The 286,958-nt window shown below is 46.1% G+C and overlaps 3 protein-coding genes and 1 non-coding gene across 14 annotated transcripts in view; 2 read left to right on the plus strand and 2 right to left on the minus strand.

Annotated features, from left to right (window-relative positions):
* The first annotated feature begins 6,260 nt into the window (after positions 1-6,260).
* On the plus strand, positions 6,261-15,588 carry UTP6 (UTP6 small subunit processome component). Its single transcript, XM_051797937.1, has 19 exons — positions 6,261-6,446; positions 6,538-6,622; positions 7,423-7,464; positions 7,552-7,644; positions 7,784-7,831; positions 8,053-8,116; positions 8,562-8,680; positions 9,144-9,221; positions 9,655-9,736; positions 10,120-10,201; positions 10,847-11,028; positions 11,559-11,638; positions 12,359-12,436; positions 12,602-12,781; positions 13,467-13,547; positions 14,249-14,358; positions 14,442-14,508; positions 14,796-14,868; positions 15,303-15,588. Exons 1-19 carry the CDS (start codon positions 6,355-6,357, stop codon positions 15,458-15,460), a joined length of 1,794 nt encoding a protein of 597 aa, XP_051653897.1. The 5' UTR covers positions 6,261-6,354; the 3' UTR covers positions 15,461-15,588.
* Positions 15,589-16,816: 1,228 nt separating this feature from the next.
* On the plus strand, positions 16,817-155,253 carry COPRS (coordinator of PRMT5 and differentiation stimulator). Of its 9 annotated transcripts, none has more exons than XR_007906342.1 (6): positions 16,817-16,948; positions 17,934-18,021; positions 18,556-18,804; positions 20,859-21,049; positions 154,281-154,536; positions 155,144-155,253. XR_007906342.1 is itself a non-coding variant. In XM_051797952.1 (4 exons), the coding sequence occupies exons 1-4, from the start codon at positions 16,937-16,939 to the stop codon at positions 21,029-21,031; spliced, it is 522 nt and encodes a 173-aa protein (XP_051653912.1). In that variant the 5' UTR covers positions 16,817-16,936; the 3' UTR covers positions 21,032-21,899. The 9 variants fall into 9 exon arrangements, 7 of the variants coding, with proteins under 7 accessions (XP_051653912.1, XP_051653915.1, XP_051653919.1 ...); XR_007906343.1 differs by lacking the exon at positions 155,144-155,253 and adding an exon at positions 154,741-154,782; XM_051797952.1 differs by lacking the exons at positions 154,281-154,536; positions 155,144-155,253 and having other exon boundaries at positions 20,859-21,899.
* A 35,527-nt stretch (positions 155,254-190,780) lies between these two features.
* On the minus strand, positions 190,781-190,852 carry TRNAT-CGU (transfer RNA threonine (anticodon CGU)). Its single transcript has one exon. It is a non-coding gene; the product is annotated as a tRNA-Thr (tRNA).
* Positions 190,853-197,175: 6,323 nt separating this feature from the next.
* The window catches only part of RAB11FIP4 (RAB11 family interacting protein 4), a 114,668-nt gene continuing 24,885 nt past the window's right edge, over positions 197,176-286,958 (minus strand). The window contains exons 2-15 of one of the 3 annotated variants that reach the window (XM_051797932.1): positions 277,461-277,548; positions 268,223-268,311; positions 215,950-216,167; positions 212,667-212,858; positions 211,062-211,196; positions 209,556-209,591; positions 208,555-208,654; positions 208,038-208,141; positions 207,348-207,488; positions 206,742-206,823; positions 206,349-206,486; positions 205,695-205,853; positions 205,207-205,350; positions 197,176-203,973 (exon numbers count right to left, since the gene is read on the minus strand). In XM_051797932.1, coding sequence (XP_051653892.1) covers positions 203,857-203,973; positions 205,207-205,350; positions 205,695-205,853; positions 206,349-206,486; positions 206,742-206,823; positions 207,348-207,488; positions 208,038-208,141; positions 208,555-208,654; positions 209,556-209,591; positions 211,062-211,196; positions 212,667-212,858; positions 215,950-216,167; positions 268,223-268,311; positions 277,461-277,548 — 1,743 coding nt within the window. In that variant the 3' untranslated portion in view covers positions 197,176-203,856. Of the gene's footprint in view, positions 203,974-205,206; positions 205,351-205,694; positions 205,854-206,348; positions 206,487-206,741; positions 206,824-207,347; positions 207,489-208,037; positions 208,142-208,554; positions 208,655-209,555; positions 209,592-211,061; positions 211,197-212,666; positions 212,859-215,949; positions 216,168-227,237; positions 227,362-268,222; positions 268,312-277,460; positions 277,549-286,958 lie in introns of those variants that run through there. The other 2 variants (XM_051797933.1, XM_051797934.1) reach the window with 2 other exon arrangements.

The raw sequence follows: 286,958 nt of genomic DNA on the forward strand, positions 1-286,958 counted from the left end.
TAGGACATCTCCTAAGATGATTAAACTGTAAGGCTAGAAATGGACTAAATACACAGAAAAAAACCCCAAGTCAAATCTTGAAGTTTAAATATTTAATACATTGAAACAGAACAGGAATCCTGCTTGTTCATGCTGCAATTTCAGAGATGCAGCATGTGTGGTACTTCCTGCAAAACTATCAGAAAACTATCAAAAATTCAAAAAATCCTTCTAAGTGAACTTCAGGAGTTTGTGCTCTTGCAAGTGAATCCCGGAAACTGTGGAAGATATGGCAACTGAAAAACTCCTGATGCAAACTTAATGATTAAACTCAGAAAAGCAGAGATCAAAGAGGAACTGCTGGGGAGATGTGAGAATTCAGTCAGTTACAGATGTAAATAGAAGTTTCTCAACAAAAGGTCTGTTGACAGTGCAAGAATGAAATCTTCAATCACTCAAAACGAGAAATATGGGAGGATCAAAGAGCATGTCAATAGATAGTAAAACAAAACCTCAAGTGAATTAGTTACCTAATTAATTTCAGCTTTAAGTAAGGGATAAGTTTTAACAGGGACCAATTCTTTCTTTTGTGGCTTAACTAAGTATAGATTAATAAAGTGAGAATTGGGAATTTTATCATCAGCACTTACTTAAAGGATAAGATCAGGGCAGAAACTGTTTTCCCAGTGTTTCCCAGTCAGCACAGACATATACAATTCACACAGCAGAGCTTATCTAAGTGTTTCATATGAAAGTTAACGTTATCTGGGGTTTCATATGCCAGGGGTTGCTTCAGAAGGCTTTTACAAGAGTTTATCTTGTGTTTGGAATGCTGCTTGGGAGGATGTGATTCTGCACACTGTGACCTGAATTATCCATACTCCAGAAGTAGTTTTACTGGTTGTTGCCATGACTGAGGTCGCTTTTCCCACACTAAACACATCTCCACAGAAGGAGGTGAGAAACAGCAGGAGGCAAACTGTGACCAATCCTAATCCCGGTTTTTGGAAGGAGAAATAAATCCATATGTGGCTTACTTCATGCTCTTTGTCATGGCAGTGTAATTGATGCTGGTGCCAACATCTCTGTGTTTAAAAAATACAAAGCTTTGCTCTGAGGAAGTTCTGTCTTTACCTGCCTTGTTCCTTATGACATAGTTGGGTCACCCAAGGCCATGCCACCATTTCACCTCCCCTTCAAACCCAGACAGCTTAGTGAGGTAAATTAAGATTACTATGACTCTGCTCTCCAGACCTCTGGCAACAATCCTAAGCACAAGTGTACAGGCAAGAAATAACATTAAATTAAAGATAATTAAGCAATACATTTCATGGTGCTGACAATTTGGGAGTATGTAGGGCAGATGACTGATACAGTTTTAAACTGTTGAAATGTGACTGGCATTCCTCTGGGTTATGAATTGGCCACTAGGACACGATGAGTGACTGGTTGTAACTGCCCTGCTGCACTTACACAGCCTGTCAAGTGCTCACCAACCAGCCAAATGACAAAATCAAATTAAAAGGCTCATAGCCACTACTGTACAAGCCCCTGGAGACCCTGAATAAACAGATGGATCTTGTGCTGAGGACCAGATGTGAACTGGCAAGGAAACAATTCCAGAGGCATCATTCCCCTTCGCTGCAAATTCCCCCTGTAGAGATGTTCAGATCTTGGGGTGATGGAGAAGAAACAGGATGCTCAAAATGAGTAGGAGGAAAAGTCTGATTCAGAAAAATTCAAGCTCAGAGCCAATGCAGGAGTAAAGGTCTTGCCTTTGTAAAGAGATGATATGTAAGATTAAATGATCAGATAATAGTTCTGATAAGGCATTACATGGAAATGTTTATGTTTGTTGTGGGTTTTTTTAACCACTAATAGTTGAAAAAGAGGTGAGTGAATGAAATTCCAGGAGGGATTCAGATCTAATGCTGCAGGGTAAGTGCCTGCAAGCTGCAAAAGTAAAGCAATGCATTGACAAAGACAAGCATTTTCTATCAGAATGGAAAAAAATAACATGTCCAGGACATGGACCAGGGTTAATGATGGTATGGAACAGTCCAACTGATCGACTGCATGGTCTTAAATCTGAATTTTTGGAGGCTCAAGTGGAATTGCAGTGATGAAACCACTATTTATGCAGATTGACTGCTGGTTTTGGCAGAGGTGAAACCAAATCATCACAGAAATTGTTATAATTACAAAACTAGGGAGGTTAGCGTAGTCCAAGGTTTGGGTTAGTGTATTTTTGGGAGTAAATTCCAAACTGCTTTATTAACAGATGTGCTCATATATTTTCAAACCAAAGTCCCACATGCCCAGTAAATGCTTCGAGGGCTTTGTTAAAAATGTGTCCTGAAGGGATGAACCACTGGCTCAGCTGAAGTCAGTGGAAGCTTCCCAATTATTTTCATGAGGTCAGAACATCACTTTCATTGTTTAAAAGGCATCTTCATAAAGTGCATTATGACAATTATATACAAGTTAATTGTAAAATATTGTACATCTGAAGGAGTCTTCTAAAAAGCTGTAATTGTTTATGCACTCAGGTAGTAAAATGGTAGAAATAAATAAGATACATCTCAATCAATTTGTAATTTAAATATTTGCCTTATGCACGTTAACCATCGTGCATTTAAACACAGACAAGACTTAAATCAAAACCACTGTGATTAATTCCTACTTCACAACGTACCCACTCCTTGCAGACATAATCTATAAATATTAAGCTGTGACAGCTTGCCAGAACTTCTCCTGCAAGGACCTGCTGCTGGAGTTTTTCTAAAGAGCCTTCATAAAAGCAGCAAACTGCGTGACCCTACAGGTGCCAGCTGCAGCAGTTGTTTCCCCAGCTCTCCCAATAAGATTTGTTGAAACTCTCTGTATCACAACGTCTTTATCGGTAATGGATCCCTCCCTTAATTTGCACTGATGCATTCGGAATGTCAGCTTCCAAAACAAGGCACATGGGAGGCATTTAAAGTAGATTTTATGAAAGGGAAATGAACAAAGAGCACGTCAGGTTCCATTTTGATTTGCATGACAAACCCAGCCCGCAGTGTTCTGGTGGGTCGGGCTGGGCTCGCCTGCCACTCACGGCGTTTGTCACTTTGCTATGAGCACTTCTGACAGTCCGTTATGTTAATTGTTCTAAGGATTGTTTTCCTGGGGGAAGAAAGGGAAAGGCATTTTTAGTTTTGTTCTCCTTCCATCTACAGGAAAGGAGGGGTATCTGAAGGAACGGAAAATGTTTGCAAGCGGGTTTTGATCTATTTTTTTTGGTAAATAATCCTGCGAGGTCATCAGCAAAGTTTGGGATTTTAAATCTTATTGTTACTCGCTCTGTGTGTTTTTGAGTGGGAAGTACTAGGCCCCTAAACTAGAAACTTGGGGAGTCTATTGTTGTGGTGCACACCACTCTTTGATCCTTTGAGTCCCACAGTGATGGGTCCTGCAGAGTGGTTTGTGCTGTGCCTATGTGCTGCTGTGGGATGATATTGTGGTGCTTTGACAAGCGCTAGCAAGAAATTTAATGCCCTCTGAGGGCTTGTGGGACACCCATTGTTCTTGGTATGTGGGGAACTCCCATGTGTCAGACCTGTTGGGGGATCTGTGCATGGACTGAATTCGGGAGGCACAATTCAAGGTGGAGGTTGCTGTGGCCCCTGAGGGTGCACACACTTCTCTACCACCTAAAACAGTCAGGGATTGTTTGGTGGTGGGTTTTGAGTTTCAGAGTTCCTGACTGACTGCAGGTTGATCACAGAAGAAGATTTTCAGACTGGCAGAATGAGCAACCATAAAGTTTCAGAAGGCTGTTGTTTATGTTGGTGTCTCTCTTCCACAGTTGCTGCTGATTTTCAGCCCAAGCAGAGCTGAGTGAGGAGAGCAAGAAGATAGAAGTAGAATTTTCCAGAGGTTTACAGGTAATGACTGACATTTACCTTTTAAGTTCTGAACTCCTACACTACATGTGGTGTTCTCATTTACATGTTGTGATCTAAGTGCACCATGACAGATTGGCTCTAAATACAGAATGCATTTATAGTATAAAATCATGCCATCAGATGCAGAGATACTCAAATGAAGTTAATCCAGTGTAGTAATTCCAATCACATTCTTGCTCAGTGATTCAGTGTGCTAATGCTGCTTTTCCTCCCCAGTGTTGTCCTCCTTAAGGGGTGTTTTATTGAACTCTTTGGATCTGTACAAGAATCAGTTTGAGCTGGTGCATCTCAAAATGTCATCCCCAGTATAATTAATAACTTACTGTTGATTATGAATAACATTCTTTCACCAACACTTTGAGCAGGATTGTTGTGCTGATTTACTGAAAGCTGAACTCCATGGGAGGTGAACTCACTGAAATGTAGGTCCCAAGAGCCTGAAGGCTTTGGCTCACTGGTGGGGGTGGCTGTGCTGGGACAGCTGTGCTGACCCTGCTCTGACCCAGAGCCTTTGGCAGCTGAGTAGGACAAGGGAGTCTCCAGGGGGGACAGTCTCCATCAGGAACTTGTTCTTGTGGGGTAAGAGGTCCCTTGGCACGAGACAGCTGCAGTGCAGAGCTGCCTCAGCCACCAAGCCCCGAATGCAGCACCAGTCTGTAGTTCTTGGCCTTGTGACTGGATGGTGCTTCTCCATTTCCTGGTAGCTTTTCTGTTTGGTCACTTCTTGGAAAATCATGTCACTATTTCCTGTCAGAAAGAAAAGTTGCTGAACCTCTCCCACTAAGGATTAATTTGGTTTTGTTTTTTTTTTAATTGGTGCCCAATATTGAGAAAAACCACCACAAGTCCAAGTCACAGCAGGTGAAAAAAAACTACCACTGTTCTTGACAGTTCTCGCAAAGTGCTTTGTCTTATGTGTGTTTTTAACAAAGTCACTTGCTCAAGTTCTTGCTCTGTACTTGGCAACACCTGTTAAACATTTTGACTGTAATAAAAAGGAAAAATTACCCCCAGGTTTTTTTGGCTATTATATATGAAAAATGCTGTACCAGAAACCCTCTTGCCCTTAGTCCTTGTATGTGGTTTTTCAGAGACAAGCTCCTGCCTTTCCTCCGGGAGGGAGCGATGGCTGAGACAGGGCAGAGGTTTGGAGGTGGGGCTGGTTCCATCTCTGACCAGCTCAGTGCCAGCAGTGACAACTCAATGCACAAGCAGCAGGTACTGTGGATAATATGCATTTAAAGCAACTCTCAATAAATTGTCTCCCATCTCACTTTTTTTCATTTCCCGGGGTGTTCCTCATTTAAGAAACTGAAATTTCCTGTTGCCTGTGTTTTTTTTTTTTTAAATTTTCTCAGAATCATAGACTCATAGAAAGGCTTGGTTTGGAAGGGACCTTAAAGCTCATCTCATTCCAACCCCTGCCATGGGCAGAGGCACGTTCCACTATCCCAGGTTGCTCCAAGCCCCATCCAACCTGGCCTTGGGCACTTCCAGGGATGGGGCAGCCACAGCTTCTCTGGGCAATCTGTGCCAGGGCCTCACCACCCTCCCAATCAAGAATTTTTTCCTAAAAATTTGAAAGGTGGAAAGAAGGAAGGTGCCATGTGGGAGGGGAAGAGCCATTTGTCCTGGAGGAATCCCAGCACAGTTTCTTCTCACAGGAGAGAAGCTCCAGACCCCTCATCATCTTTATGACCTCTGATGGACCCTCTCCAGTAGCTCCTCAGCTTTCTTGTACCGAGGAGCCCAGAACTGGACCCAGCACTCCAGATGTGGCCTCATCAGGGCCGAGCAGAGGGGGAGCATCACCTCCCTCAACCTGCTGGCCACACTCCTCCCTCACCGGATTCCAGCTTGAGCCCTCACCGGGGCGCTTGTGCTTTGTCTCTGCACGTCCCAGGCTTGGCTTTGCCATTCCTCCTCCTGTGGGAGCTGGGCTTGTTTAGTCTGGAGAAGAGAAGACTGAGAGGGGATCTCATCAATGCATATAAATATCTCCAAGTCAGGTGTCAGAGGATGGTGCCAGACTCTTTTCCGTGGTGCCCATCAACAGGACGAGGAACAATGACCATAAAGAAGTCTCACCTCAGCGTGAAGACAAACTTCTTTCGATGGAGGGTGGCAGAGCCCTGGAACAGCTGCCTAGGGCGAGCGTGGACTCTCCCTCTCTGGAGACATTCCAAACTCACCTGCTGCAGGCGACCCTGCCCTGGCAGGGGGATTGGACTGCGTGATCTCCAGAAGTCGCTCCCACCGAAGGATTCTCTAACTCTGTCTCCGGTGCTGCGCGGCCCCTCCAGCCGGGCAGGGGGCGGCAGAGCGGCCGCGGGGCGGGGCGGGCGGAAGCGGCGGCGCCTGGGGCCGGGCCGGGTCTGTGTGGGGTCTGTGTGGGGTCTGTGTGGGGACTGTCCGGAGCGCCGCGGCCATGGCGGAGCGCATCGAGCAGCGGCTGGAGGACCGGGTGCCGGAGCTGGAGCAGCTGGAGCGGGTCGGGCTGTTCACTCGCGCCGAGATCCGGTGAGCGGGGCCGGGGCCGGGCGGGCGCACGTGGCGAGGGGCGCTCCCATCGCTCCCATCGCTCCCATCGCTCATGTCCCGATCCCCGCAGGGCCGTCCTGAGGAAAGCCTCGGCTCTGGAGTACAAAATACAGCGGAGAGCGCTGCGGAAGGAGGATTTCATTAATTACATCCAGGTAGGCTTTACCGCGCAGCAGAGCGGGCCGTCCCTCGCTGCAGATCCAGCTCCGAACTGAGTGGTTCTGTCGTGCCCTCGGTGCCCTCACCTCGCCTGGTCTCTGCTGTTCCCTGAGGGCGGCTTGTGGGCAGCAGAGCAGGAAGCATAGCCAGGACTTGGTGCCTGAGGTTGGGATGAGGCGTCTCTCCCTTGTGACCTTCTCCTGTGGTTTCTTGTCTCTCCAGGGATGTGGAGCCCCCAGTTCCCTGATACGCTGTGCAAATTGTAGTTAAGTGGAATTAATAAGTTGGAGATTAGGAAAAAGCTCCTAAAAGGGTGGTTGGGCACTGACCAGGCTGCCCAGGGCAGTGGTGACAGCCCCAAGGCTGCCCGAGCTCCAGGAGGGTCTGGACGATGCTCTCAGGGACAGGGTGGGATTGTTGGGGTGTCCTGGGCAGCGCCAGGAGTTGGACTTCGATGATTCTTGTGGGTCTCTTCCAACTCCGGATATTTTACGGTGCTAATTTTTTTGTGGCTAAACAAACTTCTAATTACAAGTTTGGCTTGTGCATCACAATTCTAGGAATATGGGTTGCCAACAGCTCAAGTCTGAAATGTCACATGCAGTAGAAATCTTTAATATTCATTTCATCCAGTCTTAGAAATACCCAGTCAAAAAATTATTGCTTAGGTTTTCCTGTTTGTATTTTTTATTGTCCCACTGTCCATCAGCTCTAACAAACTTTATCTGGATTTTTTTTCCTTGCTGTTGGATGTCTCTTCATTTGGTTTTAAATGTTATTTTTCTTTCCATTCTAGTATGAAATTAATCTACTGGAACTGATCAAGAAAAGACGAGCAGTAAGTCTGTCAGTTATTAGGAGTGCAAAATACTTTATGCAAAATACATTTTCTACTGCAATAAAATTGATGTTTTTTTCCTCCCAGCGCATTGGATACTCGTTTAAGAAGGAGGAAATCGAGCACTCTATTCTGCACCGAGTGCACAGCCTGTTCAACAGAGCTACAGGAAAATGGAAAGTAAGTTTATTTGAGTTTCTGTTGGGTTTTTTTTCTTCATGCCAGGTTGCTGTACCAATGGTGTGTTGTTTGCTTGTCAATGTACAAGTGATTTTGTACCTTGTGAAGTTGATTCTCTTCCTCTTTTCATTTCCAACAGGATGATGTCCAGCTCTGGCTTTCACATGTTGCATTTTGCAAGCAGTGGGTGAGTTTTCAAATGCTTGATCTTACCTGAGCTGAGATAGTGGATTGGTGTTTATTCAGGCATCTGGAACTTGAATTCAAGATAGGGGTACAAACTTTACTGCCACATGCTGTAATACTGAAATCATTTTGATAATATTGTTGGATCTGCCTGGGATTTTCACTGAAGTGTGTGTTCCATTCAGTACCAGAGTGGGTAAAACAAAACTGCTTCTTTTACAGAATGCAAAACATCAACTCAGTAAGGTGTTTTCTACCATGCTGGCCATTCATTCCAATAAACCAGGTAAGTAAAACAGTGGTGAGTGTTGCATAAATACCTCAGTGTCGATTGTGTGGTGTTGGTTAAAGTTCTTGTAGATCTCAGTTCAAGCTATTGGGGTGAAGGTCCCACTGTCTTTTCTTTGCCTTGCTGCTGCTTCAGAGAGATGGGCTCTAACAGGGCTGTGCTGAGAAAGGTGATGGGAAGTAGGTCTGAATGACCATTTCCCAGTCAGACTGGGGACTAAGTAGGTACATCAGAGGTGGGAGATGCTGAATGCTCAAGACCTGCTTTCTGGCTTTGGAAGACATCATTAGCTCTGTAGCTAAACCAGATTAAACTCCCTGGATCTGCCTAGCTGCTTAGATCTGTCCTTCAGCTTGGTTTTACATGGGAGATAATCAGTTTTGTTCCAATGCTGAGCTCATTCTGAGAGATTAAATTCACGAATTTGGATCACCTTTTGCAGCACTGTGGATTATGGCAGCAAAGTGGGAAATGGAGACACGACTCTCATCAGAAAGTGCCAGGCACTTGTTCCTTCGTGCTTTGCGCTTCCATCCAGAGTGCCCAAAACTTTATCAAGAGGTGAGATCCTGGTTTTCTTCTACAACCAGCAGAGCAAATCAGTTCAGCATATTTCTCAGGAAAAAAACCTTGCTTCCCCCTCAGCAGGAAAATGTCAAAAATATTAAAAAAAAACCATCCCAAAATTCCATTCTAAGGTGCTGTTAAACCCTGCTTGGACATATTTCTCAGGGTTAGTCTGGCATCCCCAGCCTTTGTTGGAGAAGTTGCTTTTCTTTGAGGGCAAGTTGAGGTTTAAATAATGACTAAGAAATGATCATTGCTACATGTGGGAAATGTCTGGATAAATACTAGGGCATATAGTTATGTGCACAAGCTTTTAAAAACCAAGGCTCTTGGACGTGGGTGGGATGTGGGAAGGCCCTGATTTGTAGCTCCTCAGAGCTTGTTTTACCTCATTTGTAGACTTAGATTTTTATGACTTAACCCCCACAGCCACTTCACTGTGTTGTCACTCTTGCAGTATTTCAGGATGGAGCTGATGCACGCTGAGAAACAGAGGAAGGAGAAGAAAGAATTTGAAAAAGCAAAGATGGACTTGGTAGGTCAGCTGAAGTTCCTTAGGAGAGATTGTCTGCTTGTGTATCACCCATCTGAGTGCACAGTTTCACGGGGTCTGGATTAATGGTTTGTTTGACAACTGCTTAGAGAAAGTTTTTGTTCATGTGCTGTGCCTATGGGAGCTCTTCAAGTGTTTGCTGATGCTCAGCTCAAATACTTCATACACTGAGTTTTGCTTGCAATTGTAAAATCTTTTTATTACGTTCCCCAGTCTGAAAATTAATAGTAATTTCTGGAAAGGAGTAGTTAAACTTACTGTCTTTCATTTCTTTATAGTTGACTTGTGCAAATTACATAAAAATAGACTTAGATGAAGGAAAACATTGATATCTTCTGATTTTTTTTTCCCTGTTGGCAAAAATGATAGCTGAGAAAGGAAAATAGTTTTTTCAATGATATTTTTGATATTGCAGGGGGAATTCAATTACTCTGAAGAGATTCTCAATGGGGAAATGGCTCGAATAGTCTACAGGGATGCAACTCAGAAAATTAAAGGTGATTTAATATTTCTTGGACTTATTCAATAAGAAAATTGTCATCTTTAACCCAGCTCTGCAGTAGGTAATACTGACAGACTTAGCTCCAATGCACACAACTAAGATACCTTTTCAAATACACCATTTCTTCAGTAGAACCTGCATAATGCCAGAGAAAAAACTAATGGTTCTGATTTCATGTCTTTCCTGCAGGCTGACACCTCTTCCAGCACAGCAGCTTTTGGGCTGAAGTGACAGTGCTGGGCTTCCAGTCTCAAAACTTGATTGTTTAAAAAAAAAAAGCAACAAACCAAAAATGCAAAGTGTGCAACTGATGTGATATACTGAGGAATTCTTTAACAAATACTCTGTTTGATAGGGTTTTTGTCTCTTGAAATGTAGGTGTTGAGTTCCAGCTGGCTGTGCTCTCCATTGCAAAGCTCTTTGACTTCACCCAAGATTTGCAAAAAGAAATCCTTGAAAAGTGAGTTGTGGCTTTGTGTTGTGTTTTTATTTTGTTCTAGTTTAGGTTTTAAGAACCATGTTCTCATAACTTCTCTAATTTATAGTGGGTTGACAGGACTTTAAGCACTAAAGGCTGTTTCCTGTAGGGAATGAACATTAAGGAATTAGTGTTCTGGTGAGGCAAGTGTGTTCTTTAGAAAAGGATGCTCGTATCTAACTTCAGGAAGGGCTTTAAAAAGCTGCTCAGAAAAATTTAGATATAAAGTAGTTGTCACTGAATAATTACTGCACTTAGTTTCTGTAAATTCACTGCAGGAACTGTGGGTTTTCCTCGTGTACTTTTGTGGCATTTTTGCATCTTTTATTTCTTTAGCTGTTCCTCTCGAAAGAAAGATTTCTCTTGACAGTTTCCTGCCTGGTTCATGTTATTTCTGGAGAATATCCATATTAAATATTGAAAAAAAAAGCGCTAATATTTTGTCTTTCTCTTGTGGAAAGTAAATATTTTTTCCTCTGGCATTTGGTTACTTAGCAAGTAAGTGTATATATATACTTACATAATATAACAACCAAACAAATACCACAGCTTATATAACAACCCTTCTAAACATACCCGGGGCTGCAGGACGGTGGCTGTGGGCTGTTACAGACATGCTGTGTTCAGTTTGCAGGCCAATTATGCTGATGATCCCCTGACCTGGGACTACATGGCCCGTCGTGAGCTGGATTTGGGGTCCCTGAAGGCCCCAGGACACCCCACAAAGCAGAGCAAAGTGGCAGAAATGGCCCAGAGGGAGGAACGGTGCTGTGCAGTCTTTGATGAGGCTGTGGGAGCTCTGCCAACAGGTGAACTGCCCTGCCTGCCTTTAACAACTGTTCCTGGTGCTTGAGAGTCTTGAAGGTGATGGCAGGCTCTGCCATACCTGAGAGAAGGAGAGCAGTTTTTACAAGGTGCCTTTTGGGCATCTATTTTATGTGTTATTTGGGTTATTTTCCAAAGCATTTATGCTCTCGAAGGAGCTGCTTAACTGGAAATGTGAGTATATTGCTGCTTAGCTGTGAGTCAGCAATGGTTTGGAGTAGCCAGAGTGGATATCCAACTCCCAACATCTGGCACTGTCCTTACTTTGAACATTCCTTGTGAAGCCTCAGCTGAACCAAGAGCTGGATGCTCTTTACAAAGATTTATTGTCTGCAGCTTGCACTGGGAAGCCATTTTAAAATGTTAATGTTATAAATCTAGGGCCTCTTTTATAATACAACATTTTAAAACAAAGTTGGCATTAACAGTGTGCTTGGATTCTTTGTATTTCTTAAATATTTGTGCTTACTCTTGTGATTCTGTAAAGTGTGATACTATGCCTTGGCTTCTACAGAGAACATGTGGAAGTGCTACATCACTTTTTGCTTAGAGAGATACAACAGGAAAACCAACAGTGAAGAATTAAAGCAAAAGGTAAAAGCTTATTAGGAAATCATACAAACAAATCATCCCTGTCGTTATTGACTTCTGTAATCCAGAAGCAAGACAAGAAGCAAGTATATTTTGACATTTTATCAGAAATATCTACCTGTGGCCATCACTAAGAATCATTTAGTCTCCATCTGGGGGGATCACTTTTACTGTCAGGCTCTCAGATGGCCTGGCTGAACATGAATAACCTGGGCATAAACCAGCCTTGTCAGTTCAGTGATCTCTTTGGATGAGAGCTAAGACTGCAAACTTGTTAATCATAGAATGGTTTGGGTTGGAGGGGACCTTAAATGTTCACTGACAGTCCTTCAAACCTGTGCTTATTTGAAGAAAAGGATGAATTAAAATGACTTGCAAATAAGTCTGAGCAAAGTTTGGTGCTGGCACGTGGGCAGTTCAGTTGTGCATCTGTGCTTGGGTAGGACTCTGAATTAACTACCTAGCCTGTGCAGTTTGGTTCCCTTGTAGTAGAGCACAAGAACACTGCAGTGTTGTTCTTTGCTCCTGAAGGAAGAGAAGTAATTCAAATGCTCAATTTCCCCTTTATCTTGGAATGTCTGTGGGTACCTAAAGCATTAGATATGTAATGTATAATTAGATATTCAGTGACATGTTGGTAGACAATCCACTGGGCTTCTAGAAATGATGGAATCTGATATATACAGGAATAATGCTTGGGTTTTTTCTCTCTGTTGGTTCTAGAGGCTGGAGAGGACACTGAGTGTGTTCAACAAAGCCCATGAGTCTAATTTGCTGCCAGAAGCTCTCTATAAGCAGTGGGTAAGAGCTGACACACAGAACAGACTGGGGGGCTTTCCTGCCTTGGTTGTGTGCCTGTCTTTGCATTCTGAGTAGACACTGATGGGCAGTTCGGTTCAAAGCCTTGCTTTTTAACAAGGTGTTCCAAGTCTCCTGTGGTGATGAGCTGTATCTGCTGGCTTTCAGCTTCAGCTGTTGCTGGAGTCCAACCTCTCTGAGAAGGCTGTGGAGGTGGCAGAAGCTGCAACCAGGCGCTTCAGCCTGTCCGTGGGCACGTGGCAGATGAGGCTGCAGGTGCTGATCCAGCTGAAGAGGGAAGATGTGATGCAGTGTTTTGAAGAAGCCCTTAAACACGTGAAATCCCAGGTCTGTGCTGGTTTATGGACTTACATGACACGGGCCAGAAACCTCTGATGCTTGGTTGCTTGGGTTTTTTTTACCTTTACAAGGCATTCAAAGTCCCTAACAATTTTTAAGGTCAGATATATGAACTCAAAATTTCACATGCACATCACGTTGCCAAGTATTAGGGAACTGTAAATTCACTTCAAAGTCACAGGTTTAAAGTCTGAATGCTCACAGGTGACATTTTGCATGCTCTCCTAGCAGTGAGCTGGTATTCTTTGTGTCTTAGTTGAAAAATGTGCTTCCTTTTATTTGCTGTCCTGGCACATTGTGTCATTTCAAGCCTTGAGTTAGATGTTTGTTCTCTTACTGTTCCATTTCAAACCCTGGGCACAAGGAGTGAGGAGATGGAACAGGAAGGTGACTATTTCTTTACTTCTTATTCTTGGAAGTTACCTTTGTACAGCAGTGCTCAGTGGTGCAGAACAACTTGTCTCATCCCTGGCAATGCAACTGTCCAGCTAAGAAGTATTGGGAAGGAAATGAGAAGTGATTTCAGGGTGCAGCCCAAAGTTGTCTTTCCAAGAGCTGTGCCTAAAGGACATTTTTACAGCAGCTAATACAGAACCTGGAGGATGTGTTGCTGTCTGTGTCTGTAAATCAGTCACTGTATTTTAGGCATTTGATGTATCTGCTCCCCCTGTAGGGCACTTTGGCATTGTGGACCCTCTGGGTGGAATGGAGCGAAGGAGCAAACAGCAAGGAGGACACAGAAGCTCTCTACCAGGTACTGGGCTAATCAAAATCTACTTTTATGTCTGTGTAAATAAATGGGAACAATGTCTGTGAATGGAGCATGTAACAAATGCTTTATACAGCAGTTCTGTCATGGATGTGTTGATATCAAAGAATTTCAAGCAAAACTGTGTGTGTTATCAAAAATCAGTTGGACACAGGCTTATAGGCACAAATGTCATTCCAATTCTTCTGAAACAGATGTTTGTAAGCACAACCAGTGATGTACTCTTACTTTGTGGTCTAGAATTTTTTGCTCTGTTTCAGACACCTGTCTGAACACGGAAGAGGGAATTTTACAATCTGTGTGAAAACATCAGTCTTGTTATAGAAAACTCAAGATCAGAACTGGGACTTTAATCTCACTATAAATTTCCTCAATATCTTAGGGCAAAACATTTCCTCTTTGCCTGGCATGTTGGGTAGTGGGTTTTTTCCCCCTTTTACAATATAAAACACATATTTCAGATGGAAGCTTGAATTCAGCTGTTTGTAGAGCATTGGGAAAGCCTCTGCATGAAGGGTGTTAAGGAAATGCCAGTTGCCAGCTGTGTGGATTATTGGAGGAGAAATGTACTTTAGACTTAGGAGATCTGCTTTATTTCAGATGCCTGATGAGGGCATGCCTTTTAATTGTAGGTATGTGGTGGTTTTATTTTTTGTTTTGTGTTTTTCTTCCCTTTAAACTTGCAGAGATCCTTACGTGCCACAACTCCTGCTGAATCTGTGACTATGAAAGAAATGTATCTCGACTGGACTTACAGAAGTGGTGGTTATAAGAAAGTTAAAAAAGTCTTTACCAGGTAACAAGTAAAGCCTTCAAACCAGATTGTTCTAGGGTGTATGTTAAAAGACTTGAAGTCTAAAGTTACTTGTTTTATTTCAGCCTGTGTGAAAATCGTCCCTTTTCACTTGACTTCTTCAGGAAGATGATCCAAATAGAAAAGGAGCAAGTAAGTTGTTGAATATCCAATTAGTGCCTTGTATTTGTAAAATACACTTCTAACTTTGGATCTAAATAGGAAACAGAATGGTGTTGTCAGTCTGTGATCAGTTCATGTTTGTCTTCACGAGTTGATTCCCAGGATGTGATACAAACCCAGTTCCATGGTAACTAATCTTGGGCAGTGTGTGTGTGTGCATGTAATTGCCATGACTCTCTTCCTTTGTAAGAATCTAATCAAGCTGCAGATTCACCTCTGTACAAAATAAATGGCCTTTTAATACCTTCCTTTGTTAGGAATCCTGCAAAATGCTTCATCTGAGAGAATACTATGAACGTGCCTTGAGGGAGTTTGGTTCAACAGATACTGGTAAGGGGATTCTATTATTTATTTATTCATTCATTCATTCATTCAGTGCTGCCTCTTATTTCCATCCATTTCAAAAGGTAGCTGCTTGTTTTGCCCTTGTGCTTGCTGTCATGCAGGGCAGAGCTTATTTCTTCTGTGCTATTAAGTGTAGGACACTGCAGTGACCCTCTGCTGTCAGCCCAGGGTCATGGGCACTGCCATGGCTTCAGCACCACTGGGAGCAAATCAGGTTTTGACACTGGCATTGTTGCATTATTTCCCAGCTGGGAATAGAACCCAGGGTTTTGCTCCTCAAGGTGCAGGACACTGTAGTTTCATGAAATAAGCCTTATTGCATTAACATCAAAGACACTTAAAAGGAGTTTCTAGTTAGGTTTGTTTGTTAAGTAATATCCAGTTAAAATATAACCAGAACTTCCATTTTTCTTTCAAAGATCTCTGGCTGGATTATGTCAAGGAGGAGCTCAGTCATCCCCAAGGCAAACCAGAAAACTGTGGGAGCATTCACTGGCGAGCTATGAAGATGCTGCAGGGAGACCTGGTGGAAGATTTTATTTCCAAATACACTTTATTGCAAACTGGACATTTATGAAAAACTATAATATTACACATTACTGTTGTAATGTGACAGTGCATTTTTTTAACTTCTTTGTACAGAGGTAAATATGCTCCTGGATCTTATTAAAGTTTATCTTCTTTACATTCTGTGTGACAAAAAAGAATCATCTGTTCCATTTCAGTTGTTTCTAGTGTTGCTTTTGCCAGGGGCAGGTTCAAGTGCGCAGTTAGAGAAAGCAAAAGCAGCTCTGAGGGTGTTCTCATTGAGACTTCTGAGAGCAAATTCTTCATCCTGCCTAAACATTCAGACAGTTATAATTCATCAGCTTTTACACTCTGGAAAGCGAATATTACAGCATGTAAATGCAAAAAACCCCAAACCAAACCCCACAGAAACTACTATACCTGTGGGTGATCTCTGTATTTTACCAAGTTGAATAATTAAAAGTGGAACACTTTTCATTAGGTAATCAGAAATCAGTACAAATACAGTATTTATTGTATCCCAGCCTCAAAGTCATCTGTAATCCTCACAGCAAAAACAGAAGCAGCTTCTGCAGTCCCCTTGCATTGGTGTTTGCATCCTGAGAGTGACTGAAAGGTAGAGGGGAGCTGAGGTCTGTTAGCACTGTCCCTGAGGTGAGAGCAGAAGGTTCTGATCTACACTTCAACTTTCTGTCCACAGTGCCTGAAAAACAGGTACTGGCTTTTTGAAACGGTGTTGGCTGTTTATAGAGCCATATTTTCCCATGTCAAACCCAATAAATCAGCATAAATTCTATTCTTGGATCAGTAGGGAAACATAAGGAAAGTAGAGGAACATACAGCAATAGTTCCTTCATGTAATTTCCCAGTGACTGAAGGGTGGCATAATGACAATACAGGGAAATACTTCTTCAAGATTTTTCACTCAAATAGAAGCTGCAGCTTTCTCAAGCAACGAATTCCATTAACTTTTGACTAGCTGGAAAAGTTTGGAGCAGCAGCTTGTTAAGATTGCTCCTTCTGTGGCCAGATCTGAAGCACATCCTGCTTTGTCTTTCTCAGGATTTTAGCCAGGCCATCCCCTATGTCCCCACTAGTTCCCTGCCATCTCATGTCTGACCTTGAGATTTCCTTACTGATAATCACACCCTCTCTGCCCCTTACTCCGTTACTCCTGAATCACTTCTTGCTCCTTCAGTTGCACAACTAAAAGCTTTTAAGTGCAAAAGGTTTTAAGCTTTTTTGTTTTAAGTCCAGCAAAGCTGGTAACTCCACCATTTCGGAAAGTGGGCCCCTTTTCTTCACCTGTTCTGGTTCCTCACAGAATTTTGCCATTCATGGCAGTTCCTGCAGCACCTCCCAGGGATACACATTCCCTGAAAGCTCATTTGCCTGACACCTGCCACAGCTGCTCAGCCCAGGTGCTTCCCATCTCCTCATGCTTTATCTGAGCATGCTGCCAGTGCCAGAGGGAATCAGTTTGTTGCAGAGCTTGGGGAGGTACTGAGACTTCATTTCCAGCTTCATGAGCATAAAGGTATTTTCTCCCAGCTCTTAGGTCTGTTATTTCTGGACGCAGTCTCCACTCCGTGGTGGTGTGGGGTCGCGGACTGGACTGGACTGGATGCCCTCAGGGGCTGGAGCGGGAGCAGCGGCCCCCTCAGTTCCAGCCTCCCGCCCTGAGCCGCACCCGGTTTCTCGGGCACAGCCGCGGGGCCCGCCGGGCCGGCGGTGCCCTGAAGGCCGGGCGGGGCCGGGCAGTGACGGGCGGTTCGAGGTGCCCTGAGGGCCGGGCGGGGCCGGGCAGTTGGAGGTACCCTGAGGGCCGGGCAGTGACGGGCGGTTCGAGGTGCCCTCAGGCGGCCCAAGGTGCCCTCAGACACGGGCGGCTCGGCCGGTGCGGGGGTCCCGAGGAGCTGGGCGGGCAGCGGGGCCGCCCTGAGGGCTCGGCCGGAGCCCGCGCTCTGCCTCTGACCGCCGGCCGGCTGCAGGCCCGGCTGCCCGCACCCACCGCCGCCGCCTCCCCGTGGGGTGGGAGTGCGGGCAGAACTCGCCGTTCCCCGCTCCGTGGGCACCATCAGCGCGGCCGAGGGTTTCCTGCGGCTCTCCCGCCCCTCAGCGCTGCTGGAGCGGCCGGTCTGCTCCTGCCCCTCGGCCTGTGGTGGAGTCACTCTTTGGTGTTTATATTTGTTGCACTCCTCGTACCTTCATTACCACCGTTCTCAAACGGGTGCATTTTGCGTCAGTTTTGGGGCCCCTTCCCCGAGAGGTGGCAGCAGGATTGCGGGGTGAGGGAGGAGATGGGCTGTGCTGTGCTGCTGATGCCAGGGGGGACTGATGGCAGCAGCAGGACGAGCCATCCCTCGGCAGATTTGCCTTCTCAAGTGAAAGCCTGTTTGGTTTTAAACCTCTGATTCATCAAGGGAACAAATGGATGGGCTCTAAGGCGCAGAAACACTCGCTGAGCTGTGTTGAAGCAGTCAATGAAAGCTGCTAAGGAATTCTTTAAAACTCTCTTGTAGGTGATGGCCGGTGCTGTTGACGCCACAAACTGTGAGGAGAAACAGCTTCCTAATAAGAGAGAAACTATGACATGGAAGCCCAGAAAAGGTAGGACAAAACAAAGCACATGGTGAGTAACAAAACTTAAGCTCTGCTTGAGAAATTTACTTAAAATCTTTAGGTGAAGGGTGGGAAATGCTCTTGAGTTACTGCACTAAATTACTTCAGGTAGATATTTGTGTATGCCTAGGTGCAAGAGTAATTAATCAAAATGACTGTTTTTAAACCAGAACTGTGGTTTTTCAGCATACTTATGTTTTTAAAAAACACCTACAGGTGAATGTGGTGAAACAAGAACTGCTGGGTCCTTTGCCCTAGTTAGAGATATTTTCCAACAAGAGTGTGTGGAAAATCCTGAGTTGGGCTAGTGGTGTGATGCAAGGCTGTGTTCACTGTTCCCAAGCATCTGTAATGTGAAGCAGCTCTGCAGTGATACTACATATGTAGGAAGGTGCATATATTATAATTAGATTAGCAGTCACAAAGTGTGTTTGTGTACCTATCTGAATTATTGTGTGCTGAGCATTTAATATTCCTGTTTAATTTCTGAGTGTATCTCTTGACGCTTTCTGTTGGGTTCAGAATGTTTGCTGGACAGCATTTCAAACGTTCCTGATAGCAAGTCTGAGGAAAGTGAAGCCTCTGATGCCTCTCACAGTGAAGGGGATGACAGTGTCTCTCCTGATGACTGGTACAACGTGCATTTTTACCTGGATGAGGGGGATGATGAAGTCTTCAGTGTACCTGACTCTCCAAAGCTGCAAAGTGCTTCTGAGCATGAGGTGGAGGACTGGGATAAAGAATTGGAGGAGTCTGCATATGGTCCTTATGGTGAGTACATGTTTACTTGTGCTTCATTTGAATTTTGGATAGTGGGTGGTTGGAGGTCAGTGCTTTGCAGGAGAATGTGTTTCAGTAACTCCATGTTCTCTTTTGGGAAGCAATTTCTTGTTTTGTTGACCTCGTGGATATGTAACAATTCTGCACAATGTTGTTGTCAAGCACAGGATTTAAAGGTGGTGTTGTGAAGTTCATATGAAACTCTTGCTTGAGCAGTCAAATTCTTAGGGAGTGGCATGGGAAGGAGGGGAATTCTATGTGTGTATTGACTTTCTGGGGAGAAGCAAGTTCTTAGTGGTGTATCTTTGTTATTCTGAAGCAGAAGATAAGGGTAAATGGCGTGCAGGAATGTAGCTTTTTTGGTGTAAAAGTTCTTCCTTTCCTCCAAGAAAATTCAAGATTGTACTCTATAATGTCCCTCTAGAGCATGGAGTTCTTTGGAAGTGCTCAGTCTCTCAGTAGGGTTTGTTGCTTTGGCTGTAGGGTTGGCTTGGTTTTCTTTGCTTTTTTGATTGTTGTTTTTTGGTGGAAGTTTTTGTTTGTTTGTTTGTTTGACTTTCTTGTTTGGTTTCTTGAAGCTTGATCCTCTGAAGTGGTTGTGCCTGTGATCAGTCCCACGGGCAAACGTGGCAGTGCACAGAAGTGGGTTTAGCAACATCTTTAGAGTTGAATTAATCCTTCAGTTTGTGACTTGTTTTTATGTTGAACCAAGAGTCTGAACCTTGCACTGGCCAGGCTGGCTGTTAGTGTAGAACAGGTGGATGGAGTTTAGCCAGTGGCTGATGACCTGCTGTGTCTTTGATGAAAACAGTATATTTGCATTTTCTTCTCATTAATGTGTATCTTTTTGTAATTAATACACTTTTCTTTGCTTAGGAAATGTGAATTATCTGTTTATTTTGATTCCATGAATGGCTGTTGTATTCAAGTACCAAGTTTGATTACAGAAGAAAGTGGGAAAGTTTTTGTAGCCTTTCCATAAAACCGTTCTGATTTTAAAATGGAAACACAATACTGGTTTTTCACAGTGGGTAATTTGAGGAAAAAGACTGTTTCCTTTTTGGATGTTTTCCCTCTCTTCCATTTTGGGCTTTCCTTTAATCCCCCATCTGCTCAAATTTATGGTATGTTTTGAATTTTTTACTGGAACTGTCACAAGTTCTTTTTTTTTTTTTTTTTTACTTATTTAACTCACTCATCCCACCTGTAGCTTATGCTTTTTAAATCCTCCCAAACTGAGCCAGCTGTGATTATGGGATTCAGGTAGTGAGTACAAGTGTCTCAGTTGTTAACTGCTACCAAATAAAAGAAGGTGCTTGGTTGGTCATTTTATGGCTTTTTAAAATGTTTCTTTAAGCACTTGCTGTGGTGGCTTGTTTAGCAGTGCTGCTGGAGGGCTGACAAGTGGAATACTGTGTTGGGTCCTCTGCTCCCCATACTCTGGGCTTTTCCTTTGCTCAGTCCTCTTAGTATCTGCTGCCTAGAAATCTTTTTCCCTTCTGTTAAAACACTTTTTGCCCAATTTTTGTGCCAACTTAGTTAAAAACAGTCCTACTAGGTTTAATTCTGGCCTAGTGGTAATGTTGTTCAGGGAGAGCTTTTACAGGACCCCACCCTCCCTTTCTGTCCAGTGACCCAGTTCTTAAAGGCTTTGGAGGGCTCCTCATCGGGATGGGGATATGGAGACAGCAGGAAGGGGAAGGGCAAATAAAAGTAAGAGTTTCATGAGCCTTTTATTCCCAGGGAAAATGTGAAAGAACTGCCTGCATTGTATGAGCTGCTGTCAGATGGGCTGAATCCAGGTGTATCATTGAGCTTTCTGGAAAACTCTTTTGTCTGTGTGGCAGGAACCTTCCTTCAAATGAAGACATTGCCACATTCAGCCTCTGTTTGCCTCTTTATTTAGGTCTAATTAATCAGTGCTGGCAGATGAAGTTGAAACAGAATTGAAAGATTCTGTAGGCCTGCATAAGAACCTGCTAGACTATACCACTACTTTCCTGAGTATCTCCCATGGTTTATACCTTCTCTTTTATCTTCTGTAGATGCTGATGATCTGTCCTGTGGAAGCTTTCAGGAAAATAATGTTTTGGCCTCACCCGTGTGGAAGGAGGACTGGTTTTACTACCCAGGCTGTCACCACACAGCTTGCTTTGTTTGTCCACCACGAGTCAGTGCAAAGGTTGAGAGTGGCCAGTTTGATGATGCAGATGAGTGAGGCTGACCCTGGGCAGAAGTAAGTTTGGCCTCTGAGTTGGAATGTGTTCTTCACTGACTGAGCTGTGTCAAGTCCTTTAGTTTGCTTGCAGAGTTCTGCCCAAGGCCAGAAATGCGACACCACCTCCCAAGTTTTGCTCGGGTGCTGCTGAGCTGTTCTAAACTGCCCACACTGGGCTCTGGAGACACGAGTGCAGGTGCTGGCTGTGACAGTGCATTTCTGGAGGTTTTGTTTGTGTTCTGTAGATCTGTGTTGTTACTAATTAATTGCTTGAGAAGAAGTGTTCAGTTTCTAAACTCAGATTGTTTATTTGCAGGGCTTTGTGAGTTTTGACATGCTGGTCCCTGTGTGTGTAACTCTTAGTTTCCTCTCCTTTTCACCTGATGTTGTCAGATGGGTTTGGAGAGCTTTAGAAACTCTCCCTCCTTCAAGCTCCTCTGTTGTATTTCCATGTGGTTCTAATTGCCATTTGTGATTCTGATACTGCTTTTCAACAAAATGAGCTGAGGCAAGTACAGAATGAGTTGTTTTGTGTTTATTTTTATGTATTCCAGTATAAAGGAATTACAAATACCTGATACACGTTTTGCAAGCACACATGATGATACACAGCAGGGCCTGCTCCATCCAGTAGGAATGCTGGGTGCCTAAGGCTGCCTCCCAACAAAGCTTTCTCCACATCAGACCTTCTTGTTCTATGGGCATATAACCCTGCAGTCCCAGTGTTGTCTTTATTACACTCTCATGCAGCATCAGATGTGTAATGACAAAGACATTTATATACCTATTGTAGTACATAATCTGTGTGTCCTGCACAGTAGTGGATTAAGGTTCCTGATAGTGTTTGTTGTGGCAAATGAGATGAGAACACAAAATACCTCCCTCAGAGAATAGCTGGAACTAGAACCATCTCCTCCTTGCTTTGCTGTGGAATGAAAGGAAATGCTCTCAGATGAAATGTGTAAGTGGATTGAATGGCTGGTCACCAGCATAACAATAACCTTCACCTAATGCTCATGTGTCATTAATCACTTCTCTCTCAACAACTTTTTGTGGCTTTTTTTTTTCCCATGTTTTGACACTGAACTGGAGCACAGTACAATGTTGGGGTTTTGTTTTCTCATGAAACCAAAATAATTCACACACTGGTTTGGGAGGAGGAAGTGGATGACACAGTGATATTTCCTTAATTTTTTCCTAGAGAACACAGGACAGGAGCTTTCCTTTGGGTACCTTTCGATTCCTGGTTATGTGTTAGCACTTAGCAGTCCAAGTATAGAATAGAAACCTGGTGTTGAGGTTGCAAGAAAGAGGGTCTGTTCCTTAATTCCTATATGGAAGGGTGACCTAGGGATTAATATTTCCCTCAAAACTCAGTTATGCCAATAACTGACTCATCAGCCAGAGTAAAAGGGTTGATTTGCATTTAGAAATGCAATATTCATAAAGTGAGTGCAGACACACTAGTAAACTGTAAAAATTCCTGTGAAAAATCCCGGCTCGTTTTGTGAGCTCGTTTATCCCTTGCCCGGACGCGGCTGTTGTCAACGCCCAAGGCTTCCCTGCAGAGGGCAGCAGAAAATTGTCTGCCCTGCTCGGCGTGTGTTCGTCAGGCGGTGCGAGCTCCCCGGGCTGGATTTCTAACGCTGGGAGCAATTCAGATCTGTGTTCTGCAGAGCCCTGTTGTTCCCCGGCGAGGCTGATTCATGGCCCCGATTAGTTTCTCATTTTTTTTTTTTTTAAATTCACTCCCAAGTTGGACTGAAAAATCTCTCCCATGGCTGAGAGAAGAACATCACTTGACTTCAGGCTTAATATATTGTTTTTTACTGTGCTTGGGGGAGATATCCCACCGTATTCAATAAAGAGGAAACTAATAGAATTCTGTGGAAGCAAACCCATCTTTTGTAGAATTGTTTTAAAAGAATAATCAAAAAGTCTTTATAACACTGATTAGAGTGATTTTTTTTTTTTTCCTTACAGTTCCAAAATTCCATCAGTACTGAATCTTAAAGCCATTTTCCACGCAGTCTATAAATCAAGGTGTTTTATCACCCTGTACCTTTAATTGCAATCAGTCTGGTCTGTCTCCAAGGTCTTATTCTTTGAGGAGAAATTGTGTTGAATGGCTGCTTTGCTAAGCTGTTTGCATTTTAAATGACTGTCAACTTTAAAGATTTGTTTTCAGTTTCCATTTAAGGTTAAAACTACCACCACCCCCACCAGGTTTGGGAAAAATAGCACGAGGGTTTTGCAGCAGAGATGCATCCTGCTCTCTCCAGGGATATGTTGGCAAACATAACTTTGTTCATCTTAGCCCTGCTTGTTAGGGCAGGGGCTTAATGTAAAGCTTAATCTGAATACTCTCAAACTTCAGGGGGATTAGAAAACCAGATGCAGCCTCCTCAGAAAGCATCTGCCTGGGAGGATTTGAAACTGAGCTTGTGGATTCCAATGTTTCTGCTCTACAGAGTGTTTCAAATTCCATTGTGAATCTTGCACTGAGCCTGTTTTGTGTTGACACAAGTGTGTCATTCTAGGCAGGAATACATTGCATTTAAAACCAACAGAAGGCAGCATGTGAGCCAGCAATTCACACCGAGAGTCAGCCCTTCAGCCTGCTCAAATTATTGGAGGGAAGAGAGTCCCATCACAGGACCAAGATCATAAATCTTGTATGCATACAAGAAACACACTGGCAGCACATAAATCAGCTGAAAACTTTTCAGAAGTGTCAAAGATTTCTCAGTGAAATGCACATACATCCCTAAGACAACTTCCCCCTTCTACACCCACATTATAAATGTCATTCAAAGGACAGAGACCCTGCTGCAGGTTAATATGTTTGCTGGGTTTATGCTGTGGGAAAGGCTTAGAAGTGGAGCATAATATGGTGGCTTAGTAGAGCAGGGTACAACTTTGATGCTGTCCTTGCTTTTCTTCTCATTTCCCCACTTTGTAGGTAAAGCTAAAGATTCCAGCCAGTAAAGTGCTTCAAATTCACTGAGCAAGAAATTTTGTCTAAATAGTCAGGTTTTGAAAAACCAAACGGTTTTGCATTTTCTTTGAACAGACCAGCAAAGAAATGAAAACTTGTTTTGGGTGCATCTGTTGTTTCCTTTGAGACCTACAGGCAATGATTTGCAAGAGGAAATAATTGAAGGAAATGTGTTCATATTTCCTGTTGATAAGGTACAGCACTTAATTCATACATCAGATTGAGTTAGGGTTTCTTGGTCTTACATAACCACAAAATCCAGCCTGTTTTAGTGTCTTTTAAAGACACTACTGCTTCACTTGTTGTTTGTCCCATCTTACAACTGGTGTACTTTCACTCTTAAACTAAGAAAATGCCTCCACTGCTGAGGGGGGACTATGTGAGTAATTCCACAGACTAAAGGAAAAATGCTGATGGCAGCAGCTCATCCTGACCATCTGTTGCTTGCAAGGACACCAGTGTAAATCCCTTTGTAACAAAGGTCATTTTGTGGAGCTGGGTAAGTGTAGGCACAGGGAAGGGACGTGGGATACCCTCTGTGGGTCTGTATTGCAAACAGAGACATCGGAAGCTCGAGTATTAGAGGATAAATTTGTGGTGGAGTTGTTAGTCCTGGGAGTACCAGCTGCTCATAGCATGGTTTCCCAGCTTGGCAGGAGAAACTGGAACCTACTAAAAAAAGCTGCAAAGGACACAAACCCAGTAATTGGGTTTAGTGATGGCAACAGCTTCCTTTAAGCACTGGGAACACAAATCCTCAGCTGGTACAAACTTTGGCAGCTCCTTACCCAGGCAGAACCTCTGTCCCTGTACATCCCCTGAGCAATGCCTGTGTCATCTCTGAGCTAAAGGTCCATGTTTAGGGTTTCACTGTTGCTGTGGGTTTTAGTCCTTAATATAATGGGCTTTCCTTCCATTCCTTGTAGCTCTATTGACCTTCACAGAGCAAAACCCATGAACGTGGCTCAGTGTCTACATTTCTATCGTGGCAGGTTGTATTGGGTGGGATTTTTCCCACTTTGATGGTAGTTTCAGGGCATGTAGCAGAAATGATCCCAGGAAAGGTAACTTCCTATGATTCAGCAAGTCTCGAATGTCTGGCCTCAGTTATTTTAATCAAACCTTTTCTGATCTGCCTGCAACTTCTGTATTTAGACCTGGAAACTCCTTTCGTTGTATGCTGCAGGATTTGAAGACTTGAGTTGTATATGTAAGTTGTATCTATTTGTTTGTGAGCCTGAGGTCTCAATTTATTGTTTTATTTCCCTCAAAGGGAAATACTGCTCAGTCCTTTTTGAGCTGTTGGTCCTTAGTATGACTTATGTTGAGCAACATGTTTTCTGTGAGATCTGGAGTACCAGAGGTTCTCATTGTGCTGCTTTGTAGTTTTAATCACTGTAGCTATTGTGGGCTTATGTTCCAACAACAAACAAGTTGTTTAGTATTTCTGCCCCTACCTCAGGAACTACTCCAAAGCATTCACATTTTCACTGAGGAGTTCCTTTGGTTACTTAGCAGGTAGTAGAAAATACTAAAATTATTTGACCTCAGATAAAGGACTATCATTTCATCTGTAATCTTCATGCAGACACCGGAGTAAATATGCCACATTGTAATATAGTTCTGTCTGGCTACAGTTGGTTGGGAATTGTGTAACTCCATCTCCCATGTTACATGCTCAGCTGTTTCTGGGGAAGTGAATAGGTGTGACAGTGAGATTAAACAGGACCTGTATCCCACAGCAGAGAGCACAGCCTCCTTCTAGGTAACTGGAGATTCAGAGAGCAAGGAAAACTCTTCTAGCTGAGCAGGCCTTCACAGTGTTGGTGACAGTAGGGTGGTAGAATTGGAATAGCAAGGTCAGAGGAACAACTGATAGTTCCACCAGAAGCATGGGCAACAAATCAGAATAATTTGGTACAGGAATCTGAGTTGCTGCTTTCTCCTTAGTACAGGAGAAGAACATGTAAGGGGACTTTGAAAGTTCTGTTTCAACTGTGGTTAACTCCTTATACCAGAAGCTGAACTGGGACAGGTAATCTGAAATGGAAGCACAAAGTGGAGCCTGCAAACAGCCACATGCTGATTGAGCTATCATCGTTTTCTTGTCTGCTGTCACCACTGGGGCTGCTGGAATACCAGACCCCCTTGTTCTCAGTTTATCAGTACTTTCAGTTCCATGTTCTTCAAACAGGCCATTATCTTCCTGGTCTGAAACACCTTTTACCTTCTGTTTTATTTAGTTCTAGCTTATCTGCATCATTCATACTTGATCTGTTTGATTGGGCCTCCAGCTCTGCAGTTTGTATTTTGACAGAAGTCTGCTCTTTCCAGTGGGATTGGTCAGACACTATAAAGCCAGGCTGAGACTGCCTGTCTGCTAGATAAGAACTACATTTAGTTCTGTTATCTGCACTTGTGTTGGTGGGTGGATTAGGTTTAATTTGGTCCTTTGGAGAGAAGTGGGCAAACTATCCCTCAAACAGATCTGGGATTTGGTTTAAGGACAGGCTTTCTTATGTGGTCTGTGAAGTGCCTCGTAGCCCTGTAGGAATACTTTGTGTCTGGTTCCTGCCTGCAATTTGGAATGCTGACTTTAATGATCGTGCTTCTAATTATGAACAGAGGTAAAAATTCTCAGATGAAAGAACAGGGAAGTTCATCATCTGTCCCATTAAGGGCAGCAGGGTTTCTGTTGTGCAGAGCAGTGACTGCCCAAAACTGGCACCTCATACCTGCAGTGATACCCTGGCTGCCAGGGCACCTTCACCCCTCCTCAGTGTGCAGCTCTGACCAAAGGGTGTATTGAGTTCTTGACTGAGCCCCATCTTTGTCCCAGGTCCCATGGCTGTGATGTCCTGTAGCCCCTGACAGGGGGGAGCTGGGGACGTTTGTGCAGCAGTGGCTGCTCCGTGTGAGGGGGCCGGGGAAGTTGGTAACACCCGGCCTTTGTGATCCTGACCTGCCTCCAAACAAAAGGGTGAAGTTCAGTGTCCTGCTAATGGACTTAACTGCTCAGTAATTGAGACTCCAGGGACTTGGGGAAACAACCTCTTTTGCTGCATGTCCTTTCAAGTTTGGCTTAGTTATTCCTGTTCAGTTTACCTTGGTATTGGATATTGCTAAGGCTTAAATGCTGCCTTCCACTACAACTCAGTCAAGCCTTGGCAATAGGATTTCTCTGATTTCAGAAGTTATCACTCTGGTTTGTGTTTCATTTTCTTCTTGAATTTTCTATTTTGGAAACATTCTTTTTTTTGTGATTTTTGTACCTAGTGTCTGCTTCTGTCTGGGGTTAAATTTACCTTTAGTTTCTACCTGCAGTACTAAGACCCAGCAATTGGTGCCAGCTAAAGGAAAGAAATATATTCTGTATTATGGCAGAATCCACCTTGTGTAACAGCTCAAGGACTGTATCAACAGAAGTGTGGGAGGAGGCTGAAATGAGGTAAATGTGGGAGAACACAGAGGGTGCAGTAACTGCTGAGTTGTACAGTGGGAGTGGGCTTCACTTGATTACTTCCTCTTTAATTGAAACCTCACCTAATTGAGCTGAGAGCTTTCCCTTCTCTAGTTCAGGGTGCCAGGTACCCTTTTTTCCTCTATTTGCTGTTTTACCTCAGAGATGACACTGGTGTGAGAGGGGTATTTATTTATAGCACTTCTTCCCATGGTTAATCCACACAGGTTCTGTTTGAGTGTTCATTTTACTGATGCAGGCAACAGCTGTTTTCTCCATGTCTTATCAAATATCCTCCATGCTCTAATAATAACAAAGAAGTTTCTTTATTCTTGGCTATTCCAAATTTTCACCCAAGGGATCTCATTGCATCTCTTCTTGGAGACTGCAATCTAGGAATAGGTACTTGTGGCTGGCTGGATAGACTCTGCTTTAAACCAGTAAGTGTGATAGAGGATTTAACATCCATTCTATCTGGGTTCTGTTGTTACCTCCAGGATGACATTTTTAATGTCATAATATTTTAAACAGCTCAGTAGTTTTAACTGTTGTCTTGTTGCTTTGGTGAAGTGATGAGTACACCAATGTGCTTTGCCATCAGATGTTATGGGGTGATTTAATTAGACTAATTTCTGTTTTCATTAACACTTCTATTAACTGTTTTTTAATGCTACTGTTTACAGATTCTTATTTTGTGGGGTTTTTTTCTGCATATTTTCCCTCATCCTTTTTGTTGCCAGTTTACCATCACAAAATGGATGCTATAGTGATTGTCTGAGTTTACAGAAGGCCTCTGTCTCTGAATGATATTGCCTGACAAAATGTGGTATCTGCAGCAGTGGCAGTGGTGTCCTCTCACCTCCATGGTCCCACCCAAAGCAGGGCAGTGTGAACCAGTACTCTCCTGGAAAACTAGGGCAAAATCCTGTGAATCATGGCAGTGTTGGCACACCTTGAGACACCAAGAACTGTGTTAGTGTGACATCTCAATTCCTCCTGACTTTGTTTTCACTACTGATGTTCAAATCATGACACACTTCAAATCTGACAGAGATGTGTTTTCAGTGGTGAGTCTGTCATGTTTAAGAGTTGTCATAATTATCCTGAGAAAAATCTGGATTTGGGAAACAGTTGCTTGCTTTCCAGCTTTTTGCAGTCTGCAGAGTACAAGAGAGGAATGCAGTTTATTCTTAGGCCTGGAGACTTACTCTACTGCTGAAGTGCTTCATCAAATTCACTAGTAATAAGTAGCATGTTTTTCTTGCTTAGCAGTCCTATCTTCAGTGAATTTCAGAAAGCCTTTTGCTGGTGGATTGCATTCTGAGATAACATTCCAGCTCAGTGCCAGCTTTATTCATTAGCTTTCCATCCATGCAGCTGCATGCTTTTAAAATAGCTTGGATATTGAACAGGATTTGGGAGACAAAGTACTTCAGCTACTCTTAACAACTTTTGAGTTAGTCACTGCAGAACATTGCCTGTTCTGTCTTCCAAAAAAATGAACATTTGCAAACACTTCATTTGGTTTATAAAAAATGAAGTTGCCAAGGACAGTAACAGCAGAAGTGGAAACCACTTAACAATTTTTTTTTTTGTCAAGGTTGATACGAAAATTACATTTGGAAGAGAACTCTGTTGTAAAGCACCTCAGAGGCCACTGCTAGTGAACATGAACAGCTCCATGTATTGAAAAGCAGGGGGCTGCTGGAAAAAAATGGCTTGAATGCCAGCCTATGATTTGACAAATTAAATATCTATTAAAATTTGTATTGAAAAATTACAACGTTGCTATGGTTACCAAAGCTTCCTCAGTGCCAGGACTGCAGTGCATTTCACTTCAAAGAAAAATCCTGTTTTTCCCCATTTTTACAGTGTAATCAAATAGAACTTTCAGAAATGCTTTTAATTTGCATGTATGAGTTGATGGAACTTGTTGCTACAAAGAATGCAAAAGCCAGAAATAGAGCTGTTCCCCAAACATGTGCTGCTCTTTCACAGTGTCTTTGAATTAAATCTCATTAAATCACGTTCTGTGGTTCTGATCTGCAGGGCAGCAGTGACTGTCCCTGGGATGGGAGGACAGTGGGACACCACACACTGAGCGTGGGGGAAGCTCTGACAGACCCCACTGGGGCTCTCCTGGGCGTGTTAAAAGAAACATTTATGTTTGTAGGAGGGGCTCATGACCAGTTCTTGAAACTAGTCTTGCACTTGGGGACATTCCTGCTGTGAAGTACCCCGAGCAGACCAATGCAAAGGTGAAGGAGAAATGGTTTTTATGGTCAGGATCTACCAGTGCTGTTGCATTGGGGCTCATTTCCTCCAAAGCTGCAGGTGCTGCCAGTGGGTCAGCATGGCCAGTTTGTGGGGCTGCTGGAAAGTACAACCTGCTGTTTGTGATGTGAGGGGATGGACACGAACCCCGTGGGGAGATCCTGTCAGACAATTCCTGGTCCTTCCCTCACAGAACTCAGGCCAGGATAGTATCAACAAGGTTGTACAAACAGTGCAGAGGGAAGGAGAGGAAATAAGGCCAAAAGCTTTTGCTCTGTGGTGCAGGCATGTGCCCCACCACCACCAGCACATCTGCCCAGCAGGGGCCAGAGCTCAGGTGCTGCTGGCAGGGACTGTTCCTGTGTGTGGAGCACAGCAGAGCCGCTGTTGGGACGTTTCCCATCGTGCCCTCTGTGGTTATTATGCAAAGTTGACTCTCTTGTTGTGGCCATACATTTTCTGCATATTATCAGACCTTTTTTTATCCCATGTGGAGCTTCTGCTTATGGCTTAAAACTACTTTTAATGTGTACATTTGTGTCTGTGTAAATAACTGATGGAGGGAAACTCTGCTGAATGAAGTCTGTTTGCTTTAGAGCTGCAAAGCTTTGTCCCTCAGGAAAACAATCTGTCAGGATACACAAAGGCCTTCAGTTGCTGGTTGTGAGTGTGCACATCTGGCCAGGCCACAGCATTCCTGGAGACACAATTCCCCATTCCCTTCCTTGCTGTGCTCTCTGATGTGGGCTGGGCTGATCCAGCTGGAGCTGCAGGGATGCCTTTCATCCTGCTGCATCCACAGGGGAGGAGTGTGGGTATGCAGTGTAGCATCACTGACTTGTACAGGCTCCAGGAGTGCCTGAAATGAAGGTGAAAACCAAGGGATGAAGTGCTACCAACTAGATGTATAAAATCTCCCAGCCCTTGTATGATACTACTTGTTTATTTCAGATGAAATATCTACTGTACCAATCTTCCTGAGGTTTGTGAGTTGACTGGAAGATATTTCTTTTAAACCTTTGCTGTCCTTGGGTCCATCTGCTCTGTAAGAGTCTGTATTCATTTTGTCTGCTCCTGAGTTGGGGTAAGAAAAACCCATATAATTTTCAACACAGAGAGAAAAGGGATTAAATTTTGAAACACAGTAGCCACATCCTCTTTTTCATATTAAATAAACAGGGAACTGCTTATTTAAATCCTCACAGCTCTGCAACATGCAGTCTGTGCACCTTTACAAGTCCACACTTGGGTGCATCCAGGGCGTATTTCTGAACTACGAGCTGAGCTTGTTCTCCAGTACCAGTGTGTTCGAAAGTTCAATTTTCTGGCACTTCTGAATCTGCTCCCTGAACACATTCTGAGGACTGGAAGCATCCTGTGGTTTGTACAAATAAACCCACCAAATTGCCTGGGGTGCGTGTGAGCCCCTGGCTGTGCAGCCCGGCTGTTTCCCTGCCAGCAGCCTGACAATTTCAATCAAGTTTTTAATGGACTCCTGGGGCTCCCCCAGTTTCTCTTCAAGCAGAGTCTGGCACCAGTCTCCCCAGGTCCATAGCAATGAAAAGCTTTATTTTTGCTTTTGATTGTACAGAAATTCAGTGACAGTAGGAAAGAAATAAACTGGTCGGGTGAGTGCCAGAATAGCAGGAATGAGCTGTCCTTAGAACAGATTCATAACCTGCATTTTTGTTTTGTCCAATTAGGAAGTGCAAAGTATAGAGCAACCATAGATCAGACTTCTCTGTGATCTTGTCCAGATTTTGACAGATTGACAGTTTTAATTAAGAGTGTTTTGTTTAATTCCTTTTGCCTTTACACCTGAGAGTGTTCACAGGCCTGTGCAGGTTTAGACTGCAATTCTGCAGGGTTGTTTTTTTTTTTTTTAAATATAATTGTTGGTCATTAAAAAAAATTGAAGTAAATGTTATGAAGGCTTTTAATTTTCATTCCTGTTTCAGGAAGTTCCCAGATCCCCTCTTACATAAGTTACTTTAAACAGTTTCTTACATTTCAAAACCTCTTATTGTGAAGGAAGAGTGCACCATAAACCCATAACAGTTGCTGCTTTGCAGTTATTATGGGCTGGTGATCTCTTCAGTTCTAAGTAAAGGAAGTCCTAGTGGTTGTTTTCTGGGTTAGGTTTGTAACAGCAGCTCTTGTAACAATTGGTAAAGGTTGAAGTCCTGGGATCTGGGTGGAGGAGATGCTGGGGGTTTTATGGAGAAAGGTATCAATTATCTTTGTATCCTTCAGGGAGTTACAATTATTATTCTTCCATACAGTAGGTGGAGACAAAGACCTCGTGAATTTTATCGTGTCTCCTCAGTGTGACTTTATCAGCTCCTGATTTTTGGTGTTATTAAATCCCTTCATAAAAATAACTATCAATTTTGTCCTAAAGGTTGTTAATTTATGTTCACATGAAGTGCTATAATTATTTTGCTGGCTGCTATCGATAAATGGGTTCTTTTAAATATTAGGGCTGATTTGGAGGTTGATCTGTGAAACCTTTCTGTGCAAGTTCAGATCTGTCTTAGGCCCAAAAATTCAGAGGTCAAAGCACACCGAGGACTGACTTCAAGTACCTTGACATTCCCAGTGGTGTAGGAGTTGGGTCTCTGTGCAGACTGGAAGGTTGAGGTGTGGTCTGCCTCTGTTTATAAAGTGAGTTAATATGTGTCTGTATGTTTGTATAAATCCAGTGTGTTTACAGGTGGGTGTTTATGTGCTTGCAGCATGTTTGGCCTCACACAGAATATGGTGTTGGCATCCTGCCCCTGCCTGAACCCAGCTGAAAACTTCCAGTGTAGTTTGGAGTAGTGAGGACAAATGGAGTGTAATCTATAAAGTGGGAGAGATGGTTTGTTAGCTTTTCAGAAGGAAAGTGGAGGCTGCACATTTCTCAGATCCACTGGCAGGAATAATCTGTAGATACATTTTTATTTTCATCCTCTCATTAATGTCATCTCCACTGGGCCGTTGATGCTCTTTGGTGGGGGGAGTCTCTGCCATGTGCATCCCACTGTGTGTATGGAAGGTGACTGAGAGAGTCATTCCAGAGATGGATTTCCAGGTGTGTGACAGGGCAGGCTGTGTTTTCCCCATTGCATTGGATGGAAAGCACGTTGCCTCAGGAGAGAAGGCTTTGTCACATCTGTTCCTCATGCTCAGCTGAGATTGCAATTGGATTTCAGCAGATTATGGTGGAACTCCCTCCTTCACTCATCTCAGACTGCTCTGATGAAAGTTTCTGTGCTTCTTAAAAACCAGAGAGTTTACCCAGTGAGGTGTGTTTGTGACAGCACAGATTCCAGAATGCAAAGTGGAATTTTGCCCAGTGAGGAGGAGGTGGAGAGGAGCCCACGTGTCAGGGTGAGGTCAGATACCTGAGCTCAGGAGCCATTTTAGCAAACCTTTAGGAAGGGATTTCTTGCTGCCTCAGAAGGTTTGGGAAGGGTTGCTATCAAGGGCATCTGTTCCTGTCTGTGGAGAGTTGACTGATGAGGGGATGTGTGAGGGGAGAACACGTGCCTTCTGAAAGGGGATGCTTGGGATTAGGTTTAAAGCAGGAAAATGAGTTGTTCTTTGTCCAGTTCCTCCTGATGCCATGTAGCTTTGTGTGTACAGGACATCCCTTTTCATTTCAGTGGGATCCTGACAGGATCTCACCTTGTACACAGGAGCTGTGTATATCCTGTACTGGGTATGTCCTGATTTTTTACTTGCTGGCAGTGTATGCTATAGAAAGTCAAAATGGCTGTTATTAATAAATACAGTTCAAATGAAGAGGCAATGAGCAGAGTAGTTTTTCAAAATTAAGACAAACCAGGCCTTGGGGGTAACTGATAAAGATGTGCAGGGTCAGTGCCTCCTGCAGCATCATGTCTGTGCTGGGGAGGTGGGTGTTTTGCAGGGCATCTATTTGAGTAAATCAAAATATCCTCCTGTAAACCTCAGTGGGAAGCTGAGAATGACATAGCAGTGGGTGGATGGATCTTGCCTCTAGTGATGCACAGAGCCTGTCTTTCCAGTGTCACTCAAGCAGAGGCAGAAGGTCTGAACATCTTAACATCACTTCAACTCTCAAGGACAGAGGCAGCATCCAGCTCTTCAAGTGCAATGTGGTGTTTTCCCATTTTGACCTACTGAGCTAATCACAAGGATTGAACAGAAATCCTGACCTGGAGAACACATGAGGATAGTGAGTGAACATGAGGTCAAACAGCAGAGTTACTGCTTGGTGCAAGAATTCCTTTTATTGCTCTCACTTAGTGTTGTGGTTCATCAGGCTTTCTTCTATGCTCCTTTGCTCTAAGAGTGTAATTTAATTTAAAATGTCAAGATCTGTGTAATAAACTGAGTTAGATCATTAACAGACATAACCCATTATATTCCTGAGCACTATTCCCTGTAAATCCAGCACAGTGCCTCTTCAGCTAGGAATGCTGCCAGGGCTGGGAGCTCTGCAGGAGCCGTGCTTTGGATGTATCCCTGTGAACTTTGATCGATTCAGGAAATAAGATTTTGAGGAGCCCAGAGCCAAATGGGGATGTCAAACTGACAGCTCCTCCTCTGACTGTGTCTGCCTGCACCTCCTCTTTGACCACCAGCTGCTGATCAAAGATGTGAGCTTGGGCACAAGGTCTGTGCTCCTCTGGGCTGTGGCAGCACAGAGGGTGTTATTTGGAGCAGGGATGTCTGTAGATTTTGGACTGAACATGTGTGAGACCACAGCTTTATCCCTTCCTCTGAGTCCTCCATCATTTGCTGAGGCTTCTCTTAACAGAAATCACAAATAAAAATTAAAAAACCAGTAGATACAATGAAATAAGAGTTGTAGAATTTAAATCACATTATTTTCTACGCATTGTTAAATATTTCCTTTGAAATTGTAGAAATGGATCAGTATAAATACTATCCAGCTTACTGGGTTTCTGTATATGAATTTCCCTTATGTTCCTCTATAAATGCATGTACATAATAATATAATAATTTATGCATGGTATTATTCATATTCTATATCAATAGCAAGGATAACTGATGAGGAAGGAGAACCCCAGCAAGTTAGTATATTTTTTTTTATCTGTTCACTTTTTTAAAAATGCCCTTGGAGGTGGAAGGATAATGTATGGTGTGCTGTCAGTTGATTTGATCCTTAAGGGTGGCATGTGGATAATATCTGGTGGGCTTGAAAAATGAAGCTGCCATAGGTGCAGACTTTCAGTGCTAGTGGTTGGGGCAGAGAGGTTGTAACCAGAGGTGGGACACTGGGATGGACAGTAGAATTCCAGAGTGCAGTTCAGTGTTTGTGTTGGCTTTGCTCTTCCTGTTGGCTCACGTTTAAAGGATGCAGGGCTGCTCTGGGAAAGGAAGAATGAAGTGTCAAAAGTGGCTGAAGGGAGACTTCTTTGAGAGTTATTGAATTTGGGAGCCAGTAAGTAAGGGGCAAATGTAGTGTTAAGTCAGAAGGAAGCGAGTTTCATTGTGCATGTTATTTTGTGCACAGAGGGCCAAATCCTGGGAGATACTGAGGATTAAGTGTTGGTGATAAAATGTTCTTTTGTAGATTCGACTTCGAGTTGCCTTGGGTTTTCTTCTCCAGATATGCACAAGATTTGGCTCAGTCTGTGATGACTAGTTCTGCTCAAATTATTTATCAAACTGCTTTGTAATGTCTGACTCGAGCGCACGTAACGTTCCCCTGAAAAATGCGTTCTGGGAGCGAAAGCCCTCGCTCGAGGTCTCTGCTCTTAAATCTTTGCTGAGGGGCAGGGAGAGGCTGGGAGGTTTTTGGCGAAGTTAATAAAATGTGTGGATTAGTGAAGTGCTGATTAGTGAGGTTCTATTGTCGACAGAAACATTCCTGCCTTAGCTGAAGCCCAGATGGAAAGCTGCCCGCCTGGATCGCGGAAAGTGGTTTATGTTGCTGCTTTGCTGCAGTTTGTTGCTGAGGTTGCAGCAAAGTGAATCTTACCAATGTCTTGAAGTGTAATTAACTCTCTTGTTCCATGTAAATATTTGAGAACTGCTCGCTCGGGCTCTACAGGGGCCTGTTTAAAACAGTTTTTGCCCAAGAGCTCAAAGGCCAGTAGGAATGTGTGTGCATTAATAAACCTCTCTTTGTGCTGGACTTGATCCAGAGCTTATAGAGGGCAGATAGGATGAGATCTTCCCATCTCCTGTATTTACAGTAGAGCTCAGAGTGCTTGATCAAGGCTTCATTGTGCTGTCATTGTGCCTGGGCTTTAGTTGAGATATGAAACAGTGCAGGACACAACAGGCAGAGGGACTCAGGTACTGCAAGGGCTGGGGGAGAAAAAAGGAATAGAGTTCATGAGAAAAGTTGTGGACTCTGTTATCCTCATAGGTTACGTAAAAATGATGGCTTTTTTAAGGTGTAGAGCTTCCATTTGTGTTCCCAAACATCAGAAGTCATTTTGGTCAAAACACAACTCTCAAGGAAATAGTTATATTTTCTTGCAGTCATTGCCCTTTTTTCAGGGGGTGGGGTGGTGATGGTGAAAAATGTGCTTTCTGCCACAAGTTTTCTGTTTTTTACAAAGAAAATCCTTCTGTGATCTGAAATACTTCCAGAATTGAATGTGCTTCCTTTAGGAAATGTCCAATTGCTTCCAAAGCATTGCACGTTGTATTCTCTGGGTCTGGGCTCCCCAGAAGGCCTGTTTTGGTCCTGTCTCCCATCTCTGCAGACTCTGGTCCTCCCTGCCTGAGCAAGGAGAGCCGTGGCAGGGTAAGAATGCAGCCATTCAGCAGCAGCTGATCAGAGTGCATGGGCCCAGGCTTCAGCTCCCATCAGATCCACTGGCAGTGTTTCCAAATGAAAATATCTCTTCTGCCAAAGGGGATTTTTTTGTTTGTTGGCATTTTGAATTTTCACCAGAAATGCCTTATTTATCTCTGGTGAGCTCTGCTTCTGAGCAGCTCCCTCAGTTCCTGCAGCAGGGAAGGAGAGCAGGATTGTGCAGTGATTGCACAGCAGGGGAAGCAGCACAGACCAAACAGTGCTGGGAACTGAGGATCAAATTCCCATTATATTTCTGCCTTGCTCTGGTGATTTCTTGGTAATTCAGTTAGCCTGTGGTAATTTTTACCCCACTGTAAAATACGCTATGACACTTATCTCTGGTGGATATTATCCATTTTATTATTTTCTGTAAAGTAGCTTGAGATCCTTGGATTTTAAATCACTGATTATTCCTGTTACTGGGGTTGTCCAATGCTGTCTTCACATCGCTGTCAAAGCTGCAGACAAAGGTAAGCAACATATCAAAGATGTTTGTCTGGAGCTTTGAAACTGCTTGTGAGTCAACTTCTTATTCTCTGTGTCTGCCATGGAAATAAACCCTGGGATACAGTATCTGCAGTATCTGCATGGAAATGGCCATTCAAAGCATATTAAAAAAGAAAAAAAAAAGGCAGAAATAGAAAAAAGTGGCAGAAGGAAGCTTTCTTGAATGAGTGGTGGTTGTTTGGTGCACTGGCAAACATGTCTTTCATCTCATTCCAAGGTGTCCCTGGGTGCCAGGTACACAACGTGCTCTGGAGTTGCATAACAATACACCCCAGGTCATTAATGATTTATTTTTTGAGGCTGTACTCCTTCCCTCCTAACACCTCTGGTGTGAGGTGACTTGCTGCCAGAACTTTGAGGACAGATTTATTGAAGGCTCACAGACTGAGGTCTTAAACACACAGCCTGTGAGTCTTGGATTGTCTGGTCAGCCTTGCAGTGTCTTTAGGAAACTTACCCCTCTGGCTTTGGTTTCAGCTGGCAGGAAAGTTAATTTTTCTTCACTTGTTTGTTTTTCTGGAGAAACTTTTTGTTTGTTTGTTTTTGTTAAGTAAGGTTTCCAAAGTAGCAGTACATACATAAACCTAATACGAAAACAAACAAGTGAAAAAAAGGTGCTGTCCGGGGTTAGAACTTCAGCTGGCATAAAATGTTATTGTGTGTTATCTCATTGTGCTGAAAAATCTGTTCCTTTTCAAGTTATAATCTAAGCATGTACCCTGAATACTTCACAAGAAATAATTGGCTAATCTTTATTTCTGAGAATAATCACAGCTCTTCCTGGGACCTGCATGAACCCCTTGCATACCTATTAAAAAAAAAATCTCTGAGAGAGGAGCTGCTAAGTACAGTTCCTACAAGGACTGTGGAGCCCCTGGATGGATCCTGCTGTAGGATGGAAATCCATCATGGCTTTTAGCATATTAGGACAGAACAGCCTTTCTTCCAACACAGCCCTCAATCCACTGCTCTTGGCCCTCTCCTTGTCTCTACCTGCAAGAAGCACCTGCTGGTGCTTTCGGCTCCATGTGTTCCTCTTGGATGTTGGTGTAAATTGGTTAGGTTTCTGTGTTATTTTCTGTCAGCTTCCTGTGTCTGACATGTGTTTGCAGCTCCATGGAAGAGAGCAATCCCAGGTGTCTGTAGGTGGGGTGACTGGGAGGTGCTGTGGGGTGGCTGGGAGGTGCTATGGGATTGAGGAAGGTGGCTCCTGGCAGAGCTGGGACTGTGGCAGGTGGTCAGGGTCACTTTTAACACAGTCTGTAAAGGCAAATTCCTGCTCCTGTGGTGGCTGCAGGAGCAGCAGGTTGGCCCTGAAGGAACAGCCAGAACCCAGGGCTGGGGAAAGCCTCTGGCACTGGGACACGCTGGTGACACGTGGATCCATTTGCTGCACTTTCTTCTTGACTCTTACTCCAATCTTCCTTTCTTTTCTGTTTTTGTCTCTTTTATGTGACCTGCAAACATTGGAATTGGTGCACTGATACAGTCTCTAGGGAGACTGGGACTGAAACTTGGGGATTAATTCCTTGCCACAAAAGGGGAGAGAACACAGAGTTGTGCAGGGAGGGGGCAGCAGGGCTGTTCAGGCAAAAGTCACCCCTGTCATCCTGTGGTGCCTGATATGGAGCAGCACAGAGTCCAACATTACCCTAACCCTCAACAACTCTACTCTTGGGCCCAGTGGTCCCTTTTTAACTCCAGTTTTTGCCCAGTCTGTCCATTTTCTCCTCCCTTCTGAAAATGGAACAGCACAAAGACATTGGTGAATAAGTGCAGCTGCATAGGTGGCATCTGCTGTCTGGAGAGCTGAGGGGAAAAGCTGTTTGGTGTTGGGTGTTGCTTTTCTATGTGCTAATAAAATAGGGTATTCAAGACTCTCAGCAACTTGCAGTGTGATTTGATTCTGAATTGCTTTGGAAGATGGTCTGTACCACCCCAGCAATCTGCCAGGATATTAAAGTAAATTTAAATTTAATGCATTTTTAAGCTCCTTTGCTCAGCTAAATGATGCAAAGGGGCTGTTTTGAATTTTCAGCTCTTAGGAAGTTGTAATTTTTCCTTTTCTCATGAAATTGCATTTTCTGAATCTGCATGAAAAATGGCAGAGGAGCCACACAGCCATCAGCTTGTGCTGGCAAACTATTTTTTTCTCCTAAATGACATTCTCTAGTCTCCTTCTGCAAGGATGTGAATCTCTTTTCAATCATGCTGCTCTGACAGCAGCTTCATCAGAGTTAAGTCTTAATCTGTGTTTTCAGCTGGTGAAAACTTTGCTCCTTGCTTTGATTAAAGAAGCGTTGCCATTTTCTCTTTGACACGGGAAGAAGGATGGAAACCCCCTGATGTTTGTGCCCTGTGGTTAAGGCTCATGTCATGCTCTCAGTTAAGAGTCACCCCTTCATAAACAAGGAACTTGGGGAGGTTGTGGAGCTTCATGTGCTCCTGGAGTCTTGGCTTGTGCCCGGGTGTGCTCCTGACCCAGCTGCTGGTGCCTGATGTTCCTCTTTTCAGTCACATAATGCAGTGAAACATTAATTTCAAACCACTCGTCAGCTTTAAAGAACTCCTGTTCCAAGTTATTCAGGCTAAACTCCATCTTCTTACTTCCACCTATTTTAAAAATAACATTGCAGTTATAACTCTCTGTTGTTGACCCTCACATCCTGCTGTGAAGCTCCCCTTGTAGGAGGCTGCAATTCAACCTTTTCAGGTACTGCACAGTTTTATAAAATGCTTTGGCTCGGTGCAGCTGTGTAAACTCGGATTTTTGCCTCTGCATCTTAACAGAGTTTCTTTATTTATTGCTAATTCTGGGCACATTACATAAATATACTGTTGCTCTTAGTGAGATGTGGACTGTGGCTCTCAGATTGACAGACGTTTTTCTTTTGGCCCCTCAAGGTCCTGTAGTTTTGTAAACAACTCAATTTCAGTCTGAACTTCTTTGTAAAATGAAAATAAATGAAACCAGTTTCTCACCTGGTTTTGTTTATGATGTTTGTTGAAATTCCCACGAGGTTGTACATAGCTGGTCAGAAATCCTCTATCAGGTGGTCCAGTCTTGTCTGTTAAAATTGATTTTTTTTTTATTTTATTTTTACCATTTTTTCCCCCTTGGGGTCATGGAAGGAAGGGGAAGCTGATGAGAGAGAAAGATTTACCGTGGCTGACAGGGAGAAGATTTACTTCTCCTCCACGACAGCTCACATTTTCCTCGATGTTCTTCCAAGGCTGCGCTCAAAGTCCTTCTCCTCTGGACTAATCAAGATCTGGTAGCCCGAGCAGAGCTCACCCATCATGTGAGATGCCAAAAGCTTTCAAATTCATTGATCTCAGTGGGACACGAGGGAGCTCAGCCATCAGCACGAGCCTCTCAGTTCTTGAACATTTCCAGCCTTTGGAGCAGGCTGTTAATCTTGGCTCTGGCAAAGCGGCCAAGGACGTCAGCGGGGTGGGAGATGTCCCATAAAGTGCAACTTCTAGGAATCCTTTTTTTTTTTTATGTGTGGAGCGAGTCAGGGCTCATGTTCTGTTTGCATTTAGTCTGACAGCATCTCAAAATGTGTCATTTAGAGCCCATTTCAAAAAAAGGCTTTGTTAGCATCCAGTCTAACCTGATTACCTTACACCAAAATACAGCTGGACCCTCAGATGTGTGGGAGTTCAGAGCTCTTCACAGGCAAGATTTGTTTTGAAATAATCAAGATGAAATCTTAGAGCATAATCTCCCCCTTCACAGTTTTTACCACCATTTCATCTGGTTTCATATAAAAACTTGCAGTCCTTGTCAGCCTGCCTGAATTTCAAAAAGCCTCAGTGCTTTTTATGTGAGAGAGCGGCAGAGACTTGGTGTCCTTTGCTTGGTCTTGTCTGGCAAATGGGAGCAGCAGTAGAGTTTATGGATCCTGGGCAATATGTGGCCCTGTGACAACGAAGGGCTGTGACAGGGAGAGGTTGTTTTTCAAAGCACAGGCTGCAATTTCAAGTTTCTGAGGGTTTACACGATGTGATAACAATGAGAATTGTGCTTTTCAGCGCACGGCACATTCACAGTCCACGTGAGGCAAATTTGGCTGTTGTGGTGATGGGCTGCTTTGTAAGAAGTGGAGTTGTTCTGCAATTACTTATCTCCAGGCTTGTGCCAAGGATTAACCCATGGGTTAAAGCCAAAGGGCCCTGGTCTGCTGCCCATTAAAGTCAGCAGAAAGACTTGCATCAGCTTCAGCAGCTCCTGGATCAGAGCTGAGGTTCAGGATCTGGATGCAGCTCTCAGGCTGTCTCAGTTTTTCAGTGTGACCTGGAGCAATATCACTTTCTCTCACTTCACTTGACTTTGAGCAAAACTGTGACTCTCTCTGTGCCTCACCAAGAAAGGGAGGCTTATAAAATCATTAGTATTTCCAAAGCACTCATCCTGGAGAGGGAGGGGGGCTGGAGGAGCAGGGCAGTAAATCCTGCTCTATTGGAGCTGTCCAAATATTATTGCTTGTATTGAAAGAAAGCTCTTAACTGAAGGCTGGTGTTCAGAAGCCAGGACAGCCTAGGAGTCATCACATCACTGATCTCCTGCTGGAAACCTGGAATGGCAGTTGACTTAGTGGGCTTTCACACAGGCATTGAACTTCAGGCTTCTAATTTAACTGTTTGTGTCTCTGGAGGAACAGATTTGTCTGGTTTGTGGGTATTCTAATCCCTTTTTTTAAATGGTGCTGCATTTCCTTCCAGGTAGGTCTGGAGTACAGAGCTCTGGAAAGCATTTTTTAGGTTTAAAAATAGATGTCTCAGTCTAGTCCCTGTAAAAGTCCCTACTTATCAGTCATTCTGTCACAGTGAAAACACTGTTTATCCTTCCTGCAGATACATGTATATATAGATATCTATAACTGGAGCAATTAAAGCTTTCATTGACTTGATTCAGAAACTGTTAAAGACGTGCAGGTTTTTTTTTTTTTTCATCAGCTCCTGTTGGTCTTTGGTTCATGCCCTTCCCTGGTTAAATGTTTTTCAAGGTAATATAGGAAGATCTTATTCACATTCATTGCAACATGGATTTTTATTTCAGCTTCTCAGCTGCAAATTCAAAGCAGAAATTAATAGAAAGATCTGCAGGACGATGTGAATTTCTTACTGCAAAGTATTTGTATCTTTTCCTCTGAAGTGTGTGCACAGCTGTATGTCCTCCATAGCATGAAAGCAAAGTAGAAAGCTTCAGGCTTTTTTGGCAAATTTTGGAATAATTTGCTTCTAGTCACAGTTTGGCATTTCAGGCTTGGAGCAGCTGCATTTCTGGCAGCTTCCACTGGCTAAGCCTCTTACATTTTTAAAATTTTTGTTACTTTCAAAATCAGTGTCAAATGATCCAATCTTGTTCTGCTCTTAGTGATTTGGACCTACCTGTAATGCAATATTCTGGAATCACTGTCTGTTTAGAGGAGCTACCTATTAGCCTTCCTTGTGATGTAGGGAAAGGGGGGAAAATCCACCCCAAAGCCTTAAAAAACCTCCCCAAAACAATGCTGTGAGTGAGATCTCAGAGGAATATTTGGCCAGCTGGGCATGCACAGAGCAGTGTCTCCCTCCTGCCCAGGACAGGCTGCAGTTCTGAATGTTGCACTGAACCACGTGGTTGACCTGTGGTGTGTGCATGGAAACACTCAGGCATGTGAGTAAGTTATCATTTTGCACTGGGACCACTTAAACTTGAAATTTCCAATGACAAATTGAAGAATACTTCTTTTAAGTTGCAGCCCAGTAATGGGAGTTAGGATTTATAAGCTCTGCCAAATTCAATAAACTTGTGTTATAGCCTTTTAAAATTGTTATATCGAACGCAGCATATAAAGAGCCATCTTCCTTCTATTGTTTCATAATTTATTCAGTGTTTTCTTAACTGGCCCATCAGCAGAACAGTAAAAATGCCACTGAGTAAACTTTGTTTAATGGTGACCAATTTTTGTCTATGTTACAATAATGTCTGTGGGAAGAAACAATTACCTTGTGATTTGCTGTCAGAGAGGTAAGTGCATTTTCTTTCCAGTTCGTTTAGGAGGGACATCACTTCCAGGCTTTCCCTTGTTCTCTTTGTGGGGTTGTTTCCTCTTCTGCACATCTGGGTTTTTTGCTGTGCACGGTAGGAAGTCCTGGGTCAGTCCTGGATCCAGGAGTCCTGAACAGAGCCTCTGCTGCCCTGTGGGCAGTGCTGCTCCTCAGTGGTGCATGATCAGTGCAGCACAGCCTCACTGCTCAGCTGGTGCTGAAACCCCCCAAAACAGAGCAAACCCCCCCAGGGTCACCTGGGAATGCTGGGTTTCTACTGGGCTTGCTGGTTTTGTTACATTTCCATCTTGAGTTGCAGCACAGAGGCTCAAAGATATAATCTGTTTTCTTTTCATACCTTTCCAAAGTGTTAGGGGTGGAAGTATGTGTGATTTCCCCCCCCCCACTGCACTTTGCATTTATCATCATGATTATAGTAATGTAAGAAGGCAATTGGAAATGTTTCTTGTGGCCTAAAACTTCTCAGATATGTCCCAATTCGTCCTTTTAGGGAGTTCTGGTCAGTCCCTGGAATGTTAGGATGAGAGCCTTCACAGGGACTCTCAGAATCACCAGTGAAGTCTGAAAATCTCCTCAAAGAGGAGAGGAGCACATTTTTCTTCCCAGTGGCACACAGAGAGGCTGTTTGCAGGAGAGATGCTGAAGTTCAAATACATGAACAGGAATCAGTTCTCAGAGCTGTTCAGGAGGGATGGTGTCAGGGTTTTGGGTTATGAACAGCCTCAGATCTCTCCTTCAGGCCCTACAAGAAGAGTTGAGGCGTAATCAGCATCGTCTGCTCCATGTATCACATTGCTGGCCTTGGATGCCAGAACTGTGTTACAAAAACCAGATTTGGAACTCCTGAACTGCCCTGTGCTCCTCTGCAGCACACTGGCTGTTCCCCACCACAGGGATTAAACAGGCACAGTGTGGAGCAGCATCATGTTTATAACAAATGGCTTCCTCAGAGCCCACCTGCTGCGTTCGGTCATTTGAGAGCACAGCCAGTTAGATCTCAAAAGTTGTGTTTTGGTAGATGATGAGGATTTAAATAAAAGGTTTCAAATTACCAGGCCTCAAATAGGTACCTAGAGAGGCAGTGTCTGGCATCTGGACTATTACTGAATTACTCTGGGTCCCTTAATCAGCAAGGGAGCCCCTGAACTGACTGGCTGGTGGGAGTGAAACCTGACACTAAACGGGCAGCAGTGTAAGAAAGCTTTGTGGGCAACTCCCAGAGGACTGGGATGAGTAAGTACATCTTTAGGGAAAGAAAACCAGAGTCGCCTTGTAGGATAGAAAAACACATTCCCTGCGGTGATTTTCCTCTTGGTTTTATTTTTTTGGTGGGTTTATTTTCCTCACGCAGGTTTTGAATGTGTCCAGACCAGATCTTTCGGTGCTGTAAATCAGTGGAGCTCCTTTGGTTTCGTAGGGTTGTGTTGATTTACTCCAGCTGAGGATCTGCTCTGTGAGTGTGTCCTCAGACTGCTGCAGTTAGCAAGTTCAAGCCCATATTTTGAGCACTTCATGCGTGCACAAGAAATTCATCACAGCAATGATGTGTGCGAAGTATGTGTGAACATTTTTCCACAGGCTGTTCTCAAAACCCTTGCCTGTGCTCTCCCCATTTCATGGTGAGCCTGTCTCTTCTCTCAGTTGTGCAGGTTTTACACTGGGGTAAGTCCACTGACTTCAGTAGGTTTGCTCCTGGTTAAACCTGTCTGTGAAAGTACTGTTAAATCAGAACTGTAATGTCAAACCTCCTGTCTGCATGTAAAGCATTGTGTCCCCAAGGCTCCCAGTTTTGGAATTTGTGTCCCTGTCCATTTAATGCAGTCCTGGGTGATGAACAGTGTAGCTCCCATCCAACACCTACTGAAGAGGAACATTTCCCAGTGACTTCAGTGGATGTTGGCTCAAGCTCAGGTTTCTCCAGGAGCACTCCAGCATGGCCTGTCAGTAACTCCATCTGTCTCTGGGTGGGGCCTTGTCCATTGACTGGGAGCGGGTTTTGCTTAAACAATATTACTTCTTTTTTGTGATGTCCTGAACCATCCTGCTGACAAGGCAGAGAGTTGTATCTGGCAGTTCATACATGGGAAAGCAAGGTGTCATCTATCCCTGTTGGCCTGAAGTTGAAAGGGACCATCTCAGCAACATCAGGGACCTGAGGAGAACCTGGCTGGGATTATCAGCAGGTCCCAGAGCCCTGCACCTCGGGGGCAGCACGAACCGGCTCTTAATTCCCTCCACTCTTTCCAGTTCCTCTCAGCATAGTAGATTGTAGCTCTGATCTTCTTTTCCAAAACAGTGGCAGAGGTGTGATCTGAGCAGCTGTCCCTTCATTCCCACTGAGCATGTAGGTGGTTTCTCTGGCATTCAGAGCTCCAGGTGCTTTCCCACTGTAGAGTTTCTGTATTTCAGGAGGTGGCAGGGTAAGGACCAGCTGTGGTCACTTGAATTTCATGCCCTGTCCTCAGTGCTCTGTTCTTGAAGCTGCTGAGCAAGAACATGCTCAGCCTGGACAGCCACTTTGTGCAGCCATGTCCTCCCCAGGGCATGCAGGGTCACAATCCAGGCTTTCAGCACAGCACCTTCCCAAACAACTGCTCCCCTAAAGTAAAGGTCCACATCATCTTGGAAGGTAGACTTTGAGCTGGTCTCAGTCACGAAGGGACCAGTGAATGACCATGAAGGGAACGTGTAGAAGGAAGGCAAAGAGCCTTTGGGAGCACAGTGGGGATTGGCCCTTCACGGGAATGGGTGAGCAAAGGAGGGCTCTTCCCCCCCCAGCCTTGCATGGCATAGGAGAGGGACCTTCAGGAAGCCTGGAGCTTCTTTCCTGTGCTGTGTTTTACTTCTGCTTTCTCTGTTTTACTACTTCTTTGCCAGCCCTGGCTCCAGGAGGTGCTGATTCCTGGGCAGCTGCCTTTGACTTTGGAGTAGAAGAGGAATCTGTGCTCAGATAAAATGCACAAGGACCGTTAACGGCCTGGCAGGTGGGAAGTCCCAAAGAAGAAAAACTGGAGCTGCCAAATAAACATTTTGCTTCCTTGAAATGCTCCACAGTGGAGGATTTGGTTCAGTTCTGATACTTGAGGTATTTTAAACTGACATGGCTTAATTTAAACCTTCCTGCTGTTTGCACATTTGCATGTGTGCAGGGTTAGCAGAGCCCACAGCTGCATGTTTGCACACACAGCTCCTCTGGGCAGCTGTTTGGGCCTCCCCTCTGCCAGCTATATTGATTTATTTAATCCTTCTGTTGGCTGCTGAACAATGTGTGCCAAATGCAGAACTTGGATCTGCTTTATGAAAATAATGTAAATAAATGTAACGGCCCCATAAAAAGGACATTCTTCTCTTTTGGCTGGAGGAGGATTCCTGCTCTGGATTTGTGACTGGTCTGCGTGGTGGCTTTCATTTTACTTTCTTGTCTGCCTTGGAATTGATGGACCTGATAATGTGAATAAACAGGTTAACCTTTTTATTCCATATGGAGTAAAAAGGGTAAAAACCTTGTAGGTCAAAAATGATATGAGGTGTTGTTTGTATGAGAAACAGAAGTGTACAGATGGTTTGTGGTCAGTCTTTGTTGCATCAGTGACAGGAGTAATGTGAGCTGAAATCACTGTGGTTACTGAGACCTGCAGTTGGCCTCTGAGTCCTTTAAAGTTGCAACGTGCACACCTAGTGAAGAATTAAAAGAGAAATACTTTAGCTACGTTAAATCATTATTTTGAAGACTTGTCTATGCAAGGACTGATGGTTTCATCTTTATGCAAACAAATATCAGTCACTTCATTCCTAACACAGCAGAGAGAAATTGCATTTTCTGCAATCCTAGTTGTATCATTTTAACTGGGGAAGTTCTGTGCTTGTCCTTTCTGTTTGCTAAAGCCCTTGTGCTGAAGGAGAACCCTAACAGCGTTGTGTAAACAGTTGTTTCTTTTCTCTTGAGTAAACGCTCTTCCTGCCATCTCATTGCCACCTCGGGTTTGGGAATTTCCTCGTCCTGGCTGTGGGACTGCAGCTGCAGTTTGTGGAGCTCAATTTAATTCTCTTTTGCAGTTCTCTCCTAAGAACCACACGGTGTTTGTTCCTCTGGCTGTCTGACATCTGTGTGAAAAGACCAGGGTTTTGCTGCTTCTGACCAAAGCTGTATGGAAGTGTGTGAGGGGTGTTTGGTACTGAAGTTACAGACCTTAGGGCTGTGTGAAAATGCTCTTGTGTCGTGTGGCCCGTGTGTGAGCAGCCCTGCCCTCCCGTGGGGAGGAGGAGAACTCAGCTGGTGCTGGGAACTTGTTCTCAGTCAAGAGTCTGGTTTATGGGGCAGGAGAATCTGAATACTGCTTTTCTCTGGTGTTAAACACTTCTTCACTGGAGCATGAAGCATCAGGACAACCTTGTGGTTTGCTAGAGCTGGTTCCTTTCTTGAATCCTGCTCCTATTTTCATTTTCTTTCTTTCTTTCTTTTGTCCTTCCCCGTCTCCCCTGGGGCAGGGACACGGTGCCTGCTCCCACCCAGGCAGCCTTTCCCTCTGTGAAGCAGTTTTTCAGAGCTGGTGCCACATTCACCAGGATTCTGACTCACCCTTTGGAAGAGGTGCTGCTGCAGCCTGTGGATGTGTCACTGTTCAGGTGTGCTGAACTCCAGTGATGTGTGGCAGTGTATCAAAGCACACTTGTGTGTGCTCACAGCTTATTAATAGGATTTATTTTCAACTCTAATCAGCCACTTAAGCAAGTCATGTTACCCAGTCTCCATCTGCCCTTCCTTTCCCTCTGATGAGTCGTCCTTTGTCTTGTTATTTCTTCACTTCTCCTCTCCCACTCCTTACAACTTTCTGGGAGACGTCAAGGAAACTTGGAATAAATCTTTTACTTCCCTGTGAGGAAAAAATGATTAAAAGTAGTGTTAGATGATGTCATAGCCCAGGTGAGCAGAACCATCCAACCACCCTGGTGCTGCTGCCCGTGTCCCAAGGCTGAGGAGAAGAGGGGATGTGTGTTTTTTCCATTATCCTGCCAAGCTTCCTCCAGGAGAGCCACGAGTGCTGACACGAGCAGGAGCTGGACCTGCCGGCAGCAGTGCCAAGCAATGCCTGCCATGTGTTGTACACAGGGGTGTGCTAACCCCAGCATTTTTCCTGGGCTGCATCATTCCCACAAAACCAGCTCTCTCCCCTCTGGATGGAGAGCCTGGCTTGCAAGCTCTGATCTGATCAGACACGCCCAGCAGAAGGCAAAATGGAACTGCAGCTCTGCAGCTTTCCAACGTGCCCGTTTCCTTTCGAGCCACATAAATCAGGAATTGTGGGCTCTTCCTGCTCGGAGAGGCTCGAGTTGTGATGTGATAAATTTTCCTGTGGCAGGAAGAACGAGCTGTGTCAGTGTGTCATCAGATTTGATAATTCACAGGTCGGACTCAACAAAAATATTTATTGCCTGGATCTACTTGTCATGAAACTGCCTTAAAATATGGGTGGAAGGAACATCGAGTAAGGCAAAAAAAATAAAAGGAAAATGCATTATTGGATTAGCAGAATAGAAAGTCTTTTGGAATTGGCGTTTTATAACCTTTATTTATGTAGGTAGATTCAATTTCCTTTCAGTGAGTTTATCCATAAATCAGTGAGCTGTAGACCTTAACCCAGAAGGATGCTCTCAGGAATTCCTCCTCGGTAACACTGGAAATGAATGGCTTGGAGGAGGAAGAGAAGCTTGGTAATGTTTGCAGTGTCCCTGCATTATGCTGGTGGCTTTTTGTGGGACTGGATCAAAGTACAGATTTGGACAGGGAGTAAATTGTTGAATTTGATAATGTTTTGTAATAAAAAAGAATAGGAATAAGAGATTTTGCAATGATTAGGATAAAAATTGAGAGAGCTGTAAATCCTAATAATAAGAAATTTTTAGTGGCTTTTTTTTCTGTTTTGAATTGGGTATCCATATTGTTATAATTAATTTAGAAAAATGCCATTATAGAAGTAAGTGGAGAGCCACAGGTGCAGTGAGGAGTAATTTGAAGTATTTTGGCAGAGTGGTTGAGCAGAAGCTTTTCTGAGACTCCTCTGAAGGCCACTTTTATTCAGCCAGTGCAGTAATGTGCAGGTGGAGGTTGATATGTATCAGTGCTCAAACAAGCAAGCAAAAAACTCTGCTGGGATTCAACTCCCCTCCCTATTTTTCCTACTGAAAGAAACAAATCTGTAAAGTGTTTCATTTTAGCAAAGTCCTTTTTTTTCCCCCGAATTTGTGCCCAGAAAAATAATTTGCTGCATTTTAAAGCATGTAATTTCTAAGCAAAGTGTTGAAAAGTTTTGAGTTGAAACCCTTTTTTTAGTGTTCACCAAGTATTGTTCAGAAGTTTGGGATTTCTCTGCTTTCTGATCTAGGCTGTGGAAGAGAAAAGGGCAGACTGAGTGGGAAGGTGGAGGGTGTAGTGAGGATACTCCTCAGGAAAGTTCAGTCCAAATAAAGCCAAAAAGGGAGTGTTCCACAGATGACTGGATTGCACCCGAAATGGGTGACTGATGTGCTCTCCATCCCCGTGTGGCCTGACCAGAAAATGTCAGGTTACAAAAACCAAAACCCTGAAAATTCACTCCTCCCATCTCCCCTTGTGCTCTTCCTCCACGGTCTCTGCATTATTGTCTGGGTTGGTTTCTGTTCTGTTTGCAGCTAAGTGCAATCTGCAGAGCAGTGTGGGATATCAGGCTCTCCTGTACTCTTTATCATTAGTTTAATTGAATCATTAGGTTGATTTCCAGAGAAACTGGATGGGTATGAAATGCTAGTGTTTAATTTTTTGTTTTTAAATGGTACCACTGCATTAAATCAGTGTGGAAAGTCCTACAGCATCAGTGGGATGGTTACTACAAAATGAACGTTCTGAGTGAGCACACTGAGCCCCAGATCAGTCCATGGGTGAGAGCTGAAGGTGTCCACTCCTAAGGAATGAACAGGAGGGATTGCTCCTCACCTGACTGGTGATCACAGGACCCTCAGAGGGCCATTTTCTTCTTGTTCTGGAGGCTTTTCCCAGGCACCTCCTTGTGCAAAGGGTGTTTGCAAGAATGAGCTGACAGCTGTGTCCCTTATGCCAGGCTTTTAGCATTTAAACATCTTGTGTTTAAATTAAGGGTCTTCTTAACTCTCTCAGCTTCTCTCTCTGTTTTCCACTATTTCGTTTGCAACAGCAGCAAACTATTTATTCCATCAGAAATGCTGAGCCAAATTCCTTGCTGATGTCAAACAGAGCTGGGAAACTTTATAATGGGGAAGTTCTGGATCATTTGATCTCACCTGTCTGTGTAGATACCACAGACTTTTTAAAAAAATGTGAGCTGGGCAGTGAGGCCCAGGAGAGGCTGATGAGTTGCTCAGATCACATGTGAAGTTGGTAGTTTAGCAAGGAATAAACCAGGGCATGTGTTTGTCCTCTCCAGCCCCTTGTGATGCTTACAAGATGATAATTGAACTCTGCAGTTTCTTTAGCTGAGGAAGGTCTCAAAGATCTCTAGGTAGAGAAGTGCCTCACAGGGCTGCAGCAGAGATTGTTTGCCCCTTTTTATGCAGACTCAAGAAGTAAAGGGCTTGGTCTGCCCTTTCTCCCTTTGGCTTTTATTCCTAAGCTCAGGTGGCTGATCAGGAGTGAGACCCAAAGCCCCCAGGGACTCACTGCCATGGTGATGAGGAGCAGAGTGTCTCTCTCCTTGGCCTGGCTGTGAATCTGCAGAGACACAGCAGTGCAGGAGGGCACTTCCCTGTCAGCTCAGTCTTGCAGCCCTGGCAATCCAGGTTCTTGTTCCTGCAGGTGCCATTCCTGGGGAAGCTCTCCAGAGCAGCACAGGGAACTGGAAGGACAAGGTTGCCAACTACTAGGACTTGTATTCTCAAAACTTCTATGTGCAGTGTTTGCACATCTCTGCATCCTTTCTGGTTCAGTTGTGGGTTGTTCAGTCTGTGCCTCTCATTCTGCTGAAGCCAATCCCATGATGTTTTCCAGAAAGCTTTGCAGAATGCAGTCTGCGAGGCTGCATTACCTGCTTTTCTTGTTTGCTGGTTTTTGTCCCTCCCCCCTCCTTCCCTCCGTGCTCAGCCATTCACAAAGTATTATTCATTAGGAACTTGAGCATCTCCATCCTGAGGAAAGGAAAAAAAAAAAAAAGCTTGTAGCGAGCCAGAACTTACTCACCCTATCCTGTTTTTCTGCCTTCTAAGAAAAATGTCTACGGTCTAATCAGAATTCCCCAGCGCCCCATAAGCCGGGTCTAGCCGTGGTAATCAGAGCCCATCCCGGGCTGGCTGTCAGAGGGGGTTGTTAGCACAATTGATGCAGCAGACCTGCGTCTCAGCTCAACTCTGCTGTACCTCCTGGAGCAGAGCGAGCCTTCATTTGTATACATAACACGGGAGCGGGAGAGACTCCACAATTCCATTGCCATCTTCTGGAGGGAGCCACCAGGATATTTCATTAGAATCACCCGCGCCCTCCGAGCTGTCACATCGCTGCGCGAGGCGCTGCTTCAGCAGCAGGAGGAAAACTCGCTTCCCCTGCTCGGGCTGCGGTGCTGCCGCAGCTCCCCGGGCTCTGCTTCAGGGGCACGTGGGGATAAATTAGCGAGGGACACAGAGATACTTTTTGCTCGCATATAATTAGGGACGTTTAAAATTTAAGTAGATTAAAAAAAACCTGTCCCCTCGTCTTCAGAGAGAGATTTTTGTGGTGCTTTTGGAAGCAGTTCACACTTCTAACTCTTGCACAAAGAATATGCTTCTGGTGGTGCAGAATTCCCAACAAATATCAGGCTCTTGAGTCAAACACCCAGAGGCCATCATGAGGTTGAAAAGCACACAAACAAAGTATTGTTAAAATTTGCTGATGCTGCTGGCATTGCCAAGGGGGCATCTTGTTGTTCTTTGCTCATGTAATTTAAAGTAATGAGAAAATTCAGAATGAAACAAATTAGGAGGCAGATCCTGTGAAAGGACCGAGCCTTCCCAGTGCTGCAGTGTTCAGACTGTGCACAAAGGGGCTGATGCATCCAAAGTACTTGACAGCAGCAGTAAGGGAATCAAAGGGTGGTATTAGGGGAGCTGAGAGAGGGAGAGGAAAAAAGATAATTTTGAAAAATCTGAGTCCCACAGTTACATTTATGATTTGAATATTAAAGTCCCAGCCGTATATGCATAAATTATTCCTGTTTCTCGATAAATTATCACTACTCTCAGCTTGCTCATATGACAATGATTTGGAAAGTGCATCATCCTGTGCAGCCAAGTAATTTTTTCCTCTTCCAAATATATTACACTGTTTAGGTGAGACTACAGTTTTGTGAACAGTGTGTGTATCAATATCAAATGAATCACACTCACACATTCTTCTCAGGCCTTTATTTAACACCTCCTTTGCTCAGCTTTTGAAATATAAGAATATATCTTTGCCTGGTCTTAGTGGAAAGTCTGGTATGCAAAGAGTCCTTTGTACCATATAAATAAAACAGTTCAAACATCTGTCTGAAAGCCCTCAGTGTATCAGAAAATCAAGCGTGTGAAGCATCAGATTTCCATTTTTGAAGACCATTAAAACTCTTTTCTGTAATAAAAACAGAAGGGGGAAAAAACTCTGGTAGAAACAAATGGTGCTTGTTGTGTTCATTGCCAGGGCATCTGAGCACAGCAAAGGCAAGAACTTGCAGAGTGTTTGCAGCCCTGCAGGGGGGTTTGTCCGGGTTTGAACCTGCAGGGCGAGCTGGGCACGGCCACCACGAGAAACTTTCTGTGTCACTCACACCAGGTCTCAGGAGCTGGGCAGTGTTTAATCTTCCTGCCCCAACCTTCCATTGGCCATCCAGCCATTCATCCCAGCACTGGGCTGCCCTGCAGCTGCATTAATCTCCTTAGGAAGCAGCTGTCTTGGAGTTTGTTTCAGGGACTTTGCCGTGGTTTCTTTAAAGCCAGGGCTGCTGACGTCCAGCTGAGGTGTTCTGTGTACTTGAAAACATACTGAGTCTGCAGTTGTGTGCATGGCTCACAAACCTTTTGGAGTCCTTTTCCTTGTTTCTGTTTGCAGTGTGGTGTTTTTCCAGTGTGACTGATTTCAGTGCCCCGTTCCTATCATAACAGGCATGGTGTGAGCATTGGGCAGAGCAACCTGATTATTTCAAGCTTCAGTCTGGTTCTCTTTTTTTTTGTCCTTTTAAACCATGGTACTGGAGACTGGTAGCCATGGTAACCCCCTTATCTGTATTGAGAAATAAATACTAAAAATTGCTTTTTTTACTATTTATATATATAAAAATGCAGAAGCAAATAAAACCTGCAGTATGTGACTCACTTCATATTTTCAGGTCTCTGCTGCTTCTGTTCAATGTGGAAGCAAATCATCTGAGGAAACCAAACTTAATTAAAAAATTAATAAACAAATTAAAATTGCTCCTTTTCCAGGGATTTCACCGGCAATGTGCACAGGAGTTCAGTTGTATTCAGCTCCTCCTGATTTATGTGCCCCAAAGAGGTGAGAGCAGCTCCCCTGAGAGCCTCAGCTGGAGCTGGACCCAAGTGACAGAGCACTCCAAAAAGAGCCAGATCTGGCCAAAGGTTTAGACTGAACTTGGCTGTTTTTCATGTCTTTGTTAAACAGACTTTGTCCCAGTAAAAGGCCCGTGTTTTCCATGCCTTTGTATGAGCTCTTTGATTTAGAAGAAGCTGAGAAATGCATCTGCTCTCAGTTAAAGTGAACCTTTCCAAGGTGGAATTGCTGCAGGTGTAAAATCTTTAATTACTGCACCTTGATGTCTTGAGACTGGTGCATAATTCAGTGATTCCTCATAAAGCAGATCAGTGTTTTCATTTCAATTCCCACGTAAAATAACCTGAAAATTACTTCAAATAAAGTTGTCTTTACATTCCTTAGGTGATATGTGGCTGCAAACGTGTCTCTAATTTTCACTGCCTGGGTGCCACTGACTTATTTAAAGACAATGTGACTTCAGTTCCCCATACTCTGTAGACCACTGGAATCAGTTCTAGGAAGGTGACTCAGACGGTCTCAAGGAATATCTCATCCAAAATCTTCATTTACTTTCCAGTAATGGGCTCCAGCTGTTGCCAAACTTATCTGCCTTTTGTAAATGCTGATCTCTCCAGCACATCTTTTTAGGCAAATTCATTCTTCCTTTCTCCACCTGCCTTGCTGTGGTCACAAGGTTTTGTTGGGAGAGGTAAAACCTTTTATTAGACCAACTGGTATAATTGCTGGAAAAAGACACACAAGTTTTTGGCTATATTTGTCTGTGCCTCACTGTTTGATGAGTGTGTTCTCTCAGCTCATTACTATCAGCTTCCATGAGGAAAATGGAGAGCAGAGGTTTTCACTGATGCCATTGGAATGGCTGGAGTTGGCAGTGCTGTATTTTAAATTCAAATAATGTGCTGTTTCACTTCACATGTGTGATTTCGTTTCTTCTCTTGGATCAGATGAGTGTAACTCCAGGATTTCACTGAAAATTCTTTTCTATGGGAATTGTTTTATATGTCAACATATGATTAAAATGCTCCTGTTTACAACATTCCTGCTTACAACCTTACTTGCTGGAACTGTCACATGGTGCAAATACAAAAAAGAACCATGTGGACTCAGTAGGAAGAAAATTATTTTAAAATGTTTCTATTCACAGGAATATTTGTTTTGGAGTAGCTCTATTTCAGTTTCACTTCTTCTATTCTCTGTCCATGATAATGTGTGCATTTATTTTCCAGTGGAGCTCCTCCTCCTCATGCTGCTCCATCGCTCACTGTCTCTCCTTCTACGTCTCTGATTCACTAATAAACTATTTATGAGTCTTCTTCTCCTCTGCCTGAACTTCAGCTCTTGCTGAGTCGGTGCAGCTTTGCCCTGTCCCTGCAGTGTGAGTTCCTGAGCACTGATTCTGCCTTGATTTTTTTTTATTTTCCCTTGTTAATAGTTCACATTGCTCTGAATGTGGCTCTGCAGCTCCGTGACCGTCCCTGTTCCGACAGGCAACGCTCCAAATGAGGGACTCTGGCATCCAATTGGGACAGTTTCTAGGTGTGATGTTGGAGGATAAATTAGGAGCATCTGTTACTCCAGAAATGGGCTGCCCATATATAGTCTGAACTGATTAACCAAAGGGCATTCAGGAACTTGTGGAATTGCCTGGGAATTGAAAGGAAAGGTCAGCAGTAACATCCATATATCTGTGCATTCACAAGCACACCTGCCCTTGCAAATATGTCAATTTAATCACTGAGGTATTTTACATTTTTTTTTTGCCTATCATGTATAAAGGGTGAAGTGAGCCATGGAAAAGTCATGTTGGCTTTTGTACTATTTTAGTAATTATCTGCTGTTTCAAAGAGAACAGGTTTCTGTGTGACAGCATTAAGGGCTTTACAGCAACGTGGATTTGATTCTCAGAGCAGTGCTGGGAGACCTGTTTCCCAGGCACTGCATTTTGGCAGCAGAGCTCAGGAGCACAACCCGAGCCCAGGCCTTGCTGTCCAGTCTGCTCTGCCTGTGCATGACCTTGGCCTCCAGAAACTTCCCCTGCAGCTGGAGGCACTGCTGGTTTATTTGGGCTTCTTCCTTTGGGAAAAGGGGAGCTTGCACATCTTTGCAGGGATTTCTGATGTGAACGAGAGCTCGGAGGAGCTGCAGAAGGCTCAGCACTGGTCACAGCAGTTCCAGTGTGTTAGAAACTGCAAAGAGAGGAAAACGTGCTGCCAACTCTCTGTAGAAGTTCCTTTGGCAGTTCTGGAAAAATTATTCCTCTTCCTGAGCAGCATCTCAAGTCCATTCTCCGAGGGCAGAAGTGCAAAGATGGAAATTCTTGTTTAAATCTCTCACATTTCCTGGGAGTACCTTGTCCCTGATATGTGCTGTTTCATGCCCTTATGTGGAGTCTGCTTGTCACTGATGCTGACGGATGCAGGATAAAGTGCACTTTCCTTTGGCTCTGCCAAGTGGATGTGCAGCAGCGTGCTCGGCTGGAGGAGCCAACAGCAGATTCTGTGCAGAGCCAGGGTTGGCTGAGAGAGCTTTTCTTTCTCAGAATTACCAGTCTAAAGGGTGCATGTACAGCTGCCTGGATGTGCTGGTGGAGATGTGGTGCTGGCCAGCAATTGGGAGGGAGAGGGGTGTGCTGAGCCCACTCCTTCTGCCCACCTGGGATTTTCAGATCCAGAGGGATTGTTTCAATGATCTCTGTTGTACATCAATTTAGAAATTTTTAGTTTCCCAGTTCAGGGCCTCTGCCCTCAGGTCTGACATCAGGGCCCACAGGTTTTCTCTGCAGCCGCTAATCCTTGCTCCTGACTGAGGGGTGACTTTACAGAGCAAGTATGTGACAAGAGCTGAGGTCAGTGCATGGGAATGAAGAGCCAGAAAAGAAGGTTTGTCACGTCTCAGCACTTGCCATAACAAGCCAAGTAGCAAGAGCCAAGTTTGAGCCCCTGTTACAGATCATGTACCCCCAGCATTCAGTTTGCTGCAGGAGTTGCTGGTGTTGAAGTTCACAGTATAATATTTCCAGGGAGTACACAGACATGTGAATTGGGCTGGTAAATGCTGCCTTTCCATTTCTAGATTTAAATAGTCAGGAGGTGTTCATTTACTTCTGCAGTCTTCTTCTCTTGGATGCAAACACAGGCACGTCCAGCAGATCACCACACTGGGGCTCTTCCTTCCCCTTAACTAATAATTTCCCTGTCTGCCAGCACCACTGCTGTCTGCAGCCTGAAGACTGCAGACAGATGGGTTCATCCAGTGTGAATTTCCAGGCTCTGCTCAACCTTTACCTTATTCTGCAGTGCCATGGGAAAGCCAATCCCTGTTTCTGTGGTGGCTCTCATGGATGCAGTTGCAAATGCTGGGTGCCAAGAACACCAAGGATCCAAACCTGCAGTAACTAACTGGGTCACTCTTGAAATGTCATCATGGGTTTGGGGTTTTGCCTTTTTTCCTTTGGTGAGGCTGCAGAAAGAAAGGGCAGAAAACGAGGCAGCAGCCCAGAAGTTCAGCTATATATTCTCTCTCCAGCTCTTCCTCAACCTCAGGAGTGTCTAGAAAATAACAGGCCCCAAAGTGGGATTTGTCAAGGACGAGCTAACAAGAAGCTTCCAGTTGTGAATGAGTCCATTTTAACAGGCAGGTAATTGAACTGGGAGGCAGCAAGAAAGGCCAGATCCTAAATCCTGATTAATCATTGATAGTGGCTACATGAGAACGAGTCAGATGCTTTTGACTTGCAGTTTGTAGTTATAGTTTCTAGGTTTCAACTACTGATGCTTCTGTAGCTTATGCAGAACTGCTGAGGTTTATGTTAGAGATATCTGAGGTATCTGCCTTTGTGGTTCCTCAGGGCAAGCTCTGACTGTATTTAGCTATGCTGTGAATGTGTGCCTGTCTGCTTCCTTACTTAGTCTTTCCAGCTGTACAGAACACTCGTGTGATTCCATGGGCTGGCAGTGCCAGTGAGGTCGTGGATGGAGGGACTGTGGTTCTGACCCGTTGCAGGGTGTCACTGGCACGATGCTGTTGGGGAAACTAAGGCACGTCCAGGCCCTGCTTTACAGCCATCATCTCATTGGAAACACTCCTCTGCCAAGGGTTTAGGCTAAAAGGCTCTGAGGGATGTCTGCTAGGAGTTTAAAATGCAATAACTGAACCTTACTGGCTTGGAGTTGACATTGGGGATTGAACACACCCAGCACAGTTTTATTCCAACATGTAGGGCAAAGAGATTCCAGGAGCAGAGCCACGAGTATCTGAGGTGGCCTTGTCGTGGCAACATCTGTCTGAGGTCACAGGCATTGTGGTCATCCCTGCAGGGAGCTCTGCAGCTGCACCTTCACAGTCCATGTCCACAGTCCTGACCTGCTGCTCTCCAGGCAGCGCAGGCGCTCTCGTGTGTCTCTGACTGAGCAGAACAACCTTAAATTCTGCAGTGAATGAAAAGATTGTGTGTCAGGGGCTTGGTCACTGCCCTCGGCTGTTCCTTTGGAGAAAAAACAGATTTCTGAAATGGGTTTCAGCTTGGTCCTTTCCAACCCCAATCAATCACATTTAATTATCTGCCCAGGGCACAGGGTATCCGTCATACTCTGATAAATTCAATGAACATGCAAATTGTATCGTCTTTTGTCATCAGTACCGTCTGTTCTTGGCATTCCTGCTATGAGGGTAGACTGGAGATGTGTTGATTAGCAGATACGCTGATCAGTCATGAAAATTCATTTCCAAAATGAATTTGGATTTGGAACGAACATAGATTTTTTTCCACCTCAGGCAAAGGGAGCCCGAATTCTTGATTACACATAATTATTTATACTCGTATTTAGGCCATTTTATATACCCCCAAGGTGATGTAAACTGGTATGAGTTTAAATATGAGGTTAGATCTGAACTGTTTAAGCATTTCACTTGTTGGGTACTTGGAGGTGGAGGCAGAATGGGAGTTGTCTTTCTTTTTAATTGCCTTTATGTACAAGCTGATTTAGATGTCCTCTGCTATTTTATTTTCTCTCTGGAGGTCTGACTTCATCTTAATCAGAAACAACCCAACTGGCTCTCTCAAGCTTTTTGTAGAAAGTGCAGTTTTCAGTAGTTGTGGCTCAGGAACATTCTGGGGGTGGCTGCTCTCCCTATTTTGAAGTTAGTGGGAACCCTGCCTGTTATTTCCTGAAAGATGGATCATGTCCTATGCTTGAAATCCCAGCACCTGAGACTGCCTTGTGTCTCAGCTTGAGCTGCTGGGAACATCCCCTTTCCACCTTTCTTTTAGCATGTTGAGGGGAGGCACCTCTCCCTTCCTCAGTTGTACTGTTATGTGGAAGGTAATAGGGGTCCCTTCTCTGTGGGCTTTCAGAAGTCCTTGCAACACCAGTCACTTGGCATTCATGATTTTTGCAATGTTTAGGAATGCCAGACTGTAGCATGTGCCAGCATAGCCCAGCCAAAATTGTTGCCTGGTGTTTCCACAACAGAATGGGCTGCCCAGGGTTCAGTGTCTGCCATCGGAATACCTTGGGACTCCCACGGGCTCAGTGTTCCATCAAGTCTTAGTTTTTCCATGTAAACCCAGACAAGCTTTGCTTTCACTGTGCTAAACCAGGTCTATCCCGTGACTTTTGCTCCATTTGTGAAATTCAGCAAGAACAGTGTTTTAAACCACTTCCTAAAAAACCCCAGTGACAATCCCCAAGCAGTTTTCTTTCTGCCTAGTCCACGTGAGAACTCTGTTTAATGTGTGTCTAGGAACCCCCTTCTCCAGAAAATCCTGTTGGAGGTTTCTGAAATCTGTCTCCAGCTGTCACTCACACTGAGCAGTGGCAGGGACTGGGCTTTCCCTGCAGTCTGTAAGTGCAGTTATTGCAGAGGCCAGGAAGTGTCTGGGGACATATTGGCAACCTGGAAACATGCTGAGGTCCTGGACTTGAGAGCAAGCCACTACAGGGTGACCCAGCTGCCACCTCTGTCTTTAACTCTTTCCTTGGGTCACACACCACCTTATGATCAGTCTCTGCCTGTTTGGGACCTGATTCCCAAAGCACTCCAACTCCAGTCCTGTCTTTGAGGGAGCAGCGAAACCTGTTTGGGTGCTGTGGAGGCAGAACAGGTACACGCTGGTGATAAGGGCCTATTCTCCAATACTCTGTATTCTTCTTTTCTTTTTTAACAGATTAGTGTTCATTTGATCTTCCCTTGGGTGTGTGTTGTCCTCCTTTAATTGCAGTTTTTTGAGTATTCATACCCCCTTTGCTTAGCTCCTAAGTTTTGCTAATAAGTTCCTGATGCGTGCCAAGATAATGAAGATGATTAATTGAAATTGTTACACTCCCAGATTCCTGTTCTGACTTGCTGCCTTTAAGTGGTTTCAAACTTGGATCCATCTGCACTGTTACCTCCAGCACAGCCCTTGGTTTTAGCCACAGAAGCAGAAAAGTGGGAACATGCTTTGCTGTCTCCAGAGATTGTCATGCAAGAAGTTAAACAGAGTGAAACTGGGATGTTAAACAGGGTGGTGGCAAGTGGTTGGTGGTTCAGTCATGAGTTTTACTGAATCCCCCAGGGAGGTGACACAGGTGTACTGGTAGCTCACTCTCACCTTTGGGAAAAGGCATGTTCCTTCCATGCCAGACTGCAATTATCCCACATGCCATGAAACAGGCCTGGCAAAGCTGGTGGTGGAATCTGGCCGGAGTGGTGCCAGGGGAGCGACTGCATCTCATAATCTCGGTTGTACTGCTTGTTTTCCTAAGTACTTCTGCTCTTCCTCCCAGACTAAAATACAGCAGTTAAGTTCATTAAAAACACTTTAAGTTAAAAACATTCACCATTTTTCATTTCCTTTGCAAACAGCACTGATCTGATAAGTGTGTTTCCTTTCCCAGAGCCGTGAATATTTCTTTGTAGTTTGCTCCGATAAAAGCAGGTTTAGTAAAGTCTGAGTGTGTGATTCTCTTCCCTCTGACAAGTATTTTGCTTCTCACTGATGTTTTCTTTTCCAAAGGCCTGCTCTGTACAGGGAATTTCAGATGTGGAAAGAAAAGAGCTCTTCACAATGCCTTATGGAGGCATTTGATATAATACCAACTCCGTGCCTTGAAAAGCAGTAAATAGTGCTGGTACGTTGGTTAGATAAGGTAGACAAGGAAACACATCCAGTTTGCTTCAACCAGCTTTGTTAAAAAGGTGTGTCAGTGTAAAGCAGATTTACCTTTCTGTGGCAATTTGCATGGATTGCAGTGAGGTTTTTAAATACTGCCTGTGTTAGAGATGGCTCTATTTTCTTCTTGGGATCCTTGTTCAGGATCTGAAACAGTGTGATGGTAGAATTGGGAATCATCAGAGTTTCACTCTGGCATTTCTTTTCTGAGCTTTATTTGCATTGTTTCAAGCTTGTGTGGATCCTTCCCTGAGAAGAGCAGAAGACATAAGGAGCAGGACAGGGCAGAGTGGCTGGGACTGGTTGTGTCCAAGTGCTGAGAGCCCTGGGAGCTGTTGGTGTGTGTGACTGTCACATGGAATGTCATGTGTCCCTCTGCCCACCCAGCCTTGTGGCTTTACCTGCATAGAGGCAGAGTGCTGAGCCTTTTCCTTGCTGTCTTTGCCCCTTGGTTGCTGCTTTGAGAAGAGTCCAAGTGCACTGGAAGTACAAATCTTAATGCTCATTTCTCAATGTAAAGCTTGACATATCCCAGCCCCACACAAACTTTTATTCTGTACTGTTCAGTGACCCCACTTGTTATCTGCTCTGTAACAGACCTGCAGAAGAGTCCAGGCACTCTCACTGAAGGAGATTTATGTTTCATTCAGCCTGTAGCTCCCAAATGTGCAGGGATTCATTTGCCAGCCAGGATGTATTTGTGCTGCTGCCTGATCCAGAGCTGTTCTGGGGCCAAACAAACCCATAGAAACACCTGGTGTACGAAGGATAAAAAAGTAAATTACTACTTTCTTAAAACAAGAGCAGAGCTAACCTTGTCTGGAACAGAAAAGTGTGCCCTATAGAGCTAAATGCTGCTTTTATTTTTAACTCTGTAATGTTTGGAGTTTCTGATTGAAAAATGAAGTAACTTCATCATGGTTTAGGGGCACATCTTACACACGTGCATCATCTCTCTACAAACAAATCAGTTGTTATGATAAGGAGAGAATTTAGCAGCTGCAACCAAGACATCTTTCAAGAACTAGCTCTGAAGAGAAGTACAAACTCTTGACAGTGATCTGAAGTGTGAAAAAACCTCTGTTCAGTTCCCTGCTATTCCACAGGTTCGTTCTGTGACTTTTGGCAAGTCAGTTAATCTCTTGATGCCTCCCTTTAATATGTGTACCGTTGCTGTGGAAGTACAGCCATGCCGTGGGATCAGTGCCTCGGGAGTGCACTGCAAGGCAGAGCAGGGAGCAGGTGCTCTGGGGGCCAGGGGGGTGTTTGAGACCTCAGGCACACGAGGAGCTCCCCGTGTGTGTGATCTGAGCCTTGCTGTTTGGCTTGCAGGGAGCAGCAGTGTGGGCTCTTCCCATCTGCCTGCAGAGAGTTGAACCTCTCTTTTTAGGCCGTGTTATTTCTCAACCACCGAGTCTGCACATCAGGTCTGCACGTACCAGGGCATCCTCTCGCCTAATTGCAAAACTCTGCTTCGAAAACAATCAAGGCAGCGGGCTCCTAAATCATCCTGCTGATTTTCTTGCAACATCCTGTTCTTCTGTTTCGTCTGGAAACTCACTGATGCTCCAAAAACTAATGCCAGTGATTTGTGAACCATTTAGTTATGTAAAGGTTACCCATGTCTGTAAGACTAGCCTGCAATTCATTAGCTGGGTCAAGTACATTTAATGATGCTTCATATCACTGATGACATCACACCCTCACCTAATTATATGTCCTTTTTTTAATTTTGATTTTTTTTTTCCTTAGCTAACGTTTCTCTTTGTCCAGAATATGTTGTTACTAGATCACAGTTTTATTGGCCATATTCCCCTGAAAACCTCTCATGTAGGTAGGGAGGACAGAAAGAGAAAGCTGTGTTATGAGAGGGGTGCAGGGTGGCTGTTCAGGGCCTTTCCATGCAGCTCATGTTTATGTTAAAGTGCTATGGGCAGAGAGAGATTCTGCTGAAAGCCCCAATAAATCCAGGCTTTCACAGGTGTTCAGGCCCTCAGCTCCCTGGAGGGTTTAACCACAGGCTGTTGATGGTCTCCTTCAGTGCAAACTCTGATAGGTTGAATTTCTGCACTGACAGCAGGGATTTCAGCACACCAAGAAATGTTCAGTGTCTGTGGATTTTGCTTTAGAAATGAAAATGCTTTTATGCTTCTTGTAGAAATGTAAAATGTGTTGCTTCTGTGGCCAGAGTGTGTTCAGACTGGGGAAAGGGCCCTGATTTTGAGCTGACGGGTAGGTGTAAATGAAATCTGATTTCTGATAAAATCCATTGGCTAATCCTGTGCTGTAGGGCTGGATGGGATGAGGTGACTGACTTCCCAAGAAGAAACATCTCTCCAGTTCTGGGTTTCAGTAGGAAAGAGGATCAGTTTGAAAGCAGAGCAGGAGCCTCAGTAAGTCTTGTTTGGTGAATTCTGCTTAGAGCATGTGCTGTGTCTCTCCAAATGCCTCTGCACAGACCCTCTGACTAGTTTCCTTCTTCAGCCATATAGTCTTTTTACCTCTGAATCTAATAATACATTTGTATTCTTTCTCAGTAACAGCTTAGGGATTCAAGAGGCCAAGACCCATTTTCAGAGGAGATTCTTCTGGCCAGATCTGCCAGGACATTCTCCCTGTGCCTGCTCTTTGCTGTTGGTTGGATGTGACCCAGTGAGATGCCTTATGGATATGAATCACCAGGCATTGACTCTTTAAAAGTAAAATTTACAGTGTTTGCACCTCAGGCACGTAATGATGGGCTTTCAGTGAGATGTGTGCTTCCAGGAACTTGGGTCAGCTTTGGAAATGGGGCTGCAAGGTGAGTCACCCTCCGAGCTGTGAGGAGTTTGAATGCACTCAAAGCACTGGGGTTGACCACAGCCCTGGTTCATTGGCCATGGGCAAATGCTGAGTGTGTTTTTGTGCTGTCCTGGGCAAAGGACAGGAGAGCTCAGGTATCCAGAGGAGGAGGGAAGTGTTTGAGGTTAGTGAAAAAGGTCTTACAGTTACCAGACAATTGTGGACTGATACAAAATAGTGATACCTGTTTATGCCCACATTCGCTGTTTTCTAGGTAGGCAAGGACTTGTTGCCATCTCTTCCTAGTAATTTTCTGGATCTCTAATAAAATGCTAAAAGGACTGGATTTGTAGCTTTTTTCCAGTTATTGGTTCTGGTAGGTAATAAATAGTCTTGCTTCTGTGAGTTTGGTTACGAGGTGGAAATGGGCTTCCTCTTGCCTTACAGGCAATCCTGCTCTTACCACGTTCCTGGAAGGGCTTGGATCACTGGTGCTCTGCATGGTGATTTTGGGAATAGCCTCCCCTTCCTGGCTGTGGCAGGGTCTCCTAGGCAGGGTGCTCTGCATTCAGCTGCATGTAAGTGCAAAGAGCTGATCCAAAACATCTTGAAGCCAGCCTTTCCTCTGCCTCTGCAGTGTTTAAATTGTTCAGTTTGAATGCTGAAAATATTATAATACTGTTTTCAGGGCGCCTGGGCTTTGCTTTCTGTCCCCCGTGCCAGCCAACTCCAGCTCAGACTTAGAGCAGGGCAGGATTCAACAGTCTTAGAGATTTGTGACCCTGTGTCCAAGGCCAGGAAACTGCAGTTGAGCCAAAACCATTGGCATCACTGCTGAGAGTTAATAAATACATTCATTCCTGTAGTACATTTTTATTGGCATGAGCAAAGCTTAATACATACCACCTTGTTTTTCTCTGTGCCTGAACAAGGAAAGTTGTGCAAGCTGGACTCACCAGTGATTAAGAGACCTCAGCGAGTTGGGTTGATAAGATCATAGATTTTATGACCAGTCTGTGTCATTATATCATCTTATCTGAGCTCCTGTGTAGCACAGGCTGTAGAGCTTCATCCTTTATTCTTCTTAAGCCAATACATTTTGTTAGAGTGAGATTTTTCTCCAGAGACTGCGAGTCATTACTCTCTGGATTTGAGTTCTCGTGGCCATGCTGCAGAATCACAAGCAGCTGGGCTCTGTCAGAGCTTCCAGACAACTTCTGCTCTCGGTTCCAGATGTGACCCTCCTGACACTCCTGCAAAAGAAATGCAGAAGTAAAGGAATTCAAAATACTTATGAATTGTCCTGAAGCCAGTCCCTCAGGATGCACTCCTTGTCTCCTTTCAAGAGCACCTCCAGCCCCACATCCTCAGCTGTTTCTCCCTCCACATTTCTCAACTGGTTACAGCTGCTGCTCTTTACTGAGATGGGGTACTGAGGGTTCTTCTGATGGGCTGGTGTTTTGGAGTATTTGGGTTTTTTTCACCGGTTTCACACGGTGACCAGGACCTGGCAGAGGCACCACTGGAGCCCCAGCTCCCCAAACCTGCCCAAGCAGCAGGGTGAGTTAATTGGGTGCTGATGCACAAAGTGACTGGGCACAGAATATTTGGGTCCTCCAGATAAATTACTTGGGCATTCAATTTGGGTGCTCCTGCATGAAACACATCCCTCAAGCATAAGTGATTTGGGTGCTCCTGCATGAAGCATTTGAGTGCTCAGGCGTGACCTAATGGCTCATTCAAGCACACACTGATTAGGCACTCGTGTAGCAACTAATTGGGTGCTCATGCATGTACCAGTTGGGCAGCCATGCATAAACTAATCACGTGCTCATGCATTAATTAATTGTGCACTTAAGAATAAATTAATTGGCTGCTCATGCACAGAGTGATTAGGTACTCGTGTGTGTGCTAATTGGACACTCATGCATTAATTGGGTGCTCATGCATGAACTGCTGGAGCATTCCTGCAGGAACTGGCAGGCTGTCCATGGGTGAAGCAGTTTGGCACCCATGTGTGACCTGATGGGTGCTCACGTGTAGTGTTCTGGCACGAGGGCATGAACTAATTGGGTGCTCTTGTGTAAATACCCTAAACCCTGCAATTTGTGCCCGATACTCCCATTCCTGTGCCTTCCAAAACCTTTAGCACTTTGGGTGGTTTGGAATCGAGTTTGAATTGTGCAATTTAGGCCTAGAGCTGAGCGGGGCAGTAATCAGAAACAGATGGCACAAAAGAAGAGCTCCTTCCCTTGCAGAGATTAATGACCATCAGTCACATATTCGGTGCCATCCTAGAACGTCCTCCCAGCTCATGGAGCTGCTGTTCCTGTCCTCACTCTTTGTAAACACCAAATTCCCTTTGTTCCAGATCACTCTGCTCTTCTCCCCAAGCCTCTTTGTTTCCTTCCTAGCTTGTAGTTTTAGAGCTCATGTTCATTGCTCTCTTTACAGAGAAAAGCTTTAGTAAGTAAGCAAAGCTGTACCTGCTTCCTTCCTCTGGGTCCTTGGGTCTTTCTCAGGTAGTGGGTGTGCTGGCTGAAAATTGCTTCTTTTAATCATGAGACTGATGTTCAGCCTGAGAGGCCTCATCCCCTGAAGGAATAATGATCATATTATGAAGGGAATCAGCACCCCTGAGACAAGTCAGCAACATGTCTTTTTTAGCATGAAGCATCTGTCAACAACAAAAAATTGGTGGTAGAATGAGATGACCTTGTGACCTCCCCTAAGGTGGCCAGCACAACACAGAACAAACTCAAATACTGCTTGCAGTACAAACTGTGGTGGTAAATGTGTACCAGATATGTCATGTAAGTACACACATGTGAAACACATGCCCGTGGCTCAGGCTGCATCACCAGATGGCCCTGTTGCTTACACACCCACTCCTCCATCCTTTGGTGTTGCTGTAGGGTGGGATGCTTCTCTGGGAGAGCCAGTGAGCAGCAGCAGAGTTGCTGTTCCCTTCATTTCTCCAAGTGGATTCAGTTCCTGTGATAGAGCTCCCCAGGGAATGGGCAGTCGTGCTGCAGTTTTTTGGAGGCTCTTTGTGGTTGTTTCTCCTCAGAAACTGAGAGTTGTAGTATGAGCAAAATCAAGTTACACTAAAAAATCCAACCCCCCTCCCCCAGATGTGATGGCACCACTTTCTTGCCTAAGGAAAAACTGATTTGTGGATCAGTGGGTGTGAGGGGCAGCTGGTTTGTCCACTGACTCCTACAGGTCAGGTTGGCTCCCTGCACCACCACAAAACTGCATTTCTGGTGCTGCACACAGGTTTTTATTTCTGATTTTCAGGAACTGCAGTTCAGAATTTGGAACCCTACATATCCACAATTCCTGCTGAAGTCAGTAGGTAGGTTTTTGTGTAGCAAATGTTGAAGGGATCAGCTCTGTGGGTGGCATACATCCAACTTCGTGTTTTATTGGTCTCAAACAAGCAGCACTACCCTGTTGGTCGCTATTGCGTATCTCCAAGTGGCTGATATTGTGGTTTTGAGGTTTCAGGCATGAGCCTGATTGGAAATAAGGCACAAATGAGACACAACAGCTGTCTACAGCCTCTTGTCCTGAGCTTGTGGGCTGCAGTGTCAGCAATCCAGACCTGTAGAGCTTTTACTGCAAGGTAAAGAAGGAAGTAGGAGACCATCTCCACTCAGGACTTTGCACTGCAGAAACACAAGGGTTGGATGTTTCAAACAGACTCACTGCTGCATTTGGCAAGCAGAGGAGAAGATGGCAGCTCCAGTGTAACTCTGTGCAGCAACTGGGAGAGCCTGACACTGACCCTGGAGTAAAGATGTGTTAGGGCAAAGCTTGCTTTTTTTTTTATACAGAATTTTTAGGATCCTTTCCAGCCTTTTGCAGGGTTTCATTTTGAAACTTGAGGCAAGCATGTTGTCTCCCTTAGTTTATGGAGGTATAAAACAAACATGCAAACATCTATTTATCTGATGAACAAACTCCCACTGGAGCAGAACCCTGGTTTCTGTTCCTGGCTCTGCCATTGATCACTGCAACATCCTGAGGCACTGGACCTCAGTTAATATATTGACAAATGGGAAATACAAATATTAACTCCCTAGCAGGTGCCTTTGGAATGAATAAGTAGTTGTAAAGCACTCTTGGACTCATCCATGTGAGATAGGTTATCCCAGGAAGTGATGTGACTCATGCTGGTCCTCTGATGCATTTCCTAAATCCAGCCTGGATTCTGCACTGGGGAAGGGGCTGTTGATGGAGATACAATGTGCAGGTGGGAGAAATGGCTGTGCTTTGTCTCCTGTGTGAGAAGGTGATACCTGCTCCTCCTGCAGCTGCACTGGAGCAGACCTTGCAGTCATTTATGGCATTGTTTGGTGGGGCTCAGATAGGTCTGAGCTTAGCTGGAGCCCCCAGTTGCCAGCCCAGTACAAATGTTAAAGTGATCCCCCACATGGCTCTGCAGGGCTGGAGCCTTGGTGTCTACCAGCTAACCAGAGAGGTGGTTAGTAAGAAAATCCAGTGTTATTTCCATCTGGTAAACAGAAAATATGGAACAGCCCTTCCCACAGTTTGTTGCTCCCTGTTCAGATTATTCATTTCCACACCATTAAAATGCGAATGTAATTCCTGCCCTTTAAACTAATTAATGTAAAAACTTTTCCTCCAACCGCTGCTTAGCCTAAATGAAAGCTGGGACCCAGTAAGCCAAGGCTGGAAATTAAAGCATTGCCAGTGCTGCACTCAGGGCTGCATTCCTGAGGTGCCTTATCTGATCCTGTGCAATCGCCACAGGCCTTTTGGGGCCTGATTCTGCTCCTCTCTGTGCTGAGCTGAGGGAGCAGCTGCCTGAGCAGAGGTGATGGCTTTGCCAGTGTAAGGCTGCTGCAAGTGAGGAGAGAGTCAGACCCACTGCCTCCTTCCTGGCTGGAGTGAGCTGCACCAGTTGAAGAGCAGCTGTAATTGCTGCTGAATCAGTTAGGCCATCTTTAATCAAATCCTCTTCTCCCCAGCTTTGACATGTGATTTTTATCTTTTTCCCTGTCAACAGTATTTAGTTACATTAAGGGCTTTCCTGGCATGAGACAACATGGTTTTTAACATAATTGATTTTGGTAATTCTTTCTCTTACACGAGGAATAGCCTCATCATATTTGCAAACCAGAATTACCCCAGTTTTGCCCCAGGTTGTACAGTGAAAAGAATGAGTTACCCACACACAGGTACCTGCCTATGGTCCCTTCACTGCTGGCCCTGCCATCAGGGGCTGCCACCAAGTCTCTGCTGACCTAGAGCAGTGGGAGCTCTGAAAGCCTTGTGCTAGGGACCTGCTGGCTGTTCCCTCATAGCCAGAGGGAAATCAAAGGGCACAGACGAGCAGGAGGCTCCAGTTCTCCCCAGCTGAGCAGCAGGACAGTGATGTCCTTACTCAGAGCACAGTGTGAAGTTACAGCTTAGCCCAGAGTAAGTTATTGCTCAGCACAAATAAGCCTGTAATAATGTGTCCATCAGCCTCTATAGACAGGAATTTAACATGAAGCTAAACCAGCTAAATAAGTGGAGCTGCCCCTGGCTGCTCCAGGGGGATGGTGGTGCTGGGTGGGAGCAGGTGCTCCCAGGATAGCTGGACATGAGTGACAGGAGGCAACAGAAACCAGGAGTGAAAAGAGACACTTAATGCAGCTGATCCCTCTGCTGATGCAGGGCTGGTTTGTTCCATGTGCCTTCTCATGCTTTATTGAGTTTAATTTTAAACATCTCCGTTGATGGGACTTCTATGGTTTCCCTTGGGAACTCACTCCTCAGCCTACCCTAAATTTCCCTTCATCCTTATCTTAGATCTTCCCTTTTTAAAGCACTCTAATGAAGTGAAATACTCCTTTCCCTTTTCTCTGTGTTTCTTACGATATTAAAATATATTCTTCCACACCTGGGTTGGCAGGGAGGAATTTAAATTCCCTCTGCAGCCTTGCTGGAGCACTGAAGTGCTTCACTCGATGGGAAAGGGTTGTAATAAACCCCCTGCAACTGCAGCCCGTTGTAGACTCGGGGCTTGTCTTTATTGGTCTCATCTTTCAGTGTTCCAGTGTATTCTGGGCCATCACAGAACAGTAGGAAAACATGTATTCTGCAGAATTTTCAAATATCCTGAGAGCATTTGGAGCAGAGGAGCTTCCTGCCAGGGCTGTGTGTCACTGGAGCAGGTGGGGTTTCATAACCAGCCAGCACAGGGAACCTCCAAAAATGGGGCTTAGGAAAAACAACGTGCCAGTGGCTGTTACCCTCCTCTAATCGACAGCTGTGTCACTGGGAGATGTTAAATTCGTTTGACTAGAAATGCACAGAAAAAGGAAAGTTTTTTTTTTTCTGATTTTCTAAGCTACACTAAACTGAAAAGGCTACCATTGATTGAAAACAAAGTGGTTTTTTTCTGTGAGTTATTAATAAATAGATGTTTTATTTAAAAAGCTTTTTATTTAAAATTTTCTTTGATAAAAGTGAACTAAATAAAGACCTGGATATTTTGAACTGAAATATTCAAATCATTTAACTTTTCTGGATTTTGCTTTCCTATACTTCCTCCCACTCTTGAAATCCCCTACACAAGCATTTGTTGAAAAGTTATGCCCAGTATTTCAGAATGGCCTGACCAGATTTCAAAAAAGAAGCCACATTATTTTTTTTGGTCCGTCTCTGATTTTAATAAAAATTAAAACTGAGGTTCTTTTCTGCGTAGAGATAAAAGACCCAAGGGAATGGTGGTTTGAACGTTGCATTTATGCATTTTTCTTTCAAAATGTCTTGGAGTGGAAGGGAAACAATGCAGAGAGGAAAAGAGAACAAAGGCTCGCTGCAGAAACGAGCAGGATGATAGTGCAGTGAGGCAGTTTATGGCCAGAATTGTTCAAACAGCTGGGGATTGTATTACACTGTTTATCACGTTTAAATCCGTGTCAAAATGACATACACTGTGGAGGTTCCTGTGTGGGGCTGTGAAGTAGGTATTGTGTGGAAAAGTGAACCATGTGTTAGGATGCTGTTGTGGGGACAAGGAATCTGCCAGGGGCCGAGGGGAAGGGCGAGTTCACCAAAGGAAGGGTCTCCTCCCGGGGCAGAGGGGACGGTGTGGGCTGCTTGCAGAACTCTTGGGTGGTTTGCAGAGCTCCACGAGCCATGGCATTAGTTTTACTTCCCCCTCCCCCCATTTTTATCTCTTTTTGAAACATCACCGTGTTTGGGGTGGGTTTTTTCTCTAATTGTCTGCTGGGTGGTGGTGGAGGGGAATCGGTTCCTTCCCTGTGACATTTCCTCCCTCCTGTGACAGTCCAGCAGGAACATACCTGGGGCTGCTGCCTGGCAGCCACGTGCCTCCTTTCTGTTTTCCCCCGACTCAGAGAGACTTATTCTTGTCATCACATTTTGCTTGTGAACCCTTCTAAAATCTGCAAGTCAGCAGAAGGCCAGGGCACGGCAGAGCTCCCTTGGCCTGCTGGACAGATTGAATTTCACCCACTAAATGTGCTCCAAACTGCGGGAATTCGAGCAGCTCACAATTTCTATGGTCATTTGTGCTAATAAAGTTTGACAGGCTGAATGCTAATGGAAAGTAAACAGGAGAGAGGGTGCTAACAAGGTCATAATGAAGCTCCCATTTAAATTGAATTGAGACGAATATATGAAGGCTCATGAGAAACAGTTTGTCGTTCTCCTCTAGGCTGTAGTGCAGCATGTGGTAGCAATGGGCAGTTTGTGAGTGGCAGATTAAAAGGAAGCTATAGCTGCTCTGCAAGGACAAATGACAGCTGGTTCCATGAGGAAAGCTCACGCTGGGAAGGAGGGAAGCAGGGGAGGATGCTCCTTTCCAGGAGCCCACCAGTCACGGCAGCTCACTCTTGCCCTGTCGTTGCTGTGACTCCCAGCTAACCACACTTATGTCTCCAGAGGAATTCCCATTGATTCCAATGGCACAAGCCTGCAGGGAGGCGCAGGGTCAAATTTTACCAGATGTGAACACGCCACGTCCTCCTAAAGCTGTTTTTGACCGCGGGACTGCTTCGCTTTTGCAGGAGGGGGCTCAGCCCAGATCAGGCTGGTTCAAAAATCCTTTAAAAAGGCTTTTGCTGCTCCCGTGGTGGATCTTTTAATTTGTTCTATTTTAAATAATGTCTGAACACAGACAAATGAGCGAGTTGTGTTCTCTCATGTGTGTGCACACGATGAGTATGTCATAGCCGAGGAATTGGGCTGACTTATCCAAAGCTCTTGGCTCTTTCTTTCCAGGCGTGCTTTCCTAATTCCAGATGGATAAGAAAACAGTGGTGTGTGCAAGGAACCATCCCCCTCCTTCTCCTCCTCCCAACTTTGGCATAGTTGTGTTTATTGCCTGCGACTGAGGGAGTTTCAATATCCTTGCAAAGTTCTGTCTGAGGAGACCCGGCGAGCAGAGTGTTATTGGTGCAAAACCCTCTGTAACCATCAGATGCTTTTCCGTGACTCAAAAACATTTCAGGCTCTTTTGTAATAAATGTAAATGGCAGACCAGAGGTCAGGGATGGTCTCGAGGGCAAAGGCTGGTGTCTAATCTTTATTTTCTCTTTATGAGCTGCTGTAACAACTTTGAAGGTATGAAAGAAATCAGCAGAAATGTGAGACAAGGCAGTCTTATTAGGAAACTGGTGCAGAGCTTCTCAGACTTGTTCCTTGACCTCCTTTGAAACAGCCATGGGGCCAGGATCCTCAGATGGTACAAAAGCATAAATGTAGCTGTGGATTTACTGTAGCAGGGATTTAGTGTTTCTGTTCAGTAACTTCTCTCTCCACCAGAAGATGCTTCCAGCAGAAGTTTTCAGCCATTCTAATCTTGATTTTAATATAATGGTTCTCTTTACATATTTTTTTTCAAATGGCTGTGGAGATGACAAATAGCTTGAGTTTAGTGCTGCTCCTGGATATGTTCAGGAAATGGGTCCAGTTTATAAGATAAAGGTTTTGGTCCTGCAGTGATCTTCAAAGCTGATCCAAAGTCATCCTAGGAATCTGGAGGCAGTTTTGGGTTGGATTCTTGGTTGACATTTACATTTGCAAAAACAGGGTTTTCATCAGTTAAAGATAATTTGATGCCATTTGCAAGAGGGGAGATAACAGTGTCAATTCATTGGTCTGAATGCTCAAGGTGTTTTTAATAATGTACATGTTTCACTAATACCCTGTACACATGCAGGACTTCTTGGCTCAACAACCAAAAAGTGAAAGGAAAAATTACCTTGAATTCCTTTTGTGTCCAACAGGACGTTCCCTTTGGCACTCCAGCCTACAGAAGGTGTGTCACTCTTGGGCTGTTGCATTTGGGGCAGGAGAAGGAAGGTTTGCAAAGCTGCCCAAGGAGGAGGGAATGGTGGCACTTGCTCTGTGCAGTGTGACTGCATTAGGGGCTGGGATTCAGTCTGGGAGCCCCAGGGTCGATCCCCTCCTCTTTAAGAGATGTCCTCATCTCCTCCTACCAGACTGGGAGCCCTTCCCGGGCGCTCCACTTTGTGTCATTTCAGGGACATGAAGAGGAAGAACTCTGCACCCCATGGCATGGCCAGGAATGAATGCTGTCCTCAGTCCCCTCTGCCAGCCAAAACTGGGCAGCACATTCATCCTGCAGCCAGATATTGTTTCCCAGCAAACAAATGATTTCCCAGCAAGTTTTCTGTGTCCCAGAAAGAGATTTCCTCCCTTTCTCACTGGGGCACTGCCTGCTACAGTTGATGCTGAGTTTCCCAAACCATCCCATGCTGTTCAACCACATTAAATATTGTGCTGAAGCTAATTAAGATGACAGTCTGGGAATGTTTTTATTAACTGTGCTTGCTGAATTTCCTTCTCCTGGACTCTGGCTCTTGGAAGTAACTTTCAAAAAACCAGTTCAGGGCATTTTTCCTTTACCATGTTCACGTTGGTGTTGGCCTGGAGGTTGACAATGGACTTACTGCTGTCTTAGTATAAAGAAAGAGTGGACATCTAAATACTTAGCCTAGTTTAATTTACAGGGATGTGCCCTTTAGACCTTTAGAACAGTTCCTTAAGGATGAGATAATTTAATGTTTGACACATTTAATTCTCCTTGAGCTGAATATCAGGCAGGTCCTGTGCTCTTCCAATCCAGCCAGTCCCTATCCAACACCAAGGCAGAGGAGCCCCAGTGTGTGGGGCAGCACATGGTGCAAACCAAGGCCAGTTTCTTGACATGATGGTTTCTGACTTGGAATTTTCGTTGTCAGGGTTCTTCATATTTTACGTGTAAAAAATTCAATTGAGGAAAAATGTGCTCCTGTCAGGCTTTAGGCTGCAGGTCTAAGAATTGAGCGCTCAGAAAAAAGCCTGAGCTGTTTCATAAATACGTCTCAGGGACCTTTAGCTCCCTTCAGGCTGGTTCCTATGCCGGGAAGAAAAATCGCTGCAGGCCCTAAATGTGATGAAATTCTTCCGTTGCTTCTGTGTGAGGAAGTGGTTGAAGTTGCAGAATCTGGTCAGCCCTGTAAAAGCTGTTTCAGTCGTTGATGAAGGGCCAATCCTCATGAAATCACTGAGAACGCCTTCCATTGGGATGATAAATGGTGCAGTCCTTGGAAAAAATATCCTATACTTGAAAAAATGCCCTCTGAGCATCAGAGTGAATAGAGGCGAGGGCAGGGCGTTGTGTGTGCTGCAAGTCCCCTGTGAGAGCAAAGAGGAGACAAACACACTGGGGGGCTGGTGAGGGATGGGAAGGGGATCTAAATATGGCACAGAAAGTCCATTTATTTTCGTGTCACCCCAGACATATTAAGCACTGGCACCTACAGCTGCCACATAAACAAACTGTGCTCTCTTTTAGAAAATATGTGAACAGGGTTGCTCATTGTCAGTCTTGCAGGCAAAAAAATAACAAACACAGATGTATACTGGGGAGGGGTGGAAATGCTCTGAATTCTCCCAGCTGAAGTCCAGGCATTGAGAGGAGCCAGAGGAGGGACCCTCCCTGGGTGCCATCGCTGGTGGCAGCACATGGGCTGTGCTCCTCTTGTTTGAGGACTTGGGAAAGTTAGGAGGAGGACCTGGCATGCTCCTCGCTTCATTCACAGGCTTTTCTGCACCTAAATGTTACCAATTTCTTTTCCTCCCCACTCTCATCCCTCTTGGGCTGTGGCAGCTGATGGCATGAGCTGCCAGCTCTATTTTCCTGCCTTTTTTACAGCGTTTAACTTTGGATTTGAGCAGGGAGCTGATCTGGGAGCATCACTGCTTTGGGACTGCCTGGCTATTGAAGGAAATTATTGGGTATCAATTTCGGTTTTGTTAATACTGTATGTGAAGTAATTATTTTTGAAGTGACAAGAGGACACTAACCCTGAATTGCTTCATTAAGCAGCAGTTTTAAGAGAACCCAAACCACCACTAAGAGATGTCTAGTAAAGAATGACCCAGTTAGCAAACCCTGCTGTCTGCCTTGTACCCATCACTGGGAAATGTTAGGGTTTTTCAAGTTAAACTGTTAATGTGAGCTGTTAACTCTGTGTTGTGCTAATACTCAGATAAATCCTATTTTGTTGATGTTTTTTCCTGAAATGGAGGGCAGCTGTGCAAGAAGAGCCATAAACACCTTTGCTACAAGCACATTTTCCTAGCTTGTTGTCTGCAAAATGCCAGATGGCAGAGGTTGGTTTTGTTTGATCTGTTTGTTTGCAGTGAAAGAATCTTGTCTTGGTTGTGCTTGGATAAGTCCAAAACCTCCAGAAAAATAAAGTTTCTCTAATACAGAGGGATGAATGTGCACAAGAACTCTGTGATAGTTCCCATCAGGGAACATCCATCTGTATTTTGTGCTCTAAAAATTCTCTGCACGCTGATATTTTTTGGTTTATGTCAATGTCCAGAAGTTCCCAACAAGTTCACTATCCCCATGTGCCAGATGCTTTATAAACAATAGGGAAGGATCCAGCCCCAGCAAGTTTACAGTCTAAACAGAAAACAAAGTGGGGGAGAAGTTGAGGATTCCCATTTATGAGTGATTCTTTTTTTTGTGTGTGTGAGGTTTTCGAAGCCCCACATCTAGTTAGAATTACAGTAATGATTAATTTTATCAGTGTTTATCCTACAAAAATTACAGGATCACCTGTCAGGATCTAATCATGAGTGCTGCGTTAATTAGTGCTATTTGGAAAGTCCCAGCACTTAGAGTTAAGGTGTTGCACAAGACCCAGCTTTCATATAAAAATCCCCAGCAAGTTTCTTGTCTTTGTCATTTCCAAAGGAGCTTTAAAACACCCCTGAGATGTTGAAGAAGCTCCCTATTTCTGACCTTTGAGAAATCTGATTGATGGCTTTTTGCATGTCTGGGGTTAGAAATGCTGGTGAAACACTGGTGAGAGAACTCCAGCCCAGCACAAGGCTCACAGATCCTTGTTGCATAATGGGATTACCATCGTTGTGCCTCAAGAGTTTATTCTGCTCAGAGTCAGGCAGAAATGGGAGTCTCCCAATCCCAGCCTGCACAGGAGTGAAGGCAACAGAACAGGATCTCACTTCAGGTGCTCTGGCTCCTCCAGGCCTTGCATGTAGGGGAGGTGGGACTTCTTGGAGGAGCTTGCATTGAGTTCTGGAATCTGGGAAGCGCTGAGCTGAGGTCTGGGGAGCTCCTGAGCGTGGAGAGGTGATATCAGAGGGTCAGACTGTGCTGATCCTGCTGCTCCTGGTTGGCTCATCCAGCGCTCGGCAGCCGGGTCCCCGCGGGAGGTTCTGACCCCCGGGCTGGACGGGAAGCTGGCAGCCGGTTTGCTGCGAGGTGTTGAGGGGAAAATAGATTAGTCTGAGACAGAGAAAGTCTCAGAGCTGTCATGGGGCTTTAAAAAATAAAGCTTGAGGTAAACAAAGCAACACGCCTGTTTCCACGCAGTCTGTGGGATCGCTGCCGCCGGCCTTTCTGACAGGCTCAGGAATTCCACCTATTTCCGACCCCAGCTCCTCTCTCTGCCTCCCGGTGTTGACCAAGGCTGCCCACGTGGGCATGGGGAGCATTCACTCCTGCCAAGGGAGCTGAGGGCTTGGCCTGGCACCGTGCTGGGGAACTGAGCTGGGCTCTGTCCCGTGGGACTCAGACACGGCTCCCAGGTTCTTACCTCCGTGCTCGATCAGGATTCCTTGGTTTATGCACTGTTAGGGAATATGTGTTATAGTTCTGTATTTCAGAGTTGGTAAACACCAGGTCATTTAATCCTTCTGAGATAACTGGATGGGTTTTGTCTCTTTGTTTGTTGTTGCTGCTGCTGCCCCTGGGCAGGGCTCTGCTTTGGGCTGGCTGGGGAATTGGAACAGCCACAGCTGCACCAGACTGAGCAATTTTAGCAAATAAATGACAAAGGAAAATGCCAAAGCTACAGGGAGCACAGGTATGATCACATCACTGCTTAGACAGAGGATTCCAAGCATGACCACCTCCAACAGAAAGCCTTGTAACTTTACTTTTTGAAGGAATCACTAATGAGCACCCGTGTGACTGGTGGCAGCACCGCTGGGATGCTGCCCCTCCTGCCCTCCTTGGAGTTACGGCAAGGAAATGAGGATTTTCTGCCTCCCACTCTGATTTTGCAATTCTTTTATTAACTGGATTTGACTCAAGTCAGGTGAAGTGGAAGCTGGCCTGCCCCTCATTTCCCCTTTCAGCTCTCCAAACGAGGCATTTGTGATATGGACCTAATTTTTTTGCTCATTTCTTGTTAAAAGGATGGATTTCACCCTGTGTGTCACACCAAGCCCTCCCTCCAAGCTTCCTGGTTTTGTCCCCTGTAGCCAGGCTTTACCTGTTGCAGGAGAGCACACCAGCCACAGCTCACTTTCAGGGGGGAGGAAAAACAATTCCTGCCAGAAGAACTGTCAAAAAATATCCTCCTCCTTAATCCCTGCTCTGATTTCCACCAGGAGTGACCGTTGGGCATGAAAATACCGGTAAACTTTACTGGCAGTAAAAAAAATCATGTATATTATTCGAAAACCAAAAAAGGCAAGAAGAAAACGTTATGGGGCCGTTAAAAGGTTCATGAGGAATCCTCTTTTCATGTTTGCCTTGGGAGTTTCAGCTGCTCCAATATGAACACTGACATGCCTTGCATGACTTTTTATAGAAGATGAAGCAATTCCTTTTGGAAGGCTTATTCCTAGAGTCTCCTGAAATATTGTCATTGGGGTGACAGCAGCTATTCAGTAATCATTTTTGCCTTAAAATGGTCATATTAAACCAAATTAAACAATAAAACTTTCTTGTGGGATTTTAGCACTTAATTAATTGCAAGTTCTCCATGGTTAGCTGAGGTTATGTTTAAAGATAAATTTTATGACTTTAAGACCAGCACTATAAGTCAGATTGGCTTGAGAACTTGACATAAATTGATAAAGTTTTTAAAGGGGAGGGGATCCATTTCTTGTCTGAACCTCTCTCTGCTTCATTCCTTCCCCTCTTGTTTCCTAAGAAGGTTTCAGAATTTGGAAGCATAACACAAAATTGACTTTCTCTTTGGGAAAGATTTTAATTGAGAAATGATCTTTTCTCTAAAATGAAAAAAAAAAAATCACTAAAATCCATTTTTCTTCAAAACTGGATATTTTGCTTTCTTTTTACTGTAGTTTAATTTTTCACTGAAAGTACTGTTAAAGTCAATAGATATTTGCCTTTATTGGGAAATATCACAAACATTTTTACATAATAAATAATAAATTAAAAAAGGAGCAAAGAAAAACTAAAAAATTGATCCATTTCATACACTGCACAATTTTGACAATTTTTAATGAAATAAACTTAGTTTTTTGCCCATCTTGATTGTGATACAGCCTAAGGCAGAAAAGGAAAAATCAGAACATAAAATCTGCATCAGAGCTCTTCCTGTTTAATTAGTGTAGCTCCAAAAAAAAAAAGCTCTAAAATACTTCAGAATTCTTCCTTTAAATGAGTTCATATAGAGGCATGGCCACTATGAAAATAAATTAATTGAGCTCACACTTTACTGGCACAGCCAAATTCTTCCTTGGCCTTGGGACTTTGCTCCCCTCCTGTGCCCCCAGCCCATGGAACCAGAGAGGTCACTCAGCACACTGGGTTGTGCTGGGATGAATCAGAAGGTGATTCAAGGATCTGTTTTGTTAGAATGCTCTGTGGTTAAAGCAGGGAAGGAGCAGAAACTCAGCTTGGTGTCTGTTTTCCACCCATTCCCAACCAGCTGATGGGAATGACACTTCCTCCCGTTGGATTTGCCCTTTCAGTGCTGAGTGGAGACCCGTGGGGGGATTTTGCTGTGCGGTGTCACACTCAGGGGTGGTTTATCCAGGACATCCCTCAGTGGTTTCAGCAGAGCTCAGATGGGAATTGAGCAATTCCTTTGAGTTTGTTCATGCTGGGAGCAAAGCTGGGATGGTGGGAGCTGGTTGCAGGTGGCCCACCCACCTCCCTGTGCCAGGGAACAGAGCTGCCATCCTCATCCTAAATGTCTCTCTTTTGTGGCAGCCCACATCAATTTTCCTTTGAATTTCCTGCCTGATCACTTTTTGTCTGATGTGAAGGCAGCTGTCTAGACATCTCTTCATAAAAAAAACCCAAGTCTCTCTATCCTGCAGTCTGAGAGAGGCCAGAGCACAAGTACAGATGGGTAAATACAGGCCATATGAGATTGATTTGAAGCCAATAACTGGGAAGGTAAGTACCTGCACTCCACTCCCAAAGAGCTGCAGCTCTGTTGCACGTCCTACATAGCTTTTAGATCTCCCTCCTACTTACCTGCTCACTGCTGACAGCACCAGAGTATTCCATTTCCCCAAGAGCCTTAATGGTTTGGTTTTTCATAAACAGGCAGCGCTTCCTGGGAGGGCTGTAATTTTTTGTTGGTTTTATTTTGTTTTGTTCTCATATGAAAATACCATCTTAGCATCCTGCTATTCATGGCAGTAGGCTTGAGGAAGAAAGCAGAGAGGTATTGAGCTGGCTGAGTGCCTCATTATTTACAGCATGCCTGGAATGGTGCAGTGCTTAGTGTTTTCCCCCAAAACTTTACTCTGTTTTCTTCTGTCTTCACATTTCTTCTGGTCCTAGAGGGCATTAATACTAACTTTTATATCTAGCTGTGCAAGAGTTTGTTTTGTCCCTGGAACTTGTTAATGTGCACCTGAATTTCCTGTGTTTCTCTCATGCAACCCTTCAGTTCCAAGAGTTTGTCCTTCTGGGTCTCTGTCTTCTCTGAAATATCCTCCAGCTCAGCAAGGGCAGGAACCTTACAGGCAGCTTTTCCCTCTTGTTTTGGACTGAATCAAAAAAGCCCCCAAATAATGCTCAGGCAGAGTATTGAGAGAACAGTAAGAAGTTCAACACGTGGGAGCAAAGAGAGACTTGTCCCCTTCAGCTTCCACCCCCGGTGCCCTCCCAAACCACCCTTCCTCTCTGTTTACATTTCTATTCCCTAGTTCCTTGCAGTTCTCTTAAACTGGGTTCCAGTAGGAGACTTTGGCCCTCGAGAAGGGGATGAACCACTGTGTAGGCATTTCAGCATGGAAATATCTTGTTCTTCATTATTTTACTGAGAACTCACTGTTTTCTTCAAATGGATGTTTTTTTTTAAAAACCCTGAACTTTGAGTTAACACATTATTGAGGATTTTAGGTAGCTAAGAGAAAGCCTGTTGACCTTTCTGACTGTTTAGACTTTAATAACTCCATATGAAAATATCTGCTGTTGACTTATCAACCCTTATGAAGAGCAGTTTCTTGCGTTTTTCCTTTTGGCTTCAGTAGTTCTTGGATTGATACCATAATAGTCTGCTCTCCAACTGAAGTGGTCTCAGCGTTTTTAAAAACAGACAACGTTAGCAAAAGGATTTTTCACATCAGATGTGTAGTCAGAAGAGTGAAATCAGTGTCTGTCTGTTGCTTTGCCTGGTTCCTCAAGGCAGCAGCTTTGGGAAAAATGAATAAGATGGAATCAGAGTTTAGATTAAAACATTTGCTGGAATTGCAGGTATTTTAAAGATACTACAGGAAAAATAACATATATATAAAAAAAAGGTACAATGAATAATTGTTTCCATTAAAGGGACTTTGGTGCTTCTAGTGGGTAATTCTAAGCTCCTTTCCCATTAATGGTAATTTGCTAGAAAAGAAAGGTACATTACATAAATATTTCAGAGTAACCTGGGCAGCAATTTGAAGATATTAAGCTTTCAGCTTGACAGCCCCAAGCACCTTGATTCATCTTAACATCCTGTAAGATCTGAAATGCAAACAAGCACTTCACTTGAACGGGACTGACTTCAGGACCAAAATGAGCTTCATCCTACAGGGCTGAAGGAATATTAGGGACCAATCAATATTTCCTCAAGCACCTTAATTATCCCAACTGGAAGAGGAGCAATGGGGATGGAATTGTGAAGTAAACCAGAGTCATTTTTCTAAACAAACCCTGCAGCTGCAGCCTGCACCCAGCAAACCTGTCTCTCATCTGCACTGATCTCCCCACAGCACTGCTGGGATTGGGTTCTGCCTCCCCAGAGCTGGTGCAGCAGCAGGACTGTGCTGGCTGAGAGGAAGGGCAGGGCCACAGGGGTACAAGCAGCAGCTGAAAGAGGTGTCACAAGTCGTTGAGAAGTCCATGCTTCTCTCTGGCCTGAGCCAAAGCCTGCAGACAGGGGGTGAAAGCCTTTCTGGTGACTCCACTGGCCTTTGGATGAGCAGTGGTGGGCTGGATATGCTGAAGGATTTGGCACCCCAGCCAGGGGATGGGGCTGGAGAGAGGACAGGCAGTGACTGCGGGGAACCAAACTTCCCTTAGAAAAAGGGCTTGCAGGGTTCATGATGCCACTTCTAGAGAACATACAGGTTGCAGAATCCTCTGAGCCATGGTTCTGTTGGTTGAAAAAACCTTGAAACTCTGGAATTCTGTTGTTAAGGTCTAGGATTCTGTTATTTTAGGTCTAGGATTATGCTGAAGTCATCTGTAGCAGATGAGTGAAGCTGGAGGAGCTGTGGTCAGGCATTGGAGAAAGACAGGCAGTCCCAGAGAAACAAATCTGGCAGTAAGGCTCATTCTGGGGTCTGGGTTTGCCTGGGCTCAGAGATGGTTCACTGCTCATTTCTTCTCCCCCCCATCCCTCAGCACTCCTCGTGATGCTCCTGCTCAGAAATAAAAAGCAGATTCAAGATGCAGCTCTGTGTTTAACAGATGCCAAGCAGTGAGTCCCTCCCACTCCTGGCACCTCTGTCCTTTCCCTCCTGCCCTCCTGCCTGTGCCCCAGGTACATGTTCAAAGTCAACAGCCCTGCCTTGGACTTCCTACTTGTATTTTAAAGCTCCCAGTTACAAGAGGGTTCTGACTGTCTTAGTTCCTGTGAAGTATTGTTGAATTTCTCTCTCTCTCTAGTTGTGGGGTTTTTTTGGTTTGGTTTTGGTTGGGGGTTTTTTGTTTGTTTGCTGTTGGTTTGGTTTTAATTTGGTAAAAAGAGAAGTGAGTTCTTGTAATTGTCTGGCGAGTGTGAACCTGAGGAAGGAAAGGCACAGAGCTCCCAATCACACTGAGGCTCGTTAGCCAGTCTCCTCTAGAAAGTATGTGACAGCCAAGAATACAGGGATTGGATTCCTAGCTGGATATACTGGACAGCAGCTGGCATGGTGAGCTGCTGTGGTGTGTATCTTGGACCTTGTAATTAGTTTGGAGCCTCTCTTAAACACCTATTTGACATGAATTAGAGGATTCCTACAACAGGGGTCTCAGTGATTTGTGGTCATTAAAGATTATTCTCACTGCAGTAATCCCTGGGACTGATATATAAAGTCTGTATAAACAAATACCAGGAGACTGTCTCTGTCTTGAAGAACTTACAATCTAAATAGAGAAAAAAAGCAAACAAAGGATTATCATCACCAGGGCTGGGTGGAGCTAAGAACAAACCCCAAATCTCCTGCATTGCTTTTGCAACATGTCTCTTCTTGTTCACTCAGATCATCTTGATTTTTTGTTTCCAAGTAAAAGGGATTTCATGCCAGAGGTCTGGCACGATTCCAGGTTGGATAACTCTGGATGTTTACACTGTCACTGGAGTAGGGTTTCCTGAGCAATCAGAGATTACAGCCGCTGAGTCCAGAGGGCACAAACCAGCATTGCTGCTCTCCCAGCTCCTGCCCAGGAGTCTCTCTGCCCTTGCTCTGTGACCACACTGCTGAACGGGCAGCAGAGCTGCTCAGCTGGGCTCACCTCTGGCCAGCACAGGGCAGCAGCTCAGCAATGATCACACCAGGAGGTGCTTTCCTATTGTCCTTCCCACTCCGGCTGTGTGGGAGAACTGTGCTTTGGGCTGTTGGTACCCCCAGTGTAAGACAAGCCCTGTGTGTCCCGGGGGGGGCTCCCAGCTCCGTTTCCCAGGCTGAACTCTCAGAAGATGCTGCTGTTTGACGTTGTGTGTTGTTCTGCTGCAGCTCAGAAGTGGCTGCACCGCGGGTGGGCACAGCGAGCCCTTGGAGGGGCTGAGTGTCACTGTGAGCGTGAGTCAAGGGGGCTGTAAAATACTGTGTGGGCTGTTACAGCCTCCTGTGATTGTTCCTGAGCACTCAAACATTCTCCAGTCTGTCATTAGGGGGGAAAAGGCTGCAGCAAACTGTCCCCTTCCCGAGGCACAGCAGTGCCACGGGACTGACACGGGTGTCTCCCACACGGAGCAAAGGCTTGAGCATCCCCTGCTGAGTCAGTCAGTCCTTCGGCTCAGCTCCAGCACGGCTGTGCAGAGGGAGGGACTGGCAGAGAGCAGGAGGAGGGCGGGGAGGGGGTTTGCCAGCAAAGGCTGGATGGGACACAGCAGAAAGGTCTGTATTTCTTGCAGCCCTTCGTGCTGTGATGGAGCTCGACCTCCCCTGGTCACCACTCTGTGTTTTAAATCTGTTGTAGGACAGGTGCAAGAGTTGGTAACTACCTAATTTGGTGATGTTGAGCTCACTGGTTAGTGTCTGTAAAGTGTTGGAGCAGGGCTAGGTGGTACTCTTGAGCTGGATTTTGCCAGTGCTTACCCAAGAGGAAAAGTGCTGTGGGAATCAGGAGAGGCACTTGCTGTGCTGAGCCAGGTACTCTCCTGCGTGCAGGGAGGTGGCAGAAGGTGCTCTGTTGGTCCTCAGGCTGCAGTCCAGATGCAGCCAGGAAAACACTTCAGCACGTGGTTCACTTGAGGCATGGGTGTATTGGTCTTGCTGCCATTCAGGATCTGTGTTTGCTTTGCTGAGAGGGGACAAACTGCACTGCAGGATCTGCTGACCAGAGCTGGGCCAGCAGGTCCTTTGTTCGTGGTGTCTTCTCTGGATGAGGCCCAAGTATGTTTGATGGGTTGGTTTTCTGCCTCAGGCAGAGCATCTTGTGCCATCAGCATAACCAGCACTTCTGAGCTGTCACTCAAGGGAACTGCAGGAGAAGTGAGTGCTGATGTCACAGCAGCATCTGAGTGCTCTGGTCCTGGTTTCTGCAAAGGACAGGACCACCTGGAACCCCTGTACAGAGCCCCAGACACAGAATTTCCCTTTGGGACCTTTTGCACCACTGAGACTGGTAGTGTTCACAGTCTGCTGGGTCACTCCTTTTAAAAATAAATGTAGTTTTCAAAGAACCAAAACCAGTTTAGTTTAGTAAATTTTGCTGACTGGTAAGTGCCTGGAGAGTGACTGACTGTCCCAGGACAGCTGGGACATTTGGGCTGGAGAGCACCTACTGATGGTGAGAGTCTGCCACACACAACTCACACCTGTAAGTGCCCATAACAGCTGATAAATGTGGATAAACCCTCTATTAGCTGTTCCTTAGATATCTTTTATTAAAGATAAAGCAGTGCTAGGGAGAGAAGGCGGCTGGCAGGTGTGGGTGAGATTTTGGCAGCCCATTTCAGAGCAGCCCAGCTCTGGAAGGCAGAGTGGTGGCCCTGGGCTGTGGGACTTGCATGGCCCGAGCCCCTAGTCCTGTGTGGCTTTTCTCCTGCAGCCTGTGAATGGCTTGGGCTGTGTGGCTGTTCCTGAGATCTCTGTGCCCTCCTCTCAGTCAGTGTAAACACAGCCTTTGTTTTACAGCAGCTGGAGTTTTGCAGGATATACAGCCATTTAGGATAAAAATAGGAACTGCTCTAAAACTTCAGATGCCAATGCAGCCTTACAGTCGGGCCCTAGATTGCTGTTAAAAAATGGGATGTAAGCTTCTATCTCTTTATAGTGTCCTTAAAAGGTTTACTCCTGGACAAGTTTATGCTCAAATTTAGCAAGTTTGCTGTTCATCGTTCATTTGACCATACTGGGTATTTCACCAAGGAGGAATTAATGTAGGGAACAATGGGAGATGATTTTGAGGAGAAACAGCAAAGAACACTGTTCAGAGCACAAACTTATATGAAGCTGAACTGTGATTTTCTAGGAAGATGCTGTTTGTCACAGAGAAACAGAATATTCTGAAAATGAAAAGGTATAGCTGATCTGTACATTTTGGTCTTCATTCTCCTGGTTCAGGGAGTTTGGGAACTTTTTTTTCTTTCCAAATATTGAAGCTGTGTATATTGTGCATGAGGCACAGTGTGCTCTAAGCTCCTCTAGTCCCTGCTGGAGTTATTCCCAAACACCACTGTACTGCTGTGGGATGTGTGCAGTCCCATGTCCTGTGAAAAGCATCACAGATTATTGATAGTAGGGTTAAGGTATCTGACCACTGGAACCCTGCATTCATGTGTTTTCAAGTTGTTCCTAAATAGAGGGAAATTTTGGTGTGAGAAGGAGTACACTTGAAAGAGTGAACTTCTCAACCCAGCATCAAGAGGGATAAACTGTATTTAAACAATATGTTTAAATAAAGTCTGAATTGGTACTGATTTGTTCCAGATGAGACTTTGGGATCTTTAAGATGTGTGGGCTTGCTGTGCTGTACTCTAAACTTTTCATCAGGAGTCACCCTCTGTACTAACCCAGGTATCTGCAAGGCTTGGACATGTGATTGTGATGATCCAGCAGTGGCTCCCTGGCTCCTTATCAGCTTCAGTGACCTGGGTGTTGGCTCAGAAACAATTCCCCTGGCTGGGGAGTGGGTGCAGAGATCCCCGAGTCAGCCTCTCAGAGCACCTTCCTGGGTCTGATGCAGCATTTTGCAAGTCATGCAACTGTTCTGTGCCTCAGTTTCTCTCTCAGGGAGATGACCAGACCAGTGGCTCCCAGAATGTTCAGGTGAGAGGTGCTGTGCAGATGTAGTGTTACCTTCCTTTGTGCTCATCAGTCCAGCATCCTTTTTGTCCCTCATTTCAGTAAATACTTCTGTAAATCTCCATGGTCTTCTATCAGTGCATTTTTTTAGTTTATATTCACAGCAAGATATCACCATTTAATGGTGTCTGGGGTGTTTTTGGTGTTCCTTAAAAGACCTGGCAGGAGGACAAGCTTCCTTTTCTCCTTGGCTCTCCAGTATATTTCCAAATACCCATCACAGGAAAGCTCTAAATTATATGCTTAAGACCTTCATTATTCAGGGTGACATGTAGGCACAGTATAATTTTAAGTAGTTTTCTGAGTGGTTTTGGGAATAAAGTTGTTTTTCCAGATTGGAAAGGGATGTACACAAAGGAGCCAAATGTGTGTGTGTATATATACATATATATATATATATATATATATAATATATATATATATGCACACATACATTTCTGTTCTGTCTTCATGCTAAGAGGTTGTTGACCAAAACTTCCAAGGAAGAGGTGACCAACTGCACACTGAGGCTTTCAGCAGAGGAAACCAAAGTCATCTCCAGTTGTGAGAGTGTTTGGTTGCTCTCTGCACAGGTCACTGATTTCAGGGCCCACAGGGCCCCTGTGATTCTCCTGCCTGACCACCTGCACGTTCCAGCCTGTGCCAGTTCATCCAGGGTTTGCTGCAGGGCAACCACTGAGATGTGGCTGAACCTCTGAGAACAACACCAAGTCTCAATTTAACCTTTTGTCAAAAAACCCCTTATAGAGTTAGAGGGAAATTAATTTCTAATATTCCAGATCCACACAGGACTCTTGGAGTACTGCAGCTTGAAAGACTTCAGGTGGGGACCCAGCACCCGAGTCCCACAGCTTGCACATACAGTTGTTAATTAGTGTGAAGAACTTCTGTGTTATTTCAGGTCTCCATAATTTTTGATTCAGTTTGCAGTCACTGAGATTTTTAGTGCCTCTTTCTACTTGACTGTGGTAGCAGATCAAGACACCATGAGGATTGTTCCATTTGGGGCCCCTGGATGGTGAAGCCTTCCAGCATCATTCCAGGCAGGAGGTGACCAGCTCAGGTTGTGGGGGTTTTGTGGGTATGGGTTGGGGGGTGTTGCTTTTCAGTGCTGTTGTCAAACTTGTAGGCAGTATCCATGTAAACTTCTTTCCTAGTTCTTTCAAATCTGATTTCATCATCCTTCCTCTTGCATTTGGGATCAGTCTCAAAAAGTTTATTTGCTCTCTGCATCAGCTGAGAACCTTTTTTTATAGAATCTTGGCTGTCCTTGCTGTTGAGTAAAGCCCAGGATTGCTGTTGTCTTCCTCCAAGCATTGTTTCTGTAATCAGGATCTCAGGTAATGCCAACATTCATGTGGGCTGTCATTTGACTGCTTCTCTAGGGCTTTGCAAGCAAGACTTTTCTTGCTTTCTTTTTGTTTTCTCATGTACTGGCAGCAGCACGAGTTTGTGAAGGCAGAAGAGGGAGAATAACAGAGCCCATGTGCTACCAGAGGTCCCCAGTCAGGTTGTCTAAATGAAATGACCTTTCATAGTAGCTGGAAAAAAGAGATCCATGTCATATATTTTTTTTCTGTATGTGTTTAGAAAAGCACTGATTCCCGTTTGTAATCGTGAATTCATCTCTGTGCTTTCCTGGAATACATTTATTTTCTTCTGTGTTCGTGTCTCTTTGTAAGAAAGACCTTGGCTTATGGTGACAAGCCAAAGAGTCATTGCTGCTCCAGAAATATGAGACCTGTCAGGGTGACACAAACTGTGACAGTGTCGTGAATGCCAGGATTTATATTGTGTTTCCCAGCAAACTGAAGTGCTGAATAAAGGGAGAACTTTGCAAGGGGCAAATGGTTGAGAGCAACTCACAGACTTCAGACAAACTGTGTTTTCACAAGGAGAAGACTCATCTCAGTGTCTTCCCTTCCAGGGCACTCTTAGGGCAAGTCCTGAAACTTCGGTACCTCTGAGGCGAGTGCTTTTTGGGAGGTGCCAGCCTGGCATGCCCATCTCTCAGAGGACCAGTTCAATCCCAAGGAATTGCTTGGGCTTGTGAAACCTCTGGTTTCCTGCTTTCCTCTGCAAGCCAAGCAACCTGCCTCACCTCCAGACCTTCCAGCAGTGCGTGGACCTGCAGTGAATCGGTAGCACCACTCTGCGCCTTTGATCCCACAGCACACTGCAAACCTCCAAGCCTCAGCAAGCCCTGCTAAAGCAGGGGAAGTGCTCCCATTCCCACCTTTGCAGGTTTGGAAACTGAGGCACAGAGGTTTGCCTGCCCTGTATCCACCCAGCAGTCACTGGCAACGTGAGGAATTCCAGTGACCTTGTGCATGGGAGCAGGATTTCAGAGGAAACCCTTTGACTCACAGTGATGAAATGTTTTCATTTTGCTGCCTGTGTCCCTGTCAGTGGAATTCAATGATGTCCTCCCACCTCTCTCACCCCTTCCCTTTCTCCCCTTTTAGAGCAAAGCAGATTTGTTGAAGCCTCTAATCCAGGAGCAGCTGTGGGGTGAGACACTTGTGGTGCTCCTCTCCTCCCTGCAGCACAGCAGAGCTGCCCTCCTTGGCAGGTGCTTGGCCCCAGGTTCATTTTTAGGAAGGAAACAGGGAATTCCCCACAACCAACCAGAGACACACGTGAAATCTGGATAAACAAGAGGATATATTTTTCAACTCTCCCTCCCTCCCAGTTTCTGGAGTACCATCCTCCCCTGGAGCTCATGCCTGTGTGTGTCCCTGGACTTTGGGTCGGGATGGGGATAAAGCACTTGTTGGGTGCTTGAAAGAGAATTTGTCCCATAACTGCTCTGGTGTGATCCTGTTTTTCGGTGTGTTGTGCCTGGGTGTGTGACATGGCCCAGCAGGGGAACCTGGAAGCAGAGCTGTGCTAAAACAGCCCCTTCCTGCCCGCGTGGGTGGTGGTTTGTGGGTGCTCCCCTGGCAGTGGGTGCACGGAGCTTTCCCAGGATTAGCACAGGATTTTAGCAGCCCTCAGGAAATACGAGCAAAGGCTGGTTGGGATTTTGCCCTCCCTGTGCAGAAGGTGTCCTGCACTGAGGGTCTCTGGGAAGGTGTAGGGGCAGGCTGGTGATGGGGTTTGCTGCTGGTGTGGGGCCCTGTGGGTGCTGTGCCAGCGGGCCCTGGTTTGTGTTGTCGTGTCACACCCTGCTGCCAGATGCCCTCACCACATGCTCTGAGCACTGCCTTGTCCTCCAGAAGAGAAGAAATTGCTCTTCCAAAACTTCAGCAAGGGCCCTTCCACGGACTATTTTGTTTTTTTCTTTCTTTATTTTTCCCTCGGGGTGTCCTGGTCACGAGGCAGAACTGCAGCGTGTCCCCCAGTCCCCATAAGTCAGCAGTGATGCTGGTGGATGATCAGGAGTCACTGAGGAGCCTCAGAGCCCTCTCTTTGCCATGAAGATATTAAAAAAATGATTTTGCTAGGGCTGGATGTGAAGGTTGTGCTGACTCCATGTTGTGTAACATTGACCAGGTCGGTCATTAGTGTAATGACAGGGGCAGCTTTGATCTGCCAGTTCATATATATTCACTGCACAGCTTGGGAATCCTGCTTCAGGAGGGGCTGCAGAACTTTGCTATTATTGGATATGAATCTATAGATTACAAGGATGTAACTGCAGGAACTATAGATGCTGAAGGCTTTTAACGGAGGAAATAAAGGGCTTGGTACTTAACTGCTGCTTTTCCTGGGGCAGGAGGGAAAGAGGATAAAGAGCAATGGGAATTGTCTCCATTGGAGTGAAATCTGGACTATATAGCTTAGGATAGGGAAGGGTATATAGAAAATGTATTTTAAGATATTCCCTCTTTTCCTCACCCTCTTTCCCTCACATCAGCTGCATTCTGTCCAGCAGAAACAGTTTGGTGTAGATGGGGAAAGAGCTGGAAGTTTTGGAGATGGCCTCATAGTTTGGTTCTGTGCTTTTATGATGATAGATTTAAGAAGCCACTCAAAGTTCCATATAGACACTTGTGATAAAATGGGCTGTCTCGTTGCATGACCCACTCAAAAATGCACTTTCATCCGAAGATCCTAATTGTACAGACTCCCAAGCAAAGGGCAAAAAAGATAGACTCTGTAACTATGTCGTACGTTTTTAAAGACAGGGCCAAACAATTCCCTTTTGTATGTAGCAAACAAATTATTTGTCTTTCATAAAGGCACCACGAGGCAGGAGAAAGCTTTTGAGTGCAGAGGAGCCCATTGACTGTGGAATGCAGGAGCAGGAGGAGGTGGGATGGCAGACAGTCCAGCAGCTGGTGGGAAAGGTGCATAAAGGCAGAGAAACAATAGAGGATAAATGGAAAAATTCTGAAGTATCTTGTAATGGTTTTCTTCTTCAAAGGACATAGCCCACAAAACAGCTCTAAATAGTTACAGTCCTATTTGCCAAAATTACATTAAAAAAGGATTTTGCAGAAATGGAGACGTGTAGGTTGGCTGATGGCTTTTAAACCAGAAAGCTGAGAACGTGGAGAGGGTCTGTGCAGCAGAGTCATAGGCTGGGTATGTCTAGAGAATGGTTTTGAGGCCAAGAAATTACAAATCTACCTTTATGAATTGTTATGGAAGCAGTTGAGTGTGTGCAGACCCCATAAGGGAGGAAGAGATCTGAGGCCACAAGACATTTTTTAAATCAAAATAGTGTTAACTCGAAGCTGTCTCTAGACTTCAGGTCCCCTAAAGAGTGATGTTCACAACTGAGCAAACTGTTCAAGTCTCTCCATCTCCTACAGCAGGATGTAAAGGACTTCCCCATATTGTCTGAATTGAACTGAAATGGTGTTGGTGTGTTCTGGTGTTTTGGGGTAAGAGCAGCATAAATCCCTCTGATTGTGCCATTTGGTGGACACAGCTCTGTTTATTTTTTAAGCTGACACAGAAATGCAGGATAAGCTGAGCTGACCACAAGTCATTAAATGTTATGCCTTGAATTGAATACTGAACAGTATTGTTAGAGCATAAAGGGAAACTCTGGAATAAATTAACAGGTCATATAATATCTCGCATTTCCCAGAAATGCAAGAGCAGCCACTCATCTCTCTTCAGCTGCTTTCTCAGCTAAAGGTGAGATATTTCTGCTCTAACTCAAGACATCCAGGAGTCAGACACTTATGTTTGAGCTGGTCATGGCTGGAGCTGTGCTCCCTTTGCAGTTGACAAGGAGAAATGGGAACCTCCACGGGGTGGTTCAGCTTCTCCTAAGGTGGATGTCTAAGGTGGATCAGAAGATTTGCTCTCAGAAGGTGCCTGTTTCTCTCCACTGAAGGAGTTCCTGGGACCACCTTCTCCTCCCAGGTATGGGCAATCACAGCTTCCTGACTTAGCTGCTGGTGCTGTGTCCAGCTCTGGGCTGCTGTGACAGGAGCAGGAAGGTGCTGATCCCCACCCTCTTGCACCACTGGGATATTTGGGAGGAAAAGCCTATTAGGTACCTGGGGACTTGTGTGTGCCCTTGGCAGATGGCAGGGCTCGTGCTGCACACCACAGGTCTGATTCCTCCATAGCTCATTTTGCTCGTTCATCACAGTTCAGTTTTCCTTGTGTGAGGAATTCTGCTCGAGGAGAATTCCTGTTGTGCACTGGTGGGAGTGGCCGCAGGTGCATCCCTGTGAGGGCACTCCTGTGACTATGGGACATGGCTCCACTGAGGAGCAGAAGCTCAGGGGCTGCCAGAGCTGGCACTGGGGCTGAGCTCAGCCCAGGATACAAATCCAGATGGAAAGTGGAGTGTGAGGCACCTCTGTGTGATAGATGCTCTTCAAAACAGGTAATGCCCCTGCACTGGGTGGCAAAGCCGCCTTCTGTAGCTGGACTTGTCTTCTTTAGTTGCTACAATTCTCTGCACTGGCTTAGGGAAGGACTTTACATTTGTGTTCTGGAGCAATTGCCTCACATTTGTATTTCAGCTGGTTTTGGGAAGGCAGCAGGCAAACTGCGTCGAGACTGAAGCATTTATTTTTCTTTGTCTGGACACTGTCTGCTGCAAATTTACATTCACATGTGTAATTCCAGAAACTTTGAAGACTGGAGCTCATTGGAGTAGGAACTTCCAGGATTAGACCCTAAATATATATGTTGTTTTACCAGATAATACATTCTGCTGCTTAAAATAGCATAGTTCTAAAGCAATGGCTGGCATCCAAAGCTTGACATCCATATTTCTGTTGCCAGGATATTTTCCCACTAAAAGTGAATTAAAAACATAAAAATCAATGTCTATTTAGTCTGTTCATTATTATTGCTTGGTTAAGTATAAACAATTTGTCAACACATAACAGACACTTGGAGAAGACGTTTCCTTGCAGTAATACAAATCTGAAATTCTCCTGGCTGCTTCCTAACCTGGCACTCACAGCACTGGATCCAACTGCACAGCTCAGAAGTTTTGAAACCAACCTCTGAGCTGGGCTTTGGGTGAAGTTTCTCAGCAATATATAATTATTCCCATTATACCTGTCGTCAGTGATTCATTGACCGCTGAGACATACGTACGAGCTATTTTTCTCTTTATGACTTTTCAGGGGGATGATTCACTGCTTATAAGTGTACATTATCATATGACTAAAGAAGAGGGGAAAAAAAAAAAAGACAAATGGAGCGAAGTGCCAGTGAGATTTTCCATATTAAACCAAAAAAAGGGTTTGGTCAATGAAACAGTGATGCTTCTCCCACATAAGGCCAGCAAACATCTGTAAAGCTTCAAAGCAGCCAGAATCCTTAGAGCTTTCCTTTGGTTTTACACTTCTGCAGTGCAGCACGCTGGAATCAGGGGAGTGCAACAAAGTAAACACAGCTGGGAGGAGACAGGGGTGTATCAGCTTTTCTTCTGGATGCTCTGCTCGGATGTTGGTCCTTCCTTGCTGCCCTTTAACCCAAACCACAGGGTCTTTCCACGCTGTGCAGCAGGGAGAGCAGGATGGGTGGCTCAGCATCGCCGTGGTGCCAGGGATGCTCACAGCACATCTGTTATGCTGCAGTTGGCTGCAGGAGAGGGGAGGAATCCTGGTCACCGACTCCAGGTGGATGCCATCGCTCCCGGGAGTTGGTGGGGCAGCCCTTTGGGATGAAATCGTCTCTGTTGGTGGCTGGAGAACACCCCGAGCAGTCACAGCACTACCTTGGCACCAGGAGCTCTGAGTGCAGTTTGTAACCCACAGGTCAACATGGGGATGGGTGGCAGGGACCGTTGGAGGTGCTGACTGAGAGACGGAAAGAAAAAAACTCTCTGCGAAAACCGGTCGGCAGAGCGGGATGGTCTGTTGAGCAACAGGGAAAATAGATTTATGTGTCACTGTTGGCTTCTGCGAACGAGCCAAATTGTTCTGGCACAGAACACACGATATTTATTCACAAAAATGTGGAATTAATTGCTATCATCCCCGTTTTTTTTAATGGGAACATGTTTTGTTTGTTGGTTACAATAGTCCTGAGCCTCAGTCATTGTCAGGAGCGGGGCTGCCCTGCCGTGTGAGGGGCCTGGCAGGAAACGCTGCTGGGTCCGGTGGGGCAGGGAGGGAGTGCCAGGGAGATGCCCAGCCCATGGCAGCCTTGGATGGAGGGCAGTTCCCTTACATCTTTGTGGAAGTCACGGTTCTCTCCTAATACTGAGGTCTATTTACATTAGCTTGTGACCAAGAAAGCCTCCCAGATGTTTTACTTATTTCACTGGCTGTTCCATTCAGTTGATTTTCTTCTTCTCTGGCTTTTCTTTGGAAAGCAAAGGAGGTGATTTCTCACCTCTCCTCCTCTCTGTGTGTATCTCTCTTCATGGCTGACCTGACACATCTTGAATGTGAATCATAGGTTTCCTTTGTCTTAGATCCAAATTTTTCCAGCTAGATCTCCCAGGCTCCTGCCAAACACTGTCCTCTAGCCATCCAAGCCTTTGTCTCTTCTCCTTGCCCTGCCATGCTGGGAAACTGCAGTTTCCCAGGGCACTCTTCTGTCATCAGAGCCACCAAAATATCCTCCTCTTGTGCCTCTGCTTGTACTTGACTTTCCCCTTTGCTTGGACCACAGGAAAGCTGCTCTGGGCTGGAACAGCACTCATTGACAGAGAAATTACAAGTACTGGTTCCTTCAGCCGGTGCTGGAAGAGCCAGGAAGGAGAAAAGGGGCAGGAAAAGGAGTGAATGCTAATGGAATTTGGGAAGGGAGGCTGAGCTGAGGCAGGTGAGAGTGCTTGGTTACTCAGTTTGAAAGGCACTTCCTCCAAAGTTAGCAGGAGGCATTTCTGCTCTCACTTGAACTGAGGCTTGGCTTTTTCAGTGTTTGTTCACAGTGTTGGGCATCACCAGTGTGAACTGCAGTTATCCCAAGACAGACTGTCCCCCTGGGAATCAACCACTGGAGACGCTGAGCCAGGCTCAGTGTGGCACGTCCTCGTGTGCTGTGCTGTGCTGCCTGGTGTGGCTCTGCCAGTTTGGGATGATCTGTGGTCTGTCCTCAGCAGCAGCACTAAACTCTTCACTATTTCATGTTCTCATTGTCCATCTTAGGACACAATTTACCTGTGCTTTGCACTCCCAGGTTGGCTGTATCTGGGTTATCTGCTCCCTCTGTTTCCCTGGTTAATGGGGATTTGACTCAGTCCCCACAGAGCCTGCAGAAGAAAGAGGTTTTTATCTACAGAGACAGAGATCACAGATACATGAACTATGTGAGGGGTGAGCAGGTCATTCTGATGCAATTCCATGGAAACACACAATTACATTCATAGGCACAGCTGAGTAAGGTAATTTGGAGCACAGCTGGCCAGTAGCAGGGATTTTCTACTCTCTAATCACTGCCATGGACCCACGGGCTGGAGGAGAGCCCAAGTTGAAAGGGTCACTCGCAGGCCAATAAAAGAATATCTGTTGACTGGGAAGACCAGACTCAACAGTTTCAAAAACATGTTTTTCTTCATCTTGTTGAAATACGAGATTACACTTAGTCATCATTTATATGGTTGGACTCCTATGATCTCACAACTACAAACCTTTTCTTTTCTTCCTCCTCCCCCTCTGTTCTTTGGGTTTTTTTTTCTTTTTCTGTAGAACCATTTATTAAACATATGTTTTATTCCTGCCTGGGGATTTCCACTCAGTTTTTTGTGGTCGATATCCCAATGCCTGGAGTGTTCTCAGGCTATGGTTGGGGAGATCTCAGTCCATGCAGCAGGAAAGAAATCATGCCTGTTCCCTTGCATTAAGTAGGTGGGTCAGATTCCCAGCTGGTGTAAATTATCCTGGCCCATGGATCTGTTCTCATGGTGTTTGTAGCTTCCTTGGGAGACATGGAGGAGTAAAGCTTTGCTAACAGAGATGCTGAGGGAAGTGTTCACATCCCTGTGAGGACGTGCCTGTGTTGCCACAGCAGTCTCTTGATCTTGTCTCAGTTGGAAAGGATGGTGCTGCAGTGCCTTGTCTGTTCAAGTAAGTCCTGCATGGAAGTTTACGAGAAATCTGGGTTTGTCTGGCTGTGCTTTATAAACCTTTCTCCCCGTCTCCTACAGCTTTGACTCTCGCCTGCAGGACCACTGAGCTCTCTTGGTGCTGCAGCAGTTCAGTGAGTCTGGGTAAAGCTGCTACACATCTAAACTGATGGCTTTGTTTCTGGAGAATTTCCATTAGTTTATCGCAGTGATCCACTTTCCTTCATCCCTTTCCAGGCAGAAACTCTGTGAGCTTGTCTCTGCTTCCCTGGTGAAATACTGCTGCACAAGTCACTGCTTCACCCTCTCACCCCAAACTCATTATTTCAACCCCTCTTCCTTATACAATGTTATTATTGCAGTTACTGTTGCATCTGGAAGGCTTAAAACACAGACACACAAAACAATTTGTTCTGCCCCAGTGATCTTCTTGGTTGCTGGAGACCACTTTAGCCACCTCCAGCTCCATTTACTCACCAATTAAGCCAAATCCTTGTCATTTATCAGCACTATAAAAACACTTGCTTGGAATAAGTTTCGCTATCTGGTGTCAGACTGTGTTGTACAACTTTAACTGATACAGCTAAAATGTAACCAAGCCTCGAGTGATTTTCCTTGTGACATGCCATGCTGGGATATTCAAATTGTTCTTGTCTAATGATGACTAATTCCTTAGCTAAAATCCGCCGGTAAAATCTCAGCTTTGTATCTTACTCTTTTGAAGTATAAAATATGATTATTTCGTCTCCATAGCATTGTCTTTTGTCTCTGGTCATTCCTACTGCACAATTATTTAACCAGCATCTGTAGCATAATTTTTGGTGTATATTTACTAAGCAGTGAGTCTGAAGTCTTGCAGTTGGATTTGAGCTGTCAGCCCAGGGCTTTCCTAGTGACCATGTCCTCAGCACAGTGCTGGTATAACCTTGGCAAAGAAGGTTTTCTTGATTTCTGGTGGGGAGAGGCTACCTTTTAGGGTTTCACTGCTTTCAAGCTCCATGAAGTTCTAACTAATTTCTATTTGGGCTCAGGTCCTGAGCTCTCCTGAAGAAATTGCAGACCGAGGGGGCACATTTTGGGTAGGAGTAGAGGCTGTAATGGTTATTCTTTCATGAAGCTGTTCTGACTGCACCTTTGATAGTCCTCTGGCCACCTTTCTAAGCATCCAGTTTTAAAAGTTACCAGAGTGACAGCCTGTGCATCACAGAAGGGAAGGGACCACCAAGGAGGTTTTCACCGTCCCCAGCAGTTCTCCCCAGAGGTGGAACCATGCACACATCAGGTGACAGCCCTGCAGCAGGGACAGTGTCCCCTCCTGGCCCTGGGGACACACTGTGACTTATTGCAAGGAAAACCATTGCACTGACAAGGATGCCATTGTATTCCTGCGGTCTTTTCTAGGTTTGATTTCTCTTCCAGTGTTCTTCCTTGGATGTAAGTTTAGCCTTTTGTTTCAGGTCAGCTCAGAAGCAAACTGGATTCTCTGCTTTCAGCTTTTCCTTTGGCTGGAATAAGCCTTAGATTTGGGTTTGGCTTTTCATGAGGCAGACTGCCTTTATATTTGCTTTTCTCATTTATAATTCATCATACCAGGGCCCTGCTTCACCTCTCTGTGGTGTTGTAGAAGCCTTTTGTTGTTGTCTCTGGCCTGTCCTGTGCTCTGTGATGTTCAAGTGCAAGATGCTCATTAAAGGGGTACATTAGAACAGCCAAACTGCACCTCTGAAGGGGTGTGTTCAGTCATCCTTTCTGCACTTTGCACCACAACAGGTGAATCCGTTAGGCTGCTTGCTTTCATTTCACTGGGATTAATTACAGAGTGAGAAAATAAGTTTTATGGCAGCGAAGAGCAAAATCTTTGCTTTTAAACTCCCCAGTCTCACAGTCTGCAGGGAGGGATGTGTCAGGAGAGACAGTGCCTCATCCAACTTTCCTGTGTGCATCAATTAAAACTTTTAAACTGGGGGCTGAAACTTGGAGTGTTACTCAGGAAACAGAACCTGTGCTGAATGAAATCCCTGGGCTAGAACAGGCCCTGCTTAATGAAACTGGTACCCCAAATCCTCCTGGAAGGGACACTCACCTCAGTAAACCATGGCCTGTGTGCTGTCAGAAGATTTACAGCCTGGGTAGGAAAGGCAGTAGAAGTAGGGTACACTTTCTAAGTTATTAGTAATATCTAGTATATAAGATATAGAAAATAACTGACCCGTTGTAGCTGTTTCACCAGATCAGATCTGCCTGAATGGTGTGGAAAGAGCAGATGCTCTTGGTTTCCAATGTCACCACTCACTGCTGGACAGGGTGGTACCAACTGTGGAATTGGTGTGAAACAAGAGGGTTTAGAGCAGAGAAGATGATGAGGTTGATAGGGTTGGGGTAACAGTACCCACAAGTGTGATTTAGGAAAGAAATCAGAGAAATAGATAAAGCAAACTTCAGAAGCATATGGCAATGGTTACAGTGCCTGCAGAAACCATCACAAGGTCTGGCTGATGTGATGGACGTGAGCAGAACCTTGTCCAGCACTGCCTTACTCTTCTGTGCCCCTCGATCCTTTAATCTTTTAATGCCTCTATTCTTCATCTGCAAAGTGAGCATCCAGTGTCACCTTCAGGAGGATGTGGATTGTCTTAAATTATGAATGTCTGTAAAGCTCTTTGGAATCTTTGGATGGCTCTTGTTTCAGCAGTACAAGGTATTATCTGGACTGTCATTGCTGTGCTGGTTCAGGAGGAGTACAGTGGGGTTTATTTGCAGCTGTGGTCCCAGCTGAACTCTGCAGTTGGGTGCTGGGGAATAGGTGTTCCAGTAAAACTGCATGTGGAGGCTCTAACTGTGAGAGTTGCAGGAGCAATGAGAAGGAAGGCTGCAGGACAGAGAGAGATAAATGCTAGCTGCAGCTTTTGCTTTATTCTTCCCTTTTTCCTTGTCATTAATCTGGCCAACTAGAAATAAGAATTTATGCCTGTATGTATTAGAGAAGCATAGCTGGAATGTAAGATTTATTGGCACTAATATGAAGGAGCAATTTCAGAAAGAGCTCTGGAAATAAATTCGTGTGTTGGGGTTTAACTTACTCTGAACTCTTCCTCTACAAGAACTAATGAGCAGAATGGTGCCAATTAATCATTAACTTTTGCCCTTCTGTGCCACCTTTAGCAAAGATTCTTAAACCCTCTTTAGGGTTGGCACTTGGTGCCAGTACAACTGTGGGGTGGGAATTTTAATATTCTGTTTACAGCTGGACTAGAGACATGTAGGGATTAATTCCAAGCCTTGCAAAGTCAGTGAGAGCTTCAGGAAGACCCAGGTGTGAGTGGTGACTCTGCTGGACTGGCCTGGCTGTGGCTGAGTTCCAAAAAAATGCAGTGCTGTGGAAAGGAGGAGTTGAGGGGTTTCAGGAGAGCTCAGGCTGATGCTCAGGGGTGAAGCAGGGAATATCCCTGTGTTTCCAAAGGACTGCAAACACCCTTCTTCCTGTGCTGTGCTCACACCAGTTCTGTGAATTCCCTCAAGATTGTCAAGACAGGATGGTGGAGGCAAAATGATCCAAAATGAGGGGAGGAGCATCAGGAATTAGGATGGTTCTCAGAGGCTGCTGCACATATGTTGTGCTGCAAATTCCCACTCCACTGGGACTGAACTTTCTGATGCTATGAAAATCTCACCTGTAGTGCTGAGCAGTGATTTAACAGGGTTCTGAATGGAGGTGATTTTTTTTCACCTACTTTGCTTTTCTTGATCCTCTCTGTCTAGCAAAAAGCCTGGTAAATGATGTCCAAAGTTTCTTGCTGCCCACAGAACTGAGTTGCAGCCAACGGGGCTCAGTTCTGTGTGTGAGGAGCCTCGGAGGCCAAATACCTTCTTCCCTTAAACCTCCAGGATGCCCAGGAAGCCACAACTTGGAAATCATTACTAATGGATCATTAGATAAACCATGTTTGTGTGTGAGATAGTCAGCTTGGCACTGGTTTCTGATTGATGCACAGCTGAGGCTTAATGCAGCTCCCAGAGATCAGTGTGCAATGATGCTTTTCCACTTCGTTCCAAGGAATGTTTGTTCTGCCCCTCCTGTTCCCCTGCCTCTTTTAGCTCTGGTTAAACACAATGGAGAAAGTTCACTCACAGAGCCTGTTCTGCTTTCTGGCTGTTGTGTGTGACTGGTTGCCCAAGGAAAGGTGACTCAGTCTGGTTTTCAGAGGATTTCTGCAGGACTGAGCTGAGTTTAAAGCTTCGTGGGACATGTACAGTGTTACACAGAGTGGGGCTCTCGTGCTGTGCACTGAAGATTTACAATTATTTTAATTTAACCCAAATGAAAATGTTACGAGCCAAGTTATTCTGCAGACATATTTTCTGGATGGTTATTTGATTCCTTACACTTCATATGGAAGATTTAACTTGAGGTTTGGCCGCTCTATTCATGTGTCCGAATGTCTTTTTGGGGTTTGGTTTTTCAAAGCAGACCTCCTCAGCTTTTGCAGGTGCAGCTTTTTTTTTTTTTTTTGTCCTTGCAACTAACTCTGCCTTCAAAGGGATATTTGGAGAGGGTAAAGTGGGACTGGCTGCAGTGTGTGGAGCAGCATGACAGGGGGGGCACCCAGAAATGTGGGGAGTCTGAAATGTTCCTGCAAGTCTGTTTTCAGGGATGGGGAGAATCAGGCCAGCTGTACTCCCTGGATGAAGGCTACAGTATCAGGGGCTGCAGATACTTCTCCTGCTTTGTTCTGAAGCGGGCAGTGTGCTGCCATGGGTCCAACCTGGGCAATGTGAACCCATCTCTGCAAGGCCTTGGGGACCCCAAGGCTGGGACTGTGAAAGGCTGCCCTGGTGTCACAGGGCAAGGCTGTTAATCCAAGGCTCTTTTTTGTCACTCACCGAGGAGGGAAACAGTTGCTGCTTGGTGTCCCCACCCTGAGTGCCTTTGGGAGGGTTAACCAAAACGACCTCTGGAAAGCAAACCCTGAGGCTGTTCAGGGCAGGTGATGTGAAGAAAGGGCCATCATGTCCTTGGTAGCTCAGCATCAGCATTCAGAGTCTGCATGAAGGGGTTATAAAGTCAGTTCTGATCCCAGCCTTGTGTTATAGAGATGTTTTCTCAGATACTGCAGAGGAAAAAATGCCCAGTGGAGAGTTTCTGTGTATCTGATTTGTATTTGGTGTTTGTTGGACCTCATGTGGAAAATCCGGGGGATTGTTTTAGCTGCCACTTCTGCAGAGAGGGAAGATTTCTAGTAGGCAAATGGGAGACACTTGTCCTCCCTTCATTTCTGGTGTTAATTGAGAGTTTGGAGTAAGTCACTACGATTCAGGCAGGCACATTCTTCCTGGATGTGCCTGTTTTTCTGTCTCCCTCGTGAGTGCTCAGGATTAGCACTGGAGGCAGAGGGGTCCAGTGGTTCCAATGGGAACAGGAACTCAGGAGCATTGGGGCCATCTGCTCCCAGGAGCCACCCTTAACCCTTTGCAAATGCCTCACCTTCACAGAGGAGGCTCTTTGTCAACTGCAGCAGTGTTTAAATTGTGTTTAACAGGCTCTGCTGCAAAGGCCCCTCCTGGAAATGTTCTCTCTTCAAGTTTTACATTCCAGCATCCTTTTGTGGGAATTAACCACCACGTGGAGATGGTCTGATTGCACAAAGCTCTGGTTGAGTGAGAGTCAACATTTCCTTAACCTCTTATTAAGCCTATCATAAAGGTATATTTTTTGAGGTCATTTTATTAGCATGATGTGTTTGGCTTCTTGTCCTAAGGAAATGCTCCAAAGATACTAACACACACTGAACTGAAGGAAAGAATGAAGATGATGATATGAAGCCCAAGAATTTTAAGTCTGTTAAAAGTTTAACTAGAAAACCTTGGTTGCTGAACCATCTGCTTTTAATCTTCCTATTGCTATGCAGTCTTCTGGGGACTTGGGCTTGGCAACAGATTTCCAAATCACTAAATTAATCTTGTCAGGTTCAGGAAGCAGCAAAAAACCCTTGGGAGGTAAATCCTGCACTCGGTTCCACCTGTGTGAACTCACCACCCTCAGCAAGCACAGTGACACCACGTTTTCTCCGTAGGATTGTGTGGTCAAATATTGAGACACACTGATCTGCAGAGTGAAATCTGGCTGAATTACTTGTCCAAAGCCTCTTAGGAGCAAATGACCCTGGAATATTCAAAACAATCTGCCTCATCATCAAGCAGTCTCAAATATCCATGTGGGTATTGAATAAAAATGCTCTGCAGCACTGCAATAGCAAGTCTTCTGCAGCAGTATTCCCCTGGTTTGTGTGTGGATGGGACATTCTCCCTGCAGCCCCACTGTCAGCACGGGCTGTCAGTGTGTGTGGCCATAGCAAAGATCTTAGGTACACTCCCTCTTTAAGGAAAACCCCAAAGTATGAACCTACTTTAAGTTCCTTACATTTGGATGTCAAGCAGAGCTGGAAACTGCCTTTAGACACCTGTCAGGTCCAGGAAATAACCGTGTAGAAACTATAATTTGTTAATGTGCATGTCCAACAGCATGACAAGTGCTCAGCAGATAATGCAACGGAGACAGCTCTTGCTGCCTCCAGGCTCTGCTGGTCGTCCTCTGTAGCTAAAGGTGCCACCCCTGCATTCCTGGCTTCTCATGCCAAGGCTGCAGCTCTGGGATACCACTGAGCAGTGGGAAGAAGTGGTGGTGGAGAGCCAGGGAGCTGAGGTGCCCGAGCTGGGCTGGGGGCAGCAGTGGGAGCTGCCTCTGCCCCGAGGAGCCGCCCGGCAGCTCCACTCCAGCTTTGTCAGAAAGCTGTGTTTTCGGAAGCCCCGCTCTGTGTCTGGGCTTGGTTTTGCTGCAGAGCATCTCAGAACATTCTCAGACTCCACGTCTCATTAGATGTAAAAGACCTGCCCATCTCCCTCATGATGGGAAGCTCCCACACATCTCCCTCGTGCTGGGAATCTCCTGATGCTTGCTGGAGAAGCTGCTCCTGTGTGGCCGGGTCCCTTTGGAGCTTTGCCCTGGAGTAGCAGCAGTGGAGCCTTGGCAGCACAAAGGGGGAAGCAGAGTTTCCATGTTGTTTTTCTTGTTTAATTCTCAGGGAAAAAGCCTGAGATTTTTCTAAAAATCCTGTCGGTCTCAGCAGTGAAATCTGACGTACAGCCCAAAAATAGCATTTCGGTGAGAGCTCAGAGCGTCTGCGACCAACTGACTGGAGGAACAGAAGTTGGCAAATCCACACTGCTCAACATTTCCAAAACTAATTTTCCACATCAAGTCTCCTCTTCCTTTTCCCTGTGGTGTTTAAACAGGAATGTAAAAAGAAACTGTTAAGGAAACCCACATATGTAATTGTTAGGGGAGGAAGAAAGTTTTGTGGCTGAGAAACAGGAGAAGAGCCAGATGATCCTGTTACTTCTCCTGCCACAGACTTACGTGACCTTGGCAAGCTGGCGTTTCCCAGAGCGTTGACTAATATTGGCTGTTCATCCCTTGGACACTCAGTGTGGGACAGCTCAGCCGGGTGCCTTTGGAAGTGTTGAGCAGCCAGGCTGCTTCCACCAGGCTGCTCAAAAGGAGAAGATCGATTTTTTAACTCCTGCTCCTGAACTTTCTGGCCCTCTGAGGTGACAGAAGTCGCCTCCTCTGAGCAGGGAGCGATGGTGGCTGGGGCTGCAGCCGGGGCTGGCCATGCAGAGGTGATTTTTTGTACCAGCTGAGTGTCTGTCCTTGTAGTTCCACATTTCCTCATCTGCAGGATATTCAATCCTGAAGAGTCAACAGTGAGTTCCTGTATTTAAAAAAACCCCTGTGCCTAGAGGAGTGGGGGGACAACAAAGCTCCTGGGCTGTACAGTCCCCCTGTTATACTCCTGTTTCTGCAGAGAGTTGGATTTCTCAAGTGCAATTTGCTGTCTGGTGTTTGGGGCTGATTTTTACGTGAGGAGATGGAGTCTGGTGTAGGACAGTGAGAGATCTCAGCTGAATAAAGTTGAGCAGTGAAACCATCGTTCTCTGGAAGGGAAAAGAAGAGGTTGTTTTTATCCTGCACCTTCCCAAATTACGAGGGAAGACTTTGAAGTACAAAAATAGTTGCTGTATTATACACATATTGTAGGATGTTTACCAGTGGAGACTAATGCCTAAACAATGAATTTCCAAGCCACTCCAAATGTGATCCAGCTTTTTTCTAAACAGTCATGAAAAAAAATCTTGATTATAACAAATGAAACTCTGCTATTTGTTTTCTTTTCACAGTTGGAGATTCTGTACACACAGAGAAGTTGCTTAGGGTCTGAAAGTGTTTATCCTGCCAAAAATAAATGTTCTAAAAATGATCACTTAGCATTTTCTAGCATATTTGTTTACCATGAAGAATCTGCTTACAGAGCTTATATTGTATTTTTTTTACATTTCAACTTAAATGAGGAAAAATTGAGCGTGCTCCTTACCAACACCCATTTCCACTCGAAGCCATGAAACTGTTTTGTAACTATTTTTGTGTGGGCTGTGGTTACTCCAGAGGAGTTTATTTAGCAACCAAAGGTGATTCTAAGAGTCGGATTTTCAAAGCAGCCTTTTAAATACAGCACGGTGTTTGAAATGGCTTCTGTTTGTATGTGTGAGAGCTTGTAAACTTGCAGGTTTTCAGGAATACAGATGGTTTTGTATCCAGTATCAGTAAATTTAGAAATAATAATATTAGACCAGTGAGCAAAATTCATATTACAAGAACAGTGCATGTATCAGAACAGCCTTTTTCCAGGAAACTGCAGGAGGGAGGCTGCAAATTCTGGATGTTCTCAGCCCCACCCGTGATTTCTCCTCCCCTACAAGTACTGGTTTGTTTGTGGTTTTGCTTATTTTCAGAGAGTCTTTGCTGTTGTATTTGAATGCTTTCAGAATTAATGAATTGAGTCTCCTGTGAAGTTTTATCACCACTTTACAGAGAGGGAAACTGGGAAAGAGAAGTGACTTACCTGAGGTCACAGAAGATGTCTGGGGAGCTTTGGAAGATGCACAGCTCTTCTTCCTTGGGAGATGCCGGCCTTTTTTCCCTGTGACCATCTTGGCTCCCTCTGGCTGTGCTGTTTTTGGGAGGGTGCAGCAGGCTGTTGACCCTGTTGCTCTGGGCTTAGTGATGGTCTCTTGGGGAAGCTTCTGAAATTCTTCCACTCCGTGCCTCCATATGTTAAAAGTTTGTCTGTTCCCTTTCAGACCTGTAGGAACCACTCAATGAATTGCTAATGTGCAGTGGGAGTAAAAGGCCTCTAGAAGCTTTGCAAATGAAAGATCACAGAGAACTTAGAAAAGCAGAAGCACGGTCTCCCCTTCGGCAAGGGGCTTGGAAGCCTGGCTGTCTGCCTAAGGCTTACTTGGTGTTGGGAATCCTTTCCCATCTAACTCAGCTGAGCAGGAAGAGTGGAGGGTGGGAGATTCCTCACCAGGGGCAGAGGAGCACCTTGTGGGTGCTGTGCCCTGGAAGCAGGAGATGTGAGCAGCCTGGCTGCTCCTTTCTGCTGTGTGGGCAGGGTATGGTCTCTCAGCGTGGGCTGACCTTGCTCACGCCTGCTGGGACCACCATCTGCTCTGCACTGATGAGTTTGCCCTCTGGATGCTCCACTTGGTCAGGGGGAGATGGTTTTGCCATGGACTGTAATACTGTTGCCTGGTCTTTGGGAAGAACGTCTGTGAGTCGTGTGTGGACGCAGATTATAGACACATGAAGCAGCTCTTGCTGCAGGTACCACCTCGTTGTTCCCCTGTGTGAAGGCTCTTACCCCTCTGTGTCTGTGGGCTGGGCTGCCCTGAATCATATCACAAGCACTGAATGGTCACTTAGCTTGGTTACCCCATGCTTTTGGCATTTGTTTTGGTGCTGGTGAAGCTGCCCATGGAGCTGAGGAGCATCACACTGCCCACGTGGGAGGGGGGCTGAGCACCAGGGGGTCCCTGTGCTGTGCTGGGCAGCACACACACCTCCCTGGGCAGCAAGAGCTCTCTGCCCATGCACAGGCTCATCACTGGGAATTTTCCTAAAAGTAGTTTTTAAATAGTTGGATGATTTTCAATCTACTTTCCATAGAGCTCCAAGAACTCTTCTTTCATCTCTCTCCTGATTGCAGATGAATATACATTCTATCCCTTAGGAAGAGAGAGTGATGGGGATATTTCTTCTCTTGCCAGTTTGATGCTAGGCAGTGGGATTTCGGAAATCATCCAAACTGCTGCTGCCAGGGCCAGGATACATGGAGAAGAACCTGTTTTCTCCTCTGTCCAGTCTGCACAGATGCTGCATCCAGAGGGATGTGGATCAGAGTGCTTCGTGCTGCTGGTTCTCTGGCCTGTTGTTAGTTACCATATTTAATTGTTGTTTAAAATGGTGTTTATAATGTGTATGAGAAGTGAGAATCAACAATAAAGTAGGATCAACACTCCCAAAAATCACAGCTGCACTGTTCAGCTGGGGATTCTCTGCCTTGTGGTGGAATGGAGCCTCTTAACCACTTTTTGGGTAAAAACACTCTTGGTGTCAGTCAGTGATGGCCTGTGGGGAGGCTGGAGGCAGGTGGAGGAGGGATGTCCCATGGTTTGAGGTGACAATACCCATAGTTACTACTACCAACATGTGCCCACATGTGTTGTGGACACAGGTGCTCAGCAGTGTTGCCTTTTGCCTTTCCGAGCGCTCCAGCACATCCATTCACCTCTGAGGACACTCTTAACTCCTGCCCCAATGACCTTTATGGACACTTTGAATTACTTAGGAAGAGCAGGCTGTTGTCTCTTGCTGTGACTCTCCAGCACGAAGACAAGGGTCTCCCTCTCCAGACCGAACACGTGCTGGTCGCGCTGGTTAGTGGCAGATACATCATTTTGTTCTTTTAGCTTGTCCATCTCAGTAGGTTTATCTCACTAAGCCAGTGTCATTCCACCCACTGTTCAGTTTAGAGGACATGATGATCAACCATAAGGGTGAGGAGAAGCCCTCTGTGGTTACAGTGAGCAGCAGTGTGGCAGCTGAACTCTTCACTGTGCTGCTGTCAGATGTCCCTGTCCCCAGGGAAGGGTGGAGTGCTTTTGTTATCATGGCACTGACTGGGTGGAGCACATCTGAGTAGATGTCCCTTGCACTTACCATGACTGACAGCTGCTGTGTCACAGCTCACACAGATACCTGCTGCTGGAGTGTTCAGCACTTCTGACCCGCTTGTTTTCCAGGCTTTCTGGAGGCCCCTGCTCCACGTGTTACACCTGACCTGGTGTGAGGGGTGACTCCATGAGGGGTCTGTTGTCACTGTAACTCATCTTCTGACAGCTTGTGTTTGAGTCCAGTGGAAACAGTCTCACATGCACCAGCCATTTCTCCTCCTGAGGCAGGGATGGATGTTCCTTGCAGTTTGGATGCCATTACAGTTCCATGACCTCAGGAGACGGCTCCGCGTTCGCACTGCCAGGCTGGGAATAGTTGGCATTGAGCAAAAATTGCTATTGTGTCAAGGATTTGGCCTGGCTCCCTACGTGATGGGAAATGGGCACAGAGCCCAGGCAGCATAATGCACTTGGTTTTTTGCTGATTTTTACCTGCCAAATCTGGAGCAGAATAAGCAGTTATGGCTGATGTCACTCTTTTTTAGGTTCTTATTTATTTTTACAGGCCTATGAGTGGCCAGAGTAGGGAGATCTAAGCTCATCCTACATAACTCAATGCAAATACCTCACGTAACTATTTGAACATTTCAGGTTCAGGGAGTAAAGTACATCCTGACCTGCTTGCCTTATAAATGCCTGTGGTCTAATTGAAGAGCTCATAACTTTTTTAAATAACTAGTTGAGATTTTTCTGTGTCCACTGCAAAGCAATTTTCCCCAGGTTTTTTCACCATTCAGCTAAAATGAAAAACACAAATATACCCAAAACTTGCTTTCAGTGCAGTCCTGGCACCATTAAGTACTAGGTTCAGTAATGAGGGCAGGGCAAGCTAGTCCATAGCCTATTTTGTAATAAAAGAAGGAGTTCCCACTGCTGGAAATACAATAAATTGCCCACATATCAATACACTCCTGACCTCATGTGCATCCTGTGTGACATCTTGCCGTTTCTTAGGCTAAGGGATATTCTGTGCTCCAGCCACAGAAGTCAGATTCCACAGCAGTTTTTGCTTCCTCAAACCCCAGCTTTCTTCCCTTGGGCCGAAGCGGAGCTCAGCTGTGCCCTCCTCCAGCACAGCTGAGCTGTGCTTAAACTCCAACAAGCAAAAAGGCTGGTTATTTTGGCCTGGAAAGCTCTGTTTCAAGGCAAGGCTGCCTGCACAGGGCTGTTTCCCTGCTGGCCCCCTCCCTGCCTTCCAAGGCAAACAGCAGTGCCGGGTTTGCGAGCTCCTCGGGGCCGCGGTGGCACTGGGGTGGCAGGAGGAGCTCGGCGACAGCGGATCTGTCCCTTTGGTGCTCGGCTTTGCAGCCCTGCAGCCCAGACCCTGAAAGCAGATCCTTGAAGAGAAAGCTCTGAGCTCATGCAGATCAGTTTGCAGGACTGAGCCTCGAGAACCACAGTAATTAATAACGACTTGGCAAGGCCGTCCTGGATTTCAATAGGAGTTTTGCACCAGAGCGGGATGAGAATACGGCATTAAAATAAGGCAGACAGTTCACAGCAGGCCGAGGAGAGGGGCCAAGATCAACAGGATAAAACTCTCCTTTTACAAAAACTGCCCTAAACCTTTTTGTCCACACACAGGGCCTTAATTCAAGGCTTGTTGAAGTCAATGGGGAAAAAACCTCATTAATTTCAATGGATTTGAATCAGCTTGAACCCCAGTTCTGGCCAGAGGACAAGTATTTATAAGCTGGCCAGGGATGAATTTAAGTTGGAAACTAGAGGACAGTCTCCAAGTACAGAACAGAGGGGTTCTGGAGCCACCTTCAGCAAAAGGGGAGGTGGCAGAAATGTCTTAATAATTATTAAGGTAGAGCTTGACTGAGCTAAAAAGGAGATTGTGTAATATGGTGGGGGTGTGACAGCAGAGGAGACATCTCCGGTCCCTTCCCATACCGGCAGGGCACAGGCCCGTCACATTCCTTCTTTTCTTGTAATGCTGTGCACAAAACCCTATTTTAGGCAACTGCTATTTTATACTTCTGGCCTAGTGTTGTTTCAAGGAGATGATATATGTCCAAATTATTGGGTATTGGGGGATATTTTGTGACAAATGCTCCTGACAGGGTTCACACAAGCACCGCGCTGTCTGGTATTCCATCTAACATGGCTTTCTTGTTTTCGTACTGACGGCATGATTTCCAGTCATGCTCCTTTTTTTTCACAGAACACGTGCTTAAAATAACTTTTTCTGAAACCCCTTGTGTTTTGGCTGAGCTCTCCCTCCCTCCCCAGCACGTGCTCTCACGAATTCCTCAAAGCCGCAGTGACACGGACTTCTGACGGCTGAACTTTGATGTTTGGTGCTTCTCAGATTTTGTGACCCTGGCTTTGATGTGGGCTGGCATCCTCCCTGCTTTCCCAGATTGTCATCTTCTTCCTCACAGGCTCTGCTTCTCTGCTGTGTTTCACTGTGTTCTGTGCTGCCATGAAGCTGGATTAGGATTCACAGTGGGCTCTGCAGAGCTCCAGAGCACAGGGGATCAGCAAACCCTCAGCCCCATCCCTGCAAAGGAGGGTGCTCATCTGAGGTGGGCACAGTTTAGAGCCAGTTTATTTTTAAGCATCTAAAGTATAGAAAATTCTCTTTCCCAAAGGTTAGGAACCACATTGTTCGGTATTTTAAGGAGAAATCATGAGGCTGCAACTGTTCTCTGCTCCGAGTTCCCTGCTCTGTGTAGGGCTGTCACTGGCTGGCTGTGTACAGAGTGAAATATTATGTTAAATGAAATATGTGTGATTTGAATAACGTGCAGTCCTCACTACTGGAATTAATCAGACTCTAAATGAAATTAAACCTACTTTTTGACTATCATAATTAGCCCACTTTAATGGGATAATGATAAATTGCTCACTGTAAATATGCTGTATTACTGAACATAGTTTTGATACAGTTTTGATTTCCCTTAAAATCCCTTACAAAACAGTACTGTCAGATATTTAACTTATTTTCTTTTATCTGGCATTGCAAAATGTAACGAATAAATTTCCAGTGCCTCTTTCCTTACAATAAAATAACCCAAATTTAAGACAGTTATAGCTTTTCACAGATAGATAGTAATATTTTTGGAAAAAAACCAAACCACAAGTCAAAAAATAACATTTGTCCTCAGTGGATGTAAAGTAGTAAATTATGTCAGAGTTAAAACCAAATTATGTTCTTTCTTGCTTATTTTTTCTTAATGGAGAGCGGAGTGTTGCCAACAGTTGATGAACTATTTTTAAACAAGATGATTAAAATAAAAGTTTGGACACAGAATTTAGCAAAATCAGTAACCCTGCTAGAAATGCTTTTAATTTGCACGAGTGAGATTTTTGTGCTAATTACATGGCAAAAAATACCCTTATCTCACCTCCTTTAGTCATCTCTTACGTCAGATTGAGAGGCAAGTTGTGATCAAATAGAACAGCACGAACCTGGAGGAGTCAAAACCCTTCAGGGTTTGCACCGAAGTAAAATTTTGATTTTATTTTATTTTTCCCCCAAAACCCAAACCCAACCGTGAGTGCTCCGAAGCACGTCCACGATCCAGATTTGTTTTTCTTCACGACTGTGGGACGAACTGGCTCGGAGCCCGTGCCGGATCTGGCTGAAGCCCTGCCAAGCCCGGCGTGCTGATTTGTGCGGCAACGCTGGCAACCCAAGCGAAGGTTTGCGTTGACCGCGACGTTACACGTGGGTGCAGGGCTGGGAAGTGCTTCCAGTGCGCTGCCGTTCTGCTGGGTGACCACAGCCGGTCCCCGGGAACAGCCAGCCCTGCCAGCCCTTAATGAGCTCGCAGGGAGACGCTGGGGCCGAGCTCCAGAGCCCTTCCCGGGGCACTCGGGGTGTCACGGCCCCTCATCGGAACTGCCGCGGGGGCCGTGCTGGGGGTGGGAACGGAGCTGTTTGGTTTAGGGGTAAGTACAGTCACAGCTATTTCCTGCGCATTCCAGGGACCGGGAAGTCGCCTTGCCAACCCGCTCTCGACATATTTACAGACAGAGGAGCCACCTTTGGACTAGTTCTTGCAAACATCGTGTTCCATTATGAAAATGTTCCCAAGGCTCAGGGTGAGGAGTCTGGCTCAGAATATCTCCAGCCCCAGACAGTGCGGGCCAGCGTCTGATCCCAGCCGTGCTGGGGAACGTCTGAAGGAATTCCATTAACTTTTCGGCGTGTGTTCCGGGCGAGCTGAGCTAAGAGCCTGGTCTTCAGTCTTTGTTAGGTCTGAAGTGGACTAAATTGCTGAGTTTTTATTTTCTCTGTTTTCTAAGCAGCAAATAGCCCCACTGAGTCCTTTTATGGGCCCTGCTTTCCCAACTGTGAGAGTCTGGAAACTGTAAGGACATCCACTAGTATCCAAATTCCACAATTAATAATGCATTCCCATAGTGGAGGGGGAATGCTGTGGTTGCCAACAAGGGCTGGCAATTCTGCATGTCAAAAGCTGGGTTGTGGAGCTCCAAAGGCAGCTCCAGCACCTCAGGGCCGTGGATAATGAACAAAATGGATGCTCAGTTCTGGCATCAGCCAAGTCCATTCCTAAATCCTGGGACTGAAGCTCATGCTCACATGCTGTACTAAACAGAGATGGTTGTCTGAGCTGAGGCTTGGTTTAGGTAAAATCATGCAATGCAAAAAAGCAAACAAGTGCAGTGAGTGATGTCCCTGAAGGTGATCAGAAAATTCCTACTTTCCTTCAGTGACCCTTAAACGAGGCAGCATTATTGGGTGGGCCTGTGTCTGGGAGAACAGGTGAGAAGGCAAAAACCTCTCTGGGAAATGGGGACATTGGTGTCACAGTCTGGCCACAGTGCTTGAATGGAGGTTTTTTACTTTGCTACCAAAAGCTGTTTGCGTTTGAGCCAAGTTTGTATTAAAGCTGGTCAGGAGGAGGCAGAGCAGATGTTTCCACGGTGTGGTGTTCGGGCTGCATTTTGCAACAGGTACATTTCCTGGCACTGGAGCTTGATGGCCTGGTTTGCAAAATTACTCAGGTGGATCCTGCCTGCTCTTACACGTCCTCTGCCACTGTTGGAAAATGAGCAGTATCAGCACAGCTGGCCCCTTCTCTTTGGTTTCTGTGTGTGTGTCATCAGGTGTAAGTGTGCCACTGTTCTCTAGTGGCAGGTCTTGATGAAAAACCTTGTTAGTAGAAATAAGAATCAGTAAAATGGTAGAAGTCTCTAATAATAGAAAATATGGCTGAGAAAGAGCCTGGTGGGTCATCCAGGCTGTGTGTGTGCCTGGTGTGCTGGGCAGAGTGCTGCTCTGCTGCTGAACCCCTCACAGTGTGCCTGACCAGCAGCTGAATTCACCAGCCGGAGGGTTGGTTTTGTCCTGGACAGGTAGGGATGTCTGGAGTCTTCCAGTTATCCCTGTTTGTGCTGAGTTTCACTGAAACACACCTACTACTGAAATCACTGGATGTTTGCCCCTGGCTCTGTGACAAGCCAAAATGGGTCTGGACTGGGTTTGTCCTGGAAAAGGAAGGGTTTTTAAGCAGACCTCAGCCAAAGCCCGTGGAAATTGTGGACTTTGTTGTGGTTTGGGTGAAGCCTTCTCACAGGATAGCACTGGCAGGTACGTCCTCGGTGTGCGAGGGCTGGGTGCCTCCTGTGGGTTTTGTTGTCAGTTGTGGGATTCAGGAGCGTCTTTTATCCTCGTTGGAAATGCACAAACAGCACAGGCAGTGCTGGGAGGCAGAGGAGCTGCTTGCTGGGGCCTCGCGCTGGGACAGGGCCTGCCCGGCTGCCCAGGAGGAGGCAGAGCCGGCGGCGCCGGCGAGCGCGGCCCAACCTGCCCTGTCCCACCGAGTCCTGCCCGCAGCCACCCCTTTGAAGCCAGGCAGGAGTGGGACATCACCAGCCATGGGAATGGCTGTGTTGGTCAGCACTGGCTTCCTTTTAAAGCCAAGTGCCAGGTGGGAGTGTTGCATTCCCGCAGGTCAGGGGTAGAGGAACAAATATGGAACAAACGGGCTTTCTGAAAGGGCTGAATGTTTCACCCCCCTGTGAGGACAGTTGTAGCAATGGACATCTGGAGCCCAATGGGTCTGTGCTGTCACCTGATGGAGCAAAATATTGGAAATGCAGCGAAATGTATCATCATTGGATAGGGAGCGTGGGAGTGGATTCCTGGCACCTTGTGGGTTCAGTAAAAGGCAACGTACCTCTCGTTATCACATAAGCCTGTGGCACAGGGATCCCTCAGAGAGCCTGAAGAATCTTGTTGTTACAGCTTATGGGTGACTTTCTCAGACACCAGAGTATCATCTTGGTGACTTCTTGAAGCTGATAAGTGTTGATTGTATTTCAGTTCATGTGTGTTAAAGACAGAAGCAGCAGCAAGGCTGGAGATGTGACTCAGGTCATGAGTCAAGGGAACAGTGGGATTTTTAATTAGGTCTGCTCATTTTCTTTAAGGCTGACAATACATCTGAGAATTTGACATTTATTTATGAATGCATTCCAGATTTGCACACTGCACATGAAAACGGAGGACGAGCCTAGGGAAGGGTGGGGTAGTGTGCTTAGATACTGTATCTGACTTGCCCTCCTGCCCGCAAGTGAAATTCTTTCCATCTGAGTCCTCCTGAGGTGGTGTTGGGTGAAACAGCCCTTGCCAGAAGATTGTCTTGTCCCTACTCCTGCCCCTGAGCCAACCAAAAAGGGTTGCTTTGTTTTCATCTACTTCTGCCTCCCCTCTGGCATCCCCTCTGCCCCTGAGGGTGGTGCCTCCCCTCTGCTGTTCTCACCAGGGTGGGGAACTTGTCATCCTGCCTGCCTGCTTTTTCTTCCATTTGTGCTGTTGGAGTGGGCCCATCTCCATCCCAGGTGTCTGTCTTTGCCACCTTGACCTGCAGCGTGTCCCGACACAATTCCTTCACTTCCCAAACGTGTGATGTCCTCAGGGAGCAGAAGGCTGGGGAAGCAGTCCCTGCTCTCAGTCCTCCCCGGGCTCCTGTTACCCAGCTCCGTGTAGGGAGTACCTACAAGGTGTAGGTACATCAGTTGCATCTCAGGGCAAAGTTTCTGACTTAGGTGTTGCTGATGCACAAGCAGAGAGCAGGAATGACTCTTCTCCCCATCCTGTGCTGACTCTGCGAGCTGACAGCAGTGGGGAGCAGTAAAGGCAGGGAATGCAGCAAACACATCCTCGTGGCTCCTGAAGGGAGAGGCTCGAGTCTGAACTCAGGTGGTGCTTAGATCTAGTGAGTGAGAGGCAGTGTTTGAAGATGGCAATCGCTTTGATGGCCTTATCTGCTCTTTGAAGCCAAGGAGCCACTCCCTGCCCCAAACACATGTGATAAGCTCCAGCAGCTTCTGTGGATCTTCTCTGCAAAAATAAGGGGCTGAGTTGACACAGCCAGCAGCCTGTGACTCTGAGCGTGGGTGTGCTGTGGTTTTCTCACATCCACACCAAGTGCCCAGTGTTGGCACAGAGTGCAGGGCTGGCATCTGCCTGAGGGGCTGCCCAGCACACGCAGGCTGGGCCTGGCTGATTTAAATGCCAGAAGAGAGGCATTCCCACCTTGGGCTGCTGCCACCCCTCCCTGGCACCACAAAAGCCACTACCAGGTCCTCAGTGATGCCCAAAGGGGGTCAGTAACTCAGGAGGATGTTTCTTCAGGTATCATACGTGGCTTTCAGGAGCCCGTGGCTGTGGTAGGGCTTTGCCCTCTGACTGTGGGGTCTCCAGAAATGGCTTGGGGTAACTCTGTTGAGCTCGTGGGGTTCCTGTGGGTGGTACATGGGGAAGTGATACCGAGCTGGGATGAAGCCAGGCAGCCAAAAATATCAGGAGCAAAGAAAAATTATTTACAAAGCAACTGAATATTTTCCCTCCCTCCCCCTCACATTTTTTAACAAGCTTCTTTTACCACTAAGAATTTCATCCTAAAGAAAATTGGCAAGTGTCTAAGAGGCAGAGGTGCATCTCCACCACATTGTTTAATAACAATGTACTAGGAGTCCTAATGGGAGTAGATAGTGCTTTCTGACCCAAAGAATGTACATTCCACCTTGAGGGGGGGAAAGAAAGAGATAAAGAGGAAGAGAAAAAAAAAGGAGTTGTGTTTGTAAATGCTGATTTGAACCCAAAGGGTTTCATGTCAAAAGTCTCTCGGATCCCTACAGTCACTACGAGAAACACATAGAAGATTTGAGCACAAATTGCTCCAAGTGTTGAAATTCAACCCATTTTGGGTCAAGAAGCCAGTGGGGAAATGCTGTCTTTGTGAAAAGATGGTTGAAGCTGGTTCAGAGCAGATAGAGAGAATGACTTGAAGCTACAAAGTGAAGTTGTCAGAAGCGTGTTTCACTTACCAGGCTAAAATGCAGCCTGAGTCAGCTCTTAGAAAATGTTCTGGAGGCGCTTCCATCGATTTCCGTGAGTGCTGAGTCACCAGCAGCTGCTGAGTCACCAGCCCCAGCGCCAGGCAGGACTGTCAGAGCCCTGTGAGCAGCAGCTCTGATTCAGCTGGGAATACAGCCTTGGTTTGATGTACAGTACAATACCCGCTGGTGTCGTTACCTTGCCTGCAGCAGCGCTGCGCAGCACAGAACTGCCTGACAGCTGGGGAAGTGAATGTTTCTTGAAAATACTTTCTGAAATGACAGCTGCTTTTTGTCCCTAAAATATGTAGGAATTTTACAATGTTTCCGCCTTGGCTTCCTCTCCCACCTTCTGTGACAACAAAGGAAGGGAAAATGAAAGAAGCAGCTTCTTAAAAGAACTAGGAGTGAACTTGTTGCACGTTGCCTTTCAGCAGTGTATAATGAGGAAATTTCAGAACCTGAAGTTGGTTATCTTTTTGTGGGTGTCTCCTCTGTGCTGTCGCGGTTCAGAACAACGGCGGATGCGCTCAGCGCTTGTTTTGGATGCTCTGGAAGGGCTGTTTGTGAGTCCATCAACAGCAGTTGCTGCCTCTGCAGAAGCTGATGCAGGTGGCATCACAGTGATGGTACCTGCAGAGGGGTGGATTAGGGACAGGCTCACATTCCCTGCAGTGTCCGTCGGAAGCTCGGAACCGCAGGACCGGCCTCTGCGGGGTCGGGCGAGAGGAAGTGCCAAGCAAAACAAATAGTGCTTGAGGTTAAAAAGCTCAAAGAGTGCCAGTATCACAAACCCCAATCTCTGCATCTGCTTCTGCTGTTCCAAAGTCATGACAGAGAGCAGCAAACGCCGGGAGGTCACAGAGATAAGCAGGACCCGGCTGACGCAACGCCGTGTCTGCTGGAGGAGCTCTTGCCCAGCACCGAGGGACGGGCTTCCCTTCCCTTGTGTTTGTGCTGCTCCAGACACAGTTACTCGACAGCCTACTGACATTTAAAGGGTTCTGACAGTAAAGCCATGGACCAGGAGTAGCCTGTGACATCCTAATATTGGGCTGGGAGTCACCCTGGGGAGGGGAGTCCCTGCTCGGAGATCTCACTGTCAGAGGTGGTGTGAGGTGCACAGGCAGGAGGAGGGTGTCTGCCAATCACAACATCAAGCAATTACTTGGGCTGACAGTAATCTCAGTTTGAATTGCAAAGATGTGTCTGATCCTCACTCACCAGGGCATGAACTGCACGTGGCAGGGCTGGCCAGCAAGGGGCTGGGCCGAGGCATGTTTGGTCTCATTTGAAGAGATAAGAGGGGGCAGAAAAAACATGTTTATAGTCCCTGCTCTGGTACTTACGGGTAATTGAGGGTATTTTTAGATGTCTTGGTACTTGCAGCTGTAAATGACAGGTTTTACATGAAATGCATGAAATTTGGGGCCTTTTCCAAATGACGACATCAGCCCAGATGAGAACTGTCAGTGCCCAGCTGGGAACGGGGAGCAGTTGGGAATAGCAGGTTTTGATCTGTAACTCCTCCATTTGCCCATTTCCACCTGTAGCAGCCCTGCAGCCCATCCCTGGCATGCCCCGGGTTCTGGAATTCACATACACGGATCTCACCTGGAAATCACACCTCAACATCTGATGTGTTTTATCTCCGTTCAGCTGATGCCTATCTTGTAGTAAAATTTCCCATGGCTTATCAGCACCTGACAATTAGATGCTTTAACATCCCACTTAATGCAAAACACATTACATCCTGGGAATTAACAAAACAATCAAATGCCTTCAGGGATAATGGAAGATTTTAGATCGACGTGTATGTGTTTTTATAGGTGTATGTTTATACATACACACACACACACATCCATAGTTGTGAAATCTGGAGATGCTGATCGGCTCTCGCTGCTTGCTTGGTTTTCATGGCTCTTTCTTGGGCTTGTTTTATTTTTGGGGGAGGAATTGTGCTCTGTGATGGAAGTGCCGTGTGTTGACCTTCTCGAGGTGTGATGAGAGGCCGGGGGCTGGTGGGGGTCCCCAGCCCGGGGGTCCCCAGCCGGGGCTGAGCGCTCCCCGCCGTGCCCAGCCGGCAACTTTGCTCCCTCTTGTGGCATCCCGTGGCCTGAGCCTGCTCTGTTCCCGAGCAGGGGTGGCTTATCCCCCCACCAGTGTCTGTGGAGGTGGTCAGAGAGGGAGGGCTGTAAATAATGCTGGGCATAGCACTGCTACATCTCTTCCAAAAATGAGAATATCTGTGTCTGATAGAGCTTTACAAAGGCCAGTACCATCAACCCTGTTTTACGGAGTGGGAAATAGAGGAGTTGGGTTTTTATCCATGATCATCCAGCAGGCCAGGAATAAAAACCAGGTCCTGTGAGTCTTGGCCCTGCTTATCCTGTCCCAGTGACACATCTCAGGTCAGTAACTTGTCCTGCCTTCTGTCCTCCACCACTGAAGAGCCGCTGTCGAGTCCCTGAGTCTTCCCTGATGTTCCCAAGGCTGCTGCAGGGTGCAGGCTGGGTGGTGGCTTGGGAGGAGGTGAGGAGCCCAGAGCCATGCCTGGCCTCACCTCTGCCAGCCACAAGCACTGCTGGCACCAGGCAGCCTCCCACATGCTCTGTGCTGCTGGAAAAAGCTCAAGTCCTGGTGAGCTCTGACTTCATGCTGCATTTCATTTGCTGTTTTAAAGCAGCAAGTGACTGTTAGAGCCAAACTAATGCCTGGCATTTGGCTGTGCCTGTGTTTTCCTGTGGCCAGGCTGACCTTTGTGAACACTGGAGTCACAACTATGACAGGCAGCTCACTTGAGCTCTCCCTTCTGGGAGCTGGGAAGGTTTTGTAATTGCTGGAAGCCAGAAGGTCTTTCTTCAGACCTTGATTTTTCCTTAGCAACCAACTTTCCTCCTTGATTTCTCTTCTCTTCACCTTTCCCTTCTATGGAACTCACAGCTGATACTTGTTCTTGAAACCACCCTTTCTTGATGCAGATGCAATCAGCCAAAATGCCGAGCAGTCACAGAGTTCAGTCCAACTCTGTGAAATCACTTATAAATGTGCTTAACTTTGCTAGAACTGTTCTTGTGTTCAGTCTTAAGCATGTGCTTTAGTCTTTTGCAAGTCCTTGGCCCTCTCACAGCCACAACTGGCTCACACTGATTACCTGAGTAATGGCAGGATGAGGAAAAGGCTCTTGTTGGGATCTCTGTGACAGTGTTTTTCTGAGCCCCTGGTCTGTGTCTGCTCTGATGGCAGATGAGTGCAATTTTATTGTCCAGGGAAGGAATAGAGCATGAAATCCCCTATTGAAGTCCTCTTAGAAATGCCTGTAAAGTGCTGAGTACAGGTGAAGTGCCCGTGGCACGACTGCTGCGTGTTGTGCTGTTCTCATCACTCACTTACTCGCCAGTCTCTCCTTGGCTGTTTCTCTACCAAGAGAAACTTGGGTCTTACCAAGTGTCCATCTTGCTCAAATGTTAAGAAATTAAAAAAAAAACCAAAACAAAAACAAAAAAAATACCCCAAACCAAAGATAGCATCATAAAGTTATGAGACAGATTTTTTAAATTTTAGTCTTTAATTGGGATTTGCTGTCTCTGCTTCAGGGTGTGCTTGAGATATTTACACTTTGCCTTGAAACCACGAACTCTGGGCATCATGTTCTTTTTCAGTGGATACTGGATGCTCACCTAATGGCTTGACTTGGGGAATGAAAAGGGAATTATGTACTTTATTACTTCTATGTAGTAAATTATTACAGAAACTGTGATTAAGATCTTATTTGCTAAATGACTGAGAGGCACGTAGGTACCATAAGACATGTTTAAAACTGAGTTGACACTCTGCTCACATCAGTTGTGTATTCTTTGTGTCATGCCCATTCCTTGCTGTGTTCTGTACAGCACCCTGCACTCTGCTGTGAAATTCTCAGCACCTGCTGAAGGCAAAAAATGATAATTAGTTCTAATAGCTGTTCTGTTTCACACCTCTTCTAGCCAGCCAAGGCAAATCACAAGGAGATGTCACCAAAGCAAATAATCTCCTCAGTGCCAAATGGCCTAGCACAATCTCAGCACACAGCACGAGGGTTTGCCTGCATGACCCAGAAGTGCTGGAGTTCTGTAGCTCTGTGTTATCTGTTCCCAGTTTATGACCTGCACTGGTTCTGAGTCCTGCTCGTGCTCAGGGCTCTGATGTACAGGTGAGTTCCTGCAGTGTAACAGGCTCCTGCATGTCAGGTTCTTCCCCACAATTGCCCTGCTCGTGCTCCTGCCCCAGTAACAGCAGAGCAGCTATTCCCCTTTTCTGTGGAAGGGGAAACTACTTTGTCTTACTTTGCATTTGCCAAGGGGGTAGAGAGAGCACAAAGGCAGTTATTACAGAGTAGCTGATACCTGTTAACTTGCATTATTATCCCTGTCCCTGAAGTCACTTCATGTGTTGTGGTCACACTCATCATTTAGGATATGAACTCCATACCAGGCAGGCAAACACTTCCATGGATCTCCTCGTTACCTTCCAACCAGAAGGAACTGTCTCCGTTGGGTGAGTGTAACAGATGTGCCTGGGGCTGTTCAAGCTAGGGCAAGATATCACAGGCAGAAAAGAATCAACACAGGAATATTAACAATACATTATTTTGCTGGTGCAGTTTTCCCATATGATTACAAGTGATGAGTGCTCCGTGGGAGTGAGGGAAGGGAAGATCAGGCCCGTACCGATAGGCCGAGCTCGGTTGTTCACAGTCAGGCACCACTTTCACTGTTAGTTCATTTGTTTGCTCTTACACTGCTGTGTTCTGTCCTGAAGGCTAACAGCACATCATATATATTTAAAAGAACAGTAGCACACCACTGGTATAGATCTTAGGGTTTCTTTCCCGAAACATTATGATATTCCTGCTGAGAATATGAAGATAAAGGCTTTAATCCTTGGGAACAAAAGGGCGTGAGTAATTCCATTTCATTGCATGACCTGGAATCTCCACCCATATAAATACATCAAAGAGTAGCTATGATTTCACTCTCTGACACCCATGGGTTGAGGTTCTCACCCTGGGAAGCAAACAGGTCCTGTGGTTGGGCTGGACAGTGCCCATGAGGCTGGGTAACAGGGATGTTTGCAGCATTCTTTGATCTTCCTACTGGACCAAAATTATTCACATCTCCCTGGTGTTGCTGAAAACTTATCCAAGCACTCAAGGCAATTATTTTTAAATGTAAGTGTGCTTTGGGCCAAGTCCATGAATCCTGACTCATGACTGACTCAGCCCTTACTTAAGCAAAACTCCACTTGATTTCATTACAGCTGGGGGCAGGACTCTGGGATTTTGACCCCTGCCAATGGGAGCTGGCTGCAAGAGCCTGGTGCCAGCCCCTGGAGCTGATGCCCTTCCACAGCTCCCAGCACCTGCCAGTGCAGCAAAGCCCTCTGCACCAAACTGAGTCTTTCAGACAGTGATTCTGTCTACTGGTAAAAACACCCCTCCTGCTTGGCTGCCCTGCCCAAGCCCCCACGTGGGTGATGGAGAACCACGTGTGGACTGACAGTGCTCAGAGCTAATCCTGCCAGCCTGCAGGAACTTCTGTGCCCCACGTTAGTCAGGAGCTCGGACTAGATGGCTGTGGTAGCCTCACCATCTGGCTGAAGGCTGTTGCACTGCAGGTTGGCTGTAGCTCACTGGAGTGTTTAATTTTGCTATAAATTAATTTTGAACATGGTCAGCTCAGCACTGCCTGTGAGAGGCCAGGATAGTTCAGGTGAGGAGACAAACTGGATGATGTGAGTACTGGGAAGAGTAATCTAGAACACCCAGGCAGGCCAAGTCTAGCTGGTGCAACTAAACTGGGCTGGATCTGAGCTGCTCTCAGTGCCCTGTTCCCAGCACTCCTGGCTCCAGGCGAGGGTACAGCGCTGGTCCTGACCTGGCTCCCTGCACTCCTGACTGCAGGAGTCAGCTCAGGTCTCGCCAGCCTTATTAGCTCTGGCTCAGCGCCGGCGATTCCTATTCAGGCTGGCTCCCTGCAACGTGCCTGGATGTCTGGGCCGGGCACATCCCGGCATGGGAGTGGTGTCCCAGCGTCAGGAATGTGGGACAGAGACGCTCTGGCTGCCTGCTGAGAGCAGCACGGTCACATTCACACAAACCAAGAGGCTCTGCTGGAGCGAGCTGGCCTGCCTGGAGGCAGCCCAAGTGTCTCTGTCCTGGCATGGATAATCCAGAAGTCACCCAAGGGAGACTGAGAGTGAGAAAATAGTAATAAACTGTCTTGAAGTATCCCTGCTGCCCAGCACTCCCAGGAGAGCCTATTAAAAACCAACCATTTTCTGCTTAGCAAGTGTGACTGCCAGTATGTGGCTAAAGCAACCAAAAAACTTCAATGGAAATGTTACTTATTTATGTGTCATTTAAGATAAAGCCGCTGTGTTTTGCATGGCTGCACCTTGACAAATGCCCTGATTGGTTTTATTCCTAACTACAGCTAGAAATAACAGAGCTGCTGTGCATATTCCCATCATTTGTGTTATTTAGATTTTTGGACTCAGTGTGTTGGCCTGTCAGCTGTTGCTGCACCCTTTGGTGCCCCTCACTATTTCTTTCATTAAACTAAACAGGTTTGCTCTCCGGTTTGAGTAACTTACTGTTGTCTTTTGTAATGCTGCATTGATAGGTTTAAAGATACATTTTCTGCCAACATAAACACTTTCTTGACTGTAATAGAAATGAGTCCTTGCTTGCATTAGTTTGCTGTGAACGTTACAAAGGCTATAAAATAATTGTAAGTAGATGTCCTTGTGTGAATCTCCTTTAGACTCCTCCAAGGCTTCCACAATAATGAGTAAATGAGGGTCTCCTCTCAGCAGGCAAGGGTTTTTCCTTTTTTTTCCCCCTCCTTTTTTGTTCTTTTTTTTTTCCTCTGTCCTTGTTTGAAAAGAGGAGAACTGGAAGCTAAAGCAGCAACTGTATTCAAATATAGACAACTCTTTGAAGAAAGGTTATAAATACCTTGTCTTCAGCACATTCACATCAAATACAGTTTAGGCTCTGTAGTTGTGAAAAAATACAGAAATTACTAGTAGAGTCACCAAGATCTAAGTCAAGGCTAGGGAAGGCTGGTGAGTAAGGAAATCCTTCAGCATTTGCACCTTGAATTCAAATCTGCCCCACACCGAAGAGCCTGGAAACAAGATCTTCAGGTCTTTCCTAGTTGTAATGAGAACACACCCAGACAGAGTACATGGGGAGAATTAAAGGCAGGAGATTTGCAAAACCTCTTAAAACAGCAAGCTCTATAATTTTCCTTTAGAATTCAAAGGAGCCATCAGCCAAAATATTTCAGGATTGGAGCAGCTAAGCCCCAGCAGAGTGCATGGCTGGCTTGGTTTGCTCAGGCTTATCTGAATTTTGTCCTGTAAAAGCGTGAATTATTGACTCTCCTCTTTTCTCTGCTTTATAGTCCTCAGGTACCTGGAGGGCATCCCAGAAAAACAGGAGGGTGAGCCAGCCCTCTCAAACTCTGGTGTTCTCTGAATCTGACTGGCTAAACCCAAGTTTGAATATTTAAGGGTCTTTGAAATTGCCATGTAATGCCCCCCCATCCCAAAAGGAAAACCAGCTCAGCAGCACCACTCCCTGTAAAGCCAGACCTTGGCGTGCTGGGAGCCGGGAGCTGCTGGGAAGACACACCATTTTTCCAGCCTGGTGGTTTCCAGGAGTTGGGCTTTTATTGCTGGGGGTGAGATTTGTACTGTGCGTGGAGAGAACCAGCGGGGCTGGCGGTGCCGTGGGAGTGAATAATGCAGGGGCCTTTGCTCGTCCTGTTGCACAGGAACCATTCCCACGTCCTCCAGGCAACACCGAGTGAATCAGCGGGGAAGAGCCTCTGCAGCAGAACTGCAGCAAATTAGGAGAAGTGTTGCACAGCACCAAAGCTTTTGGTCAGATGCTTTTTGTTCTGGTCGGTCCTCTGGCTGCTGCTTGGCTGGAATTGTGTTTAGTTCTGGCAGGTGCTGGAGTTAACATGCTGCACTTTCTGAAGGTACCCTGGGCACCCACTGCCTTCCCGTCAGTGCAGCATCTCCAGTCACTCCAGAAGGATCTGTCCAGGCTGTGCTGTGCCTGTCAATCCTCCCTCCTGCCCATCCATGACCCTGGGATTGCCACAAAGCTGAGTTTGGCCACATGCTGGACTCTCTGTGCTTTTCACAGGGTCCCTACACCGTTTGCTTCTTTGTGCAGGGCTTAACACTCTCCCCTGTAAAACCTTGAATTAAAAAGCAGTGTCTTAGAAGGCTTAGATGGGATTAGGCAGCACAAACCTCTTACACACAGAGCTTACACTAAGTAAGCTTTTCTAAGTTACCAGTGTGTGATGCATTAAGGGGAGAGCTCTGCTATCACTCTCCATCTCAGCTGGGTTGGTTCAGGGGGTGGAATGGAAGCTGAGTTTATTGACTTCCCCATGGACTTGGGTGTTTGGTGCCTTTTTGGTCTTCTGATGTTCCAGCCGTAATTTCTGAAGACATTTTCCACCTTCCCAGGCCAAAGGCAGGGCTGGTGTGGGCAGCTCTTGCAGTCTCAGTTGCCTCAGCAGATCTGTGCCGAGCTACAGCCACTGCAAACCTGGGGGCAGCCTGTGCTGGCAGGGGAAAGCTGGGAAACCCTTGGCTAATTCCAGCCCTGTCATTGACCTGTGTGGGCCTGTATCTGCAGCTCTGCTATCCCCTCAACCCTGCATTTACTACTCAAAAGACAAGACCTCTGGATATTTATTACCCTTTTATGCAGAAATTAATATAAGGGGTTACAGTCATGTGGTGCTTAAACAATTGACCCATAATATCACTTGAATTGCACAATTCCATGTGTGAAAAGCTCTCCTGTCCCGTGCAAAGGAAACCTGGAGAAGGGGAAGGCACCTCCATCTTTTGTTTCCTTGACTGCCTTGCCCTCCCCCACAGACTCCCGTTTGGAAGATATTTATTAGGTGGGGAAAAGTACAGGGAAATGCTCTGCAAAGCATCTTCTTTCCCCACACACACAGGGCTCTCGTTACATCTTTTAAGAATCACAACAAAGAAAAGGAGCTGACACAATGAATTTTGATCTGGAAAATGAAATCTGACATAACCAGTAGTTACATTTTTGTTATTCCCTGGTAGTTTGCCTAAAGGCAGCTTTTAAATAATTCCTGCTTTTCACCTCCTGAGAAATAATCTATTTGCTTCTGAATTAATTAGGCAGCATCATAAAAACCCTTTAGAGGCTTTGAAAGCTGCTGATCTAACTTTTTAAAATATATAGTGGGCCTGATCCTTAGGCTAGACAGTGGGAATTCTGCTCTTAACTTTGATGGGAATGGGAGCAGGCATTTTATGTGTGATGCTACTGAAAAAACAGGGTTCCCAGTAAACAGTAATAGATGTTGCTTTTTCTATCTGCTTTACTGGCATCTGTCTCTATAACATCTTGAGTCTTGTAGTGTTGAAAGAGTGTGTCCTTTCTTATTTCATCTGCCTTTGGACAGGCAGTGTCAGTATTTCTGTGGTTTGCTGCCCTGGTGAGCAGACACGTGCAGGGTAGTGAAGTGCTGTCTCTCCACTTGTAATGTCCAGAGTGTGACTGATCCACAGGATCAGGGCTGGGCAATCAGTGGAGCTCTTAGGTGCAGAATAGATCATCCCAAGTTTGGGTTTGAGGTGTCAGCTACTCTGGAACTCAGCAACTTGAATCAACATCAACCTACCCAACTAATTTTTTAATTGTTCAGTTGTTTAAGTCTCCTGCCTAGTTTTCTGTTAATCTGAAAGATGAAAATAATCAAAATAATTTTGGTCTCATTGATATGAATTATTTTTTTTTTCACTGAAAAAAAATCTCAAATGGAGTTTCATTGAACAAATTGAAAATGTACCAGTTTGTTTACAGGGTGATGTAAAAACTTTTATTTGACAAGGTAGAGGAAATGGATAGAAGAATCATCCAAGTTTCCAGGCTCATGAGCTTTTCATGACGTTGGGCTTTCTGGCCTGGATGGTCTCTGTCTGTTCTACGTTCCTTTGTTCTCACATTCCTGACTTTGCCTGTTGCCAGTGGCAATATCACCAACACAAGTCAGGACAAGGATTAGATCAAAAGATGTACTGGGAACCAAAGATGGCTCTGAGTGAGATTTGGAGCTCAGATTAGGAGATTTAACAGCTGTGTGTCTCTCAGGGGGAGGTTTGTGTGCTGCTGGTGTTGTGCTGAGGGCTTTGCTCACATAGCTCAAGGAGTGCTCGTGGTCAGCAGGACATCTGGTAACCTTGTCCCATGGAACTGTCCTGCTCTGCTGGGTGACACAGGCCAGAAAAGCATGGATTTGCAGTATGGACCAGAGAAGGAACCACCATTTCAAACCTCATCATTCTGCAGGGGTTTCTGCTGGCTTTTAGAAGTGTCAAAGTGATGTTCTTGCTTACATTGCTATTTTTTGAAACTCCAAACCAGTTCTTTCCTCAGCAGGTACTCAGGACCTACCTGTTCCTCTCCTCTCTCTGGTACCTGACTTTGGAGTGCAGCTGTGACTTGCACTGTCCCTTCCCCAGGTGAGCACCCAGGCTTGGCTTCACCAGCTGAGGGGCTGCTCTGGCAGTGCTGCTTTGGGAAAGAGAACAGGACAAGGATTTGTCACAGAAGAGCCCAGATTGTCACTGAGAGCAGGAAGGCAGATCCAACTTTATATCCCTCTGATTATCCTCACCTCTCCATTGCAAAGTGAGAGATTTGGTGCCTTCTCTGTACAAGTTTTGGGTGTTTGGAAGGTTCCTGGAGAATCCAGCAATTTGGGAGGTGGGGGCTCAGGAACCAACTCCTAAACCAAGTAAACTCATCTCCAGCAAGATTTCTGTGGAGAGCACTGAAAAGCCAGAGGGCTCTTCTCTGGCATATTCTTTTTTTCAACTATGTCAGAGACTTTATTTGGGGTTTTGTTGGTGTGGGGGTGTTTTTTTATCGTTGGGGGTTTATTTTCCAGACTTGATTATATACATTTTATACACTGGAGCTTTGCAGAGCACAAATAACCTTTTCTAAGATGGAGAATTCAGTTACTTGTGTTCCTGGCATCAGCTTGGTCTTCCATGTCAGTCTGCCCTGGGAGGTTTTAAAGTTCAGCATGTTCTGGCTGCTCTGTATCAAGCCTGAATTTCTAGTCAGGAAAAAACATTGTTGTGGGCAAAGTCTAAAGAGTTACAGCTTTATTTACAGTTTAGGTACCACCTACAGCAATGTAGCTCATCACCAGCAGTGCCTTGGGCATGTTTCCACTTTATAACTTGGTGAGGTTGTTTACAGTGTTGTCAGCTGAAGAAATAAAGGACCTGGGTGGAACTATGGCCCCAGTAAAATCAATGACAAAATTCCCATGGACTCCAGAGGACCAACATTTCACTTAGCACTGCATGTGAGGAGCACATATTTGATTGTGGCCTCGATGTCTGCTCGTTCAGCTGCTTTTCTCAGAGCATGTTCAGTCCCTGGGCAGCCTCGTGGGCCCTGGCAGTACCCAAGGGACCTTTTCTGTGCTGGGAAATTGCAGGTTGGTTTTTCCTGTCACATCCATCCTTTTCTGTCTTCAGGTCCCTGTGGATGTTAGAAACTATTTTGCTTCCTTTTCTATAGTACCTCTAGATCTGGATCCATGTAACGCAGGGAGGAGAAAGTGGAAAGGATGTTTATGGATTTCCCATGGCCCAGAGGATCAGGAGCTGAATTCCTGGGTTGGGTCAGTAGGGCAGCACTCAGGTTGGGCAGAGATGTCAGTGAGAATCCCCTACACTAACAATTCATCCAGTTCATAGAAGAAATGGATGCATCCTTCTGCTCCCTCCCCACAGCCTCCTTTGCCCCCCACCCAGTTAAGCTGAATTGTGAAATTCTGGGCAGGCTGTGTGTACACACACCCACTCAGCCTACTTTGTAAAGACACACACAAACACCCTGCACAGGCACACAGTACACAGGTTTGGTAATATTACTCCTAGCAATTAATCTCCCTGTTTCTGAGTTTGTATGGATTCCTGTCTAATCTCCAGAATGATAATTTCCTTCTGTATCCTGAGTGCCAGTGATATGCAAAGGCCAAACTGCACTGCGTGGTGCCCTTTGGGAAGAGACTCCTGCTTAAAAGCCTTCCACATCCTGCCTGTCACAGAAGACTATATTTGGAAGGATGGGAAAGCAACACGAGAGGCACATGGAGCAAAAGCTGTGAGCATCAGCAGTTTGCTACAAGTAAACAGTTTCACTTCTCGAGCTGTTGTGTTTGTCAGTCTAGTAAACAGGATCTGATACAGTGAGATAACAAAGCTGTAGGCCCAAACCTGTCCTCCTCCTCTGCAGTTGGAGTTATATACTGCCCACACTCCTGTCAGCTGCTCTGCCTCATCCCCCTGTGATCCACCACTGCAATATTTAAGTCCACAATTGCAGTATTTGATTCCATCATTGCAATGTTTCACTGCCCCTGCAGAGTCCTTTGCTTTGCTGGAAGCAAAAAATCACCAACCTGGCTTCCTCCTTGTGCAGGGATTTACAAAAGAAGGACTTAGTTAACTGTCTGGGATTGGGCAGCATTGTCCTCTGTAGTTTGGAGAATAGGACATTACTGTCCATTTGTGTCCTGGTCACCAAGAGGCAGTGCTGGGAGCTGTCACAGGAGAGCTGTGTGAGCTAGAAACCCATGGTGCAGGCTTGTCTGATAGCATCTGCTTTCCCTGAATAATTGTGGACATTCTCACCTCTCCACTCATCCCTCTGAGCACCTTGGAGTCATAACTTGCAATGCTGGAGCCAATGGAGTCATGCTTAGGGAATGATCTTCCCATTCAAGGTGAATCTTGATACCTGACGGATGAGAAGACCAGGCACATGCTGAAAATTCCTTGCTAATTTGGGTTGCTAGTTCATCAAAAACATCCTCCCAAACACGCACAGGATGTATTAAGTTATGGTATAGTAAGGGATCAGCTTGTCATACTGACATTTCTGCTCCTTGCCAGAAACTCCTGGACTTCATTATCTCTCTCAAGAAATCAGATCTGTAAGTGTCACCCTGCAATAAATTTGTGTAACTGGAAACCTCTCCCCAGGCATACAAACATCTGAGGACAACTGAGCATTGCTGGTCTCTGAAGGCTGATGTATAAATATATACAGGACTGACTAACATCCCCCCTCTGGGACAGCTCCAGTGCAGCCTGAGCCTCCAGGTCTTCATTTTGCTGTTGGAACCTTGGTCCAGTGACCCTTTGGCATAGGCACATACCATGCTGTGAGGTGGGGCTTGTCTTTTGGGGCTACCAAACAGGGGGGCTTCATTGTGTCTGTGTTACTCTGTGATGTTACATTCCCACTTCTCCTTCTGCTTAGACAAGCACAGCAGCTCCGAGCCCCCCTCTGTGGCTTCTTGGTGTGGTGTCAGAAGAGCAGTGTTACAGCACATGATATAGGGCTGGGAGCCATTTCAGGAGGGCTGGAAAGGAGCATCCAGGCTGATCTCTGGCTGATATTATCATGGGCCAACTATTTCTTGCAGATGATGAAACCGGCAGTAAGGAATCTCATGGTGTAATAATTTTCCATATGAGCTTGCGAATGCAATGCAGCATGTGATAGTTTACCAGGCGCTTCTTGGCTTCCTTGTGGGGCTGGTTTTTGGGATACTTTCTCAATTTCAACATTACTTATTGGTATTCTTGAGGAAAACCAGTATAAATAGTCCACTGTGTTTTGCAGAGTTCATGCCAGTCCATATTCTGTTTTACCTGGTTTGGTCCCAAGCCATTAGCCCACACGATTGTCTATTATTTGCAGTCTTGGCTCATTAGGGTGATAAGTTGATAAAGCAGGTTGTTGTCTTTACCTTGGGGGCTCTCTGCTGGGTTGGTGCATTGATGCTGTGGGCAGCCCTGTCAATATGCTCCCCTGTTCTCAGCCAGTGCCACGGCACGTCCCACACCGTGATTTATGAACCCACCGTGTGCAGGCTGCCAGCCCAGCACACTGCCTGTGCCTGGCAGAGGTGTCCAGGGAGTGCCTTGGGAAAAACCTGCGGATGGGGCGTGGGGGAAGGACTGGGGGAGGCTTCTGAGGAGACCCTCCGTGGCTGTGCCCCTCTCTGACTCCTCTCAGGTGCCGACAGGACCTCAGGGAGGAGTTTGTTCAGCTCCTTGGAGGGACAGCCTGTTTCTTCAGTAACTCAGGTGCTGCAATGGGTTGAGAAGGTCACAGAGATCCGTGAGGATGTTCCAGATCAGTTTTCTGCTGGGAGAAGTTAAGACAACACACAGCAAATGGTGAGGGGTTACTTCACCCCAGCAGCAGGATAGGGGCTTGGCTGACACCAACCTGCTGCTTCGAGGCTCAGTTTGTCACTCAGGTGCCTTGAAGGGACACAAGGGGTGAGAAGAGCTTCACCCAGCAGAGCCCTGTCCCCTGCCAGGACAAGGCAGGTGTCAGAGGCATCCCAAAGGGATGGTAATTCTGGGTCCTGGGCATGTGGTGGTGCCCCAAAGAGGGGCTGGTCTGGGGGCACCTGCAGGGTGGGAACCTGCAGGGGAGCTCCTGTCCTGTCAGGTTCTCTTGCCTGTTTGAGAAACTTGCTTATAATCCTGCCCAGCACTGAGAACAGGCCGTTCCACACAGGGCTGGCTTGGGGATGAATTCGTAGTGTACAGTGTGTGTTCTGTGTCGCTGGTAAAAGTATTTTTGGAGACAGAGTGCTGATAAAGACCAATTTCTGGGGAGAGGAGCAGGCATTTGGCATTGCTGCAGTAGACTGGAGCAGGTGTGGAGTCTGGCTGCCTGTGGGAGAAGGCAGAAATACCACAGCAGCCCCTTCCCTTTCATTGTCCAGAAAGTTGGTGCCAAAATGCTGCCTGTTCCTCCCCAATGATAAAAGGACAAGTTAAATAATTAATAATAATCTGAGTCTCAATGTGACTATGAAATAATTTTCAGTTAGACATTATGTAAATTTGAAGTAATTTTTTTACTGGTCATGCATAATAAAATAACTGTGGTGATTAATTTTTCACCCTCAGAGTTTAATTAAGATCATTCAGGAGGTTTGGACTGATACACCACGCTATAAATCACAGTCCAAACCACTGAAATATCTGCCTAGCTTTCAGATTAGATACTGATATTTTGGGGGTGGAAATCTTGCTGACAGATAGGCACCCAAGTTGTCCTGCTCAGGAGGCCGTTTGGTCCTCTGAGCACTGAAATGATATATACTGGTTATTAATACATGCAATTCAGTGTGTGCTTTCCTGGGTTTAATTTTAGGGATGGACTCATTCCATCATCTATATTCCTGCACAACTCATTGTAGAATAAACAGAGCGTTGTTCTGTGTGAGCCTAATCGGCTTTTAAAGCCAGTGCAACCCAACTCTCCGAAGGGATGAGGTGGATGGTATCGAGTCACATTTTATTCCAGGATAAATGTGTCCAGGTGTGGTGTTCTGTGGGAACAGCCATGTGCTCTGAATGCACAACCTTAGCTGGAGTTGTGGGGCTCAGTTGTCCTCAGGCTCAGACAAGGCTGAGTTTCCCAATCCCAGCAGAAGCTGTGGGATGCACAGGGTTGTTGTAACTGCAGGGCCCTCAGAGCTCCTCCAGAATGTCCTGAGCCTGACACCAAGGAGCTGCTTCCCGGCACATCCACAGCCCTCATAGTGTGGAACAAAGTGAGCAGCATGCTGATATCCTGGGAAAAAGGACTGGGGTACATTTTTTTCCAATAAAAAATGAGCATGTCCTCCCTGGTGGCTCCTGGGATGTGGAGTTTTCCCTCTGGTTTCTCCGGGTGTCTCCCCATGACTGGGCTTTGTGCACCCACGGCTTTGCCCCACGAGTTGGAGCAAGTCTGCAGGATGTGTCAGTGCACAGGATGGACCCTGACTCATGGGGAAAGCATGTATGGAAAACGTTGCCATACTCCTACAAATGCTTGGTTTCCTTTGCCATGTGATTTTTTTTTTCCACTTTAAATAAATCAGGAGTTTAGCAATAAAAAGCTAATGCTGAAAGGAAGTGGTGCAGGTGAGCCCTGTAGAATTTCCCACTGTATTTATGAACAGAAACTCTTTTCAGGAGAGTCAACTGGATTTGAAAAAAATAGGGTGGAAGGGAGTTTCTCTGATGCCCAGAAGGTGAAGCATAAAATGACCATCTTGCTAAATCTTCACTGCCAGACTTGTTATTCCAGAGTTGCAAAATAACACAATACTACTCTGGAGCACCTATTCCTAAACCCTACTGCTTTATTCCAGAATGAAGAGTATCTTTGTTCTAATTCACTTGCATTCTGAGGAACAATTCGGTAATAACTACTGTGCTTTAAATTCACACCCAGTACTCCTCCCAAATAATTGTCAAGGACAGGCAAATTCTAACTCTCCTTTTAGTTTCCTTGCTGTAAATCCAGAATAACCCTGTTGAAATAAGCCCGTAGTTTTCACTCATACCTATGAAACATGTAATTTCAGAGGAGTGATTCTGGATTTTACCTCACAGATCTGGCCCACAGTGTGTGAAAAGAGACAGCCCGGGTTAATCACACCAACCCCCTCCCTCGGCAGGAGCGTCTTCGGTAGCGCTTCCCAAAGGAACAGACAGCGATTCCAGCTGCGACGTCAGGGAGAGCAGGCTATCAACGCAGTAATTAACATCTAATTCAGCAGTTAGACCGGGATCTAGGCGGGTTCCTGCATTAAGTAATTGCTTCCAGAGGTGAGCAATGCTGGGGCTGCTCACTCTGCTCTGTTCCACCTCCCTCCAGCTCCTCTCTGGCCAGGGAAAGCAGCTCCAGTCATGGTGCTTTTGAGGGTTGTGGGTGCTGGAGGAGCCCCTGTCTCGTGGCACCAAAGGAAATGCAGGGATATAATCACACCCTTACACTCAGGCATCGTGCTTAAACATAAGCAGTATAAATGGCTTTAGGCACATCTTCGTTCTCCTTGAAGCTGAGGATCTCAGTGTAAGCATCCTTAAAAATCTGCCAAAGGCTTGTGGTGTGTGTTGGAGAAAATGGCCCCTTGTAGACAGGTCTCTTCTGGAGAAATGGGACTTGCTGTGCTGTGTTCCTGGCGACTAATCACTGCGTTCCACAGGTTTGGGTATCATGCACAGAGGAGCACTGGGATTTTCCCTGCAGTGTTCCCATCACCAGCCATCACCTCAGGGTGACACAACAACATCTCAGGGCATGCAGGATTTTACATCCCCACCCTGTGCCTTTGCAGCCTTAAAGCTGATTTGGATAGTTGAACCGCAGGAGGAGTGAAGTCTGCATCCCTCTCTTTGGAAAAGGTCTGTGATGAAGCCACGTCACCTTTCCTGCTCCCAAAGGCAGGGACAGGCAGGGGCTCGAGCTCCTTTGCAGCCACCTCCTGTCCCAGGTCCCCCTCGTGCTTCTGCTCTTGGCTCCGGCCCCGACAGCTCCGGCTTTCCCTGGCGTTTGGCTCCTCCCCAAGGAGAGTGCCTGGCTCCAGCACTTCTCTCTTCTCGAATCCTAGATGTGGATTCAGGCTTTGATAATTAATTGCTGTTTTGGATGTCCTTTTGATTTCTGCAGCCTCGTGCTACACCTCCTCTTCCTCAGGTGAGGACACCTCCTCTTCCTCAGGTGAGGATGGAGGCAGCGAGTCCTTGCTGGTGCACAGCCCCCACTGCCCTTGCAGGCAGCTGCTACTGAGACTTTAACTTCTGTCACTGCCTTTCCAGTGCCTTTGTTCAGCCTGTTAAATTTTCCTTTATTGTTTTAGCCTGTCTGCAAATGTATTTGTTTTTCTTCCAGAAAAGCCTTCGCTTGCTCAATTAGCAAGAGAGCTCTGTGTGGAGGGAGCCGTAGCTCGCTTTCTGCCATGCCTAAGTGCTTCTGGAGCATTTGGCTCCTCCACAGGGAGGATTTACTCCTGCCATCCTCACACAGGTCCTACTGCCCGGATTGCTGGGTGGTGCTTTGAGAAAAGGACATTTTGTGACACAGGAGTCTAAATGTGTTGCCATGGTTCAGGCCAATCCATGCTGTCCTAAGCTACGATTTTAGCTGCAATTTTTGCTCCCTGCCCTATTGGGTCAATACCATGTTTTCCACACACATGGGATCTTTCACCATCCGGATTTTTTCAGTTGCTTTTGTCTTACTTAATGGTTTTGCCGCTTTGTTCAGAGCAGAGGTTACCAGGGTACAAGTTGAACCTCTCTCATGCTGGGAGGGAAGGGGGAGTTCTGGCTGGTGTAAAGCTGGAAATGCCTCTGGAGGTTTGTGTCTCACCCACCTTGATCTGAGCCCTGGCCTGAATCACCTGCCCTCAGCAGGGACCTGGACACGGCCCAGACAGCACAGGAGGAGTTTGTGGAACCAAGCATTGATCTGGAAGGGACCTCCCTGCCTGTCCTCAGGGCCTCCCTGCCTGTCCCTAGGGCAGATCTGGATGCTGTCCCCAGCCTGCCCTGTGACCATCTCCAGCCCTGCCTGCTGCAGGACAGGGTCCCACTGAGGGTCTCCTGCCCTCCTGCTGCAGGGGGAAACCTTGCAGCAGAGGCTACAGAAACCTCTGCCATTACATCTGCAGGGAGTGTTTGCCTGGACACTGGGTGAAGAATTTCTCCTCTTGGGGGTTTTTGTGGCACTCTGTGTTGCTATTTTCCCTGGTTTTGCAGCCTGTTCTAATTGTGGGTTTGCCCTTACAAGCTGAGGGCCAAAGCCTACTAGAAAGCTGTTTACAGTGCTTACAAAGTCTTCATAGAGTTCAGGGGCTATTTCAGCAAGACATTCCTGAACAGTTCTTCCTTTTGTCCTGACCCCAGCCTGTTCCCTTACCCACTCTCCATGCTCCAGCATGAGAGCTCAGACTATGCCAGCAGACCCACAGCCTCTTCAAGCTATTCAGGCACCACATATGAATTGATGGCATGACTTTGTGAGTGCCCTCTGAGCACAGGTAGATATTAGGACAGCTCCTGGAGGCTCACAGCTCACCATGGACATGGGAGCTGCTTTGGCCTAAAAGTTGGGCAGAATTTGATTAATTTTTCAGGACAGAAATCATTCTTGCATAGGACCCTCGCTGTTGAAGGGTGTGGCATTAGTATCACATTCACAAGGCCCTTTTCTCACAGGATCCTGTGATCTCCTCTGAAGACTCTGCCCTGCGTGGGTGTGAGGGCTCATGGGCTCACTGCTGGCACAAGAGTGACATTTATCCTTGCTGGAGCTGGGTGGTTTTGGAGCTGGTTGTTTGCTCTGTGTGATTGATCACATCTGAAACTGCCTTGCGAAACAGCCCTTTTATGTGTCAAACTGACTCACAGTGTGACCTGAGGCAGACGTGAGGGGATATTTAAGGAACAACTGAATTTCACAGAGAGCCATGCTATGTTTTTATTTCTTTTTTTTTTTTTTTCTGCTGGAGTAAAAGGCCTTTGTCAGCTGATGGGAACAGGGCACAGTGCCCTGTGGGACCGAGGGGTCCCTGGTGATGGACGTGGACGTGGGAGCTGTGAGGCTGCTGCTCCCCCCCACCCCTGCCTCTGTCTCGCCCAGGAGAACGTGTCCAGCTCACCCCTGTGTAGTTGGAGGCAGAGGGTGACAGAGCAGGCCTGATTTTCCCTTTGCTGCACCCCACGGTGTGATCTCAGCAAGGTCAGTGCAAACCACTCCACAGCAGCAACGAGGCCCTGAGTTTGCAGCTGAATGTGTATCCTCCAAACTCCAGGTGATTTGTCAGTAGGAATTGAGCATCTAAAATGGATCTGAGTCTGCATCTCTTTTCCCAACTGCCTTTTGCTGGTTAACTTGCACATGAGCTTTGCCTTTTACCTTATGAACACATCCAGCACAGAGTGAGGTCTTTGCAATCCCATGGGAATCTGTGGGACTGGCTCAGTGTTGATGCTGGGAATGTGGAACAGAGAAAACCAGCTCCTGGCTGGCTCATGGCCTGCTGTGAGTGCAGAGATGGAGTTCCTGGGAGGGTGGGCTTTATCCCTTCAGCACCTTCCTATCACTGCTGAAGTGATGCTCCCCTTACATGTCAACACTGAGAGCATATCTGCTGCATGCAATCCTTCTGCTGGCAACTAACACTGCAGTGAAAGATGATCTTTAATTAATGTACTTCCTAACAAATCATCTGAAAATGGATCCGTGCTTGGAGCCAGGCACTCCTGCATGAGCTGTGGGGCTGCTCTGTGAGGAAGGGCTCCTCGGGCACTTGCGTGGCCCTTCAGCATTTGTTAGAATTGGTTTCCAGATGCCCAATCTGTGTTGGCTCACCAAGGCCACTCTGAGCAGGGATTGCCCAGTGTCTCAGAGCACTGGGAGCAGCCTGGGCCGGAGCAGGGAGCAGAGAGCCTGCTCTGCACAGGGTTTGGTTTCAGTGCCCACGCGGGGCAGAACCCAGGAGGGGTCCTTGGCCCCAGGGGTGTTTGTGCCAGGCCTTGAGTCCTGCCTGAGGCTGGGCTGGAGAAGACAGGTCATCTGTCATTTAATGCTTGTTTGTCTGGCCCTGCTGACTACAACAAAATGCTTTTGTCTTACCAGGGAAGCCTGAGCAGGCCCATCCTGTGAACTTTAGGGATCTGGGTGCAGGTGGAGGACGGGAAGGCAGCCCAGCCCTTCCCCAGCTGTGGTCCCTGCAGGAGCCACTGCTGTGCTGCTGCCCCGGGGGATGTTGCCTCTTTCTACCCTGTAACAAACACAGTAACTCAGAAGTCTCCTGTAGAGGTGTGGTAACTCTGTGTAACTCTGGTGTATAAAATCAGGACAGCTCAAACCCCCTTGTGCAGCTCCAATCCCTTGGTGGCTTTAGTCGAGCACTCACACCAGACTGCTGCCTTTTTTTTTCAGTGTTTCCTGGGGAAAAAAAAGTATCCAAAACTCTGCTAAAGGGAATTATATTTTCGGTTGAACCAAACATTTAATATTATTTTGAAATAGTCTTCCCAGCCTGGGATCCTGTTTGGTTTGGTTGCAGAAAGCCTGTCAAATAGTAAGCTGGAAATTTGGGAATTTTCAAAGGGAGGTAGAGACAAGCAACTGCTGCATGTGTTCAGGGCAGTCTTAGTTCCTGCTTAGTTCTCCAAGCATCTCAGTGGGGAGGGTTAACAGGGATCAGGAGGTGTCAGCCCTGTGCCAGGTAGTGGATTTGAGCCTGCAAGGGCACCCACTTTTGTGATTTTACCATACATTTTGTTACAGTTGTTTTTCAAAGCTCTGGTTCCTCATATCCTGTAATTATGTGAGAGTTTCAGAATTCTTTAAAGCTGAAGGTAAAATTGACAACTTTTGTGATTGTGCAGAATAGCTTAAAAACAACCAAAAAGTATTAAAAGGAAGAAGGGCGAAGAGAGGAAACGCAAAATTATGTTCCTTTGAGATCTCCAGATTTGTAAGGCAAACTCATGATTTTGTGGCCTAGGACAGGACTGTTAAGTGCTTGGTGTTGGCAATGCTGTGTTTATTTTCCGGGCTTGGATTTCTGCATGGATTTATACACGTTATGAAAAATACAGTATTTTATGTTATTTTTTAAAAGGAAGCAGATTGCTTGGTTGGATGATCTCCAAACCAGACTGTAACATACAATAAAAATTCTATAGTGCACTGTAACAAGCTACAATAGGCTGAGATGTTACTTTACCAGCACACAAAACAGGCACATTACGGAGGGAGAGAATTATAAGGTATATTGTTTGTGTTCATGGCCAGAAAGAGGAAGGAAAAAAATATACCCTGTGTGTGTAAACTGCATATTGAAATTACAGAACAAAATTTAATTAGATCTTTATAAATAAAATCCACATATGCTGATTTATGATATATTTCTTTCTCAGCCTTTGAAATGATGGCTGCCTGTGCTTTGAAAACCAGTCATTTGCAGACAGCAGGTCTGTAATTCCCAAACTGGCACAACCAGAAGTTTGTGGATTTGAGTCTGGCAAATGCCAGTCCCAGTATCTGTTTCAGAGGCACAGGCTGGGATTCCCAGTGGAGGGGGCAGGGGAAGCACGCTGCAAAAGGCAGCTGGAACCTTTTCTTTCTTTTTTATTTTTTTTTCCAAATGTGTAATTATAAAGATTAAGTCACTTGTTCATTAAAAAAAACCCCAAACAACACTAATGTAATACATAATTATAACCAAAGAGAAAATGTGTGGTCTTTGTAGGCTCCATCTAAACGTCCCCTTCCCTAGAGGAAACTCTTCGTGCTATATTTGCAAAAAATATGTGATTAGTGCCCAAATCATGAGTGAGAACTAAAAGCAACTGGAACACAGCCCTTTCTCAAGGACTGGATCAGGACTGGATCAAGCCCTAATTAAACACACCTAAGAAAGGCAAGATTGAGGTGCTTTTGCTCACAGTAATGAAGCATCAATGTCCCTCCATTGCTTTGCTGTTCCATGGTACTGACAGCGAGTGAGTCTGACTCCCAGTCCTGAAGAGGAGTTTATTTAATGCCTTACAGAGTTTTGTTTGTGTGTTATGGAGCCCTCCCGTCCCAGGGCGAGCTTTCCTCTCTGAGTAAACAGGTAGAGGCTGAGTGAGACAGCTCTTCCAAAGTGGGGCTGTCAGTGGGGGATGGCTCTGTCTCTGTGACTCTGCAAACAGCCGCCACGGCGCTTCTCACCAACACATTCCAGCAGTGCTGGAGACTTGTCACGCAGGGAGCAAACACCGAGGGGAGCGAAGGAAGCATTTACAATTTGCTGCCATGAAAGGAGACGAGATAAATCAATAGGAACTAAATTAGCACAGCCAGCGGCCCTCACACCTCCTTTGGAGACTCTATTAAAATCCGTGGCCTAGAATTTGCAGGAGGGATTATGTGCGTGAAGGGTGAGTCAAGATTTTAGAGTGAGCTAATGCAAGTGACACCCACTTCTCAAACTGCCTCTGAAAACACTTACTGCCAGCGTGTGCTGCCAAAGACAAGAGTTCTAGTGAGTATTTGCTGGCTGTCATTGGCCTCAGATAAATCCGTTGGGAGGGGAATAGTGGAGGAGTCAATCAGAAGATAACACTGAGTAAAGCTCAGTTGCATAACACAACAAGAAGTCAAATTTAACCAAAGCTGAACATATGTCTGAGTACCAGGGGCACAGTCAGAAGTGTGATGGCTCAGTCAGAATCTAAAGAGAGTCATATTTGAGAACGACACACAGGAACAAGATCTGACAAATACCTCGTGTGATTGAGTTGGTTGTGTTGTTGTGCTGCTCTTGGGTGACCTTTTTAATTCAACTGAAATGATATCTGTCCTGGGCGTTTGCAGAACGTTGTAGATTGGTGACAGCATCCCACTGATTTGCTGAGGTACAAGAAGACTTGCTAAAAGCCAAGTTGAGGTAAATATTTCCCTGCAGAAATCTGTCTGTTGGTACAGTGAGTGCAGCATTTGCAGGAAGCATCCGGGCGTGTGTGTTCAGCTGATCCACTGATCAGGGAATCTCAGGCACTGGGGTTGCTGTAGAAGCACAGAGCAGGCTCAGATCTCCAGGGTCATGTGTATTGTAGAGTTGATCCCTGTGTGTGTGACAAAAGCCCAGCAATTGCTACTCCCAACTTGGCTGCTGGATATCCAGGAACCCTAGACAAGCAGTTGCTTATCTCTGCTTCCCTTTGAAAATTCCGACTTTTCAGCGGATGTATGAAGTCCTCTACTTCTGCTGTGCACCATTTGTATGGGAAAAAAAAAAGAAGTATCCAGGAAAACCTGAACACATGGCAGCTCTGGGCAAAGAAAATACCACTGTCAGCACGCTCAGTCTTGGCACCTTCAGCAGAATTCCCTTTTTTCCTGGTACTGACAGCAGCATTCTGGTGAAGCCCTCGGGACTTGCAGGGGAGGAAGAGCTGGATCAGGGCTGGCTGCACAGCAGTGGATTTTTCAGCTCTGCTCTTTCCCAGAGCTTCCCAAGGAAGTCAGTACATGCAGGCACTGGCTCTGTGGAAAGGGTGGAGAGCTCAGTCACTATCCCAGCGCCTGCCAGGGGAACTGCAGGGACAAACTAGTCTGGTCCTGCACCAGCTTGGCAGCCGTTTGCAGAGGAACACAAGCTTCCTGCAGGAGCAGAAAGGCACCACTCAGCAGCTACAAGACAAAGTTGTCAAAGCAGCTACAGAGTGGGGGGTTCTGCCAGACTTGGTGGGATTCTTCAGCTGCATTTACCTTTCTAAGTGTGTTGAGTCCTTCACCTGGGAGATGCTATAAAAACACAAGGCATTAATAGCACAGAATATACAATAAAAAGCTAAACAATGCAAACCACATGCAATTTAAGTGGGAAGAGAATTGTGTGCATGCTCTCTGCAATCGCCTGGGCCCTAAGATGGAGTAAATTGCCGAGTAAAGGCTGTGGAATACGGATCATGATCTTGAATTTCACTGCAAAACTGTCAGGGCAGTGATCTGACCAACATTATAAAATGTGAGAAGTGATTTTAGGAGCCTCTGTTTTGATGAGAGGGATTTTGGAATTGCCTTTCAAAGGTCGGCTGCACAGCGTTTTCAGAGGATCAGGCGCCAGGATTGCTCTTCTCTTTTGTAAACCCCCTGATGTTTCTTGTGTGCTGGCACTGCACCTCGCTGGGGGAGACTTTGTTTCACAATGGGATATTTGGGCACTGTGGTAATGGGAACTGGGAAAAACTCAGAAGGGCTTTCGTGCTGAATCACAGCTTATCTTCTCTGCACAGCACAAGGGAGGATTCCAGATCTTTTCTTCTGCTTCTTACCTTCAAGAGATTTATGGCAAACATCTTCTAAGAAGATCCCAGGGAAAGAAATGTCCATCCTCTCTGTATTTTCTGTCTTGCCTGCAACATCTGGGAGATAATTCACCTGTAGGTGGTTAGTCAGGCTGACTGTGCTGTGGCTGGCAATGCCACCCAGATCCCTGGGCACCACCCCAGTGTGCTCTGTGCTGCCCATACAGACCTGGATTTTGCAGAGCAAGAGCTAAAACCCAAAAGATAGGCTTGCAAAGTTTCTGTAGTGGATTGCTGGTGGAAAAACTTGTCATTGCCCAGTGCTTGTGCACGGGACAGCTCTTGAAACCAGAGTATTCTGGAGTGCAGAGTCTCTCTGATCCATTTTGGGGGACCTTGGGACTGCATGGGAGGTACAGATGAGAATTTTGCTCAGGCAAAGCCTTTGTGGTTGTACTTAAAAATGATCATTAGATATGTTTAATGGGGAACAGATTTTCCCTTCTCCCTGTGTGGTTTGGTGGGGTCGGGAGAGCCTGTGGTGCTGGCACTCTGCCTGGGGTGAGCGGAAAGGACCTCGCAGGGCTTCACTCAGGGCTCGGGGTCCTGCAGGTCTGGACCTTCTCCCCACTCCAGCCACCTGTCCCTCACATCTGGTTCAGTGACAGGGCCTGCTTGTGGACCAGACACTGCCCAAACAGAGGGGCTGATTTCCCATCCCAGCAGAAAAGTGCTTTCGGGAGGAGAGCTGGGGGGCACAGGGTGGCTGTTCCAGCCCCGTGGAGCACTGCAGAGGAGATCCTGGAGGGAATGGCCAGGGGAGGTGCTGCCGTGGGAAGGGCCCAGGTGCCTGGCCCCGAGCCCAGCCTTGGGGAGCACGGGGCAGTTACCTGTGGGATCAGGAGAGGAGGGTGGCAGGAGCTCCACGGGCTGTGCCACACGGGAAGCTGCCTGTGCTCAGCCTCCCCCAGCACCTCTGCAGTGCTGGGCTGGACAAGGATTTGAACGTGCCTTTAAAGACTTGCCTGCAGTGCCCTTGCTGAGGGAAAGGTGTTCTGAGGAACACCAGTCTCATGCCATGTTTCATCCAGGGCACAAACCACCAAAAGGGGAGGGGACTTCATTAGGGCTAGAAAACACTGATTTAGGAAATTTCAGATTCCCAGGGACAGCTGCAGAGCTTTCAAACGGCTCCAGGGTAGGCTTGCAGAAATTCAGACAGACACGAGGGGAGAGGGGAGGGCGGGCAGGGCCCGGGAGCCCCTGTCCCCTTCCCCTGTCCCCTGTCCCCGGGGCTGCTGTGCCGGGGGAGGCACGGGAGCTGCGGGGCCCGGCCGTGCCTGTGCTCGGGCCATGGCTCAGCTCCAGCCCTCCAAGCTTCTCCTTGGCGCTCGGCGAGGTCACTCTGCGGCTCCCCTGCACCCCCACTCGTTATTAATGGCACACCTGGTGCCAAGAAGGATCCTTTCCATTCTTAATCTGTGATTAACAAGGTTGTTAAAGTCATTCTCAGCTCCGCTGAAACCGAGCAGAATTTTATGTGACATAGTGCAGTGGGTAAAGGCTCTGTTTGAAGTAGTCTTTAATCTTAGTTCTAGGATTAAATCATATGTAAACAGTCACATTTTATCAGCTTGGCTACAGAGTAATATATTTGTTAGTCTAATTTTAGCAACTTGCAGGTAATTCAATATTATTTGAAAGAGGTTATATAGGAGTGAGCAGGTCTAATTTTCCACCGGTAGAACAAGGAAAGGAATCCTCTGGTCCTGCAAAAGGCCTTGCCTGTTATGGATAGCTCATGGATTTTAGAAAAGCTATTCCAAATGTGTGAAAAAGCAGCGTGACTGCATGTGGGGCTTTGCAGGACCAAGGCCTGCCATTGTGTTTTTTTGGCAGTGCTGTTTGACATTGCAGTACATTTTTGTAAGTGCTCGTGTTGCATCTATTTTTACTGCGTTGTGTAATTAGACTTTTAGGACAGAGCTGTAACTACTGAACATTGGGAATCCCAGTGGAAGAGATAAGCTGTATTTTCCTTAGAACTAGAGGAGGATGTAACTGTGGTACCTCTGTGGCAACTTCATGGACATTCGAAGGTGGGGAGTGATCCTTGTGAACATAATTATTAGATTAGCCTTTACTGTAGCACTTGATTTTTCCTACTGGAAAAATGTTTTTACACTGGAAATCTGAAAGATGTTCCCACGGGCAGTCTGATGTGCAGGATATGGAACTGTTTGCACGAAGGCATTTCAATATGATTTCTCAGTGAGCTTGGATATGGTTTTATTGCTGCCTGGTGCTAACAGCTGAAGTAGGTTACAGGAGAAAAGGGGTTGAAAGTTGATTGGCAGTGAGTGATTGTACCTGAAATTGAGCTCTGGCCAGGAATATTTGACAAGTCAAGACTCTCCTCTCCTTACAGCACCCGGCATTTCCAGGTGATTTTGATGGGACTAGGGGGCTCTCAAAGGCTCTATTTCCTATTCTTTTCCTATTAGACTTTGTAGGGTCTAACTGCAAATGGCCTGTGCCTGCCTTAGCTCCCATTTAAAAGGCCTTACTGTGTCAGAGGGGAATTTCACCCATAAGTGCCGAGCTTTTGTTTTCCTATTGGGAAATTCAGGCTGAGTAAATGCCAAAAAAAAGCTTAAAATTTCCCCCTGCTTTTCTGCCCAGCCTCTTGAATGTTTGAGTATTGGTGTCCAGATCAGTATGAACTCACACTGGTAGCTGAGATTTCCCCTTAAAGGATCAAAGCTGTGTGGTGTAAAGCAGGAATGCCTTTATTTGGGTAAAATTGATCTAAAAATTACAGCAGTTGTGGAGTTCCTGGCCATACACATCCCAGTCCTTCACAGAGGCAATGCTTGCAGGAAACATTCCTGCTTTTTTTGCAGCTGATTGAAGATATCTCATTATCTGCCTGACTGGCATATCTGCACTTGGTGAGGATTTGAGTTTAAAACAATTTAAGGAATACTCTGAACTCGTAACCTGCCAGGACTCTCACTGGGTTTGTGTGCTTGGGAAATCTGGATACCAGGGCAGGAAAGGCAAATATGAGAAGAATAATGCGACTCAATCGACTGTGAAATCCTTGTAGGAACAGGTGTAATTGGGATCATAAACATTTGTGAGATGTTTTACTGCCAGCTTTAATCCCTGCAGAGGGGAGTATTTAGGAGTAGGAGAGCGAATGTGGAAGTGACTTCAAAGGCTGAGGTCAAAGGTGAGGAACACGAACCTCGGGTCTGGCCAACGAGCAGCTGAGCACTGAGGGGTCTGTGGCTCTCCTTGGTCCATCATTCTGCTCCAGGTTGGTGCACCTGTGATTCCAGGAGTCCCCAGTGGGGATCCTTAGGGTGGTGGTCGCCCCAGCCACTGTCCTCCCCAGCATGACCTTGTGTTTTCCCATTAGTCCCCTTTCTTTAACAGGGTAACACAAACTGTGTAACAAATCAAACAAAAGCCAGGAGGGGAGAAACTGAAGAGCAGAATTTTGCAGCTGTGGCTGCACTGTCTGTGCTAGGGAAAGGGGTGCTGGGCTGGGGTGGCTCTTTGTGGAGGGGGCACTGAGAAAACAGAAGAAAAAGGTCATATTTCCTCCTGCCTCATGGAGGGCACAGAGCTTTCCCTCAGTGAATGCACAGGAAATGTAAAAGCAGGCAAGGGGCTGAGAACTGCGTAAGGAGGTTTGGTAGGGCCTGAAAGTCCTTCCTGTGCTCAGGGCCAACGTCAGGAGCAAAATGCCATTTGTGTTCCACGGGAGCTCAGGTTTGCACAGCCCCTTGCAAAGGCCTCTGTGCCGGGAGAATTCTTCCCAGTGCCATTAAGGAAACACAACTCATTGGTGATTTCAAAGAGAGAAAACAAGAAGCTGTAAAGACAAGCATGTAGGAAGTGCTATTGAGTGATAAGGAAGCCACGAGGGTAAATCAAAGCCTGGAGGAGGAAGGATATGAAGGGGCACACAAGTATAAATCTTTCTGAACCGATGGAGGAGCTGGTGGGGCCTTCAGAGGGATGTGAATGGAGAGTCAGTGGCTGGGGTTGCTGAGGAGCTGAATGAATTCCTTGACTTGATAAGCAAGGGAGAGCAGCTAAAGGTCACATAGTCTATGGAGAACAGGGGAACACAGTGGTTTTCTATGTGGGGAGACAGAGAAGGCATATTATTTAAAAGTTTCATGTGTGTAACCCAAGCAGACAGTTGGGAAATTAAAACTATTAAAATTGACAAGTCACCAATTTTAGATTAACTGCAACCTACAATTCCTGGACTTGGTTTCTGGCCTTGGTGTTTGAGAGGTCCCTGGGAGAGCAGTGGTGTCTGAGGAAGGAGACACAGAAAGCATTGTCTCCTTATTTAAGAAAAAAAAAAGAAATCAAGCAAGTTGTAGAGAAAATAAAGTAGATATTACTAAAGGGCAAGCAGCAAGCAATGCTGGAGAGCCATTTGGTAGCCAGTGGAGTGGCCCTCAATACCCAGTGGTCACATTTCTGATACCTGTACATTAAAAAGGCCGAATGGGCATTAAAGTAGCACTGGCTACCACAAAGGTCTGGTTTTGGAGACAAAGGTCTGGTTTTGGAGAGAGCTGTGAGGTGTTGTTGCAGTACTGACTGAGCAGTGCAGTGCCTGGGACTGCACAGGTTCCCTCAGAGCAGCCTGCACACCAACAGCTTCCCAATTCCCCAGTTCCAGAGAAAACAGCAAACACATTCCAGTCCTAATGTCATGAATTTTTAGACTTTAAGAGTTAAAGATTTTAGAGTTCAAGTGCCAATAATCTACTGTGTTTTACATCCACTCTGTGCTACTTGTCACCAGCAGAGCAGTGGCAGACAACAAGCTTGGTCAAACTGGTGCTTCCAGCTGCCCTGATCCCTTGGGATAACACTCCCGCCACACTGAGACATGGGATGTGGCAGGATGGAGCTCTGTGCTCAGATGTCTTCATCATGGTCAGAACTATTGCACCATGGACTTGATTGGATGGTGGGTCTGAGCCTGACAGACCCTCTTTCTCCCACATGCAGTGGGATCCCATCCTGTAGATGCTGTGCTGACAGCACAGGACCCTTGTCGGGTTATTTTAGCTAAGCCACTGTTTCCCAACCTTAATTTTGGGAGCTCTAAACATTTGGCACTGCAGGTTTGAACCTTTTTACAGCAAACCCAAGCCCATTGACTCTCTCTTTGCTCGTGTAAATCCTTAGAAGCTTTTCCCAGACCTATAGGAAGAGTCTGTGTGCCCAAAGGGACCACTGGTTAATGAAGCGATTGCTGCTCAGAGCCTTTGATTTTCATAAGCTGTGTGAAGATGGAGAGAAGCAAAGGGAGAAGGATCCAGTACCACAAGCTCTTCTCACCTTCAAGAAACCAGGAATACTCTCTCTTTAGAGGAGAATTTCAATAGAGTTCCTAAGACTCATGTCCCACTAAAGAGCAGAGGCACAAGGCTCCTCTTGTGAGGTGTCAAGTTACCCAGGAGACAGACTGAGCAACTGAGAAATGTTGCAAGTTTTTGGAAAAGAGATTTATATATAAATGTGTTACGGGAAAAAACATCTCTGGTAATACACATGGTAATTCTTCTGTCTGACTTTGTTTGCTATCTTTCTTTCTTTATTGTTTTCGAAGATTTAAAGGAATTTAATTAAAAAGGCAGTTTAACTACCCTCTTCTTTCCAGATAACAAACACTAAAATAAAATGAAGTGAAATACTGGAGAGCCTGCTTTATACCCCTTTTAAAACTGAACACAAAAGCCAAATGAGATCATCGGGTTTATCGGGCAAGCTGTTTCCAAGAAAGATGGGGAAGCTCTTCTGCCACTGCACAAGGAACAGCTGAACTTTCACCTCAGAAGTCATGGTCAGTTCTCATCATCCGTCCTTGGGGAGGATAAATCCAAAGTGGAGCTCAGAAGGGGGTGGGGACAATGGGTGATGCTCACAAGGAGTGACCAGAGGAGTGTGGGTCGTTCGGCGCAGGAGAGCCGGAGCGAGGGCGCTGCTTTCTGTGGGTGCCGCAGAAGGAAGGATGTTGTAGAAATAAAAGGAAATCTTCGGTTGACAAAATGATTATGAACTGCCATGCCCCACACAAGATTGGAATGAGGAGGTGCTCCCGGGTCTCCCGGGGCGGGAGCAGGGAGCACAGCCCGGTGTCAGATGTCTGTCTGAGCCTCTGACCAGCGAGAAGGTCTCCATCTAAATCAACAAGAGCTCTCCAGACTTCGAACCATGGCGGGAGGGTATTTTTAGAAGCCAATCAATCAGTGGTGACTGTTCAAGTTCAGACAAGTCAAACACAGCCTGCAAAGTTACACAGAAGCACTGTGTGTCCTGGAAGGGTTGGTGAGCCTGCTTATCCAACAAGCTGTGCCAAATCCATGAGCTACCAGAGCTGAGTTCTTTTTAGAGAGACAGCTATAAGAAGTGTAAACAGATTGTGGATTGTAAAACACACACTTTTTTAATTGAAGCAATAAATTGCAGTTTGGGCTTCCAGAGAAACCTTCTTTCGAGGTGCTAAAATTGTTTTCCAAACCTGAACAAAGCTCTCGGTTGAGGGTTTTTCATCTTGGCCTTTTTTGCAGGTGAGGAAATTGAGACACAGAAGCATTTAGGGGCTATCAGGGTCCCACAGTATCTCTGAAGAATCCAGCTTGTCTCCAGGCATGTGCTGCACTGCAACAGGGCTGGAAGAAGAAAACAACCACCTGTGCCCTGGCATTGCCCTTCACACTGCTCAGCTGAAACAGCAGTGATGGGGTTGGGTCAGCCTTGGTCCAACTGCCAGAGCCAAGAGGGTGACATTTTGGGGGTTCTGCTACAAGGCAGCAGCATCTGAGGCCCTTGTAGATCCTTCTTCAAAGAACAGGAGCTGGAGTTCACTAACACTGAGCACAAGGAAGAGCTGCTCCTTGCAGGATGCTCAGGATGCTATTCTAGTGTGTGTGGATGAAATAATATGATAATAATGAATCATCTCCATGAAAAATGCCAGCAAAGCCTGGACTCAGGCTGAACCTCTAAAACCAGACACCAACAAGTCAGTACCCAGATTAGAAAATGCTGATGTTCTGATTTTCAAAATCTCAGTTTATTTAGCTTGAAGATGGGCCTGGTGTTTTCTGTTGTCACTGACCATGGAGAAAGGAACCTGTGGCTCTTCTGTGCTGCTTCTTGTCCTTCCCTCCATCACTGCAGAGCTCCTCACTGGAGGCTTTACACAGCTGCACAAAATGTAGTGCACGATCTCATTCTCAGATTGGGCTGAACTCATATGTTCAGTGCCAGCTGGAGTTTTGCTGATGCGTCAGAAATATATTTTTAGGAAGGTTTCTCTATAATTATTACATTATAGCTACTGCTGGGTAGCTCAGAGTATAGTAAACAATTGCCACACTTGTTAGAGGTCATGAATACAGACAAACATTCCTCCCTGTGAGGTCTGCTGTTAAATAATAACTGCTCGTTTCATGGTGTAGGGGGAGTGAATGCCCTCGAAGGGACGTGCTGACGTTGCCCAAGCCAGTGATCCAGTTCCTGTCATTTACACCCCTCTCTCCAAACTGCTCCACCAGGGAACAATGGATGTGCCGAGGGACAGCGCTCGCCCTGCTGCACCTCCTCTTGTGCCTGGATCCTCCTGCTGTTTCCTCCCTTGCCCATTTTGCAGTGGCACTCAGGCACCCTCCTCACCTGGACTTGGGGGTGAGGGGCAAGGTGAGTGAGGAAAGCTGTGAATGTGACAGCTGTGCAGGGCCCAGCTCCAGCAGGATTGGCAGGAGACGTTCAGGCACACTGAGGTTGTTAAGGAACATTTTCATGACCAGCAGGTCTAATGAGCAGCGTTCACCCCTGTGGCGTCTCCTCTGTCTGGTGTGCAGGGAGCCTTTTCCTCAGGGAATACTAATGGTGTCTGTACCCTCATCTGTCCCCTCCAGAGCACCTCTGGGAGCCTCAGAGCTCTGAGAGATCCTCTCCTCTGCCATGTTGAAATTGTCTGACACGTTCAAGAACTACTCACACACACACAAACACACAGAGAGTGATCATACGTAAAACTTTGTTTCCTTAGGAATTCCAGGCTTTAGAACAGTCACCTCTCCGTTTGCCCAAACAGAACGTGCAGTTGTGGTTTTCATGGTGCACAAGAAATGTGAGGATGCAGCTGTGCCTCAGATCAGTTAATAAAACGGGCAGATTAAAGATCCCAGGGCCTCAGGAGTCCTGTATCAAGGCCAAACAGAAACCAGGAAATCTGACTGAGCTGCAAAAGCTGGGCTAGAGCAGCGAGCACCAGCCTGGGGAGGTGACAGACGTGTCATCTCTGACGTCGCTTAGTCCCTCCCTGTGGTGTTGGTGGGATCTGACCTTTATTATATGGTCAAAAGAAAATGATGGAAAAACATGACAAGTGTAAGAACTCAGTCAGAAAGGGGCTCAGCAGGGATGTGTAGGGGCTGTTTGCAGCATTTCAAAGTCTTTCTAGAGCCACTTGCTGGAGGGAAAGAGGAGACGACATCTTCCATGTTGCTGCAGGCAGCAACTCTTGGTCAACGCCACTAAAAGCACAGCCAGGCTGCATGTGGTGGGCAAAGACAATCAGAACTGTGCTTTAACTGTTGTCTGACTGACATGGGCAGTGATCCCTAGGGATGGCATCCCTAGTCTTGCTCCCCAGCAGAGCTGGCAGTGAGGCAGAGCCGCTGCAGAGCCCAGGGGCTGTGTGGTGCCAGCTGGGCTGCTGTGGCACACCAGGGGTTAGGCTGAGACTAACCTGAGGCTAAACCCTGAGGAGAGGTGATGGTGTGAAACAGGCCTTGAGGTTTGCAAAGGACTGCAGAGGTGGAGGAGAAGCAGCCATGAACAAGCAGTGGAAGAGCTGAAACGCATCGAATGAGCCACAGCAGCATAGGAAGGTGTGCTGTGAGGTGAATTAGGATTGGAAGATGACCAGTTAATGCCAGCATCTGTGACAATCCAGTCAGTGATGGCAGCCTGGGAGGCTGACTCAGGTCCCAGCTGCTGCCACTGGAGTGGTGACATCTCCATTGCCAGTGTTTGCTCCCCGTGTGTCACTCTCTGCGCCTGCTGCCATCCAGGGGGTTGGGGACAGATGGCACATGATCTGCAAACCTGGAGAGGGAAAATGCAGTGGGATACAGAGTTCTCTTTAATGTTGGTTTATATAGATGGGAGAGGGATATGAAGCTGAAGATGAACACTTGTTGCCTCTGGGGAGATTTCACTGAAGCAAAACTCTGACAGGAGCTTCGGTTTTGGGAGCTCAGTACTTCTGAATTGTCACCTTGCACCAGAGTGACATATCTGCTCCCACTTCTGCCCTCAGCAGCCACCCTGGCACTGGGGAAGGAGCCAGCCTTGGACACAGGTCTGACACTTCCCAGATCTGATGTGTGGTGACCACTGGGCCCTCCACCCCTTCAAACACTCTCCATATTCACGGAGAAGAGGATGATTGAAGGAGGGAATGGCAGTCTCCATACTCAGCCCCCTGGCTTTTTTTGGTTTGCATTGCAAACTCCATGTTGTTTTAATGTAGTTCCTTATATTTAATGCGTTTTTATTGCTTTCTCTAATAACACTGACTGAGCACTAAGAGCCAAATTAAACAAGCCGTGCCAATAAGCCAAACATTTCACTCCAACCAGCAAAGAGGATGCCTCTTACCCCTACTCAAGCTTAGACATGTGGATGAAGGACCTCACTGCTCATCGGGGAGAACAAAGCAGAAGCTGCTGTGGTGCAGGGCAGAGCTGGGCAGAGCTGGGCAGTGTCCCTGGAGCAGGTCTGAGGCTGCCCTGGGCTCCCTTCCCACACGTGCTGCTGTTATCACCCTGGGACTCGGGCTGGAAGTCGGACAAGGTAAAGGCTGGTTGTTCTCAAGGTCGTAACGTGGCATCTTGGTCTCATGGGCTTTATCAAGCTGGGTCTTGTTTTCCTGTGGCTGTAAGCACCTCCAAACCCCTCTGACTTCAGTGGGAGCTGAAGTTCATGTTCTGCATTGCTGAAAGCCTTTCCATGCAATTAAAAGACAACCCCAAACCTCCTCCCCTGGTGCTGATCAGTGGTGTGGTGTTGACGTAAGTGGAGTTTCACTTACACCAGCTGGGTAGCTGGCATTTTCATCAGACTTTTTTTCTAATTCCCTCTGTCTTTTGCACAATATTCCTGAAGGTTTTTTTCTCTGTTTGCTCTTCCCCAACACGCCCCAGCCTTCATCTCTGTCCTCTTAGCGCTGCTTCCTGTTGTTTTCTGTGATCTCCCTTGTTCCATCTTTCTTCTCTTCTCTAGTTTCCTCCCTTTCATTTTAGCCCTTTTTTGTTCACACTAGCTCAGCCCATCCTCCCCAGGGGGAAGCATATCTCTTTCATTCCCCCGTCTCTGTTTCCCTCCCAGCCCCACAGCTGTTCCCTCTCTTTCCCATTCCTTCAGGCCCCTCTCCTGCTCACAGCACCATCCACTGCCTTCTCTTTTTCCTTTCCCTGTCCAGCCCCTTTCCTCCATCACTGGAGGTCAACAAGAGAAAAACAGAAAATGAACCAGGAGGGGGATGTTATAGCCAAGAATGATTTTGCCTGCGAGATGCCAAGTATTGTCTCACCAGGGTTAGTCCAGGCTGCTTTCATCTGGCTGGGCAAGCTGAACCCACCAGGCTCGAGCACTGACACAGCTTATGGTGTTTCAGGCCACACAATCTGTCATTACACCTGAGAAATTCCAGCTTGGAAGCCCAAAGCTCTGCAGTGGGGATGAGGTGGAATGTACACTTCATTTCCAACTTCCTTCCCTCCCTCCCTCCCACCATGTGCTGCACTTTCCCAGCTAAGCACCAGCATCTGTAGCCGCCGCTGTCTGTGCTCTGGCCCATGTAATTGTGTGTTCTCTAGTTCTGCTCAGTCACAAGTAATCACAGAGCTGCAATCTCAGCTGGGACAGAAAATGATCTAACAAGTTGGCTCGTGTGTGATTACAGAAGATACATTCTGCCACGAATTCGTTCTGCCACCGTTTTGTGCTCCTGAGTGGAAGGCCCTGGGGGAACGGCCGAACACGAGAGGGGGAGGCTGGTGTGTGGCACAGGTCTGTCTGTCGGCCTGGGGGAATTAAACACAGCTTCCAGTGCAGAGAGCTTCTCACTCTAGAGGGAGTTGGGCTGCACTGTGTTATCTGCCTCAGAAACCATCTGACCTGCCTCAGGCATCTCTTTATGGATGTAGGGAATTATCGACTCTGGAGAGGGAACCTGATCTGTCAGCAGGTGAGTGAAAACCAAATGCACCCACGGCCACCCGCGTGCAGCCAGAAGGACTGAGACCCCAGAGCTGCCTTTTCACTCCCTCCCCGGCTGTGACTGCATCTCCTGCCCCTTCCCCCTCTCCCTGTAATCCCTGACTCAGGCTTTGCCTTCTGCAGCAACAAAGAAAATGTCATCAAAACCCTCCTTACACTGCTGCAGCGGGAGGCTGCGATAGCCACAGTCACGGCTGGGGAATGAGCAGAGCAGTGCCGACTGTCTGTGCCATTATTGTTCTCTGCTGCAAGCTGGAAGCAACTGAGAGAACTCACAGTCCTTCTGGAATGATCCCCCCAGGACCTGGGCAAACCTTCAGTGTTGTGGGGTGTGCACACTAGTCGGGCCTGGCAGTTTGATGCGTGACGATGCCGGCAGAATCACCTGGATCCAGGGGCAATATCCAGCCCTTCCACAGTGATTACTCACAGTGATCGACATCCCCACTGTGTTTGAAAAAACAAGTAAAGAAACAAAGGAAGGGAATATGTGACCTTGCAGGGCCAATGCAGGGTGTGCTGAAAGGGAAAACAATGTGGTGATTGCCCCCTGGTCAGACCCTCCTGGGGACAGTTAAACAACTCCTTAGAGGGCTCCCCTTGTCAGGGTTTGGGACAGTCAGAGGGTGTTTCCTCTGGGAGCAGAGATCTGCTCTCACAGGTTCCCTCTCTCCAACCCTGATTCAGAGCACTCTGGTACCTCAGCGTGTCACAGATGCCACAGGTGATGACTTTGAGATGCCCTCCAGCGTTTTCAGGGGTGAGTACACACAGAAGTGAAATGAAAAAAACCTCAAAGATCACTATGAGCTGGTGTTACCCCTTCCTAATGGAGGTGATGGAATTAAAAAGTTAAGTTATGCCATGCAAACCGTCCATCTCTGAACATACCATAACATCCCTCTGCCAAGCTTTGTGGCCCATGAAAATGCCCACTCTGCTCACAGTATTTGTTTCAGCTTTTGATAAATCATCTGTTACAGCCTGTTGAACATTTTAAAGCATTTCTTGCTAATGGCTTTTTACAATGTGGTTTAAGGAATGTTGTTATTAATAAATGTAACTGCACTGAATAGTAATTTGATAAAGATGAAAGAGGCATTTATAGATTCCACTTCCCTTTCAGCTGTTGCTAGGAATTTTCATTCCTTCAGAATATATTGAGTTTAATCTTGATTTCTTTTTGTTAAAACCAGGCTATTATATTCTGAGTCTATAAAGAGAATATGAGGGGGGTTGGACCAGTTGTGAAGTCCCCTGTGGTGGTGAAAACCCAGTTCTTCTCAGCACATCAGAGAGGTTTCCTTGCTGTGAGAGGAAGCCAGACTGGCCCAGGTGTCCCATAGAGCACTAGTGGAAAAGTGTAAAGGCAGTTTGGCACAGCTGGGGGAAGGGTTTTTTGAAAGATGATTAATCAATCTTAATATTGATGGAAACATGAAAAGCAAATAATTTGTCCATGCTTGATAGCCAATTTTTACCAATGGGCTGCTCTCCACCACACTTTCATTGCAGTGACTGAAGTGCTTCGTTGTGTATAAATTAATTAGGGACTTGCATCCCAGCACTGAACAGTGAGTGATTGGCTCCAGTGAAACAGGAAATGTGGAATGTCTAAGGGCTGGTATCTGCCACAAAAATGGCTCTGTAAACACTTGTGGTACACAATAATAGGAAGCACTGTGAGTTATGTTGGGAGTGCATCATAAAATTATCATAGGGCTAAACAAGGGCAATTGTGAGGAGGAATGTTAGCAGAAAAAATGGGAACCGTTTTCTGAGAAGAGAACTTTGCTTTATTAGCAGAGACTGATGTCTTGAGCACAGGAGACAGGTATTAATCATGGGAAAGGATTTGTTTGCAAAATTAGCAGAAAGCTGGTTCTCTTGACAAATGAGAAAAAAATTTATTTCCTTTTTCTGGATTGAACATCCAGTTAAAGATCTGTCACATCCACATGCAGAACCAGAAGAAGCAAAGGCAGCATGAAGCTGGAGAGGGCTGAGAGGAGGATTCTGCTCCTGCCTCTCTCAGTTCCTGCGATGTGACATTGTACAGCTCCTTCTGTGTTCTGTGGCTCTTCCACAGCTCCCACCCTCTGTGTGTTTTCTTTGTTAGCTCTTTTCAAGAGCAGAGGATTTCTCATCCCCTGTGTTAGTGCTGCGTGTAACTGCTCCAGATGCTATGGTGATATCATCAGACTAATAGCTCGTCTGCCACCCAGCTCATTCCCTCCGCTCATTCTTCTGCCAGGCTGCACAGCCTTGTGAATAGGCAGCTAAGAGATCACTCTATAAAGCACTAATATGGATCTGCCTCTTATAAATCAGGGGCAAGTTCAATGAAATTCAGCAGGAATAAAATGGATACTTGTTATAGAGGAACCAGGACGTTCTGTACAAAATACACAAACAGTGCTTACAATAAAGTTTATAATTCGAGACAAGGAAATGGTGTGAGATCTCGGCTACGTCTTGCACTAGAATCCTCTCTGGGGATGACTGCTTCACATTATAATAGTTCTATTTTTCTGGACCACTTTCCTTGCAGAGCAGGCTATAAATAATCATTATTGGTATTGCAAGGAGGCAGTGGGTTCCTGAACAACCATGACTGAATTCTTAATTTGTCAGTTACTGATACAATGCATCTGTTTTTCTAATTATTTTAATGACGTTTTATATGCAAAGGAAAGAATACAAAATTACTTAGGGCTTTGGGTTGGGGTTTTTTTTTCTAAATTCCCAGAGTAATTGGAGGACAGCTGGACAGCCTACCTGTGGCTGCCTGTGTGCTTGTAAATCCTGGGTCTGGGTGGTGACATTGAGGGGTGTTCCGTGTGTAGGGTTGAGCACTGTCAGCCCTTCGCCCCCAGCTACTCTGCAGACAATACCAATATGTTACCAGCATCCCACGGGGCACATCTTATTACTGGAGGAGGATTCTCAGCAATGAAAATGCAGTTTTATCCTTCTCAAAGTGCCCCTTGCCAAAGTCAGCCAGGCATCCAGAAGCACTTACTCTGAGTGAGGCGCTGTTAATATTCCCTAATTCACTCCGTGTGAGGCAGACACAGGCTTTCCTGGGACTTCAGCTTCCATCATGGCCAGGAGTTGCTACCTCCGTTTCCTTGGGCCCAGCCATGCCTTCATGGACATCCAGGGCCTGACGGCTCTAATTTCACTGAATTCAGTGGACCTACAAGATCAAGGATTGCTGCAGGAGAGGGGTGAGTCAAGCCTGTGGCAGAGTCCCCCCGGCTTCAGTGGGCAGGGCTGTGGTCCCTGTCCTGTAGGTCTGGAGAGCAGGGTGCTCTCATGACACTGTTCTCAGGGGCCCAGCTCAGTCAGTCCTAAAGGAGGGAGCACAGCTCCCTGACCTGGGATGCTGGATGCTGATGGGTAGCCCAAAACATAGTTGTGGCCAAACTGAGCTTATTTCCTCTTGCAGATCCAGCCCAAAGAGCTCCTGATGCAGTCCTGCTCCTCCTCTGCCTCTCCCCAAAGGAATGCAGGTCTTGACCACACACACTGCCTGTACAGGACCTCTGCCTTGAACTTCGTGCCTCAGGCTTCAGCTTTGTGAGCCCTTAGACGGCCCCTGTGCAGCTGCCTCGGGCCACACACAGTCACAGGTCTCTGCTGGAGCTGAGGGGACAGAGCTGGCACGGGCTGTGTGAACTCCCCTGCTCTGCAGAGTCAAACAGGTGAGCACAACCCCCTGAGCACTGTGGCTCAGCACTGGCCTTGAGCAGGGGGTGTGTGTGCAGCTGGCCTGGTCACAGGAGGCAGAGGTGACCTGCAACCCCTCCTCAGCTCCGCACACAGCACCAACAGCCTTGTCCTGCAGTGCTGGCAGGGCTGTGCTCACTGTGGGACAGGCTGTGTTTCTGGTTTGGTGTCCCCCATAGGTGATGTGCTAAAGTCTGGGATTGCCAGAGTCAGACCCACCACAAACTGAGAACAACACTGTGGAACATCGGTGTCTCCCTGCCCTGAGCAATCCTAGCTGGAAAGGCTTTCCAGGACAAATGGAAATGTGGCCCCTGGACTTGTTATTACTATTACTAAAAAGCCTCAGGCATCCAGGCTCTGGCCTGTTTGGCCAGTTTTTCTGTGTTTTTGAGGATGCTCTGCTCCTTTTCACTCGAAAGCAAAAGCAGCTTTGTGCCCAACAGGCAATAGAGTTTTCTCCTGTTCTTTGTTGGGCTCCTCCACTGCCTTCCCCTGCAAAGGGGGAGCAAAGGGTTGGTGCAGCCTGTGGGTTTAACTGGACACCACCCCTTTAATGTGGAGTTGTGTTTTTCTCTCAAGGCCAAAAATAAATGCTACTGAAGGACTAAACAGACGTGAAAAGAAGGCTTGGACACTTGGAAGACAAGACTGCTTTGTGTTTCCCAAAGCAAAGAGCCTGTTCACAAGGAGGTTACTTTTTTAGACAAACACGAGTCCTGTGACCCTGCCAAGGTCAGTAGGTGCCCAGCAGAGCAATGGGCAGTCAAATCAGACATGCTCTGGGAGAGGGGCATATTTTTCTTCAACTGCAGAGTATTTTCAAGTATATTCATGGAAAGGAGAAAAATTTGCTTTTCTCTGTCATTCCATCTCTTTCTACGGGGCTTGAACATGCACCAGTTTGCCAGTGGAAGAGCTCCCATCTGTGCAGGATGGCAGCACGGCCTCAGTGCTGTCTGTGGTGGTGTCACTCACGCTGTGCTGCTGCTGTCCTGCAGCTCAGAAAGCAGGTGAAACAAGGATGTGTCCATGGGCAGGATCCCAGAGCGGGTCTCAAGGGAGCAGGGAAAGTCAGTGGGTGGGTGACTGACTGCTGAGCTTCAAATCCCACTCTGAGTACAGGTAACCTACCTGAGAGTGATGTTTAAAGGTGCTCAGGTTTGTGAAGTGTTCTGAGGGCTTGGCTCCTCTTTTCTAACACTGGCCTGTATGGCCAGTCTCAGCTAAGCCCGTCCTAAGTGTGTCTGGGACAGGTCAGTCCACAGCCTGGATTGTGCTTTGCTTTCTTCAAGAAACTAGACAAAATTCAAAGCAAATAGCTTGGCACAGGCACCTGGCATTCAGGTGAGCAAGGTTTGACTGCTGCAGTGATCTCAGTGGGCTTAGGAAGCTTTGTACTTCACCTCCGTGCACTTAACTCATACAGTGGAGTATCTTCTGAAGTGTTATCTTTAGGCTCTTTATGTCTCAGTTGTCCTTAAATGAAAATCTAGTTAATCCTGAGAAGGGTTACAGTGCCTCACACACACAAGAAAGGCAAGTGAAGTTCTTTCAGTCTCTAAAGTGCTGAGCTCTGAGTCATCCAGAGCCTCTGAAGACCCTGGTTAAGAAAGAGGAGCTTTTAAAGGTACCTCATTAGGGCTGAATCTCCAGCACTGTCTGTAGTCACACACCAAACATTCATCTCAAAAAGGACAAATGTTGGGAAATTAAGGGAACTAGTGAGTGGAACCAAGGCACTGAGGAGCTGAGGAGTTGAATGTGATGGAAACTGGATTCCAAAACTCGTTGGAACATGCAGGAGGATGAACCCTGAAGGGAAACACTCCGAAACCAGTGGGATAAATAAGCAGCCCCAAACACATGCGGAATCAGGCAAGGGCTGGGCAGAAGGTGTGGGCAGCAATGGGCTGTTCAGTTCCCGTGCAGCCAGGGACGAGACCAGATATCTGGAGGGGAGCACTGCAGGGGAGGCCTCCCTGCCTTGCTCCTTGCTGGAGCCCATCACCCTCCCACAGGGCTGATGGAACTGCTCGTGCAGCAGGTCCTGAAGAGCGGCTGTGCCGGTGACGTGCTCAGCCCTGCAGTTCCCCACCTGCTTTAGGAGCTGCTCTGTCATCTTTGCCACGAGGGTGGCACTGGAGCAGAGCAGTGGGGCAAGACTGGAGGCACTGTTTGCCTCAGTCATCCCATTTTAATTTGCTGAGGTCAGAAAACGTAGGGGTAGAATGAGAAATGTCAGTAGTGAAGTTGTGAATCAGACTTTGAAGAGGAAATGAAACAGATGGCAGAAGGTTTCAGCTCGATAAATACAGAAGAGGAAAAGAGGAGAAATGTGGTCATTATGTAGTGAGAACGGGGTTGAGATTAGACCAGGCTACACATGGTCCAAAATGAACTAAAACCACTTTGCCTGCATTTTCAGTAGAGGTGATCATATTGAACAGTGGGGCAAAGACAGGATTTCTAGTAGGCACATACTTAAGGGAATGAAAATTATCACATGTAAGATGGAAGGAAAAGCTTAAAGAATTCCATGTGCTCAGATGAAGGTGCACTGGCAGATTTCCACCCCAAGATTTGGAAAGAACTGGCACATTAAAGGAGCTCAGCTTAACCTCATATTTCTCTTTGATGACTGATTTTTTTTTTTCCTAGACAAATGAAATACAGGTGATTTTACTCTATCCAGACTTGAGTCAAGAATCTGATATTACACCACATGGGAAATTACTAGTTGAAGTTGAGAAGATGGGGATTAGTGTGGATGGCAAATGCAGAACTGCTGGGGCAAAGGACAGGGAGCTCTGTGGGAAGGAGAAAGGCAGGACAGAGGCAGTTAGAAAGTGGAATTCTTCAAGGGTCAGTCTTGAGCAGGTCTTACTTGTTCTGTTAATGACTCTGGCACAGCTGTAGGAATGTCAAAAAGAAATTTGCTGACGACACAGGCTTTGCTGATACAGAGAGGGATCAGAACATCAACTGAATGGCAGAATTTGAGATAGATTAGACAAAGCATAAAGACCTGCAGTTAAAAATTAATAACTAGAATATCACGTTACTCACTTGAGAATGACAAAAGCAGGGTGGTGGAAAAAAAAACATACAGAGAATTACTTGCTCTGAGGGATAACTGTGAGCCACCGATCTGATATGGAAAGGCAAACACAGTCCTAGAAGATACAGGTTCACTCATGTTCAAGGAAGATTAGCAGGTACAGAGAAGGGCACTGAGGATGATCAGAGGGTTTAGAACAAGAGGAGACTAGAAGAGCTTCATTTGTTTAGCTTCTCAAAACAAAGACTAGAGCAGATAGGATTGTTTTCAGTAAATACATCTGATAGGTGAAGATCAGAGGAAAAAGAGAATTGTTTAAACCAAATTACGATGCTGGCACAAGAACAAATGATATTAAGGCTGAAAATTTAAAATGAAGTGTTGGAATAGCCTGCCAAAAAGCATGATGTGATGTAATTGGTTGTGATAGTGGGAGACTGCATCAGTAATCCAGAGCCTTGTGTTCCTAGAAACGTGCAGCAGACAGGATTTTGGCAAAGTGGGCACTGGCCCCTAACAAGGAGGAGGAGCCCTGCACTGCCTGTGCAAGCAGGGAAAACGTAACTGGCCAGTCATCAGCTCTGGAAACGGGGAAAAAAAAGGAGGCTTTTATTTCAACAGCTTAAAGTGAGGTCCTTCCTTCCTTCTCCCCTATGGGAACTGGCAAACTCAGCTCTTTAATGGTACAAGCTCATCTCAGCCTTGCCTATAAATAGATAAATGAGATTCCTCCTGTCCCAGTGAGTAATTCTGACATCCTCCCGCTGCCTCGCAGAGAGCTGAGTCACAGGCACTCTGCACTCCAGTCCCTGCATTACTTACATGGTCTCAAAGGAAATTTTAACACATCCAGTGAATCATCGGGGATTGGATCATGTTTAAAGTTATTCCATTGGCATTTCCCTTCTATTGTAGCAAGTCTGCCAACACCTAAAACTTTAGCTAATCTGGACTCAAAATGCATTGAGGAAGTAGCATGTTGACATACACAGCTACTAATAAAAATAATGAAAAAGGTCCTTTTAAATTTGCATTAGTAAACAAGTGATCCTTAGTGGATTCCTTTAGTGCTTTGGACCTGCTAATTTTGTCAGACTCTTCCTTGTTTTGTAGCTGCTTATTTAAAGGAACTCGAAGTTTGAAATGTTTAATATTCAGTCGTTAGGCCCCTAATTTAATCTCCTGCAGGTTTCCTGCCAAAATATTATTTGCACTGAGATGAAGCTTGCAGCCCCATGCTCGTTCTCTCACAGAGACACACACACTCCTGCTCTTACCCATGGTAAAAATGAAATGTCTGCAAAGCAGAGACAAAACCAGAGCAGTGTTAAGTCCAGAAAGAGGGGCTCCAGCCTGATCAGCATCTCGTGATGGGGCATCTCCACTTGTCGCCTTGCCTCGTCCCAGGTGGCACAGTGTGGCCTCATCAGCTTAGAAGCAACACAGCATTTGAAATCAGAGCATGTCTCTCTCAGAAAACATCTGGAAGAGTGGAAAATTGTCCAGCAGAATTTGGGGGCTGTGAAACAAATACAGAAATATTTCTCTCTGTTGGTTTCCTGGCTTGCCTTTGATATCTTCAAACTGGTTGGGACGTTTCACTCATTATTACCAGACTCGGTTTCAGCGAGCGAGAAATGCTAACATTTGCTGCTTTACTGCTGTGTTTGGTGTTCTTAGGCCTAAAACCTGGTTTGTTCTTTTGATACCCCTAGGAAATCTGTGTCTTAAATAACATTTTTCTAGTACCTTTTCATCAAGCAGTTCCCCGCCTGTGCATAGATTGTTAACAAGCGTTTGTTCAACACATTCCAGCGTGAGCTGCAGTCGCTCCATGAGATACTTCTGCTGTGAGGCTTGTTGGGTTATTTATCAGCCCAGCACAGCCTTCACTGCCAGTTTGCTGCCAGCTGTTAACTATACAATAGCATTGGGAACAAAATCAGTTCTGCCTCTGCCAGCGGAATTGGACATAATTCAGCTACCTGTTGACAAATGATGATTTGTTTAACAGCATAAACTATAATATTTTTGTAGCTGACAGTTTTCACCCTCCTCTGCAGCTGGAAAAACCTGAGGAATTCCCAGAAGCTCCTCGTTTGTGTCTTTTTCAAGTTGTTCTTACAGCAGTGCCTTGTATTGTTGTCTCTGTGCAGGAAAAGAGACCCTTAATGTGCAAACCAGTGGTGTCAGCACGGGGCTGGAACGGGGCATTCCTTGGTGCCACTCGGGGCTCCTTCCTGCAGCAGCAAATCCCTCTGGACACTCTGGCCACGGGGATGCTCCAGGACAAGCCAGAGGCCTGAAAACAAGGCAGCATTTCCGTGAAGCATTAATCCCCCTGTGCAGGGCCAGGGGTGGGAACGGGGCGAGGGTGCACTCTGTCCCAGCACACACATGGTTCCTATCTAAGCTGTGTTTCAGCTGGATCTTTCCCACTAACGCATCCTCCTTTAACACCTTGGACTCATTTACTGCGGGGTGTTTAGCAGCACAAATCAATTAAGTGCTGCAGAAACCCATTGAGACAGACAGAGTTTCCTATCTCTCGCTCAGCTGGGGTGGGAGGCACGCAGAGGTTAAGCCTGTGCTTTTTGCCACACAGGGAGAGAGGGTGGAGTGTGGAGCAGCCCCCAGCTCACCTTTTGTGGGGGGTTCAGCCCTCCCCAGAACCCTCAGAGCCCTCTCACAGCTGCTCCTGGAGCTCTGGGGAGCATCCCCTCTGGCATCAAATAATCAGGGAGCTGGATAGTGCCAGCCCTGCTGCCACACCCCACTGAGACTGTCTGGGAGGGATTGCTAAAGGGGCTGAGCTGGTCCTGAGCTGCCCAGCTGTGTCCTGTAATGGGGACAGGATAGAGTCAGGGTCTCCCCCTCACCTCCATGTGTCCCACAGGATTCTCTATCAGGAGAAAGCCACTACTCAGTGGTTTAGCTGCCACTGCCCAGAGGGACGTGCAGGGGTTTAAGAAGCAGCAGAGTCACAAAATGTGAACAAGAATAGAGAAAAAATGAGTGGCTTTAAAATAATCATTTGGTTGGTCTTGTTCCAACTGCAGCACCAGCCCAGCATGCCAGGGAGAGCTCAAGGAACCTCCTTCCATGGGAACACGGCTGCAGGGATGCAGCACTGCTCCCTGGTCCAGGTTGGGTTAGAGCTACTTACACACAGCACACGCTTTGGATGTAGGAGATAATCATTCAAGCCACCAGACATAACTGATCCACAGCAAGGATGATAAAAGCCAACCAGCCAGTTCCTGCTCGTGCCTTTAAACCGAGCTCGGCCCAGCGGCACGTCAGGGGTGTCTCTCAGGAGGGCCAGACTCTGGAGGACGTGTCCTCAGCTCACAGAGAGACCATTAATCAAGAGTGAGCCTTCATCCCTGGCTATTTTAATCACTGGTGAAATACACAGGCAGTTCCCACTCCTAAAAATGGTATTTGACTCCAATGCACATGATTTCCTTTGGCTTCCTTTCCCCAATTAAGCGTGAGCTGTAACTACTTTGAAGTCCACACGCTGGGATCCACAGATTTGCTTCTCATCCGTCATGGAGCAAAAGCCTCAGTACTACACACAGCACAAGGTCCGTGGCACCAGGCATAAATATCAGAATATTCTGTAACTGGATGTGGGGACTGTGGAAGCTCTGTTGTGCCAACAGACTGGTGGGCCAAACCTGACCTGTGCAATGGCACTGGGCACCACTGGGTCACTGGTCCTTTTCTGTTCCACTTCATTATGTGATGACTGAAAATGCCTCTTGGATATGCTGGCACTAATTAGGATGTCAGTCTGCTGTGGGAGAAGTGAATGAATCAGCAGAAGTGGAAGTAGGAGTATATTTGCAGGTAGGCTGTAGGAACCACTGAGTCTTTAATTTTTCCTTTAAGAATGCTGGGCAAAAGTCACAGGAAGTTTAAGGAGAAAACAAATTGCTCCTCCACAGATTCAGGAGCACAGTGAATCCTTGTACCACTCAGCTTCTCTCATGAGGCAGGTGAGCAGCCTGAGGGGCCTGGGGGTATTCAGAGGAAACTTCATCACCTTCCCTTTATTGCAGACTAATAAATAAAGGCATCATGCCCAACTCCATGGGCCTGCTGGTACCCTGATTTGCAAACTGGATGCTGCATCTCTGAATTTCTCTGCATGCTTTGTCTGTGAATATTCTGCTATTGAGTTTAAAGAACCAATCTGAGTTTACAGGCAGAATAAGTGAAGTTTACAGGAATATGAACTTAAAAGTACAGGGGAGGTTTTGCAGGTACATGAGTCATCAGGGACCCCTTCAGGTTTTGTCACACTGAGTCAGGTCATGGGCACCATGACAGAAAGCCAAGAGGACAACTGACAATGATAATGTGGGATTTGACTCATTACACCCAACTGTGTTATTTACCTAGAATACCATGAATTTTTTTCCTTCTCTCTTTAATAGTCAGGAAACAGCTTGGGGGTTTCTTTCTTATTTTTTTTTCTTTTTTTTCCCTTAAGGTGCATCTAAAGCTGCATCAGCCTCAGTAAAGAGAGGACTTTCTGACTGCCAACCTCCCAGGTTAAGAGACAAATCCTGCTCCAATGACATAAAGTTTTTGAGCTCGATGTTGCAGAGAAAGGCACAGTCACACTGCCCTAGATCAGCTGATGAGTTTGTGGCCCAGGGAAGTCTACTCACTTTGCTGGGGGGTTGTTTTGGTTTTTCCTCTTTAAAAACTACCAAATATCAACCTTTGAAGCCCAGGAAATACAAACTGGGCACCAGAACAGGGTCCAGCTCGTGTGCAGGCTGGCCCAGCCATCCCATTGGAGAAGGTGCAGTTTCTTTTCCACCAACACCTGCAAATGTCAGATTTGCTCTTGAAGTCTTGGTGGCCTAGCCTGGGCACTGAGAAATGGATTCATGGGTCTGCTGAGAATGTCCTGAAGTGTTAAAGAGAGACTAGCAGGGCTGGATCCCACTGCAGGATGTGCACAGGGGATCCTGCATGTGATCCCCTGGCCACGTACCAAGTGTCCCTACAGACCTCTGCTGCACCAGCCCTCCACTCTGACAGGCAGTGTGGCAACTGGGAGAGCTGCTTTGGGAACACATCAGATAAAAATAGCCCCAAACCCCCGTGCTCTCCTCTCCACCACGTGCAGTCACACACAGGAAGGGTCCCATCCACAGAGGCCACACAAGATGGAATGGGATAAGCAGGCAACTTGCAGCTTGCCTTAAGGAACGAGACACACAGTTATAAAGCCCTGGAAGAGCTTGTCAGACATTTATACAGGATTTCCTAGAGCAGGTAAGGAGAAGATCCACTCATCAGGGCCCTGGCTGCAGGAGGAACTGCAGGAATTGCTCTGTGCACATCCTCTGTTAGAGGTTCCAGCTCGTCCTTCTGACTTTGAAATCCACAAGTGGGTTCTCTTCACAGTGGCAGAGCTGAGGTAGGAAGAAGCTGTGGAGGCATATTCCAGTATTTCAGGGCAAAAAATGTGTTTATTTCAACAAATAAATATTCTTATTTAAAGTGGTGATATTAAAGGTAAAAATTGTAACATAGAAAGTCATCCAAAAAAGTTACAAACCCTCATTCCATATCTTCCTGTTTTCAGCACAAAGAATATTCCAGTAGACTGTTGCTCTGCAGCTGTTAGCAGAGGAGGTGATTGGGTCCAGTTGACTTGGTAGAACCAGAATCAGAACAGATTAAACTAATGCCATCCACCCATCTTGCCAAGGAAACATTCAAGCCCTTCCATCTCATTTCAGTATCCAGTGAAGACATGAGAGCTGCTGGATGGGGAAATCCTTGTGGAGAGGAGCTCTGGGGTTTCCTGAAATGAGGCAGTCTCAGAAATCAAAGGTGTCAAAGCAGGGAGTCCTGACACAAACAGTTCCCAAAGTGTCACGTTCTTGGAACCAGCAGGCAGGGAAGGACACTCTGGGACAGTCCTGTGGGGTCTGGAGCAGCCCAGGTTTCTTTGTTCCCAGCTGGTTGAACAGTATCCATCTTTCCCTGATAGCCAGGGGCCTTCCTGGTGCCCATTGTCTGTCTTATCTGCCACACAGTCACTGGGGCAAGGATTGTCTTTTAGGCTCTGCTTACACAGCAGCTGCTGGCTCGGGAATAGCTGCAGCAGGATGATCCATGTGAACACTCATTCCACAGGCAGGATGATCCATGTGAACACTCATTCCACAGCTCCTGGTTCATACCATACCTTAAGTGGAGCAGCCTCAGTGTGTCACTGTGCCTTACAAAGTTAAGCGAGACCTGGGACTCAGTTCAGGGTTTCTAGTCACTTCTCCTTTATAGAGAATTCAGCTTTAGGAAAAGCACTTGAAATGCTCCTGAGAATGACAAATAACACATGAGTAAATCCTGCTCCAAAACCATAAACCCCAATTTAAAAAAAAAAAAAAAAGGCATGCACTTCTAATCTAATCTACTGGCATAGGCATATAAAGCAGAATTAATTGATAAACATATAATTAATTGATAAAAATCATAAAAGCCATAAACAAAGCCTTTTCAAAAGGTAATGAATGAGTAATCCAAGCAGACAGTGTGAAAGGCCCATTGCTGCTGTGGGGCCAGACTAATTTGACTATCCATACCCTAGGGTAGAGTTATTAAAGGATAAAAGCTTTGAACATTGTAGCAGAGTTCAATGAAAATAAAAACTTTTACTCAACATATAGAAGCTCTCAGAAATGCAAATGAAGTGTTAGAATGCATAAAGATGGCAAATAATTAAATATTATGGTTCTGTTTAACAAACTGCTTCTTTGCATGCAATTACTGCATCCTGGGCTGGTCTGAGAAAGGAGAACAGGAATAAAGCTCAGAGAAAGGAGCATGAGCAGAGACCTGCAAGGACAGTTTGCTGAAGGAGGAGTAAAACAGGGAATTGGGAGTGGGGAATGGTTTGGGTAAGGGCTGTTTCTCTGGGGTTGGGCTGCATTTCGCTCTGGTGGGGGTGTGGGGAGGAAAGCACTCGGATTGTTTCATTTCCCCATCTTTGTGTTCCAGTTCTCGTGCCCTGAGCGCCATACAGAGCACACACTCTCCACACCACAGGTCACAACACCACGTCCTTTTAGTTCCCCTCCAACAGAAACACTTTGCCCAGCCTGAAACCCTGCTCCCACTTCCCAGCCATCCTTCCGTGCTTGCCCAGCCCCGAGTGCTCGTGCTTCCCTTCCAGGCCTCCCCGTGCCGGAGGTCACAGTTGACCATTGCAAGAACAATAAGGATTTTTAGGGGCATTATGACTGGGTTAGTAAAACACAGCTGCCCCTGAAAGTCCCTCATTTTTCTTGCTGCCGCTCAGTCCGTCCCTACGAGGGCAGGGTCTGGCAGGGTCCTTTCTCTCCAGCACGACTGTGCTGTGTCACGCTGCTGTGCCCGGGAATACCCAGGAACACCCCAGTCCCAGTGCCCAGGAACACCCCAGTCCCAGTGCCCAGCCCACACGGCAGCAGAAGGTGTGGAAGTGCTTTGTCATCCCTGTGGGCTCCTCCTCAGCGAAGGCTGGGCTGAGTTTCAGCGTCATGCCAGATGGCTCGTCTGTCACTCACTGGGAATGCCACCAAACAGAGGAATGCCACCAAACAGAGCCTGGCACAGCTATCTGCAGGCAGCCCTGGAATACCCAGCCACCAGGGCAAAAGGCAGGAATGCCTTGTCCTGCAGATACTGGTGGTACTGGCTCTCAGGTGAGCACTGCTGCTTTGTCCAGGAGAAGTGGAGCCCCCAGGGCTGACGGACTCTGCACGTCCCACACTCCTGTGTCATAACCCACGATCCTTGGGGCACTCAGAGCTCCCCAGGGCACTCAGAGCTGCTCAGCCACAGCACCCAAGTCCCCGTGGAAGAGCTCACATCCATCTGCAGAAGCAGTTGCTTTTAATTAATTAATAAAGCTGTGATTTTAATGAGGGAATTACTACTGATTTCTCAACAACTTTCAGCTTAAGTAATATCTGAAAAAGATCTATACATTTACAGCTCAAAAGGTGCCAGGTATTTGGCTGGGAATTTTCAACCTTCATTCACAAGTCCTCCTGGAAAGCCCAGCCCAGCCCAGCATGTCCTTCGGGCAAGGAGTAACATTTCCCTTTTATTGGATCTTTGGATTTCATGGCAGGGGACCCAACAGAAAGTACAGGCAGATTCCCACAATTCTGCTCTGTTGTTTCCCCATGAACTCTCTTTGTAGAGAGCTGGTGTGGGCCCCATCCCTTGGTGGGCTTGCAAGGATCCCTGCAAGCTGCTGCCCTTGAGAGGGACTTTGTGACATGCCTGAGGGCTTTCAGGAGTTTCAGAGTGTTCAGGAGTTCAGAAAAGCTCTCAGGGTTTTTCTTCTTCCCCCCCCCTTTGCAGTAAAAACATCACATCATATCCCTCAGCAAGGGATCCTTTCCCCAGTTCCTGGTTACAGGCTGTGAAGAACAAAGTGGTTGAGTGCCTCTGAAATGCTGTGAGGTGAGATGTGAGTGGCAGCACAGGGATCTCTGGAGCAAAGCATCATGTTTGGAGCTGTTCACATGTGCCATCTCCAGGGACACACACACGGCTGGTGTGGCCACTCTGAGGCTTGGGGAGTCACACAATACAGTACAACACCATACCAGTATCCTCACCCATCCCACAGGGGATGGTTTTCCACGGTAGCAGTCAACCTGGCATCCAAAAACCCCGGAAACCTTCTCAGAACTGTACAAAGCCACACCTTATTTTCATCTAGAATTTCTTCTAGGGCTTGCAAGTCAAGGGAAAACAAACCCTGTGCCCTGATCTGGTAATAAAACATGAGCCGTGATTCGGATCCAAATATTATTTGCATCTTTGAAAAAGTTACAACAGCAGTATAATAATAATTTTAAAAAAAGCAGTAGCCCTCTGAATGCTAATGACGTTGGTGTCCTAAATGAAGCATAAAAGCCAGAGCCTGTGAGAAGCAGAGCATGAGTCAGTGTCAGCAGTCCCACACTGAAAGCAGCACTCACGGCTGCTTCATTCATTTAAGGAATCAATTCCTTTGTAATGAGCATCAAGTAGTTTTTAGGACTAAAATGAAAATGAGATGCATGCTGTTATTATTATTTTCAAAAGTTCTTTTTTTTTTTTTCTTGGATTGACAATAAACAAGTCTTTGTAGTTGGAAGGAGCCCCAGGCAAGGACCAGGTCCCTGCAGCACTGGCTGCTGTACCATCATGGAAGAAAATCTGAGGAGCCCCTGCCCTAGGGAGACCACAACCTCCCTGGCAGCCAGGACCCCACCAGGAGCAGGCTGAGCACAGCCAGGGCACAGAAAAGCTGGGGTTGTTGCAGATTGGTGCCTGGGCAGGCTGTCTCACCCGCGATTTTATTTTACTTGCATTGGGTCACTGGCAGAACCCGGCGAGGATGGGTGTGTGCTGCTCCAGGGAACAGCCTTCGTGGAGGCTTTACATGTTCCCTCTTGGATTGCAAAGGCAGCACGAGGCTGTGTGCTACAAGAAGAGGGAATCCTGCCCAAGCTGCTCTCGGCTCCCTGCTGTCCCAGTTCCACTTCTAGATAAAGCACAACCAGATTCTGATCTTTAGAGCACACATCTCTGGGTTACACTCATCCTAACATGGTGATCTGGGCCTCTAATATTTTCGGTGTGTTGGATCTGAAACTCAGAAAATGTGAGAGCAACACAAAACCAAAGCAAAGGTAGAAAATTACTGCAGTTTCTAGAATTCTTCCAGCTTTAGTCATCGAAGGGGATTGTTAGAAACGGACAAAGGGCTGTTTCCCTTAATTTTTTTAAGTGTGAATTTTGTCTTGACAGTTTCCTTTCAGAAACAAAAATTGAAAACAAATTGTCCCATGCACAAAACAAAGGGACAGATCCTCAGCTGGAATGGACTGGTATAACCAAGTGAATAACACCCACTCACAGGAGAGATTCTGGGCCTTTTAACAGCAGCTGCCGATCCTGCTCTGCCCGGACAAGAGCTTCAGCCCCTGGGTTACATGGCAGCAGTGCTGACTCCATGTAGCTTGGAAAAGATGAAGGGCTGCCTTCAGAGCAGCTAAAAACACAGCAGGCCTCCAAGGACTCCGGGACTGTACACTTCCCAAACCTGGAGCTGACTCCAGGTGCATGAGCCGGTGGACACAACAGTGAGAAAACAACCGTAGCAGCGTGGCCGGCCCAGGTTTTTCTCTCAAAACCAAGGCTGATCACCATCTTGAAAATTACATGGACAGTCCCCAAGAAAATATTAACTGTGCAGCACAGAACAAATGCACAGTGAACTGGGATCCTTCCCAGTCAGTCCTGCTCCCAGGAGAGACTGTGGCACAGCCCAACTGCACCCTGTGCTTGGGGAATGCTGTCAGCCATGAGCCAGTTACCCAGAGCAGCAGCTCCTGGCTTTGGGTCATGCCAGCACGAACGGTGACCCTTGTTGGGCTGTCCCTGTGCAGGCCCAAGCAGTTCCAGAGGTGCTGATGAGAGCTGGGTTCTTTCATCTCCCTCACCCAGAAGAAAACAAAAATACACACATTAGGAAAATTCGGGAAGTGTCTCCCTTCGCCAAGGAACAGCCAACATCCCCATTGCCGCTGTGTCCAGCAGTGAGAGCTGCCCGGCTGAGATTCCCATCCACACGGATCCAGCACAGTCCCCTGGGAGAGCCAGTGCACAGGGGGTGCCCTGCCTGGGACCCCAAAGTGAAGGAACCTGAGCACTGATGGAAGAGCACCCATTCTCCAGGGCTGTCAAGGGGTGGGGTTGGCCACGTGCGTTTGACATTTCCTCTTTCTTTGCCATCCTCAGTTTGGAGCGTCACTTTTTTCTCCCACTCCCAACATCAGCAGAGGAGCTGGGAAGCCAGAGTTATTTTTAGGAGATGGTACATTTAGACCCTGTTAATCTTGACTGGGTCCCTTTGAAAATGGCAAGGTTGGATAATCAAACACATTACACAGACTTTCCATGGAGCTGCTCTGCAAACCAGCCTCCCACTGTTCAGATACCCAGGAGTCAATAGTTCCAAGAGGAGCTGTTTGATGCTGCCCTGGTTTGGCTCACTGTGGTGACCTCACCAGCATTTATACACAGAGCCTTGGAGAACAAGCAAATTAAAGCAGCTGACTTTAAGTATATAAAATAAAACACTTAGTCATCAACAAGTCTGCTAGAGGCTGCCACATTACCCTGGTCTTGAGTGGCAAGAGAACATAACCTGGCTCAGGCTGGCAAAGAAGAGGGTGGCAGTGCTGCCTGCTCAGATCGCCTGCATGTGGGTAAAACACACCCAGAGCAACTCAGAAGGGATCTTGCTGGTGTGATGACTAACATACTAAACTGGCTGGCACCAGGACGGGTACAGGAAGGGGAGAACATGCCAGGGGAGGAGCTGTGGCTGGAAGAGGCTTCGTGGCTCCTAGAAAATTAACCAGGGCACGGCCAACCAGCTTGGCCACCACTGTCCTATTAAAAGTCTCAGCCACCAAAAGAAGGGGGAGGGCACATCCAAACAGCCTGTTCATACTGGTCCCTGGTTCATGCTGTCAGACCATGTCCAGGACTGGCTGCAGGAGTCCCAGGCCATGGTTGTACCCAGGACCATGCTCAGCACACGGCCCTCAGTGCTGGGCTGGCTGGTGCAGCTGTGAGCCAAGGCTCTGGCACAGGGCACAGCAGTGCTGGAGAAGCCCACGCAGGCTGGAAGGTGGAGGGATGGCAAGCAGCAGTGCACAGATCCCTGCTGGCTCCCAGAGGAGTGTGTTACCACAGAGCTGTGCCTGGACTGATCACCGACAGGAAAACAGCCACGCTGCTGGCCCCGGCCTGCCAGCACTGCTGTGAGTGCTGAGCCTGCCTAGGCTCTGACCAGCAAGGTAAGAGAGAAGTGCCAGAGCAAAGGGGCTGCCTGGCTTGGGCTCTGCTGGAACAGAGTCTGAGAGCAGCAGGAAATTACTGAGCGAAAGGGTTTTTTAAATCATTTCTCTTCAAACAAAACTAAGGCATTACCATGAGGTAAAGGGCCACACCTTGCTACTTACACAGCTCTGCTGACAAGACCAGCTTTTCCGTAGTTATTCAAATCTAATGAGTTCTGGGTGCCTAACTCACTCTTTTAAGCTCATTTTCGAACTCCAGCCAAAAATCACTTTCTGATTCACCACTTTCTCAGGCACACCAGTACTCAGAGACTGCCTGCAGGCTGGTACTGCGCCATACAAAGTACATAAGCACAAGTTTAATTACTCCGTGGACCAGGGATGTGATTAATCGTTTGCTTTAAGTTAAGCATGTGCTTAAGCATGCTACTGACCCAGAGCTTTAAGTGGATCTGTCAGGTGTTCTGGTGCTCTCCATTTTCCAGTTCTTTGAGGCCCAATAAGTGGAAAGAATATAAGAATATTCTTATGGTCACACGCTCTAAAGAATTCACCCCAAGTCCAGTTTGGACTTATTCTGCCCATGTTTACACCAATATTGATTATGGGCATTACAATAGTAAGTATATGCTCAGAATGTATTGGCATTAAACCAGGAGCTAATTATTGTCATTTACAAGCTTTTAAAAAGCATCAGTCTTAGGTTTTACTTCAGGTAAGAACTCAGATTAATTTCATTTGCACACTTTGTGGATTCGTCCCCTTATGTCTGAGCAGTGTACAAAGTCCTAAAACAATTATGAAGCATATAATTAAAACTATTGCCCCTGCTAGCAGCAGACTCATCGCATGGAAGAACTCAAGCATGAAATGTGCATCAGCTATGGGTGGTCACGTAAATTCACATTTCATTACCCCCAGCGTACACGATCCTGGGCATTTTTGTCACTGTGCTTTTCCACCTTTCCAGCAAAGGCTTACTCCCAGTTCATAAAAATTTAGGAAGGTCAAATTGCATCCATTCCCCTGGGAGGAGCAAGCAGAGGAGACTGGGACCTGAAAGCTTCACTTTTTTTTTTTGGTGTATTTTTTTTTTTTTTTTAAGGAACAACTGCCCCTTTTATGCCTGAGGAAATCCCCGCTCGGGGAACCGGGGTGGAGCGGACAGGGCGGCTTCTCGAGGCAGGCGTGTGACCCCCGTGCAGTGCCAGCATCCCCACGGCAGCAGCACCCACCCCGAGTGCCCCAGGAACACTGACATGGAACATCAACGAGCCAAGAGGCTTCAAAGCGTGAGCAAATCGATTTTCAACAACCGAGGGAGAGCACAGAGGGTTTGGTTACAAGAGAGGAGGCACGTGCCTCTGGAGGAGCCTTCTTGGAGGAAGAAAACAGATACAATAATTGATAAAGGTTTTGGCTGCTCCTCCTAAATAATCCCGTCACATGCTCTTCCTTGCCAGTACATTCATGGAAAGTGCCTATTTTGGATATTGGGGCACAACAGAGAAGAGACAGAACCCCACAGTTCCCTGAGAGGTACACTCACTCTTCTCGCAGCACTAGACCTCAAGCTTTTAAACTATATTGCTCTCTGCTTAAGATGTTGGTCTTTTGTTGGAAGTTTACAGCTTTTTTTGATAGAAAACGCAGTAAAATCCTCCACAGAAAATGAAGTTTACATTACTAGGGAACCCAGCCTTAGTGCTGCAGCTGTGGGAGAATTTACACGACTTTTTCTCTCCTTTCAGCATTACTTCTCACTGGTAACTCTGAAATGTTTTTCTAAAGGGACCAGATTGCCAGGTACAAATTCAATAACCACTGGAAATGCCCACTGGGTTTGGGTCCAACTCTGTATATCCAGAAGCTCTTTACAGCTCATTTGCTGAATGTAATTAATTGAACTAGGCAGGATTTGGCAACACGACGCTGAACTAATGCCCTTAAAATTGCTGATAGTTTAGAGCCATAAGAACAGATTAGAGAAACCCAGTAAACCCAATTCACTTGCCATGGAGATTGAAAGAAAGGCACAGCAACGTTCAGACCTGCTGAATGCTGCAGGAACACCCTGGTGCTGGTGCCTGCAGGTGCTCAGGGCCCGACCACCAGTGACCTGTTACAGGGGCAGCTTCTCACCTACAAGTTTTACACCTCTCACACCAAAGCCATCGAGCAAATCTAAGAGTTAAGTGAAATCTTGACAGTTAACTGAAAGGGTTAAGTGAAATATTAAGCATCTGTGACTCAAAGCTGATTGTACAAGCTTCCTGGTTAGTGGCATAAGAGCTGTATGTGGAGGGTGCTGTCTCCCATCCTCAGGTGTAAACTCGCCCAGTGAGACACCCTGACCCTGGAGCCACCTCCCCTTTCCTTCTGCCTTGAAAGTAAGTCCAGACCAAGGACCCGCTTTGTAGGTTGATGAAGTTTAACCAAACTCCATCTTAGGAGAATTAGGAATCATTTTGCCAGATACTTCTAATGAGACACTTCAATGAGAATGAGATGTTGTCAGTTAATGCTCTACCAGTGCCCAGATTTATGATTGCTGTTCAATATTGCAAGGGGTGCACAAGAAATGCTTGGGAAAAGGGGAAATTCTGTCCCTCTGAAAATACTATTAACAAACGAGGTTTCTGGCTGTCAGGTAATAGCTCAGCAGTGCTGCTTGCATTCAAAGCCATGCCTGGAATAGTCAGGTTGTAGCAAATTTCATTAAAAGAAAATCTTTAGTTGCTGTGGAAATCATTCTGATGGGAGATTATGTCTGGAGGCTGCATTGGGGTGTACTGCATTTCTTTCACCTGCACTGGAGTGTTTCCTTCAGGGTGTGGATTGATTCAAGGGGGAAAGGAGAGGAGAGGAAGAGCTCAGTCACCACATCGATCCCATCATCTCCTGTGCACTGCACAGGCCACAGGCAAGAGAGGCCCAGGGAGGATGAGATCCTGGCCACGGAGCTGGGTCTCTACAGAAATCCTGCTTTATATGTATTTTGAAGCACCTAAACCCTGCTAGCTGTCTACAAACAACTAACCATAATTTGGCATTACTGTAACACTGATAGCTGGCTAATTAAAAAAAGTTATGAAAGGTTTGAAAGCGACAATTTCCAAACAGTTATGAACATACTGCTATGAAATGATAGAGTGCTCGTGGCTGTTTGTCTGAAAACATTACTAGTCACCAAAATTAGAGCACAGGACAAATCCTGGGCTGGTGCAGATCAAGAGATCTCCACTGGCTTGCAGGAGATGTTTTATTTAGCACTGGGCACAGCTGCTGTTTCTTTGGAGAGCACTAAATTAATTCTGTGATGTAGGCAATCTACAAGCCCAAATTATGTATTTTAAGGTTAAACTCCTATCAAATGTTCTGAAATTAAACTACAGTTTGTGTTCTTTTTGTAGGCAATAGTACCTTAAAAGTATAAAGACATCCAAAACTTTATGTAACTAGTATTACATAACACCTTATGAGCCTTAGACTGGCTCATAAGCATTTTCCTTACTCTGGATTTATTACATTTTTATTTGGGGCATGTGAAACAACTTGCTGTACAAGTGCATTTATTCACATGGGGCTGGGCTGGGGGGGAAGAGTTCATTCTGGTGGGAACTCGAAGGAGAGAAACTTATTGCTATGTTTGCAAAGAAACACTGTCAGAAAAAATGTTGGTTCACTGTGTCTCACTGCCCTTGATGGCCATTGATACAGCAATTAAATTAAGTCCTGGAAGGGGGCTAGAGATAGTATTAGTTTTAAGGGCTGAGTGCTCACAGCCCCTCCAACTGCCTATAGCATTAATGCCATAAATACGTGTGAATGTTCTCATTCAGGCTGGAATTTATTCCCCAAAGAGATGCAAAACTAGCTCAAATACCCTGCAAGAGAACCAGACTCTCGCAGTGAAGAGAGTGCAGTATGTGAATCCTGCAGCTAAATTTAGGCTGGGACTTGGAGTAATTCTGATCTCAGAGTAGCACTCGGAGGTGCAGCTACAAACACTGTGCAATGATTCAGTGAAGTGCTGCTCCTTTGTTACAATATTGTGGATGACATTTTGGGAGCTCTCTGCCGACTCAGATTTAAGAAATTCAGCTTATGTTACTCAGTTAAATTTCATTGTTCAGTGAAATAATTCAGAAAAAAAACCCCTTCATTTTAGTAGTTTTTAAAATGTGGATTCAAACTGGTTCTGGGGTGTGTAAAACAGCAGACATTCTTAGTATATTGAAAGCTTTATGTCAAAGGTACTGCTGAATAATGCACAACATGGGTACTGTAAATATCTGATTATGTTTTTTCACAAATTACATTATTTGTTTGGTTTTATGGTCCAAGGAAAATTAAAATGGGCAAGCTCGTTTGTGATTGAGCACCTTTCTGTTCCTGGTTCTGTACAACTGTTATATTTGCATGGGAATGTTTTCCTCCTCTAGAAATATTTCCTTCAAAATTAACAGATAAAGTCACAATTATACAAAATATCTGTAGTCAAAGCAGATTTTGTAATAAAAAATAGCTTTAAATGCAACTAAGACTTCAAGTCTGCTTTTATGGTATCCTTCAGGTGTAAAATACACTCAGAACACCAGAATTGAGGAAACTTTTATCTTTCAGAAAAAATCAAAACTGCATTTACAGTTTTAAATCAAGCATATTTTAACTGAACTACATTTAAATTCTTCTTTATGAAACAATCTCTCTTTTCATACAGGATTTTTCATGCATATTCTGGCTCCAAAGCTCCAAATCAGTTTGCCACAACTTGTTTCCCTGGAATTCATCAAAAGGCTGAAAATCCAAGTGCCCAGGAGCCGAGTTCCCGGCCACGGCACAAACTGTCCGACCAATCCCCACCACCTGGAAAGTCCCAGTTCTCAGAATGAGCTGATGCTTTAAACAAGAGATCATAATCAAAATCATGATTCCTGACAAAGTCTCAATATTTCACCCTATAAATTCCTAATTCATTTTCCAGCATTCACAGGTTCCTGCTGGCTCCACCCTCTCAAATATCAGCAATTGCTGCTGCTCTTAAAGAAAATTCCACTTTGGGGAAACGTGATATTATTCCAGATGTTTTGGTATATGGCAGTTCAGTCTAACCCAACCTGATCATGGCTCTGTAACGCAGCTGAGCCTTGAACAGCTTCTGGAATTTATTCCTTAAACTACTGCACTTGCATTTTTGAATTTAACCCTACTGACAGTCATGCAACCAAAAGCTCCATTCTTTGTAACGACAGAGCCACTCCTAAAGAGGGTTTTTCCAAAAACATAAAACCATGACTAATTTTAGCAGGCCTTTGGGCCACTGTAGATCAGTTCCTACAGGCTGCTGATTGAATTAAAGTGGTTTAAATTGTGTTCCTCGCCATGTTTTAAAAGAGATTTTGCTGAATGAAATCTGCTTTCAAAGTTTATAGTTTGAGGAAATTCCATACTTGGAACAGGGGAAAAAAAAAAAAGAGAAAAAGTAAAGTGCATTTATAGAGATTCAAAACAGCTGTAAGAACTGGAATGTCACTATTTCATTTCATCAGATTTCATCAGGAAAAGGATGGGAAGAGCCCCTGTCCTGCCTCCAGCCATCCGGGACTGACCCCTTCACCAGACTGGACAGTTCAGAGTAACATTTCCTCCTCAAAACCAGTGTGCATTCCTCATTCCTCCATGGTCTGTCATCCACACCATGACTGTCCAGTAACTGCCTGAGCAAGACTCCAAAGCCTTGGTCAGATGGGACATTTTGTAATTAAAATAATAATAATAAAGAATGATAACATTAGCAGGCACGATCTAGGAGTCAAGACTACAGTCCTGGACCTATAAGTGGTGTCACTAACAAACCTGCATTGGGAAAATCCTGAAATCCTGCATGCTGCCATGGAGTGTGGGCACGTCATCCACCCACGGGGATGTCCAGGACACCGGGAAGCACTTTCTGCCAAAGGACAGGAAGAACAAAGGCCTGTTGCCTGCTGCCCCAGAAGGGAAAAACCAACAGCCTAAGCCCCTAAACTGATAGGCTAAACCGAGATCCAAATAAAATTCAAGAAGTCTATCCCAAATCAAATCTACCAAGCAATGCTTGGAAATATTTTGATTATTCAGTGCTAAAGAAATATGCCATGAATCCATAGCCCACCAGTTATGCAGGGAAGAGGAAGCTGTCCCTGGACCAGCATCACCCTGGTTCATTTCCTTCAGTCTGCAGCCACATGATTTCTTTTCCACACCACTGCTGGCTCACACCAAGGCCCATGGGAATGCACAGGCTGGTGGTGGGATCTGAAAGGCCCATTCTGCCCTCAGCAAGGAAGGGTTTCCCAGCACCAGTGTCGGACACTCCCCCCTTTGGGATCAGAGCAGTTGGGATCCTCCTGGTAGGATCACCACGTGCACCCTCTCCCTGCTCACTCCAGAGCAGCCAAACCCAAACAGAAACCTCTCTCCCAAGCAAAGATCACACCAGCAAAGGGGACAGTGCTGTGCCTTGGGGAAGCCACACAGATCCACCAGTCTTTGTTTGACAGGGATGTCACTTGGACTGTGGGAAGGAGCCAAAGCCTCAGAGGTGCATCCCTGCCTGTGGACCAGCACCAGCCACCCTGCAGCCTCTTCTAGGTTCTCCTACCCTCCTCCTCTCCCCTCTGGGACCTGTCCCTTTTGGGTCCTCAGGAAGGGAAGTGATGAAATCGGCACAAGCTGGAAAGATTTTCTCAAGTGGGCCAGCAGTAGGAAGGGAGAAGCACATTCCCTTCCACGTCTGCTTTGCTTCTGTGTGCTGGAGAGCTGGCACAGAGCACAGCCCGGGCTTGGGGTTTGCCATCTGCAGATGGAGCCAAGAGCAGAGGGGAAAGTGTCTGCAGCTGGGTGTTCACGCACTGCCTCGCTCCTCTGAGAGTTTGTCCTTACTAGGGGTGCAAGGCTCTGACACAAGCATGTCCAGGCTGCTGTGAAAGGTCTGTACTGGACCACAGAGCCAATACCAGGCCTGGTCTGACTCTAACCTGCCCCTGTTTACGTGTATTTGTAACCCAGACACCGCAGACTTGCTCTGCTCTGTGCCCTCCTGCAACTTAAAATACAGCCCTGGCTCGAAGGTCTCTATTTGCAAACATAGAGGAACAGCGGTTCTTAAATTGCAGGCAAACATTTGACTTCACTCAGGGCAATTCAAAGAATAAACTGCACGAACCCCACCCTTCTGCCTAGATAGTTTTCTTTCAGGCCTTATCACAGATAAAATATGGCCCTTTTTTTTTGTTGTTGAAGGAGTAGAACCTGCCAAATATTTACCAACTCTTTCAGAAGGCTGAAAATGTCACTCCTACAGTGTAATAAACTTCCCCGGAAAGGCCCTGATAAATAGAAAGCCTTGCTGTACTGCCCAGAACTAGTTTAGTGTGGCCCAAGTATTGCCAAGTCTGACTGACAAAGAAAGCATATTTGTACACACAGAAAGATTAGCAAGAGAGGCATAAAGTTTAGAAGTGAAAATAAAACAAAGCCCCATTATTAACCGGGGAGGGGGGGAATAATTGAATCTGCATCCCAGAGAGCACAGGACATTGTGAAAGCCTCAGAGCTAAAACAATAATTTAAGAGCTTGTCCACAACTTGCAGCAGAAGCTTGAACCATCTTCTTTAGCATTTGGAAAGTGCTAAACCATGGGCTACCCCCAGCCCAGCCTTCAGAGCAATATTATTTAAAAATAAAATATTTTTACTTTGTAATTTGACCCACAAAAAGCCATTTGGGGCATGAGGGAATGTTCCCTTCCAGCCTGAACTCTAATTCAGAGAGAATGTTTAAACTCCACAGTGTAAAACAGATGCTGAGAAATGTGTCTGCATTGTACTGTATGTTCTTTGGGGCACAGACAGAAGTTGGAAAGTGCCTGTCAATGCAGTGTGTGCAGCTACGATCTAAATAATCCTAATAATGTAGCTGAATGGAGAAAAAACCCCACATTCCTCATATCAGCCAGTCTGTCAACAGAGTTCTAGCAGCTATAGACAACTACATCCACACTAGTGCAAACAGATGAATGTTGCTTAAAAAATGTGTCCTTTCACCTTGGCAAATGCCATCTAAAAAAAAAAATCTAAAAGTGACTAGGGAGTTGGAAGCTCAAAAGTACACATTTAACAAGTCCTGCTGACCATAAAATGCTGAGCACTCCCTCCCTCCAGAAGCCAGGCTTCCACTGACTCTTGACTGATGCACTCAAATGAACAGACAGTAACTCAAGCTATGCTACACAGTGCTCCAGAATAGGTTTCAGGGGAACAAAACTTGCCAGAGTTACTTAAAGGCAGGAAGAAATGAAATTGTTTCTGAGGAAAAAAAAAAATTAAAAAATCCAGATTATGTTAAACCTGACAAAAGCTAAAGCACAGCACAGTTAAGGAACTCTCCTATGAAAGGGAAAACTTGGGTTTAGCCTGACCAGCAACACAACCAACCTCCACAACTCGCTGCTTGCCAGTGATACCTCAGAAGTTGCACAAGAAGCTGGAAGGAGCACGCTAAGGAGGCAGAGGAATCTGCTCCCCGGCCCCCCCGTTCACACCATCGGGTTTTAATGTTAATGATACGGCCCCGCGTGCCTGAAGTATTTTTACACTATGCTCGTCTTCTTGTAGCTCCGACTCGTTCCAGGGCCGATGATTAGAATCAGATTTCTGTGATTTCACTGCAGATTAATTTCGTTGAGAGCTACAGATCTGCAGGGAGAAGAGGGCTGCAAACAGGCCAGCAGAGCGGGTTTTAAGGGGTTCTCTCCTAAAAGAGTAACAGTATCTTTGCCTTTACTCCTTAACTTTCACATACTTTTCCTTTTTCTGGCCACTAGACCGAGTTCTTTGGGAAAACGGGCAAATGGGGAAAAGAAATGTGCAAAAAGTTTTTCCTGACATTTTGATTTCAAAGAAAGCTCCCAACCAGTACTTTATGAACAGGTTTATGAAGAGAACAGGCCCAAGTAAGCCCTGACTGTGCCCACTGTCCTTCAAATCAAACAGATACCTGAGGGACTGAACACAGGAAACAATTCTGATCTGTCAAGGTCTGTATGTCCTGATGTGTGTCAGAGCAACAGCTATTAATACACGTTAGCATGCTGCACACAAGTGTTGGGATACAGGGGGGTGGAGAAGAAAAAAGTAGGCAGAGGTCTATAATAGTATTTGTGGTTTTTTCCTAATTGTAAAACAGTAAATATTGTTATTTTTATGGGCAATTGCAACAGAAAATTGTACTGAGAAGGGGGCTTGTTTGCAAAAATTTAATGGGAACAGAGTATAAAAGTTGTGATTCTATGATATGCAGTCTGCATACACACCTACAGAATGTAGACTCAAACATCAAAGTGAAATTCTAAGTGGCTCAAAAAAAACACACAGGAAGATTTTAATTTTCCATTTGCTTTTATAGACCTTAGCCATGAGAATAGCGTTGCCACTTGGCCTTTTTCCTTACTGGAGGTCAATATCATTGACTTTACAAGAGAGGAGTAAAAACATCGTTACGTAAATCAAAAAAATTATGAGGACTCTCAAAATAATTCTAAGAAGTTAAAATGCAATGTAACATAACACAGAAGGGCACAGAAGTTATAAATACGACGTTATACAAGCCAAGAGTAATATACACACCCGGAGTTGTATATACACCGTGCCCAAAGAAGGAGCACAAACCGGTGTCTGCAGACGCGTGGTGTGCCGAATCCAAATCCGACAAAAAAAAGGGAACATCGGAAGGGTGGGGGGTGAAAACGTTTAGGTGAGTAAGAGGAGAACTCCCGGGAGCCCGGCCACTCCGAATGGATGTGACTAGATTTATTAAAAAAAAAAAAAAAAAGGAAAGGAAAAAGAAAACAGATGTGTTTTCTGAAAGTGAAAGCGGAGGGAAGGATGCACATGGTCTTGCGGGAGCGAAACCCGGCGCTCGCTCCCCGCCGAGGCAGGGCCGGGCACAGCGTCCTGCGAGCCGGGGCCGGGCCGCCGTGGGGACGGGCCGCCAGCACCGGCGGGACGCGCACGTTCCAGGCCCTTTCGGAGGTGGAAGGAAACAAAATACACTTACGGTTCGCGGAGAACCAGCTCCGTCCTCTGCCCGCGGCGAGCAGGGGCACCCGCCGGCCCCAGCGCAGGGGGAGCCGCGGTCCCCGAAAGCCGCCCGAGCAGCGCCCCGAGCAGCGCCCGCCGAGCCCCCGGGCCGGGCCGGACCCGCTCCCGCACAGCCCCCCGGCCGGGCCGGACCCGCTCCCGCACAGCCCCCGGGCCGGGCCGGACCCGCTCCCGCACAGCCCCCCGGCCGGACCCGCTCCCGCACAGCCCCCGGGCCGGGTTGGACCCGCTCCCGCACAGCCCCCGGGCCGGACCCGCTCCTGCTGAGCCCCCGGGCCGGGCCGGACCCGCTCCCGCACAGCCCCCCGGCCGGGCCGGACCCGCTCCCGCACAGCCCCCGGGCCGGGCCGGACCCGCTCCTGCCGAGCCCCCGGGCCGGACCCGCTCCCCCCGGGGCGGCCCCGCGCAGCGGCAGCGCCGCCGCCGCGCTCCGTCTTCGCCCTCTGCGCGCCCGGCAGGTCCCGGGAGCCGAGAACTGGGACTTTGTAGGCCAGTTGAAGACACGAACCTCTCATCTCGCCCGCAAAGACCCAGCCCTCAGCTCGCCCATCAGGCGCAGGCGGCCACTGCACATCGCTATCTTTAACTGAGCCCCTTTCTCTGGCCGGTGCCCGCCGCCAGCACAGAGCCCCCGCCCCGGGGCCACCGGGGACCCCGCCGGAGCGGGGCCGTCCCCCCCGGCCGGGGCAGGCACGACCCGCGCCGCCCCCTCCCCGAACTTGCGAGCCGGCCCGGCCCCGCTCCCGCAGCCGCCCCGGACCCAGCCCCGCACCTCGGGCCGGGCCCCGACGCCCATCGTGACTCGGCACCGCCGATCCCGACCCCGCTGCTGCGGGAACTTCGTGCGCGGGGAGAGCGGAGCGAATACACCAAACGGACAGAAAATCCCGAGCCCCCTCCGTTACCTGCTCTGAGTGAGGGGGGGACACGGGAACGGGGCTCGGGGGGGCCCCGCGGCCGCTTCCCCGCCCAGAGCCGCAGGTCCTCGGGATTCCGCACGGGAAGGGCTCGGGCTGAGCCACAGCCGAGCGGGGAGCGGCAGCGGGCGGGCGGCCGCGCTCCCCTCGCCTGCCTCCCGCAGCCCAGCGGCTCGCAGATGGGTATTTAAACCGATACTGATCACGGTGGGATTTTTTTCTACCCTTCCTCTTTGCCCTTGCAAAAGGCAAAATTAAAAAAAAATAAAATAAATAAAATGCGTTGCCACAAGGGACGTTGCAACATTTCTCTCGGCTTTTCAAACGCTGCGTTTGCCCCGGCGAGATTGAAGTGTCCCGACACAAGAGCAGCACAGGAGAAGTAGGGGAAAGAGGGGGGGAAAAAATCAAAACCACCCAAAAGCAGAAGGAAAAAAAATAATGATTAAAAAAAAAGCCAAAATCCAACACCCAAAGCCATCAAACCGGAGAGAGACGAGCTGCTCCGCGCAGCGCTGCGGTCCCGGGCGGCGGGGCTCCCGTCCGGCGCGGACACGCGTCCCTCAAAAGTTCGCTCCACGTGTTGCGGCCGCGTCCCGGGAGGGTCGGCGCGGCCCCGCGCACCGGGGCGGTGCGGGCTCGCCCCGCCGCTCCAGCGCCGTTTAAGGAAGCGGCCAGTCCCCACCCCTGCGCCGGGCAGCTCCCGCCGCAGCCCGGCCCGGCGGCTCCGGCGGCTGAGCCGGGCTGCCCTGCCCGCCCGCCGCCCTGCCCGCCGGCCCGGCCCGGCGCTGTGTCCCGAGCGGAGCCGCGGCCCCGCCGCCCCGGCCGCGCCCGCCCTTCCCCGCGCCGCCTCCTCCGCCGGGGCAGCCCCGCTCCCACCGAGGGCGGGGCGCGCCCCCTGCCGGCCGCGGAGCGCCACCGGGACGGCACCGGGGGAACGAGCCCTGGGGACCGGCCCGGGGTCAGCCGGGGGGACCCCCCGCTACACACCCCTCCCTGCATGCACCGAGTGTGCTCACCGCCGGCAGCTCCCTGCGCTGCTCCTGCGCTGCTCCCTGCGCTGCTCCTGCGCTGCTCCCTGCGCTCATCCCTTCTCTGATCCCTGCACTGCACCTGCATAGCTCTCTCCTCTGCTCCTGCACTGCTCCTTGCACATCTCCCTGCGTCTCTCTGCACTGCTCCCCACACGTCTCCCTGCACTGCTCTCCGTCCATCCACCCTTCCACTGCACACCTCAAAGCGGCCACAAAGACACCTCGTCCATACCACAGGGGTGTCACAGGACCTCCTGTTCTACCTCCTGTGTCCTGCATCTCTTCATGTGCATCTCCAGTACGGCTGTGTGAGCACACCTGTATGACCATGAACACCTGGACACAAAGCACAGCTATACACAGATGGTATAGTTTTTTAACACACACTCAGTTATAAACGGGTTTTAGGAAGATGCTATGAGGCCCTAAAAAGTTTTTTGCTTGTTTTGGGAAGACTTCTTCACTGATGCATGAGGTAACTGTGTGCTCATGCATGATATAACAGCACACTCATGCATGAGGTAGCTGTGCACCCATGCACAGTATAATTGTGTGTTCATGCATTATGCAATTGTGAGCTCATGCATGATGTAATTGTGTGCTCATGTGTGAAAAAATCAAAGCTAGCAGCCAGAGGCCTTATCTTTTAAACCTTTGGGTTCAGCAGGACACAAATGCACATCTCTGCCATCTACACCAAATTTTTTGCCTGTGTCTGTGCCGAAGCCACACAAGGCAGCCCCGTGTATGGGGATCCACTGTGTGCTCAGCATCGTTACAGATGTGGCAAGTGACTCTACCTGCCTTGGGTGGATGGAATGCCAGAGAGGGAACTTGAACTGATCTGTCATGTAACTGCTCTCGATCAACGCTGTGAAGCCATCCTCTACACAGAAGAACGTGTTCCTTGGCTGGAAGCCTGATGGGTATTTAGAGCCAAGGAACATGTTGTTTAAAACTGATAGTAGAATGCAAAGTGAATCATACACCATGGGCAAAAAGGTTTGAAAGAGGGACAAAGCTGTATAAGCCTTTTGAAAATAAAGACATACTGGCAGAAGGTACAGAAATGAAGAATTCCTTGAACCATCTGGAACAGTTCTGCAGTGATGATGCCCAGCGAGTACTGGTAGAAATTAAGACTTCCCAGAAAGGTATAAAAGACTAACTTTTTCTCTGGTGAAGGAAAGGGATGCTGTTGAAATCATTTGAGTTGAACAAGAAAAGGCCTAAAATTTTAGAAATTAAGAGACTTACTCTTACAGACACTGCAAGTTACATCTGCCAACCTCTTACGCTCTTTTTCCTTTTTTAAAAAAAACCTGTTCTTGCTCTTTGGCTCTATCAAACAGCTGCTTGTAACACCACAGACCAATTCTGAGCCGAACAACTCACAGCAAATAATGTACCTACGTGCATGGAAGGAAGAGAACGAGCCAGGGAGTGGAGAATTTTCATCCTAATGAAGCTCACGGCACAGGGCTTCGCTGATGTCCCGACCAACCGTTTAATTCGCTATTTTCAGCGGCCTCGAACATGTTGCCTCTCGTCCTAGCCTTGCCCCCACTGGCAGTGATGTGAAGTGCCTCGTGTAATTTCCATGGGAGCAGAGTGAGACTTTCACACATTTCCGCCCAGCGGGAGCTCCTGTGCAGGGAGCCTGATCCCACGGGATGTGCTCAGCTGCTGGCAGCCCACTCCCACTTCCACTGGCAGCCTTTTCGTGGTAACTGGATAAGGCATATTCCAGGCAAGTCTTCCCCTGGCAGGAGGCACTTCCGTACCTGAGAAGGTCAGGTCTTGGGACTCCATCTCCTCTCACAAATACGTGCTGGCTGCTCTCCATGGTGTGCAGAATCCATGTGCTGGGAATGCATGACTACAGCCCCTGTCTGGATGGGAGCTGGGAAGAGGATTAGCTCTGCATACAGTTCTGATGTAATCACAAGCGTATCAAGTTGTAAAGCATCAAACTTACACAATTCTAAAAATAAACATAACCAGTTTGTTTCAAGCTGTTTGGCAGCCAAAAGGCTAATATATTAATAACATTTGACCAACAATAGCCTGGAACATCAACTATGGAACAACAGCTTCTATCACTTCTGAAAATAGCCCTCTTTGGAAAAAAGAAAACATTTTTACAAGAGCCATGAACCAGTTTCTTTATAGGTCTCCACAAAGGTTTCACAAAGGGGAAGCCTGGTGTGAAATCTCCAAAGTTAGGAGGGACCTCCTGTGGGTGGGAGGCTGGCCTGCTGCTGAGTGGGACACAGAGCCTGTGGACACTGTTTAGTCTAGTTGAAGGCATGCATTACTCTGAGCTTCTCTCTCTCAATCTTGCCTATGCTCATGCAATACCTTTCTCTGCAAGTAGATCCATTGATTTATTAACTTTCCAGCGTGTGGCACCGAGCAGCATGTAAGCAAGGGTGGTTTGTAGCCAACAGCTTGGTATTTCGGCATCAGACCTTGTTGACAAAGCGACTGGATTGTCAGAGAAGTTAAACTGGAACACAATGTAGTGATAGAAACAGCTGAAATCCACTGATGGCTCAGGATGAAATTCCCTCATCTTCACCTGAAAATATGAATCCATGCCAGAGACCCAGAGCGAGATCTGAATCAGAACAATAGGAATATCAAGTTTGTGATTAAAAGGTCTGAAATGTGCAAATAGGATGTACTGCAAAGAGCTGGCCTGACCCCATGTATCTCTGTGGGAACACTGAACAGCCAAGTTCATTAAGGATTTATAGAACTGCAGTCCCCACTCTGAGACATTTACTAGAACATGGTTGTTCACCTCGGAGCACCCACGTAACACCAGTGAGCTCCAGCCTCCTGTCACTGCTCAGACATGCTCTGGTTCTCTGCTCCCTGGCCAAGGCTCTGCCTGTCCAAAGAAACTCTGGCAAACTGTCAGTACAAGAGGAATGCCCTACCAAAAACTGGGCCTTCGTACTTAAAGCATGTGTGCTTGTGTGTATATGGGGGAGAGGAGAAAATCACAGGACTAACGAGCTGTGATTAAGCTCAGAAATAATGGTTTCCTGTTCAAACACAGAGCTATGTCTCTTCTTAGTACAACTACCTCATCCCCAATTGTGTCTATTAAAGACAATTATGTGTATTAAAGACAGATATGTGTAACCAGATGTGGAAACAATGGTCATGTTATGCACAGTGCCATATGCAGTTTAAATTCTTTGGGTCTGAACAAGTTGCACATAAAAAAATTGTGTGTGTGTTTGTGTGTTTGTGCACTGCGGAGCAGCTGTCAATGGGGAAATCCCCTTAGCCCACTTTAATCCTGTGTTCCACAATCCCCAGGGATTAAACAAATGCACTAACATTATTCACTGTAATGTTCCCTCCCTGGGGGGCTTCAGTCCATGAAATCCACTCCAGCATTTGCAAGTTCCAGTTGTGAAATAGGCTGTGCACATTCTATATTTGGTAGCTCACAAGTACTCTTTCAGTTGGGCCCGGAGTGATGAAAGGACAGGAGTCAGGAATTCAGCTCAAGCCAAGTCTCACAGGGAGCAGGCTCGGGCTTGGAGCTCATTTCTCACTGTGCACGGGCACCAAGGCATTGCAGTGACTGCTGAGAGGGGACAGTGATCACAGGACTGTACAAGATGCTTTCTTAAAGTCAAAGATGCTGCCCCAGCGTTAGTCCTCCCCTCTACACACCAGGAGTTTGAAATGAGGCATTAAACCCAGCTACACCAGCAGAGCCTCACATGACTCCTGCTTTCCTTTTGCTATGATGAAATACATGTTTGAACTTGGCTACAATCCCTGTGAAATTAGTGACAAGGATTCCATTGATCCAGATGCACAGTCCTCACAATTCCAATAAGGTTGTGACAGTGCAAGCTGTACAATGCCATCAAATTCTTATGACCCTCTGGGTTCAATTGATGGCCACAGTGCCCAGCTATAACATAGAGAAATCTCAGGCTGGGGTTCCCAAGGACCCTCTGACACACTTGCAAGGCTGACTGATTGCTCCATCTCTTGCTTAAGCTCCCTGTCCAAGTTTATTACAGCTTCTTCAAAGACAGTAAACACTACATTCTATATTAGGCTGTCCTTGCCTTGAATTCATATACAGTTTAAATTCTTTAACTTGGGTGATTGTACCAACTCAGCACTAGTTTGAATCACCGCTGCCACAAATGAGATGTCAAAGCACAGTCCCAGGGAACACCCCCAGGCAGCCACTGCTGGTGGTACAGGGGCAGGTTTGGCCCCAGGCCTTTCAGTACAAACTTCAGAGGCAAAGGAGTTTCATGGAATGGCTGAGGCTGGACCTCTGGAAGTCATCTGGACCCACCCCTTCTCAAGCAGGGTCACCTGATATGAAATCCATAGAGTTGTTCAGGTGGGAAAAGACCTTTAAGTCCAACCATTAACCCAGCACTGCTAAGTCCACCACTAAGCCATGTCCCTATGCAACACATCCTTTAAATCCCTCCAGGGAGGGTGACTCAACCACTTCCCTGGGCAGCCCATTCCAAGGCTTGGCATCCTTTTGGTGAAGAAATTTTTCCAAATACCCAATCTAAACCCTCCCTGGTGGAACTTGAGGCCATTTCCTCTTGTCCTATTTCTATATTAATCCAACACCTGACTCTGCTCCCATGGCACTGCATTTACAAACATATAATTTCATCAAGAGAACTTTTTCCAGTAGAAATTTTTTCCAATTTACAGCAAGATCATAATAATAAAAGCTATACTCATGTTACTGTTCTTCATCCTGCAACAGCTTGCTCACTGCAGCAAACTTCACTCTGTGGTAAATGTGAGAGCTTACTCACACAGATAAGGAGAACCCCGTGCACAAACCTTCCAGGCCTGGCTCTGAGCCTCTTTTTTTTTTTTTTTCATGCAGTTTACAGCCAGGAACATGAATAAATACCTGAGAGAGAGTCAGGGAAAGGAGTAGGGCTTCTGTGCCCAGCAGGCCCAGTGCTGCTGAGGTTGAACAGGCTGCCGACGAGAAGAGATTAGAAATCTCCCATCCATCCCCCTTGCTCCTCCTTCCCTGCATAATTGCAGTTCCTTTCAGACACACTGCCTGGAGTGTCAGCTGGCATTTTCTGGGCTTCCCAGAAGCAGTCGCTGCCATTCAGCACCACTTTTTTCATTTAAAATCTGTCTCACGAGTTCCCTTGGGAAACCGAGCGCTGCTCCACTCCACCAGCACGGCAGGAAGGACTCCAGCTTCCAATCCTGGTGCCCACAGAGCTCATTCACAAAATCCCACTGCTGCCACTCCTGCCTTACACCTCGTTCTCAGAGGAGCAGCAGCAGCGTTCCTGTGCTGGGCCCTCCATCCATCCTGGTCAGGGAGGCACACCTAGACCTTGCCATTAATACCTAATTACACAGGACAGCAGCAACCTCAGGGGCCTCTGAAGAGTTGCTGCTCCCGTACCAAAGCAAAAATACAACTGGGATCCTCACAGAGGAACTTCACAACTGCTCCCCTCCTCATGTTTCTGGAGAAGAGGACAGCAGTAACTCTCCCCCTTGAACACAGAATGAGGAGTCTCACTTTGCCTTTCCTACAGTGCCATAAACAGAGTTTTCAAGGGGAAAAAATAATTCTTATTTCCTATCTCCCTGTCATTTTTTAAATTACTGGATTCTGCAGCATCCAATGGATAAATATTCACAGACACGTACCTGCTCCTCCGGCAGAACAAATCGAGTAATTTCTGTTTCTGCTCGAGCCCTCGGCATGCAGACAAAAACATTTTTTATTCATCAGTGGTAAAAGGCTACAGCCATTTGACTTTAAACACAGACATGCTTCTGGGCTCTCTTCCAGGAAGTCTGTGTCACCCAGGCTTTAGATCGATATGTTTGTCTGCAAAGTCACCCTTTTGATCTGTAATTTTTCATTTTGACACAAGAAATGCCTTTTGGTCAAACTTCAGCAGTCCATTAAATTCCAGGCGTAATGGAAATGGGAATCACATTGCTGTAGCCATGTGAAGATTTCCACAGTTTGGGGTTTATTTACTCATGGGTTAATTTACCCTGCCATGTATTTGGGACTCGGACAATACTGCAAATAGTGTTCTCCTGCCTCATCTGAGCTCTCTGCCTCCTCCACCACTCCTCACCAGTGGTTGCAGTTTCGTAAAAAAATTTGTACTTTTAATTGTCCAACCTGCAGAAAACATTATTTCAGTTTTGCACTGCACACCCTCCCAGCCTGGCCCAGTTGTTCACTGTGTACAAAGGGGGTCCTGGCCCCCGGGACAGCCCCCCAGGCTGAGAGAGGGGGCTCTGCCCAGCTCACGGCCCAGCTGGCTCAGCCTGGTCACCCCTGGCACACCACACTCCATTTGCACAACCCAGCACAGCCCTTTTCTTTCCAAGGTCAAGGTTTCAGGGCTTGGATGGCTGAGTTTTTTTCTCCCTTTTTTTTTTTTTTTTTAAAGGTGTCAGCCATCCCATGGAAGGGTGACAAGAGAGGTGGGAAAACAATCCAAACCATTATTAATGGGAGAGGCGGGTCTGCCCAGCCTGTGGGACAATCCCCCTGCCTGGCTCCACACAGCAAGGTCCGAGCAAGGCTGGGGAGTGATCTCACTGCTATTTCTGACCAGACACAGCTCCTCCTGTGCTCCCAACACACTGCTTTGTGCTGAAGTTTGACCCCAGGGAAGATGCGACTCAGGAGAGTTGCAAAGCACTGAAAATGTTATAATAGTCCAAACAAATAACATTATACTTTTAGTCCCCATTCACATCTTACCTTTCACAAGTACACATTTTGTGTCAGCCTCTCAAAAATACATCAAATTCAGAAATACTGTTGTTATAATCAATTCATTTTTACACTTTTTTTAAAGCAGTCATGAAGAAGTCTGGATTCTGAATAACTGGTTTGTCAAGCCAGAAAGATTAGACAATTCTGTATCTAAATATGGCCAAGATTTTCAGCAGTAACACATCTTTTAAGTACATTAATTGTAATGTGTTTTTACTGGGTAATTAAAAGGGGCCTCATTTTAATCCTCATTTCACAGAGGTGTTATATTCAGAGGGAGGTTCTCAGTATTTTCTGGAATAAAGTCAAAGACCTTAAAGCAACTCAAAAGGGCCACGTAAAAATTTTTATGTTTTAAGTCAGGACTTGTGTCCAAAACAAACAGCTCTCTTCCACCTACCAAAAAACCCCAACCCAAACCCATCTCCAGCACAGCTATGATCAGATCATAAGCACCTTGATTAAAGTTCAGTGGCATTTCAGGACAAGCTATTAAATTAAAGGTAAAAATCAATTTTATTGCCTGAGTAATAAGAGGGGGGCAGGAATTTGGGAAGTGAGGGAACATGTGATCTGCCTCAACACAACCCTGCCTTGAAGACAACAACATGAGCAGGAACACACTGACAGAACTGTGTGTTCCTGGACAGAAAGGATCCAGGAGGGAAAATGCACAACAACCTTCCAACAGCAGTCCTGGGACAGGGCTGTCCCCTGCCCCTCCCCAGGAGCTGAGCACGGAGCCTGGGAAGGACCTTCCTCACAGACGTGTGGGCGCTAAAAGTGAATATTCCAGTTCTGCAGAGACTGAAGTTAGGCAACTGGGAAGCTGCCTGGATGTGTTCTGGTCACAGAGAAGAGCAGAGCCAGAGCTTTATTGAAATACCTGGTTCTTACTCCTGGGTTTGTGGCACACGTTTGGGCAAGACTCAACTGCTCGAGTTTACGGGATGGGAAGCCTCCTTCAGGGAGGACCTCGCTTTCACAACTGCTTTCAACCAGAAACAAACCCACAGAACTCTGAAATGCTCTGCAGAAGCTGCAAGATGGTTTTTGAATAATTAGAAGCATTTCGGTTTGACAATCTGATGTGAGAAACTGCAGAATAAAAAAAAAAAAAAGTCAAAATAAGGTGTTTCAAAGTTGGAACTTTCATCTAACAGAGGTGACAGGATTTTGACAGCACTGCATTTTCCAAGTAAAATAGTGTGTACATTTTTCTAAACAAGTTTTAAACTGCATTTCCTGTTTTTATATCAAAACATACTAGAGCTTGTTTTGTGGCTCGTTAATAACATACTGCACAACCATTTTGTACAGACCTCCCCGAACACCTTACAGTGCAGTCCCTATTAAGAAAGGCAAACAGCCTCCTGCCCAGTCAGGCCCAGGCTGAGTGTGGCACCTGAAACAGCAAAACCAGCTTTTTCCTGAGCATCAAAGGAAGCAGCTAGTTCTTTGAAAAAGGTTCCTCCACTCTTCCCAGATATCTGGCTGTTGCGATTTTGCAGTGCAATGATTATTCTTTACATATTTTAAGCTGTCTGGGAGCAGCAGTGACCAAAGTGATGTTATAGAGAGCCAGCAGAAATGCCCTTGCACATGTCTAAAGCTTTGCTCAGACTGGTGCATTAAGAACCAAACAATAAAGTTCAATTCTGGGTAAATGGTACAACTTCACTGAAAGGATGGTAAGGCACTGGAACAGGCTGCCCTGGGATGGGGTTAAAACTGAAAGAGTTAAAAACCTGTGGCTGTGGCACTTGAGGACATTGTTTTGTGGCGAACATGCAGTGCTGAGTTAACAGTTGGACTCGATGATCTCAGAGGGCTAACTTTAAAAATTCTTTGATTCTAATTGCACTAAGCTTTTATTCCAGGATTCGACTTCTCTACCCTTTAAGGACTCTATATGTGAGCAGTACATCAAACCCAGCACCTACAGAGAAAGTACCAGCGAGAGGGATTCTTCACATCCCAGCGGACCCAACACTCCCCTCGCACAGCACAACTTTACTTTAACTGTGCCTCGCTGCATTCGGGACACCTGTCCTGGGGCAAAACATAGAAACTGTCTCCTGCAAGGACGTGGTTCCTGGGTCCCGTGGTGCAGAGGGGACACAGGGGTCCCAGGGGTGCACCACCGGTGTTGCCCGAAGCCTGCTCACCCCCACGCCCTGCTGATGCCACGGTGCGGACCCGCGGAGCATTGCGGCCACCGGCAGCCCCGCAGCTTCCCCGGGGCCGGATGTCCGACACCCCGGGAAGGGCGGCGGGGCCGCGGATCTCCGGCACCGAGAGCAAAAATGAGCCGCAAACGAGGCGGCGTCCGCGGCCTCCCCGCGGCGGGGCTGCCAGCGCACCGCGCTGCCTCGGCAGGCACGGACGGGGTTCGAACCCGCGATCTTCGGTTTACGAGACCGACGCCTTACCACTTGGCCACCGCGCCCGACGGGCTGGCTGCACCCGCGCGCCGCCAGTGGAAGGCAGCGGGCGGCGCGGCCGCCGCCGGGACCGGACGGCGCGTCCCGGGGCGCTGCCGGCGGCGGGACGGGGCGGGGAGCGGGCGGGACGGGCGGGGCGGGGCGGGGCGGGGCGGCCGCGCCGTGCGGGGGGAGCCCGCGGGGCCGCCGTGCGGGGGCTGCCGCGGGCACGTGCGGGGCGGGGCGCCGGGAGCGGGCGGGGCTCTCGCCGTGTGCCCGCACCGTGTCCCGCCCGCGGGGCTCGGACCCGCCCTGCCCCGTCCCCCGCGGCGGGACCCCTCCGAAACCCCTTCCCGCGGTGTCCCCGAGCGCTGCTGCTCCCACACCGCCGAATTACCGGGGAGGGTTCGCTTTCCTTTCCTTCTCCCGGTGCTTCTCGCGGCGGAGTAACGCGGGGCGTCCCTGCAGGAACACGGAGCTGCCTCGGGAAACAAACAGCGGCTGTTCGGTGCGAGAAAAGCACTGCCAAGCTCACACTCCGGCTCTGTCGCTGGCCAGCTCCTGGTTTGGGGGGCCGGAAAGCATCCCCCGAGGGCAGGAGCCGAGTGGGATCGGACACAGCCCCTGGCAGGGCCCGGGACACCGCGGGATGGTGGGGACTGTCCCGGCTCTCGGGAGGCTGGCGGGGACTGTCCCGGAGCCTCCCGTCTCTTCCCTGTGAGCCAAGCAGCAGCGTTTCCCCACCCTTCCCTTGGGACAGCATCAGGCAATCTAATATGGTTTGTGTCAGGAAGTGTTTCCTGATATTCAAACTGAATTTTCACGTTTTACTTCAATCCCATTATCTTCTGTTTACACAGTCAAATCATAATAGCATAAATCTTAAATACAATACTGCATTATTAATATTTCCTCCTTTGGGTTTCCAGCTACCAAATATTTAGTCTTATGGCTAACGCTTGGTTAAAACCCAAGAAATGAATCAGCTCTCATTTTTATCACCACTAGCTGAGGGAAGAATTTGAAGGTTGTGGTTTTGAACCATTATTTAGCTTTGCATTGACATTTTTCATCCTGGCTTCTGGTTTTCAACCAATGCTGGGCAGCAGAAAGTAATCTGCTATTTTTTAGCTTACATATTCGTCCTGAAAAACACAAACCGAACCAACCAACCAAAGAGGAAAGAAAAGGCACAGTTAGAACCTACTGCCAATCTCACATAATAGAATCCCTATCTTTACTTTATACTATGAATTTGTAACCAGGCCCCACTGTCTGTCAAGTCAGATCTGAGTTACACAACCTTTATTACAGGAATGCATCCTGTGTTTGCAGTGTTCTCCTTGCTCAAATAAACCAACCACGTGAGGTCTGAGCAGCTCATTCCAAAGAGGAAAAGTTGCTTTCCTCAGGGTCCCATTTTAAGGTGTTCACAACAATATTGCAGCGAATCTATCCCAGCCTGTCTCTGCTGCTAAGGTTTACTTTTTTGAGGCTACAGTTGCTTGGGAACTCAGCATCCCAGCGATACCCAGAGCCCCAAAAAAGCAGTATGGCAAGAGGTGCTGGGGTTGCAGAACTCGCAACTGTTTTTCAGCCACATCCTGCCCCCTCCATGGCCCTGGACTTTGCATTTCAGGTGGTGGGTGTTTGACCACATCCCTGGGCACAGGACAGTCCTGGCAGTGCTCCTGCTCCCTCCCTAGCTCTGGCAGAGTGATGGGAAGAGCCTGCCTGTTTTATGCTGCATCCCACTGCCCAGTCCTGCTGCTCCCCAGCATGGGGCCACTGAGGGGGGGGCTTCAGGGCTTCACCTTTAATCCACACTTACACAGTATTTCCATTAATGAAAACAAACTCCTCTGCTGCTGCCCCCCAATTCACTGCTCTGCACAGCCAGAGCTCGGCTCCTCAGTCCACACTTTGATCCAAGAGGCTCAAGTACAGCCTTGGTCAGGTGTTGTTTCTGTGTCACATGGCACAAGTGCTCAGGCAGACCAGAGGATTCCTGAGAGCAACCCTGCCTGGTGACTGTTCAGGTTTTAAATAAAAGCCTGAGCACATTAGGAAAAGCCACAGAGACAGTGTTTCATAAAACAGAGCCAGCAATTTGCTCCAGTACAACAAGGAGAGAGCGAGTGCAGCCTTTCAGCAGCTGAGTTCCATCTACCTCAGCTGGTGCCACAGCCCAGCTCCTCTGTCTTTTCAGAAACAGTCTGTACTCTGAGTCATAAACCCCACGTTACACACTATTGCCTCAAAATGCAAACTGCCTCATCAGTCACTGAGCTCAGGCACAAAGATCTCGGTGTGAGGGAAATAAGCACCGTGCCAGAGGACATGCTGACATATTATCATTGCAAAGTTGCTTTAAAATCACCATTAACCCAAACAGTTATGATTATACATCTGGGACAGTCTTCAATTTACTAGTCATATGCTCTAACCTCTATTTTGCATCCAAAAAGCAGTTGGCTCCGAGGACAAATTTCACCCAAGTTATGCAAGCCAGGAGAGTCCTTGCTGCATTGCATGGGTGAAAAGACATTCAGAGTGGAGTCACACATCCCAGTCTGCCCTCAGAGATTCAGGAAAGCATTGAAACAGGCCATCCAAGAGTAGTGAACAGAGCAAGGGAAAGCACTGAAGTCATGGCTTTGAGACTGCTTTGCTGAACAACGTGTCAGCCAAGACAACATGAGGAGATCAGAGCCTGCTGCCAGACTACAGGAGTTGGACAATGTACTCACTCAGTGCTCACATGAGATGTGTTTCCTCTTTGTAACAGCTCTCCTTGTCACTGTTCAAGTTCTCAGCAGTTTGAACTCCTGCAATCTATTTCCTACTCTGCTACTGCCTCATTTAACCTGTCTGCCCTCAAACCCTCCTTCCCTCCTGCCTTCTCTCAAAAGATAGGAACAAGATAAGAATCACCTCCCAGGAGTTCTGAGCTTGTAAAGTTCCTGGTTGTAAAATGACCCAAGGGTTGTGGCTCTCCCCGGCCAAGTAGAAACATGTAATAATAGCATAATTTTTTAGAAACTATTATGGACTTTGTGGTACATAGTGTTGATGATTTCTATCCCCAGAGTAACAGGTGATTTGCTTTCCCACTGTGTCTTTCTTGTGTACCAGTGTGTAACTGATCTGGAAGTAGGTCAGTAGTACATCACATTAGCCTGAGGTGCTGAGATTTGGGAACAAAACTTCTCCCTGTCTCTCTGGTGAAGTAATTTAGCATACACAGTAGGGAGTTTTCTTTGAGCCTGCAGTTATAAATCTGAATATCCAACATCTCATTGCTGGGAGGAATCTGGGAATGGAAAAGCCTGAGAAGATAACACTCAGGTACGTTGCTCCATGTATTATTTATACACTACCTTTGCTCTGGTTCCCCAAATATCTGTACCCACAGTGAGAAAAGCTGCCCCACAGCCACACGGATGATACTGTAAAAGACACATTCCAGGTTTAGAGACTTCTGAGAGCCAGATGAAAGTTGTTTGGTACGCTATGATCACTTGAAGATCATCAAAATGTTTTATAAGGAAAAACTTTGCCCTGCAAGGCTTGAACTGATTAGTGAAGCCTTTTCAAAATTCCCTTTCCCCCTCCTCCTTTGCTCCAAGCCCAGCTGGAGGCAGAGATCTTACCACCTTAGATTCCACTTTATATTTTAAATAATACACCACAGGCTCAGTTCCCTGGCTCTACACCCTTCACCATCTTCCACACAGCTGAAAAACGGTCACATTTTTTTACATCAAGGGCACAAATGACACCTGACGAAGCAGCAGATTTTCAGGAGCCAAACTTCAAACCCAGTAAAACTGCTGTGGAAACACATCCCTGAGCCACCTGCACCCTGTGGCTATATCAGTGTGGGCTTTGCTGGTGCTCCCAGGCCAGCCTTGATGGTTTGCTCCAACACAATGCCTGGCAGGCAGGCAGAAGGCAGGGAGCTGCACAGGGCTGCTTGAGGAGATGCTTCGCCCCTGGATTGTCCCAACACACAACAATCCCCCCGTATTTTTACCAAGTAAGAAGCACCCAGCACCTTCCTAGCCTGGCTGTGTCTGCCCCTCTGTCAGCAGCGTTTTCACAAAGCCATGGGCCCCACTCTTTTGGGCAACAGTGCCCACAGAGACCCTGGCTGCCCCTGAGGTGACCGTGCCCTCCCCTCACTCCACAGAGTTTGCAAAAAGCAGCCTCAAACCCAAACTGCTCCTCACTTATTTTTTTAAGTCTAGCAGTTAAAATACAGTGCAAAGAAGAGGCCAGTGGGTCTGGCAGCTCAAACAGAAGATGAAAAAAAAAAATTACCTCAGAGTGTTGGTCGAGTGGGCCCCGGTGTGTCCTCCAGCATCCCGCCTCACGCAGAGCCTGTTCTGCCAGGAATGGGAACGTGGTGAGTCCTGGCCTGAGCCCTCGCCAGGCTGAGGGGCTCCTCCACACATGGCACCAGTGACAGGTCCCAGCTCCCAGGCATAGCCCAAGCTGTCCTAGCACCACCCTGGCTCCTCATGGACAATCCTTGCTGTCCTGCTCCCAGGACGGCCCCTCCAGGCACTCCCGGGAGCCTCAGCCTCTCCCAGGAACAGAGTCTTCCCTCAGGCTTCTCCTGGCACAGGCACCTCCAGTTTAACAGTGAACATCTCCCCAGCACACGCCCTGGGGTGGTCACTGCTGGCCATGTGAGGCCAGAGCAGATTCCCCCAGGACACGGCTCTGGGCTGTGCCCTCCCCGCAGCAGCTCACTGCCCCTCAGGGCAGGGGTCACAGCACTGCTCATCAGCACCACGGGTCAGTAAATACAGGCCAGATTAAAAAGCTGGCTCCAAATCCTGCAAACAGCTCACAGCTGGAGTGCCCATCAGCACACAAGCGGAGAGATTAATGGGTCGGTCCCATACAAAGCTTTGGCCTTACACATCCCACACAGCTCTTGGATGTTTTACATGGTTGTGGCTGTCAGGTAAGGCACGTGCTGAGCAAACTCCTTCCCTGCCATCCTGGAGTTCCCTCATAACTCAGCCAAAGATAAGGAAGCCGGTGTTTGGGCAGGGCAGAGCAGAGCTGGGCAGTCCTCCTTTAAATGAAGCACAGAAATAAGAGGTGGACCAGGAAGGAAGGTAAGGAGGGACATCAAATCAGTCATCCACCACAGACAACATTTCAGTCATGCAGGAAAAGCAAACAATTTATTTACATGTCTGATTGTACATTACAGCTACCTGAAGGATCCACATCAGCAAGGACAGCTTTATTGTCCCTAGAAAGTATTTCAAGAAAATACAAAGAAAATAGTGTAAATGGCACATTGCAACAGTACTGACATCACTTCACGGGTGGTGTAAATTACAGAAAGAGATTAAAAATGCCACTTCTGCTGGCTGCTTTTTTTTCAGTAACAATGGAACAAGTGGACTTTTCTCATTTTCATACTAAGCAGCCTTTAAAGTAAAAGAATAAAACCACCTAATTGCTTCTAAGGCAGCTTTATATTCTGTCAAATGGGTGCCGAATTCAGTCAAAAAATTCCGCTCTGTGAGAGCAGAACATACTATTTTATAGATTTTTGTAAGATTTAGGGGATAAATCATTTTTTTTTTGTAAGATTTTGTAAGATTTAGGGGATATTGTTTTGTAAGATTTAGGGGATACTGATGATTTCTTCCTTGTGACTTAGCAGAGTTTATTATCTCACTGTGTCTGGGGGCTGGTGAGTGGGGTACTGATAAACCACAAGGTGTGAGTGGAGGGAACAATTTGAGGATCTCACCAGATGAGGGGGTCAACACTCCAGAAAAGAAACCACCAGCTCGAGAAGAGGCTGGTGGGAGGGAAGGACACTTCTAGGACCAGATGCCTGGTTGCCAGTTACAGATGTCCAGTCTCAAAACACATCTATTCAGCTTCCCAAATGCTGCAGGAGAGTGCTGTGCTACAACCCCCATGGGAAGGAGTTTATTCAGCATTTGCCAAAATGTGAAAAGCGAGACACCCAGTTTCTCACATCTGCAAAAGGAAGATCTCCAGTCATGCAGATCAGGGTCTGTCCTTGGGAAATGCTGCCACAGAAGCCAGGGAGGAAAGAGAAGGAATAATTTAAAGCATCTGAGGCACTCTAAGATGGCAAGTCTATGAATTGGTAATGCTATTTCTCTTTCCATTTCAATGGGCAAAGTAAATCACTTGCCCAATCCCACAAAAATAATCCCAGAACTGCAGTTAACCTGAAATGGGCAATGTGTTCAAATGAGGTTTTGGTCTGGTGTCCATTTCAAGTATAAAAAGAAGCAAATTGGCTTTAATGGAAATAAAAACTATAATTGCCAAGTCAGGACAATAACATTTAGTTAAGTGTTTTATTATTTTGAATTAACTGAAGCCAACAAGTGGATAGAATTGGTCTCATAACGATACTAGAACAATAAATCTGCGAGTGTGTGTGTGAAACATTGCCTTACAAAAGAGACCAGCCATCTGACACAACATTTCTAAAAGAAGACAAAGAACTGCTAATTATGTTAATTTTCATTTGCTACGTAATTTAGACCATGATCTAGTGCTTCTAAAAAAACCTGTACAAAATGAGTATTTTTTACATCTCAGAGGCACATGAATACAAATCTGATCTAGTTTATATATACACATGTACAAGAAACCAGATGATCAAATGAAAGAAGTGTATATAAAAAGTGCCCGAAACAGATGATAAAATGCAAAAATAAAATGTATCCTCACAACAGAGAAGTAAAAGGCACAAGTACTAAAATACGTAACCATGCAAAAAACGTGGGTAGTCTGTGCAACAAAGAAAAACAAATGGCTCTCACAACCGATTTTACAGTAATTCTCAAAATGTTTCAGTATTTAAACATAACATCAGTGCAACATTTACTGCCCTGTAGCAGGTTCACAAGACACGAAATTCTCAGTTCCCCTTCTGGCATCCTTTCTCCAAAGCCAGAATAATTTAGCTACAGATAAGGTATTATATAAAATAGGGCTGGTGTTGGGTAGTGTAAGATCCCTGTGTGGAGGAGTAACTGCAGCCCTCCTGCCCCCCTTACCCTCTGCACACTCTCCCAGGAGAGTCCCTGCCCCTCGATGGGGCACAGCAGCTCTGAGGGGTTTGCCAGGGCCAGTGTCACTGCTGACAACAGGGGTGTGAAAGCTACAGCTCACATGTCACAGCTGCACCACTAACAACACCTACACCAACTAGAAATAGGGATTTGAGGGGTAGGTGTCCAAATTACACCACAGAAGCCCATGTCTGTTACTGTTATGTTTTCATGAGGTTTAAAAAGTTTCAGTCAAAAGTAATCCCTCTGTGTCTGTTTGAACAGGTACTACCCTTGAGTTGAAACAAAACCTTCAGACGTAAGCCAGTGAGCTAAAACCCATCGTATCCTGAACACCACGTAGCACTGTCAGCTGGCTCCACACTGTGGCAAACCCTGGTACCGTGGCCCTGGCTGCAGATGTTTGTGTCTTTATGGGCTGCTGCCGTTCCCTGTTCCCTTCGAGGTGCGCCTGCCAGGCTCAGCTGCAGGGCTGTGCCTCTCACAGGCTGTGAGTACAGAGTGCAGTGGGACACCTGTACAGAATCCAGGCAAAACCTGTGGCACATCCCAGTGATCCCACACCTGGATCACCTTCAAACTTACCCTACCTGCTTGCACACTGTGAGAATCAGCTTCAGCATTTTGTACATGGAACACATGTACATGGAACCAGCTTTCATGACCACACAAAAGGCAAGGACAGGACTGGCCTGGTATAAAGACAAGGCTGAAATTCTTGTCTCGGTAGCTAAAGCCATATTGAAGCCAAGAATGTTGAATTTGTCCCTTCCATCTGCTCCTAGTGCTGCCCCAAGGCACACAGCCACTCTGACAGTGGGCACAGTGGCTGGGGACAAGACAGGGAGTATAAATGTCAACAGAACAAATACTGGGGAAGAATACCAGAAAGAAACAACTCCCTTGCACATGGACAGGAGCAACTCCCAGTGCATTATACAGGATGACAGGATTCAGCCCCAACACCTACTGCAATCCTTCTCAGTATCTAAAGGTGCATGCAGAGTTTCATTAAACAGAAACCCACACATGCTTCAACAGCAAACTGCTCCTAGAATCAATACTTTGAATTCAAAAATACTGAGAAAAAGCCCCGGGGATGATGCAAAGGAAAAAAAAATGTCAGCAACTGTGGAACTATATCCTTTAAAACAAAGCAGCTGTGTTACATCACCTGTCATGACTTCTTGACAATGTTTCTTGAGAAACAAATGACTTGACGAGAATATGAGCATTGCTACTTACACCAGGAACTGCTCAGTTAAAGTTTGAGTCAAGTTTTCACTTAAATCAATATAAGCCAAGCCACTGATTTGGCAAGTGTTTGATCAGCTGCTACTTCCTTCCTTCCTTCCTTCCTTGGAAAAAATCCCTCAGACCACACCATACAGTATTTGTTTTAAGAGAAAACCACTGTATATTCACTGTCATCAAAGAAGGAAAAAAACTGATCTTTTATTTGTAAATTCTAGTTCTTAGACTCATCACATGTCACCAGCACTATGATGCAGAGACCGCTGAGCCTGGTGTAACAGCCCTAAGTGTGTGTTTATGTATCAGCTTCCAAGCCCTCATTTACAAACCAGATTAGGGAGCCTAAACACTGTAGCTCTAGATCCTCTCTGGAGAGCAAGGCAGTTCTACCCAAGTAAATGGAGCATTGCTGCACTCAGACAGCAAAATATTTGTTGATACACATATCTTTGAGAATTAATAATGCTGTGTTCAACTCCCTACAGAGCTGGCTGAGAAACATCTGAATTTCTCCCAAAGACCATGAAAGGAAAGTTGGCAGCAAAAGTGCATGGGATGGTTTGGGGTTTTTTTTTGAGACTTGCTACAAATTTGCATATTAAAAATTCCTTAAAAATAGATGAGATAGTTACAGTTTGTCACTGTTGCACTTCAAAATAAGACAAATTCTTAAAGAGTTTGAGTCTTTAACAGAAGTTATTAAGAAAGCTGAAAAATCTTCTTTTGATGTCAAAGCAGTTTTGAATCAGCATCACTCTGAAATCAATACTAGGCAACAGCTCAAGACTGAAGTCTGGAGGGAAGCAACCAATACCAGAAAAATCTTGAGAGACTAATTTCAGGTACTCTCAAGTGCAAGTTTTGAAAGAGGCAATTTTTCTGTGTGTAGAACTGCCCTGACCAAGGGCAGCTTTCAGCCAAAAGCCACTGGTACGAAAATACCTGCGGTGGTTTGCAACTGGTTTGACCAGAATATCACTTTGCTTTTGAGAGTCTGAGGTTGAATGAACTAAGGAACAGATCAAGATACAGAACCTGGGATTGTGTTCACGTCCCCAAGGGTTAAGTGAGAAGCAGGGGTCTGACACAGGAATGTTTGCTGCATTTGTGCATTGCTACAACAGGGTGATACTACATTTCTGTGTTTGAAGTTATTTACCCAGGGAAGCGAGGCCCTTGTTCCAGCAAGAGTAACACTGACAGAGGCAGGCTGTACTTCCCCAGCTCTCCTGAGAGCACAAAGGCAGCACAGCAAAGAAGTAAAACTTATGAGAGAACAGACACCCAAACTGGTGCCTCCCTATCGCCACGTCTCCCGTCTGTTCCGCCAAAGTGTCTGGCACCTGATCAAAGTGTGCACTCTCTGCACCTTCAGTATCAGATTCCTCCCTGCCCCAGTGACCCATCAAGTGATCCCTTATTACCAAGTTACCTGCTCGTCATAAAATGTGATGACTTCTTTTCTGGGATAGAAGGGCTTTCCAGAGCTTGAACTGCAAGACAGATTGGTCTAATATCTGCAGTTACTCAGTCTAAGAATACAATTGCTAATTATTATTTTTAGAAGTGGATACCTTAGAGGAAAATCTGCCAGTGAAATGCCTCTCCCACCTCCAACTCACATTATCTGTCAAACATAGCAAGTATCTGGATACGTATTTCAACAGTACCAGACAGCAGTACCACACCAAGGGCCCCACAGGAGCAGAAGGGTAACTCCTTTACACAATAAAACAAAGCTACAAACACCACCAACATGGTGGTAAGACAACTTTTCAAATGCAAACAGTGGAGCAAGTAAGAGCTTCTACATGCTGACACACTTGGGTACAGAGCTGAGGAAGAAGTCCTCCAAGATTTTAGAAAATCCACTGCTGGGAATATCCCTTTCAGGATTTTGGCCAGATTCGGTGACTATTTGTCACTAGTAGTGACTATTCACCTCTTACATATAATTACCTTCACAGGAACTTGGCTACCACTACAGTCATGTCTTCTGTTGGCGTCCATGGGCTCTGTGGTCTCAGTGAAGTAAGCCAGGCTCTGCTTTCAGTGAAACAGTCCTCAACATTTGCTGATGTTCCACCCTAGTGGGGACGGGTTTTAGATTATTAAAATTTTGAAGCCAAGTCTATTTTACTTAAAAAATAATTAGGGAAAAACATTCAGTCACCAGTCTAAGCTGCAACAGCTTCACTCACATTTAAATCCACCACACAGGCCAGCAGTGTAACTTCCCAAACACAGCCAGCTCCAGAAGCAGGGCTGCTGGTCACCCAGCCCTGCTTGTCACAGCAGGTGAGCAATAGCCACCTGACCATGTGGAAGAGTCCTCTGTGGCCTATACAGAGAGCAAAGTCCCTGGCACAAGCCACAGATAGCACCAGGCAGAGGGAAATGGCATCACTAAAGTGCAGGTGAGGAGTCCTGCAGGCAGGTAGCACCAAGTGGCTTAACTGTTCCTCTCCTACCTTCTGGGGGGCACATCCAGAAGCAGCAGCAGAAGGGTGGCTGTGTGGGGTTTCCATGGTGTTCCACCAGCTTCTCCACAAACAGAAGCTGCTGCAATGTAGCACAGGACATTTTACACCATTCCCAGGTGGCAAAGGAGTGGTTTTAAAATCCCTTCCTCCAGATTACCCTAGAGTCCCAGGAACCCAGCCCTGAGACATAACTGCTTAAACCACACCGCACCACTTCTCCTGCAGATACCTTTGTGTGGGGTGTTGTGTCCCACAGTCATTCCTCCGGTCCCTTCTCTCTTTCCAGTTACTTTACACCTGCCTAATGCAGATACATAGAAACAAACTGTTTTTATTTTCTTGCCTTCAAGAAAGCCTGATTCCAGCACATCCCCTGCTTCCCATCGCTCCAGTAACACATCACTGAAGGCAAGAGCACAGAGATTGCAGAAAAATATATATATATTTACATCCATAACTGAATACAGTTTTATGTATTCAAATTCAGGAAAAATGCATCACATATACACACCAAGATACATCGAGAGAATACTAAGGGCAAGACACTGCCAACAGCAAGAAATACACAGAAAAGCACAGTCATTGCTACTGTAACGTTCTTCTGGGGAGTGTATTCAAGAGAGGAAACATCTCTATGCACTGGAGAAAGCCAGATACTCGGGCCTATTTTTCTGTGCCAGTTGGTGTGAATCAAAAGTGTGAAACTTTTACTTTAAAAAAAGTGCATGGAATAAAATTCCTTTTTAGCATTCAACTACCCAAATGATTCCATAAGCTCCTTATATAAGCTACATTATTAATTAAAAAGGTCCTAGCCCTACAGTACACAGATCCAGCTCCGGAGAACACAGGCACATGTTGAAGTCATCCCTATTTAAGGCAGCATTTAAGCACAAACTCAACTTTAAAGCTTATATTCTGTCACACTGACTTCTCTGAGCAGTCTCAGTACACACTTAAAAGTTAAGCACCTGCACAACTGCTCAGCTAAGCGAGGATGTGTTCCCTATTTAGAGCTTTAGATATGCACGTGTGTGCTCAGTCTGGACTGGTAACTCCTGCAAGACCAAGCTCCTTCTTTTTCCTGCCCTATAGGTAAAATCCACTCCACACCAGACTGCTCTCCATGGCTGTGTCAGCAACCAGTGGATCCTCTCCACAGCCTGCCCAAAAAAAGGTCAAAGGAGTGCAGCTATATGGGCTGGAAAAGCAACTCAGCACGTGATGTCAAGGGCTGCTCCTCCTCCTCCTCCCCTGAAGTGAAGATATGTCATGCAAAAATTTATTTTTTTTTTGTAAGAATTGGAATGCATTCTTTCAGTGAAATCTTTAAACTTGGGGTGAGGGGAAGGGGTAGGATCCCAGAATTCATCTTAATGGCCCGTGATATACCCCTGAAAATAGGGGAAGAGATTGGAAGAGCTCTTTGCCTCAATGCTACAGGGACCCCCCTCCCGGCACAACAAACACACACACCGAGGAGCAGCTGGCTCAGAGCACCCCAGAGCAGGCTCCAAAGTGATCTTACATCAAAAGCACTTTGTGCTGACAGTGGCAAACAAGTGGATGGTGATTTTTTTTTTCTTTGCAAATAGCAAACAATTTTGCAGTATCTTCCTCTTCTTCCCGTTTACTTTGTGTCTTGTCTTTTCCCAAAGTTTGTTTTTTTGTTGTGTGTTTGGTTTTTTGTTTAGTTTGTTTTTTTTAACCCGATGCGTGGTTGAAGTACTAAAACTTAATCAAATAGTAAATTACACAGTCAGCACCAGTCAGGAACTGAACCCGGGTATGTCAATTGGTTTGTGTTACCCAAATTCCTGGAAGAACGAAGAAAAAATTCTTGCTCCTAAAGTTAGGGCCACATCCATATGTTTCCATTGTCTTTTTTACCTTTACAACTAGAGGTAGAGTCATTTTGTCCAGTATCTAAAACAGCATGATCCAGTTATATTGTTATTACATTAATATACAGTATCCATCTTATCACAGGTATTGAAAGTGCATGGAAAAAGTCTAACCAAGCCAATTCAATGACAAATAACAGTGTACCAAACATCATATAAACACACCCGCGCACCCACACTCACACGTAGTGTATATATATATATTTATAGATTAATTTACAGTATCAGAGTGTTGTTTAGATCCAGTGGCATGTGCAGAAATATCAGGCAGTTGCTGCTTTTCCTTCTCCTGTTCTCTTCAATTCTTTATTTCCAAGATGGACGGGTTGTGGTCCAGGATTGCCAGAATGATCTTGTCCATATACTGTCGCAATCTGTAGTTTATCTCTTCCTGCTCTTTGAGGGCTTCCATGAGCTGAAACACAACATTTCCAAGTTACTCTTGAAATATTCTCACTAGTTTACCAATAGTTAGATTTTTGAGCTGTGAAAGGCCCCTCAACCTCTCCAAAGATCAAGACTGCTTTGCTTTTTACGTCGCACGTTCAATGCCAAACTGGCAGAGCTGCCAAGGAGTGACAGAGCCCCAGATCCTCCTGAAGCCCATGTTATTTGGGTGTCCATTTTCATTTGCCTTCACATAAGTACTACCCTGAATCTGCAGTTTCTTACCTCTGTTTTATTAGACAGGAAAAATGGCACAAATGGGAACAGTTTATGCAGGTCTGTGAGGTTTTACTGAGCCTGGGCCACAGCTGTCAGGCACTTCCCTCCTTTGAAGGGGGAGTGCTGGGCATCCCTTGCATGAGCCAGTCATGAGATACACAGGGAGAAAGTCAGACTTTTCTTGACAATAGCAAAAGCCCAATTTGCTTTTACCTAATTAGAGATCAACAATTAAACACCTTCCTTCACAGAGCTCTGGTTCAGCAAGAAACTCAAGTATGCACTTCACTTCAAGGGCCTGCCCAGGAGTTAAAAGGCTGGCAGGTCATTCCAGTACACACTGGGTAAAAGGCCTGTCTCAGGACTCCTTTTGATGAAGAAATGGGGAATTCTGTCTGGAAGAAACAGAGCATAAAAGGCAAACAATTCCTTCTAATCTCCTTCACCACTAACCTGTCTTCTTCCCTGGGAGCTTTTATGTATCCATGGGCCTGATCTCACAATCTGTCCTGGAGCTCAGAGGAAGCTACATGAGCTGGACTCAGCCCACAGACAAATGGGCCTCCCATAATATCTTCCAAAGCATTATCAGATTATTAATTGCAAACTACTTATTTTCTTCAAGAATTCAGCTCTGCTACAGGGAATATAGGCAATATATAGCTCAAATTTACATAACTACCTATGGTCATTTCTGTATGAAACTTATGTCATACTATTACAATACCCTAAAACTGTAAAACAGTTCACTGAGAGTCTCATAATTCCTTTTTTTTTGAGAGAGAGAAATGGGAGAGTTATATTACAAGGAGCATCCCAAAACACTGTTAGACTTAAGGCAATCTTCCAACGCTCCTGAACTCCTATCAAAGCAGAATTTCTGTTGTTCATTTGTCAACTTCAGACAGTTCAACCTTGACAGTTAATTACACTGCAAAACGCTTATTCTTGGATGTGGTACCTGATTAAAAGAGCACATTACCTCATCTCTTGATGCAGAATCAATTTCAGCAGCCAGTGACTGGGCTTTTGTTTGCGTTGCAAAGAGATTTTTAGCTTCATAAAGACTGAGGCTTAGGATCTGTCCATTAAGGTCATCGTTTTGGTCACGAAGTTTCTGATTCTCCTGTTTCAGGAGGATGAAAAGACAAATCGCTTTTAAGTTCTTCCTACAAGGTTTCATTAAAAATAAGTAATATTTTAACATCACAGGTAATTTGGGTGACACGTGGTGAGGCGGCAAGTTAACAGCAGTTCTCTTACCTCCAGTGACAAGTCCTCCCTGCCTGGATCACAGGGCACAATTCACATTACTGATGCAAAGAAGTCCTGCACAGATGCAATGTGCATCTCACGCTTGTGATAAAGGGGGGACAAAACCTGAAGGCAGTGTGCTGGGGTTGCAGCTGTAGGCATTTTCCAAGGCAGCCCCACACATTTCACGTGGGTCAAGAGGCCTTTTCTGCTCACCTGCTTCAGCCGCTTTATTTCGTGCTCCATCTCCACCTCCCTGGTTTTGGCGTTGAACTCGCTCACGCTGGATGAGGAGCTTCTCCCACGCCCAGGGCGTTCACATTCCAGCTTGTACAGCTGCAGGTGCTCCAGCTCCTTCCGCAGGTCTTCGATGAGCTGTGGGCACGCAAGGAGGTCGTGTATCTCCAGCACATCCCTGCACAACCATCCCCCCTGCAAACAGCCACCTCTGTGCTCAGACAAGCACCCTGTGAGCCTGGCTGAGGCCAGAGCCCTACAGCACAGCCACCTGCTCTTCTGTGGAAGCACAGCTCACTTACACCACCGCAGAGATGGAAGGGGCTCTGACTGCTAACCTTCATGTCCCTACATGTCCCTAAGCATAATTGCCCTAGTATGGGAAGTATTAGGGCACACATTTGAAGCTGCAAGTTCTCAAAGAGTTGTAAACCCTTTGGGTCAGGGATTGCCATTTATATTCTTGCAGCGTTCATCACCCTGTGGGCACCCCTCCCACAGAAACACAATCCAGCAGGACATTCCCTGGCTGTGCTATTCTCAGTGCTCATCCTGTCTGCCCATTCTTTTTCAGATGGGTTTGCATGCAGGTGAGAAGAGACTGCCTGGCCTTACATCCCTCTTCACACCTACCTCCTGTGTGGCTTCCCTCTCCTTGTTGAACTCCAGCCTGTTCTGCCGCAGCTTGTCCATCATTCTCTTGTACAAATCCATCTCATCCTTCAGTCGCAGACTCGTGTCCTCCAACCTGTCTGACATGCGTTGCCTTTCCTACAATAAACAGGGAACTCCATAACCAGCTTGCAAGTGCAGGAGAAACCCTGAGTTTTACAACATGAACCTACGGACACAGCGGGTCGTAAGATGGTTTGTGTCCCGGGGTATTCCTGCCTCTAAATGTTCCAATTCCATTAATAGTTTAAGGAAGAAAAATTTAAGAAGCCGGGCCAAGCACCGTGTGAGTTTTGCTCTTACACAAATGAAATTGCTGTTAAATTGCTCAAGCACTCAGGGGGGTTTTGTTACCTCATCTAATCTCTCCGTTTGGGATTTCAGCCGTGTGACAGTGCTTTTCAAATCACCATTTTCTTCTTCCAGTTGCTGAACCCTGTGTTAATAACAAAAACCTTACAGCAGATATCTCTTCAAGACTGCAGGCATGCAAAATAGTGTGCTCTAAAAAGCCATTTCACTTGCACTTGACAGAAAGACCAAATACAAAAATCTTTCTAATCTTAGCACTTTTTAACGTGAGCTTTTTGATAGTTTGTTTTTAGGGCCCAAAACACCACACTGACCCTCAGATTCTTGTGCTCCTAAAAACAGGTACCTAAAAAAAATAAATCAAGTCGGAAGAAACAAATGTTTGCTACAGCTGGTCACAATTCCCTCCTTGAATCCATGCCAAATATCCAGCTAAGCTGCCTACATGGGCCACGTGGATTAAAGCATTAATGTAAGGCATCCTCCCAGCTTTTGGGCTTTAAGACACACAACTGCACAGCTACTCTACTGACCTGCCAACCTGCCACCATCTGTGCACTGTCTGGTGGTAAACAGCCTACATTTACATGCAAAGTAAAAATGAAGACAAGAGAACCTTGTTCTGGGTGGCACCAAGGTGTTTGTTACCTTGTATTCAGCAGTTCGATTTCAGTGCCTTTCTCTTTTTCATACTTGCTGTAAGCTTCTCTATGTCTCTTTATCTCGTCTTCCAGGGTCTGTTCTGCTGATGTTTCTTGGTCTTTCAATAGTTCCTCTAGTTCATGAACTCTAAGGAAACCAGATCTCACTTCAGTAAGAGCTTCACAAGTACTTAAAAAATAAGTGTGCAACTTCACCGCCTCCGTCTTTCTGGCCCATTCCTTTATTTCATTCCACTTCACCCTCTCTCTTGGTATTTAATCTCTCCCAGTATCTCTCCCGGTATTTAATCTACCCAATAAGCACAGAATTAAGTAGTACTGGTTCATCTATTATGCTTTCAATCTCAAGAAGCTGGGACTACAACCCAGCCTTATGCTCTTGCTACATGCAAGAAAAAAACCCAAATCCAACCACCACAGTAACCTTTCTCACAGCAGAAGAGCTTGCTCTGTGCAAGTCAGTAACATCTCTGTTAAAGACACCAGTTTGGAAGGCCTCTGCTTGCTCAAAATTCATCCCTATTGCACTTGACTTCTCAGATGAAGCCTTATTTCATCTGTCAGCATTAAGGAAGGAGACTTGGTCATACTCTGCAGGTAGAGATGTTCCTTCCCCACAACTGTGTTCTGGCTTTGCTCTGACATGGTAAGGAGACCTGGCTCTGTGCCCTGTTACCTGTGAACTAGCTGTGTGTTCTCTTGTTTCAGTTTGCTCTTCAGGTCACCATTGGTCAGGCTGTCATTCTCCAGTTCTGTCACCTTCTTCTCTAGGTACGTTACCTGGAAGGGGAAGCGGAAAAAATGGAAGAGTTTGAATCTCACTCCAAATGCTCCTTCACTGCTCCTAACTGGCATTTAGCTATTCTACTCTTTTTTAAAGGTGGCATATTTCTCTGCAAAGCCAGCAGTGAAATTAAGCTCTGAAATTCTGGGTTCCCCAGATCCAGCATCTTCCTTGAAGGTGATCAGTGCAAATACACCCCAAAGAAGTACTAACACAGTGCCTGGATCTGTGCTCACACAGCTCTTACAATACTGAAAAACAAAGTCGTAATATCAATGGAACATCAAGGAAATTCTGAATGAGGTACTTCAGATCAGGGGTCACTGTGAGCAAGGAGTTCCATCCATTGGTGCAGGTCTGCAGCAGGATTTGGTTGGGTCCATTAATCCCAAGGCACACAGCTTCTCACCTTTTCAGTGATATCATTGTCACAGGAGTCTATACTGTCTCTGAACAAGTCTTCTGTGCTGCCATTGCTGCTGCTGAAGTTACTGTTGTGGAAGAGTTGTCTGAAAGATCAGAAGGATAATTACTTTGCTTGATGAGGAGAGAGGACAAAGAGTCTGGTTGAGACTTTGAACATCCGATGCTAAAATCTGTGCAATCATTTCAGTGACAATTACAACTGTTTAAACACAAGTCTTACAAGAGACTGGTAGCTAAATGAAGTCACACTGAGCACAGTCAATGACATTAGTTCTAGGGAGTGAGTTCTTTGTTGCTTTTGATAGGATCTGCCACCAGCATTAACATAGTTTAAAAAATACTTAAGTCTTATTCACACTATGTACTGAATTGTACTTGCCTTATTAGAAATTTTAAAAAGGTCACCACTGCACACTGGTTGGTGCAGTTAATCTAGAAAATTTCATAGAGTAAGAATTTTAAAAAAATATAAAAAAAGAAATCCCAAGCAGTTCCCACTGTAGAATAGTGTCAGAAATACGTAACACTGGAGATTATGCAAAATGTTCCCAACCCTTACAGGCCTCCCCAGCCCAGGGCTGGTTCATTCAGTCAAAGGAAGGTGACAATGTTGTATGTCCTCCTTAAAGGGGTGCTCTTGTTTTCCTTTGCATTTTGGCAACAACAACAAGGCCCACATTATGAGGGTTAAAGAAGTAATACCTGGACTGATGGAATAGCAGTATAAAGGAAGAAAGTTGGCAGACAAGGAAGCAACTATCTATGTTTTTAAGAGTTCTTTCCAGTTCAGGAGCCTGCTCCAAGCCAAGTATTGGCTTCTATATTCTTTAACATCCCTACCCAAACACAGGCCCCTTTCCTTGAAAACTTATCTTGGCAAATTTTTGTTTTCCAAACTTATTCTTAACCTCTTCTCCCACTCCCACTTATGGAATTGTTATGACTGATTCCACAAGTATTCATGGAAAAGTTGAAGACTCTTACCTTCCAAAAGCTGTGCTTGATATTTTCCTGTTAGGGCTATATGGATACAGAAGGAATGATATAGGAATTAAATACTGATTTGATCCAATTTTAATTGCATAATGAAATAGAATATTGACTATTTTAGCAAAGTCAAAACATGATTCTGTGAACAATATTCTTTAACAACTTAACCAAAAGCTGCAGTTACTAACAAATGCAAAGATGAGTGAAGCCACAAATTACTGTGATCATTAATAAGTCAATTTGCAAATACTGTTATGTTTAGCAGAGATTTGTCAGTGTAAATCAAAGCAAAACTAACATTAGAAACACCACAAAGGGACACTAAGTTAGTGATGAACTAGTGATTCTGGATTCCCAGTTTTTAGATGATTTTATAAACAGTTAGTTTCTTCTTCCCCATAATGCTTCCCAGTTCAGCACAGGAACTGAGGTGCTTCCCATTTTCACAGCTCCCTTCTGCAAGCCAGGGACTGGAATTATCCAAACAAAGGGTCACACCGCAGACAACAGCACCAGAACCAGATCAAAACATCCTGCTGCACCTCTCCATGAGAGGATGTCACATCTCAGTGTGCACAGGCACAGCTCTCTGCCAGGGCATCGCTCTCTTCCAGCCAGGCATTCACAGCCTCCCTCACAAAATTCCCAGAGCCCTGGTGGGTCATGCTCTGGGTGTTGGCAGAGCCTTGCTAGGGCAGGAACACTGTTCATGTCAAGTGCTCCACTGCTGTGCCATCGCCAGGGCAGTGTGCTCTGTCCCAGGGATTGTGCCAGCAGGCAGGACTCACGTTCAGTTTCTAGGGGGAGCCAGAATCCCACCAAACAATTCCCTTCAAAAACCCTGGGTGATTGTTGCAAGCACTTTCCAAGTGCTCAGCACAGCTCAGAAGGGGATGGAGTGGCAGAGATGTAAGGAAATTTCCTTACAGAAATGTAAGGAAAGAGCTGAAATTTCAAAGAACCCCAAAAGTAACTTCTGCCATAGGAACTGATCATTTTTCCAAGTTCCCTTGAGGATTAAAAAAAAAACCAAAAAACCCATAGGAACAAAGTACCTCTGCTGACTAGTAGCTTTAGGAGAGGTGTATGTAAGGTTATATGCATTAGCTAAGGATCTCCAGATCCCTCCTTCCCACCTGGAGAAAGCAGTAGTTAACTGTAGATCTGCACTAAGCAGCACAACAGATCTCACTTCCTGGGAAAAATTCCTGGAAATATCACTCTCACTCTGCAATCAAAGAGCTCATTGGTTAAAATATTTGAGTTTACTAATACTGTCTGCACCTCAAGTCAGAAAAATAATTACTAGCTAATGAGGAACAGCATTTTGGTTCAGCCTAGATGTCAAACTCTAAATTTCTTACTCTTTTCTAAGGACAACACACGTGTAAGACAGAATGGGATACAGGAAAGGAGAGGGTTCTCTCTCCCTCTCCTCCTGCTTCTAACTGGTGCCATTTCCAGGGGGCATTGCCAAAAGCAGTGCAATAGGCTGCTTACCTGTTTGCTTTCAAGTTTTTCAGCCTGGCTTCCAAATCGTTGAGGAGATTTATCTTTTTGCAGCACTGTGAGCAGTAAACATCCAGTAACTCGCTGTTATAAACATGCCTCATTTTTCGGGGGGTTTGGCCAGCGCTGTTTGCAGGAAAGGAGAGATGTTACTGGCTGTAGTGACCAACTCACAACTGGCTTTCCTCTTGACTGTGTGTCTGTGTGTCAGAATCACAGGTGAGGGACTTGAAGAATCACCTCTAACCACAGTCATCTAATTCAGAGCTGATGATGGAGCGTTCTGGCCTTAGGGCAAGTCTACCTGTCTGAGCTGAGCCTTTCCAGAGGACGTGGTCTGGGTGTCAGTGCAAAGAACCAGTCTGGGTGACCAGAAGAATAGCAAAAGGCATACAGAGTCCACTGGGATGCATGTAGCAAAGGCAGCTAGATCAGTATGTTCCACCTCAGCAGTGCCCTCCTCTCATCCTGCCCATCTTCCCATTAGAGCCTGGCATGCAAACCAAAGAGTCTCTTCTCCAAGAGAAAGACAGGAAGATGAAAAACAGAGTGGCTGGGTAAGAAGTCACACAAAGCCCCTCAGATGGTAGGATGAAAGGAACCCTGGAATGAGGAGGAAGGGAGAAGTGGACACAGAGGAGATAACAGTAGCTCTTGGCATGATAAAGAGAAAATAAATTCAAATAAAAAAGAGCAATCATGGCATGAAGTGCACTGAGCCCCAGGAATGAGAATGGAAAGGGCTGCACAAACCCAAGGAAGGAGGGGATGAAGGATACAAGCCATCCTCGTGAAAGGGCAGAGGAGAAGGGTGCTGGCTCTGCATGCAGGACAGAGGTGGCAAGGCTGGACTGCAGAAGTGCTGGAAACAGAGGGGAGCACGTGGGGGCTGCATGCAGAACAGAAGGATGCAGTGAGCTTGTCCTGTGTTAGCCATGAAGCACAAGACCTTCGTGTGCTGTTGATCCAAGCAGGCAAATCCTAGAGAATCTCCATGCTCAGCTCTTCCCAACCCTGCTCCCCCATTCCCCTGCCTGGGGAAGGACTGTAAAATCTGGAACTGACTCGGTCACAGGACGTAAGAGCTGCAGAGACTGAGGTCACATGCAGGAAACCAGTGCAGTGCTGTGGCTTTCTAGCTCCCAACAGAGAGCAGCTACTTGCTTATGATAACCCCCTGTCCGTGGGCAGCACTTCCCCTCCCAGCTCAGTGCTGAGGATTTGCAGTATCAGAACACCAAAGAGAAACAGCTCTCCTGTAACTCTTCTCTCCACTGCATCAGGGCTGGTGCACAGTGCTAAGCTGGTTTCCATTGCAGCAGATCCCTTCCAGTACTAGCCCTGAACTGTGAAATATATTGTCTGCAATACAATGCAATCTCTAGAAGCAAAACAGCCCAGTTATTTCAACAGAACCCAACAGAGGTTATCAGAAACAATGTATTTGCTCAGCTCTTATTAAATGCAGTCTGTCAACTGGAGGGCAGAAAATGAAGTGATAATATTTTAAGGTGGGTCTGTGTAACCAGTGTAAACTCTGGTATGGTCAGAGAAGAATAAAAATTAAAAATTGTTTGTTAACGAATAAGGAGCAACCTGGAAGATACAGATGAGCCAAGGTCAGAGTAGGCGTTGGTTCTGGTCTCATCATCAGGGCATGGGCTACTGGGAGTAAAATCCACATCATCTCCTTCCCCATAATCTTCAAACTGTTCTTCATTACTGATCAGAGAGGCGGTAGAGTAAGTGGAGAGGTCAGATGCTGCAGAAGGGTTGTGAGGACTTGACCTGAAACAAGAGGTCAAAACATCTCGAAGGCCGACTTTGATAGCACCTCACCTCACATGGAATCTGCCACCTTCACAGCCTGTCCCCTCACTGGAAGTTGTACCCCACTTCCTTTGTGCCAAAACCCTGAAGTGCTAAATGTATCTGATGTGCAATGGACACGGTGCCCTGAAGGGCACGAGCACGGGAATCTACAAACAAGTTGCTTGTGAGACAGGTTTGGATCAACACAAACCACTTCACTTCAAAGAGCACACCCTGATGATCCTCAGTCACCATTTCCTCGTGGGGACTTCTGCTCTGAATGCAGACAACTCCCAAATGCATGGGGTAGTGAGAGGAACACGTGCAAGACAGAGGCTGTCGCTGTATTCCATAATCAGAGAGTTTTCCAGTAATCCCAATAAACCCTCTCCCACACCCCATGAGTTCCAGTCACTCTCTTCTGTGTGGTCAGAAACAAAGTTGAGATCACCACAACACCTGAGAGTCACTAAAGCTACTGATGTGACCTTCCTTCCATCATGACAAATTGTGTCTTTCAGAGCAGATAAGGACCACAAGGAGAGGCTGCCTAACTACCAGAGAAGTACTTCAAATAATGCCCAACAGGCAGGAATGGCAGGACCCTGTGACCTCAGAGAGAGAGGGCACAGAGGTAAATAGATCAGCAGAGCCAGGCACCACAGGAAAGCAGCTGGCAGAGCAGTTTTGAGCACATCACATCTAATTAAACAGAGCAAGTTGGCTGCAGAGAGGGCACAGTGTTCTCCTGCTCAGAGTCCAGACTGCCCTGCAGCCCCAGAGTGCACCTGCCGAGGCAGGGATTCCACACAGGTTTGCTCAGCTCCCATTCAGAGAGAAGCCACTAAATTCACATACAAGTTCTTACAAACAAACTTCTCCCTACAGAAAACCCACCTGGAAGGCCTGAAGTAAGATGATTCACTTGTGGAACCCTGGCTTTGCCCAACACATTGCTCTTCCCACTACAGAGCAGAATCCAGGGCCTCTGGAATACAGACAGGCACTGATGGAATCTGCTGGCACTTTGTGCAGATTGGTTCAAGTTTTCCACTCCCTCTGCCTCAGTGCACAGTGCCTGCACCTTGAACTCCACCAGCTGAGCCACGGGACAGTAACTCCCAGTTGATGGTTCTACAGCAGCTCAGCAATATTTCCTCCTAGGTTTTTTTTGAGTCTGCCTTGAACCTCCCAACCTCTCCACAGGGAGATTTTTTTTCCTGTAATACTACACTGGTGAGCTGTAAACAAGAGATGCACCAGTGTTCCTTTGGCAAGCACTATCTGCATATCCCTTCCCTCCAAAAGCAATTAGCAGAAGAGGAAGCCTGCCAACATTTCAGATGTATGCTCTTTTGTTTCTCCCGTTTTGATGAGATCCATTTATAACCTGCAACTCATTTATCTAACTCACATTAACAGAAATTAGGGCAAGTCAAGCCTGGCACACTATTAAAGGATGAAGATAGGAATACTCACACTAGAAATAGATCAAACTTCTCTAACAAGGCTCCTTGGCTGGGGCATTAGTGAGAAGCTCAACATCTATTCATGAAGAACTGCTGTGCCATGTATTGATTAGTTTTTGGGGGATCTCATGATCTGCGTAACTGCAACTGCTGTTTGCATCTCAACATAGTTACACCGAGTCAGTTTGGGAAGAAGCTCCTTGTAACACCTCCAGCAGGACTGGAGGTCTAGGAATTGCAAAGCCATTTGCAAAAGAGTTGCTAAAAGCAGATGATTTCCTTCATTCTAACGCTTTCTGAAGGAAACTTTCATGTGTTTGGTGTTTTTTGTTTGCTTGTCTTTTAAAGCTATCTCCTGCTCTGCATGAAGCTTCACAAGTGTTTTCCCACAGATTTACCAAGGCTGAGGAGGCTTCAGAGGATAAACCAAGGTCTATCAGTAGTAGCACAGTAGCTCTTAGTAGTTCCTGCCTGCCCTAGAAGGAGGGTACAGGATGCACAATGCCTTTCCCACCCCCTTCACAAGAGCCTGACTGGCACAGCTGGAAGGAAAGACACTCATTTCAAACCCAGTACAGGTGAAAGTCACTGCAAGGATGGGGCTTTGGAGAACTGGGAACGGCAAGCAAAGGAGACAAGTTTGATAAAGAGCTGATGAAAACTGTAATTATCTTGATAAATCTCTGAGATTGCTCGGGCAAGTGGGAAAAGGTCAGAACAGGTAGCTGAGAAATTCAGGAGGAGGGCAGGAATGAGGCTGCACAGGGAGCACCTGAGGAGGCCCAGGAGAGTGAAGGAAGACTGCCTTAGCAATTAACAAAGCTCAGGACACACAAGTCGAGATGGCAAGCCAAAAATAGGGAAGACAAGGCAGAGGCTTACAAAGCAAGCCCAGCTGAGCTCTGTCCTGTGGTACTGCATTAACTCAGTTCAAAGCAGGATTAAATCAAGTTGGGTCCTTTTCCCACCCCAGTCATCTTTAACCAACACCCCCAGGGACACACCTGAGAAGAGTCAAGTTAGGATTACAGAGACACTGGTGTTAACAGCAAACTATGGTTACACACACACATGCCAGCACACCCCGTGTTAAACACCATTTACTGCTGAACACTAAAGGTTATGGAAATTAGAAACACAAAGAATTAACTTGGTACATGAAGTTGCAAAGCAAATCTGCAGAGCCCACTGCCAGGTAACTAGATGCACGAAAGACTAAAGCAGCATTCCTCATACTGAACTGCTTTGCAGGAAGTATTTAATTCCAGCATGTAAAGCTTAAAGGAACACAGAAGATCCTAAGTTTTGAGGGATGCTAACACAGTGATCCATCCTGGAGAGACCCAACAACGCTTTCACTTCAACACACAAGTCCTGTGAGTGCTCACAGAACACGCCAGAAGGAGCCAGGACTGGGACTACCTAAGCAGGCCTGGACATCCATCTCCCTCACACTGCAAATGGATGTTTAGTCTCTCAATCCACCAGACCTCCTCAGACTCCCACAGCAGGGATTAGTCACACAAAGGCTCCTTCCTCCCTGGCACACGCCTTGGAACAGAACAGAGCTGCTGCCACGGGGCAAAACCAGCACTCACTTGTCCCCGGGCAGGAAGAGGCCCCCCAGGACACCGTCCTTGTCCTGGCAGACGTCAGAGGCCTCCGAGCTCTGGGCACTCTCGATGGCACTGTCCATGTCAGACTCATGGTGAACCTCCTGCTGGGCCAGAGTCATCCCGTCCTCATCAGGGAACAGCTCCGACTCGCTGTAGGCGCTCTCGCTGTCCAAGTAGGCACAGTCCTGGAGTTCACCCCCCTGGAAGGAGAAGAGTTGGGAGTCAGTTCAGATCGCCCCTTGAGGGAGTCAAGCAGATACAGGAGAAGCAATAACCCACTCTCTGGCTGCCCTGGTAAGCAACAGTGATACTGAATAAAAGCCATAAAACAACAAGCTGACCTGCTTTTACAAAGCCAGTTCCTGCAGGCCCCTGAGGTAGCTTGTACCTTCCAGAGGGGCTCAAATACTGTCTCTGACTCTTACATGGGAGTAAGGGTCAGAGGACACAACACTCAGGCATGAAATGCAATCAATTTTGCCCTAATTTACTAAAAAAATGCACTTGAAGTAACAAATATCCTCAAAGTTTTATAACAAAATGAGGTATCCTTTGAAAGAAGATAATACATGAGAGTTAGTCCTGTGATTAATATTACAGATTAAACAAAAGCAAACCAGATAAGCCTAACAGTTTACTCTGTCTTTGAGGATGCACAAAAATATATAAGGTGAAAAAAGAGTTGGCAGGTGTTAAAATGTTTATGGTAAGTCATGGTGATAAAGATTTAAGAGAGTAGGGAAAAAAAAAGACTGAAATCATCTGTTCCTGCTTCCTGGAACCACATGTCTTGATCATGTATCAACTAAAATAAGACATCATTCTCATTAATGCAACTCTTTGCTCTTGCTGTTCGTCCTCTCCCTCCCCTTCTTGCCCCGTGAACACTCACAACAGCCAAGACAAGCTGGGTTCTATTTGCTTGGCCCTGAGGGACAAATAAAAATTCTTAATTGAAAAAATAAAGGCGAAGATTTCACTCTGTCCTTTGATAAGCAGCAACACAGGGTTGCTTTGACAATTCCCATCCAGCATGACACAAATAACTCAAAGGTCCAGAGCGAGTCCTGCAAATGCTCTGACTCAGAGCTCCACTCCAAAGCTCACCTGGAAGCTCCACAGGCAGCCTGACCATTGAGCTGCTGTCAGGAAGTGAAGACAATCAGGCATTTAAAGCTCAGTTCACTGGCACAAGGAATGGAATATTTCATTCACGGATATACCTCATGTTTAGGCATAACTGCCATCCTGCCCAGCTCCTTCCCAAGGAATCCCAAGGCACTGGCAGCCTGGCACCACTGCCAGCATCCCCTGCCCTTCTGCTGAGCACCTTCACTGGGACACTGCCACAGTGGCACCACTTGCTACAGCTCTGCTTCAGCCTCTGGACACTCCTCTGCTGGAAGCAAGGAGGCTTAAAGCCCCTCCTGCAGAACCAGAGATGTTCTGTGCTGATGACACAAACTGTTCTCAGCATCTTTTTCACTTCATCACGACAAGAGTCAGGCAGAAGCTGCAGCTTCTGAAGATTTGCAAAAACTCCTATCAGAAATGCAGGTCTCGCCGTCCATTTTTTCCCTGAAACACCAGTTTATATAACTACAAAATCTCCCAGCATATGGAGGCTGAAAAAATTCAAAACAACCCCACCTGCTCAAACCTCATTAACTAATGAACACCCGAGCAGGGAAAAGCACAGCACTGCCTGCTGTGTTTGAACCTCCAGGTACACTGAGAGCAGACACTGGGTGCTTTTCTAGCTGAGCTTTCAACAGGTCTTCCAGATGAACAAGGAATGTCAGTGAGACACTTATACAATAATAACCACACGTGTAGATGCCTTTTCCCACTGCTCTGTGTCAACCTTGTTACACCTGAAACTTCCCTTAGGTATCACTCAGAGATGTCCAAAAGGATATTCAGCCTTGGTTCCTGCCATGTAGTCTCTACTGAAGCCATGCTGACTCATGCAATCGGATTTACAGCTCTGAGCCACAGCCCCTCATCCACAGGCTGGTTTGGCAGGTCAGACCCCAGCCCTAGAGCCTGTCCTGGCCCTGCCTTAGCCCCGGGTTCTCCAGCACATCTCACCTGCACCTTGCACCATCACAAGCAAGCAGGGACAATACCACTGTTGCTCTTTGCAAAGTACCTTGGGATCTACAAACAGCACAAGCAGTAAGACCTTTTTAGTAGGTGCTGAAAAAGCAAATATTGTTAAGAGCAATTAAAATGTTTCAGAAGTACCCGGGAGTGTTTGTTTATCTAACATTTCCCTGAAGTTTCCTCCCGCACGCTGAGCCCCACAGGCCCAGAGGTCCCATTTCTCCTAACAAATTTAATGCAATAAAGCCCTTGACTGCTGTTATGGAATTGCACCAGCTGGTAAAAGTCTGATCCAGGAGGGAAAGAGAGTAGCACGGAGCACACAATGGATCCCTGAAGCTCCCAATTAGCACGTCTTTTTCAGAGGTTTTGGAGAAGTCTCTGCTTAAGCAAGTTTTTATAGCAGGAAAATCTCACTGGTATTAAACAAATTAACACAAGAAAGTAAAGGTCGAGAAGATCAGGAAAGACTCCCTTTTTGCTCTCTGTAGGTAACACCACACATTTGCTTTTTCTAATAATAGCTGCCGAGCTGCTCTTTAAAAAGAGTCCATTAGCAATTAAATGTGCAGTGTCATCTGTACAGGCTGAGGGCTCATTTCTCTTCCCTGTCACTTTGTGGCAACTTAACCTTTACACATTTACTTGTCTGAGAGTGTTCATCCACAGCTCCAGCACAGGCTGCACTGTTCCCAGCCTGCTCAGTACCAGGGATTCCTTCCCAAGTGCAATTGTTCTGTTCCTACACTCCTAAGTCCCGTGGAAAAATAAAAAAAGGAGAAAAGAAATGAGTTTTTGGAGGCGATGACCCATTGTAAGACTTGGAACCCCTTCTGGAAGGAGATCCTCCCTTCTGCTGATCCCACCCTTGAGCTGAGGGGAGCTCAGGGACTGATGGGGACTGGATAAATGAAGAACATGGGCCAGCCAAGCTCCTTGGAGGAGCTCCCCCTCAGCTGCTTCCTCGCAGCAGGGGAAGCAGATCCCACATCCCAGGCTGCCAGCCCTCCTCAAACCTGGCACCGACCCCACACGCGGCACAGACAGAGTGCTCAGCTGCTTTCTGAGCACCCGGCAGCCAAATCACACCCTGAGGGACCCCCGGCCCTTTCAAAGCAAGCAGCACCAACAAACAACCCTGCCAGGAAGGCTCAGCTGCATCAGCTGCTTTTCCATGCTTTTAAGTGCTCGAGGTCCACCTCCAATCGGTGCCAGTGCCATTTCAGCAAGATGTACAGCAACCAGGACCAGCCCCTGTGCTGAAACCTGTTCTCTGTGAGCAGAACTACGTGCTTTGCTATTAAGTTTTAAGAGCTTAGGGGTGTGGAATCACTACACCCCTAATAATGCAGTGTTCCAGGCACAAGGATACCTGTAGAGCACGGAACAAGGATAACACCACTGAGGTGTCTCTTCAGCTCCTCGGTGAAACCAGCCTTCAGTGCAACTGTCACAATTACACATTGAATTACAGGTTTTCCTTCTGTGGCCTAAATAACCAGCAGGAGAACACAGAACACAGACAAAGCACCTTTAAAACAACTGATACAGGTTCAATAAGCCACTACAAGACAAGAGGATCAGGGCATGTCACTACTAAACAATATACAGGCATCCACGCCTTCCTGACTAAAGCTGTAAGTTATTTGTGACCATGGTTTCTCACAGAACCCTACTTTCAACGATGCCATGTAGCACAAGCTGCTTACAGACCACACCTAAGCTGCTAAAAAAAAAAAAAAAAGACAAAAGAAAAAGGCTGATTGCACACCTTAACCCCTCAAATTATTCCTTCATAGCTTAGATATCTACAGTACTGCAGGTACCAAATTAGAGGTTGGCAAGAACAAGTGTTATTCGGGTAGCCTTGAAAGAGCTAACTCGAGTTTAAGGAGAGTTTAAAAAGTTTAACTATGAAGAGAAACTTCCAGCCTGAGTCATTTGTTTCCAGTGCACATATCATTAGCCCAAACCAGTAAGAGAATGATGCCTTGAATATGAATCACTGTGGTTGTCATTCTGCTAGACAGTTCCCTTTGTTGGCTGAGTCAAAAGAGATAAGTTGCTGCTTATGATCTTGGAAGATTCACATAAAAAAAAAAAAAACAACAAACAAAACCCCAGCCCCGAACCTAAAATACCACCAACACAACATAGCTGCGGGTAGGTTTAAACCTGCAAGTGCTTTGCACTTTATCTAATGGGATGCTCAAGATAACTCCAAGTGCTTCACAGGCAGCCGGCCCGACTGCTTGTATAGCAACTGTTGAATATTCAGCAACAGTTTGCTCTATAGAAGCACCTGCTGCCCAGAGATCCAAGGCCACTTCACAGAAACTAATGAATTCCCTTCCTCGAAAGAGGCGATTGTGTGGCTGCATTGAAGGCAGATGAGTAAGCCCAGCCTGCCTTTGCAACAGCAACCCCAAACAGAAGCAGGAGCCAGAAGACAGCGATTCCCATGGATTCCTTCTGATCCTTGTGGGTCAGGAAAGCGGTGTCAGCATTAGGTGGGTATGGGAATACAGTTCTGCCTTGCCCTGCAGTGACCTGGCTGGGCTTTCCCAGGTTGGAAGCAGTCCCTAAAATATGCATATAATACAGCTGAAAGCTAGTAACTTGGATGACAGACAGGCTACATGACATGCCTACATCAATACATTCACGCTGAAGAGCAAGCCTCGTTAAAATTCACTCCCGTCACAGCCAAATCACCAGCACCCCTGACATTTAGACAGCTTCACAGTATGACAGAGGAGACAGGGAAGAAAAGAGCATCCAAGTATCCCACCACTGTGCAATTTGATTGGTAAGAGCTGGACCCACCACACACGACCAGAAACAAGCAATGCCACATGCACATCAGCCGTGGCACTTCCCTCGCCAGGATCGTGCCCCCAACCTGCACTCTGACAACCTGAACCTGCTGGGTATGGGGCAGATGCCAGTCTGAGTCCCTGCACCCTCCTCATTCACTTTCTTCCCAGCAAAAACGCAGGAAAAGTCACTTCACCACAACTGGAAGGGAAGAGGTGCCACGTGGAGGTGTGCCAGGCTTGGTGGTCTCAGATGATTGTTACTTACTGTTGCACATCCATCATAAGAGAAAATCCAGGCTCTCTCATCTTTATTTAAGCAGCCACTGCAGTGGAAGGCAAATATTCTCTTAATTACTGGGTGACAAAGAAGGGTGTGAAGCGTTTCTCGCTAATGTGTTTTAGAAACAGCCACTCCTCTACAAACATTTGCATATTTACACCAAGTGGGCCGTGAACTTTTTTTAACGCCCAGGTTCTCCCCGGCATATTTCCCTTCCCTTTTCAATCATCAGGCAGAGGTGGGGAGGTGCTGATCTACCCTTTGATCTCACGGGAATAGAGGAAACCGCGGAAGAGGAAAATGTAGCAGCACTGAGCGAGACCACACGTGGGCATCTGCAGCCGTGATGTGAGCGAGCTCTCGCCCACGACTGGCTCGCTCTCCCCCACATCTGGCTCCCTCTCCCCCACGCAGCTGTGGCCGTGCACAGGGCACAGCAGGGGCTGCTCGCAGGTAGGCTGCTGGGGAGGCAGAAAGCCACAGAAATGCTTCCATCTCCTCCTCCAGCACGGAAGAACACCAAGTCTCCCCACATAAAATCTCTCAGAGTTCAGTATCGGTGTGCAGAGCATGGTTATTTTACCAAGCTGTTCAAATAAGAAGCTATTTTAGGGCCATGGGTTAGTTTGCTCAATGCAGTAGCTTCCTCTGACTGTTTTGTTACTCAAATCTAATATTTGAAGTTCAGTTTATGGCAAACCTTCACGCACTCCTGCTGTGAGTATTGGAAGGGGCAAGTTTATTCCTAAAATCCAAATCCAGGATCGAGTGCTGGACAGAATCCTGGAAAGCCAGTGCAGAGTCCCCAGACACAGGGCAAGCTCTGCCTGCGCTGCAGTGCACTGCCAGCCTCTGCAGGATAACATCTGTATCTCACACAATTGTGCAATTCAAGGACAGCAGGTTCGGACTGAAAGACCGAGCTTCAGCTTCTGGGCTGTTCCTGCTGAAGCACACGAGCAGAGGGCACAGGGGTTCTGAAAGGCTGCTTTGTGCTCTGGCTGGGGAGTTCAAACTGACGTGCCTTTTCCAAGGCAAGGGAGAAAGGGCATGTGCAGCCCGGAGCCAGGCAGGGAACGGCAGGAGTCAGGAGTGGTTACACTCTGCTACCTGTCACTTTAATTGGCCGTAATAGAGATGCCAGACCTCATCATGCACAGGGTCCAGATCCAAGCACTCCTTTTCACAGGTCATTGTTTATGCTCTGAAAGTTTTAACATTAAAAGACTTTAGCAGACTGCTAATTTGATCCTCTAAAGAAAGTTAAAAAAAAAAAAAAAAGCTCTTCCCTTTACTTTGAAGTTGTGTCCCATCACTCCCCAGGCTGCTTCCCACTGCTGGACTATCATACACTCATCAGCCATCACTGGAGGCTCATCAAAGCAAGGAGTATCCCTTTGCAGATGAAAAAAACATCCTAATCTGCAGCGTTAGGAAAAAGAGTACATTATCTTCAGCATGAACAGGGCCAGCCCATCAACCACAGAGTTCAGAATGAAACCCACCACGTCGTTTGGCTTCCAACGTTGTTTAGGGCACATTTAGCTCTGAGCTGCAAGACAGTTTCCCTTCTCTTTCACATCCCCAGTGGTGCAAAGTGTCCCCATGCTGGTACACCATGAGCATGTCACAAACACCACTCAGGAAACTCCTAAGGTGTCCACTCCAGAGGGGCAGAAACAAGACCTAATTACCTAAAAAGTCTCTGGTACCATTTCTAGAGTGAAGTGCTTGTGACTGTGCACTCTGCCAGCCCTCTGCAGACTGATCCCAGGGTCCTTCCCACACAGTGAACTGCTGGGACAGCCCACAGCAGGTACCCCCCTGTCACCCCCCTGCCCTGGGACAGGACACCCCGGTCTGGCAGCTCTTGTGTTGAAATGAGCTGTGAGCAACTCAGCATTGCCTCTGCAGCGTGTGTGGGGGTGCTGCAGACCTTGGCTTATAAAAGCTGGTATGCAACTAAAAAAATTATTCATATTTGCTTAAAAAGATCTGCGCAGCAGATAATAAATGTGACATAATTAACCCTCTTGAGAAGCCTTTGCCTTTAGATGAGACAATCTCATTCTATTTTTAAAAAGTCAGAACAGCAGTAACAGGGAGGGGGGATGGAAAACGTCAAGCTCTCACCAGGGTTGGCTGCCTGGGACTGATGCTCAGACCTGACCTTGTTGAACCCGTCCCTGCTGAACCTGCCCCTTCAGGGCCAGTGAAGGCAGCTCTGGCACACTGTGGGCAGCAGCATTTACCACTCCTTTGGCATGGACACTCGGCAGCAAAATTAGGAAGGCCGCTGTGCCCTGGGTGCCAGGTGTCACAACATCACTCACACAGCAAACACAGACCTGCAGCTGAAGGTTCAAGGCACCCCAAAGACCCCCAGTACAGACCAGTCTTAAGACCAAGGGTCAGAGCTATGGCCAGATTACGTTATTTTGAAGCAATGCTACAAGTGAACATCCATACCATGACAGGGAGAGCTGGAGGCTACTTCCAAAGAAATGTCTTTATTCTAAGCCTAAAGCAGAGTCCAGCCCTCGCCTCTCAGTTCAGTTCCCTGATTAAGCAACTCTGTAGTTACAAGATGCTCTTTGGTGTTTGCTGCTCAGGAGACAGCTCACATGCCAACATGTTTTCCTTGACAGGCCTCAAGGTCACCCAGTTGGGTGCTCAGTAAATAACAAAAAAACCTTGCATCATCTTTGCCCGGGGGTGCTGCAGGCAATGGGTGAAGAGTTCCTTGAGCTGACTTAGTGCTGCCCAGCCCAGTGGCTGGGTGAGGAGAAGGAGGGTATTCCTGGCACCTCCAGAGCACCATTAGGCACAAACAGCGTGAAGAACAGGAAGAAGCCGTCCCAGGCAGGAACAGTTCTGCCTGTGTCTGAGCTAATTATTTACAGGAACGCTGGTCAAATTCCCATCCCCCCAAAAGAACTTGGCAATTATAATATTCACGTTTCTTTTCTATACCACTGCAAGTCTGGCCTCCAGCAAACACAGGGAAATAAAGCCATTTAAAAGAAAAACAAAGAAAAAGAGATGTTTGCCTCACAAATGATATTTCTGTCTTGCCACCCACCCAGATTAGATTACACTGCAATCTCCAGAGGGGAGGGATGCTTGGGGAATGGGAGCAATTTCAGACCCCAAGAGGTAGAGAAACATCTCGAGTTTCTTCAGCACAGTAAGAAATCCAGCCATGCCTGATAATGAGTGGTTTATGTTGGCAAGCAGAGGGAAAGCATTAAGGATGTGGCTTTGCTCTAGTTTATACAGAAACACTTCCCAGAGCTCATTGGTCACTGAATGCAGACAAGCCTAAAAAGTAATTTACTTCACATTTAAGAAATACTGAAGTAGCTCTGAAGAGCTCCTCATTAGGAGGAGGAAGGAGCTGCTGGACCTTGGCTGCTCTTCAGCTGGTGGCTGGGCAAACCACAGGTGAAAGTGTCTCTGCTGCAGGAATAACTGGAACTGCAGCCTTTATCCAGCAAAGATCGTAAGCACTGATTTTTAAAAAAAATTTTTGTCTCCCCGTCTATTTATAAAAGACATTTTATTTCTTTTTGAAGACAATCTCTCACATACCTGCTCTTCTACTTTCTTACAGTGAAGTGAATGTATTAATTGCAGAAGGGCTGCCAAGCACATCACTGAGCTCCACACGTGACAAACATGAATTAAGAACCCACTGATCATAAACTCTGGCTCAGTCAACAAGCTGTGTTTTTTCACTTAATACAGTAAAATACACATAAGGCAGGAGATATTTCTACCCTTGGATCTTCACAGACAAAGCAGATGGGGACCAAATAGAAATCATTTATAAGAACATTAATTTGCACACTGAAAACACGATTCAAAGCAGAGCCATATGCAGAGACCCCCTACTACTAACCAGCAGTATTTGCTGCAACACAGTGCCCAAAGCGCTATTTTATGTTGTCAGGAAGGACTCACAGAGCCTGTCTTATGTTCAGTGTAGCCATCAACCTACATGACTAAAGGAAGAACAAAAGGGATGACACTATTATGCTGCAATTCAGAATTTAAGGGGTCAGCTACCCAGACATGGCGAGCATTTGAGAATATTAATGTTTGGATAATGGTTAATTCAGCAGAAACTCACCATTAGTTTTATAACCATTTAAAACATTTCACTAGGACACTATTCAAAAGACTGAGAGTTAAGATCAAGCCATGCTCAACACATGCAACAGCACTGGTTAATCAATAACTGGAGCAAAGTGATTCCATTCCCCGTGCTATTTTGGCATGGGAAGTGTTTTGTTTTGCAGGCTTTGCACATGGCAGAGATTCCCCAACCACGCTGGTGGTAAGAGCCCCCTGACAAGGCAACCACAGCTGAGAAACATCTGCCCATCAGGTGGCTTCTGGGAGACCTGCTGCTGTTTGCAGTAATTCTTCAAATAACAAACTTAAAAGAAGCCCATTAAAAGAGTATTTAAAACTGCTTGAAGGCTGCCACATCTAGTGTTGGGTAAGCTCAAGCTCCTCTCAGTTTGGGCAGATGCTGCCAAACACCCAGTGGAAATTCCAGTCTGTCCTTCTGTACCCAGTTGCATGAATAATATTCCCCAGTACTGCAGATATCTGTTGGTGACTCCATGTTATTCCACACCTCCCCGAAAATCAGAAGGTGCACAGGCAGAAAAATCACAGCTGGGACAGGGCAATCTGATCCCAACACTGGAGCAACCCCACATTCAGTGTGTCATCTGAGTGCAGTAAGACTGTTTTCAACAGAAGCAGTTATGACAGCATGTAAAAAGGGAGCAAAATGATCACAAATTATTACTGGTATAAAGGCCTGGATACAGGTACCACAGAGTCCACCTTCAGGGAGCCTATTCTGAACCCATTTCAGAAGTTTTCTCTCCCTGTGCCTCCTCCTCAAATCAGCCAAATAACACGAGGATAAATTGTTACCTGTGTCCCCAAAGCCACGAATAACCTCACAGATCTGCCACAAGTAATGAAGGTATTGCTACCAACCAAAGCAACAACATCGAACTGCCACTCCAAAATCAGCAGTAGCACAATACACAGAGCAAGGACTGCCCCAGATCACTTCTGCTTAACAGGGAAGCACAATTGCTCCTCTCCATTTCAGAGACACGACAAACAACTGCAGGCCAGGAACTGTTCACAAAGTCTACACTCCCACCACTGAAAGCTTCAGAGGAACATCTCTGCTGCGAGCTGCTTTCCTACGGTGCCAGGCACATCTAACCCAGGCCCATCAGGGCAACACGGGTCCCACACGAGGGCTGCAGGCAGCGTCTGCAGTTCCAGCCCAGACTGTCGCGACAGCCACACACCAGCCGCAAATCATTTTTTCCTGCCTATGTCACCGGCATCCCAGAGCCAGCAAATGCATTCAGAACCACAAGTGGGTATTAAAAACAGTCAACAATAAGTAATGGCAATCCAAACACGTCGCCAGTGCCACTGAAAATAATTACAGAACGAGCCCCCCCTGCTTGTGTTCATCCTAAAAAAGTAGCTTTTTCCTCCTCTTCCCCTTGTAAAGGGTTAAATCCCAGATATTTGGGCATCTCCAGGTGATAGAGCAGAGTGCTGTATGAGGCTCAGCTACGCGGGAAGACACCCCTTCCTCCCCAACACCCCCATTTCACCCCACATGGCTGCTGACGGCCACGTATGGTTTGGCGTTTGCCCATATAATAGTATCCCCAGGACCCGCTCGCTTCCACAGCGAGCCCAACCTTCCAGCACACCCAACTCCGGAGCGAAAAACCCCTCCTTCGGCAAACAAGAAGAAAAACCCCCAGCGGGGTTCCGCTTCGCTCTACCTGCATTCCCCGCCTTTCACGAAAACGCGGACACCGCAGCAGAAAGCCCAGAGACGCTTCAACCCCCCCGGCTCCTCGATCCCCCCCGGCGCCGCGCGGCCTCACGGATCCCCCCTTTCCATCAGGAATCCTCCCGTCCTGACGCCGCAGCTCCGGACGGGCAGAGGCTGCGGCGTGGAAACCCCCACCCCACCCCAAAAACACGGCCGAGAACTTCCTCCTCACCCCGCACGGAGACACCGAGCGCCGCTTCTCCTTCCTCCTCCTCGCCGTCTCTGTGCCGCCCGTACCTGGCGCGGCGCCGGGAGGTCGGTGCGGTGCCCACGCCCCGTCCCCGCCCCGCAGAGGGGGCGGGCGGAGCGCGGGGGGGGCGGCGGGGCGGGCAACACTTGGAGCATCCCCGCCCCGCCGTTGCCAAGCGACGCGGAGGGTCCGGGCAGAGGCGTTTGGTACCCGCGACATCGGAGCGCGGGGTCCGTCCGTCGGTCCCCGTCCCCCGCGGGTGTTGTGCTCGGGTGGGTGGGTGGGAGCGGTGCGTGCCCGACCTCGCTGGTGGGTTTAGCTGCACTCCGGTTTCGCTCAAAAATAATACGATGTCGCTCAGAATTATTCGTAATTAAAATCAGCTGTGATTACTAGTGAGAGGGGAAAGCTGCTTGGGATTCCTGAGAAATGAAGTGCGGCTTAAAACCTTAGTAATTCTCTATAAATTATATAATTTACATTTATATACACACACACATATATATATTACATATAATGTTTATATGCAACTGTGTTTTTAAAATATATATTAATTATATATTTACACGAAATTTCTATGGTTTTATATAATTATGTGTGTGTACATGACACAAGTTGCCCAGAGAAGCTGTGGCTGCCCCATCCCTGGAAGTGTTCAAGGCCAGGCTGGACAGGGCTCTGAGCAACCTGGTTTAGTGGAAGGTGTCCCTGCCCATGCACGGGGATTTTAAGGAGATGATCTTTAAGGTCCTGTCCAACCCAAACCATTCTATGATTCTATGTGTGTATATATATGTATATATCTATATATCTTTATATATCTATATCAGTGCTCAAGCCTATGGTGGGCAGAGACCTGTTCTCTGTGGGGAGGTCCCAGAGCAGATCTGGGTGAGGGCAGGTAAAGCACTGCCTCACTCCAGGCACTGCACCCACCAGCCTCCCCACCCCAGGGTCATGGACAACTTTCCTGCAGGTGGTGAGTCTGCAGGAACACGTCTGAAACACCAACAGAGGAATTTTTAAGAACCAGTTATGGTTTTCTGACACCTAGTAAGTGAAGGGCCTGCCCTGGCAGACATGGCTGTGAGGTCCCCAGGTAGGGACAGTCTCTGGGAACATCAAGAGTTCACTGGGGAACACCTCACCTGCCTGGTGTTCCCTCAATCCTACAACAGAGTGATGATTAAACAAAAATCTACGGCCTTCTCGTTATGGTGGTGCCAGGCCAAAGCACCCTCAGTGTGCTGCAAAGCAAAACAGATCCTGTTAGGAAGTGATGTCTGTTTTGTCCTTGATTTTAATCCCTTTAGTTACAAGATAAAGAGAAGCAAAACAGAAAGGCTGAGAACAGTCACACTGACTTCGCTATTTTACATTCACTTCACTTAGAAGTTGTGTAACTTCCTTTTTCGCAACACCTCGAAAGAACTGTGTTTGCTGTGCTGTCTGTGCCAATGAAGAAAAAAATAAATAAAGAAAATCTGTTTCTGTGGCTTTGCAGCAGAGGACTCTGAGGAAGAAGGGGGTATTATTTCCACAGAAATTATTTCCCCTGTCCAAGGACCTAACCCTGCCCTCACTGACTGCGGCAGTTTTCACTGCTGTATCACACATGCAGACAAGCACCTCCCTCCCAACCTTAAGGTACTGAAAGGCTTGGAAAAGGAAAGAATTCCCAGTCATTACCTGGCCATTGGATCCGGCCATATTCCAAAACCTGGTTTTAAAGTTACCTACAGGTGTTTCAAAAGAGGCAAAGCTCTTCAGGTTGTACTTCAGTAACAGTGCTCATGTACAGAGTTACAGAGATGCTGTAAATGTAAATCACTGAAGATCATTGAAGTACTTTATACTTCTGTCCTCAAATCTTTCGGACTTCGCTGTGTCCAAAGACAGGGCATTTTCCAGAGAGACCCAAGAGTTACTTGAAGCAGGGGACAAGGAAATTCTCACAAACAGACCAAAGCAGGCAGACACAGCCCACCAGACAAACCCATCTGCCAGACAAACCCATCTACCAGCTTAACATCTCACGTCCCAGGTACTGCCTGAGCCTTCCCTCGTTTTCGTCACAGCCAGTGACTCCTAAGTGTGAAATATTGCTGTTCAAAAAGTGAAAGAAGAGAGAGAAGTTCATTAGCCTCGATTCTCACGTGCAACGCTTAAAGCAAGCACTGAACTTGACCCTTTACGCAGTTCACTGAAGGAAAAAGAAAAGAATTCCCTCTCTGCTGAGCAGGGAAGCGTTGGAAGGGTGGGGGATGCCTTAGGTTTGGTGTAACAGCAACAGATGAAAGCGAAGTGCAGCTTCAGCCAGCACAGGCTCTGTCCCCACTTGTCCAGGGAGGTCACTGGGAGCCAGCAGGGCTCAGCTGGGGCGGGTCCCTGCACACACAGGACCCAGCAGACCCCGAGCTCCCTGCGGTGGCTGTGGGGCTCCAGACCCTTCCTGTTTGGAAGCTCTCCTGGGAAGCTGATAAGCTGATAATGAACGGTGTAACAGCGATCAAAACCACCTCCCAGACATCCTTCTATTCATTAATCTAAATGAACAGGAAAGCACTTTTCTACAAGACAGATCTAGGGACAGAAAACTGCACTGCTTATTAAATAGGGCACTCCTAAAATCCGCTTTTCCTTTCAGTATTCAACTTGAAAGAGACAGTTGTATGTCAGGGGTTCACTGCAGAATAAACAACAACCTTAAATGAAATAATTACCTGCACAGTACATTCTGTAATGGTTTCCTGAAAGATGCAAGTCAGAAGTGTTTGTATTGTTACAGGGATTAGGCAGCATTACAGATATTGTGAAATGGTTCCTGACACTTACAGAACCATTAACCAACACAGCCCTACTTCCAATAGCTTGTGATGAGCAAAACGTAAAATAATCATTAAACAGATAAAGCAGCAACAGTTAAAATGAATATTATAATAGAGATGTTAAGAACATAAGCACAACTGTGTGGTACACCAGCTGAATGTACTACTCACTTTGCTACCCAGGGCTTTGCCATTTATTACACAGTAATAACTGAGAAGGCACAAATCTCTCACTGAGAGAAGTGTTTCTCATAAAGGTCCTAGAAAACCTACAGGGTTTAGACAATCACTGCTTATTAAACAATGACTGTATAAAATCTTTATTTAGTAATAACCCTAGCAATAATACAGGTCCATTTCTCACCTCATTAAAGCTAAGCCTGATTAAGTGGAGATTGTTATAAACTGTCTTTGATCTCCATTGAGACACAAACCTTATTTTTACATATTTCATGGTGAAGTGACAATTTTCTGTTTGATATGACTTACGATTCGTTTCCTACAAAGGGAAGTGCTGAGCACGCTGTCACGGCTGAGGGAGGGCAGGTGGCCATCACTGGCTTCTCTTGGAGGGACGAGGACTAATTTTGGGAGTGACCCAGGCCTTCAAGTGCTTCATGCCCAGGAGCAGAGGGGGTGTACGTCTGCCCAGGGCAGCAGCTGCGACTCCCCTGAGTCAGCGCCACAGGAGATGTTGCGTGATAACATTTTTCCCATCTGAGGCTGGAGTCTGTTCTCTTGTCATGATTTCAGGCAGCTGAGGGATTTGTGCAGGTTGGTAATTGCTCAGATGACCACAGACACTGAAATTCGCTCCAGGCTTCACGTGTAGTTTGCATGAATAGGATCTGCACATGGAGACCCTCCTGAGCGTGGTTATTTGGGTATTCTGTGACTCCATCAGCAGCAGAATTGCTGCTTTTCAAAGGAAAGCCCTAGGGTGGCAGATGTGCTCATCCAGGGCCTTAATAGCTGGCCCCTGAAAACGGCAGGGTGTTCCTTCACACCCGGTTTCCAGCTTAATTCATCTTGTTTTTCCCTAAATCCCACCTGCCACGTGCCTACTTCTCCAAAGAGGTGTTTGAAATACTCTTTGTGCACTCTTAACTCCTGTCCAGGATTTGAGGTGGGGTTCACCTGTTACTGGAGAGTAAACTTTTATCCTTATTACCACAGGAAAGGAAAGAGATGGTTACACTGGCAAAAGGACCCTTGGTACTGCCAGATCCCACAGAAAATGCTATGGAGAAGCATGCCAGAGGAAATTTGGGAAAAATATTCCTATTTGGGTGCTTAAGAGGAAGATTGCTGAATACACAACTGCCTAAGTCACAATCACTGCTGACTCTTTCCCTGGTTAGGGGGAGAGGCATGGCAGGGGGTTGGAATGAGATGATGTTTAAGGTCCCTTCCAACCCAAACTATGATCCCTCGATCCGATGATTTCCAGTAGCACCAGAATCCCTGCTGAAACCAGAGGCTCCTGGCCAGGAAACGCTGGGCAGGGTGTGTTGCTGAAAGGGTTTATGGCAGGACAACCTGCTGATCTGGTGCAGAGCACCGCAATTTCTCTGGAGCAATTCTGAACAAAGGCTGGCACCTCCTCTGCTGTTCCAGGGGCAGAATGCTTCCTCTGAATCTCACTAACTCATCACTCACAGGCGAGTCACCCTAATGACAAGAAACTGGAGCTGAAATGCGAAGAACAGAGACTAATTAATAATGAAGATAATGAGATCACTGGAATGTATATACCAAACCTGCATCTTAATTATCTCATGAAAACTGGCAACTCCAATCATGCTTCAAGAGCCTTTAATCGTGCTCTCTCTGATGAATATTGGTGGCTATTTCGCAGAGACATATGTAAAAATACCTTTTGTATAGGGTTTTTCCCCTACAATAAGAGTCAGCCAAGTTACTACTGTGTGTAACTGCTCTGCTTCAAAATGAGATATTGCAGACTTGTAATTACAGCTGGCCTGATCTTCATCTCATCTACTCTCATCTTATTTTGGAGTGCTTCCTTTGAAGGAAATGCAGCAAGACTGGTGTGAATTACTGCAGTATTATTATGAATCCCTTTTATTATGACAGAACAAACCAAGAATGATCCCTAATTAAGCTAAGAAGTTTCTGCAGAAACACAGGGAGAGTACAGTCCCTGCCCCAAAGACCTTACAATTAGGATAGGCAAAGACAGACTTTGAGGTAGGGAAAAGGGGACAGAGGGAATGCAGAATGAGCTCGCTCCAGACTACAATTTGTTCCCATGACTTGCTTGAAGGGGAGGCTGGGGGAGGCTGAGATAGGATGAACACGGGAGAAGTGTGGAGCTGGTGAGATGAAGACTGTAGAGGGGGAAGAAGCAGGCTGCACTTACAGCCAACAGAGCCTATCCAGAACTTTCTGCAGTTTCCTCCCTGCCCTCCCCATCCCTTCACCCCTGGATGGGGTGAGGAGGTCAGCTCCAAACTACAGCTGCACAGGAACATTGCTCTGAGTGAAGCAGGCTCAGCTCAACCCCTGCTCCCACTCCCAAAAAAACAAGATCCCAAGTGTCTGCAGAGAGGCTTATTTTAGTAAGTAAGGAAGCAGCTCTTCAGACTCCACACCATGGGGTAGACCAGGGGGGTCTGCTCTCCCCACGACCTTTAACATCAGTGAGAGCAGAGCTCCTGCTTGTGTCCTACCCTCAGGAGCAGGGCAGGCAGCCAGGCACATCAAACAGCTCGGGTCAGACAGGGCTCACAGGAGAAGGTCTCTGTGCAAGACGAGAGCACCAAAGGCAGGACGGGGCTGGCTGAGGGCCCATTAGCATCAATTCCTTGGGCCTCTAATGAAGCTGGACCTGACTCTGTGACACCCAATTACAGCACAAAGACATTTTGGGGGCCTTACCCACTGCTCTCTCTAGAGAGGAGCTACTTGTAACCTTTTTGCCATCCGTAGGTTACACTTTAGTTGCTTAATGAGGCTGCGTTTGGAGAGATTTTCTGTGTTCCTCTCCAAAACCCCTCACAAGGGACAAGTAGTCAAGAACTGTGAGTCCAAAGGCCAGATAATGGAACAGGATATGCCTTTCCCTCTGAAAAGCAGTTTAGTTTTTGTTCATCACCGCAACTGTACCATTGGCATTTTTTGTATCAAGCCCTGAAGGTGCTTCATAATGGTAGCTGTGAACCCACGATTAAAGCACCTCTGTCAAAAGCGTTACAAAAATATGCCAGACACAAAATCTGCTCTGTTTAGCCTTTGTCAAAATGCCCAATAATAAGGAATAAAATAAAACAATAGGCTATGTGAGCAATTTCAAGTGAAAAATACACAGCCTGTCCTCTAGAAATGGGCTGGGACGGCTCTGCAGACTGAGGGCACGGACACGTTTAAGAGTACAGAAGATGGCAAGGAAAGTGTGAGCATCCCTGAGCCACCCCAGAGCTTAAACCAAGGGGGAGCCAAGCAGAAAGATGGAATCACATTTACTCAGCTGTCTCTGCTCTGGCAAATTGACTCTGCTCCTCCGTGGCTCCAGGAGTTACTGCCCTACCTGAGCAAGCAACTGGCCAGGACTCAGGTGAGCCTGGATCTGTGGATGGAGCTGGGGGTTCTGACAGATGTGTTGGATTCTGCTGGATTCTGCTTTGCATGGTGTGCAGAAGACAGGCTGCCTGGAGAACACACCTTTTGGTAGTGTCAGCTCTGAGCACACTTTCATGACATTTTTAAGCTTTTAGCCTCTACTCCATATAACACACCTTGTTAGCAGAGGAAAGGAAAAGAAAAAGAATCAGCTGTCCAGGACAAGAATAATTCATGCTGACCAGTGGCTAATACTCCTCTCATGACACATGCTAAGAGCAAGGCTGCAGAACAGAACATCCTAAAGCAAGGGAAAGGCTGTACTGAGCTCATGGGTGCAACATTTTGGTCCTATGGCTTGTTTGCATCAACACATCTCTTTAATCACACAATCACACACTACTTCCCACTGGTCTGGATGTGTCCAGGACACAGGCTGGATGGTGCTCAGTTTATCAGCCACTACTCAATATCTGCTTTAGTCTCTTGATCAAAGTGTAGCTTCATGTCTTATTTATGGCTACTACTAACAGCCTGCTCTGCAGACAGAACTATTTATTTCCCCCCAAGCTTTTCTGTGGTGTTCATCACTCTGACATCTGAGTGCTCTGCAACGATTAATTTATCTTCATAGAGTCTCTGCAAAATGAGGGAAGATGGTATTCCCATTTTACAGATCAGGAGCTGTTGCACAGACAGATTGAGGTCACACATTTCCACTCATGATAGGTCCTAGTCTGAAATGTCTCAGATCTAAATTTTTTTAGGTATCTTCAAATATAATGCCAAAACAAAAATCTTCTGGTTTGTGTGTTCAAACAGAGCTCTGACTGGCTTCTTACAAAGTCAGGCACAAGAACAGGGGAGGATTAGGGACTGTGAATGCTGGTCACCAGAAAGGATGAAAGCTTTCCAACCACCAGTCTCTGGAATACTGAAAACCAACACAGATAACCCATGTGAACGTAAACTACATTATTAGAGCCTCTGATGAAGCAGCAAAGTATACCTTAAAAAACTATACACATAGGGACCTTCCCTGCCTTAACAACACAGGACCAAATCCTGAGAGCACAGTTTAAGGCAGGGAGAACTGCAGGTTCTCTCCACTTCTTGGGGTCTGGCCCATTAAGCACAGAAAAAAACCAGAAAGCTTTGTAGTGTAGAAGACCACCCTGGGAAGAGAAGCTTTTGTTTTATCACTGTGCTAAAAGCATCTGTGGATCAAATGTGCCAGTATCACTTTACAGCATGGAAACGCCGCCCAGGGGACTCTCAAGACTCATCTTTTCAAACGCTGATACTTCTTTGTCAGTTTTAATAAAGGACAGCTACAAAAACAACGTGGGCCATGTGGTCCCAATGAAGCAGAGACCGTGGCAATCAATAACAGAAACAATCTGCACTTCCTTGCTGGGAGAATTTGCTTTTAGCAGCCACATCTATATGACGAGACATCACTCCAGACCTCCCTCCAACCTTTATTTGGACAATGAGCCCACTGTGCCCAAAGCACATCTGTGCTTAGGGAGATGTGCAAATCCAGGACAGTGTTTAGACTGATAACATGACCATGCAATATAAGATCATGGATCACAGCTTCCAGGATATGTTTGATCCTCCCTCTTCTATCCTAAAATGGACACTTTTCTACCTCAAAAGAAAACTCCTCTGTCAAAATGTTGACTTTTAGTGCAATACAGATGTTATTTTCTGCTTCATCTCATGATCTCTTTCACACAAGGCCTCAGAAGTGCCCAACTGGCTCAGCACACAGGTCTGCCCAACACCAGCTCCTGTCTCCAGCCCCAGTTTTTAGACACGGATGAGGTAGGTGTGAACAGTAAGGAAAGACAACAAAACCTGGGGAGAGGAGTGATATAGAAGTTTAAAGAAAGCCTTTTTCATTTGCTATTCCTTAAAGACACCAAACCGTGCCATGGGAAACGCTTTTTAGTTGAGAACCCAGATACATCTCAGACCCCAGACTGTGTATGATTTATATCATTTAAATTACACTGCAGATCAAAGTTTTATTTGCTTGGAAAATTGCAGCTGAGGCCATTCACCTTTTCTGTCTTATCAATCCAGTGCCATCTTCCTGTAGCACATACCTAGTGGGACTCCTTAAGCAGAGCTGGTCCTCCAGCCCAGTGCCACCAACACCAGGAACTGGCTGTCACCAGGGAAAACACCCCCAGGGAACAAGGTGGTCTTGACTCAGCCCCTGGCACTGCCAGCTGTGGTCTCTCCATGCAGGCTGAGTGGGGAGCTGGTTGACAGAAGGATGAGCAGGTTGCAAAGTGCAGGAGCTGAACTGTTTGCAGTGTGTGACCATTTCCACCAGGTTAAGGTGCAGCTCTGCCTGGGCTCTGATTTCTCACAAGGATCTGGCAGTGTCAGCACTGAGCACTGCAGGGCCCTCCCTGCCAGCTGAGCTCCATCCTCCCCTGTCACCTGGTGACAGCACAATGTGACAGACCCCAGCCACCCAGCCCCTGCAGTTCCTGGGTCTCCATGGATACAAGAGAGATGTGAACTGGTCTGGTTCCTGTGACTCTGCAGTTCACTCAGCTGCTGCATCCCGGATCTTTCACTTTTGGGCAGACTCCTGGCTCTTTACTCCACCAAATGAGGAACCAGATGTTTCCACTTCCTTCTGACCAGTTGTGAGCAGAGGAGCTGCCTTGTCAGGGTAAGCACCTTTCAGTAACTAATATTAATAAAATCATTTCAGTCCGAGTTGCAGCTGCTGCACATTTGTATATGCCTGGTTCAGGATTATTTTTGAGTTTAAGATCTTGGATCATGCAGAATGTCAGGAATGGGCTCAATCATCAGTTCTATCCAGAAACACGATTCTCATTCTGGGATATGGCTAAAAAAAAAATAGCAACCACTAAAATATTAACATATGGATGGAAAACCTTCACTACTTTCTACAAGTAATGCCTACAAAGCATTTCAGAGCCATGGTTGGATATTACAGAGGGAAGTCCAATCTCAGTAAGAAACATACAGATTGTAATTTAAAAGTCACACATGGACAGTCTTATCATCTGAAACATGAATTCTATCCTTAACGACTCAGTACAGACATCAAAACGATCCAATTTCCAACCTGGACCATCCCTAGCACATTCTTTTAGCTTTGTGATTTGTGGTTCCTATTCATCACCCATCCCCATTCCTACTGAAATCTAGCAAGTCAGGTACTTCCATCAGCTCTGCACTGCAGCAGGAAGAGACAGCAAGTCAATTTTCTGTGGCATCAGAGAATGACAACTCAATGCTTTCCATGACATTTCATTTTGGTGGATTTTAATCTTGTCCCTGAGAGACAGGAGCTGACAGCCATTTCTGGTTTGGTTTTTTTTTTTTTGCAACTCACAGATGCATAATAAGGAGAAGGTCAGTGGGAAGAGAGAAAGAAAACAAGATTTTTTGCATGGTGAAAGTGGTGCTTTGGAAAACCACCTTCCGAATCTCCAGTGAGACAAAAACAGAGAGAAAAGATACATGCAGAAAGCTTTTTTTATCAAACCTTGCAACCAGAACTATGCCTGCTTCCCCCATGCCACCCTTGCCCAGCTGTCAGATCCCTCTCCCAGGATTCTGTTCTGATATAAGCCAAGATCCAGATTTGAGGCTCCTGGGGGCAAAGCACTGTACTGAGATTAACCAGCATGAAAACCTGGAGTTAAGTCAACAGAGTTCAGGGAACATCGAGAGAGTGGGCAGCAAAGGGGATTCACCTAAAAATGGAGCATCTATGAAGCCCCAGCTGTCCACAGGAACTAATGGACTCACTTTGCTCCCCAGGTGTTTTCACTTCAAAGGAACATAAAAACGCTTACAAAACTCTTGTCTTGATACTACAGCAAACAGCTCCACCAGGGCTGTGACAAGCCAACCACCTAATGCAGATGAGAAAGCAACAGGGATTTTTCTTGTACAGTCATTTGACGTTCTGCCCTTTGCTCCGGCCCAGCCAACTAGAGACAGAGCCTCTCGGGACACAAAAAAGCCCAAGATCCCAGACCATAAGACATAAAAACATTTCTGTGCACTGATTGCCTCCTCACAATAACCTCATTATCACAGCTGTCAGTCACCAGCATGGGAACTACTGACAGGAGATGCTCACCCTCCAACACATTCCCTGCCTGGAACAACACAGCTTTAATACCACCATGGGCTCCTCAGAGCCACGGTGGCAGTGTCCTGTCCCTCCCCTGCAAGGGGCTGGGAGGGTCACATGCAGAGATTCCCTTTGGCTCTGTGACACACTGCAGGGCTGCAGTTTACAGCCCCTTCCATTCCACACCAAGCTAGCACTCCTGTGAAGATAATTATTTAAGAACCAGATGCACACGCTGCCTTTTAGATTCATGTCTCACAACAGCCATGTCCTGTGATCAGGCTGAAAAATTTAAGGGCCTTTTTTCTTATAGATTTCCCCAGCACATAAATCTTGTATTCCTTGTCTTATCAAAAATGACCATTATTAATCATTCACCTCGTGCACGATCTCTCTGTTTTATTCAAGTCCTTGATGTACTGATAAGGGGAGGCTAAATTCCTGACTATGCCAATGTAAGCCTGGATTCATCACTCATGTCCAGTTCTGATCTCAGTACTCCTCAGCCACTGCTCAGGGGTGTTACAGTGAGCATTTGGTCCTGATTTATCGACCTGAACAAGTAAAGTGTTTTTAACAACTTTCAGAAAAACACTGTCGTCATTTTAAAATCAGCAAAAAAATCTTTCCCAAGGCAGAGATTTTTAAAAACCTGCCAAATCCCCTGAACATACAGTGCCTGAATCAGAAACTGCAACAGATGGAATCGGAGGGCTTTTTTAGTATTGTCTATTAATAAGTGCAAATGTTCACAATGACAAATGCAATGTATTTTTAGTCTGCTCTGGGATAGTAGCCTGGTCTTAATCAGCACTTTCTGTCAAACTTCCCACTTTGACACAAACCCACAATACTCCAGTTGAGAGGCTGAGTGTGCAGATACACAATCACCAGTTCTTTCAGCCCCATGTTCCTGTTTCAGAGTAAGGTCTGTAAACACTCACACTGGTCTGACTACCTGCCAGGGGGGCCTGTCCTTCCACCTTCCCTTATTTCTCTCCCAGCACTCAACAATATTTTTATAACTGTGATTGCTCCATGGTTATATCTTAGTTAACCTGGAATTACTCCAGTGTAAATCAACTCAGAATCAGGCTTTGCTACTGAAATGACTGCATTAAGTCATGATACAGTTAAGTAGGAGGACCTGGCTCTGTACTGTAAACATCACAAATGCAAATGTCTTTAATAAAGTCAAATCTTTCGTTGTTATTTTTCATAGTAAAAACCAGGCAGCAGTGAGGAGGGAAGGGGTGGCTGTAAGCAATCTAAGCCTCAGGAGCACAGATCAACACGTGCAGGGGGTCCCAGTGACCTTCTGTCTTTGCCATGTCTTTAATTCCCACACCTAATTCCCTACACCAACACCTCCAACAGCCCAAGGCAGTGAAACGCCCTTGCCATGCTGTGAAACTTGGCTGCAAGCAATACAAATATTTTGAATCTGACTCCCGTGGCCTTTTCCCCAGGTTACACATCCAATCTTAATGGTTCCCAAAAGAACACTGTGGCAAACATAAACTGTGACAGGTTTGACAAATGCCAGCTGACGTAAAACAAACCTACTGTGTGTGTGTGTGTCTAACTGGAAGCAGTCAGAGTGTCATGTCTGGGGTTTGTGGTTTCTTCTGGGATCGATGCAACAGTTTCTACACACCACGAGTTTACTCCAACAGGAGCTCATTTTTATACAGAGAGCACCAGAAAGGACATGGGGACACGTGGGGTTATTGCAGAGGGAGCCTGCACAGGTGGCTCTGTGCTGCTCACCTGCAGTGCTGCTGTTCTGTGGACAGACAGCTGCACTGATCTCCCAAAATCACCCAGGAGAATCTTTGCCAGTAACTGGCCTTTGGGAGGTGCTGTCTGGTGCTGCAGGGCAGACATGGGAGAACAAGGGAGGAAGATTCAGGGCAACACAGCTTGGACATTTGTCATTTCGTAGAACTTGCATGAAAAGAAGGAGTAGCTACTGCTATTTGACTGCAAAAAAATCTGACAGAAAGAGGCTGTGCTTCTAAAGGTGTTTATGGCCACAGCCCTGTGAGTAAGAAGTATTTCAGTATTGGAGCAGTTAATAGAGGCACAAAGCAGGAAAGCTGGGCAAGAAGAACAAGTGCCTTGAGTAACAAACCCCATAGCTACGGCAAAACCTCCTGAAAGGTTCTGAGTAGGAAACAATCCATGACCTAATTAGGTGCCACTGTTACTGGAGAATAGAGGAAGGAACAGAAAGAAAAGAGGGGGAAGATAAAGGAGAGAGAGACAGGGAGGCCCAAATACTCATCAGATGAGTCCAAGGTGGAGCTGCCCAACACTGAGGCTTTATTTAACACACACAAGCACATTCCAAGGGAGGAGCAGAGGGAAGGGGACTTGTTCCCCCCTCTCTGGGACATGCTCTAAGTGTGTTCCAGGTGTATTCTGGGTGTGTTCTGTGGGTTTTCCAGGTGTGTTCAAATACACCTGGACCCGGAACACATCTGAAAACATGTTCCAGGTGTGTTCTTGGTATGTTCCAGATCCAGGTGTGTATGTACATTCCAGATATGTTCCAGGTGTGCTGTACTTGTGTTCTTGGTGTGTTTTAGGTGTGTTCCAGGTGTTTTCTGGGTGTATTCCGTGTCCCAGGTCCACGTGTGTCTGACCATGCCTGGAACAGGTCAGATCCTCTCAGTGTAATTTCCTACCACTTGCATGAAAAGGAAGTGTCTGCTGCCATTGCACTGCAAAGAAATCTGACAGAGAGAGGCTGTGCTTTTAAAGGTGTTCAGACACCTTCTTCCCACCCTTTAATTGCTACTGTTCCATATTTGTGTGATAAAAGCTCCAAGAATCACTTACAGGCTTTGCTGAACAGCAGGAACACAGCCCTAAAACTACTTTCAAGTGACTTCTCCAAGCTTAGACAAGAAAAGCACGACAAAGTCAGGACTTGGATGCTTCTTTCCCCATTCTTGCAATGCTACCCCAGGGCTCTCATGCAGGACCCTGCTGGGATGGAGGCTGTACAGGACTAAAATTATCCTCATCCTCATCAAAAATTTGGCTTCACTCTTCCCCTCCTCCCTGAGCAATGGGCAGCTCTGGGGTGAGAGGATTTCATATGATTAATTTTCTGCTGTGGCAGAGAGGATGTGTTTCCTCCTACACCTGTCCTTTTGTTCACTGGTGCTCAGACAAACCACCAAGCCCTGGGCAGTGACCTGGAGTGAGAGCAGCACTCTGAATCACAGCACAGCAGTTATTTGTGAGGGTGGCTGACTGCACCAATTGTCTTTCCTTCCCAAGGGATATTGCCATTTTATCATTAAATCACAGTCAACATCAAAGCTGGAAGTCTCCCCAAGGCCTGAACAAAGTACATCACAGAGCTCCCCAGTTGAAACCAGTATTTTAGCTGCTGTTCCTGAGAAAAGTGATGACTTTTTTGATATTCAAATATGCTAAAACAAGCTCGCCACCAGACACACCCACAATGACCCAGTGAGCACCAGCACTCCCATCCAAGCCTGGTCTAAAAGCTACTGACATCAGTAGCAAACCTTCCTTTCCTTAAAGACACTTTTTGCCTTAGCCCTCAAACCCCTCATTCACTCATGCTGAGTCCCAACTACATTTCTTGAGCATCTCTGTTGGTTTAATCAACCTGTGCCCTGCCTGGGGACAGTGCTGACCATGTGAGCTCCTCCAGGGAGGCTGAATGTCCCTCCAAGGCTGGGACATGAGGCTGGAAACTTCTGATGCCCTTCGGCCACCAAGCTTAAAGGGGAACAGAAAGTGTGTCCTACCAGACCACTTTGCTCCTACAACTTTCTGAATGCTGGCAGCTCCTCCTCGCCAGGAATAACTTCTGTCCTCCAGGCTCACAGAGAACAAATGCCCTTTCTGCATTTGGGCATTTTCATGCACTGGTGAGTAGCCACAGACAAAGAGCAAACGCTTCAGATCCGTGGCTGAGTGTCAGCTCTGCCAGAAGAGTTGGCATTTGTACCTGTCCTGCAGACACAACTGCTCTGCCTGGAAACAGCATGGAAGCTGCAAGTCTGGTGTAAGACCTCATGTAAGTCTCAGGGGAAAAGTGCCCTTCACTCCAAAGATAAACCTGTCCTCCCTCTCCTCCACCCCCCTTGCAGAGCTGGCCCCAAGGATGCTCAGACCAGCCTTTCATGTCCATCTTCCAGACCTTTTCAATTCTCCCATGTTTTAATTGCTTCTGTTTTTACATTTGGGTGACCAGAGCACAAAAGAAACGAGTTCAAAGGCTTTCTCAAATCACAGTAAAACAGTAGGTGGTCCCCCCCATGGCAATCACACATCTTACAATTAGACAAAAGGAAAATGAAGGAAATAATTGCAGTGTCCGTATAGGGCCCCTGATGTCAATTATCCCTGATGTGGGGTGTCTGCTCCCTGTTTCCTTCCCGGTGGCACAGCCCCAGGCAGGCAGAGGCAGCACTGACAGCCCAAGGATGGATCAGCCATCAGTCACTCCCACCTGGTGTCCAGCAGGACTGAATGGCTTCAGCTGCCTGAACACAGACATTTAATGCCACTCTAAAAACCCAACATGCTCGAGGCAATCACAGGGATGTGGCACAGCCCCTCCAGGAGAGCATTTCCACACAGCAGCACCACATGGGAACAGGCACCCAGGAGCTGCAGGTGAGGAGAGACACATCCTTCATGGGGGCTGCAGCACAGGGGCCCTCCTGGCACTCGGCTCCACTGCCCCGTGTGAGCTGTGAACACCAGCTCACCACCCAGCTGCAGTTTGCTGGGCTCCTCAGGCTGCCTGAGCTGCTGGAGCCAAAGGTACCCCAGTCAGAGCCTTTTAGTGACCTGAGCAGGCTCTGAGCTGTGGCCAGTTCTCCCCTCAGTCCCTTCTGGAAAAGGCAACAACTGTGTTTCTCCACCCCAAACCCAGAGGAATGCACAAGACCCAGGGGACTCTCCTTTGAGGCTGCAGACACTGCAGGAACTCACCTGGGAACACCCCAAAGGCCACACAGTTCCTCTCAGGACAGTTATTGGATTACAGCTTCAGGCTCAACGCTATATGCTTTAGGCTCTGTCAGATCTGTTTAATCAGCTGGTAATGTGACACTTCCTTCTATAAAGACCTGAGATCTACTTCCCTGGCAGCATGCCTTTTCCTCCAGGAGGTCAGCCTGCATCCCTGATTTCTCGTGTGCTGCTGGCAGATTGGACAGGGATACAAGGCAAAAAGGAATTAAAACTATCAAGACAGTTGTTATTTCCATGTAAACCTGACAGTATGTCCTGCTCAAAAAGGGTATCTCAAGAAGTTCCTGAGGCTGGACCATTTCAGCTTCAGACAGAAGGAGAGGCTGAGCTCAAAACTCTTGACTTACTCCTAACACCCACTGGCTTTAAGTGCTTGAGCTGATTAAGGAAGGAGAAGTGAATCTCAAAAAAAATCAGAGGTGACTCAACAAACCTTGGATATAAATGTGAGCAAAAATGCACCACAAAAGAGATGTTATCTACTAGTCCACGAAGTTTACTGAATAACCTGCCTTGTGAGATTTCTGGAGACAGCACTGATGCTCAGACCTGGGACATCCTAAGTGCCCTGAGAAACTGCCCCTCAATTTAGATTTATCTCCTTTTACTTTCTATGCAGCTTTCTTGTCTCCCTCACCCATTTCCCAGATTCCAGCATCTCTCCACTCTTGCTAAGCCACATTTAGCAAGCAATGGCAAAAAAGTCACAGAAAAAAAGCCAGCCGAGGTGGTCCCTCCACAGCCATGTGTGACCTTCACTTTGAAAAGTGTTACAAAACATTCCAGGTGAAACATTTACTCAGGCTAAGGACTCAGGCACCACCATCTCACTTGGATGACTGGTACCTTGCTTGATGAGGAAGCTGGAAGTACCACCTGCCCCTCTTTGACACAGCAGAGCACAGAATGAAGATTTCTGGACAGTCTCTTATGCAGGACACAACCAGGCAAAGCCAGTCCTGTCCTTCCCAGAGTGCAAATTCTGCTGCCACTGATTGCTACGAAAAAGCTTTAGTTGGGCATGAAGGAAAGGTAATGACTAAAACATTGTATGAAATTCATTTAACAAGGTTCAATGATTGAAACAGGAAAGATTTCCCTTAACAAATTGTTACAGGAAAGATTCAGCCACTGTGACCAGCTCTGCCGTGAGCCTAATTGAAATTTGTGCAGTAAGGGGGCAACAGCCTTTGCTTTCAATTAACTCTGAAGAAAAGTTGAAATCTTTTTAATCATTCTGAATTATCAGCCCTTCTTTCATCTGTGTTTTTTTTTCCAGTGTCTGGGTATTTATACAGCTATTAAGAATATTCACAACTGTAATTTAGGACCATATAATAAACTGCTTGTTTCAAAGGTAGGATTAGAGAACAGGAGACAATTGGTATTTTTGAGGGAAGGAGGTAGGAATCTCTTACAAATACCCACTGCAAGGTCTGCATCTAGTCCCAGCCCACCCTGTCACAGACTCCTGGCTGCAGACTGAATTGGGTGCATCTGGTGCTTCCTAGATTTTAGTTAGAGATACAAAAAAATCCAATTCTGCCAGTCCTGCCCTGAAAGCAGCACCGTGTGTGTTGTTGCCCAGATGTGGATCCCAACAGCTTGTGCAAGTAGGAGGCCATGCTTGGGCCCCAGGGAGGAGCAGCAGCTGAAGCTGCAGGCGGCTTCATGTGAGAATCTTCTTCTCATGAAAATAGTCTTATTAATAAAACAGTAGGGAATGCAGAAAAGCAGATTCATCTCAGAGTAAAATGTTTCTTTGGGAGCTCCCCGAGCAGTCAGTAGCAGCTTGTTATGGAACTAACATGGCTTTTACTGCCACAGCCCTGTAAGAAGTATTTCAGTATTGGAGCAGTTAATAGAGGCACAAAGCAGGAAAGCTGGGCAAGCAGAACAAGTGCCTTGAGTAACAAACCCCACAGCTCCTGCAAAATCTCCTGAAAGGTTCTGAGTAGGAAACAATCCATGACCTAATTAGGTGCCACTGTTACTGGAGAATAGAGGAAGGAACAGAAAGAAAAGAGGGGGAAGATAAAGGAGAGAGAGACAGGGAGGCCCAAATACTCATCAGATAGTCCAAGGTGGAGCTGCCCAACACTGAGGCTTTATTTAACACACACAAGCACGTTCCATGAGGGAGGAGCAGAGGGAAGGGGACTTGATTCCTGCTTGTGTACAGTCTCCTCATGGAGCACAATTGCTGAGATAAATGAGGGAATCAGACAGGCAACACCGCAATTTGTAGGGACCTGGAATGAACAAGTAATATCCACGCTGCTTTCTGTTACTAAAATATCCCATTTTTCTCTTAGGTGAAAAACTGGCTTAGGAATCCTAAAGCAGCCTCGTAGGAAACAAGTATCACAGTGAAATACTTGGGCAGTGAAATATGTTCTGGTCTAGGTATGTGTTCCAGGTGTGTTCCAGGTGTGTTCCACACATGTTCCAGGTCCACATGTGCTTGAACACACCTAGAAACACGTTCCAGTCTGGGTAGGTTCCAGGTGTGTTTCAGCTGTGTTCAGGTACATGTGTTCCTATGTTCCAGCTGCATTCCAGGCAGGTTTTAGGTGTGTTCTAGGTGTGTTGTAGATGTGTTTCTGTTACATTCCAGTGGTGTTCCAGGCATGTTCAAGGCATTCCAGGTGTGTTTCAGGTATGTTCCAGGTGTTTGGACATGCCTGGAAACACGTTCTGGGTGCTAACACGTCCTTCACAGGAATTTGCTTCTTTGCAGGCTGTGCCCTGTGTGTGCCCTGAAACGCCTCCCCCAGGAGTGCAGCAATACCTGCAGTGGCTGCTGTTTGCATCACAGGCACGGGGAGAGGTTGCCATGAGCACCAGACCAGCCAGTCATGCCCACCCACGCCAGGCCAGCCCACGCAGGGACGTCACATGCAGGGAGAGAAGGTTCTGTGTGGGCTCCTCTAGCAGTGCACAGCCACATCAGCTCCTTCCCTGAGGCCAAGCTGAGAGGCTGTGACAGAGGTTGGAGATGGACCCAGACACCCCTTTCCTAAACCAGCCATACAACCACAATGTACCCTCTCCTCTGGCTTGCAATACCTCTCCAGGTATTCCACAGTCACGTTTTACTCCACTAAAAGCAAAACACAAACACTTCAGAAAGCAGAAAACCTCAGAGGGAACAAGACCTCACAGCGTACCCCACTGCTGCATAAGAAAACAGACATCTTAGAAAAAAAACAGAACAGCTCAAGTTCTCATCTTCAAACCTGCTTTATCACAGGCTCTGCCTTCGGAGCACAAGCAGTGGGAAGGGCTCCCTGTTGCATCAGCCGTGCAGGGATTGCTGCCGAGCCCGCAGCGCTGGCCCCGCTCTGCTGTAGGTAGCACTGCACACACAATGCTGACAAAGGGGGAAGGCTCAGCCTCTGCTTTCCCAGCCTGTAACGTTTTCTAAAACTCATCTCCTTCAATCCCACATCACTTAACTAATGGCTGGTTAGAGCAGTTTCGCACTAACCGAAAGCAGACTTCTGAATATTTTAACTTTCAGCCTGATTTTCATCCCTGACCTGCAGCCACGCTTGAACAAAGGATGACTTCTGAGGGAAGAAAACTTATTGTCCCTTGATTTAAAATTGTACTTACTGAGAACGGCTGTGGAGTTCTCTGAGGGAGCTGCAGTGTCTCCAGAGCCCGTCTCGGTAGCAGCAAAGTTTTCCCTCTTGCCCCGCACGAGTGGGATGTGAAGCCAGACCTGGGACACGCTGTGTCTGTGCTGATGAGGGCTCTCAACTGTGTATCGTTGCCAAGACACCCGGGGCAGACTCTAAAGCCTCCAGATCTCGCCCTGGCCAAGGCATTCCTAATCAAATGCTCCTTTCAGCACGGCCACGGGCATCACACAGAGCTGCGAACAGCACCAGCTTCTTTGGTTCAGGTAAAGGTAAACCTCCATGAAGTGCTCCCATCAGTCTGGAATATTGCTTATTAACGAAACATTTTCTATCTGGAATTGTAACCAGCTCTCTATGTTAATTTTTTTGAAATAAATGAGTTTTCTGTCTCACCCCCCTGCTTTGAGCTGCTCAGATATCACTGAAACAGTGGCAGGATTGAAGCCTGCAGTGGAATCAGTTATTTCTGAGCGACTGTAACAATCTGCTATGCCAAAATTTTATCATCTGTAGTTGATGGAAACACAGGGAATTCAAACAATCAGCTGCTGCAGCAACACACGTGACTAAACTTTTGCATTACGGCAACAGGTCCTGGACAGTCAGGTCTCGTGATGCCAAGGCCTATCCCAGAGGTCCCACAGTCCAAAATACAAGATTTGTGCAGTTGCAGAGAACAAGAAATAGGAGGAAAACAGAAGTCTCGAGTGCAGCAGAAACCAAAGTGCCTATCTGAAAACACACCACCTCTGTGCTACCTCTCAAACCAGTACAACCGATGTCCTTTTGGGCTCTCACCCTTTTGAATTTGTTGTCCCTTTCATAACGTGTTAATTGTGCTAATGGCTATTCCATTTCTTAGAAGTGTTAAGATGGAAAAGGTTCCCAGAGCTCACACAAGCCTGTGCAAAACCAGAAGAGATGAACAGGCATTTAAGAATCCTGTTTTCCATTGCTCCTCTGTCACAGCTAAATGCACTCCAACTTCCTTGTTCAACATTAATCTTTGCTTCTACAGGTAAGTTGCTTTCAATAAAAATGTTTACATTATGGAAGTCAGATCAAAGCATTTTAAAATTCTCAGTATGACTCATCTGGCAGATTTTTTTTTCCTTTTTTCCTATAGCTCACAAGCAGTTCTGAAAATGACTTCTTGAGTCAGGGCAGGCAACATTTTTTTCAGTATCTTTCAATTTTTAATGGTATAATAACAACACTTCCTGCCCTTTTCTACTAGTTAATCATAAACTAGACGAACTCCTAACATTCAGATTTCTGCAACAATGGAAATTTATGAACCCTTAGTTTTGCTGATGAGGGTTGCTCATCCCCAAAGTGGGAAGGGAGAAACATTTAAAAGATTAGAGTTTTCAGGAGGATATACTTTTAATCCTCTTCTTTCCTCCTACAGTTACCATTACGGGTGTGGAAGTAACTTAAAATGAACTCCTCCTCCAAGACCACGTGTAGTGTGGCTGGAGTAAACCAATTAAATACAACTTCCCAGTAGGGCCTCAGTTCCTGACTTCAAATAGTAGTGTTGTAAGGGAGACTGGGAAGCAAGAGGAGACAATGAGGTCACAGAATTAGTGAGGGAAGACAACTCTGGTTTTGCATCTGAGTTTTCACACTTCTTTGTACTCCCAGAAACACAGTTTGAAAGGAGAATAAACTGCTCCTCTGCCTGCCCCTGGCAGTGCATTTGCACTGAGCCCTGGGGTGTGCAGCCTTCAACCAGCTTCATCACTCAGCCCACGAGAGATTAAGCACAAAGAGTTCTGCCAAAAAGATGATCATCTGTCTCTCCATAAAATTTAGGAATACAGCAGCGTGTACAGCTTCTTAATTCAGCAGCTCTGCATTTGGAGCCTGCCTGGAGAGATCCAAACCTAAAGAAATGTTATTTCTGATTCCTCAGCAGGCTGAGACAGAGGATGGGTCTGCTCAGCTCCGCAGCAAGGTTGACACAGTGTCCCCTAGGCCAGGGCAGGGGTGAGGCCAGTTCTCCCCCAGAGTTAGGATGGGACGTGCCTGGGTGTGAACCCAGAGGGAAGGGCTCCACACTCCACAGCAAAGACTGGCAGAGATTACAATTAAATAAGCTGAACACGACTAAAAATGTCTCTCTCCCATTCACAATTTCCATGAACCTTTCAGAAGGCCTAAATCCGAGAAGGTAAATTAACTCCTTATCTGCTCACACTTTACACTTTTTAAAAAACAGGCCAGAAGTCTGGAATAAATTCAGCAGGCAGCAATCTCTTGGCCTTACATGGGAACATGTGCTTAATAAAACACCACGGTTTTATCAGACTGTTTCCTTCTGTTTCCTTTCTGGTGGGTAATGGAGGTTACACCCACTGCTTCGTTTTGACGTGTGTAACCCAGAAAAGCCTCAGTTCGCTGTGAAAACGCCAAGTGATCCGTTCCTTTGTTAGAAGATGCCTCGGGGCTCCTGTGGCATTCTTCTAAACATGTCAGGAAAAACTAAATGCATCGTGGAAAAAAAGCCAGTGGAAAAGCACCACACATTAGTCATCCCTCTTCTGAATGGAAAAGAACAATTTCTGATGAAATATAGTTCCCATATATTCCTAGACTGCTTTGTTGGGGAGCTGCCCTGCCCTGTCTTTCAACAGCCTCGGGGTGCAAACGGGAATTCTGAAAGAGAAATTTTGATACTCTCGAAAATAATTAAAGGAAAATGTGAAAGTTAGCACTAAAAGAATTTTTTTAGAAGCCGGGGCCGATCAGTTTCTTTAAATGTTTCTTAAACGTTTATGTTGTGATTAAATATACCTGTTAAAAATCTGGTCAAAACGAAACTGAAGCTTTCTACTCTTGAAAGGCATCAAAGCGAGATGCTCTGAAATTTACACATAATTTCCTTTTCCCTGAGCCAAGTTGTCAAAAATCAGCATTTTTAGGGACATTTCCAGTTTGACAGAAAACAGCTTCACCGCTGAATTTGGCACTCTGTTGTAAGAGTGTCTCAGCTAGAAATGCCATCACAAAACGAGAAGCTGAAAGACACCCCGAGGGAAAGCACGCCCAGGTGGAGAGCAGAGGTGAGCTCCAGGGTTGCTCCACAGCCCTGTGACAGGTCAGTCCCTGCTCCTGGCACAGCAGTGGGGCCCTGGGATGGCGTGTCCTGTTCCCAACTGGCTCTGGAGAGCCTCGGGATACATCTGGGATCAGCTACTCCCGCCTAGCTGGGGCTGCTGGCCCTAATGCTGCTTTTGTGGCCCAGCATTGTCCAGCAGAAAGGCTTGGGCTGCTCCTCAATGCCTGTCAGAGCACACTATGGCTGCACTATAGCTGAAGCCTCGCCTGGTGCCACGGCAAAAACCGCAGCTCTTTATGTGCCATCTCATTTCCAGCTCGAGCTTCTTCCGAGTAGGAGGCACAAAGACACGTATAAATGGCAATTAAATCAACCACAATAGGTTGTGTTAACTACTGGTAACTAAGAAGCCACCTTGATCCCTCCCTGCATCTCAGACATTCACCACATGACACTGAGGCCTCGGCTCACAAAGACTTTTCAATTTGGGATTAAACATGTTGCATTGGAAAGAGCTCATAACCCCCGGGAGCAGATTATAGCTGGCAAGGAGGGAAGAATGAATGGCTGAGGGAAGATGGGAGGGGATAAGCATTTGCACTGGAAGAAGGGGTGCAAAGGCAAATCACCATTTTTAGAAAAGTTTTACCGCCTCACCGTGTTTCTGGGAACTGCCTGACCATGGAGAGAGGGAGAAATTCTGTGGACTGGCTGTTCTAACAAAGCCTGAGTCCACTTGCCGGAGTTCCAGTTCTTGAAACATGGTCAAAATCTGGGAGAAAAATCCCATCCCGAGGGAGACTTAGCCAAAAACTGCACCAGTAAGAATGGGACTGAGCCTCAGCATAACTGGAGAAGGCAGAGCCAGGGAAGGGTGTGGAGCCCCCAACAGCACATGCTGGAAGTGGTAGTTTTTCATAGGAAGACTGTTTGCTTCCAGCTTCCATGATTGCTTCTGAGGGCTCGGCCTCCTCCTTTCAGGATTTTCTTGCAGAAACTTTTGCTAGTTGCTCTCCAGATGATTCACATTTAGCCTCAGAGACTATTTTTAGCTGCTTTTATTTCAGCACATGTTCTTGGAGAGTCCCTGCTATTTATGGGGTCCACACTTCCCTCCTCTTGGCTTCTCTGGGGAGAAGCTCCACGAGGCATCTACTGGGAGCATCGTTCCTCCTTTTGTGTCTTCCACACAGCAAAGCCAGGGAATTTCTGAGGTCAACAGCAGCATTCTTTATCACCATGAAGACAGATAATGGAAAGCAAACAAGCCAAGGAAAATCAAACACACTCCAGTTCCTCACAGTGTTTGTAAGGCCACTCTCAGGCTGGTTTGGGCAAAGGTCTGGTGATCTGGACACTGAAGGTGTAATCATGCAGCAAATACATCCAGAGGCAGCTGGGTACAAGTGAGCAGTAAAAGGCACGAGAGAACTGCTGCAATTTGTTGAAGGTAAACCTGACGCCAAGACATGAAGTCACCTCTTTGGTAGGGTCACACAGCTTTAAAAAAATGGGAGATATTAAATTACCAGTGTGTCCACAGCCAGCATCGTGGTAGGTGTACGTGTGCTGTCTGAGCTGCACACTGATGTCTTGAGGATTAGTTTTATAGTTTTGACACAGATATTATGGGATACAGCTAACAACAACCCAAAACACATGCACCTAAATAATGTTTCCAGCCCAAGTGGCAGCTCTGCAAGTGGGAAAGTGCCTTACATCAGCTTTCACTCATTTCTTTCACATATGAGAATAGTATCGAAGTACTAAATCATTTTTACACTGGTAAAGCCACACAAATGAAGGCCTGTCTTGCTTTAACTACTCCCATACAAAAGCCTATTTTTATGAAACATCGGAGACTAATATGGAGACGTTCCTGCTGCTCTTCCAAATGTATTTCAAGTTTTTGAAAGAGTGTAAATTTTTGGCTGGATAGAACTGGGACTCACACATGCATGCACACACATACAGTCAGGACACCCCACAAACATTGGGAAACCTAACTAATCCAGAAGGGAATCAGCTGGAGGCAGAGGTGAAAACAATCTCAAGGTATGAATGTTAAGCAACTGTAATTTTTTATCTTTGCTGTCTTCCCTGGTTTACAAGTAAATCTCTACCACAGAGACATTCAGCACACTCCAATACACAACCCCATCTTTCAAGAGCATCTTGTATATTGGTCCCCAAATAATAATGGCTCGAGCTCATTATCTTATAATCTGCTGGGTTAGGAAGAGCTCATGGGGAGCCAACATATGGATGTGCTTCTGAGCACATTATCAGCTGCAGTGCAGCAGCTCAGCCTGTGGCACTGAGCAGTGGAGTTGGGCACACTCTTTCCTCCTTGTCAATATGGCAATAATTAGGGCTGCAGTGTGGCTCTGTAGATTAAAGGAACTGGGGGACCAAATTAATTCAAGGAAGACAGAGGAGTTACACCAGGAGTCACAGCCCACTGTGTTCCACTCCTTAAAACCATTGCTTGAGAATATTAGTTATTTGCATACTGAAGTCTGAGCTACTAAATAGTAATTAGGCAGCTACATGGGAAAGAATTACCTGATTAGGAGATGATTAATTAGTATCCTGTCAAGATATGATTATCCTGGATCTAGGGAATACATTGCATTTGTTCTTTGCCTCTTACAAGATGATGATGGCAGCATAAAGTACTTCTGCCTTAAATCCCTGAAAGAATGGCAACAGAGTACAGAGAGAAGCACTCTCAGTACCCAGGGATTTAATGAAGGTAGAAATATAGAGGACAGACTGACAGCCCTGTCCTGTCACAGCAGGTCAAGAATAGACAAGGAAACAGCTTTATAAAGAGCAAGAAACATGTTAGACCCTACCTGCAAATCCCTCAAATACACTCAATGCACCACTCCTGATGACAAGCAGCCTTACAGTGGGAGAGAAGCACTCTCTGACCCCTCTGTTTGGCAGTGCAGGCACCACACTTTGGGACCATCAGCTCCAAATCAAGCCTTGCAATTTTACAGATGCCTGCAGGGACTGGAGGGTAACAGCACATGCACCTCTGGCCCCTGAGACACCAGGAAAAGGTAGAAGGGCTGATGTGATAGGGAGAGTAAAGACTTCCACCACCAGCTCCTTCTGGCAGAACACAGCCTGACATAATCAGTTAGAACATGCCTTTTGTACAAGGGTGCAGCAAACTTATAATGCCATCCTGTTTTTATAAAGTAGATTTGACACCTACCAACCTTGCCAGTCCAGCAGCTTCATAACCCAGTGCAGGTAAGCAAGAGAGGCACATGCCTTCAGCCCCATCACAACCAGAGCTTTGATCCTTTCCCTGGCTGAGGCAAGGGAGCCCTGCTCTGCTCTGCCTTTCATTTGGGTGGATTCTGCAGACAGAGGAACAAGGAAAAGCACTCTGGAAAACTATAAGCCTGTGAAATTTAGTATCAAATTCCACCTACATGCAAAAAAGGACTGCTGAATGCTACAGATGCTCAGATATAAAAGCTGGGTCAGCAGACAGGGCACCTGAGACACAGGTACCCGTTCCCACTCGATGATGGACATCTGTGACCTCAGTGGTATGCAGTCACCTGGCTCCTCTGGAAACCAGTCTGACTCTGCCACCAACCTGGGCCTTATCACTGAACAGCTCAATTTATCTTCTTCAGACTCGGATGAATAACAATTTTCTAGCTCCCAGAGAAGCTGCAACAGGAATTCATTAGAGCCTGTGAAGCGCTTTGGTAGTATAATAATGGAATAAGTATTGTAAATAGTTTTTATGCTAATTCCTTCATCTACTTAACTGTGGCCACAGCCTCCAGGAATTTAACAGATATATGGAATAAATCTCAGAAGTTACAAGCCTCTGAGGTGCCAAGTTTGCAGATCATTTCCACATCTCCCCACCCGTGCAGGGGGCCACCCTACACTTGTCCCTCCAGGACAGGGGAGAGCAGCCTGCTGTGAGATGATGCTGAGTGAGAGCCCCAGTGCACAGAGCGTGGGAGCTGTGCTGCTTCACACATCTTTGGGACCAGCCTCAGGGATGGCAACCCTTTAAAAATCCCCTAGTGACAAAGGCCATGCCCACCCAGCTCTCTGGGATGGAGGGGTACAGGCAGGCTTTCCTTGGCTGGCCCATTGTTCCAACTGGTGTCTTCCTACTCCTGTATGTGAATGTCATTAGTGCTTCTCACATTCCAACCCTCCCGATGGGCCAGACCCTTAATTCCAGATAAGCCAAAGCACTCAGGTGACCAGCCCCTCTGGAAGCAACAGGAATAAAGTTTCTGTGCATACTGGTGCCTCCTGGGTCTCCTGGCCACCACCTCCCTGGGAATGCTCAGCAGTGCAGCCTGGGGCGCTGAGCACTGTGTTGAACTTTGCCTCTCTGTTACCCCTTAACTAGACAGCTCCTAATTAACAACTTTGTGTGGGCTCAACCAGCTCTAGACAATATTTTCAAATGTGACCACTGTGAAAGGAAAAAAAAAACAGGTCAAGAGGATTATGCAGGGTGACTAATGATTGCTGCATGCTGGGCTGAGATGTGAAGTCTGGCTGTGTTTTCAAAGGTACATAATAATATGTCCTTGTCTGACCTGTGGTGCTGTTGACACTTTTTTCTGAGTTGATGCCTTCTCACAAATCCCCAATAGGCTGGAAGCTTGAACGCCCACCATGAATGATTCCAGCAGAGTGCAAGGGCTATCAAACTTTGCAGAACTCCCATTTAAGTTTCACTCCATTTCTTAAAAGCCAGACAGCAGAGGCAATTATTGAACTGTCAAGGACTTTTGGAGTTGTTTGCTGAGGGATGTGACTGCTGTTCTCAAGACTGTGGGGCAGGACATGTTAATTCCATGACAATTCTCTGGAGCTGGCCAGGAGATAAGAGGAGAGGGATGCTCTGCTCAGTACAGCTGGCACATACAGTCAGGGGAATGTGCCCTGCCAGTCAGTTTACCATCCAGACAGCCAGAACTAATAGTTTTATCCTTATTTTACCGATAGGGAGGACAACATGGTATGATGGAGGTCATGGTTCAGCTGCCCTTCCCAAAAATCACTGCAGGTTTGTAGCACTAAGAAAATGAATTCAGCTGTTTTCTCTTCTGGTCCTGCATTTAGCATTATAGTCCCTCCATGTACACCTTTCATTAACAGGGAAGCTGGAATTAATTTTTCTTAGCTGACAAATGTTCATCAGCCTCTCCATCCTGGTCACAGAAATGTGTCCCTTCCTAGCTACAGAAACTGGAAGAGAAGGCAACTCACCTACAGCTATAGAGGAACTCTGGGGCAACAAGTATTGCAGCAGCCTCAGAGAATCACATAAAAAAAGCCTTTTGTTTCTATCACAGTCCCTTCATGGCTAAGACTATAAATATAACAAATGCAAACATACCAGGAAAAACATAACCTCTGGTTCAGCTTCACTTGTGAGGAGGATCTGAAAGACACTTTGTGTCAGACAGCAGGGATCAGCCCTTGCATATGGGCTGTTGGCAGCGTGGCAAAAGCCGGGTGTGATGACGACAGACTGGGTGATGCTGGGCCCTAGACACGGAGCAGGGAACAGCAGGTGCAGATCTGCTGTAGGAGGCAAGACACCTTCAGCTGATCCGGCATTTCGTCAGAACGCCGCAGGGAAAACTCCCGTCTTCAGGAGAAACAGAGCTGGCCAACAAAGCTCACCAGTGTGGGCAAAGCTGTGGCAGTATTAGCACCATCCAGACCTTTCTGAGACACCATCACATTGATTTCCTACTGCTTTGGGGTGATGTTCACATCTATATAAGTCATGGGGGAGGGCAGCAGTATATTCATCCCACAGTTGCCTTTAAAGTAAGGTCAGTTTTAATTCCCAAGCAATCCTACTCTGGTGAAAGGAAAGAAATTCCTTGCTATGAAAAAAGGCAGAGCACTGTGACTGAAATGGTACAGCCCAGGCAAGGCCTCTCGCTGGAACCCTCCTAAGGCATTGCAAACTGCAGGTTATAGAGGCTGGAGCTCCTCCTCACTCCTGAGGTACAGCACAGAATGTAAAAGAGGACCCATTTCTGCCCCATTGTTACATCTCTGCAATCACAGACTCAGAAGAATAATTTTGCACGAAATCCTTGATTTAGACCAACCCAAAAGCGACAAGAATACTTTTCTTGCTTTGTAAAGAAAAGCCCACTGGAGCTGGGAGACTGATTGTTCCACAAATCAATTCCTTTCCCAAGGGTAACATCTCCTCTTGCTCATTCCCAGTCTTTCATCCTAATTAAATAGTGATGTGAAGTAATCAGAAGCATTGTCAATTACTCTGGTGCTGTACAGATACTTCTGAATATACAATATTAGAGGGAAATGAAGCAAATGAAGAAGATTCCCACCCAGCAGCTGCACCAAGAGCAGCAGCTCAGGCTGGAAACATCCACTGAAAACCAAGACAGTCCAGGGGCCTGCAGTGCCCCATGTCCTGTAAAGAACAGGTCAGGGGAGGGGCTCTCCCTGTGATAAGCATGACCTGGCTTTTGGCAGGAAGCAAAATACCTCCAGTTACCTTTCACATTCTATTTCCATAATCTGTTCAGATTAAAACACTGAACTACTCTTAAACACTGATTCCTGCCCCTGACACTCCCCTCTCCATTCTAATTAATCACGTTCAGTATGGAAATGTTCAGATGCCATGAGAAAAGAGGTCCTGTGAGGCACAGGGTTGTCAGCAGGGGGGAAGCTTTGAGACCCCACGTCATCTCAGAAGCAGTTACAGATGGAGAATTACCTCAGGAAGCAGAAACCCGTGTGGTCCATGTGGTTCTTGTTACCCACTGGCTCTTGTGGAAGCGGCAGGAGCGCGAAGGCAGCCCCGGCCTCCCGGAAAGTGGGAGCTGGGGAAAGGATGTTGTGCCCCCCCAGGTGGCACATGCCAGTCCCAGGGAGCTGTGCTAACAGAGGTGAGCTCAGAGCAGGTCACAGGGGATATCCTAACACAGTCTGAGCTCTTGGGAGCTTATTCAGGAGAGTCCTTCCTCCCTTGAGTATCGGTTCCTTCATAAGAGAGAAGACATTGCAGGTGAAGGTGAGTCCATACAGAATGCAAGCATCTAAGTCAAACTAAATCTTACCATTTCATTCACTAAATATTGATATACTCCTACTAGTGCTGGTTTCTTCACTTTCCAGTCTCTTCCTTCTAAAATGAAGTGGCCCTGTCCTCATAGGGGAGAGGCAAAGAAAGGGCCCTACATGACAGGTACCATAAAAACACAGTTGAGAGAGACTGTCTCCTCCTATAAAGGTTTTTGATCTAGTAAGACTACACACGAGCCAGAGGAAAAGAGGAAAAGCATTTCCCTCAGCAGCACAGCAAGTAATGCCCTGGCCCTAAGTCAGGAAACATCTGACAATTTGTTTATGGGGAAAAATTAGTAACCTCCAATAACTGGAGAGAAAGTGCTCCAGGACCTTCCCCAGCCCCAGGACTCTCCTTCGTGAAGCATGTGGGTCAGTGTTATCCAGGACATTTCACTGCTAAAAGTCTTCTTTGTAGGCCAGTAGGAGATCAGTGACTCTCGGCAGGGCATCCTCAGTGATATCTGAGTACAAACTCTTTCCCTTTGATTCCAGAACCACGACACGACACGGGATGTCTCCTGATTGTAATGTTTTGTCATGGTGCAGTAATCTGAGAAGTCTTACTCGAGTTTCTCAACAGGCAAGGAATTGTACCTGACAACAGTTGAAATCTGAATTTACTGTACAAAACTCCCCTTTATAATTCCCCTGTAATATCTCACCATTGGCTTGGCAATGAGACAAACAAAGATTTTAAGTGCAGCTTCAAAACACAGCAGAAAGAGAAAGCTGGTGATTTACTCTTTCACTTAACTGACAGGTTCCCAGGTGAGAAACCTGTGTCAGCTCCCGCAGCTACACAACCCTGCAAAGTGTGATTCATAATGGGATGGTTGTTGAAGAGTTCAGAGGTATGAAAGGCAATATTTATCCATTTGTCTCACAAAATACTGTGCATTACTGATTTCCATAAAAATCAGATCTCAGAGGTACAGTGAAATACTGACTTCATTCATTATTCAGGTCCCCCTCCTCCCTTTTTCACAATAACTAGACTATGAAATATTCTGAGGAGCGTAACAAGAATCCAGTGGAGCAAAGATCCCAAGAAATACATTAGTCCAAAATGTACAGTTTTATGGCAGAGACCTTTTAGAGTTCTAACTATGACAGGCTATTTAAAATTCTGAAACTCTGAAACACAAAAGAGAACCTTGGCAAAGGTGAAGCTGTAAGAGCTGGAAGGAGGGATAAATATGGGAAAAGCTCCTACTGTAACAGTCTCAAAAGCTTACAAGGTGGGAAAAAAGCCCCAACCAACCCAGGTGGAACATAGGCTTGCTTTTCTCATGTTCTTAAGTTGATTTTCATCATGTTGAGTTCTTAGCTCAACACCCCTCCCCATTCTGGACAGGTTCCCATCTTCCATGCTCTAGACTTTTCCATGAGTGTGCCTTAGGGCATTGTAACCATATGGTCCATCCCTTGATGGAAGACACATGGCCCAGTTCCCCCCACAAATGTTCCTCAATGACATTAACCTTCAAGGACACAGAAATTAAAAACTCAGTGAAGCCACAAACACCCATAATTTTTTCAACATACACATGCCAGTAATAAAGGCAGAACTGTTACAGATATAGGAAACTTCTTGTGGAGAATATATAAAAATACTCGAGGTTCTGTCTGTTACCAAAACAAGCCAAACATCCTCTCTGCTGCTGGAAGCAGGTGGCAGCAGATTCAGTATCTGTAAGTTAAGATATTCCTCCCATTTTAAACTAGGTCAGGTTTTGTATACAGTGCTATGAATAAATTCCTACCAAGGGCAAGAAAGTTTACCTGAGTATTGCACTATTCTGTAAAAACAGATGGCCAAAGCTCTACTGTATTTACACCATATTTATGTATTTGATGTATCTATAAAAGTGTGAAGAACCTGCAAATTTTCTCTCCTCCAGTCATCAACCTGCTTGGCTCTAAGTGGTGCTGCACACACACTGAGAAAGCCTTTTCCCCAAACAATATCCTGAATGACCAGAGACTTATGTACAAAGGTAACAAACCAGCAGGATTCCCACCGGGGCTGTCTCCTGCAGACTCTCGGGCTCCACAGCTCAGGACAAATCAAACCCTCTTGCAAAGTCAAATAGTTTGTTATCACAGCCCTATTTACACGGGCTGGCATGAGCTCCAAGGAATCACCCTTTTGGATATGCCTTTTTCTGCTTTATGCATTCCCTCTCCAAAGCCTTCCCAGGCGTGGTGGATGGAGCCTGGGCTGCCAGGTTCACACTGTCAGCCCAAAACCCTCAATCAGCATTTGCGTCAGCCCTGTATCAACACTGCCATGGTTATATTATTGTTCCAACTGAACCTTCCTAGGAGCTTAGCATAACACTGAGTACCAAAACAAGCCCGGGGTCCAGCGTTCACATCCACCCAAACAGGCTGCTCTGTCTCATGGCCCGTTCCCCAAGTGATGCTGGAGTCAACTGGGTGATTACAGGAATAACAGCCTGGGAAAAAAGGTGAGCCAAAGAGCAAACCTGGCAAATTAACTCCTAATTAACAAGGCCTCTCAGGGGACTAATTAATCTTTCCTGGATTTCTGTAAACTTAGGAAAGGTGACAATTGGCAGTTTATTTCCTGTTTCTCATCTGTTTAGACTGCAGCTGTCGGAGCATGGACTGTTTGACTCTACTATAACCTGTACCTGGTGTCACTGTGCCACCAGCACCAAAACCAGCCTGGACCACGTCAAATGCAAGGAAACGATTCCTCTGTTCCACTGAGCTCAGGATGAACTTCAGCAGCCTCTTGCTGGCACGTAATCACTCAACAGAAGCTGCATTTCTCTGCATCCCCATTCCAGGCAGGGCCTCTGTGTCCCTGACTGAAAGAAGGTCAAATAGCCCATATCTCTTCTTAATTTTTAATCGCAATTTCATGCTGTTATTTCAGCTGCTGGAGGCAGTGTAGCACAAATCCCCCAGGAGTAATTCCTAGATACTCTCTTGTAGGCTGGCCTACTTTTTCCTTCTGTTCAGTTACAAATTGCTTCTCATAGCCCAGATGTGTGGCAGTGCTGGCAAAGCTGCCTCCTCCCAGACAAATAAATTCTCCACTGCAGCATGTAAAAAAAAAAATTAAAAAAAAAAAAGTCACATTTTGATTTTTCTCCAGTTTCTAAAAATAGACAAGATAATGGAAAACTCATTTTTAGCTCTGTGAGCCCAGCTGAGTAGGATGGTTTAATTTTAAACAGTTCTGTTGCCTCTGATAGAGGACAGTGCCACGGTCCCCCTGTGACACCTGACTGGGGCTGAATCCTGTCCAGGAGAACCAGGGGGGAGACACCTGAGCAGGCAGGACAAAGACCATGTGGTTTTGTGGGATTTTGGGCATGGCAAGAGCTGGGTGTGACCTGAGAGATGAAGGACAGGGGAGAGGTGTCCCAGAGCTTTCATTTGGGTGGCAGTTCTTGAGGCTACTGAAATAATGCATTTAACACTAAAATACTGTGCCAGTACAGCAGCAGCTGTGTGGCAGAAATGACTCCTGTAAGATTTCACCTATGGAGGAACGGTTTTACATAATGGGAAAATTTTTAGCGTTATGTGCAGCTCTTCTGTTTTGAAAAAACGAGAGAAGCTGCCCCCAAAAAACTACACTGCCCTCAGTTTGGTCAGAGAGTAGAAGGCAGAAAAGAAGCAGTCAAATCCTTTTTGTTTGCTTGTGCAATGAGGGATTTCATCGGTTTTATTAGCTAGAACATCCCTTTGTGGTTGGCTTTCTCTTTACAGCTTCATAACAAACTGGAATCTTGGCTTTATAAACCAACTTTCACACATTTACACAGAACTTTCTGCTTCTGAAAAAACAAAGCAAACCCACAAACAAATAAAAAGAAAGCAACCTATTTAAACCAGTGCTATTACTGAAAAAGAAGGAATTCCTTATATTTCAGTTTCACAGCCTTCCCTTCCCCCTGAAAATAATCCAACAATACTCTGTGTCCCACAGTCTACCATAAATGGAGCACAAATTTCCCCAAACAGCAAGGAGAAAAGAAATGAAACAGAAAAAGAATTTAAAAAAAAAATAAAAATCAAGAAAGAAAGAGCCAGTGTCAGTTTATGAACTGGAGGGCACAGACTGCCCAGTCACACAAGTGTCAAGAAACCCACTGAATGCTGTACATGCCCTGCCCTTATGCAGCTACATGTATCACAGATATTTTGGTATTCCCCAAAGGCTGAATATCAGAGTCAGGATTCCTTCACCACCCTCTGACTGAGCAGTTGCATTTCTTTCACAGGAACACAGTGCAAGGCGAGTGCTTTCATAATATTCCTTTTGCTTATGTTGTTAAGAATGCTGCATTCAAAACACCACAAATAAGCATGGACAGATTTTCAGTATGTCAAACAAAAGGCAAAAAACACTAAACCACAAAGCCATACTTACCTGAAGGATTAAATCAATAGGGATGTGACTTCCTCGATAAAAGAGCCCAACTTTTGCTTTCAGTCCTTTCACAGTTTCTACCTAAACACTGAGCCACAGCCTAAATTGGTTTATCCAGGGAGAGGAATATTTTGCCATGGCAACTGACAATTTCAGAAAAAAACACCCCCAAAACTGTGCTCTGTAAGAAAATCAGCAGATTAGAAGCTTGAAGATAACGCCTTGGAAATAAAAACTTGGGATGAGACAGAAAATGTCTATTAAACAGCAGTTCTGCCAAAGAGATGGGTAACAGGCTTTAAAATAAAGCTTCTGAATGCTTCACAAAACCCCACCTGGGCCACAGAAAAGAAAGAAATACTCAAAAACAAAGAGCCACAGATAACAATAAATGCACAAAATTACTTTCCTATGGATGTCTGGAAGGACAATCCTCTTGGAACTTCATCTCTGCTGCTGAGTCACAGCAAGGATGGCTGAACCAGGCAGTCAAACCTCCCTGTTTCAAACCATCCAGCCAAATACAGCCCTAAGAAATGGTGAATTTTGACTTTTTTGTGTTATTTTAACGTGTGTTTATACCACAGTTGAGCGAAAACAAGTCAGGGAAAAGTAATTTTCCCTTAAAAAATGCCAGTGTGTGTGATGTTCCACCAACTCAAAAATTCAACCTGGTTTTAAAAAAGAAAATAATCCTCAATCTCTCTCATGGCTGTTTTTGGAGGAGTTGGCATTTATTTTGTTGGAAGATGCCTACCTGGCCCTGAGTGCAGAACTGCTCACTCTCAGGGCAGCATTTTGGAATCAGCTTGAGCAGCCAGAGAGGCAGTTTATTTTTATGCAGGTGTTTTGTACCAAGGACACTTATTTTTGCATGTATGCACAAACATAAAAAAATACAATTCAGAATATTGCCAGGTGAAATCAGGCAATTTCCATGTAAATGAGTCCCAAATGGGGGCACACTGTGCTCTTCATTGCTCTTGGTAATTGCTCACCGGGGGTTTCTCAGCAGTTGTAGTTAATGTTGCTTTTTGATGCTTCCAAGCATATATAGGAATAAAAATAGGAAAAAATATATAAGAATAAAATAGGAAAAAGTGAATTACTGAGAGTGTTGCCTGTAGAGGTTACAATAAACTTCTCATCATTGTGGACAGTGCCTTGCCTGTGTAAAATTTGCCTAGTCCTACCCAGGAACAGGGACTTTTTTCTCTCTATAACTGTATGACTGTGCTTTATCAAGCTTTTCTCCCACCTTCCCCCCTCCGGCGAGGGATTCAGGCAACAATCACCTCAGGAACAACCCAAGGTGTTCATCCAACATCTGCCAGGGTCTAAGAACTCTTTCTACTGATTTCAGCAGGAGCTGGGATCAGTCCTTAGGCTGGACCTCCCAAGAGGTTTACACTGAACATAGTTATTTCCCAGGGGATGCAGCAGAAGCTGAAAGGAAGGAGAACCTGGCAGATTTAGGAGCACCAAATATAAAACAGACTTCTAGATTAGACCAGGAAACCCAGGGAAAACCTCCTGCTTCCCTTGGCCTATCCAAGAGAGGCAGAACATTCCAATTTGCAAACGTGCACCGTGTGATCACCGAGTGGCATCAACACCCCAGAGTGTCAAGCACAGGGAGGGGAGTCTTCACACACAACAAACAGGGAGCATCTGCAGGGCTGAAAACACAATGGGAACCAAGAATGACTGAGAGCATGTGGGTGGTGAAGAAAACTGGAGGCTGATAAGAAGAAAAAAAAAAAGCTTCAATTTGCTGTGTTTAATATTGCTGCTTCTAACTGCACAGGCTGTTTTTTCTATTGGCTATGGGTTGAAAAGGTATTTCCACTTTAACCACTTCTTAGTTACTCTGCTAAGGCAGCTAATGCTGCCACAGAGGGCAGGAGGAAAGATGTATTTCACATTAACAGATAGGCAACACCTGGGATTAATGTTAGGAAAAACAGTATCAAGAAAACCCTCCTGACAAATGAGGTCAATTATTCTGCCTGAGAACACTGTCAACTCAATGGTCGAGGTGGAGTCTTTGCTTCAAAACACAGCATGTATGAGGTGAAAATTAAAAATATTCTGGCTTCCCCACTAGATCTGATACTCTTCACTCAAACTTTGCCTCAGCTTTCAGAAGAACGAGTGGGCTCAGTACAGCAAGAGTGCACAGACCCAGAGCAAACTGTGTGGGAAGACACTTTGTCAGGGGCTCAGCACTGCCAAGCCTGCACCAAAGATAAAAATACATCAGCAGCTCTGAAGGATGAGTGGTGCTACCTGTACTGAAGAGCTGCATTAGCTTGGGGTGTCAGGTTAGTACTATGACTAACTAATGACTAGACTGTCATTGCTTTGGTGGTGGACACCACCCCAAACTGGGCAGAACAGGCTGCTGGGAAAGCAGAAGTGATAAGTCAGGTTTTCTTGGGCTCAGGTAAGATTTGATGTCTTTGCTGGCTCCTTTCTACTGAAGTGACCCAGAGGGGTTTGTTCACCAGCAAACTGGCACTGCTGCAGTTGCTGGTGTGCCTGGTGAAAGGGATGTCCTCAGTGGGGAAAAAAAGGACAGCTTTATTTAAGAGATAAACAAGAAGAGAACAGCAGGTCTGAGTTCAATAAAACAGTCAATGCTTTCCTGTACTTTGCTTTTCAATAAATAGCAAGAGATGGCACGATCAGAGATAACAACTGCAATCCCAGACTGCCAAGGAAGACCTGTGCAAACCTCTCCTCAGTGCAGCTGTGTCTCAGACTCCCACCTCCTTCCACAGCCTAATGAAAGACCCATTTGGATCAGTCTTTTCCCTGTGCAGAAGGGCTCCCCCAGCTCTGCTCTGACACAGGTGCTAGCAGAGATCCTCGTGCAGCCAGCGAGGAAGGAAAACTTTTTTCAGAAGCTGGTGGGGGCCTCCTAATTGCTACTGGAAATATTTCCAAAGCAGCAGATCAGCTAGCAGCCCCAGCTCCATCCCAGAGGCAAACACAACTCATTTGTCATGTTTCAACAATTTTTCTGCTGCTCATACAGTGTAATTAATCACTTGGCGGGCAGGAGAACACACACACAGGACTGAAAAGGCAGCTCATTCTTTGACATGCAGCAATTGTCCTGTACTTTGTTAAGAGGCAGATTCACTCTCTTATTTACAGGTGAGAGCAGGAAAAAAAAGGGTAAGTGGCAACTCAGTACAGCAACAATGAATAAGGAACAAACAGCTTTGTTTAAAACAAGGGCCCTGCTGTTATTGTACCTCACAACATGCTCTTCCACTAGGTTTGCATGTGTGGCTTTTGGGCATTGATTTCAGATGAAAAGGCAACTACTCACACATAAAAATATATGATCTGTCCCTTCACAAGCAGCTGCTCAGGTAGGGACCCTGTTAGCCGGTAGTGAGAGGCTCCAAGACCTGTCACTTAACCCTCTCTTTTGTCATTGAGATGCTCTAGAGTCAGGCTCCCTTTAAGTCTGAACAGACAAGATACATCAGGTGAAGAGCTGAACAAGGAGCTCCTGTTGCTGACTCCCTTTTCCCTAAGGGATGCTCAGACAGATGAGCACCTAGACCCAGGTCTCTGCTTCTCTGCCATGCAAACCTTGGCCAGGGAGCTGCAGCTGCAGCCAGCCTCATTCCCTGAGTCCTGTGGCTAGTGCTCCCAGCTGGCCAGGTGCCCGGGAAGGCCTGGAGCCAGCCATTTGGAAATCCTAGACACAGGCACCCTGCTTTGTTTGAGCTGGCTGAATCTGGGTCTGGGCTTTCACACACATACTTCAGCTCTGGACTTTGTGTGGGTTACCATCTCCAAAAGGCTATCCAAGGGCTCTGAAGTGCTACCAGATGTTTGCCACAAAGCAAACTGGACTAGGGAGACTTTTGTCTCCCTTCAAACTGAAGCCAAAACAAGAAGTTGGGGCTGTAGCAGCAAACACTGTGAAAGGAATTCAGGAGTGATAAATTGGCTTCTGGCAAATTCAGAGCATTTCTATTATCTCTCTAAAGGCTGTGAGAGACTGAAATTATACTAATAAACAACACTTAACTGAAGCAGTGCCTCAAATGGAGCACAGTCCAGACCTTAACCAAATCAACAGACTCTGAATTCACAGGCAGATGGGGCAGGTTTATTTGTAGATTCTGGAGCTGAGGGGCTCTACAACTGCTGGCTCCTAACTGCAACCCCAGCCTCCTAAATTCCTGTGGACCAGCTTTCTCTGGTCCAAAGAGAAAACACACTCTTTGTAGGCTCAATCAATGCTGATGGAAATCAGTGGGAGAGGTCTCACTGAATGTAGTCATGTAGTAACTAAGTGCTGCTCTTTGCATTTGCATATCACACCCTAAGAGACCTAAGCTCAAAGGAAGAGCTCTCCATTCACCTGAGATGTCACTCACATAGCCTCTCAATATAGACCCTTAGGAACCTTCCATGGAATGGTCTTTGCATTTTGAAGTGCAGATACAATAGTAATTTTTTTTCTCCTTTTTTAGACCAAGTTTTCAGACATTAAAAGTTTGGCAGCTTTTGCTCTCATTTACACTGAAAAAAACCCAAAAAAGTAAAAGCAGATCATTTCCAAAAAGTCAAATGAATTGCCCAAAGTTCCTGGTATCAGGGGATTTTATGTATTGATTTAAATAAATTGCACCCAGTTGGTTGCAATTAAAGGCTGGAGACCTGGCAGTTTCTTCTTCCCCATTTGACTCAACATATATAAACAGCTAGATCAGTACAGCCCCTTACTGTGGCTCCTGCCACCTCATCCTACTTCCTGGAATTACCTTCACCTCTTCAGTTTGCTGCCTGTGGGCTTCAGAAAGCTACAACAGAGGGAGTGGGTATTTGGGAGGGGAAGGAAAAATGAAAGCAGGGGACAGAGGGAGTAATAAGGGACAAGGATAAATCTCCCCTTCTTCCTCACAAATCACCGTGTGAATACAGAGACAGCATAACAATGAACCAGCTCAGTACCTGCCTTTGTGGAAGCACAACCCCCTGAGAGGAATAAAAAGGGGATGCATTCCCTTTTACAGTATCTATTTGTGCCATCGCAGCAGTTGTATCCTTCTGCTGCCTGAGAATTTGACCTCACCTGAGAATCTGACAGACATGCAAAGGGTATAATGGGATGAAAATCAGATTAGACAGGCAACTACCATTTGTGCCATTGGGAGCTGTCCATAAATGTGACTACAGCACCAGGAATTCACACTCAATAAGGGCTGGGAGGCGCAAGGGCAGCTCGTATATTTTCAGTCCGTGTTTCCTTCAGAAGGGGGAACAACTGCCAGGAATGGTGATAATCTCAAATCCACCTGCCCCTCGATTCTCCTGTTTCATCAGACTGAACACTCCAACCTCCTGCCACAGCAGAGGATCCTCAAAGGCACGAACCGAGCCTGTTCACAGCCTCTTCCCAGTCTTCAGCTGACATCTAGCGAACATTTTCCAAACTGCACCTGGAGGACCTGGAGGTGGGAGACGGACCGAGCCCCTTGGTGGGCGGCGGTGCAGAGCTGTGGGATTAGCACGGGCTGTACAACAACGTGCACTGTTCCCTGTCCTCTCCCCTCCGTGACAGATCACCCTGTGGGAAGGTGGGGAAGGACCTGGTTCTGCTCCCAGGCTGCACAAATCCTGCTTTTCCCCAATGAAGTGGGCAAACACCACATTGACTCCACTGCAGTGGTGCCCTCACTGCAGGGACCATACTGGACCATACTGGCTGGTGGACATCAGGAGGAGGGATCAGCAAGGCTTCCACCACAGCACTGCCACAGCAGCTCTTTCTGACCAGGGAGGGTCACCTTCTGCCCACTGCCTCTCCCAGAATCAAATATCCAGCACTCATCAAACTCATCAGCTGCTATCAGGATTAGCAACCTCAATTCCCACCCTCAGGCTCTCCTGGAGGACAGCTGGCAGGAGAGGTGCAGTTTGCAGCCAATCTCAAGTTTGTCTTGAAGAACTGTCTCTCCTCAGCACATCTTTGGGTGACAGCAGATGTGAAATCCCTGAGGAATAAAGACTCAATGCCCATATCAGCAGCCTTCAATGAGTGTCAGATCCAGCCTGCAATGTCTACACAGCAACAGGGGAACATCAGGAGTGTGCAGAGAGCCCAGTTTAATTTTATAGCCTCAATCAGCTACTGCAGAACAGGGAGTTTGGTTTATGGTATCTATTAAGGTAACCAAGCAACAGCCCGGTGGGTATCTATGTCATCAGTTACAAAGAACCACGGGTTTACAAACAAGCAGAGAGTGGTGATGGACGCTGAGGGGAAGGAAATGTCTCTGTGCTTTTTGTATGAACACTGGAAACCATTCTGTATAACACCAAGGAGTGGTGAAACACCAGCGTGCTCATCACATGTCCTTCCACAACACATGAGTATTGCTCTCACACTTCACCACCTGTGAAGGTAAAATGCTTTCCCTACTGACTTCAGGATCACTTGTAGTCTCATAACACCACTGACACACAATCCTTGTCTGAATGTACAGTGCTAACTGCACTTTAAATCTTCAGGATTTACATGGGTGGAGGTGATTAAAACCAAAGCAAAGTAAAGGAGAGACAAAGAGATGCTTAAAGAAAAATTTCAGACTGCTTTTCTTGTTAGACTGCACAGACACTGTCAAACTAAGGATAGCGATGAAGACATTTAATGGTTTGAGAATATGCTACACCTACCTGCCAAAATACTACCAAAATTTCCAAAGGTGTATTGTTTGTGCCTCCCAACAGCTGTTGAGTCCCTGTTCATTATCTGCAGAAGGTCCCTGAGGCCTTGTTCACCTACCAAGTTTGACTGATCTAATTAGATACAGATCAGTGTTTTGCACTTGTGAGGTGCCAGCGAGCTGGTACTGGTATCTGCCTTCACAGCCAAGAGGCCTGCAGGAGTATCACAATCCAAATGCTAAATACTCTCACACCAGCTGACAGCTACCCCATGTTAAATGCAGATAAACCAGAATGGATGGTTTGCTAACAGTGTGAATCTGGGAAGGAAGAGTTAATAGGCCAAGTAAAACAACAGCATTTACAACCACACAACTACACATCACTCCAGAGGCTTCCTCAGCCCCTTAACATGAGACAGAATTAGTGCTTCTCTTACCTGGTAATAGTAATCAACATACTGTGGCTCATAGTGTTGAGGCTCAGAGTTTTCAGGAGACAGGACATCTTTCAGTAAATCTTCACAGCCTGGCAAAGAGAAATGAGAGCAAATGGTCAAGGCTGAGAGTTCATCTTCCCAGATATTGCACGGACAATGGAGGAAGAAACACAGGTTTGTGGCCAGTCTGTATGTACTTGGAAGCCAGCTTTGGAATATATTTAAACAGCTGTAACAAAGCTCTGCCTTTAGAGTTCTGTCCAGCACATACTCAGTGTGTAGCACTTAGAGAAGTGCAATTCCACTAATGCCAATTCTCAGCACAGATACACTACACAGCAATGAAACTGGGAGCTGGACATTGCTTGGCTTGGTGAACCATCCTGCAGAACAGAAACCCAGCCCTGACCAACTCAAACTCTGAGGTCAAACCCTGGATTTGCAGGCTTGGCATGAGCTAGTGACTGTTGCACATTAGTGTCAGTGCAGCTGTTTCTAATTTTCTCTGGTCAAAATGACAATGGGGCAATACCTAAGTGTCACAAATTCCCCTTCACAAAAAGCTCTGTCACCGAGAGTTCAGTGTTTGGCAAGCAAGTATCTATGCCCTGCAACTGGAGATTTCCAGCTTCCGTGTTTGCTTTTGTTAACAACCACATTAAGAGCTGGAAAAATCAATGTCTCTGTTTCCCTCAGTCCTTCCCTCATCTGGCATCCAGAGACAAATATAGAAACACTGAAATCACCAAATGCCTCGTTCCCCATTAATTACCAGTGGCTGCACTTGGCACGGTGAGCAGCACAAGGCAGGAATGTCAGGCCAGGTTATTTCAGACTGCGTGAAACCTTCTCAGCATGTGTTGTACACTATTCTACTTGGAAGCTGCAATTATCCAGCAGTTATCCCTCCCTTCCATCCCATCACCAATGCAATACATTTGGCTGGGACGTTACACACCAATACCCTCTCAGGAGGCAGGTGAGCCAGAGGAAACAGGGTAGTGTAAGAAAGTGTGAACTGCACAGGTTTATACTGTTAGCTGATCTTCTCTCTTGGTTTTAAATATAGCAGTAACATCTGTAGGGATGAAGATATGTTGTGGTTAAGGAGAAGAGTCCTTTACAAAGGAAAGAAGCACTTGAAAAACCAGAAAAGGTGAGCAGAGATGCAGGAAGCCTAAAATGGGGGACCACTATGTTGTCCCTGTCTCCTTGGAGGCAGCACCTGGGGAATGAAGCCACCCCTGAGAGACACTTGGACAAGAGGCAGAAGGACTTTTTCCCTTTTCCAGCTTCTGCAGCAAAGTGAGATTCTGCCGAGGTACTGAACAGAGAAAAAATGAAGCTGTTAAATGCACACTTTGCTGGAGAAGTTCATGGACAAAAATGGTGTGTCAGGGTCACTTCCCAAAGAGGAGCTCACCTGGAACTAACAATCTCCTGGCTGACAGACACCAGATGTTAACCTGGTTTGCCTAGAGAGGGCATCTTTCTACATAACCTGCCCTGCCTGTGACTCTGGCATTTCCCACCCAGCCACGACCCTTTTCTTTCCCTTGGCTTTAGCATTAAGTGTTCAGCCTGTGCCTGACTGAGGTTATTCTCTAGTCCTCTCACAGAGGAGAATTCAATTTACGGTTTGTACCTTTTGACATTAATAACCAAAGCTTATTACTCATCAAAATGCCTTGTGCCAGCACCCACTGTGAGAGTCATTACATGTATGAACTGCTTTGCTAAAAGGTCTCTGCATGATATGGAGCAGCTACTCGTTAAAGTGAGCTATTCCCAGCAAAAAAAAGAAAATAAATGCCAAGTGCTGCACAGTAATGGGTGCAGATTAGTGTAATGAAGGAAATATGTTTACACCGTTCTAAAATTTCTCAACAACAGTATCTTCAGCCATAATTCCAAGCTTCATTTTCCTCATGCAGTTGTGCTCACAACAGTGCTTCTAGTTAAAGAGCTCTAAGCAGTCAATCTTCATTTGAACCTGTTAGGTGAGCACCTTCCCAACCTTTTTGGTTTTGGTGGAGAAAAGTCATGAAGGCTGTGGGTCTTCAAAGAAGGATTTAACTACCCAAAGCAATAGGTGTGAGATGTTTCTCCTCTGCCTCCTTTCAAAAGGCCAGCCAGACTGGTCTGTTAGAGAAGGTCACAAACAGATCCCAGACCTCCAGGGTCCCAAATCTAGAGTTTAGCTGCAAGGTCTCCTGTGTCCCCTCTCTGCTGTTCAGTTCTTACCTAACATTACTCCTCATCACATTCTTTCATTTTCCTTGTCCATCAGGGTGGATTCCTTCATGACAGCCCTTGGCCATTTAAATTCAAGCCTGTCATTTATTCAGTAAACACACTGGGGAGAAAAGCACTGCCTCCTTTGTACCCAACCAGCTCAGAGGAAGCCCTCACCACTTCTTCACAAGAGCTCCTGGCACAGGCTTTTGCAGCCTGATCCAGAACCACAATAATGATCAAGCCTTTGACCCATTTCCAGAACATCAACAGGCATTTAATCCAATTTGTTTACCTTGCTGCACAGCTGAAAATGGCAAAAGAAGCCAAATCTTGCTCAGGCCAAGTTTCTTTTGGCACTGACAGACTCAGGATGTAAGTTCATCTGAGACTATCTCCTCCTGCAAAGGTGACTTTTTGGTGGGGAGATGCCTCAGTGTGCAGCAGGCAGTGTCCCCTGGGCACTGCTTGGCATGGAGGCTGGCATGACAGCTTGGATCTCCTCATCCTCCAGGGAAGGTCTGCATGTTATTATACTCCATAAAAAAGGGAAGAAGAGAAGGAAACACTGAGGCCATTTTCCCCTGAGATTACTAAACCACATCATTGCTACCCTGCAGACATCTGAACCTGTCCCAACATCCATCAGATCAATGGAAAAATGGCCACTGGCTTCAAGAATCTTAGGGCTGTGCACTGGTTTTACTCCTGTTAAGAACTGACTTTAAAGAATAATTTCTCTGTTGCTCTTCTTCCCTGTGAAAACATAAATAGGAATCTCTTCCCTCTGCAGGACTGTGGTGCTGGTGTTTTCCTTGGGCCACTCCTTATCACCAAGGAGGTGGGTTTGGGCACAGTTGGACAATACATCAGCTTTCTTATTCAGTGTTTTTCTGCAACAATGCCAATACACCTCACCTTTTGCTTCCCTAACCTAAATACAATTTGAATTTTCCAGGTACTCTGAGAGGTTTACACAAGGGGCATCACACAAAGAGGGAACACTGGAGTGCCTCAAATACTGTGCATATTTTTACCACCAGAATACATTTGGGCTTACTGGGAAATGCCAGGGAGCTAAATTAGTGTGTCACAGTCCAGACAGAAAACAACAATGAATCAAGGTTTACTCTGGCAAATCCCAGTGTGGAAATATGGACAAAAACTGGACAGAGATTTGCAGAGGGAGCAGCCTGGTCTGGAACACACTCCTGAGCAGAGCTGTGGTGCTGAGGCTGCAGAGCTGCCATGGTGGGTATGTCAAGCTGTGCAGCACTGGGCACCCAAGGCTACAATCTGTCCAAAAATAACCCACTGCAAAGGAGGAAAGGAATCCTGCACTGAGATGCCCCATTATTTCTATAACTTCATTTCCCAGGAAAAGGCAGAACTGAAAGCCACTTACATGGCTGATTAGAGACAGTTCATTTGGGTGTCTACAGATATTCATGTGCTTGATGTTCTCTCTCCTTTGCTATGGTTGGGAAAATTCCCCCCCCCCAAACATTTTTGGGCAGCATTTGGTCTGTCAAAATTATCTGAGCTAAACCCTATTTATCCTAATACCACAAATGCATAAACAAACACAATTCATCATCTTTAGCCCTAAGCAAAGATGATGAAAGCATTTTACAAGTCACTGAAGGGGAAGGCATGAACCTTTAACTTTGTCAGTTCACTCAGGTTGCTAGACATGATTATCTCATGAGATAATTTTTCAAATTTACATTCAGTTTCATTTTAAAAAAAAATGGTTTTCACATCCTAACAACCAGTCAATTTGCAAACAGACATTCTGGCCACAAATAAACTCGATTTTAGCAAAGCTGTTTCCTGCAAATGCTCCAAGAAGGAGATTTAACCCATACTACATCAAGCAATTTTCACAGGCAATTAGGCAATTTTAATACTATAGGAAATCAAATTGGTTACCTAATTGAATGTAGTTGGTTTCTGGCATTTTTCCTAACAGCAATGGCTTTTTACCTTATCTACCCTTGGATCTTTAATGGTGTATTAGACTCATTTATGGTTTCAGGCTGTACTTAGTAAAATTTAGTTTAAAACTCTCAAGTACTTTTAGGAGTAACCAACTTCAGTTCATTGAACAGCTATGGCTTAATTTACAACAGGAGAGCTCAGCTCTTCACATCTGCTGACAGTCCTCCTCCCTGGAGCCACCCCAAGCACCTCTCCTGTCAATAAGTTATTCTTAATAAAATGGATAGAACCATCAGATCATCTCCAGTTATGGCCTACTGTGAAGTTTGAGATCTACAGCACGAGCCTAAATGGGTTCATCAGGACTCTGGGGGTTTCTGCAGTGCTTTACTGAAATTCCCAGTGCAGCTGCCCTGTCCATAATACAAATACTGCTGTCTGGCAAATAAACTCCCTTTTATATAACTGCAACACATCCATCTCTTACTCCATGCTGGATCTTCAGGGCAAAGCTGGTACAATACTTTTCTCAGCTATGGGACTGCAAATTACATTTTCATTTTAGTTGAAAGAGATGGTCAGAACTTGGCAGTGGTTTTGTGAGAAATATGTTTGTTTGGAGCATCTGAAGGAAGCCATAAAAGCATATTAAAAAAAAAAAATCTCCAATGAAACAGAAGGGCAGAAATACTCTGGAAAACTTTGTTTTGAAAAAAACCCATCAAATTTCATATTTACTATTTTCTTTTACAGTCCAAATAACCTGTGACAGTCTGAGCTGCCAGAACAGCCAACATCCCTTCTGGAACAGTTCTTTAAAACTTTGGGCAAATCTGTATCCTTGGAATTTTCATCAAAATTGCTAGGAACTCATAGAGAAACATCTACTTTTTATCTGCTCACACAAAGCCTGCTTCTAGAAGCTTTCCAGCCAGCTGCAGTAATTAGCTGCCTAAGGATCCAGAGAGGCACAGAGATGGATTTTTGCAGGCACATAATGGTCTGTGTTACTATTTTGAAGATTCAAGGGTTGCTATTGCTGCAGGTGGGGAAGTGTATAAATTCACAGCTGTGCTTCTTCCACCCTGTTCATGAATATGAAGGAGCTCCTACAACTCTCCATTTTCAAATACCGTGACAGAGCAAAACTTAAATGCCATTAAAACTTCTACAAGATGAAGGAGAGACTCTCTCGCTCCAGGAGAAAGGCAGGCTGTATGGTTTCATCTGAAAAACCAGAGATTGTGCTAAAGCACAATTCATTACTGCAGAAGTGCTCTGTGCTACCATGGCTCAGTCTCTCCCGTTACAAAAACCATGACCCCCCAGTTGCTACACAGTCAGTGCTGTTTTCATGGTTAAAATAAACTATAGAGTCACAATACATCTACCTTTAAATTTTAATTCTGGTTTAGTTTGTGCTTGTTCCATACCCTCTCATCTCTGTGAGCTGCAACACCAAGGGCAGCAGGGGGAGCTCCCCCTTTATTTGTCAAGGTCTGAGTGTTTTTAAGCTGAATATCAAAGCAAAGAGACTATTGGAAAGACAACAGAAATCATAGCAAGAGCCTGGTCCTGCAAACGTTTGAGTGTAGAACCCAAGAGCCCACACAGCACTTTAGAATTAACAGCTCCACTCAAGCCTTTAAGTATTACAAGTGGCAGAAAATATTTACTGGATCAGTACAATAAATTCAGCACAGCAAAAGCAGCCATTGGCTCTGCTGAGCAAACAGGAATGGATCCCATGCTGACCCTGCTGGAATTAATGGGAACTCAGCCTTTGAGTGATGTTCTGGCTGCTCTGGTGTCTATGAGCAGACCCACTCCTCAGGCTGTCCTGGATTTGACACACACTGGTAAGAGGTTACAGGTGTTATTTCATGGCAATTGCTCTCCAGACAGACACAGTTATTAGAAATAAAGCCCTGCAGTGAGCAGATAAAGAGGGCAGCTTCAGCAGGAGTAAAACCTTCATATTCTGGCATTCCAATGAAATTGCTGCAAAGCTTTAAATTTGATGGCAAGTCTGTCCCTGGCTCTGGCAGAGCCTAATTGCTCGGGGAAAGTAGCCTAGACAGCAGGGGCTCAGCACAGATGCTGAGGCAAAGTCCTTTAATCCACAAAAGACCAGCAAAAAGAAGCAAAGCTTTCCATAAATAGCAAGCATCATGCCTGTCCAGTATTCCACCCCCAGAGACACAGTGGGAATGAGCTCCTCCAACACACTTCTTCTCTCCAGCATATTTACCTCCACTTGAAAAAGTCCTCTCCATCACTTCCAAGGGTCCCTACCATGAGTGAGACTCCTCAGCCCATCCTTCCCCATAGTTCCTGCTACTCAGCAGCTGAAGAAAATGAACTCTCTTTTACACCTGATGGTCCCATCAGCTGCTGTGAAGGTGCACTACTCCTATGTCATGAGGTTTACCCAGCCCTGAAGTACTAAGGAGAGGGCAAGGCTTGATGTCCACTTGCAGAGGAACACAACACTTTTTGTTTGCACCATGCAAGAGTGAACAGTGTCCTGGTTTGTGGAGGAGAGAGGCCAAGCTGCAGATTTTAGATCCAGGGATAGGAGTTTCTCCTTGCAGCAGGAGCTGCTACCAACCAGTTACAGAGCAGGCATTAAACACTCTGATCTTTGGGATTTTTTCAGGTTCCAACATCTGAGTTTTTTGCTCAGATCCATCCCTGGATATGAAATGCTCAAACCAACATCATCAGAGGTCAACTCTGATCTGAATCTGTTGTTCTAGATGCCTAAACCCTCACAATTTAAATAAATTCAAGGCACCAAACTACCACAAAAACCTTGACACTGTATCACCTCTGGCCAGCAAACAATTTCTTCAGCACACTATAAAGGAAAGCATCTATGAGACAAATTAATTTGAAGTCTCATAAATAAGAAATACAGCAAGGCATTAGGATAGCAGAACTTGAATTTCAATATTTGGCTAAGAATAGCACAGCTTCATACTCCATTACTGAAAAACCCACTGGATTTACAGTAGCATCTCATTTTGGTCTATTAATCTGATTGCCCCAAGCCATTGTAATAGGCTGAGATGTCAAAGAATCATATTTATAATCTGTTGCTGCCAAGACAAATTGCTTTTGTTTGATAACAAGCCTGATGCTACCCCTGAGATGTGGTTGCACTGCAAAATGAGAGGTAACAACACAGTGGAAGCTTTCCATTCTGAGAGGCTGACATACCCTTCCTGAACTTTAACATGAGCAATTTCATTTTTAAGGAAAACATGGCTGGTAGCCAAAGACCAATAAAATTTCCATGCTGTGAGGTGAGCAATAGAACCAGCTGTTCCAAAGAGATGCTGTGAAAACACGGAGCACAGTGTCTTATCAGAAAGAGATAGAGCTGCTGCTGTGATGATACTCACTTATCACTGCCACTGGGTGAGTGTTGAAACGTTAATGATGTGCAAAGGGAGCTCTGGGTGGTGCTGCAGGACTGGGTGGTTTCTCTGCATCTGTTCACACACACCCCCCCACCCCAATAACTATCACACAAATTATTTGGACCCTACTGATAATTTGCTCAGTGTAAGAGTTTTAGGCTATTCATAAACTTGGAGTACAAGGTATTCCAGAGAGTTTGGTTCAGTCACATCTTTGCAGGACTAGACCTTAGGATATGGATACAGGAATCGGTTCCCACAAGAAGAGCAAGGATGAAAACTCCCAGGGCACCATCACTGGTACCTGTTAATATGACACACTGTCCCTCCCAGGAAAGGAAACACAGCTGCCCACTCCATCACTGAGGGAACTGCCCACCATGGACAAGGGCACACTTATTACAGAAGAGATGTTCTGGGTCACTTCTATCCCTTCCTGATCATATTTTGTGCATTTGTGCATGTCTTTAGACTGTGAATTACAGACGACTGCCAGATGATTTACAGAGCCTGTGTCTTCCTTAACCTAGAACTCAGTTTGCCACAGCATTTCCTGCTCAAGGAAAACCTCCAGCACAGATTTTAGTGTCTATGCACTAAGGTATTAACTTTCCTTCTGGGCTTTCTCTTGCCTTCTCTTCAAACACATCAGTGTCACCTTGGATGGTGTCTCCAAGAACATGGACGAGAGCAGCTTCCCACTGTAATTTTATGTAATTACACACTGTCTTTGGCTGCCATAAACTTTAATTAAAATTGCTGTGGTGTTATGGTCTTGCATCGTTATGGCTTCATAATAATCTCATCATAGCAGACTCTCCAGAGGCCTCTCCCAGAATCACACCACGATCACTGTGACATTCACCCTGTCCCTGAAGTGCAGCCTCTGGGCTGTGCAGCACTCCAGCACTTTACAAAGGACATCCCATGAGCCTGGCAGAGGACAGGGTGGATGATTTCGCTATGGGAAGTTAGAAAACTAAGCAGCAGCCAAAGTGCCTCTTTACTGGTTTCTTTGCTGCCCTTTGGCCAAGCTATAAAGCACAGCAATGTCTGTGTCTTCTGTCCAGGACTGTGTTTCCTTGCAAAGGTGGTGATTTGGTCCACCTGGTCTCTATCCTCAGGGCTTGCATGGCCAACCTGTAATTAACCCTTTTCATTCCACAATATATGACCACAAGTACTCTGAAAACATTAATTAACTATAGACACCTCAAGAAGAGTATAATAGTCTTACATTTCCTGGAAGAGAAACTAAAGCCCGAGGGGTCTCTAACTTCCTGAGGTAAATCAACAGCAGAACCTGGAAGTATCAGACCTGGGCACTGCCTGCCAACCACAAAGCTACTCTTTCTTCTGCTGTATTTGTCTTTAAACCACATCACATTTATTTTGACAAAATTAACAGTAAACCAATGCACAAGCACCAGTGGATGCAGGAACTCCAGCACTGCTCACCATTAATACATGAGATGCACAAAAAGGAAAAATATCCTGGCTCTGTTCCCAGAGCTGCTCCACTGTCACTACAAATAACCACAGTCAAAAGAGAGGATGTCTTTGATCATTACATTTTCTGCAACCACAGAAACATTAGTGGAACTGAAGGGGATTATTTTTAAGAAATATGCACATACCTTTGATAGCAAAAACTCCATGACAGAAGTCCTTAAAATTGATTCTTCCCAAATCATTTGGGTCCAAGTACTTTGCCAGTTTTTCCACCTAGAAGAAAAGATCAGAAAACATGTGTTGAGCTTGGTATATCATCTGTTGCTCAGATAGAATCTGTTATCTTCTACAGAAGACCACAACTGGAAGAATATCAGTAGTTTTCACTTGAATAAGCCAACAAATCGTTCAGCAAGGAGAAATAATGTCTTTGTTTGGGTAAGGTGTGCTCTGACCAAACCTTCTTCAGCTGGGACTTAATATGTGGATCTCAAGAGCTTAATAAGTGGTGAATCTGTGACCTACCCTCTCATCTCAAAGCAGGGTGCCAACAGAATCTCCTTCCCTGCAAGTTCTTGCTGTGCATGGAGCTCCTAAGAACTTAAAACCTCAGTGACTCCCATCCCTCTTATCAGAAGTTCTTGGGGAGGGAGAAAGGACAGACAAAAACATGCACAACCCATAGCAGTCTCATTCCCTGAAAAATCCAGATTACAGGAGAGAAAACTCATTGGGCATTTGGGATAAAACAAAACTTCCTTGACGCAGCAGAGAATACAATTTTTGTATAGGAAAATTAGCAGTCCAAAAATATATTCATGTGATGAGACAGAGAAGGGTTGTGTTCAGTACACTATGCAAATAAGCAATGTACTTATTGCTTACAATCTCAGTTTCACAGTTTATCCTTTCTGATCACTACTCACCATAAAATGAGATTATACTGAACTTAAATGCAGCCACAAAAGTGGCATTTGCCCCAGCAAAGGTCTATCTGGAAGATTTTTCAAGAGGGTTTTGGGATAGAGGGAGAAAAGCAGCCTCGACTGGAGAGGCTGTTGTGTGCTGTGCTGTCTGGAAAAAAAAGGAATGGGCAAACAAGTAGCTGAAAAAGAAGAAGTGAGAGACAAAACAGTGCAGGGAGGTGGGGCAGTGCTGACCCCCCAGCTGGCTTTCTCTCTGTGATAACCCAGTCCCCTCGTGTGCCTGTGGCTTTGCCTGTAGTACCCAGCAGGGACCCTCTGGCTGCTCTAAGAGCTCACAAGCAGCTGCAGCACAACCCTGACCTTGGTCTGGGCCCTGCAGACCCCCAGGAGAAGGAACAGGACGAGTGCAGGAGGCAGGGAGAGCAGGCACACAGGACCCTGTACAATCCTGGTGCAGCACAATCCATGTGAGCTCAGATATGTCAGCCTGAGCAGTAACAAAAGCCCAGCTGGAAAGATGCAGCAAACGAATCCAGATGACCCAGTTTCTCAATTTTCTGGTGTGTTTTTTTTTTCCCCACATGCTCTAAAACGCAGCAGTTTCTCAAAGCCCTGCAGATAATGCACTAATGTGTGCGCATGACACTTCTTCCCTCAGATTCTCTCTGCTTATAAATTCCCTCTGTGCCAGTAAATGCCATGATAAGCCAAAGGGCTCATTTAGAACAAGCAAATCTGGATGAGAAAATGACAAAGTTTTTACTCATATGCAAAATTCTCTGTTGAATGAGAAAGGCACGATCTGATCCTTTACACTGAATCCTTTCGCCTCTCCTTTTCTCAGGGAAAATAAAAAAATCAGCTCATGTAGGCAGGGCAAATAAGGAGCTACATGATGAGCTCAGAGCCTAGGACAAGTTAGAAATCTTCTTAAAACTTCCATATTGCAGAAGACTTCAAGAACTGCAGCCCTGCCAGCCAGGCAGCAGCACCCAGATGTTCTTGTGTGACTCACGACCAAATTCCTATCCCTGGTATCACAAGAAATTACTGTAACCTCATTAATTTATAGCAGGAGAAGACATGTCTCTTTTCCCAAAACACAGCCACTTCACCAGAAACTGCAATGTGTGGTTAATGCACCCCAGGCTGGCTGGAAATCCTGACTGAAACCAATGAAATAGAGACACACTTGACACGGAAAAGCCGGGTCAGTGTTATCCCTGCTCACCTTCACCAACAACATCGATGCTATAGAAGGATGAAGCACTGGCAGAAATGTCCTTCTTCAGGCAATTTGGGGGTGCATTCAAAGCAGTAGGATCAAGCAGGCTGCTGAGGCTGGGAGCAGCATGATTTTGCAGCTGAAAATCTTCCTGATCGCTGTGGTAGCTTAAATACGTGGCAGATGTGTCACCTGGTCTAACTCAGGCTTTGATGAAGACCCTGGTGTGGGCACCAGCTGAGCATCTGTCCCCTCAGGGATCCAGCAACAGCATCTAATCAGACACCAGCCTTCTGGGTTACAGGGTCAGCCTCTAACTCTCTGACACATGGCAAGCTCCCCTCACTGTAATGTCAGTAAATACCATTTCAGATGCTTGCAGGGTTGCTTTAGAGATTTTTATTTCCTGTAGGTCTTTTGCTAAGAGGCAACAAATTGTGTCGTAGGTTTTAATGTACAGATTCCTGCAGCCAGCTGGGAAGCCTCTACACTATTTCATATTGTGCTATAACACAGTAGTGTCACTGGGTGTTCCCAGTGAATCTGGCACATTAAGTTTATTTCTCAAAGTTGATCCAATGATTTTAGTCTACCTTGTTGCTCAGACATATACAATTACACTCTTAAAACCAAATTAAATAAGATGTTATATGCCTGGGGGTGTGTATTATGGAGGAACAGAGAATACGTTCACGTTTAGGTCTAAGCAATGTTTTAACAGTAAATGAAATTATCACCTGAGCAAAGTGCTTCAGTCTCCAGTTTCCCTTAAATCTAATTTGCAGGTTTTCAATTAGATTTTATAATGCAAATAACTGACATCAGTGCTGGAGATGAAGAAGAATTTACAGAACAGGCTGATGGAATTAATGCCAGCAGTGCTCAGATCTTCAGCCAGGCCTGATCACCACAGCTCCCAGCACAGGTCAGGGGCTATAAGATTTTGATCAACTGGGCCTACATTTGGGTGGATACTTGCAAAGAGTTTGTGCATTAATATACACACATGTATAAATCCCTGCATATTTGAGTTTTGAGCCTGCAGTGCACTTGATCATGCATTTTTACCAGTAGCTTTCTGGGACAAGGCAAGAAGCTCTTCCTAGTTAATTCCAGACTGAAGGCGTTAATTAAAATTAATCTCAAGTTTCAGTCTGTGGCCAAATAAACTGCTGATGTCATTGCAGGGGACACAGGACTGCAAAACCAACTGCTGCCAAAATCCAGAGCTGAAATGACTGTGTGATTCTTGTGATATCTACAGGCAGCACAGGGAACATACCATGTGCTCCAGAGCTTAACATATAACCATCAGGATGAGCTAGAGGTAGTGGTTTGGGCTGGGGACAGACACTGCACAGAGCAGTCCCCCACCATGTGGTTCACACACCACAAACAAGGTCTGGATTGCAAACTAGTTCTGCATTGTAGGAAGCAGACAAGGACAGAAAAAATGAGCTGCAGGCTCAATAATCCAGCTGGTTCTTTTGGCAGCTGCGAAGGTCTCTCTAATGAACCCCTCAGTACACACCCAATAGTCTCAGAGAGAAGACATAAATCATTTTTGCTTTGGGAAACAATTGGAGAAAACCAAACCTCTGTCTGTATTGTTTAACTTGCCTGGATGAATGGTGATTATCCTTTCAATGCAAACATGTTTCTCCATTGTAATAACAGCTCACTTCAGCCAAAGCATTTTCCTCATCTCTGCTGGGTTTCCCAGCTATCCTGACTGCCCTGGGAAGGGGTGTTTGCCCCGTGCTGCCTTCTGACACATCAAAGGAAGCTGGGAACACTTTAAAGAGAAGAACAGAAGGGATGTTCGTAGCAGAGGGAGTGGAGGAAGGGGAGAGAGGAGGAGAAGTCAGTGACAGACCTCAGAAGAGATTTACTGGAACTGATCTTTTCCTGCAAGAGAGTTCAATACAGGTATTGAATGGCCAAGGAACCCTCCCAGGACTCCTGGCCAGCTCTCGTACTGATGCTGCCAAAGCAGCCAGGCACTTCTTCCAGCAAAGATTTTCTGCCTGGAACTAAATCCTGCTTCCATTTCCAGGCAAGAAGAAACTCAGACCTCTACTGACCTCACTTAATTTGCTTCCAAAACCGACCGGCACAGAAGAGATTTTGTTAACACACAGAAATCTGTAAGATTTAGATGTAACTGAGTTCAGAGGGACCCCACGCTGACTCTATCCACTGAAATCCTGCAGCAGGATCCAAGTCACAGCCAGAAGATGCCATTTGAAATAAACACCTCATCTCAGCAGTCTGCCTTCATGCTGCAGGAGCCTGTGAGCACGTCTCACCCTGAAGTGCAAGCAGGGAGCACCTGGGAGCTGTGACAATGGCAAGACAAGCACTTGCAGGAAAGGTCAGGTTGTGCTGCGGCAGCGACATTTGGGCAGGATCTCCTGAGGCAGGAGCATTGGTGAGAAACCTCAAAAAACAGCAAAAGGAGATTAAACATGTAAATGCTGCAGGGTGGAATTAAGTGAGCTTCCCACATGATTTATACAGGGAGCAGGAATTGCACTTGCTCTGATTTTAACAGAAATCTGGGGAAGGGGTGTCATTTTACATCTTCACGGAACAAAAATGCAGAGGCAAGATCTGTTCCAGCTGAGCAGGGCCAGGCAGTGCAGCTACCACCTGTGCCAAGAGCCACCCCTGGCTCTTTAAACATCCCTGAGTGTCCTAAGCATTGATGTGGTCCTGGATGCTGGAGCTCTTCAGACACAAGAGCTATCTTTTGATGAGCTGGGATTTACAGAGGGAGGGGAAAAGAACAAGACTTCTTTGTGATATTCTGGCATTTCAGGGAAGCAGTGCAAGATGAGGGAAATTATTTTACGTTGCAGTGGAGACACTAACACTCCCACAGCTGTGGTACCCACTGTCATAAGAGATGCTGAAAACCCAGACAGGTCGCAGAGAACTGACATACAATTCACATGCTGTGGAAACACCTTATGCAACCAAACAGAGTTTTTTCTGTTTAATTTGGCAAAAGGGAAACCAAGTGGTGATTTGTTACTAGGTATAAAGACTTCTGAAAGCAGGGAATTGCAGGTTCTAAAAGACTCTCTAGTCTAGCAGAGGAAAGCCATAAAGAACCATTATCTGCAAAATGAAACTGAATAAATTACAATTAAAAGCAAAGCACAATTTTTATATCAGTGTGATTGTTTACCCATCAGAACTATAAAACAGGAGGGGTCTGGGACTATAAAAAGGAAATGGAGTTCCTCATCTGAGGCTTTTTGAGAAGACAGTGAGATACACCTGGAAGATTTACCAGCCCAGGGTAAGTGGGTTAAAAGCTGTGCTGTCACCATTTCAGGACATCACACTAAATAACCTGATGCTCTCCCTGAACCTGACCCTCAAGCACACAAAGGACCATGTTCCCAGTCACATCTGTAAGGAGTGAAAGAGCAGCATTTAGGGATCAGGAGGCCAACAAACTGCCTGCCCTTGCCACTGGGATCTGGCAGACTGTGTACGTGAATAATTCACACCCCGGCAAACGGCGTCATGAATTTCCATCAGCTGCTGTCTGATCTCAAAGCATGTAGGGACATACATCATTGCTGGAAACAATGGCTTTGAATTTTGATTTGAAGCATCAGTCATTGCCCCTTTATCTGCAGCCTTCAAGCCTGAAAGTTGGCTTCTCTGTAAGCTTTCTGTAAACAGAAATGACTGCTTCGCTTTCTGCTTTAACTGTGCACACCCAATTCACCAGCCAGAGGGCAGATTTTGGGGCAGTATCCCAAATGACATCAGCAAATTTGTTGAATAATCTTGGCCTTGACTTTGAGCAAATTCCCAAATCTGTCAAATCCATCATTTACTAATGGCTGCAATACCAAAAATCTCATCAAACTCAAGGGGGCCCATTCACTGTCTCTCCTGGGTTTAGCATCAACACATGGAACTGCATCATCTTCCAAATATGAACTGTGTCCTTGGGGCCTTGGTCCAGCAGGAGAAAAATATCCACCAGTTACCCAGATGGAGAAAACATCCACAATGTGGCGTTTTGAGGAGTGTGTGAAGTATATCAGTGAATTACAAAGGCACAGAAGGAAAGAGGTGGTTCCAGAGGCTTTGCAGGTGGCTGAGGGCATTCAGAGGAAAAAGGAAAGCTTCTGCTGTTCATGTGTTATTAATGCTCTGTGTAAGCATCACCTGGGCTCAGGTGGGCAACAGATGGTGAGTGCAGCTGAACTGCTGGATCAGGAATGGTGTATTAGTAACCTGTGCTGTGCTGCAGTGAAACTTGCCCCACTGGGCAGACCCTTTTCATCATCATTTTATTATCTTCTGGAAAAAGACTGAGCCTCATGGTACTGCACAGAGAGAACACATGAGGGATGAATTTGTTTAAAACATTCTAATATGCTAAATGAGCTATTAGGAGAACATAATACTCCATGAACTTCAATGAATGTTTGTGCAGAACAGAAATCCAGGCATTGCTAGGAAAATTGATGCTATGATTTCTGTTCCCTGTTGAGAAATCACTTGCAGTGTTTAATACACACGATGACACAAACCTAATTTGAGATAACCACGAATACAATTCTTGCCATATTACATATCTTACAGTTAGAATTTCTAACCACAGCTGAGATCCAAAAGTCATTACACCTGAGCAACCCCTTCTCTCACACCATATACCTCACTGGTTATACCCCTCTGCTTACAGAACAAAATGGTTTATGACCACAGAGAATCGCCAATAAACTCTTATACAGAGTGCCTGTGAACAGCTCTGAATCTGACCTCACTCAAGAAAGGATCATTGCCTGGAATTATGTATTCAGAACTTCCTCAGAGCACACAGCTCACAGCCTCAGAAACTACTTTTCCCCATCCTATCTGCAAGCCAGAGACCACCAAAATCCTGGTGAGTTTTTCCTCTGCCATCTAAACCTTTGGATGCATCAACTGTTTATACAGGCAATACCATCAGAACAGCATTTCACATTTATTTTGTCCCTCCTGACTTAATATAGCAGTTGACAATGAGCAAGCACCACAATCACAAGACCAGGATCTCTCTACAGTCTCCCCCATCATCTATGATTATGTGAGAGCCTTTCATTTAGCTACTTGAACAGAGCTGATTTGAACAGGATTCCATTTCCCTCCTTCCCTCTGATGCTGTGTTGCAAAACAAGACATTTGGCTGGGCCCACCAATCTTACAACAGTCTATGGGGAATCCCACACAGTCTGGAATACCATGGGAACAGAGAGCAAGGCTAAAAATATGCCAGGCCATCTGTTCACTCTACAGTGATTTTTTTTTGCATTGCTCTGGAAACAAAGGGTTAACATGTTGAACTGTTTTCCTAAACCCACTGATTTACCCACTTGCTAAAATAAGCAGGGTTGCATTAACACCTTCTCCTCCACAGCTCCCAGAACTGCAACCAAGGCTTCCTGGAAAACAAGGCTGTTAGGAAAAACTGTGACAAGCAAAATGAGGCACAGCCCATCATCGTCTCCATTAGCATAAGTCAAATGTAACACAAAATAGCCAGGTCTCAAGAGGCACATGAGGCAAGTGGTCATGTGGGTGCAGCCCCTTTGCCTTTAAACAAGGAGGAAAATGTTTGGATAACATCAGGCTTATCTGCAAGTGCTGCAGCAAGGATTCCTTTCCAGTGAAAATATTCTTCCTCTCTGCAGTTTGTGGTGTGTGTGATTGTTCTCATCAAAGCATAAAGGGACACAGAATGATGTTTTTCATGGCTTTCAGTTGTGAGACATCAGCCAGATGGGATCTACTCTTGGAATAATTATCATTTTTTGAAGTAAAACTGGGGAGAGAGGTGGGGCACACGGTGCCAGAAAACACTTTCTTGTCACCTTCCCTGCTGACACATCTGCAGTCACATTTTAATTGAGGTGTTATCATATGCAAAGAACAAGCAAAATTGCAAAGACCAGCAGGAAGGAGATGAAGAGGGTGGGGAGAACAGAGCAACTGTGAACCATGAGTGGTAGGCAGGTCACAGCGTGCAGCTCAGCCATCAGGGGATGTCCAAGGATATACCAGGGAAAACACAGTGCCCAGAGCCAAATGGAACCTGCAGGAAATGCACCAAACCAGAGCCTAAAGCCAGTGCCACTGCTACAAGCGTGGTCCAGGCTTGTGCTGAAATCCAGGCAGTGCCTGCAGACTGCAGGGCTGACACAAAACCACAACAAGGCATTTTCTGCCAGCACTTCACTTGTTCATTTCTGATTCACTGCTCAAAACCACCTCTAAGTGCAGCAGCAGACTCACGAGATACCACATCACCCAACTTTGCCAGTAAATCCAAACAGGTTGGGTTTCCAGCCTCAAAGACACAAGGCAAGTGTTACACTTCAGACAGTCACTGCTCTTGACTATGTGCTTTATTGTTACATTCTCTCCTTAATGCATAAAACCAACCCAACAATATGCAGCCAGCACACAGCGCTGTGTCTCGCACACAACATCTAAATCCAAAAACAATTTAGTGGCCTGAGAACCAGCCAGAGACCTGCCCAGGGCAGTGTGATTTGGGCATCCTCAGCTCTCTCAGCCTGGTCTCCTGAAAGCAGTTTTGAACCCAGCTGTTAAAAGGGAATGTGGCTTTTGGCATTCTCACAGATACAGAGCGTGAAATGTAGGTCTTGAGATCCGATCTCAAATGAAAAAGCCTGAGCAGCAGTCCTGAAATTAAACTGAATGAAAGAAATTTCACGGCAAATTAATGCCTTGACACAAATCCTGGGAGGAATGAGGATGGGATGAATCCAGCTCAGGGAGACACACATTAGTTAAGATGACAAACATCAGGCAGAAAGGTATGATTAAAAGAACAATCTTGCTTTTAGCTGAAGAGAAAGATCTTAACCTTTAGAAAAGTGTGGCTGGGAGATAACGTCCTTCCCCAAAGAACAGAGGAGGAAATGAGCAGTAAGTACCACTCACTGTGGTGGGATAATTACCAAGTCTGCAATGAGGCTGACAGGTCTGAACAGCAGCTGACTCCTCTGACGTCAAGCCAAGGGAAGCTCAGATAAGAAGGATGTGACAGCAGTGGATGAATTGGGACTGTTAATGCTGAGAGGGGGCAGCAAGGAAGCCCCGACCAAGAGCTACCAGGGGCTGAGGGAAGGAGGGAGTCCTTGCTGTTCCTGACCAGAGCACTCACACGGTGTTCATCTTCTGTAATTCCCCTGTGCCTTGCTTCAGCTGGCAGCTCCAGGCAATGCAGCAGCCCAGAAGCCCCCTCATACCTCCCGTTCCCTGTGTCATGAGCAATTCCCCCCCTGGAGAAATGTGTCATTCAAACCGCAGCGGAGATTTTCACTGTGTAAAACCACACGTAGAAATCCACATTGCTCTTTGATCTCCACTGGGAAAGACTTTAGAAGGAATGATAATTAGCTGGCATTTTTGTGTAGGAAGGGACAGATGAAATACAAAGCCTGTGTGCACAGAAAATGAATGTTCTTCACAGCCTCAGAAGCTGTACAAGAGTG

Source organism: Manacus candei, unplaced genomic scaffold (genome assembly GCF_025592945.1).
Source record: "Manacus candei isolate 608988 ecotype Guabito, Panama unplaced genomic scaffold, ASM2559294v1 h1tg000047l, whole genome shotgun sequence".
NCBI classification, from domain to species: Eukaryota; Metazoa; Chordata; class Aves; order Passeriformes; family Pipridae; genus Manacus; species Manacus candei.

Bases quoted from the DNA above. Each gene is read 5' to 3' on its own strand.
- UTP6 (XM_051797937.1), top strand. From the start codon at position 6,355: ATGGCGGAGCGCATCGAGCAGCGGCTGGAGGACCGGGTGCCGGAGCTG. The intron at 7,645-7,783 runs GTAAGTTTATTT...CATTTCCAACAG, and splicing joins GAGCTACAGGAAAATGGAAA to GATGATGTCCAGCTCTGGCT. The intron at 9,737-10,119 runs GTGATTTAATAT...CTTGAAATGTAG, and splicing joins TGCAACTCAGAAAATTAAAG to GTGTTGAGTTCCAGCTGGCT.
- COPRS (XM_051797952.1), top strand. The intron at 18,022-18,555 runs GTAGGACAAAAC...TGTTGGGTTCAG, and splicing joins GACATGGAAGCCCAGAAAAG to AATGTTTGCTGGACAGCATT. The intron at 18,805-20,858 runs GTGAGTACATGT...TATCTTCTGTAG, and splicing joins GTCTGCATATGGTCCTTATG to ATGCTGATGATCTGTCCTGT.